The sequence below is a fragment of the Heptranchias perlo genome, chromosome 30 (genome assembly GCF_035084215.1).
Source record: "Heptranchias perlo isolate sHepPer1 chromosome 30, sHepPer1.hap1, whole genome shotgun sequence".
NCBI classification, from domain to species: Eukaryota; Metazoa; Chordata; class Chondrichthyes; order Hexanchiformes; family Hexanchidae; genus Heptranchias; species Heptranchias perlo.
This window is the reverse complement of record NC_090354.1, coordinates 22,064,840-22,349,015: the sequence shown is the minus strand read 5'-3', so window position 1 is coordinate 22,349,015 and position 284,176 is coordinate 22,064,840. Positions and strand designations below refer to the sequence as shown.

General features: G+C 42.5%; 5 protein-coding genes across 5 annotated transcripts; 4 read left to right on the top strand and 1 right to left on the bottom strand.

Annotated features, from left to right (window-relative positions):
• Nucleotides 1-23,416: 23,416 nt before the first annotated feature.
• Nucleotides 23,417-57,092, top strand: LOC137300072 (meiosis-specific coiled-coil domain-containing protein MEIOC-like). The gene is made up of 3 exons (XM_067969169.1): nucleotides 23,417-23,517; nucleotides 35,197-35,322; nucleotides 56,919-57,092. Exons 1-3 carry the CDS (start codon nucleotides 23,512-23,514, stop codon nucleotides 57,090-57,092), a joined length of 306 nt encoding a protein of 101 aa, XP_067825270.1. The 5' UTR covers nucleotides 23,417-23,511.
• Nucleotides 57,093-62,453: 5,361 nt separating this feature from the next.
• On the top strand, nucleotides 62,454-87,907 carry moto (minamoto). Its single transcript, XM_067969243.1, has 4 exons — nucleotides 62,454-64,178; nucleotides 74,289-74,423; nucleotides 85,900-86,080; nucleotides 87,666-87,907. Exons 1-4 carry the CDS (start codon nucleotides 62,454-62,456, stop codon nucleotides 87,905-87,907), a joined length of 2,283 nt encoding a protein of 760 aa, XP_067825344.1.
• A 7,629-nt stretch (nucleotides 87,908-95,536) lies between these two features.
• On the bottom strand, nucleotides 95,537-106,482 carry ccdc43 (coiled-coil domain containing 43). Its single transcript, XM_067969043.1, has 5 exons — nucleotides 106,267-106,482; nucleotides 102,051-102,144; nucleotides 101,671-101,806; nucleotides 98,585-98,640; nucleotides 95,537-96,163 (listed from the first exon to the last, which is right to left on the bottom strand). Exons 1-5 carry the CDS (start codon nucleotides 106,438-106,440, stop codon nucleotides 95,976-95,978), a joined length of 648 nt encoding a protein of 215 aa, XP_067825144.1. The 5' UTR covers nucleotides 106,441-106,482; the 3' UTR covers nucleotides 95,537-95,975.
• On the top strand, nucleotides 106,465-137,917 carry LOC137299988 (uncharacterized). Its single transcript, XM_067969042.1, has 12 exons — nucleotides 106,465-106,651; nucleotides 116,081-116,255; nucleotides 118,124-118,291; nucleotides 119,587-119,637; nucleotides 124,950-125,019; nucleotides 126,066-126,130; nucleotides 127,093-127,135; nucleotides 128,442-128,487; nucleotides 128,993-129,124; nucleotides 129,694-129,820; nucleotides 132,696-132,820; nucleotides 133,822-137,917. Exons 2-12 carry the CDS (start codon nucleotides 116,115-116,117, stop codon nucleotides 135,551-135,553), a joined length of 2,700 nt encoding a protein of 899 aa, XP_067825143.1. The 5' UTR covers nucleotides 106,465-106,651; nucleotides 116,081-116,114; the 3' UTR covers nucleotides 135,554-137,917.
• Nucleotides 137,918-145,164: 7,247 nt separating this feature from the next.
• On the top strand, nucleotides 145,165-279,105 carry adam11 (ADAM metallopeptidase domain 11). Its single transcript, XM_067969168.1, has 26 exons — nucleotides 145,165-145,222; nucleotides 145,564-145,739; nucleotides 146,372-146,448; nucleotides 172,445-172,511; nucleotides 198,647-198,729; nucleotides 201,509-201,572; nucleotides 213,124-213,193; nucleotides 215,897-215,967; nucleotides 219,248-219,322; nucleotides 224,668-224,739; nucleotides 226,397-226,563; nucleotides 230,623-230,707; nucleotides 236,192-236,282; nucleotides 242,033-242,084; nucleotides 251,627-251,726; nucleotides 252,380-252,451; nucleotides 253,507-253,599; nucleotides 255,535-255,615; nucleotides 257,186-257,236; nucleotides 259,673-259,736; nucleotides 260,975-261,074; nucleotides 262,392-262,511; nucleotides 263,821-263,989; nucleotides 268,662-268,779; nucleotides 272,328-272,418; nucleotides 279,057-279,105. Exons 1-26 carry the CDS (start codon nucleotides 145,165-145,167, stop codon nucleotides 279,103-279,105), a joined length of 2,316 nt encoding a protein of 771 aa, XP_067825269.1.
• The last annotated feature ends 5,071 nt before the right edge of the window (nucleotides 279,106-284,176 follow it).

Here is a 284,176-nt window from a genome sequence, read left to right as displayed (position 1 = left end):
TTCTGATACATGCTGGTTCATGAATGGTAGTTTTGAGAAAAAGATTAATGGTAGATGTACATTATACAAAAGGTGCTTGAATTCCTGAGATTACACTGTGAAACCAGTGGGTGGAGGGGAGGGAAAACTGGGTAGATGCTGGCTTCCCACACTGCCACAATATGCCTGTGAATATTATAATCATAGATAAATGAAAGAAATATAATTTACAATGGATTTCCCATCATCAGCACCCTAGCAATGCTGGACAACTGACCCTGGTATCCAGTGTTGCTGCAGGCCACCGTTGGGCGTAAGGGGAATTCAAATTTTAAAATCCAGCTCCAGAGTGATAAATTGCATTATGGAGACCAGATGTTCACCAATTCCCCATGACCATGACCCACTTATGCTGCACCAGAGGGTTGCAATAAATTCCATCTCCCCCCCCCCCCCCCCCACCCCACTTGAGGTGGGTATTATAAATGCTGTTGGCATCAACCCAAAATATTCAAACATCCTTGACCCTGGGATATGGGTTGGGGTCATGGATGCAGACAACGGGATGCTCCACCCTGCCCAAGATCCGCCCCAAAGTGGCCCGCCCTGTAATTTCCAGGCTAAGACATTCATTTCTATAGATCCTTTAGCATCTGAAAATAATATGTGACATTATAGGAGTGCTAGATGCTAAGTGTTCTAAATCCCTCCAGCTTACCACCTCCATCTCTTCACAAGTGTGAATGCTCTTCTCCCACTGTGCTCTCAACTCCATCCCCAACTCTGTTTCTGCATATCCTCCTGCTTGTCATCCATTTTTTTCATCTGCTCTGAGACATCTGTTATAGTTCAAGTATTTTTTTGTGTTACAGTTTCCATCAAACAGAACTAAAACCTGTGCCTTTGTTTTCAAACGTGTATGGGTTAGTATAGCCTGGATCTATTAACCTCAAATCATTTAGTAGAGCATGTAAAATATCAAAAAAGTTCTCCCATCACTCAAAAAGCCAAAAAAAACACTGCATATAGTCTAAGACTAGCATTCTGATTTTATTTATAGATAAATTTATATACAGGACTAGAAAGACAGACAAAGCCTGAACTGTAACAGGTGCTTTACAAATCAAATGAAAAAACAAAACTTGCACTTTATACAAACCGGACGGACTTTAGAAAAAGGTAGTGTCTATTATTCTTGCAGCTGCTCTCAGCATATTCTTAGAAACACACGCCAATGGTAAATTCCTTAAGATTATTTCTTATGAGGTCCTTACTGCCGCCTGCACGTATTAGAGGTATGGCAAACAGAAAACTGAAGACCTTGAGAGGGTCCCGGAAATATAAGGATACCTTTTTGTTTGAAGTAAAAGCAGTTTCATTGAAGATTGGCATTAACAAACAATATTTGAGCAGACACACATTACAGCAAACAATGTGTTACCGGCCTAGGAAATGTGTCATTTGGTGGTGTTCAGAATTTCTGAGCTTGATAACAAAAGAAATGACATTTTGAGACAATTATCACTAAGATGCATTCACATAAAGTGGCCCTGCAGGAGACCTCATGGACACGACAATGGACTATATTTTGTGTGGCCTGACATGGATTGAAACAACAAAGAAATCCCATTTGGGACAGATTTTCTCATTGAATAATTCAACAAGCATAATTGCAATGCAGCCAGCCAAGTGTACTGACCATCTACATATCAACTTTGCCAGACAACAAAGAGAACTTCTAGCAAACATCTTGGAGACACAGCTGACATTTTTAATTCAGATTTACCCTATTTAAAATCAAAGCAGAAAAGAAACAGACATTTTTGTATTCATCACATCTTTCTGTACACGAGGAATACTACAGAAATGTAAATTTGCGTCATTAACATTCCTATATATATGTTTTGTATATAATGGTTTAAACATATTTCCACGTGTTACAAGGCAGTGGCACATTAAGGGGTTCATCAAAAGGGTCACGCTTGAATGATTTATCAACACCATATATAATGCTTCAGTTCCTTGAAACATGTGCTTTGTATATTAAAAGGTTACTGTGTTATTGAAACCTGTGGCAAAGTTGAGTGATAATTCCCAGATGGCAGACACCTGCAATTGTATCACATGACTTAAACTGCAGTAATAATATATCACATGACTCATACTGCAGTGAAATATAACAAGTCATAGATAGAACATTTTCTGTAATTCACAACCCAGAATAACTAGGCAATACTGTTCAAATCATATTCTGTACAGTTCTATGTCATGCAGCAAACAAAAATAAGGAAATCAAAATTGCAAAAACAACCATTATATTTTATATGAAAACTCAGTATCCATTGGATATAGTGAAGATAATAATGGATGCCTATCAGTGAATTTAATACATAGAAAAAAAATCAGTACTTTTCTTGTTTTTTTGAGGTGATGGTATTAGTGCTAGATAATAGAACATTTCCCATTTCAATGACAATTACTTTAAGCATCAGCATTCCCAGGTCAGGTGCAGCATATGATGTGGAGATGCCGGTGATGGACTGGGGTTGACAAATGTAAGGAATCTTACAACACCAGGTTATAGTCCAACTGTTTTATTTGAAAATCACAAGCTTTCGGAGGCTTTCTCCTTCGTCAGGTGAGCGAGTGTGGGATTCCATGGAAGGTTACCGCATTTATATTCAGAGAACAATACCTGGTGATTACAGATAATCTTTCCAACTGCCCATTGTCAAGGCAATTAAAGTGTTCAGACAGAGTGATGTTACCAACAGGACCACCGAGTACACAAACGGCCAGAACACAAAACAGAGAGAGAGAGGGAGAGAAACATCCGAAAGGAAGAGAAAGACAGAGAATGACCCGTTGTGTTAAAAACAGATAACTTTTTTTCAATGGTGGGGTTACGTGTAGCGTGACATGAACCCAAGATCCCGGTTGAGGCCGTCCTCATGGGTGCGGAACTTGGCTATCAATTTCTGTTCGACGATTTTGCGTTGTCGTGTGTCTCGAAGGCCGCCTTGGAGAATGCTTACCCGAAGATCGGTGGCTGAATGTCCTTGACTGCTGAAGTGTTCCCCGACTGGGAGGGAACTCTCCTGTCTGGCGATTGTTGCGCGGTGTCTGTTCATCCGTTGTCGCAGTGTCTGCATGGTCTCGCCAATGTACCATGCTCCGGGGCATCCTTTCCTGCAACGTATGAGGTAGACAATGTTGGCCGAGTCACAGGAGTATGAACCATGTACCTGGTGGGTGGTGTCCTCTCGTGTGATGGTGGTGTCTGTGTCGATGATCTGACATGTCTTGCAGAGGTTGCCGTGGCAGGGTTGTGTGGTGTCGTGGACGCTGTTCTCCTGAAAGCTGGGTAATTTGCTGCGAACGATGGTCTGTTTGAGGTTGGGTGGCTGTTTGAAGGCGAGTAGTGGAGGTGTGGGGATGGCCTTAGCGAGGTGTTCGTCGTCATCGATGAAATGTCGAAGGCTTCGGAGAACATGGCCTAGTTTCTCCGCTCCGGGGAAGTACTGGACGACGAAGGGTACTCTGTTGGTTGCGTCCCGTGTTTGTCTTCTGTGGAAGTCTATGCGATTTTTCGCTGTGGCCCGTCGGAACTGTCGATCGACGAGTCGAACGTCATATCCCGTTCTTACGAGGGCGTCTTTCAGCGTCTGTAGGTGTCCATCGCGTTCCTCCTCGTCTGAGCAGATCCTGTGTATTCGCAGGGCCTGTCCATAGGGGATGGCCTCTTTGACGTGGTTAGGGTGGGAGCTGGAAAAGTGGAGCATCGTGAGGTTGTCCGTGGGCTTGCGGTAGAGTGAGGTGCTGAGGTGCCCGTCTTTGATGGAGATTCGTGTGTCCAAGAAAGAAACCGATTCTGAGGAGTAGTCCATGGTGAGTTTGATGGTGGGATGGAACTTGTTGATGTTATCGTGTCGTCTCTTCAGTGATTCTTCGCCATGGGTCCATAGGAAGAAAATGTCATCGATGTATCTGGTGCATAGCATTGGTTGGAGGTCCTGTGCAGTGAAGAAGTCCTGCTCGAACTTGTGCATGAAAATGTTGGCGTATTGGGGTGCGAATTTGGTCCCTATGGCTGTTCCGTCTGTTTGGGTAAAGAACTGGTTATCGAAGGTGAAGACATTGTGATCCAGGATGAAGCGGATGAGTTGTAGGATGGCGTCTGGAGATTGGCTGTTGTTGGTGTTGAGTACTGAGGCTGCTGCAGCGATGCCGTCATCGTGGGGATACTGGTGTAGAGTGCCGAGACGTCCATCGTGGTGAGAAGTGTTCCTGGTTCAACTGGTCCGTGGGTGCTGAGTTTTTGTAGGAAGTCTGTAGTGTCGCGACAGAAGCTGGGGGTTCCCTGTATGATGGGCTTCAGGATGCCCTCGACGTATCCAGAGAGGTTCTCACACAGGGTTCCGATGCATGTAACGATAGGACGTCCGGGTGTGTTGGCTTTGTGTATCTTTGGGAGGCAGCAGAAGTCTCCCACGCGGGGAGTACGTGGGATGAGTGCGCGTAGGATGCTTTGAAGGTCTGGATCGAAGGTCTTGATCAGTTTGTTGAGCTGGTGGGTGTGTTCCTTGGTCGGATCTGCGGGTAACCGTCTGTAGTGTTCCTGGTTGTCCAGTTGTCGGTATGCTTCTTTGCAATAGTCCATTCTGTTCTGTGTGACGATGACTCCTCCTTTGTCCGCTGGTTTGATGACGATGTTGCGGTTGGTTTTGAGAGCGTCGATGGCGTTGCGTTGTGCTTGGGTGACATTCTGGACTGTCTTGTGAGTGCAGCTGATGAATCTGGCATTGACGCATTTCCTGACAGCTTGAGCATACATGTCAAGCTTAGGGCAGCGACCCTCCGGAGGAGTCCAGTTTGACTCTTTCTTCTTCGGTTGCTGTACCGCGGATTCCTCTGTCTGTTGTTCCGGATCGTTGATTGTCTCATTGGGTTCGCTGCTGAAATCTTGGGATTTGTGGAAGAATTCCCGGAGTCTCATTCTCCTGATGAATTCCTCTGTGTCCGTCGCGAGACCAATGGGGTCCATTTTGGTGGTGGGGCAGAAATTGAGCCCTCGGCTGAGAACTTCGATTTCGTCTGGTTGAAGGGTGTGGTTGGATAAATTGACGATAGACTTCCCTGTGGTTGCAACCGTGGTACCGGGGGAGGCTTGTTGATGCTGGTGGTGATGCCGAGTTTCTCAAGCTTCCTGCTCTTGGTTTTCATGTAGGCGGCGTAGTTCCGTTGCCTTGTCTGTTTGGCAGTGTCTCGTAGCTGGTCTGCTGTGTCCTGAGTACAGGTTGAGAGCATGGACTCTATCTTGGTTTCGAGGTTGCGGCGTCTGCTGTAGAGTTGGTGTACGAGATGGTTGCGGAGTGTGCAAGAGGTGCGACGGCAGAGTCTCTCAGCGTAATCTGAGTTGTATGTCGACTTGAGTGGGTTCGTGATCTGTAGTCCTTTCGGGATCTTGTCTGCTTTCTTGCAGCTCTGTAAAAACTTGATGTCTGTGTCTATATGCGCGATCTTCTTGGATATCCTCTCCACTGTGAGCTGGCAGTTTGTGGTGTTGATAGTAGCCATGATGTGGAGATACTGGTGATGGACTGGGGTTGACAAATGTAAGGAATCTTACAACACCAGGTTATAGTCCAACTGTTTTATTTGAAAATCACAAGCTTTCGGAGGCACCTCGCTAAGGCCATCCCCATACCTCCACTTCTCGCCTTCAAACAGCCACCCAACCTCAAACAGACCATCGTTCGCAGCAAATTACCCAGCTTTCAGGAGAACAGCGTCCACGACACCACACAACCCTGCCACAGCAACCTCTGCAAGACATGCCAGATCATCGACACAGACACCACCATCACACGAGAGGACACCACCCACCAGGTACATGGTTCATACTCCTGTGACTCGGCCAACGTTGTCTACCTCATACGTTGCAGGAAAGGATGCCCCGGAGCATGGTACATTGGCGAGACCATGCAGACACTGCGACAACAGATGAACAGACACCGCACAACAATTGCCAGACAGGAGGGTTCCCTCCCAGTCGGGGAACACTTCAGCAGTCAAGGACATTCAGCCACCGATCTTCGGGTAAGCATTCTCCAAGGCGGCCTTCGAGACACACGACAACGCAAAATCGTCGAACAGAAATTGATAGCCAAGTTCCGCACCCATGAGGACGGCCTCAACCGGGATCTTGGGTTCATGTCACACTACACGTAACCCCACCATTGAAAAAAAGTTATCTGTTTTTAACACAACGGGTCATTCTCTGTCTTTCTCTTCCTTTCGGATGTTTCTCTCCCTCTCTCTCTCTGTTTTGTGTTCTGGCCGTTTGTGTATTCGGTGGTCCTGTAGGTAACATCACTCTGTCTGAACACTTTAATTGCCTTGACAAAGATTATCTGTAATCACCAGGTATTGTTCTCTGAATATAAATGCGGTAACCTTCCATGGAATCCCACACTCGCTCACCTGACGAAGGAGAAAGCCTCCGAAAGCTTGTGATTTTCAAATAAAACAGTTGGACTATAACCTGGTGTTGTAAGATTCCTTACATTTGTCAACCCCAGTCCATCACCGGCATCTCCACATCATTTATAAATAGAGGCATTGAGTACAAAAGCAAGGAAGTCATGTTGAACCTTTATAAAACACTGGTTTACCACAACTGGAGTATTGTGTCCAATTCTGGGCATCAAACTTTAGGAAGGATGTGAAGGCCTTAGAAAGGGTGCAGAAAAGACTTACTAGAATGGTTCCAGGGATGAAGGACTTTAGTTAAGTGGATAGACTGGAGAAGCTGGTGGTGTTCTCTTTAGAGCAGAGAAGGTTGAGAGGAGATTTGATAGAAGTATTCAAAATCATGAAGGGTTTAGACAAAGTAAATAAAGAGAAACTGTTCCCATTGGCGGAAGGATCGAGAACCAGAGGACACAGATTTAAGGTGATTGGCGAAAGAACCAAAGACGACATGAGGAAAAACCTTTTTACGCAGCGAGTAGTTATGATCTGTAATGCGCTGCTTGAAAGGGTGGTCGAAGCAGATTCAATCGTGGCCTTCAAAAAGGAATTGGATAAATACTTGAAGAGAAAAAATTTGCCGGGCTACGGGGAAAGAGACTAACCAGATTGCTCTTACAAAGAACCAGCATGGGCTCGATGGGCCGAATGGCCTCCTTCTCTGCTATAACTATTCTACAAGGATAAGACAGAGAGTGTTGCACAATTGTTATAAGCAATGCTATTCGTCCGCAGTGACAGACTCTTTCCTGTTCGTTTTATACTACTAGCCGCTTCCTCTCATCAACTTCCATTTGGATAAGTTAACTTTAATTCAGTTTTGCTGCTAAAACAGTAATTAAGTGGACATTAGTCAATGGCATTTTATACGTGATAAATTTATTCTAGGTATCATCCGTCTGAGTTCCACAATTGTTGATTGCAGCAGACACAGTGACAGAGCATATAATTATACCCCCAGAGTGCAAAAAAGGAAGAAAAATTGGGCAGAATAAAGTGAAAAATGTCAGGAAGAAGCCACATTGCATTTTATAATTGTGTCACAGCCTAAGACACAGTCAGCATTTGGGGTGTAAAATTGAAGAGGATCATTCTGATGACAGCATTACCAACAATGCAACACTTACTCCCAAATGTAGCAGAGTCCGAATTTGATATTGTTGAACTTAATGCAGGATTACCTCAGATACATAAAGAAGCAGTAGTATTTCTCAATAGGTTTAGTAGTATTTTAATGCCTTACAGCAATCAGTTCAAGTGGTGTAATTCTTCAGTACTCAGGTTTCAGATCTGAACAACATAGAAAGCTTTGGAAATTCCATATAAACATACTTTCAATGCTGAAGGGGCCTTGCAAAGTTCAAGGCTGGCCCTGTCTGCAATCACAAAATACATCAGGTGTTAACATAATATTTGTTGCAGATTATTTTGACATCAATAAAAAGGCTATATTTTCCTTATGTACTATCACACACATAATCATGGGTATCTTATGTTTGCAGCATCTCTTGGTCTACTACTCAACCACAGAGCACTCATGGTTATTTGCTATCAATTATCCTGTATGCATGGTGCTATTTTTTTAAATTTGTGACCAGTGAAGAAAACATTTCCAAAAACTTATATAATGTTTACAAATTTCCTAAGAATTTCCAGTCCAGTACACAATGCCCACAGTTGTATTTTGTGACATATCATAATGAGGTGGAGAGGAGTATCTATTTCCAAGACGTTCTTCCCATTAACATGTTATAAAGATATTGAAATTTTCACAATGGAACCAATATTGGGAATGCATGTTTTATATTGCTAGCCTCTGCTTTTTGCTTCTAGATACAGATAATCACATAGGAACAAGCAATAAAAGGCATCATTTAACTCTAGCATTCCAGAAATAAGCCGTCCGTGGTCCCAGCAGCACAAGAACCATTGTCTTCTTTCCACATGCCAATTCACAACGAGATTAAACGATTATGTAACTGTAAGTCAACGTGTCTTTAAGCAGCCATTTTAGATTTTTTAAAATGACGAATTCACCTTAGCTTTTATTACAGTTTTTAAGCATACTTATAAACCTAGCTGAACAAAATTCATATAGTTGTCACATTAGCTGTTAGCCTCAGTTAGAAATGCAGACAAGGTATACCACATCCTTAAATGCTTGTTTAAAAAAATAGCTAAACTAATACCAGAAAATATAAATGTGTTTGGCTGAGTTGCTGATACATAAGACAATGTTGTATGACTGAAGAGGTTGCCTACAGAAGCTATGAAATACTGCCAAAAATTTCTCAGCACTTCAATACTAAGTGAATCCTAACTCACAAACCTTTCTTTCAGTCTATACTCACAGCATGTGGCCAGCACCATACCTGGAGTAGGAATTTACTGTTTAATCCTCTACTGTTCAGAACATAATTAGTTATCACACAATTCTTCAAGCCAGCCATGGGCAAGCTACAAGCATTGTATAAAGAAATACACCATGGAACATCAACTTTACATCCAAACATGCTCTTTGTTACTGGTTATTAAAATTGGAAGTTTTGGATGATTCAAGACTACCCTATGCTGACTGCACATTCTGACAAAAGTGGAAGACATACCAAAAATAATTGAGTCAAATCGTTTATTAAATGGGAAAGGAAGTCCATTGGGGGGGGGGTACTTTTTGTTCAAAATATCCCCTATTGTCTTTTCAAATATATCTAGTTAAAAATATGACATAACATTTATTTAAAAAGTCAGGTTTTTTTTCAAACACTGGTATCTTATCATCAAATCTTCTAGCCATTGCAATAGGGGCCACAATTTCAAACTGTCTAGGTACTAATTTGAAGATACCTAATTATAGAAAAGGTCATGATTGGTTGGGTACTTTTGGGAATAATTATGAGGTTTTTGTATTTTATTGTATCACATATAATTATGATATGCTTGTCAATGGCTGAAATGTTCTATATTCTCCTGTTCCACTCAGTCTATTGAGAAAAATTCTACCCAAATTATTATATCAGCATGGTCCAGTAGCTATACTAACAAAGCACTGAAATCCCATTTAGAGAATCCATATTAAAATTTCATTCTATATTGTTATAATGAATTATGTTTTCAATAGATGAGCATCATTAATTCAATGGCCCACTACATGTAACATTTTGAAGGGTATAAAAAAGTTTTATTTCAGCGGAAGGAAATGCTAAAAGGAGCTTTAATCCCAGCCTGGGTTAACTTTTTTTACTTGTTTATATCAGCCAGGCCATCTGTGGTGCACTCAAGCGTGGCTTCTGATGGATCAAAAGGATAGGCATGGTTAGTAATTAAGGAAATGTTCATAGTGTGGATGATGGGAGCTGACAGGTAGGAGTAATTACAGATTTAAAAAAAAAATTTTCAAGAAATAATTCCAGAAGATCTCTAAAATGTCTCCTACTATTAATTGGAAAACAATATTCCATCCTCTAGCAAAGCCATCTTTCACCTGAATATTGCAACAGGGATGGCAACTATACTCCAACATGAGCCATTGACTTCAGAGGTAAGGTAAAAAAAAAACTGGAGTGGGTAAACACAGACATGTTGAGGATGCTGCACTGAATTAACAAATGGAATAGGAAGGTTGCGCTTTGCATTAAGCTTAAAAAACCTGTCACCACTCTTTCAGATCAAGGCCTTCCCTAAACTGTATTATCTGTAATTGAGGTATTCGATATTCAGGTGAAGGATGGCTTTGCTAGAGGATGGAATATTGTTTTCCAATTAATAGTATTCAAATTACCGTTTGTCAACTGCTTTGCACCACTGCATTTCTACAATTTGTCCAAAATTCTCTTTCCTCCCACATCAGCAAGAGTACAAGTGATAAGTCAATTCAGTGCTGGTTTTGTTTCCAGAATAACATGAGGCATCTTCAATTTTATTTGAGGTCTGAAGCAGTATTTCAATCTCAAAATGGCAGCTGAAAGAATATTGCAAATTTTCACTTTCTGTTAATTTCTCTGCTTCTGCTATTAAAATTCAACAGCAGATATTGAGTGAGCAACTTGGAGCAAAGTGGTAAGCAAGGAAAATTGGAAAAGATTGAAAGTCTTTTTTTACAGATATAGGATCTAAGTCATTATCATATCTTTTATTAATTTGCCATGTAAGTATATTTTCTTCTCTTGTTGTAGGTCTCACAATCTCTGCCTCACAGGGCAGGCAAATGACCTGCTCTCAAGCCTCTACCATGTTTGAGTTAGCTAGTAGAAGGTAAGGAAGGGCAGCATAGGGTGACTTGCCTCCAGTTTCCCTCCTTGTGGGGAAGTGAGTGATTTCCACATGCTGCCTCTCCCACATAAGCACGGCTGGGATCACAAATCTGCTGTGTGGGGAAATAAGAGAATACAGTCATGTCATGCCATGGCACAGCACATTGGAGAACCACTGCAGTATGTTGCCAAGCCACAATCATACACAATTTGAAACCTGTGTAACACCGTCCACACTTAATTAACTTCCTGTAGTTGCAACAGTTCTTATATACATTGAACATACCCTTACAATACAATTTCTAATGTCTGATATGTGTGTCTGGTGTCTACATCACGACTGTCAAGTTTGCCTGTCAAACTTCTTCCCCCGTGTTTTTCTCTTTTCTAATTAATTAATTTCTCCTTTCACTATTTCTTCCCAATTTCAATTTTCTCCCCATTACATTTCAATAAAAATGACTTCTACACAATCATATTTTACCAAAAAATTCTACCCAATCGTATTGCAAGAAATAAAATTTTCTGAGATTACACCCACCATGACAGTTCCTCATCCACCCCATTATATACCACTAAAGTAAAATTTATCACTTAACAAGAACAGAAAAAATTCAACAATTCAGTAAAATTGCAAATACCATTCTAATGCTCTCCTGGTTGGCCTCCCACCTTGCACCCTCCATAAACCTGAGCTCATCCAAAACTTTGCTGACCATATCCTATCTTGCACCAAGTCCCATTCACCCCTGTGCTCGCTGACCTACATTGACTCCCGGTCTGGGAATGCCTCGATATTAAAATTCTCATCCTTGTTTTTAGATCACTCTGTGGCCTCACCCCATCCTATTTCTGTAACCTCCTCCAGCCCTACAACCCTCCAATGCACCCCTCCAATTCTGGCCTCTTGTACGTCCCCAATTTTCATCGCTCCATCATTGGTGGCCATGTCTTCAACTACCTAAGCCCTAAGCTCTGGAATTCCCTCCCTAAACCTCTCCACGTCTCTACCTCTCTCTTCTCCTTTAAGACGCTACTCAAAACCTACCTCTTTGACCGAGCTTTTGATCACCTGTTCTGATATCTCCTATGTGGCTCGGTGTCAAATTTTGTTTGATAACGCTCCTGCAAAGTGCCTTGGGATGTTTTACTACATTAAGGTGTTATATAAATACAAGTTGTTGTTGTTGCAAATTAGTCTGTTAGCGAAAATCAAAGCGCATGCCATTGGAGGCAACCTATTGACATGGGTAGGGAATTGGTTAGGAGGTAGGAGATACAGAGTAGGGATAATGGCTATGTACTCCAATTGGCAGGATTGTGACTAAGGGTGTTCCCCAGGGATCTGTACTTTGGCCTCAGCTTTTCACTGTATTTATCAAAGACTTAGATGAAGGAATAGAGAGCCATATATCCAAGTCTGCTGATGACACTGAGTTAGGTGGCACAGTGAGTAGTGTAGATGTGAGCAGAAAGTTGCAAAGGGACACTTTGCAGCAAATGGAGTTCAATGTGGGGAAATGTGCAGTCATCCTCTTTGGACCTAAGAAAGATATATCATAGTGTTTTCTGAATGGTAAGAAGCTAGGAACTTTGGAGGAGCAGAGACATTTAGGGGTCCATGTACAGAAATCACTAAAAACTAGTGGACGGGGCTAATGGAATGTTAACCTTTATCTCGAGGCGGATGGAATACAAAGGGGTGGAAGTTTTGCTACAGTTGTATAAAGCTCTGGTTAGACTGCATCTGGAGTACTGCGTTCAGTTCTGGGCACCACATCTCAGAAAGGCCTGGGGGGAGATGCAGTGCAGATTCACCAGAATGATACCGGAGCTACAAGGGTTATGAGGACAGGTTGCACAGACTAGGCAATGAACTGTGACAAGGTGGAATTGTGGCTCGCCCAATCCATAGAAAGGAGGAGAAAATAGGGTATACAAGACAAAACACAGAAAGTTCTAGAAAGAGATGTGGATGTAGTTGTTGACTCATGTTTTATTACCAATTAGTATTATCTGTTCTATATACATAACCGTGTTTGAAGCTCTGTCCAGAAAAAGCTAAAGACGACCCTGTTATCTGCAGCATGATTTTTACCTGGAGCCAGGAAGACAGCGAGGGTGGGAGGGGGAGTTTTTCAGGCGCCAAACCCAGAAGAAAAGTCGGCGGGTCAGTATGTGCGATTGCAACCTAATTGAATGAATACAATTTTACTTCTGGAGATCGGCGGAGGGCTGGAGAGATCGGACAAGGGCTGGAGACTTAAGGGGGTCGGAAACATCGCTGGGGGTGGGGGGGTTCGGCCATCGGGGGGGCAGAGATATCAGGGACTGGAGATATCAGGGGCTGGAGTCATCGGGAGAGTCAGAGACATTGCGGGGGGTGGGGGGACGTCTCGGACACGGGGGTTCAGCCAATCGAGCAGCTCCGATTGTGGCAGGTGAGCTCTTTGAACCTGGAGGAAGCACTCCTGCTCCTCCTGGCCCACAAGCAGTACAATAAGGGCACTTACCTGATGAACCGGCCCTTCTCACCTCTTGGCAAGATTCATGAGCCAAGGGAAAGCCGTCCTGGAGGCGTTAAATTTAAAGCTTAGTTAAATTCAATTAAAGAAAAGGCTACTCAACGTCTCTTAATTCTTCCACTGCTTTCAGGATAGCTACGGGAATGATCCCAAGTCATCTGGACGCAGATCTAAGGATAGGATCCAGCCTAGGAAAGTAGCTTTGATTGACGTTAAGTAGCCACTAAATACCCACCCGCCAGCACTAATTGGGGACGCAACCTCTGCCAGTGCGTTCCTCGCATGCATCCAAATGGGCCCTCATTAAACCCGGAAGTGGGTGCGTTGGAGCCAGGTTGTGGTTGCGACCCAAAAAACTACTATTTTCACCTCCCACCCATCATTCTTGGGGATTAAAACTTCGCCCCCTCCCCCCGCACTGGTGTTTACTTCGGTTTTAACAATTGGCAACCAAACAAAAATACCTATCGTTTGTAGGAAAACTTCATTCAGGGTTGTCTATTAAGAATTTGTCAGCCCTTATCCTGCTGAGCTGCAATTTCATTCATCTGCAGGGGTCACAATTGGCCCATCAGAGGGCCCATATGACCTGATGTAACTCAATAACAATTGCTGGATGTTCTACAGTGAAAGAAAAGCTTCTCAGAGAAAGGTTTCAGTCACACAGAAACCTGTAGAAAAATCTGGCGAACCACAGATACTAACCTTTTGGTATGTTTGCCCTGCAACAGGCAGGAGAGCTTTAGTTCGTCTCTCTCTCTATATATATATATATATATATCTGGACTCGTATATGGAGACACAATATCACAATTTGCAGAAGACACAAAAATAGGGGGGTCAATTTTAGGATGGCCGAGCGGGTGCTTTCGTGGTGGGAGGGGGTTCCTAAAATTGGGGAATCCCGGAGGGGGTCCGGAGCCCGGCTGCAACCCGTCCACTTCTGGATTCCCCAATGGCGCGAATCGGTGCGTGCGCAGCCCCCGCATGCAGGACTCCCACCGGCAATTAAAGCCGGTGGGATGACAGTTTAGATAGTTAGGGAGGTACTTGAGGTCGTTGACAGACCTCATTGGGAAGAGATTTTAGCAGGGATGTGATTTTGGACTCTCGACATCGTTTTTCCCATGCTGTGGGAAACGCTCCCTGTTGTTGCTGACGTGATTCAGTCAGCAGCCATTGGGAGATACAGAGGATTCCTTGACAGTTGGGGGGATACCTCACTCATTGCAGCAGGGCACTCTGTCACCTCAGACAAAGTTTTGCCTGCCACATCGTTGTCTCCACACTCAAAATTATTACATCATACCCTAAACTCAAACTCTGCTGTCCAAACACATTTACCTACTTTTTGGACCCCCTCACACTCACACCGTCAGGATTGGTTGGGGGGGGGGGTGGTTCCAAAGCTGCATTCATCACTCCATTGGAGGATGAGCAACATCACCAGCTTCGCCAGGCATGCTGTCCACCTCCACCATGTGGAGCTACACAACACAATGCTGCGCAACAGGCACCTGCACAAAATGGTCGTGCAACTACACATACACCCACTGTAGGGTGACCCAATGGGTGGCATCAAGGGTGTTCATGGAGAACCTCATGAAAGGGCATTATTGCACAAGCCAGTCAAGAATGGCCAAGATGTGGCAGTAGTGGTAACAATATAATATGTAATGTGAGTTGATCAGAAATCAAATATAAGTAAAAACCATGACAAACCCTCAAACACCCTTGTGCATTCCCTTCATGCTCATGACACGTTTGCCTTATGCTTCCTACTACACATACGTGATGCATGCCCTGTGGCTGCAACACAGGTAGTGGCAGGTTGGGTGAGGTTGACCGTGAAAGAAATGCATGAGAGGGTGAGTATGAGACAGAGCCATGAGATTGTATGAGGACTGGGTTGAGTGGTAGTGGTGGAAGTGCAGGTAAGATGAGGGTTCAGTGGGTGTGAGGAATGATGTGATAGAGTAGTTATGGCAGTGCAGAAGGAGATGTGGGGTGGAGGCGGTGATGTGGCAGACAGAGTGTAGGGGAATGAGTAAGAGTACTCACTTCGGCTGACCTGGTTAGGTCATTGAAGCACCTCCTGCACTGTATGCAGGTGCGTGGTATGTTGGTGGTGCTGCTGACCTCCTCTGCCACCTCGAGCCAGGCCTTCGTGGTAGCAGAGGCAGGCCACTTCCTCCTGTCCGCCGGGTGGAAAATCTCCCTCCTCCTCCTCCTCACCCCATCCAGTAAGACCTGGAGTGAGGCATCATTAAACCTGGGAGCAGCCTTCCCCCTGGGCTGCTCTACGTTGTAATTTTGCCTATTTTCGCCTATTTTCTGCAGCATCAGTCAGTGGAGGTCTGCCCCTATAAATAGGGCTCCTCCAGCTGACAGCCCATGATGCGGGTGCGCAGTCCGCCCACTGCGCAGCTTTCCAGCGCGAAACCCCCTCTTCATCGGACAGTTCAGGATCGGAGTTCTCATATTACAGAATTATATTGGGTGCCGGGTGAGTTTGCAGGCAGCTTTAAGTCAGTGTGTGACTCTTGCATTCAGCAGTTGCAAGATTATGTGTTTCAAAGGTTCCAGAACCAACAAGCAGGATAGCTGAACTATATTTCAAACAATTGTCTGTTCCACAGGGTAAGAAGTGAATCCATATTTTAAGACTATGTTTAGAGAGAAAGTTAGTGCCATCTTTACTGTTTTTTAAGTATTTCACTGTTTCATTCATCTGTTCCATGTAAATAAACAATTTATTGGTTCAAAAGCCTGAGTGTTCAGCTTGGTAAAAGTGAGTACATCCAGTTTGTTTTTCAAATGTAAGCAATCTTACAACACCAGGTTATAGTCCAACAGTTTTATTTGAAATTCACAAGCTTTCGGAGGCTTTCTCCATCGTCAGGTGAGTGTGGAATTCCTTGAAGGTTACCGCATATATAGTCAGAGAACAATACCTGGTGATTACAGATAATCTTTCCAACTGCCCGTTGTCAAGGCAATCAGATAGAGCGACAGTACATACAGGACTACTGAATATACAAATGGTCCGAACCCAAAGACAGAGAGAGAGAGAGAGAGAGAGAGAAACATCCGAAAGGAAGAGAGAGAGAATGATCAGTTGTATTAAAAACAGATAACTCTTTTTTCGCTGGTGGGGTTACGTGTAGCGTGACATGAACCCAAGATCCCGGTTGAGGCCGTCCTCATGGGTGCGGAACTTGGCTATCAATTTCTGTTCGACGATTTTGCGTTGTCGTGTGTCTCGAAGGCCGCCTTGGAGAACGCTTACTCGAAGATCGGTGGCTGAATGGCCTTGACTGCTGAAGTGTTCCCCGACTGGGAGGGAACCCTCCTGTCTGGCGATTGTTGCGCGGTGTCTGTTCATCCGTTGTCGCAGTGTCTGCATGGTCTCGCCAATGTACCATGCTCCGGGGCATCCTTTCCTGCAACGTATGAGGTAGACAACGTTGGCCGAGTCACAGGAGTATGAATCATGTACCTGGTGGGTGGTGTCCTCTCGTGTGATGGTGGTATCTGTGTCGATGATCTGGCATATCTTGCAGAGGTTGCCGTGGCAGGGTTGTGTGGTGTCGCGGACGCTGTTCTCCTGAAAGCTGGTTAATTTGCTGCGAACGATGGTCTGTTTGAGGTTGGGTGGCTGTTTGAAGGCGAGTAGTGGAGGCGTGGGGATGGCCTTAGCGAGGTGTTCGTCGTCATCGATGACATGTTTAAGGCTGCGGAGAACATGGTGTAGTTTCTCCGCTCCGGGGAAGTACTGGACGACGAAGGGTACTCTGTTGGTTGCGTCCCGTGTTTGTCTTCTGAGGAGGTCTATGCGATTTTTCGCTGTGGCCCATCGGAGCTGTCGATCGACGAGTCGAGCGTCATATCCCGTTCTTACGAGGGCGTCTTTCAGCGTCTGTAGGTGTCCATCGCATTCCTCCTCGTCTGAGCAGATCCTGTATATTCACAGGGCCTGTCCATAGGGGATGGCCTCTTTGACGTGGTTAAGGTGGAAGCTGGAAAAGTGGAGCATCGTGAGGTTGTCCGTGGGCTTGCGGTAGAGTGAGGTGCTGAGGTGCCCGTCTTTGATGGAGATTCGTGTGTCCAAGAAAGAAACCGATTCTGAGGAGTAGTCCATGGTGAGGAGAACCATATGGCAATAAGGAGTAGTCCATGGTGAGGAGAACCATATGGCAATAAGTGTTACATTCCAGTAGCTGGTGTACAGACTAATGGTTCCCTGTTACGATCCTTGGTCCTTACTATCATTTATCTAGTTACTGTGAAGAAAAAGGTGCGCTCTGGATCCAAGGTCCCCTGCGGGAGTGACCGCTGATGCCGAACTCAAGAAAATATCTAGTGTACACACCCAAAAACACTGGTTAACAATGAAGAGTACAATGGATGACTTCTGGAGAGCATAGGTAGGTTAGTAGATTGGGCAGATAGATGTCAGATGAAATTTAATAAGGAGAAATGTGAGGTGATACATTTTGAGGGGAAGAATAAGGAAAGGAAATTCATTTGATAAACGGCAAACCTTTAAATGGAGTAAAGAGCAAAGATAGACTTAGCAGTTCAGGTACTCCAATTTTCAAAAGTAGGAGGACAAGTGTATAAAGCTGTTAAAAAAGGTATATAAGATGTTGGGTTTTATAAATAATGCATAGGTTACAAAATGAAAGAGGTAATGCTAAATCTATACAGACCATTGGTTATGGTAGTTAGAATACTGTATCCAGTTTTGGGCACCCTATATTAGCATGGATGCCATGGTCATGGAGAGACTACTGACAAGATTTACTAAGGTGATACTAGGAATGAGAGCCTGTACTTGTGAGAAGAGACTAGAGAAACTGGGATTGTTTTCATGAGCATAGAGGCTAAGAAGAGATCTGACAGAGGTGTCCAAAATGATAAGACATTTTGATAAGATAAAATAAGGAAAATATATTTCCACTAATCAATGTGCACAAACTAAAGGACAGAAATTTAAAATCATTGTCAAAGGAAAGAAAGAAATCAGGAGAAATTATTTTACGTAGACGATTGTTAGGACATAGAATGTGTATGTTGGAAGCATAAGGCCCAACCATCTTCTGCTGCTTCATCAATGACCTTCCCTCCATCATAAGGTCAGAAATGGGATGTTCGCTGATGATTGCAGTGTTCAGTTCCATTCGTAACCCCTCAAATAATGAAGCAGTCCGAGCCCGCATGCAGCAAGACCTGGACAACATCCAGGCTTGGGCTCATAAGTGGCAAGTAACATTCGCGCCAGACAAGTGCCAGGCAATGACCATCTCCAACAAGAGAGAGTCTAACCACCTCCCCTTGACATTCAATGGCATTACCATCACTGAATCCCCCACCATCAACATCCTGGGGGTCACCATTGACCAGAAACTTAACTGGACCAGCCATATAAATATTGTGGCTACAAGAGCAGGTCAGAGGCTGTGTGTTCTGCGGCGAGTGACTCACCTCCTGACTCCCCAAAGCCTTTCCACCATCTACAAGGCACAAGTCAGGAGTGTGATGGAATACTCTCCAGTTACTTGGATGAGTGCAGCTCCAACAACACTCAAGAAGCTCGACACCATCCAGGACAAAGCAGCCCGCTTGAATGACACTCCATCCACCATCCTAAACATTCACTCCCTTCACCACCGGCGCAGTGGCTGCAGTGTGTACCATCCACAGGATCCACTGCAGCAACTCGCCAAGGCTTCTTCGACAGCACCTCCCAAACCCGCAACCTCTACCACCTAGAAGGACAAGAGCAGCAGGTACATGGGAACAACACCACCTGCACGTTCCCCTCCAAGTCACTCACCATCCCGACTTGGAAATATATCGCCGTTCCTTTATCGTCGCTGGGTCAAAATCCTGGAACTTCCTTCCTAACAGCACTGTGGGAGAACCTTCACCACATGGACTGCAGCGGTTCAAGGCGGCGGCTCACCACCACCTTCTCAAGCGCAATTAGGGATGGGCAATAAATGCCTGCCTCGCCAGCGACGCCCACATCCCATGAACGAATAAAAAAAAAGCAGAATCCATAATAACTTTTAAAAGGGAAATAGGTAAATATTTGAATTATTTTTAAAGTGACCAAAAGCACTTTGTTGGCTGTGAAGCGCTGTGGGATGCTCCGAGGTCATTATATAAAAGCAAGTTCTTTTTTTCTTTCTTTAAAAGACTATGAGAAGGGCAGAGTAATACAACTTAGTGGATAGCTCTTTTTCTTCTACTTAAAGCAGTGACACCGCTCCCAGATTTAATTGAATGGGGAATGTGCATAATCGCTAGTGATCTCACCATTAACTTTATTGGAATTTCTTTTCGTATTATTATTTCTGCCTGCATTTTTAAAAAACCTATTCATTCTTTTTCATTCAATGCAAGTGGTAAATCAAATGTTTAACTAAAAATAACAAAGCAATTTGAATCACATTGTAAACTGCAAGATAAGTGACTAAAATGCTTACATCTATTTGTATATCCTTGTTCTAATTAGTTTCTTACAATAATTCACATGACAAAATAGAAGAATATGATCATTTATAACCTCAATTTGTCACAGACATTGATTTAATTTTATGTCTTCTGTGGAAGTTCTTGAGTGTGATCTTTAGCCTCATCACCCTCTGTGGAACTGTTTGGTGAATGACACCTCAATGTTGACCTGAATCAAGACTGCACTCTTCACATTCACAAAAATTCCTCCCACTGAAAATGGACCATTGTGTGAGCAAACTCTGTGAAAAGTTCATTTTTGTTCACTTGTAATTTCATATATATTTTCTGCTTTCAGTGTCATTTGTTTTGGGACAGTCGTTTCATGCTGAGGAGTTCCTGCTAAGTCAGTACCAGAGTAGGAAATGTGGTCATTTCATCACTAGGGAGAATTCTATCACAGATGAGCATACAGTCGACATTCCATCTTGTTACCAGTACTCTGGGTCATCAGCCCAGTAGTTCCATAATACATAAAGTGACTGTCCACTGTAGATTTCTAAGTTTATAAACTTTCCAAACAAGTTTGCTCTTGAAATGCATTCTTTATTAATATATGCATATTGCATACATTCAATACCTTTCTGTTGGTGCTCATAAATGGCGCAAATATTTGATTTGTGCAGTTTTGAGTGTCTCACAAGAGGGGGCTTTTTTGAATTCTAACTTCCAGTGTATCTTTTCTGTCAAAAATGTTAAAAGAAACTAGATCAACTTTGTTAGATTAATCGCTTCACATTCAATACCCACCCCCCAGTCACCATAAAGATTTCTTGGTTTCCATGAAAGTCTGCACGAGTTGACTAAACTTTACTATTCAACCACATCTGCAGTACATTTCTTCTGCATTCACCATTTTAAAAAAGCGATATAAAATTAGCCATTAAAAACCACGGAATACTGTTGAACTTGTACAAGACCTTAGTTAGGCTGCAGCTGGAGTATTGGGCACTGTTTTGAGAGACTCTGTAAAGAGACTATAAAAGAAATAGAAAAGGTGTAGCATAGATTCACTAGGATGTTACCAGGGATGAGGAGGTAACAGTAATAATGAAGAGAGACTTGAGAAGCTTAGCCTGTTTTCACTAGACCTGACAAGGTTATGGGATGACCTGAGTCATCTGCAAGATTATAATCAGATAAATGGTGAACGGTGGTGTGAGGGCAGACATGGAAGGCAATCACAATAAGATTCAAAGGAAAGGTTGGAAAGAATGTCTTTATACTGAGGATGGTTAGAAAGTGGAATCTTTGCCACAAACAGTTGTTGAAGTTAGATAATTTCTGGAAAAAGAGCAATATTAAAAGATATGTTACATGAGGAGTATGGGATTAAACTAAGTGGCTCATGTAGAGAAAAACACTGGCACAGACTTGATGAGCTGAATGGCCTATTTCTGTGCTGTAACATTCTATGATTCTTTGTAAAAATGAACAAACCTCAATTAGAAAATGATTAGGATTTTTTGAAACAAAATCTGAGTTGAAGAGCTAGATGAGTACTGGTTAATAATAGGATTGAAATTATTAGAGTAAGTAGGGGTGGAGATGATCAATTGTTTTGTGAAGTATGGTACACCTCAAATTTTTGTTTTGGGGGTTGGATAATTTCCCACATTTTCTTGAACTCATACAGATGAAATAATTAATTCTCAGTTATGTACTTATATTAAAGTGAAACCCTATTATTGCAATTTTGTTGGGAGTAGGGATGTGACAAAAATGAAGTTTTTTGTCCAGTTTTGGCTTTGTGGTTGCCTTATTAAATCTAGTTACTATTTTTAAGTTTTGACTGGAAAGCTTGAGGGAGGAGCCAAGCAACTTTCAAACAAACACAGTCTGTGATTTGTTCAGTTATTTTTATGACAAGCCAGTTATTTTTGAGTTTTGCCGAGTTATTCAAATCCAGAAGCTCCCAGTAACTGTTTTTTTAGAATATTTAAAGAGCTAGAGCTGTTTGAATCTATAAGTTGGTTTGGAATTCTCAAGAGAATGGTTCAAGCCAATTACAGCTCCCAGCAGTAAGAACTAAAGAAACAACACATATAGGAAAGTATTCTACAAAGGAGTATCTTAGCATTCGATTGCAACCTTTTACTGTTTTGCTTTCTAAGAGCCAAATAGAAGGAATTAGGGAGTAATTTTAATCTCCACCAATTGGGTGGTAAACTGACAGAATGGATTGCCTGCCCGTTATAGAAATGAGCAAATTTTCATTTTCACTGATTTCAAATGAAATGAAAATCGAGCGAGTAAAAAGTAAAGAAAAGAAACACATAAATAAAAGGAGTAACGGTTTTATTGCCAGTGGAGGTGAAAACGACCATGTTTGAGTGCATATATTTATAAACATAAAGTCTGAACTTATAATCATCTATTACTTATCAAAGACGGGAGAGAGATCTTATGGAGGCATTGAGTTATTCCAGTTGATAAAAAATAATCACTGGAAAGTTTGTTCTGTTATCCTGGGGCATATTACTAAAAGCTTATCTAGATATCAAGGCTATGTTAACCGCTTTTGAAGGCATAAAGGATTGTGGCCAGAAAATCTAAAGAGGGGGTAGAAAGTAGTAAGACGGAGTAATGATCAAACTAAGCCATATAAAGCGAAATACTGCGTATGCTGGAAATCGGAAATAAACACAGGAAAATGCTGGAAAAGCTCAGCAAGTGAGGCAGCATCTGTGGAGAATGGAACAAGTGTTCACGTTTCCGGTCAAAGACCTTTCGTGAGAACTGAAAAGTCATCGATCTGAAACGTTAACTCTTTCTTTCTCCACAGATGCTGCCTCACTTGCTGAGCTTTTCCAGCATTTTCCTGTGTTTATTTAAGTCATATAAAGTCTCGATCTGAACATCTTCATCTCAACTTCAGAATGGGTTTATGTTTTTTCTTGGATTGGCATGTTTACTGCTTATAAAGACATCAATAATGGCAACTTATGTTGACAAAAAAATGGGCTTGAAAAAAAAATTAGCGTAAAGTAATCGGATCGCTTCTCTTTTAAAAATTCGACGCTCTTTTTAACTGTTTAGCCTTTTCTTACCTCGCGAGAAGCTCAACCGTTGGAGCGTCGGACCTCGCGCCAGTGCGTCACGGGAGGCGGCGAACGTGGGCACGGTGGGAGGGGCGGGGCAAGGTTTATATCTCAGCCTATAGGAGGACGCCGACGCTCCCTCGCAATAGCTGCAACGAATCAGAATCGCGGCTTTCGCCATTCCCCCTTCCAGCCAATCGGGCCGGTCGGGCGGGGAGCGTTGGTGCTGAGGAGAAACCGCCTCGCTTTCGGGAACCGCACGCCCGGACGCGTGCACCTCGCGCTCGCGCAGTTCCAGCCTCTGCTCGCGCTCGTTCTTCAAAGCCCTTGCCTGCCCGCTCCTGCTCCTCGCGCTCCCTTTCCATTCCCTGCCTCCACCCGCCCACCCAGCCTCCGAGGACCAATGTGATGGACGCTCGCGTCGAGCGCGGGAAGGGGCGCGAGAGGCGATCGTCCGTTCGGCGCGTGTGCGCGAGCGCGAGTTCGCCGAGTCTTCAACGGTCCCCGCCCGTCAGTCAGTAAAAGGGCAGCAGATGGGCGACTCCGGCGTCAAAACTGAACCCACTCATGATCCACAGCTGATTTCTATTCCCTGCCCGAGAAAACACCTCAGCAGCCCACCTATCCCATTCTTTTCAACTGAGGAAAACAAACTGGGGATATATGGAGGTGAGACGGTAACTTCTGGCGAGGATGGTTTGTTTATCCCGAGTTTCAAATTTATTTAAATTTTCAAGTTCCAAATCTCGTAATTTTAATATCATTTTGCCGAGGAACGCCGTTTAGTGACTCTTTTTCCTTGCGATTTAAATTGCCGAATGATGTGTAATACAACAATAATTTAATATGTCACAGAGCCCTGTGTACGGGCAGGGCAACCGAGCCGGCGTTTGCTTGGTTCGTGGCGTCGTTATCAATTTCGAAAACTCGCGGTAAAGTTTTTTTAAAACACTTTTTAAATTCCGTGTCGTGTAATTCCCGGAACATTTTATTTGAACGTATTAAATCTTCGCGTGAAATAGTCGAGATCAAGTTTAACGGTTTGAATGTAAAATCTCATGGGAGTTTAAACAGTCCTGCGTCGAATTATGAATATTTCATATTTTGAATTAATAAAACATTTATCTTGGGACTTTGCGAATTCCTGTCCGTTCGACGAACTGACTGCATGTAAAAAAAAGGGAGCGGGTGACTTTGAGAAAGCTGTGTGAATGTTTGTGGGGGGAAACCCCGAGAACCGGGTACGGTTCAGCTGAGCTCTTTTTGTTTCGGCTTCGATATCTTTCCCCCCCCCAAAAAACCAAAAATGTTTTACTTTGTAATAAATGGGGAAAGGCTTGGCTGAATGGGGTGAGTGCCCCCACCTCGGCCGCCCTGCTCACGCTGACAAACTGCGTCCGACTCGTGAGCTAACGGGCCGCGCCGCGCGCCGGGCAGGCAGGCAGGCAGTCTCGGCCAGTGAGCATGCGCCGGGACACCGACTTCGCTTTAACCTCTTGAACCCGAGAGGCACGCGGTCGACTTTGCCTTTTCTCGGCTTCCCTTTTATTTCATTTAAAAAACTTCCCATGAAAGTGGGTGAGATGGTAGCGCAGGGAACTAATTATAACAATATGTAACGTTTATAGACCAGGCTGTGAGAATTTTGTAAAGTATTCTGCCTTTTTTTTTATATATTGCAAAGAAGAGCACGGAAACAGGCCGTTCGGCCTAACTACTACTACAACGTGCATTTATATATAAAATTTCACACCGAGCCATATAAGGAGATATTAGGACAGGTGACCAAAAGCCTGGTCAAAGAGGTAGGTTTTGAGGAGTGTCTTGGAGGAGGTGGAGAGGTAGTCTTGCCAGTGTTTCTTCACATGAGCCTCCTCTCATTCCTCTTCATCTAACCCTATCAACATATCCTTCTAATTGTTTTTTTCCTCATGTCCTTATCTAGCTTCCCCTTAAATGCATCTGTGGTAATGAGTTCCACATTCTTACCACTCTTTGGATAAATAAGTTTGAGTCCCCTATTGGATTTACTGGTGACTATCTTAGATTTATGGCCCCTAGTTTTGGACTCCCCACAAGTGCAAACATCTTCTCCACATGTAGCCTGTCATAATTTTGTAGACCCCTCAGCCATCTCTTTTTTGGTGCTATTTCCTTAACCCCTCTCCCACACGGATTTAGCTAAACTCTATAAAATTTCAAATAGGGTGGTATTTTGTATGAGGATGGCAAGTGCACATTTTTTTTGTTTTGCATTCTCAACGTATGAACAAATGGAAAGGAAATTCTAGTGAGGAATGCTTTTTGTTGAAAGCCCCCAAAACCTAATAATAAAAAAAATAAGAACATAAGAAATAGGAGCAGGAGTAGGCCAATCGGCCCCTGGAGTCTGCTCCGCCATTCAATAAGATCATGGCTGATCTGATCCTAACCTCAAATCTAAATTCATGTCCAATTTCCTGCCCGCTCCCCGTAACCCCGAATTCCCTTTACTTCTAGGAAACTGTCTATTTCTGTTTTAAATTTATTTAATGATGTAGCTTCCTGGGGCAGCAAATTCCACAGACCTACTACTAGATATGCATGTTGCGACTTCAGATTGGCCTGAAAACTGACCCAAGAGTCACTCGACAACAGCAAAATATTATAGTTGGCCTTCACTGTTCTTCCTCAAAGCATGGTACCAGTAATTGTACAGTTTCTTAGGGTTATCTCACACCAGGCAAGACTACTTAAAATGCTAATCAGCAATTTTGGAAGAGAAAGTAAATCATGGTACCAAATTATTGCGCCACCTCATCTTTGTTAATTTTCAGATCTAGGTCATTTGAACTGCCAAGAGACTGAGCTCATCAGTGCATACTGCACTAACTCCACATTACTTGTAGACCTGTCCTGATGTCATTTGGATTGGACTGTTAGTCCTGGGGCTTGTGTAAACTATGCATTATTCCCTGATCAGTGCCAGGGAAAGACCTTCATTGGTCTACTCAGCACAAGGCTTATGTTCTGTCAGTGTCCCACGGTAAATATTGATATTGCTAGCCCATTCGTCATTTCGAAGTACGTGCCATCCTGTGTATAGGAAATAAAGAGCCTTGGGAAACAAGTCCCTGATCAGCCCCAAATTGGCACTGCAGAGTCTGTGCTTACCAGTATCGACCATGAGTGTGACTGACATTGGTTTCTGTCATTAGCCTAAAGTAACAACTGACCACTATGTGGGATCATTGGTTCCCATCATTTCTGTACCGTTTGGGGCAATCTCTGAATGAGGTCTTGGATTCCTTTTTGTGGATTTCCCATTCTAAAAGTAGACTCAGCAGTCATGCAGTAGATTCTTGCCAAGTTGTTACTGATCTGCATCTCACTCTCACTCCAGAGCTACTTTCTACACACTTCAATTTCTAAATGATGTGCTGATTCCCAGGATCTCTACTGAGATTAGTGCATTTATGGCACCTCGTTCATGATTGATTTTAAGATGTTACATTGCCATGGGAAGGCTACAGTCTAACATGTCAAACCTATACCACCTGACTGAGAATCTAAACAGTTGACTCTTGGAGCAGGTGGACTTTGCACAGGGATCTGTGTACGCCCAAGTCACCTCTTATCAAATTAACTGGGTGGATTTTTCTCACTAATGAGCAACCTATTTTTGGTCTGTGGCAGAGCCTCTCGGTGCTTGTTTTGGAAACAATCTATTCTGTTGATTGAAAATCTTCTTTTGAGCTGCCTCGTTGCAACAACTCCCAAATAGTCAATTTCCATGGGGATCTTGATCTGCCATGTAATGTAGCTGTGCATTTTAAGGTTCACGCAGAAAGTACCTCAGGTTACTGCAGATGCCCTTCATTAGTAGGGGTACCTTCAGTGAGTAAGTGGAGGAGCACTTGAGGGCCATAAATATTATCAACAGAGCCTCAGTGATTCCACAAATGGTATTTAGCAGAAGAGCTGCATACTGATAATCCCACCTATGCTCTTTTATTGGAGCTTACAACATGGAATCTGTCATCCACTGCCAGCACTTGGACTGGCAGAAGTTTGCCATAGCCCCCTCTGTATTCCAAGCCCACTGAGGGCTTGAGTTGTAGTTCACCGTTGACATTTTGCAGCCTGATGGGAGCACAACAGGATTGATCCTTAGATCTGGGGTACCATCACTAAAGGATACCTGCATTTTTGTAGTATTTTCAGCTTTAGCCATTTGTAGGTTCAACAACTGGTGCTAGTGATGGTACTAGTGACCAAGATAAACAATCTTCTGCCATCTGCAGCAGTTTAGCAAGTTTACTCAGCTCAAGGAAGAAATTATTTTACTCATACTTTGTGATCTTCAATTCCCAAGAGCATCCTATCTAATTTTGGATCTTAGAACTCTGAACAAGTTCTACATCTGAGAAAAATTTAAGAAGGTAACATCGATTAAAGTTAATCAGGCAGTATGTCCATGAGACTGACCATTCAAAGAGGACACAAAGATGTCTGTATTCACACCAACATCTAGCCTCGTCATTGGATAGTCCTACAGTTCAGTTTTAGGGGCACATTTACTAGTATGAGGTTTCCCTCATCCTCCAGGATGTACGTAAATTTCTGAGATACTTCCTCCGATTTCAGTGTCCCTCCCAATTTGGTATAATCAGCAAATTTTACATTGAGTTTCTGAATCTGTACCATGTATATAAACATGAAACAGCAGTGGTCACCAAGACCAATGGTATGAATTCAGGTTCTTCATCTTCTCAGGCCTGCCCAATACACTGCAGTTCTATCTCTACTTGGATGTTTGTCCCTAAAATCCCAGTCTGCACGTTCAGGTGAAATCCTAGTTGGTGCCAGGAAGTTAGGTAAATGAAAGAGTCTCCCTTTAGTGGTGGTTGCTGCCTAGTTATCTACACCAGTTGGAACCAATAGAGATGGGTTCCCCAAGAGGTATTGTATAACTCCGGTGAACCCATCATCTGCTGCATCGGGTTCAGTTGGGTCTGGTACAAGATAGTCTCTCCTTTCAGCAACCTGCTTTGGCAACTTTTCCATCTTGACTCAAACTGTTGAGTTCAGTGGTTTATTTTTTGAGACTGGTCACCAAGATCAATGGTTATGGATTCAGGTTCTTCATCTTCTCAGGCCTGCCCAATACACTGCAACTTCTGAGTCAGGATCCCCAAAAGTGTCAACATCAGAGGAAGGTGAAGGCTCTCTGTAATATCTCCAGTTCAATAGCAGGAGTCCCATAGTGCAGATTTCACAATTTTAACATGTGTTAAGGACTATGTTGAAGTGGCAGAGAAAGAGGGCTCAGTGTTGGGACCACTGCTGTTTCATGTTTATATACATGGCACAGATTCAGAAACTCAATGTAAAATTTGCTGATTATACCAAATTGGGAGGGACACTGAAATCGGAGGAAGTATCTCGGAAATTTTACAATGAGTTGGATAGTACGTCTCTGGGCAGAACGACGACAGAAGAAATGAATTACAGACAAGTAATAGATGGCATAAGTTTTCCATGAATGGTATTGAAATAGCTAGAGATGAAGCTGTAAAGAGACCAAGGAGTCTTAGACGCGATACTCAACATGCCCAACTAATCAGGGCAGCAATCAATAAAACTAATAAGATGTTGAACTACATAGCTCAAACATTAGAATATAAGTCAGAGGAAGTCATGATCAAGGTGTACAGATGCCACAACAAGAATTCTGCATCCAGTCCAGTCACTGATATAGAAGCAAGACATTTAAGTACTAATGGCAGTGCAGAGAAGAGCCACAGAAATAATTCTTGGTGTCAAAGGTTGGAGTATTGAGGAAAGACTGGAAAAACATAAGACTTTTCACCACAGAAGGAAGACATCTGAGAGGTGATTTCATACAGATGTAAAATAGTTCAGTGAATGGAAAAGGTAAATAAATTAAATTGCAAGAGTAAGATGAAGAAAAGCAAGTTCAAACTAGTAAAGTAAATTTAGTACTGATACTAGGAATAACTTGACATAGATTGTGATCAATGGATTAGACTTCTGGATAGAATAGTGGAGGCAATAGCCCTGGTAGCATTTAAGAAGCAATTGCATACTGCAATAGGAGGATTTAAGGATCTAGATGAATTTAGATGGGCTGAATGGCTGCCTTCATTCTTAACTACCTTGTGAACTCATAGCTGAGTTATCTGCCTTTATTCCCACCACTGGCACCAAGACTGTAGCTTCCCTGTCTGCTGTGCTGCAGGGGTCAGCCCTGGCTTTTACAGTTAACAATTGGGAGAACATGTCGCCCAAGGAAGAGGAGAAGGATGAAGATCATCTACCAGAGGACTATTTGTTCAATCAGAAGGTTTAGGTGTTTTAGTTTGAACAGTAGGGTTTGTACAAAGTCTGACTAATTCCTCAGAGATCCCCACACCTGTGCTCAAATATTATACAAAGATTTGTTATGCCCACCTTATTCTTGGCCAACATCAACAGAGTATGGGCAGACAAGTATAAGCAACCTAGAATTAAGGCAAAGTTAAATGACACCTACCGTCCTCAGTTAACCTGTTGCATATCATATCGATCAGTGACTCAACAATCATATCCTGTGCTGCCCAAAGATGGCCAGGCTGCTGCCTAGGGCAATTTTCTTGAGCTAAATTATCAGCCAACATGGATGCATGGGACCAGTGGATCTTCTCAGTGTTTGACTTGAATCCACATTGCTTTCCAGAAGATCAATTACGAACAGACGAATTAAGAGCAGGAGTAGGCCATTCGGCCCCTTGAGCCTGCTCTGCCATTTGATAAATCGTGGCTGATCTGATTGTGACCTCAACCCTACTTTCCCGTCTACCTACTATAACCTTTTCACTCCCTTGTTAATTAGGAATCTATCTAACTTAGCCCTAAAAATATTCAGTGACCCTGCCTCCACCACTGTCTAGGGAAGGGAGTTCCACAGACTCACGGCCCTCAGAGAAAACATTTCTCCTCATCTCCGTCTTAAAAGGGAGACCCCTTATTTTTCAACTGTGTCCCCTAGTTCTAGTCTCTCCCACAAGGGGAAACATCCTCTCAGCATCTACCCCTTCAAGTCCCTTCAGGATCCTATATGTTTCAATAAGATCACCTCTCATTCTTCTAAACTCCAGTATAGAATTGGGATGTATTTGCTTCTAAGCAAACTTCACAACTCCAAGCTGTGGCAGAGATGGCTTCAGAGACTTTCTGAAGCTGATCTTTTCCTCCTAATTGAAGACCAGTTTCAGATTACATTACTGTAGTAGCAGACAGTGCAGGATGCCCTGGATGTAGTCACAGATTTATAGCCCAAGGTATTTCACTGTTAGCCAGGACGCTCGTTGTTTTCATCAGAACTATAGCAGTAGCTTATAAGTTTCTCTTTGATAGACAAGTTGAGAAGCTGCTGGAGACCTGCAGGCTCCACCAGTGATCTCCGGTTGGCACAGAAGTTAGGATTGCCTGCTAGGGAATTTTTTCTCGTCCACTGGTCTCAGCAGGGATTCTTACAGCAACCATTTTGTGGACCCAGAGGGGGCACCAGGACCTTGTATCAAGATTCTGCCCAGAATATCACAGAATTGAGAGGTTCTCATAGTAGACTGCTTACCCAGCAGTGACTTCTTGGCTCAAATGGTTGCATATTACATTTTGTGGCCAACTGGGAGAGGATCACTAAGAATGCATAGGTTCTCTGACCTATCAACAAAGAGTATCCTCCACATTTTCAAGCCATACCTCCACATTGTGGTGTGATACGATTGGACCATTTGAAGAATCCTCTTTTTTTATTTAGATGTTAATATATATTGTCAAGGTAGACAGCAGGTTTTCCACATCAAGGGATGGGCTTTACTTCTGATACTTAATGGCCCTGAAAAAAAATCAGTGCGACTCTGTCCCATTCAAGAACTCAGCATTGAGCAAGTACTTTTAGCAAGAAAATGTCACGGTGGTAATACAGTCTCGTTATTTAGGAGGACTGGATAGCCACAACTGATGAAGGATGCCTACTGTCACTTCATCTTACAGTAATGTAATCAAAAGTATCTCTGGTTCATCTTCCAAGGTCACAGCTATCAGTACAATGTTCTCCCTTTACAGCTTTCCTTAGCCCTCATAGGAACAGGAGTAGGCCATTCAGCCCCTCGTGCCTGCTCCGCCATTTGATAAGATCATGGCTGATCTGTGATCATGGTGTCCACCAAATACCCCTAGCCATTGTTGCAGCACATCTTTCTGCTGTAACTGCCTATATTTATTTGGATGACTGGCTTATAAGTACTCCCTGTCGAGAGAGTGCTTGGACAGCTGTCCAGGCTTCATTATCTACTACAGTAAGTCTCAATGCAGGAAATGATACATAGGCTCTCCTTTTCCAGCTATACTGGGAAAAGTCTTGCTGTTCCTAGACCAGTGTCCAGTGCTTCAAAGATTGATGTCTTCCCCTTTGCCATGAGTTAAGAGTATTAGCGGAGCAATAACTTTGTGTTTGTAGTTTGTTGGTTGATTGTTCATGTACATTCAGCTGCGCCTGCTTTGCCAGTGGTTTGCTTACAGGGCACCGTTATCACAATTGGTGGAGGTAAACTGAGTTTCTGTGCTGGATCTGAATTAGTAGTCCCAGGAGCACTTGTACAATCACTACTTTCTCAACTGACTGTATAACACACATCCGTAGCCCCTCAACAAAATATGCAACCAATAAAAGCCTGCTGGGTCTAGTGTATGATCTGGTCTGACATTTGAGAGTGAACATCTCTTTGGGGTTATGAAATTGGTCAGGCGCTGCTCAGTAATAAGATATGATAAAGTTCAGAAAGTACATTAGGCTGAGTCATTTTTTTATCCCAATTTGATTTCATATTCCAGAAGAAAAAAAATTAGTTGAATTTTGAAGCAAACAGCCTTCAATCATCACCTGTATTATGTTTACAGAAAATGTAAACATTCTAATCACCAACAGCTACCAGACACAGAGACACACACAATAACTTGGATTTATATAGTATTTTTCCTTGATTTTTAAGATCCTCAACCTTATCAAATCTCTCCATGGCCTCGCCCCTCCCTATCGCTGTAACCTCTTCCAGCCCTACAACCCTCCGAGATCTCTGCGCTCCTCCAATTCTTGCCTCTTGCACATCCCCCGATTTTGGCGGCTGTTCCTTTAGCTGCCTAGGCCCTAAGCTCTGGAATTCCCTCCCTAAACCTCTCCGCCTCTGCACCCCTCTCCTATAAGATGCTCCTTAAAACCTACCTCTTTGACAAGCTTTTGGTCATCTACGATCTCCTTATGTTGCTTGGTGTCAAATTTTATTTGATAATTGCTCCTGTGAAACGCCTTGGGATGTTTTACTATGTTAAAGGCGCTATATAAATGCAAGTTGTCGTTTTTTTAAAAAAAAGTCCCAAGGTGCTTCAGAGGCATAATCAAAAATAATGGAGGCCAAGCCAAAGAAGGTGGTGTTCAAATTAATTGGATTTTGAAAGTGCTAATTATCTGCGTTTTCTTGAGACAGTGTGATGGAGAAAAATTGAAACAGTCAGGCCACTTCAAACATGAAACTTACTGATTGTACACTTGCAGTTGTATTTGCTTATCTTCAAATTCCAAAACAATCGAATTTTCTTAGTTTTCGGTTGGTGTGTTTTTTGATTTCAATACAAACTGGATGATGGATTTAAGAACACTTTCTATGAATTTTTTTCACCAGAAAAAGTCAAGTTGACAGATTTTGGGTGAGAGTTCTTCCTTGGCAGATTTACTGCTAGAAGTACAGTGCGAGTTACCTTATGCCCACTGATGTGACCGTGCTGTGACCCCATCTAACATTCCTTAGTGAACTTCATTTTAATAAAACAAAAGCAAAATACTGCGGATGCTGGAAATCTGAAATAAAAACAGAAAATGCTGGAAACATTCAGCAGGGCAGGCAGCATCTGTGAAATGACATCGACCTGAAACATTAACTTTGTTTCATTCTGCATAGATGCTGCCTGACCTGAGTGTTTCCAGCATTTTCTATTTTTATTTTAATAATTGGGGTCCCAGGATTATTTGCAACCCTTATTGGGAGCTCACCTCCAGAACAGAGGGAAATTCAGTGCTGCTACAGAGCTAAACTAATTGAAGTTGAAGTTTTAAACAGTTTGAATCATTGCAATGTCTGTGGTTAGTGATTCTATAGTGTGCCAAGTTCTAAATTAAAAGTGTTATTGTCTAAAATCTGGCAAAGGGTCCCAGCATTTTGGCCCCAAGGGATGGAAGCTTACAAAGGGCATAAACCAAGACAAATGGAAGGAGGTGGCCCAGGCAGTGAATGCTACCTCTAGCAACCACGAGACAACTACTCAATGCTGAAAGAAGTTCACTGACCTCACCAGGGTAATAGGAGACAGTCATACCTTGTAAAAACACACTAATTCACTCGTAACCGAACATATAGGGAAGTAATGAAAGTCTCATGTATTTGTTCACCGTGAGTACGGCTAGTGCAGTGGTTTATGACTAGACCTATAATCTAGAGGCCTGCACCACTAATACAGAAAACATGAGTTCAAATCCCATTATGGTAGTTTGAGAATTTAAATTTTAAAAAAAACTGGTATCAGTAAAAGATACCATCAAGCTGTTGTAAAAACCCAACTTATTCACTAATTCCTTTTAAGGAAGGAATCGTGTTGAAACTCTGGTACTCTTTTTGCTGCAAGTATTCTGCTACCTTATGCCAAATCATTCTGCCACCTTCTCAGGGCAACTAGGGATGGGCAGTAATGCTGCATAGCAACCTGCAGTATCGCTTTCATACAGTCAATGGGGAAGGAAAATCGATGTTGGACGTTTAAATATTATTTGCATACAACTGGCACTGGGCTGCCCACATCTTGGATAACGGAAAATTGTATCCCTAATCTGTCACAAAACAGATGTTAAATGGGAGGAAAGTCTATGCCATTGTCCTACTGCTTAGATTAACAATTCAAAAACTAATAGTTCTTTATGTAGGTTTTGCCAAAGAGTTACTGTGAATAAGTAAAACAGTATTTACTATTGAGTAGAAAAACTTGAAAACATGAGTTAGGTTTTTTTTGTACAATAACCTAATAAAGTGAAGCATTTTGTTTTCGTCTTCATCCAAAAGATATTTACTTTGGGACACTCATTTTGTATTTTTGAGGTAATTTCTGAAAGTGACAGCAAGATTGGCCATTCACAGAGGATACTATTTGCAAGCCTCACACCCATTTTCCAAAAAATTGTTTACTGTTTGAAAGTAAAAGTACATTATTAATTAAACTGACCATATTTATTTACTTTTCCAGAGAGATAGTGGAATCTGTTATACAGGTGTGGTATTTATTTATCTAAGATAAAACAATGTTTATTCTAGGAGTGAATCAAAAATACTTAATTAAATGGATCACTTACAAATCAGTATATATATTTTATTCTCGGGATGTGGGTGTTGCTGGCAAGGCCAGCATTTATTGCTGATCCCTAGTTACTTTGAGAAGGTGGTAGTGGGCCTTCTCTTGAATGACTAGTAGCAATTTGATACATCTGAATGGTTTGCTTGGCCACTTCAGAGGGCAGTTAAAAGTTAACCACATTGTGGGACTGAAGTCACGTATAGGCCAGACAGGGTAAGAACAATGGGTTTCCTTCCCTAAAGGACATTAGTGAACCAGTTGGGTTTTTACATCAATCTGAAAGCTTCGTGGCCACCTTTTACTGATCAACAGCTTCTTATTTCCAGATTTTTAAAACTAAATTCAAATTCTCAAACTGTCATCATGGGATTTGAACTCACATTTTCTGGATTATTAATCCAGGCCTCAGGATTACTAGTACAGTAAAATGACCACTGCACCACCATCAGTATAACACTTTGAGTAGCACTTTTATATATGTGCCATTCTTAATCACAAGGAAACTTATTGGAACCTGTGTACATTTATTTATTCTACTGTACCTGATTGGGTCATTCTTTTGATGTGTTTGACTCCCAGCCTGACCTTCCACTTTCTCAACAGCAGCAGACCAGACAAATAAGTTAAAACAAACTAAAAACAATGGAATAGCTCCAAGCTGGGTGTAAACCTGATCCTAGCCAATTTGGAGGATAAATTCTGGGGAAAGAATGAGTAAGCTTGTACCTGATGGTAGGCAATCATACCTTCCTACATGGATTGCATATTTCCCAAAAAATATTCCTTTTCTGACAGTTTTCAGTATTCTTTTTATGATTTAAAAAAAATTGTTCCTTTTAGTTATACTGAATACTTTTAAAATAGTACCCAAGGGCAAAAGAATATAAGGGTTTTCTCTTTTTTTAGCCTAAAACTATTTTGAAAAGTGTGAATCGTTACTACAGTGGTATTGAGGCTAACAGCAGATCAACAGATGTATTCAGTGATGCATTGGTCAACTGTAATTCATTCTTCAGTCCTTATAAAGCACAGGTAAGAATTGAATATTATTTTCTGAACTTCAATTGGAACACAACTAAAATGTATATTTGGTTGCAAGAACATCATTTAAAATAATACAGCATTGCTCGATGGGATTCAAGTAAAAATAGTGGGCCAAATCATCCTGGAAAAATAACGGTGAGTTCACGACGCATGCCGTTATTAATGCGCAAATCAGCCAGCAAGTTCAGGGGAAGTAGAGAGACGTCGTGAGTTGCGAATCTCCAGCATTTGCTGGTCACTTTATGCTGCTCTGCTGTTTGCTCTGCACACCGGCATCTCGCCCTTGCCCTCCGTTATTTTTAAGAACTTGCTGGATTTGCACATTAATTGTCCATTAAACATGCCACAGAAAGTTAGGACTCATTAACAGTGTAAGTATCCTTTTAATGACGTTAATTTAAACTGTGTCTCATTCCTCCATCTAGTAAATTGTTCTTAGATGTTCCATTTTTTCTCTGTTAATCTAATCTTTCTTTCCTTCTCTTTATTTCTCTTTCTGTACATAATTTGACTAATTCACCTACTCTAATTAACCCTCCTTCTTTGTTTCTTTCTGAATCCTTAAATTTCATCAATTAAGGAGATAATACTGTTGGTCCTGTCGTTCACTAAGGTCCTAGATGCCATGTTGCCCTTGCCGTTAACAGCTCGCACTTCCAGAAAGTTATGGTGTAAATTATGTTCGAACTGAAGGTTGCAGAACAAAGTCTAATTAATGCTGCATGCCGGGAGATGTCCGCTCCAGCAAGATTTGGTCCATTGTATTGAGGAAAAGAGTTCTACACACTTTTTAAAATATATCAAACTACTGAATATAACACTATATTCAAAGTGTGTGCATCCAGAGAAAGGTGTTGTATTTGGTTTATATGCAAAATTTATATTATCTTCATCTTTTAGTTTTTCAAAAAACTTTTTAAAAACAAAAGAGGAGCAGGTTCACTCTTCACTCGCTCGTTGGCGGTGTAAAAATCTTTTCCATTCTCTTCTATACTGAACATGAGACAGAGAACCACTCATAGCTGTCACCTGATGAAACCTACTGAAATTCTGATTGTAAAATTAAATTTAGTCAGTGGCTGCAATGTCCCATCGGTATTGCGCTTGTAGTTGATGACCTGAGGGTCATGTTATGTGACACTAAGTACAGTGGAGCTCAACCAACATCGCGAGACAGCAACTCTGTCTCCACTATTCCTCCATACCCGCAGTTAGAGAAAATCATTTTTACAGGTAAGGCAAGGAATTGTCAACAAAGCTGCTCTTTACACGCCGATCTATCAGTGCTGCATCCAAATTGTAGTGTGCAAAGCATCTGTTTGATTTCTGAATACATTTCGCAGAACCATTTATACCTCTTCTAATCCTACGTGACCTGAATGCTTCACTTGGTCTTGACTCCACATGTGCTTCTCCACATGTGCTTCTCCATGTGAGAGCGACTGGTTACCTTAAAAATTGCAACTGGCCAGGACAGGGGGACAAAGGAATGTTATTAAATGATAGTGTATTTTCGGCCTTTAAACTCACTCATCTTAAAATATTCCATGTTTTATTAACTCAGTATGGAACAAAAATTCTTCTAACTTGCCCCTTTGTTCTTCTAGAGGTAATCCTGTCTATGCCACTTGTTACCAATTTGCCTTTCCTTGGGCACAGTGCTCTTCCTGTTAAGGGATTTCCAGAACTGCATGCAGTATTACGTGTAGCATTAGAAATACTTTCCCTGAAATTCCTGGGGCCATGGAGGATGGTGTGGCAGTGGACTTTCACAGGGGAGGGCAGAATCAGAGTACTTTTGGGTGTGAACCCATAATAATCCCATCCTCAGTTACGCTGTTAGTAACATTTAATGGCGTGCATATCCATTTGTCACTGATGTCCAGCGTTGCTGGAGCCTTGGAGGGGTTAATTTTAAAAATTGCCCGACAGACAGAAAAAAGGAAGAGCATTTTGTTTATTTTTTCCCTCCCAGGCCTTGTGGGACCATGAACGCTGCTGCAAAATATCCCAGTGAAATTTCTCCCCCCACCACACCCAGTCAAGCAGGCAACCCATTGCGTTGGAAGTTACGCTGTGCCCACACTTAATATTTAAATTACCCTGATCCCAGGATTCCTGATGGTTTCGGGCACTTCAGGGAAACCTCAGGGATTTCAAGGTCAATGTGTATGAAATATAAAAGGTTTCATGAAGTAACTAAATCAAGTAATAGATTATATAAGAATTCCTTTTTTGCTTTTCTGTGACATTCATTAATTTATGTTAAAAATGCACGGTATAATTCCGAGTCAAGAAGATTAAATTAATTGCCATTTTCTGATGTACAACAGGACCTGGTTACCAGGTTGCCACACCTTTTCCTGTCGGTACAAATTCCAATTGAAGTGAGGACGGGTACATAATGTGCCTGCGCGCACATGGGCAGATGTATTATGCCATGCAAATGAGGGAAATATGACATCATTTACACCTTCATGCCCAGAATTTCTAAGGGCATCAGAGGGATTTAAAATTTAAGAGGCAATCAAATACTTCAGGGATAAAACCAGAAAATGCTGGAAACACTCAGCAGGTCAGGCAGCATCTGAGGAGAGAGAAACAAAGTTAATGGGATCGATATTAACACAGGCGGGATCTGAGGGGGGTTGGGCAATAGCAGGCGCAAAACATGGAAGACCGTGGGACGCATGGGAATGTCCGATTTCAACAGGGATGCCTCATTATCATTTTACTTCCAGGTTTCAAGTCTCCAATGCGTGTGAGTGGGTGTGATGAGTACTCGCACGTCGCGATTTCACCTCGACTATTTAAAGGGCCAATGCACAGATGGAATTTGGAGGAGTTGGGAGCATTGTAGTAGAGGAAAGTATTTTCAGATGGAGGCAGGAAGGGCAATGGCTGCACCCCGGTTTAATAAGGCGTTCCTTGATGTTCTGCTGGGTGCAGTGAGGGCTAAGAAGGAGGTCCTATCCCCCAGTAATGGCAAGATAAAACCTGCATCTGTGATGAAGAGGAGGTGGCTGAAGAGGTGAGCAGCAGGAGTGTAGTGCTCCGTACCTGGATTTTTAGTGCAGGAAGCAGTTTAATGACACAAGCGTGTCAGGAAAGTTGAGCACATTCACTCCCACTCCCCCTCAGTCTTTCTTGTCAAGCGTACTCCATCACATCACTCCTCACACCCATTTAAGTTTCAAATGTAAGGAATCTTACAACACCAGGTTATAGTCCAACAGTTTTATTTGAAAATCACAAGCTTTCGGAGGCTTTCTCCTTCGTCAGGTGAGTGTCGAGATTCATTGAAAATTACCGCATATATAGTCATAGAACAATGCCTGGTGATTACAGATAATCTTTCCAACTGCCCGTTATCAAGGCCATCAAATTAATTGAATAGTGTTCAGACAGAGAAACCTTAGCTACCCCAGACAACTGAATATACAAACGGCCAGAACCAAAGAAAGAAAGAAAGAGAGGGAGAGAGAGAAACATCCGAAATGAAGAGAAAGAGAGAGAATGACCAGTTGTATTAAAAACAGATAACTTTTTTTTCCCCTGGTGGGGTTACGTGTAGTGCAACATGAACCCAAGATCCCGGTTGGGTTCATGTCACGCTACACGTAACCCCACCAGGGGGGAAAAAAAGTTATCTGTTTTTAATACAACTGGTCATTCTCTCTCTTCCTTTCGGATGTTTCTCTCTCTCTCTCTCTCTCTCTCTCTCTCTCCCTCTCTTTCTTTGGTTCTGGCCGTTTTGTATATTCAGTTGTCTGGGGTATCTAAGGTTTCTCTCTCTGAACACTATTCAATTAATTTGATGGCCTTGATAACGGGCAGTTGGAAAGATTATCTGTAATCACCAGGCATTGTTCTATGACTATATATGCGGTAATTTTCAATGAATCTCGACACTCACCTGACGAAGGAGAAAGCCTCCGAAAGCTTGTGATTTTCAAATAAAACTGTTGGCCGATAAACTGGTGTTGTAAGATACCTTACATTTGTACACCCCAGTCCATCACCGGCATCTCCACATCATGGCCATTTAAGTTTCAGTAGCGCTCATCGTTCCGTTCCTATGCACTTCCTCACCTCCCTGTTCCTCCATCCACCATGGCCACTCAGCCCACAGTGATACCACCTCAGTCAGCTCGCCCGATTCTCAGCCCTCAAATGGCACTGTCAGCACGTCCTCAAATGCATGCTGCTGTCACTCATGTTGCATCTGCCTGATAGTCACCCTCGCCGAATCCATTGGATGCCCACGTGCCTTACAGACACTTAAGTCTGTGTACCCCCTTGCAGGAGAAAACAGCACAAAATACAAAGAAAAGGGAGAGGACCGGAGGAGGGCCACCATAGATCGTCCAGTTGACATCTGCAGAGCAGGAGGCCGTGGTGCTATGTGTCCCTAAGCATCGAAGATGGCGAGACTCTGACTTCATTGCTGCAGGGTGCTAGCATTAAATGTCTCTGACCCACATCTCATGCAAGACTAAGTCATGTTGACTTGATTTCAGCGCTGAATGAAAAATGATCACCATAATCATGTGACTTTCAACATGTTTACATTCCCATGACTAAATCATATCCATCTCTTTCCTCCACGGCCATTACGCAAAGAGCAGTTGCCCATGCCCTTTGCGGATGACGTTTCCTCAGAGGAGCTGATTCCTTCTGAGGATGCACCATCACATGATCCATGCTTATCAGGCACCAGCGTAGATACGAGTGCTTTGGTGGGTCCTGTTAGTTAGGTGGGACCTCACCTGGTGAATCACAGTTCACAAGCAGAGAATGGTGGTAGGGACAGCTGTGGAGAGTCCTTGTCGGAGGGTGCAGTCCTCTCCAAGCTCTGCTCATCTGGACAGAGATGCTGAATAAATGAAAGGGAAAATGATAAACGGTCAGCAGCAAATGTGCGAGGTACTGGCAGTTCTGCCAGGCGCACTTTCCACAATAGCAGAGAGGATGTGGGAGTCCAGCTCAAGCATTTGTGCATTGTTGTTGTAGGCCATTGCGAGGATGTCTTCAATGAGTAGAGTGGCCTCCTCTGGAACTTGAATCATGGCACACTAATTAGTCCCTGCATGCCTTGTTGGCTGCGCTAACTATTGATGTCAACATTTCTGTCGCCTTAAGCAGGATGACAGATACATTAGACGTGGCCTTACACGACGTTACTGATCTGTTCTCCCACAGAGGTAGGAGTGATGTGCTGCTGGTCCAGGAGAGAAATGATGGTGATTGGAAGTGGGAACTCCACTCAGTGTTTCCACGTCTCACCCATTGCCCCACCTCCCCACCCACCCCCCCCCCCCCTTTCAAACCAGGACCCAACATGTTACCTCCTCTCCCGATGGCTGAGTCTGCCCCTGGGGCAACGGAGCAGTCTTTGGCGGGGCCCTCACTGGCACCAACACCACGAGGTGGTTGCCGCGAGCTTCTCAGAAGTCAGAGCTGCCTGCCTCTATCTTTGCTGAAGCCACGGGGGTCGCACCATGTAGGAGCGGTAGGGAAAGAATAAAGTTTTGTAGTTCACGGAGGGTAGGCACATGGGTATTTTATGAAAATAATGTTAGTAAATTTCATTTATTCATTCACATAAAATGTATTAATTTGCACCACTTTCCCATGTTCATCATTTTTGCCTGGCGAGTGCCAACTTGGGTTTTCAGTTGCTTGGAGATCAATGTGAAGACACCAATTGACTGAGACCAATTGGTGCATTTGCAATGGGTCGGTGGTTGGTTACATGACTGCTTTGTGTCGGTGGGGGATGTGATAGTTACTTTGGGCCAGTGTGAGTGACTAACTGAACCTTCGAACTTTTAGGGCTTCCCTGGAATCGAGATCATGTGATGGGCTGGTCTGGCGTTGGCCCCATCATCATCTTTCTCACCTCACCATTGGTATCTTCAGATGAAGAGTGCTGAGCAGCTTGTTACTCCTGCACATCTAGTCCTCGCTGCTATGCTGTGTTATGTAGAATGCAGCACACCACAATTATCCTAGAGACCCTCGCTGGCGAGTTCGAACCTGTTCAGGTACCTGACGTGCATCTTGAGCCTGCCGATGGCTTGCTCGATGACACATCTGGTTGTCATATGGCTTGCGTTGTAGCGCTCTTTGTGTTCATTGGTGGGGTTCCTCAAAGGTATCATCAGCCAGGTTTGAAGGAGGTACCCTTCGTCGTCCAGCAGCCATCCCTTAAGTCTGGTTGCAGGTACGAATAGGTTGGGGATGTTGGATTGCTGCAGTATGAAAGCATCATGGCAGCTCCCATGGAATCTGGCTCAGACCTGCATGAACCTTGTGATTGCACGACAGCTGAACACCGATGGAATGAAATTCCTTGCGGTTGACGAATACTCCAAGTTGATCTGTGGGTGCTCGGTTTGCCATGTGTGCAATCAATGCCCCCTGCACCTGTGAGAAGCCAGCCAGAATAGCGAATCTGAGTGCCTGCTCATTCTGTCATCACAGGGGAAGTTTACATATCTCCCAGCCCTGGCAAACAATCCATCAATCACCTACTTATGCCTTTATGTGCAGCTGACTGAGACCCTCTGTCTCCAGTAGCACCCTGAAGGAACCAGAGGCAAAAAAAATTGAGAGCGTGATGATTTTCACAGCCACTGGTAATGCGTGGACATCAGTTTCAGCAGGTAGCAGGTTTACTTCTAAGAGGCTGCAGATGTCTGCGACCACCTGATGTGACAATCTCAGCCTTCAGAAGCACTGCTCTTCCAAGAAGTCAAGGAAGCTGAGTCTCTTTCTGTAGACCCTGTTAGGTGGGTAGTGCCCCCTGTGATCTCAACACCTCTGTTGCTCTCCTATCTGTTGTCCACCTGCAGCTCCCTCCACAGCACACCCTTGCTGCTGTGGATGCTGATTGTCTCCCTCATCTGAAGTCCCATCAAAAGCAGCCATGATGCCATCATCCTGATGTTCTCTGTGAACACCTTCAAACTGTACAAATAAATCTCTCTCAGCAAGTACTCTCACCAAACTGTTTCCCAGAGGGAACTGAGAAAGCAGCTGTGAACACTGAGCCTTTATTCATATCGGGACTCCTGACCTTTAACTGTCCCCATGAAGTGCTGCTCAATCTTGCCTTGGTTTTACTGACGAGTTTGCCAAAAATCTCAGGAAAGGAACCTCATTTAAATATTATAATTATGAACCTGTCTCTCCAGAGCAGGTTACTTGGATGCCCCAATATCTGCAGTGGTTAAAATGGAAATGGGTACGCTCGCAGCGTGTTGGGATCGGGTTTCACAAATTTAACCCCGACCCTCTCCGGGAGGTTTAAAATTCCCCCAGTGTTTCAGGTTAATGATCTTTCATCAGAACTCATACTCATCAGAGTATTTTAGGGAAACTGACTTAATGGGAAAGTGGCAGCACTTAAATTTTTTAAGATTGTCTGGGCTGGCACCATGAGTCTACTTATGGGAGTCAAACAGTATCAAAAAAGGATGAGCCTTTTCTAATACTTATCCAGCTTGCTTTTACCCCCCACAAGAAGTATGTGTGTGTATGTATATGTGTGAACATATGGACATAAGAAATAGGAGCAGGAGTAGGCCATCCGTCCCCTCGAGCCTGCTCCGCCATTCAATGCCATTTTCCTGCACCACCCCCATATCCCTTGATGCCTTTAATAACTAGAAATCTATCGATCTCTGTTTTGAATGTACTCAATGACTGAGCCTCCACAGCTCTCTGGGGTAGAGAATTCCAAAGATCCACCAGCTTCTGAGTGAAGAAACTTCTCCTCATCTCAGTCCTAAATGGCCTACTCCTTATTCTGAGACTGTGACCCCTGGTTCTAGACTCCCCAGCCAGGGGAAACATCCTCCACTCATCTATCCTGTCAAGCTCTAAGAATTTTGTATGTTTCAATGAGATCACCTCTCATTCTTCTAAACTCTAGAGAATACAGGCCTAGTCTACTCAGTCTCTCCTCATATGACAATCCCAGCAATCAGTCTAGTGAACTTTCGTTGCACTCCCTATATGGCAAGTATATTCTTTCTTCGGTAAGGAGACCAAAATTGTACACAATACTCCAGGTGCGGTCTCACCAAGGCCCGATATAATTGCAGTAAGACATCTTTACTCCTGTACTTATATACAGGAGTATGAGTATATGTACCCATGTACTCTTGTATAGGAGTACATATACGCTATACATGCGCGCACACACACAGCAAATGCATAGTACATTTGCTCTGTATGTATAAATGTGTACACACACACACCTAACGGATATGAATGTGGCTGTTAGGCTCAGCACAGCTCAACGTTTATGCCACAAGCACCTTCCAATCTGCAATCGGGAACTTACGCAGCATCAGCCAGGGTGCCATCCAAGCCTGCGTATGCCAAGTTAACCTGTACCATCTTCAGAGAGCTGGGGATTTTATCCATTTTCAGATGACCTCTAGGTAGCAGCATGAAAGGGCTATTTAATTCTGTCTTGTTGCTGGATTCCCAAGAGTTAAGGTTGCTATAGATATCACCCACATTACACTGCATGCTCCTAATGTGGAGCCATTGAATTCTCTGAATAGAAAGGGATTCCACTCTCTTAATGTCCAAATTATCTATGATCAACGACAACGAATCCTCCATGCTACTGCTAAATTTGGAGGGAATTGTCAACTTGTTTGTCACAAGGAACTCCAGCTTTATGCAGCGAGGACAATGGAATGACAAGATGGCTTCTGGGAGCATAGCTCTGCTGATGAGTTTGGAAGTTGAAGTGGGAGCATAAGCTGTGTTATAACAAAGCCTGTGCATCCGCTAAAGTGATCACTGAAGGAACTAACAAGAGTTCTGAATGTATGGTTTCACTTCCTTGACAGATCAGCAGGGGCACTGCTCTATGCTCCTGAGCAGGTCTCTTGCATCGTGGTTGCTTGTTGTACCTTTCACAGCTTTGGGGTTCAGAAAGGACAACATGGAATGGCACAAGGAGATTGGTATGGATGCAGATGAAGCTGGAGACCAGGAGGATCAGTACTTAGAGGACTTTTCCATGTTGGCTGCATGGGACGTTCATAGGGAGGTCGTTAGCGAACATTCTCTTCATATTAAAGTGGTAACCATGCAACATTCCATCACAATATCTCCCCAGTATTCCTGACAACTCCAATCATTCCATACAGAAACATCTGTCTCTCTGGCCCCCATAAACAAATATGACGTCACCTCTAACGGACCTCATCGAGCGACAAAGTGTAAGATACATATTTTAAAATTAGTGCTCAAAACTACTACTTTTATCACTGCGCTTCCCCCCCGGATGTCTAAATGGCTTTTCTAATACCTATCCTCATGTGTCTAGATGCTATCTGAGGGGCCAGCGTTGTAAGAGGTAGTTGGCTGCTGTTCTGGTACCAAAGGCTTTTGACACTGAGATGGCCCACATCTTATGACAGCTGAGTCTTGGGAATATGGGCAGCCTGGCCCTGTCTCCCAACATGCTCTTTGAACAGGCCTCTGAAGGGCTAGTTTGGAGGCCTGGCTTGTGTTGTTAATCTGAGAAACAGACGTGAACTGGAATTGGGCCCAGGTTGTGGGTGGCTACTGATAAACGAAATGGCAGATCTAAAAGTTCCTGAAAGCCCTGAGACACTGTCTCCTGCAAGCCAACCCCAAGTGTCTGTAGTTTCTTCTTTGGCGGATCCCGTCCAGGAGGATGTGATGGTCGGTAGAATCCTGGGTTTGCCCCCTTCTGCCATTACTTGCCTGAGGCTTTCCTTGTGAGCCACAAGTGAAGCCATGATATGTTGAGCAAGCACAAACAAATTCTTTGGTACAAAATCACTACATTCTGGCAAAAGCTAAAGGAGAAAATACACCACTTACCTGCTGTGCTTTCGAGAATCTGTGACCACCTTAAGTTGCTTCAGACTTAAATCGAGCAGCTAAAAGTTTCTTTCTGTCCTACCTCTAGGAATTTACCCTCTTGTTATAAAGGAGCTGCACTCCTGGCCTGCATTCAATATTTAAAGGAGCTAACCCCACGAATTCTGGCCTGGTCAGCGGCGCAATTTACCTGCAGGCAGATGTTCTGCCACACGAGCGGTACTGCAGCGCAAACAGCAACACAGATTTTTGAGGCCCTTGTGAGTTATAAATTAGGAAAATTCTTTGGTCCTCCTCCAGTGCTAATTTGGGTGATACTACTGCTGGCAAGAATCCTTCCATCCTCCCTCCCCCACCCACTCACCCACAAACAAGAACTTCAAGTAATTAAGCTCATAGTAAAGGATTTTATAGGGGATTCTGCAGCTATGATTACACCTTTTGCAAGTTTACTGCATAGCAGGCTTGCTTCATCACCATAAGATGATGTAGCTGAGGTCAAAATAAGACACAATTTTTAAAGACCTCATCACACTTGTGGGTTAGAGTTCATTGAGAATGCTTTCCTGGTACAGCGGTTGCCCTAGATTTGATGGCATAATCTGCTGCCCTTGATATTTCATGTTTCAAGGCAGCCTGCAAACTATTTGCTTGAGATACCTTTCAATGTTGAATTTGTTTTGTGAGGAGGTGTAGGTGTTGTTAATCTAATCTGTGTGTACACAGTAACAGAACAGATTTTATTCTTGACATTTTGCACTCCTATAAATGGTTGAAGCTGCTCAAAAAGGAAATGTTCAAAATGGTCATACTGACACAAATCATTCAGGCAATCCCCAGTGCTTCTGTGCTGCATTTTTTATTTCTTTGTGCCTGCTCATACCTCTTGGACGTGGAACATAAGCAATTTCCTTGTAGGAGCAACTTACTCCAGATTTTCGAAAGCACCTATCACTGACTGCAGCCTGCTTCTAACTGTAACTTCAGCACCTGTTCATCCATTGACAACTTGAGAATTGGTTTAGCAGAGTGCCACTATCCAGTGAGGGGGTGGAATTTCTAATAAATAGAAATTTTAATTTGAATTCTCATGTTTATAGGCATTCACTTTCAGAGGTCTGGGAACAATCTGTAGAGCTCTAACTGGCTCCTGGTGTTACGGGAAAAAAAATGATACCTTGCCCTGCCTGTATCCATAGAAAATTCTTTATGTACCTTGTATATGGTGGCTGTAGCACCAGAGTTCAAAAAAAAATTGTGAAACTAGTTCAATTCAGTTTCCTGACTCAATGGTATACCAATAGCGACCCCCAACATTATTGGGAATAGACCAAATTCATAAGCTTAAATCAGCTGTTTATTGCTTTGGAGCATACTCTAAGTTCTTCAATTTATAAACAGAAACTTGCTATATTAAAATGCATCTCACATAGTAACAAAAGTGACAAAAGAAAAAAAAAATCTTGTTAAGAAATGAATGGGTCAGAATTTACTGTGAGCGGCAAATGAATGGCACTCGCCATTTGTTGGACATGCACATGCCCATAGACTTTCTATGGGCTTTCGCGCTGAAAGTTGCTGTAAGCTAACGATCCAAACAGCAGGGCTCCCTCTACAAGGCGTCTGGGACCTGTGTGGTCTCCTTAACCAATGGGATTGAAGAATCGTTAATGACCAACGCAGAGTTTGAACTAGGAAGTGTAGGTTAGAATAGTGAATTCAGTGTCAAATCAGGTACAGAAATCTAAATAGAGAGGAAAGAAAGATTGGCTTGAGAGAGAGATAAGAGACAAAGTAAAAAAAAAACTTAATTTAAAAAAAAAATCTCCAACAACAATTAAAAACTAAAGGAATGAGACTCCACACTTACGAAAGTTAATTTTCAGTGCCAGCGAATTGGCAGTAATTAAGACTTATCACGTTGTTAAAAGGATACTTAGACTGGAATGGACAAGCTCTAACTTTTTGTGGTGAGTTTAGTCCGTATCTACCACGTAAGTACAGGAATATCATGTCGTTCAATGTATTTGAATGGTGAGTTCAGACAGCGAGATGCTGTTTTCGTGAAGCTGATGGAAAGGCAGCACATCTCTGACAGCAACTTCCAGATTTTTGAGTTTAACTGCACATGTGTTCTTGCCAGAAGTTGCTGTCCGATTTGTGCATATATAACAGTCACCACTGTTACTTTCACAGTATTTACACAGTAAATTCTGGGCCAGTAACTACATGTTAATGTCTGGAATGTGCATTGAATTTTTTTGCATAAAACAATTAGTGCTTTACTTTGGGTAGAAATTATTTAAATAAGGTGATATTCTTGCCAAGTAGTCAGAGCTACCATTAACTTTTGAAGAGATGAATTATCAGCAGAGCATACTTTCTGAATCAGGGTATTTGCTATTGGAGTGATCACTGGTCCTTTCTGACCCAGTCCCTACTCATGTATGGCCTCTGCTGTCAATTTTGGGCTCTGGAATCAAACCAATGTAATTGAGCTCAATATTAAGTACATAGGATACTGCATGGCAATTTCTTACCAGCCAAACATACACTCTTAACTTTTAATACTCCAAAAAAGTGTATTTGTCAGCCTTTCCTTGGAGCAGGCGCAAACATTCAAAGAACATGCAGTTCAGGCGGGAGTAACTTCATTTTCCTGGGTCTCCAACTCGATGGAAGCCCAAGTGGAGCGACACTCACAACTGGCAAGCCTTAGTCCTTGTGCCCAGGCCCCCAAAGATCAGAGGATCTTGGGGGCAGGCAGTGATGATATGGAGGGCCCAAAAAGGTAAGGTAAATGCCTTTCATTTTTAATAGGTGCAGCAATGGGATTTTGGGACTTGAGGCCTTCTAGCTGTCGTTTCTGGACAGTAGCCATGTTGCTACTGTAGACCTCTAAGGGATATAACAGTGTTTAATTTTACACCCCTGCTTTCAGACGTGGTCCTGCTAAGCAATGGACCTGTGCCGGGTAACAATGGGCCCAAGATAACGTCCTGAACCTGAAAATATAGATAGGTTCAGGCTAGGTGGAGCGCACTTTGAGTGCACGCCACTTGACTGGCACCCAAAACAGCAAGGTAGGCAGAAGGAGAGGAAAATCAGCCCCTATGTATTGTAGATCGCAACCTGAAAACCAGAATTTAATCCTAAACTTATTACTGAACTTTAAAGTTCTATAACTATAAAACAAAGTCAACTTAAAAGGACTGTTTTGAGAAGTGTTCATATCACTAAAACTACATCATGCAAGCTTGCTGAAATCAAGAGGATGACTACTTTTGTATTTGAAAATATTGCAGTTAACACACTAAACTTTTTTTTAAAAAAAGTTAATTTGGGGGTAAGTGTACAGTCTGTTTTTCCTATTAAAAAAAAGTACATTGATCATTATTTTTATATATTTTTCTATATACACAAACAATCTAGTTTAGCCTAAGACAGTGGCCAGGGAAGGGGTTGGAATCAGGAGCTAGGCCTCTGATAACTTCCTCCTCCTTTGAGCAACCCACCTCGTTCCACCTCTCTTGCCTTTCCTTTAAAATCTTCATTGTCTACTGCTCCCATCCAAGTTCCACCCTGAGCTTCTCACCAAAATATTCTCTCCTTTCCTTCCTCAGCCTCTGCACTGAGCAGATCATTTTCATTGATTTCAAACACCATCTCAACTCCCCATGCCCCGTCTCCTCTAATTTCAATGCTCTCCTGTCCTCTTTAAACCTCTCCCTCCATATAATCTGTCCTACCCATATTAACGGCTGCCCCTCAACCTTGCCATTTCATGTGGTCTCACAAGGCCATCTCCAATCATTTCCTTGTGTCTTTCACCACCCACATCCTCCTATCTCCTTCCAACACCACTTCCTTCTATATTTGCCCCTGGAAAAAACTTACCTCTAAATCATTTACAATTGCACTTTCAAGCTGCCAATTACCGAGCCTTAGGTGTTCCATTCACTGGTACTCCAGCCATCAATCTGCTCAACCATTCCTTTATCTCCATCTTTGATTTCTTTGTCCCCTGCAAAACCTTTACTCTCTCCCCCCGGTTGTTGCCACTAATATGGCCTCCATCGTCGCTCCCTTCAAGTCCAAGAGGTGCACACTTGAGCGTATCTGGCACACAACTAGTTTAGCCATCCATCGCCAGATCTGGACCACATCAAGTGCTCTGCGGCCTCACTACCCACTACAATAGAATCATCCTGGAGAGCAAAGATAACCGTCCTGGCTTCTCTTCACTACCAATTGACTCCTTAAACTCATCTCCCTTGCCCCCTCCGCCCCTACCTTCAACAGTGCGAGGGATTATGGACTTCTTTATCACTAGGATTGAGACCATCCATTCAACTGCCTCTGCTGCTTCCCTTCCTTCTCCAGGCACAATAAGCCAAACCTTCCCCCAGGATACCACTCCCCACCCTAATCCTAAACCCACGTCTCTCATATCGCCTCTCGTGCCCTCTCTGTCAGCTCATCTTGTCCATGAGACCCTCTTCCTGACCCCTGGATCCGGTCACCAAACTGCTGATCACCCAGCTTCCCATCCTGGCCCCCAAGTAGCTGACAATGTAAGTACTTCCCTCTCCTGAGATACTGTCCCCCATCATTTCAAAACTACCGTAAGCACTCCCCTCCTCAAAAACCCCACTTTTGACCCCTCCAACACCCCACTTTTGACCCCTCCAACCTTGCAATCTGCTGCCCCATCTCCAACCTCCGTTTCCTGTCCAAAGACCATGAACACTTTGTCATTTCCCAAATCAGTGATTATCTCTCCCGCAACTTCCTGTTCAGATATCTTCAATCGGGTTCCGTCCCTGTCACAGCACTAAAACCAAAGTCATATGACATCCTCTGCAGCCGACCACGCCATCCTCCTCCAACTCCTCTCCTCTTGTCCAGCTCAGTGGAACTGTCTTCACTTGGTTCCACTCTTACTAATTTAATCAAAGCCAGAGCTTCTCCAGCAAAGTCTTCTCTTCCTGTCACCTCTGGAGGCCCCCATTGATCCATCCTTGATCCTCTCCTCTTGGTCATCTAAATACTGCTCCTTGATGACATCATGCACAGATATTGGGTCAGCTTCCACATGTACTCTGATGATACCTAGCTCTAACCCTCCACCACTTCCCTCGAACACTCCACTGCCTGAGTGTTATCAGATTGCTTGGATGAACTGCAATTTCTTCCAGTTAAACATTGGGATGACCAAAGCCATGGTCTTCAGTCCCATATCCTGGCCACCAATTCCATCCCCCGCCCCACCCATTGTCTCAGGCCGAACCATACTGTTGCAACTTTGACATCCTGTTCAGCTTCCAACCCTATATCCTCTCCTTCACAAAGATTGCCTGCTTCCACCTCTGAAACATTGCCCATCTCTGCCTCTGCCTCAGCCCATGTACTGCTGAATCCCTCATACATGCTTTTCTCACCTCCAGTCCTGACTATTCCAGTGCTCTCCTAACCAGCATCCCATTGTCCACAAACTTTTGTTCATCCAAAACTCTGCTGGTATCCTATCCTACATCAAGTCCTGCTCACCTATCATTTCGTGGCTTCACTGACCTAAGTTGATTCTTAGTCTCCCAACGTCTCCAATTTAAAATTCTCACATTTTTAAATCTTTTCATGGATTCATCCCTCTATACCTGTAACCTTTTCTATCCCTACTACCCACCTCTTCGAAATTTCTCCGATCTAGGTCCCATGTTCTGGAATTTCTTCCCTCAACTCCTTGGTCTCTCCACCTTCCTCTCCTCCTCTAAGACCCTCCTTTAATCCCCACCTCTTTGATCAAACCTTTGGTCATCCATCCTAATATCTTCTCCATGTCCATTTTTTGATAGCTCTGTGAAGCGCCTTGGGACGCTTTCCTACAACAACTACTTGCATTTATGTAGCGCCTTTAATGTAGTAAAATATCCTAAGGCGCTTCACAGGAGCGTTATCAAACAAAATTTGACACCAAGCCACACAAGGAGGTATTAGGATAGGTGATCAAAGAGGTAGGTTTTAAGGTGCGTCTTAAAGGAGGAGAGAGAGGCAGAGAGGTTTAAGGAGGGAATTCCAGAGCTTAGGGCCTAGGCAGCAGAAGGCACGGCCGCTAATGGTAGAGCGATTAAAATCGAGGATGCGTAAGAGGCAAGAATTGGAGAAGCTCAGAGATCTCTGAGGGTCGTGGGGCTGGAGGAGGTTACAGAAGTAGGAAGGGGCGAGGCCATGGAGGGATTTGAAAACAAGGATGGGAATTTTAAAATCAAAGTGTTCCCGGACCGGGAGTCGATGTAGGTCAGTGAGTACAGGGGTGATGGGAGAACGGGACTTGGTGCGAGTTAGGATACAGGCAGCAGAGGTTTGGATGAGCTCAAGTTTATGGGAGGCCAGCCAAGAGAGCATTGGAATAGTTCAGTCTGGAGGTAACAAAGATGTGGATGAGGGCTGCATCCACATCTGCCTGGGTGAGCTGAGGCAGGGGCAGAGACGGGCAATGTTATGGAGGTGGAAATAGGCGATCTTGGTGATGGAGCGGATATGTCGTCGAAAGCTCATCTCGGGGTCAGAGGACACTAAGGTTGCAAACGCCCTGGTTCAGCCTCAGACAAATGGCCTGGGAGAGGGATGGAGTCGGTGGCTAGGGAACAGAGTTTGCGGCGGGGACCAAAGACAATTGCTTCGGTCTTCCCATATTTAGTTGGAGGAAATTTTTGCTCATCCAGTACTGGATGTCGGACAAGCAATGTGACAAATGAGAGACAGTGGAGGGGTCAAGGGAGGTGGTTATGAGGTAGAGCTGGGTGTCGTCAGCATACATGTGGAATCTGGTGTGTTTTCGGATGATGTCGCTGAGGGGCAGCGTGTAGATGAGAAATAGGAGTGGGCCAAGGATATATCCTAGCGGGACTCCAGAGGTAACGGTGCGGGAGTGGGAAGAGAAGCCATTCTCTTGCTATGTCTGGATAGATAAGAATGAAACCTGGCGACTGTAGTCCCACCTAGCTGGACAACAGAGGCGAGGCGTTGGAGAAGGATGGTGTGGTCAACTGCGTCAAAGGCTGCAGACAGGTCGAGAAGGATGAGGAGGGATAGCTTGCCATCGCCACAGTCACGTTTGTGACTTTGATAAGGGCCGTTTCAGTACTGTGGCAGGGAAAGATGGGCACGGATTTGGGAGGAGACAACACGTTCAAGGACTTGAGAGGAAAGGGAGTTTGGAGATGGGGTGGTAGTTTGCAAGGACAGTGGGGTCAAGGGTGGGTTTTTTGAGGAGGGGTGTCATGACGGCAGATTTGAAAGGGAGGGGGACAGTACCTGAGGAGAGGGAACCGTTAACAATATTAGTTAACATTGGGGCCAGAAAGGGAAGTTGCGTGGTCAGCAGTTTAGAGGGAATTCTACATTAAAGGCACTATATAAATGCACGTTATTTCTTGCTAGTTAATTTCTCTTTTTAATCCCTCTCTCTCTTGTATTATATTCAGTTACATATCTGACCTGTATTTCTACAGCCATTCAGTAATAAGTAAGCAACTTCAGATAAAAGAATTCTTCTTGTTCCATGTTGGCCATATAGAGCCGGCTCAACAAAATTGTGGAGGTGAGAGGAATTCTTTAAATATGCCCAGTAAGGCAGAGTTTACATAGAGTTTACCGCACAGAAAGAGGCCATTTGACCCAACTAGTCTATGCCGGCGTTTATGCTCCACACGAGTCTCCTCCCTTCCTACTTCATCTACGTCTATCAGTATATCCTTCTATTCCTTTCTCCTTTATGTGCTTATCTAGCTTCCCCTTCAATGCATCTATGTCATTTGCCTCAAACTACTTGTGGAAGTGGGTTTCACATTCTTACTACTCTTTGGGTAAAGGAGTTTCTCCTGAATTCCCTATTGGATTTATTAGTGACTATCTTATACTGATGACCTCTAGCTTTGGACTCACCCATAAGTGGAAACATTTTCTCTATGTCTACCCTATAAACCCTTTCATTATCTTAAAGACCTCTATCAGATCACCCCTCAGCCTTCTCTTTTCTAGAGAAAAGAACCCCAGCCTGTTTAGTCTTTCCTCATAAGTATATCCTCTCACTTCTGGTATCATCCTTGTGAATCTTTTTTGCACCTTCTCCGATGCCTCTATATCCTTTTTATAATATGGAGACCAGAACTGTGCACAGTACTCCCAAGCGTGGTCTAGCCAAGGTTCTATACAAGTTTAACATGACTTCTCTGCTTTTCAATTCTATTCCTCCTAGAAATGAACCCCAGTGCTTGGTTTGCCTTTTTGTGGCCTTATTAACCTACATTGCTACTTTGTGATTTGTGTATCTGTAGCCTGAGATCCCTTTGCTCTACTACCCCATTTAGATTCTTATTATCCAAGCAATATGTGGCTTCCTTATTCTTCCTGCCAAAATGCACCACCTCACACTTATCTATATTGAAATTCATTGGCCAATTACGCCCATTCTGCAAGTTTATTAATGTCTTCTTGCAAACTAACGCATTCTTCCTTTGTGTTAACTACACCCCACAATTTCATGTCGTCTGCAAATTTTGAAATTGTACTACTGATTCCCGAGTCAAAGCGTTGATGTAAAGTGTGAACAACACTGATCCCAGCACCAATCCGTGTGGAACACCACTTCCCACCTTTTGCTAGTCTGAGTAGCTACCCGTAACCCCTACTCTTCTGTTTTGAAGCCAGCTTGCTATCCATTCTGCCACCTGTCCCCTGACTCCACATGCTCTGACCGTAGTCATGAGTCTACAGTGTGGTACCTTATCGAAGGCCTTTTGAAAATCTTCAAGATAATGAAAGGGTGTGATAGGGTAGATGTAGAGAAAATGTTTCCACTTGTAGGGAGTCCAAAACTAGAGGTCAGTTTAAACTGAGCTAGGTGTTTATTACACAGGCCATGATAAATATTTATGATAAATCTTTGAATTCAGGTCACAAAAGGCCAGACTATTCTGACAGAAAATCATTTTGCCTCAAAAACAGTCATATGGGGATTTTCAACTCTGTTTAATGCTGCTAAAATAGGCGCTAGGCCTCCAGATTTTGTGTGGGGATCTCTTGCTTCCGATGAAGCAGGAAGTGCGCCATTGTGAGTCAGGAGTGTTTTACATTTCTAGGGCGCCTGTCTGAAACTGGCAAGCATAATAAATATATGTAAATGAGGGTCTTGCGCCTGCTTATGGACTCTGCTGCCCTTTTGACTTCCTGAGCGCTGATTTGCTCATCCTAAAACCCACCCACAAATCCTGGGTGGGGACAGTCAGGAGGAATGCTGTACCAGCAAAGGGATCCTCAGCTGCAGTTAGGTAAGTACCTGTTTTAGAGTGCTAGTGGGCTTTTATGTCTTCCTGCTGTCGCTGACTGCAAAAATTGTAGCAAGCTATACACTGAAGCTAAGGACAATTTCTGTCCAGGGGCTACTGCACAAACTTCATCTGGCCACATGAGTGTGCTGATCAGTCTGCTGTTGTAGCTGGAGGCCCAGGAGGAGGAAAAGCAGAAAACAAGGGTAAAGAGACCTGCAGTTGCGAGGAGAGGAGGGTGCATGACACCTTACCCCACACAAGTTTACACGACAAACTTAGTACCTCTAGTTCAGTGAGGAGCAGTGCATCTGGTGACTCCCACTTCACCAGGGAGGCAGTTACAGATCTGTGTCACTTACAGCATTAACTGTAGTCCAGCACTGGGTTACACACTTCATTGCGTCTGGCTCTGGCAGTTGGTGGTACACAGCCATCGGTGCTCCTTTAAAGGCTGGGCCCTGGAGGTCTTCATCTGTGCCCTCTACAGCAGAGCTAGGATGCGAGCTTGCCCTTTGGTGAGATTGTTCCTGGGACATCCTTTTCCCCTGACCTTGTTCCTGCGCAGTTGTCCTCTGTAAATCTCCCAGTGCAGACCCCTCTAACTGACTCTAAAGAAGTTAGGGAGGGTAGGATTTTGACTGCTGGGGCTACAGGTGGTGCATAGCTAAGCAGAGAGTAAGAGAGGTGTGAATAGCAGCTCAGGTCAAATCATTGAATTTTTTTTCGACATAGCTGCCAGGTCCTGGGTGCACTGCTACATGCATTCACCTCTGACCACCACTGCCTTGCTACATTCTTTAGCAACCGTCTTCCGTCAGCAGGAAACAGGAACTACTTCCTTCTGCTTACCTCCTCAACAAAGATTCCAAGGCATTGTTGGAAAATGGAGGGGGCCTTGCAGAACTCATATTGACTGGTGCTGACTTTTGAGCTGGTGCTTGCAAGGATAAGATCGAGTGATGGTGCACCTTCAAGATGACTGTCCTCCTCTTCCCATGCTTCAACAGGGCCTGTGATTTGCCATGGGCCTGGAAAGGGACAAGGGTTAGCAGTTAGTCTCAAGGATAAGTAGTAGCAGATGAGTGGCAGCTCAAAGAATCACCAGGTCGTCATGCAGAGTTTGTGAGGGAGAGAGTTCAATATGAAGAGAAAAGGAAGGTAAGATGGCCAAGTACCCTGTGGAACATATACCCCAGCCTTGTCACCTGGATGCCCACTATATCAATGGTGGCATCTTCCATTGGGGACTGCACTTGAAATTATGGTGATCTTCCTCCTGTGCATGTCTACTCCAAATTATTGTGTGCCAGCTTATCCTGCAAGAAAGGGAGTTTGTTGGTGTGTGACCTGATGAAGGGTTGTGGAGATGCGTGTGCCAAAGTATGAGTGTTGTGTGAAAGATGCTACAGGTGTGGAGAAGTGAGGGAAGTAATTATGAAGACAGTAGCAGGTGCAGTGTGTGCAAGTGGCAGCAGAAGGAGATACAATGAAGTGTGCTACTGTGATTAAAGGAGCATGATGGGAACCTGGGGAGAGTAGGCTTATGACTGCTGTGAGTACAAGTGGTGCATAGCTAAGCAGAGAGTAAGAGGTGTGAATAGAAGCCTTACCATAACAGCTCTGGTCAAATCATTGAATTTTTTTTGTCATAGCTGCTAGGTCCTAGGTGCATTGCTACATGCGTTCACCTGCTCAGCCACCTCTAACCACCATTGCCTTGCTACGTTCCTTGGCAATCTTCTTCTGTCAGCTGGAAACAGGAACTACTTCCTCCTGCTTATCTGTTCTACAAAGACTCCGAGGCATTGTTGGAAAATTGAGGGGCTCTTTCAGAACTCATACTGACTTGTCTGTTTCAAGTTTGAAGTCTGAAGCATGCAGTGCAGTCAAAGTGCACCTGCCCTTAAAGAGGTGCAGAATGCCTTTTAAATTGTCACTCCTACCCAAAATCCCACCTCCCCCCACCACGGTCGAGCTGCCAGAAACCAGTGTGCGTAGTGCGGACAGCTCGCCCACCATATGGAAATAAGGCACATACCTGAAAATAGTTTATGCCTCTTGTGCACGTCGTCAGGCAGATGCCCACTTTGTGCCCGTTTTAGGTGCAGGTTGAATTATCCCCCCCCCCCCCCCCCCGTAGTAAAGGTTTACCATAGCCATCAGTCATGTTAAATGTCTAATTGCACTTTATACTAGCCTATCGGACACCTTAGAGAGTTTTTCTGATTTCGTTGAAGCAGTGCTATATGGAGAATGCAGATGTAACCTGCATTATACCTTTTGAAAAAGTTTTGTAATGACTAATGTTTATATCTAGAACATTGCATTTCAGCAGTTTTAAGATTTTCAGTCTTGCATCTGGATTCTCTGTAGGTACCTCAGTATGAAGAAAATATAGATTCACATCAGTCCTACACTGCATCAGTGTCGACTACTCCTGATTCCTCCTTGTTCTATGTCCCTTGGTCAACATCTGGAGATGATTATAAGCAGCTTGCTGGATCTCAGAGCAACCCTAACCGGTATGAGGATTATCTATTTCCATAATTAAATGATGTAAAAAAAATTCTGATATTTAAATATTGTCATGTTTTGAAGGCTGTGGGTTATTGCCATGGTGATATCAGAAGTGAGGCCATTATTCCACATTTGGGACAATTAGTCAAATCCCTGGAGCTTTAGTTTACCAAATCAGTGTTAGCTTCATTGTACCCTTGAGATAAATCAACTTATTTTAAAAATGGGAAATATTTTTACCCGTTTTGCAATGTCGAACAATCGTCTTCTCTACCTCATATTTCTTGTCACATGATGGATCTTCAAAGGTATTAAATAAGTTTTCTATATGCCAGACAAAATTTTTTTGCACTGTTTATTCAGTGGGGTAAAGATTAACATTGCATTCACAGTAGCATAGCATAGAAACACTGTAGAATATTGTGAACATGTTAATGGGGTCTAAACATTTTTTTCTCAAAACTTCATAAAACTATTGATATTGGGACTGATTCCATGGTCTTTGAAAAATGGTTCCACAGTTGGTGCGTGCAAAACTGGAGTGGGGAGTTAACCTTGTTGTTTTAATAATTTTACATATGCTCCCTGCAGCTTGAGCCTAATGCAGGGAATGTAATGAAGAGGGGTGGGGCTGCTGAATCCGAAGCAGGCAACCACTCAAAATTAAAGGTATGTGGTTACATATAAGGGGATTAAAATCCTAGAGTAAGTCTGAAAAATGGTCACAACAATTTACAACCTTTGCAAAGGCTGAATGGGAGGGAAAGAGTTGATGGCCAAAGTCGAAAAGACAGACAAGGCAATGTGGAGGCACGACATGGAGTCTGGACTAATGGCAGAGCAGTGCTGCCCCCCAACCCCCTGTTTGATTAGTGGCAAAGTGAACATTCTGCTGCATGAGTTAGGTGCAAGTAGGTTTGCCCTGTTTGGCATTCCAGGACACTGTCCCCAGAGAATGGCAATGTACCTTTGCCTGGCAAGAGATGGTGGCCCCAATATTCCTGCCTGCAGGACCTGGAAACAGGTGGTGGAGAAAATGCCACATTTTAAGGAATCCGGTAAGATAAAATTAAACAATAATACGGATGTACCAGGTAGATGGCAGATGCCACAATGTGTAGCCTGACAACCTGTTTATTGCTAACCCATGCTAGGCTTTCATGCATCCTTATAGCTCTTTCATTTCCATTTCATGCATGCCCTTAGGGCAGACAATCAAGATGCAATATACAATTGACAGCTGTGCCACACTCATCTTCCAATGGTTTCAGGTTGGACACATTGGTGCACTTTTCAAAGTGACCCTTGCTCTTTGGGAAATGCACCATTGTATAACTCAACATTTTGATTCATACAGTACCTGATATTTCAGTGCTGGTTGGGAAAGAGTTATAGATGTAACAATTGAGGGCATTGGTGATATTGCCAACCACTGGTAATGTCTGTATATTGCAAGTTTGCTGTAAGTGTTCTTGCTGCATATGACACAGCTCTGTCCTGCTAACCTGTAGCAAGCTGAGGCATTTGTCCCAGATTATTGGCAGGTGGATGTGCCATTGTCTGCATTATAATCTGATGCCCGCTGATCTCCTTGCCATGTCTTCTTTCATTCTGTACTACCTCTGCTACAAAATTCTGTATTTGAAGTGTTTTAAGAACAAATTACTCTTAAGAAGTGAAAGATTGGCTTGCCTGTCTTTTTATAAAATTAAAATCCAGGGCAGGCAGTGTCTAGTGATCAATTGTCTTGGCTTCCCTTGTCTTCCTTTAATGTTGTGCTCCTGGAAAGTGTCTCTCGCACCTCCGTTGGAGTTTATTGCCTGCTCAGCGTGACAGCCTGGGATGAAGATCCTAGTACCAGATCGGCATTTGTAGTCCTTAGCAGATGCAGATGTGGGCTTACTGATAATCAAAGATCCAGGGCCAATTGAGTGTCAAAATTTAGGGCTAGATCAACAATAGAGATCCAGGACCTGGTTGGAGGCTGTAGCCTAATCAGCACCTGGATTCTGAATATGACTGACAAAATCCTGGATGGTCTGGTCATATCTGGAGCAGTCTGGCGGTTGAAGTCCAGGGATGATTGCTGGCTTCACCCCACATCGGGAGAGGTCGTAAACTGAAGAGTCAGTACAGTGGGTCATTATCACTCAGTAAGATTGATGTGTTTTCAGTTGCTTGTGAGTGGACTGAATTGCAGTGTAAAACACCTGTTATGGGAGTTTGGATTGAGTAGCAAGTTTGGTGTGATCCTCTCTGCAGGCACTGCTTTAGAGATACATTTGGATTGGTCTGATCCAGGCTTGATGCTGACGGGCAACAAGGTTCAGACAATGGGATCCTAGGTTTTATCCGAATTTAATATACTCCCTGCATATTTGCCAGGAATGCAGGAAAGGCTACGGCAGCATTTGGGGGGGAAGGGGAGAATGAGGACTGCAGCAACTCTTAAAAAGCTGCTGTTAATTTTTTCTGCAGGCTGACTGGTCTGCCACAGTTTTGAAAAAGGTGTCAGGAACATATAGTAGAATTTATCCGTTTAAGGATGAAAGACTAGATATGCTGCTGGAGGAGCTGCACTAGAGGAAGGTGGCAATTTTAGGGGCCAAGGGGAACCCTCCCACCTGAGCTAATATGTAGCAAGCATGGGAGGAAGTGACCTTTTCAGTGAATACAGTCTCCCACATTCATAGGTCATGCAAGTAAATGAGAAAGAAGTTGTTGTCTGGTCAAAGGAAGTTTAAGGTACAATTATTTAAATTGTGCCTAATGAAAGAAAAGGAATGCCTGGACTATCCACCAAGTACTGACCCACAACATGGTGCCACATCAATAAAGCCTGGAATTCGCATGTCCTACATCTTCTATCCCCTATCTACCCACACTGTAAAACTGCAGATCATAATTGGAGACTCCCAAAGGGAAAGACATCTCTTGTCTTGCACAACTTTTGCATGTTCTGTTATGAAGGGGTGAGAATTTTGATGCCATCAGAGCTACAAGGTGGAGGTACTGAATGGACCCTCGCCACTTCTTAGATGGGGGTCTGCTGCAGTTTGCAGTGAAGCTACTACATGCTCCTTTGGTATCTGCAATGAAGAGAAAACTTCCCTGTGTTGCTGAAAATGAGAGCTGTAGACTCGAGAGTCACACCTGTCAGCTGCCTCACATACGTAGAGACTGATCTTAGAGCCTGTACATAGGTATGTTGTTCCTCAGAGATCCTTCTTTTCAGGCAAATATTTGAGTTGTGGGTCCCACAACTCTCTTCTCTGGGAAGGTGGCACATTCTCACCCATTCCCCACTACTCCTAGCTCTGTCATGCACTGTGAATCACACAATGTCACTTCCTCACTATTATTATCTAATTCACCCCCCCCCCCCCCAGGTGAAATGATCTGAGCTAGTGTGTTGGAGTGACGAAACAAGTAATGCAGGGGGTTAGTTTGAGGATGTTGGGGCAAAGGAACATGGGTCAGGAGGTTTCTATCACTATTTCCCTTATTATGTCACCTCAAAAAGAAGTGTAAAATCAAAAAGCCAATTAATTCAATCTACAAAAAAACTCCCCGAGCAACAGAAGGTAGCTTCTATTTCATCTTAGGAGTCAATAGGGAAGGATACTGAGGCTCCTGAAAGTGCAGAGGCGTGTGATCACGATAATATCTAACCATAGAGCTGAGTTATGAAAATTGGCTCCAAAGGATTATTCACTTTGAAAACTGCAGTTTGTTGTTAAAATGATGAAGGGATTGGATTCTTTCTGGTTAGATAAGTTATTTGCAATGAATAGGTAGAACAAGAGGTCATGAATATGTGCCCATAGGTAAAGTGTTACATGCCACAAAGTTTTAATTTTCACAATGTCAAAGCCCTCTGGAAGAAACCACTGAAACATGCAGTGGATAAGGAATCACTACTCTCTAAAATCAAATGGCAAGTCCTAAGAAAAGAGTACATTTCCAGTTACAGAAGCTAAGAAATTTAGTTGTGTTTATGAGGAGCTATGGACTACCTGGAGCTTTTTCGATTGTCTTCGGTAGTTCGAGTTTCTCCTGAATTGGCTGCAGATTATATTTTCTGGGTTTTTTTTGCCTCTCCCAGCCTGGTTAGGTGGTGGGTGAATGCTGCATGCTTTGGATGGGGAAGGCTTGATGGTCTTTTCTCACCCTCGTTCAAATGTAGAAATCACACCACACTTTTTTCTAAAGTAAAAAGAAAACCAGTTATTTCCTGAGGGTTTCTTTTGGCCTCTGTTGACCTCAGAAAAGCACAACAATAACACACAACTGCACTTTAGTGTTAGAATTATATGGTGTGCATTACATGGTATAATGCTGCTGTTCTTTTAAAACATCGTATCACCTGACATTGTGTACAGCACCATGGGAGATCTACTAATGTTTCAAAATGTCTTAACTGGAATGTAATTGATATATCAGTTGTGCCCCTTTTAGGTTTCAGAAAAGCAGGGTCCACTTTAGCTTGCTTGTAGTGTGTTCAATCTAAAAATCAATGCAAACCATTTTATTTATTATTCCCTTATTTTGAATTATATCACACATTGGTCCCATTGATTCTGACTTGAGGATTTTAACAGTGGTAAAAAATATTTACATTCTTGGATATTGTTCTTTTTCCCGGATAGGTCTCAGAATGAAATGAATGATTTTGGGAGTGCTACAGACCTGTATGGACTTGTTTCCAACATTTTAGAAGAGCCTGATCAATCACAATCCTTATTTGTTGAAGGGTAGGTTTCTGTATATGAGTATACTTATTTAGTGAAACTGAATAAACATTTTGTGGGGGCTTCTGGTGTTTTGGTTTTCTCTTCCTGCTGGACCACATATGTACAGCTGAAAAGGTAAACAACCTACTCCCATACTCCTTCCATTGCCCCTGTGAGCTAGGCATAAAGAGATGCATCATACTGTTTAGGATGATTTTCCCTCTCCCCTCCCCCTTGTGGCCTACCTCACTGCAGCGGTACAACTTAGACAGCCAATTAACAGTGTAGGGGATAGTCCCTGCATTCCTCCACTGCTATGATGTAGTGAATTGGTTGTTCACTGTACTATTCCATCACACCACACAAACTGTGTAATATTAAAATGCATATTGTCCTATAAGGCTTTTTTAAAACTATTGTCTAATCGGTTCCCTGCGACATCTTTTGTTTTAGAAATACCTCCTCTAACTTGTTAAGATCGATATGGTCTTCCACAACCAGCAGATATGCAGAACATCTAGATCACTCATCTGAGTCTAAGAAGCCTGTAGACACATCGTATTCACAACCTGTTTTTAATGCAAAAGAATCCATAGCAACTTCTGACAAACAACAGTACCAGCAGGATAGTCATTTAGTCTCTCAGCAAAAAATAAATATGGAAGATTTTTTAGGATTTGATGACTTGGATCTTACAGAGCAATGGATGTTTCCTTCAAAGAAAGAAGCTACTGATTGCAGTCCTTTTCAATCCACTGATACCACCAAGATGAACTTTCAGGAGTTTCCTTATGTGAAGAATTGTTCCAAACTGCAGGTAGGATTATCCGTATCAGTTAGAGAACCAGGAACAGATATACACATGTATGGCAGAGACGGGGGAGATTTTAAAGAAGTTGGTACTCCATCCAGTCAGACATCCACAGAGCTTTTCCCTTTCCTGCATAATTCCAGAAACTCTTACAACAGTAATAATAGCAACAAATACATGGAGCAATTACATGGCAGTAAATTCAGACAGAACAAATTTGTGAATTTTAACATAGCAGATGGAAAGACCGCTTCTGAATGTATACCAGAATTACCAGTGATAGAAATGGATACATGCACTAGGGTGTCAAAAGGAAAACAAGCACAAAAGGGGTTTGATGAATTAAACATTGATCAACATACCTTAAAATACTGTGTGAAATCTTCAGGCTTGAGTGAAAAACAGCTTTCAAAGGAAATGGGATTAGGTGGTGATTTGGGACAAAAGTGTACATCTGAATGTGGAAGAAATCCACATACATTTTGCCCAATTAGAAGTGACTTTGAGAAGGCCTTTGAAAAGCAACAACATTCTAATTATGATCATTTTTCACAGCAGTCTGAATATGTTCAGCCATTAAATGCATTGCCGGTGTCTGTGTATTCTGGAGAGTCTTACCAAAACAGACAATCCTGGACAAAATTGTCTACTTCTGGTTCTGAAACTACCACTACTGCTTCATTTGGGAAAGCAGATAACTCAGCAGACCTCAGTAATCAAGTATCTCCTGCCTCTAAAACATCATCTCACTCTTTCTGTCCATCTTCTCATCAGTCTTCCATGCCTTTTTCTCAAAATAGTAATGCTTACTTCCAGCGACCCACAGGAATTTATAGTCAGGACAACCACTCCAAGATTTCTAGTAGTGAATTCACATATAATGTGGAACGGGTTCAGCCAGGTACACATGTGGAAGGGCAAAACAAAGCCAGTGGAGATATGTACTTTGAATCACCCATTGAGAAGAATTGTCAAAATGGAAAGCAAGTAAATGGATTCCATGGGAGTTCATCATCTCAGCAATATGTTGCAAACAAATATCCCAGCTATCAAACTAAACAGCAAAACTGTCATTATGATTTGAATGAAGATGTAAAAAAAAAGGATGATGAATTTTCACAAAACATGTACAGAGATTTGCTTGGTGCTCAGTCTTATTATTATAATAATCACAATTCCCAACAAGGGGCTGGAGACAGCAACAGTGTAGCAAATTATATGACTCGTTCTTCAGCTTCTTTTTCAAGTCCCTACATGATGGGTGACTTTAGACGGAACCACAATATTTCACAACTTGGTCCACGTAGTGTTGCTTCAGGAACTAACCTTCAGTTTGGTCACCCTGTTGTTTCATTAATGGATCCCAGTGAGTTATTTCCTTATGAGGAGTTCAGTCACTTGTATCCCCTTTTCAATGATATGTTTTATGGAGATGCACCCCTTTATGGATTTATACCACCTTTTGGATTTCCAAGACCCATGAAAAATCGTAGCGGTCCAGCCAACGAACTTCATATTCGATTGGAGGAGTGCTATGAACAATGGAGGGCTTTGGAAAAAGAAAGGAAAAAGGTAAATAAGTTTGTTGAAAGCTCTGAGCTTAATTACTTTTATTTAAAGGGGAAGGAAGTCTAGGGGAGTACTTTTTGTTCGAAGTTTTCCTGCTTTTTGTAGAAGAAAATAATGGTCTTGCCATACATTTCTTGACTTGTTAAAAAAAAACCTTAACTTTGTTAGGATGGTGAACCCCTCTCCCCTCTGTTTGACTGTCCTAAGAGGTCAATTATGAGAAACATCTGAGTGCCTCGATTTTAAAATAGTGGAACGTGTAATTTCACACCAGCCTGAGAATTGCTCCGGATACCTGGAAAATCACAATCTGGGCTGGAGTTGCAGGTTTCGTATGAATATACAATGTATATCAAGCAAGCCCATTTCATCCAGACATGGTGCAACTCCTGGGAGTTGCAAAAAAATCCTGAAGCTAATTTAAGAAAATCAAGCAAGCTCTAGGAGATTGCAGTAACTCATGAGCATTATTAATCCCGGCTACCCCACAATATACCTTTCATGACTTGGAATGTCTTAAGAATTTGTCCAGACCCTTTTTGACGATCTACAGGGTATCCATAACTTATCCTATGCTTTGGTAATCTGATCCAAAAGTCACTAATTCTTTATGGAAAGAAGTACTTAGGCCTTCAATCTAACCTAACTCTGATTTATACTCACACTCCTATCTAACTCACCAGAGCTAGATCTATTCCCTTCATCATTTTAAAAACCTCAATTGTATCTTCCCTAAGGCTGCACTTCCCCAACAAGAAAAAGTCCTGATTCTTTGAAACTGCCTTAATAGCTAACAGCTCTAAGATTGAGTACCATTTTTGGCCACCCTATTCTGGACCAGGAGCTCGACATCCTCCACCATGTGGGGAATCAAAACTGAACACCGTTCTCTAAATTCCGCCATACCAAGGCTTTGTACAACCTCAGTATTAAATTGTTTTGTGTTTTGTGTTTTTTTAATATATTGTACTGTCCAATTCAGCCTAAAACGTATTTGCTTTCCCAGTGGCCTTGTCATACAGCTTGTGGACCTTCAATGTTTTAACCACTGACCCCCAGATCCCTCTCCTCCTCTGCAACCTTCAGCAGGTAGCCTTGCACATGCCTAGAAATTATCCATCCCACAGTATTTAATAACAGTAAAGGATGTTTACTACATACAAGCCCATTCCCCCAATGTATCTATGCCTGTACCTTATTTAATGCAAGTTCCTAACTTCAATACATCAGTAAATTTATGGATGGTTCCATTATTGTCTTCATTTAAAACATTTATGAAGATGTTGAAGAGGAACGATTCCTGCAGGACTCCACTTGTGACTTAGCCCCGTGCAGAGCTACTTCCATACCCTCTGCCTGTACCAATGTACTCAATTTGCTATCCAGCATAAAACCTGACTGCCAATCTCACATAATGACATCTTCCCCAATAGCCTTCTATGTGGCACTTTATCAAAGACTTTCTGAAAATCAGGTTTAACACCATAAACTAGGCTACTGTCATCCACTAACCTCTTCACTTCTTCAAAAAATTCAGTCGGGTTATTGAGGGACAACCTCTGTTTCCCTTCATAAAGCCATGCTGGGCTTCTCTAATAACTGCCTGCCGATCTCTCTAGGTGATCGTCCATTACATCCCTAATACTGCCATCCATCATCTTTCCTGCAACTAACGTTGAACTAACTGGCCAAAAATTCCTAGGGTCTGATTTCTTCCACTTCATAAATATTGGAACCAAATGAAGCCTCCCTCTAGGCCATAGGAATGATCCCAGAACTCAAATGAGTTGTTCAATTGTTACAGGCAGAGGGTATGGAAGTAGCTCTGCATAGGGCCAAGCCATGAGTGGAGTCCTGCAGGAATCCATGCTGGGATCATTCCTTTTCAACATCTTCATAAACGTTTTAGATGAAGACAATCATGGAACCATTCATAAATTTGCCAACGTCCCAGATACTTACATCACCATCCCTGGGTATGTCATGTCCCATCGGCAGGACAGACCTACCAGAAGTGGCGGTACAGTGATATACAGTCAGGAGGGAGTGGCCCTGGGAGTCCTCAACATTGACTCAAGACCCCATGAAATCTCATGGCATCAGGTCAAACATAGGCAAGGAAACCTCCTGCTGATTACCACCTACCGTCCTCCCTCAGCTGATGAATCAGTTCTCCTCCATATTGAACACCATTTGGAGGAAGCACTGAGGGTAGCAAGGGCACAGAATGTACTCTGGGTGGGGGACTTCAATGTCCATCACCAAGAGTGGCTCGGTAGCACCGCAACTGACCGAGCTGGCCGAGTCCTGAAGGACATAGCTGCCAGATTGGGCCTGCGGCAGGTGGAGGGCGAACCAACACGAGGGAAAAACATACTTGACCTCGTCCTCACCAATCTACCTGCCGCAGATGCATTTGTCCATGACAGTATTGGTAGGAGTGACAACCTCACAGTCCTTGTGGAGACCAAGCCCCGTCTTCGCACTGAGGACACCATCCAACGTGTTGTGTGACACTACCACCGTGTTAAATGGGATAGATTCAGAACAGATCTAGCAGCTCAAAACTGGGCATCCATGAGGCGCTGTGGGCCATCAGCAGCAGCAGATTTGTATTCCAGCACAATCTGTAACCTCACTGCCTGGCATATTCCTCACTCTACCATTACCAACAAGCCAGGGGATGAACCCTGGTTCAATGAGGAGTGTAGAAGAGCATGCCAGGAGCAGCACCAGGCGTGCCTAAAAATGAGGTGCCAACCTGGTGAAGCTACAACACAGGACCACATGCATGCTAAACAGCAGAAGCAACATGCTATAGACAGAGCTAAGCGATTCCACAACCAACGGATCAGATCAAAGCTCTGCAGTCCTGCCACATCCAGTCGTGAATGGTGGTGGACAGTTAAACAACTAACGGGAGGAGGAGGCTCTGTAAACATCCCCATCCTCAATGATGGCGGAGTCCAGCACGTGAGTGCAAAAGACAAGGCTGAAGCGTTTGCAACCATCTTCAGCCAGAAGGGCCGAGTGGATGATTCATCTTGGCCTCCTCCCGATATCCCCATCCTCACAGAAGCCAGGCTTCAGCCAATTTGATTCACTCTACGTGATATCAAGAAACGGCTGAGTGCACTGAATACAGCAAAGACTATGGGCCCCAACAATATCCTGGCTGTAGCGCTGACGACTTGTGCTCCTGAACTAGCCGCGCCTCTAGCCAAACTGTTCCAGTACAGCTACAACACTGGCTTCTGCCCGACAACGGAAAATTGCCTAGGTATGTCCTGTCCAAAAAACCAGGACAAATCCAATCCGGCCAATTACCGCCCCATCAGTCTACTGTCAATCATCAGCAAAGTGATGGAAGGTGGCGTAGACAGTGCTATTAAGCGGCACTTACTCAGCAATAACCTGCTCACTGATGCTCAGTTTGGGTTCCGCCAGGACCACTCGGCTCCAGACCTCATTACAGCCTTGGTCCAAACGTGGACAAAAGAGCTGAATTCCAGAGGTGAGGTGAGAGTGACTGCCCTTGACATCAAGGCAGCATTTGACCGAGTGTGGCACCAAGGAGCCCGAGTAAAATTGAAGTCAATGGGAATCAGGGAAATCTCTCCAGTGGCTAGAGTCATACCTAGCACAAAGGAAGATGGTAGTGGTTGTTGGCGGCCAATCATCTCAGCCCCAGGACATTGCTGCAGGAGTTCCTCAGGGCAGTGTCCTAGGCCCAACCATCTTCAGCTGCTTCATCAATAACCTTCCCTCCATCATAAGGTCAGAAATGGGGATGTTTGCTGATGATTGCACAGTGTTCTGTTCCATTCACAACCCCATAGATAATGAAGCAGTCCGATCCTGCATGCAGCAAGACCTGGCCAACATCCAGGCTTGGGCTGATAAGTGGCAAGTAACATTCGTGCCAGACAAGTGCCAGGCAATGACCATCTCCAACAAGAGAGAATCTAACCACCTCCCCTTGACATTCAACAGCATTACCATCGCCGAATCCCCCAGCATCAACATCCTGGAGGTCACCATTGACCAAAAACTTAACTGGACCAGCCACATAAATACTGTGGCTACAAGAACAGCTGAGGCTGGGTATTCTGCGGCAAGTGACTCACCTCCTGACTCCCCAAAGCCTTTCCACCATCTACAAGGCACAAGTCAGGAGTGTGATGGAATACTCTCCACTTGCCTGAATGAGTGCAGCTCCAACAACACTCAAGAAGCTTGACACCATCCAGGACAAAGCAGCCCGCTTGATTGGCACCCTGTCCACTACCCAAAACATTCATTCTCTCCACCACCGGTACACAGTGGCTGCAGTGTGTACCATCCACAGGATGCACTGCAGCAACTCGCCAAGGCTTCTTCGACAGCACCTCCCAAACCCGTGACCTCTACCACCTAGAAGGACAAGGGCAGCAAGCACATGGGGACAACACCACCTGCACGTTCCCCTCCAAGTCACACACCATCCCGACTTGGAAATATATCGCCGTTCCTTCATCGTCGCTGGGTCAAAATCCTGGAACTCCCTACCTAACAGCGCTGTGGGAGAACCTTCACCACACGGACTGCAGCGGTTCAAGGAGGTGGCTCACCACCACCTTCTCAAGGGCAATTAGGGATGGGCAATGAATGCTGGCCTTGCCAGCAACGCCCACATCCCATGAACGAATAAAAAAAAATGGCTCAAAAAGTACATCTCTCATTTCTTTCAGTGTGCAGGATAAATGTTATCTGGTACAGCAGCTGAATCAACCTTAACAGCTAATCCTAATTAATAACATTTCTGCATTTACTTCTATGGAATCAATTTTAGGAGCACCCCTATCCAGTATCACTGACATTTAAGCATTATCTTTAGTAGAGAAAACAGATGCAAAGTATCCATTCAGCACTTCAGTCACATCTTGGTCTCCAATTCTAACCTGACCTGCTGAATTTCTCCAAGGGCCTATGAAGTCCTTAAATGCTTTCTACTGAAAAAAGTCACCATTGCTACCACCACATCTAAACAAAATTCTTTATTGCTAATGCCCTTTTGACCTTTCTAATAGCAGCTTTAGTTAACCTCAAGTAGTGTAGTGGTCACGTTACTGCACTGGTTTTCAGAGGCCTGGACTAATAATTCAGAGAATATAAATTCAAATCCTACCATGGCAGTTTGAGAATTTGAATTTTTTTTTTTAAATCTGGAAATATAATAAAAAAGTACTCATAGACTTTCCTTTCACTTTAATATATTGTGAAAATGCTGTAAAAAAAGATACACTGTAAATGTAAGATAACCAACATTTTCGAAGTAGAGAAGCATAACTAACTGAATTAACTTCTTTAGTCTATGGATATTAGCAGTAATTCTCCATTTATGGGCACAGATTTTTCCTATTAATGTGCCTGCATATATTAGATCACCAGATGCAGCAAATAGAGGAAAATCAGATTGAGGGGACCGTATGCCCATAAGGAAGTCCACTCGAATTTTGTCTAATTCTTTAAATGGATGGAAAATTGGGTGGGCTTGATTAAGTATGCAGTCCTCCACGCAGGCTTGCCCTGCCTGACAAGCGCAGGAATAATGAAATGTGTTGCATAGTCTCCACACGGGCTTTATCCCAGAAGCTGCATACCCAACAAGGGGGAAAAATGCTTCAACCACTTTAAATATTTGTGTATTTAAGCATTATTCTTGAAAAATAGAAACTTCCTGCATCATTTAAGTAAAACAGTGCAGTTTCAGTTTTTCAATTACCATCTGTTGTCAGTATAACAGTGAGGTGAATCTTCATATGCTGATATGAATCCACATATTTTTCTCAAATTGTAGCACATTTACATTTCCCTTCATTGCAGCATTTAAATAAATTCTAAGCACTTCTAAGCAAGTGTAATATCGGTCATTGTAGGTTGTTTTGCTTGCACTTTATGACACATTTTCTTAAAATACTCTGTTTCATCCTTTTACCCATAGTAGCGTTACCCACCACAATTAGAAAATCTGAAATTTGCCTCTATGTTGCAGTATAATTTGAATGGTTTAATATATTTTGATTCTGATTAAGGGACTGTATGAGAGAGAGAGAAATAATTAAGCTATATATATATATTGCTTAATTATTTCTCAATCATTAATTAAGATGCTTAGACCTAGAAGTTGTTGGTGTGCATGAGTGTGCTATGCAGCATATAACATTAGCCCTTGTTTGTTTTATTCCCTCTATTTTGTAATGGCAAAAGAACAAGAATCTTAAGATCCCAATTTTCCTACGCTCAATCCTGAAGGAGTGGTGTGGGAAGGAGGGATTCCATTTCATGGGACACTGGTCCCAGTACTGGGGCAGGAAGGAACTGTACCATTGGGATGGGCTCCACCGGAACTGGGCAGGGACCAGGGTTCTAGCGGAAAGGATAAATAGGGCAGTCACAAGGACTTTAAACTAGTAAACGGGGGGTGGGGGGGGGAAGAGCTCAGATGGAAAAGGTAGTATAAATAATAATTCTAAAACAAACAAAAAGGAAGAGAGTAGAGTGACAATCAGAAATTATGCTTTAGGCACTTCAGATAAAAGGAAAACTAAAAGATGTAAAGTAACTAAATTAGGAGAGAGAAATAAGAAATGTGTGAGAAAAGCAACATTGGAGCAGAAGGACAGGTTAGGGTGTGTGACCCAAATAAGTGTTCTTTATACAAATGCACAGAGTAGAAGGAATAAATTGAATGAATTGCAAGCGCAAATTCAACTTAGAGGGTACGACATAGTAGCCATTACTGAGACATGGCTGCAAGACGGTCAGGACTGGGAACTGAATATACCAGGTTATAAGACCTATAGGAAGGATAGGGTAGAATTAAGAAATAGAAAAGGATTTAAGACTAGCGGGAGTTATGTATAGCGGCAGCATGTGTAAATGCAGAAATTAGACAAGCATGTAGCAAAGGCAGAGTGGTTTTAAGGGGGGATTTTAGCTTTCATTTAGATTGGGATAGCAGACGAGCTCATGTCAGAAAGGAAGCAAATTTTTTGTGTGTTCAGGACAGCTTTCTGCAACAATATGTCCTAGAACCAACCAGGGGGCAGGCCATATGAGATTTAATAATGAGTAATGAGCCAGATTTAGTTAACAGTCTAACGGTGCATGAATATTTATCTAATAGCGATCATAATATGATTGAGTTCAACGTTGTGTTTGAAAGGAAGAAACCTGTATTAGCTACTAAGATTCTAAATTTAGGTAAGGCCGACTTGAACGAGATGAGACAGAGACTGTCCACAGTAAACTGGGCAAATCTGTTTACGGGTAAAATGACAGAAGATCAGTGGGAGGTGTTCAAAAAAGAATTTAACGTGATGCAGAACCAGTTTATACCCATAAGGGGCAAGATCTACTTATCAAAACAAACAGCCATGGACAACAAAAGAGGTAAGGGACAACATAAAACAAAAATGCAAAAAATAGCACAGATCCTGGCGACTGGGAGAGAAACAAAGAACAGCAAAGGGTGACAAAACAGATAGAGCTACAAAAAGGGAGTATGAAAAGAAACTTGCAAGAGATATCATAATCAACACTTTTTTTACAATTATATTAGGAAAAAGAGAGTGGTCATGAGCAATGTGGGCCCCAAAAAAACTGATAATGGTGATATTGTAACTGAAAATAAGGAAATGCAGACATATTAAATAATTACTTTGGGTCAGTATTTACAGCAGAGGAAGAGGATAGCATGGCAGACACCCCAAGGAAACTAATTTTGAATCGGGGACGAGGACTCACCATAATTAACATAAGCAAATTAACAGTAATGAAGAAAATAATTGTAAACAATTTTACAACACCAAGTTATAGTCCAGCAATTTTATTTTAAATTCACAAGCTTTCGGAGACTTCCTCCTTCCTCAGGTAAATGTTCAAGAAAATAATGGCACTAAAGAGTGACAAATTCCCAGGACCAGATGGTTTCCAACCCAGGGTTTCAAAGGAAGTAGGTGGGAACATTACAGAAGCCGTAACTATAATCTTCCAAAGTTCTCTCGATTCAGAAACCGTTCCTTTAGATTGAAAAATTGCACGTCACTCCGCTATTTAAGAAAGGTGAGAGTGGGATAACAGGAAATTATACACCAGTTAGCCTAGCATCTGTTGACAGGAAATTGCAAGAGTCTATAATTAAGGAAAGTGACTGAACACCTTGAAAATTTTCAGCTGATCAGAGAGAGTCAGCATAGATTTGTAAAGTGTAGGTCATGCCTGACGAACTTGATTGATTTTTTTTGAAGAGGTGACTAAAGTAGTAGATACGGGAATGCCTATGGATGTTGTTTATATGGACTTCCAGAAGACAGTCAATAAAGTCCCTCATAAGAGACTGTTAGTTAAAGTTGAAGCTCATGGAATTGAGGGCACACTATTGACCTGGTTTGGAAATTGGCTGAATGGCAGAAGACAGAGAGTAGGGATAACGGGCAGGTACTCAAATTGGCAGGATGTGACTAGTGGTGTCCCACGGGGATCTTTTTTGGGGCCTCAACTATCCGCTGAATTTATTAACGACTTAGATGACGGGATAAAGAGCCACATATTCAAGTTTGCTGATGACACAAAGATAGGCAGCATTGTAAGTAGTGTAGATGGAAGCATAAAAATTACAGAGATATTAATAGATTAAGTGAACGGGCTAAACTGTGGCAAATGGATTTCAATGTAGGCAAGTGTGAAGTCATCCACTTTGGACCTGAAAAGGATAGATCAGAGTACTTTCTAAATGGTGAAAAGCTCAAAACAGTGGAGAGGTTACACAAACTAAAGTTGCAGTCCCTAGAATTTAGAAGATTAAGGGGTGATTTGATTGAAGTTTTCAAGATATTAAGGGGAACTGATAGGGTAGATAGAGAGAAACTACTTCCGCTGGTTGGGGAGTCCAGGACTAGGACTAAGGGACATAGCCTAAAAATTAGAGCCAGGACTTTCAGGAGTGAAGTTAGGAAACACTTCTACATGCAAAGGGTGGTAGAAGTTTGGAACTCTCTTCCGCAAACGGCAGTTGATGCTAGCTCAATTGTTAATTTTAAATCTGTGATTGATAGATTTTTGTTAACCAAAGGTATTAAGGGATATGGGGCTATGGTGGTATATGGAGTTAGGTCACAGATCAGCCATGATCTCATTTGAATGGCGGAACAGGCTCGAGGGGCTAAATGGCCCACTCCTGTTACTATGATGCAGAGCTTGCTGGCGCAGGTCAGAAAGTTGGGCCCCTGACTTTGTGCCCAATTCCCACTGTGCCTGATATTCATATTCTTGGGATGGAATAAAGAGGCCTCATTGCAGGAATGTGCAATCCACATTATTCTACATTAATTTTGCAAATCACTTCCCATGCCGAATTTTACAAGTTCCGACAAAGCTGTATATTACTGCTTGCCCATATAAAATGGGCACATGACATGGAAACGAGCCTGGCCTGTTTTTCAGCATTGCTTATAGCGAGTTTGCTGTTTGATTCAGTATTGAAGCCTAGTTTTTTGGCAATGAGCATTTCTCTTCTTTTGCATTGAACATCTTGAATACTTTTTCCTCCTCCATATTTTTGCCTTTTATAATTTAAAAACAAAAATTATGCTGGTCAAGGTGAGGGATTTTAGTGCTGGAGAATGGCACTTTTCCCATTTCAGGTATAGACTGCCAGCATCAAGCATCTCAGGTCAGGTATAATACAGCTAGATTGAAGCTCCTTTTATTCTGCCCTAACAACATGCCTAAGCCTCGACCTCAGAAAATCACCCCTTAATGCACCAGTGTGATATTTTATAATTTCCCACATCAGCTGGATGGAGCCCATAATAGGGCAAATTTTATATAATCTATGGAAGAACAGACTTGATAGGCTTAATGTATTTTATTGATTTTGATGCTCTCGTATTTTTAAGCTGTGCCACGGTCATTATGTGTATGTACTGGGGCAGATGGTATCAGGGTAGTCACATCAGTAAACCCTTTTGCCAACTTGTCACTTAAAAATGATTTTTTCTTTGAAGTTTAATTTTGTCATATTAAAAACTGGTATTGGTTATGACCATTTTCCCCTTCTCCATTTTTAAGACTGAAGCAGCACTTGCCCGGAACTACCCAGGAAAGAGAGTGACCAGTTCAAATAATACACCTATTCCCAGGCTACCGTCAAACCCTTCCCGGGTTGATCGTTTGATTGTTGATCAACTACGTGAACAAGCAAGAGTATGTTTCAATTACATCTGATAGATTGGTTAATTGACCATATTCCATATCCCTTTTGTTGATCAGCTTAGGTGTAATTCAGACCACTTATTTTTTTCTATTTAAGATTTTTATTGATTTTCAAAATGTAGTTACATACTGATAGAAGTAGACTTTATCATCAGTAATTGGCCATAGTTGTTACCGAATCTACTGTTATTTATATAGGCAATATATTGTAAACATAGTTATTGTACCATTCCTTAACAATTGGAAGGTTTTGTGGTTTGGCAGTATATTAACGACATAACTATTTGCTAACAAAATAATAACAAACCAATTAACTCAGAGTTGAGCTAACCAGGAAAAGAAAAGAGAAGAATGGTGATAGTGAATAAATAATTGGAGTAAAGGTCAATCATTTATTTTTTAACTTCTGATTGTTTTTCTCCCTTTTAAGGTAAGGGATGTCAGTGCTAGGAATGGGACACTTTAACAACATACCCTTCCAAGTCAGGCAGCACGGACAAATGTAGAAAGTAAACCACTCTCTGCCCTGCTCAAACAATGGGATGCATTTTGAGGCCTTCCGCCCAGTGGAGCAAGGCAATAGCGTCCCACAAACTGCTGAGAAAGACTTACCACCCCATCTATGTCAATGGTGCTGCCAGCACCATTTTCCCGGGGTCCTCAGATTAGGCAGCCTAGATGGCCATCTGAACTCAGCGGTAGGCTAGTAATCTTATGGAATTTGGGGTCCTATGACGCAAATAAGACCCCAATGTTATATTTGGTGGCTAGAATGGAAGTAGTACCAAAGGGTGGGACTGTCCAGTAATCCTTGGTGGTAAAAGCCAGAATCGGCAATTAAGCACGTGATTTAACGGGGCAAGCACCTGCAGACAAAAGTGGTGAGTACTTCTGTTGAAATTCTTAATTGAGTAGTGTGGAAGCATTTGCAACTTTGGTACTGATTATAACAGAGAAGCTTTTTGAAAATATTTGGCAAAATTTATTCTTTGCCTTCAGGGAGGGTGAGTGGGGAGAGGTGGCATGGGATTGATTCTAGCAACCCATTTGTGGGCAGAGGAGAAAAGGAGGAGCAGCAGCGGGAAAGAATGCATGCTGGAGCTGAAGCAGGTGCTATCAGAGCACCACATAGGAAAGAGGGTCGCAAGTGCAACCCTACCCTTCACATAAGGTCTGTAGACCTAGAATCATTTGCCAGGAGCTCACTGATGAGTAATGTGAAAGGAGATTCAGGTCCTCCTAGAAGACTGTAACAGACCTGTGCAGCCTCCTGCAGGAGAAGCTGCGGCCTTCTGTGCCATCTGGTCACTCTGCCAGTAGCAATCAAAGTGACAGTTAACCTCAATTTTTTTTTTGCTTAGCGGGGGTCATGGCATATGTACCTGCATAAAACAAATGACGGAAGCTCTGTGTGCTAAGGCAAGCCAGTAGTTCCTCATAGACGCCGCTAGTCAACATGACAGAGCAATGGGATTTGCAGCAATTGTTGGGTTCCCACAAGTCCACGCTGCTATTAACTACACTCGTGACAATTAAGGCACCACTACATGAGCCAGGACCTTTTATGAACAGGAAGAGTTACCCCTCTTTATGTGCAACTGGCGTGTGATCATCATCTACAAAGTATGCAGGTGTGTGCGTGGTATTCTGGTAACAATCATGATGCATTCATCCTTTGTCGAACCAACATCCCCGCATTTTTTGACAAAGAGCAGCAAGTCCTGGGATGGCTATTAGGGGACAAGGCCTACCCATTAATGCAATGAGTTATGATACCCACGAACCCCAGCTGAAAGGTGGTACAATGATAGCGACTCAGGTGCCTGGGAATTTCCTTCAATACTGACCCATCGCATCTCCCATATTGTGTTCTTCTGCTGTATCATACATAACCTTGCCGTGCAACAGAGGAAAGACATTGAGCCAGCAGCAGCTGAGCAGAAGTCATAATCGAAGGAAGAGGATGCAGGACAAGGTGCAGCAAGACCTGTATTAAAAGCATACAGGGCTATTGGGCAGTAACTCATAGACCAGTGCTTCCAGTAAAAGAACAATCAACCAACTCCTTCACATCACCCCTGCATTAACTGTCCTTCAACACCAATCCATCAACCCTCCACATAGCAAGTCCAAAGATGGTTATTAGGGGACAAGGCCTACCCGTTATTGCCATGGGTTATGATACCTGTCCAGCACCCAGGAACCCCGGATGAAAGGTGGTACAATGATAGCGACTCAGATGCCTGGGAATTTCCTTCAATACCGATCCATCACATCGCCCATATCCCCAGACTCTGGCCATTTGTACAGATACCACAGCCATTAATGACTGAATACCTCATTATAACCCATCGGACAGACAAACTTGCACCGTTCAGCTACTATAATTTTTAATGCCTTCACAGACTGGCATTTTAGAATAATTTCACCCTAGTTTTACCCCATTGTGGTCGTCTTATGTGTTCTCTTACCTAATCTGCTTCTACAAGGTATTTTCACAGTCAATTCAGCAGGGATGTTAGAGGTCCCGAGGCTTAGATGAGGATCCTTGAGATGCTCGTAGTCGGCGACCTCTAGCAGCTCAGGGCCTTGAGGAGCCTTCTGGAAACTGATATCTTGGCTGGTGCTGAGGTACTCTGGCTCACCTGCCTTTCATACACCATGGTGGGCACGGGTTGAGTGGGTGGTGTGGGAGTAGACAAGCTATCATCATGAGAGAGGGCAGCATGTGCCACTCCCATTGAATTACTGCCACTCCCATGGGCCTCCAAGATCTCACTCCTAGTGATCTGTAGGACGCCTTGCAAACCATATCGATGTGTTACACCAGCACTTTGAAGTCAACAGATACTGAGGAGGCCAAGTTTTTACAAGTATATTAAGAGAAAGAGGTATTCTAAGGGTAATGTGGACAGATGCATGTGATATTGTAATTGAAAATAAGGAAATGACAGACTTGCTAAATAATTACTTTGTATAGGTCTTCACAGTAGAGGAAGAAGATAAAGTACCAGAGGTACGAGGAAAACTAAAATTAAATCAAGGGGAGGAACTTACTAGATTTAATATAAGTTTTTTTTAAAAAGCTAATGGTGAAAATAATGAGACTGAAGATTGGAAAATCTCCAGGACCTGATGGTTTCCACCTCAAGGTATTAAAATAAGTAGGTGAGGAAATTACAGATGCTATAGTCATGATCTTCCAAAGTTCTCTTAATTTAGGAATTTTCCTCTTTGGATTGGAAAATTGCCAATGTCACTCCATTACTTAAGAAGGGTGGGAGAGAAGCCAGGAAATCATTGATGTGTTAATCTAACGTCTGTTGTGGGGAAGTTACTAAAATCTATTAGGGACAAAGTGACAGCATTTGGATAAATATGAACTGATCAGAGAGAGCTAGCATGGAGTTGTAAGGGGTAAGTCATGTCTAACTAACCTAGTTGAATTTTTTGAGAAGGTTACTAACGCGGTAGATAACGGAGTGTCTATGGATGTTATTTATATGCACTTCCAGAAGGCATTCGATTAGGTTCCACTCGAGGCTGTTAGCAAAAATGAATGGAATGGAATTGGCGGTAACCTTTTGACATGGGTAGGGAATTGGTTAGAAGGTAGGAGAGGGAGTATGTACTCCAGTTGGCAGGATGTGACTGGTGGTGTCCCCCAGAGAACAGTGCTGGGGCCTCAGATTTTCACTATATTTATCAATGACTTAGATGAAGGAATAGAGAGTCGTATATCCGAGTTTGCTGACGACCACCAAGTTAGTAAGAAGTGTGGGTGGGAGGAGAAAGTTGCAAAAGGGCATTGATAGATTAAGTGAATGGGCAAAACTGGCAGATGGAGTTCAGTGTAGGGAAATGGGAGGTCATCCACTTTGGACTTAAGAAAGATAGATCAGAGTATTTTCTTAATGGTGAGTAGCTAGGAACTGTAGAGGAGCAGCGATTTAGTGGTCCATGAACAGAAACCACTAAAAGCTAGTGGACAGGTACAAAGAATAATTTAAAAGGCTAATGGAATGTTAAGCTTCATTTAAAAGGGGTAGAAGTTATACTACAGTTCCATAGAGCTCAGGTTAGACCGCATCTAGAGTACAGTCCCCACGGCTATACGCAATGGCCGGTATGACTTGGTAGCGTAAATTTTTTAAATAAAATTAAAATTAATTTAAATGTTGTACATTTACAGTGCCATTAGTCAATGCCTAAATGACAACAGACACACTGCGGTAATGACCCAAACAGGAAATTGATCATGGCGGGATTTTAAGATAATGAGGACTTTGAAATCTCACTGTCAGCTCTTCCTCAGCAACTTGGAAATGGAGATTAAAGACCTAGGCGGTCAGCCTGTCATGTTAATTTTAGAACGGACCCGGAAGATGTCCAGCTCAGTAAGCCAGCAAGAAGGACTCGCAACAGTGGCAGGAATTCTAGAGGCCAGGGGGTTTAGGACTTAATGACAGGTAATCGCACTTCAACAAGGTGCGAACAACTGCTTGAACTGCCCGAAATAATCGGCGTGCTTAATACGGATTAAGTAGCAACTTTGTAATTGATGGCAAATGGTTAGCGCCAATTGCCCAATTCAGGTGGCTGGCTGGGATAAGTGGGGACAGTTAAGTGGTAGGGACTGTACGGCGTTCAGTTCTGGGCACCGGACCTCAGGAAGGATATATTGGCTTGGAGGGGGTGCAGCGCAGATTCACCAGATTGATACCGGGGCTAAAAGGATTAAATTATGAGGACAGGTTGCATAGACTAGGCTTGTATGCCCTCGAGTATAGAAGATTAAGAGGTGATCTAATTGAAGAATTTAAGATGATTAAAGGATTTAATAGGGTAGAGAGAGAGAAACTATTTCCTCTGGTGGGGGAGGCCAGAACAAGGGAGCATAACCTTAAAATTAGAGCTAGGCCATTCAGGGGTGATGTCACGAAGCACTTCTTCACATAGATATAAGTGGAAATCTGGAATGCTCTCCCTCAACTAGGTCAATTGAAAATTTCAAAACTGAGATTGATAGATTTTTGTTAGGTAAGGATATTAAGGGATATGGAACCAAAGTGGGTAATTGGAGATAAGATACAAATCAGCCATGATCTAATTGAATGGTGGAACAGGCTCAACGGGTTGAATGGCCTACTCTTGTTCCTATGTTCCAAAGCCTGAATGGCACCGGTCAGATCTTCCGTCAAAGCTCCCTGAGCTGGTGACACAAACTCTTGTGCAGAGGTCATGGCTGCAGCAGCCACAGAGGCGACCACACGCTCCATGGTAGACTACAGACTGCTGATGCCACTGGCCAAAATACCACATATTCTGGAATGGAACTCCTCCATAGTCTCTGACATGTTGCGGTATCTCCATGGCAGGTAGTCTAATGCCCCCAACAACTCCTCATACAGGTCATGGAGTCTCATTTTGTAGCCTAGGCCTCTTATGTCTGCCTTTTGATCCCCTGTAGCAGAGTTAGGAACCAGGATTTCCCTCCAGCAAGCCATGTCCTGGGCTTCCCTATTCACTGCCCCCTGCTCCTGCTTACAAGAGCTGTGCGAGTCTCCTTGTACATCCCTCTCCACCTAACTATCTTTCCTAACCAGGGTGCTGATCTCTGAATTGGTGCATGGAAGAGATGGAGCGAGTGACAGTGTTGTTCAGGGAGGGTTCTCTCCCTCCAAGGCTACTGCTTAATCTTCCAAAAGATGAGGAGAACCTAGAGGAGGGACGAAGATTACTGTGGAGGTTACAGTTAACAAAGCAGTGGATGACTAACAGCGCTGGACAGCACCAAGATACCACACAGTCTAGATGCAGGATAGTGAGAGGAAAGAGAGATTGTAGTAATGAAGGCAGACACCCTGCTGTGGGCTTGCGCCAGTCTCATCATTTACAGTGCTTCTGGCATCAAGATCTGCATTGCTTCCTCTGCCATCTGAGTGAGGGTGTAAATGGAGGGAGCCCCCCATCCCCGGTTTGGTTCTTCTCCCTCTTGTGGGCTATCTTCTCCTGCAGAAAGTTAGTATTTCTTCGTTGTAAACTGCTGTTCATCTGTGTGAGGCTTCTTCATCTAGAGAACGTGCCGAATGGGAGAAACAGCAAATATGGAGAAGGATGGTGAGATGCTGTTGTGCAGGAGAGTGACTGCAATGTGAAATGGTGGAAGTAATTAGCAGAAGAGTGAAAGGCCTTCCAGTTGTGACCAGATGAACCCAGATTGCTGTTTGTGACTGTCAAGGGCATGAACAGCATGTTATGGCTGGAGTCATACCTAGCACAAAGGAAGATGGTAGTGGTTGATGGAGGCCAATCATCTCAGCCCCAGGACATTGCTGCAGGAGTTCCTCAGGGCAGTGTCCTAGGCCCAACCATCTTCAGCTGCTTCATCAATGACCTTCCCTCCATCATAAGGTCAGAAATGGGGATGTTCGCTGATGATTGCACGGTGTTCAGTTCCATTCGCAACCCCTCAGATAATGAAGCAGTCTGTGCCCGCATGCAGAAAGACCTGGCCAACATCCAGGCTTGGGCTGGTAAGTGGCAAGTAACATTCGCGCCAGATAAGTGCTAGGCAATGACCATCTCCAACAAGAGAGTCTAACCACCTCCCCTTGACATTCAACGGCATTACCATCACCGAATCCCCCACCATGAACATCCTGGGGGTCACCATTGACCAGAAACTTAACTGGACCAGCCATATAAATACTGTGGCTACAAGAGCAGGTCAGAGGCTTGGTATTCTACGGCGAGTAATTCACCTCCTGACTCCCCAAAGCCTTTCCATCATCTACAAGGCACAAGTCAGGAGTGTGATGGAATACTCTCCACTTGCCTGGATGAGTGCAGCTGCAACAACACTCAAGAAGCTCGACACCATCCAGGACAAAGCGGCCCGTTTGATTGGCACCCCATCCACCACCCTAAACATTCACTCCCTTCACCACCGGCACGCTGTGGCTGCAGTGTGTACCATCCACAGGATGCACTGCAGCAACTCGCCAAGGCTTCTTCAACAGCACCTCCCAAACCCGTGACCTCTACCACCTAGAAGGACAAGAGCAGCAGGCACATGGGAACAACACCACCTGCACATTCCCCTCCAAGTCACACACCATCCCGACTTGGAAATATATTGCCGTTCCTTCATCATCGCTGGGTCAAAATCCTGGAACTCCCTTCCTAATAGCACTGTGGGAGAACCTTCACCACGCGGACTGCAGCGGTTCAAGAAGGCGGCTCACCACCACCTTCTCAAGGGCAATTAGGGATGGGCAATAAATGCTGGCCTTGCCACCGATGCCCACATCCCATGAACGAATAAAAAAAAGATGACCTACTTTAAGTGGACAAGAAGCATGCAGAATGTGGGGGGAGAAGAGTTCAGCATGCTTGAGGGGTGGGGTGGCAAATAAACTACTATGGAAAAGTATGACAAATATGAATGAAGACAGGAAGACTTGCATCTTACCCTTGCTATTCTGATCAAGTCATTAAACCTCTTCCTGCACTGAATCCAGGTCCTCGAGGTGATGCTATGGGTGTTGACATCAGCAGCCTCCTTCCAGGATTGCTGCTGTGACTGCTTTGGGATCCTGTTGCCATCTCTGGGAAAGTGGACCTGCCTCCGTTATCGCACTTGCTCCACCAGGACCTCCACTAGCACGTCATTGAACCGTGGAGCTCTAGCCTTCAACATTTTGGAACAGCTGAAAGCACTTGGAGAAACAGCAGAACTTACTCTTGGGTACACTGAACAAATAGCAATTGCTGAGAAATCTGACAAAACAGCAAGTAGTCCAAAAGGATTTCACATTCACATGTTAATTTGCTGAATCTGGCATCCTTTTGGGAAAAATAAATAAAACTAAAAATTAGCTAATACTTACCTCAATGGTTGATCTCACTGCCAAAGCAACTCTGAATTTGGGATCTTACGAGCAACTGAAAGGAGCCAAAAAACATAGCTGCTACCTCTCCCTTCTGTGGCCAGGTTGCACTGTCACAAGAGAGACAGAAGCAGACAGAAAACAATGTCCATATTTTCATATGCTTGCCAGCTCCAAAAACCACAAGTAATAACATGAATATTTTTGGTGTTGGCAGGTACAGGGGTGTCAGATTTAAAGTGCTTGTTTTGGCACCAAGCAAGGTGGACGTCCGAGCCCTTTCTAATTTGTATTGCTAGGTGTGAACAGTTTTCAGGCCCACATCCACTAGGAATTGGGTTGAGATTACGCAGACTCAATTTACATAAGACTCTTAAAACCATAGCCGGAAGAATATGAACTGCAGCAATAAAGGAACAATGTTAAACCAATCTGTTGTTATTTTAAAAAAGGTTAGATTTATCTGATGGTTGCCCAAGAGTCAGTAATACTTTCACATCTTATTACAGAGTTTGTGTGTTATATAACCAGAAATATTTCACATTATTATAGTAGTGCATATCTTGTATTTTTATTTAATTGCTCTATTGTTTGGGACAGAATCTGTCACTCAATTTCACACTGTTGGCAGCAGTTTCCTGAATGTGCACATTTTTATTACATACCATTTGAGTATATAATGCTTTCACTTTCTAATGCTAAGTATCAAGTAAAAATGTTTAAAAATAAAGCATAGGAAGGAGTGATTCCACAGAAATTATCCTGTCAAGGTGTTTGAAAAGTGTTAGAAACCATGAGCAAAGCCTAAGCAGTTTCATCTGACATGCAAAGTATTATTTTCTATAATGACTCTATTCTCAAGCACTGTCCCCAACTTCCTTCCAGCCTGCTGTTATCAGTCCCCTCCTCAAGAAACCCACCATTATCCCCTCCATTCTGCAGTTAACACACTATTTCCAACTTTTTCTTTCTCTACAAAATCCTGGCACGTGTCATTACCTTGCAGCTACAGTTCTGCCACTCCTTACTAAGCTCTTGCCCTCTATAACTCCTTGCCTAGTTCCCTCCATATTACCACCTCCCTCACTTTAACAACCACCTCAAAACCCTTCTCTTTGAACGTCTTTGGTATCCCCCAATCCTTTCCACTTTTCTCCTCCTGTTTGACATCCATTATATTGTTCTTCTAAAGTAAAGCTTTTAATTCCTACAAGTGAAAAGCACTATAAAAATGGAGGGTATTGATGCTTGATGGCATTCTCACTGAAAGTTTAAATTTATGATATTCTAAAATTATTAGAATATTGTCTTTAGTTGACTATTAGGAAATAACATTCCATTGTAGGTTATATATTGACTTACTTCCCAGAATTAACGGTTGATAAAACTTGCAGTGATTATGTCAAAATTGTTAATTCATCAGTCTGAACACTTATCATGCATAAGCTGCATGAAATCTCATTGCTGGTAATTTACGCCTTGACACCCGAAAAAAAAACAGCTGAAGAAGCCAAAAACAGTAATCAAGCACTCACAATAAATTCATAGTTAAATTTTAAAAATTAACAGATTGATGGTTTTGGATATCATCTGAACTACTCGTAAGATTACTGACTTGGAGGTCCTGAAGTTATTGCAAAGATTAAATGGTTTAACACCTCTGCTAACATAACAGAAGAAGCAATTTCAGACTAACTCAATAAGTGTTCATACACTAGTATTTCAGGGCAGAAATTTCTTACCTCCTATAGTGTCATTTTTTAAAAATTCATAGTATATTCTCTGAATAAACTTTTAGAAAATTACTGTTGCCAATATTAGCAGATGTAGGCTTTACACATTCGTATGACATTCCTCTTTCTGTTAATTTGACATTAAAATAATGGACATAAGAATTTCATACAAATGCATTAAGTGTTCATCCACTAATATTGTGAAGAGTGATTTTAGCCTGTATGGAGAATAGATGGTACATCTGTTCAGCATTGAATGTACGCTGGTGAGACGGCAACTGACTGGTGGGGATTTACAACATTGTTATCCCTTTATTCATTTTTGCTAATACAACATAACAATGCCAGTACTGATATTATGCAATATGTCTTACATTGTCTGTCAATACATCTTCTTGTGCCATCTCTGATTTGAAGGTTGGTGGTCTTAATAACAAGCATTTGTGATCTGCCATTGTTTACTGGGGAAAGAATACATGGTAGGTACACCACATCCTTCTGTGGTGGGTGCCAATGAAGGGGTTACTGCCGATCATGAGGATGTAAACCAGTCTTTTCCTTCTCCCAGTGAAGCTGCCAACCAAGGCACAAAGTTCCCATTAGCACAACATAGTGATTTTATTGCATCACATATGCAGCATATGGCTTTCATATCAGAGAAACAAGATGAGAAGCAGGTTCATGCAAATACTAGGTCAACCAGGACAGACTATACAAGATCCTGTGTATCATATGCAGGCCTTTCAAAGCAACGGACTCTGTAGGTTCTGGTTCTCCAGAAGGCTTTGTCAGATGCTGGAAACCAATTTAAAGGTATTATCAGTCACTCCAACTATTCGAGCTGTGACTGAAAGTGATAGTAACTATTAATTATCTGGCAACTTGAGACTTCCCATTCAGCAAGAGATGACTTCTCTAGCATTGTACAAAGTATCATTTTTGCCTGTATTTAAAAGGTGACTGATGGGTTGTTTTGGAAGGTTGCCAGGTTTGTCAGTTCTACAAAATCACAAAAACAGAACAATTTTATGTCACTTTGGTTTTGTACAAGAGTTTTGGGGTGGGGGAATTTCAGTATAAGCCATTCAAAGTGTACAGCTTCTTTGTGGTGCTATATAACCTCATCAGAGGGTAATCTATCTTGAGTTCAATAAATTGTCATATGCATGGTTATGAATGTAGTAAATTGGCATAAGATCACTGATAGTCTGAATATCACCCCTTTTGTGACTAATCGGTTATGAATAAATCAAATCTTATTTTAGTTGGGGGGAAAGATTTGGTTGCCACCTCGACATTTCTTCAAATACCCTTACTGAGATTAAGAGCTGACCATATGGAGAATCAGCATGAATTAATTTCACACTGCTTGTCCTATCAATATTCCAATATGCAAACTATGATCAAGCCACCTCTCAATGTCAGTATTTTTAACTGATTGAATCAACTATCAAGTTTCTATATGCTGATTCTTGTGGTCATTTCTGTTTTGGTGTGAATCTTATTTCAATACTACAGTGCCTTTGTTCTGTAGAAATTGAATTATCAATGGAAAAAAACCTACAGATCCATTAATTTTCACTGCCATTATATTATGTACTGTGTAAAAAAAATTTACGTTAACTTTCATTACCTGCAAATATTCACAAATATATTTACCCCCAGGTATGACTGTAAAAAGTGATAGAAATGTATACATAAATCAGTGTACAAGCAGTATCAACTCCTGATACTTTACAGTTCAGTTTAAGTATCAAATTGCTATGCAGTACCAATAAAGTAGTAAGCATTTTTACTACTGGATTAATGGATGCATGAACTGCATAAATCTTCTATTAACAGGTTGTAACATTGCTTGGAAAAATGGAACGCCTCCGCAGTTCTCCTCTTCATGCCAATATTTCTACAGCTCTTGATCGACATCTGGAAGCCATCCACATTACCCAAGCTCGTCGAAAAGATGAAATAGTAAATGCAGCTAATCGACAAAGACAAGGAGCACCAAGATACCAGGATGACAGAGGTAACATCATAAATTTACCCAGTTTATGTAACGTGAGGATTTGGTGTTTCTCTGTTGGTCATACCTGGGGAATGGAGTAATTTACTACTGCGTAGAGGTCTCGATGCAGTGAATTCAATTATTCACTGTACAACTGTGTATGCCTACTTGTGCATGGAAGGCCTTCTTTGGAAAACCAGTATCAGTACGGCAATAATATATTTTATTCCTCTGAATGATATCAAGCGTGGTCTATTTAAGGAGGCTTGATTTGTTGTCTACTGATAAATGGAATCATTGGTTGGTACTTCTTACCTTTGACAGAGGAGGTTCCATCTCAGCATTAAAGAAGTAAATTTCATTCGTGCCATTAAACAAATTGAGGTTTTTTTTTTGCTTCTTCCTGGACTTTAAACAACTTAACATACTTGTGAAAAAGGGTAAATGGCAACTGTTATTATTCAGGCAGTCTGCCCAGAACAACTAGCTAGCTACAGTGGACTACACCTACCTATTGTCATGTCACAGAAAGTTCTGGAGGTTCAGTTATCTTTACACATCTACCAGTACAGCATAGCTCTGTGATCTTCTTAAAATGCCCCTCTGTGCATAGAATGATGTAGCACAGGAGGCCATTCGGCCCATCATGCCTATACCGGCTCTTTGAAAGAGCAATCCAATTAGTCCCATTCCTCTGTCCTTTCCCCATAGCCCTGCAAATTTTTCCCCTTCAACTATTTATCCAGTTCCCTTTTGAAAGTTATTATTGAATCTCCTCCCACCACCATTTCAGACGGTGCATTCCAGATCATAACATTATGTTGTAGCTTTTTTTTTGTCAGTAAGTCTTATGGCAAACATTGACAGCTAGGATTCTCTGTGAGGCATTTAATACATAATAGTGTCTTACTGAAAGTTCAAAAATAATGAAGTGATCACATGAAATTAGACTGTGTGAAGATCAGTGTATGAGTATTTAATATATTCATAATTAAATTTTCATAGCATTCTATTTTAATGGAGGCTATAATCTGCTTAAAATAAATAGGATAATGTTTGTTAAAATAGCAGGCTAAGGAATTTAATGTGAATGCATTGAGTTGTATATAACCACAACAACTTGCATTTATACAGCGTCTTTAATGTAGTAAAACCTCCCAAGCTGCTTCACAGGAGCATTATCAAACAAAATTTGACACCAAGCCACATAAGCAGATATTAAGACAGGTGCCCAAAAGCTTGGTCAAAGAGGTAGGTTTTAAGGATAGTCTTAAAGGAGGAGAGGGAGGTAGAGAGGGGCAGAGGTTTAGGGAGGGAATTCCAGAGCTTAGATACTAATCTTTGCACAATGTAATTTCAAGATCTTAGTGATTAATCATCTATTTTTTTGCTTACATGGTGGAAAGTACCCAGCCTCTGCTCGGCATCTCCACTCATCCCCCTGGCAGCTTGGAACGTGGAGACGTCTCATCTGCACAGTTTGTCCCATCACTCAGTGCCACAGCATGTTACCAATGCACTACACTACTGTGTTCTAAGCCATTTCATTGTTCAGATAGACACACTGACAAATCTTTCATCCAGTATGTATCTCTTTTATGTACAGATGTTCTTGCTTTGGCTATTGCAGTCAAAGAAATGGCAGTAGCTACACGGAAAGCCCGGACTGCTTTGTGGTGTGCCCTCCAAATGACATTACCTAAAACACCAAATGCCAATCCAGATGACCAAGCTGAAGTAGAAAGAGAACTGCAGGATCTAGTAACTAATGGAGACAAAAACTATCAAAACAGAAGCAACTACTATAGTGGGGAAAAGAATGAAGTGGTGAAAACTCGTGTTGATTAGAGAACTGCTGAAGAACTGGAGAAAAAAATAATAGACTGAAAAGCCATAAAATAAATGATTCTATTCATTATTACCTTTTGAGTTGCTTAAATATGAATTGGTTAAGTTGCAGTGATCACTAATTCAGATTAACTAAAAAGAAAGTATTCAGGGGAAAAAATTAAAATACATAGTCTCCCTGAAAAGTAATTATAAAAAATGCAGCTCGTGGTCAAGCATGCATTTGGTTAGTAAATACATATCTATATATTGAGACAAGTGATATAAAGCTTATTTAAAATTCTCATTACCATAATTTAACAAGATCATTTTACCCCATGTTTTGGTGAATTGTTCTTGTCAAATCCTCCCAATCAGAGTGACTAAATCTTCTTAGTCAGGAAATTTTAATCTAATGTTTGTTTTAGTTTCTGCAAGATGTTTGTTATTTATTACATACAAAGTTTATAAAAGAGGTCATGGCTTTCTTTGACATGACTCGAAAGGAAAGGTAACCTCTATTTCGTGAAAGTGAGCAATAGGTGCACCAAGGTGCAGTCTTTTGGTAAGAAGTATGAGAGCTTAAAATCAGTCTAAATCAAAAAATTACTTAATGCCACAACAGTAAGTGGAGGTTAATCAAACTAATACCGTACACTGCAATTATCCTGTAAAAGGTTATCATAGTTTAGATTTAGTGGTTCTATTTTTATTTATATCACCCTAATCTGGTTGGACCCTCTGTTTAGATAATTGAAGTTTCAGATAATGTGCAAAGGTCACAGACTTTGTATCATATATTAGAGACCTGGAGATATTAATCTAATGATATTGAAGATAATTCATTGGAAAATACCGTTCATTATTAGTGTAGTATTTTCACATTTATGCAGAGAATAAGAGATACCCAGGAGTGATTAAAAGGCAGTAATTTCATTTTGGTGTTTAGGTGATGTCAGATTGCGAGTAGGATTTATAAGTTATCTGATGCTAGAGATGGAATTACTGCCTTGAGTTTGCACTCTGTTATATTTTAAATTATACTTTGAATTTCTTGGAACACTTCAATTAGAGTTTAGATTTTTTTTTTGCCAACAGTGAGTGTTATGCTGATGCGTGATGATATCTAAACTGAATGATTAACAATTGTGACATAAGGTACACACTGACAAGTACAAGGCAGTCAGTCATATTGTTAGGAGTTTTCTTTTCCTAGAGTTATGAGTTTTTTTCCAAATTCATCCCTCTTTTCACCCCTTCGTCTGCTGAAACTGCTAGCTTTTGCTACAATACAGTTCCATGGTAGACAGCAGCCCTCCGCTAACTCACCCAAGTAACACTCTTCATGTGTGAGTCTAGTTATAGAGTTTTAGCAGACTAGTTTATTGTGAGGCCATCACAGCAAAGCCTGATTTTGTTCTCACCTAATGTCCACGTACACACTTTCTGGAACAGGTCACTGGAAAGCGATCAGGAGCAGGAACCCATCCCTAACCCAGAGGATAGAGTGGTACCCCAAGTGCTACTGTGGCTGAGACCTGCTAATTCAGCATAGACTTGGAATGGAATCTAGGGCTTTCTAGTCTGTATGGCTTAGTGCTATACTGGGCAATGGCTTTAGCCACTAGGCTATCGGGGAGCTATGAGTGGTTAATATTTCATATATCATTGTTTGTTGATGCATGTTTTATTTATACAACAGTTTAATAATCATTTCAGATTGTTTCAATTATTTTTGTTGATGTTAGACAAGTTTACTTGTGCCTATGTAGTGAGAGGCTACATGATGGCATTATATGATGTAATTGATAGCCCACAATTAATTGTGTTGGTATATACTATAATAGAATAACAGATTCTGTACTAAACAAATACCTACAAAACATAATTATATGCATTAACCAATAGCATTTTAATAATGCTAATCACAGAAAGCAGTAGATAACTTTCAGCAAGAAAAACATTTTCAGAGAAAAGGAAATAGGAATACAAAAAACTACCTAAATGTAATGGTACAAAACCTTGTAAAATGAAGCATGCAAGGTACTATAAAGTCTATACTTTTCCAAACTCAAAACAATATCTCTTTGTTACAAGGAATACTGCTTCATTAACAAAAACCTGACAAGTATTATTTTTAGTATGGAAATCACATTTTATTATTAAGGATATTTGCAGTGGATGTTGTACTAGCTACAGTATGTGTTGTATTTCTGTAGTAAAGCTACAGAAATAATGCATTATTCAACAGTCTAGATGTAATGATTTGGTGGAATTTTTTTTGTATTTGAAGTGTATTGTTAGCATTTACTAAGTTTGAAGTGTACACTTATTTTTAACTAATGCTGATATGCCACATTTAGTAAGTATATTAATTTACTCTAATTGTTACAGATGTTTTGTTGAATGTAGTTATCTGAGGCAACTTGTTTATAATGTGTACAACCTATAAAAGTTAGTGGCTTATTTTCCATATTGTAGATCTGTGGTACTGTTCAAAGTTTTTGTATTGAAACAGTAAGCTGTTCTGCATTTCTAATTTGAAATCTAGAGGATTTAAGTCTGATAAATGTGCCCACGCAAACAAGTTTGATATTATGTCAGTAGCAGACACAATAGTAGATGTTTAGTAATTTTAGCAGAACACTTAACTCTTGTAACTGAAGTGAATTGCTCTAGACTTGACGGTATTGTACTTGATTTAGTGCTATATTATATGGCAAGCTAAATTGTCATTCATTCTCAAATTCATTGATCGAATATATTTGTAACTACCTTAAAATCATTTAAAGATACATTAAATGATTGAGATGTTCAGTCTAAGATTACTATTGAAAAGTCAGCAACTCATTAAGAGATTCAAATTTGAGATATCTCCAAAATTCAATTATCCATACCCAAATTCAATTGTCCGTACCCAGCGTAATTGTCATTTAGAAATACTGTACCTTGAAATGATTTACAATGGATGTCATGAAATGATTAATAGATTTCTTCCAATTCCACTTGACAAAGGAATTGAATAAATTTCAAAAATAATATGAAATATCTGAAAGGTTTAAACAATTTCTCTTGAAATCAATTTCAAATATATTGTTTAAAAATGCATCTTGAGGTTATCCGGAAGGCATTTAATGCAGTCTTCAATTATATTTAAGCTAGGTCAAGATATGTCAAAATAAATGTGATATATCAGATATCTTTAAATGATAATTTGTGTTGTACGATTACCTTCAGGAACTAGAATTCTTTGACCTTTGAGTTTATGAATTGAATGCTAGTTTAGATTAATGAATGAAAGGAACATATCTTTGTCATATGCTTGATAAATTGATCAGGAATACAGTATGAGAAACCTCCTAGATGTTAAAATGTTTTATGTGATCAGTGAAATACTTGGTAATGTAATACACAACTGCTGAAATTGTTATCTCATGAGGAGTCAACAGAAGGTTGTGCGTTTAAAAAAAAGTGTAGTAACTACTTGAAACAATGTCATTTATAAATGAGAAGTTAACCCAAGTTCCAAAATTAATATTTAAGAAGTTGACTTTGTATCAAAGAAAATGTGAAATTTTTGATTTCCCTAAGTTAAAAGTTGATATATTTTACTGAACTGTATAAGTTACTGAAAATATGACATTAAATAAATTAAATATTGATCTAATTTCTTTTATTAATCTTGATTTTGAAATTGTACAATAGTGGAGTATTTAACTTACCTGGACAAAAAGTTATATCCCTATAATCATCAAATCTCACAAATAGAAAAAAATCCAATTGGTATTTAAAATGTGAAGATAGGAAAATTGTAATTGACAAAATGGAAAGTCTTTAGCTAAAGAAAAATAAGTTTAAGTCCAGTTTTACCACAGAAGTAACATTAAGACCCAATTAATCAGACTGATCATTATTTGTTCAATCTCAACATACTGAGAATCAGTCTGATGCCATAAGGGAAAATCCCTGACGAGGCCGCTAAGGCAACCGTGCACATTTTGGGGGAGAATGTACCTTATGAAACCTTGGTGCCAGATGCAACATGTGACCTTCCCCACCGCAAATTTTTGACACCCATCTACATTTCATTTTCACTGTCACAGACAGTGTAGTCAGCTCTGTTAGCTCCCACTTTTTACTGAAGTTTTTTATCTGTTATGTCCATTAATTGCAATGGCTATAGTATTGGGCTTTTATTACTCACTGTTTCTTCTCACTGAAATCGATTTACAGTGGTCTTACAGGATTTATGTTTTTCAATTTTAGTCAGAATTTTCAGCAGAATTTTTAGAGTAGTTATTTAGATTATCACTTAGATTTCATAAAAATAGCAGTTATGCATGTTAGTTACTATGCTTTTTTAAAAAAAGTCACCAGATTCAGTTTCAAATTTAATCACCATTCTCGACAATATTTCAATGTCTGTTGGGTTCTACAAACTAATTTTACTGCATGGTCATTGACTCACGTTAAAGCCCGGTTTTCGATTTCATATGTGCCAAAAACAGCCTTCAGTGTGTCCCTTTGTTGCACAATTTCTTCTCAACAAAGACTAATTTAAGGCAAGACTACCTGTAAAGGATTCCAGGCAATTGGACACACGTGTTTAACACCTTTATATCTGAGCTACCCATCATATCTCGATGGCTTGATACCAAACATATTTGGTATAAGTTCTTCCATAGGCAGTCTATACAAATTAATCTGATTTCAGCTATTGCTTGCAACAAACGGACATGGATGTCTGACACAGCTGTCCAAACAACATAACAAGGAATTAATATATTTGTATTTGCATGACTTTATTCAATAGTTCTTATTTTTCCTTAGATCTTCAAAAGCATTTGCTTAAACGTTCTCATATCACGTTTGGAGAATCATTGAGATAGCCTTGGAAAGCTTCAAGAAGTACTAAAGAAGTCTGCAGTTGATTCTTAAAAACACTGTCTAGGTCACCCAATGTCCAGTCTTCTACTCCCAATGGTGGGTTTTTCTCAGATGCTAATTCTTTCTACCCAGCAATAACCCCATAAGCTTGCTTCTTCTGCCTACTTTCAGTCCTGTAATGACTTTTTGATACAGCCGCATACCTTCCCCCCACCACCCCACTGTAGTCCAAAGTTGACCATATTCAACCTTTCAACATTCTGGCTGTGGATGGTGGAGGTTCGTGGGAAACCACGCCAGGCTCTGGTGGAATAATTCATCGATTTTAGTAACAAAGAATTTACTAAACAATACCATACTGAAATTTACACTCGCTGCCAGCAGGTAAGCAAGTTGCATCTGTCAACAAGTTGACTTGGTCAACAGCTCCCTCTCAGCCTTCTGTACCTAGTATGTATTAAAAATGGTGAGTGCTTTCAAGATTCTAACGGTAATGCACCTGTAAGCGGAGTTGTAAATGTAATGTCACAGAACTAAATGATGAAAATGGGGCCATAACTAATGAAACATCTAATTGACCACACAGGAATCCCAACCACCTGCCTCTTGGGTAAACCACCCTTCCACAATACACAAGATCGAAGCCCCCAAATGGCAACTTCAAAACCAAACCACTCACCCCCAGCCAGTTGTGATCCTAAACACTGCCGCTGAGCAAGATTTTGGGTCCACCATGAACTATGTTTCAGCCCACTATTTCCCCTCCCCCTACTGGCTAAATTTGTTGCTCCAATCCCATACCCCTCCCCATCCTGGCTTCAAGTTGCCCCTTCCAGGCTAACCCTACCCCATTTTATTTCCTCTTTACAGTAACTCCCTGTCTGCATTCCCCAACCACATCATCCGTCCCCTCCCTCCCCCTGGCTGTGGGGGTGATGTAGGATGGTACAAGACTATGGGAATGAGGTTGAGGGTAGGTTGCAGAAGTGTGAGACCTAGGATAAGGTATGGGGGTTATAGGAGCCTGGGCATGGTGACAAGAAGTAGGGAATTAGATGAGGTGTGATTTCGTGTGACCAGACATTAGCCAAGAGTGCTGGAGTACCACCCATTTTGCTTTCTGTTACTATCTTCCATGTTCAGACCCTTTCCCTCACCCAGGACTCCATGCTGCACAGCTCTGGAAGGATTCCTCCTGTGACTGATGGCCCACACAACTTGATCCTCTGCCTAACCAGCACCCATTTGCTTGTGGAAACTTTTGCCTAAGCTCTTAGCGGCTCCGGTCATATCACGCACCCAACACCCAAACGTAACGAAGGAAAACAGGCGCGGGAAGGAACAGAAAGGAGTGAGGAAAGAAGCTGAATAAGAGATAGGGAGAAGCAGCGTCACAAAGACAATAGACATAGGTAAGGGAGAGCGTTTTCAACTACATAATGTGAGACACGACATGGCAAATCCACAAGTAATATCAAGTCATGCATCTAGCGTGCACTACCTGTTTGATACACTTATTGCCATAACTTTTTTTTATTAGCTCTGTAAAACAGCAAACCAGAACTGAAGCAAAATGTCTTCCCAGAAAACATACTAGACCATTCAAACAATGTGTGGAGGATGCTCATTAGGAGAGCTAAAACCCTTCAGGGTAGATGATCTTTCTTCATATGACGGTACATACAATAGATTACATTTTCCATCTTCTGCTCCTCTGAATAAGATGGTTTGTGGGATATTAACTTTTTTTCTTGTGTGCACCGTCATTCTCCAGTTTGATTAGCAACTTGTACTTACATGGTCACAGCTGTTACTAACTCTCATTATTCGAACCATTTGGTTTATTGTGTTCTATTTAAATTCAAATTTCACACTGTCGACTTAGAAGTCACATTACCCATGTATGTCATCGCATCACGAAGTCTACAAAAGTCTCGTATCCAAGTCTTGCGGATTATCAGGTTGTGTAATTCATTCTTTGAACATTTTTATCTCTCGTTGACTGATTCTGGCTTTGTTTTCTAATATTGTACCATTATTAACTTACTGTGTCTTACCTTTGTTAATAAATTGATTAGTCTTTGAACATAACTGGTCTAACAATATAGTATTTACTGCCTTTTGGAGCAGACACGAGAATGCGGCGGGCATCCCATGCAATCCAGATACTACGAAACTACAGTACAGTTTAACTGTTAGTCCTGTAGGCCATTATCAAAGTCACATTTCAAATCATAGAATACTCAATCTACTTAATGAAAGCTGCCTCTCTAATATTTTTAGCTTGTGATCATTGTAGAGAAGACCCAAACCAAATTATAATCCAAGCTATAGGTTTCTATTTCAGCACAACAGAAGGGCATTCTTTTCTACTTTCTGCTGGAAAGGAAAGCAATTGGTAGTTAAATGGGTTCTAGTTGAAAATTGCTCTCTTAAAAAGGAACAGCTGTCAGTGACTTCCTTTAATCTACAGTACCCTATTTGCAAAGTATCTTAATTTGAAGAATGAGTACTGTATTTACAAGGTGACAAATTTGCCTTTTATTCTTATGAATTACAATGAAAAATACTTTATTTTCCCAAGCATACAATTAAAGTGAATAATAGTTCAAATAATTTCAGTAGATGTTTTCAGTTTCAGTGCTGGAAGTACACCATCCCTCAAAAAACCAAAATAAAAGTGATGTTCTAATTTCAGTCAAAAATGGTTAACGCTATCTAGAGACTAGTATAAAAAAATAAGTCTTAAAAAGGGAAGCAATGTTAGGTCTCTACAAAATCCTTTATTCTTAAGTGACACTTCATCAAATGAACAAAAATCTTCCTTCACTGAAGGGGTTCCGCTGTAGCATGTTTGTGTTTCAACAACTCCTAGTTTCCTCCTTGTAGGCTATTTTCATGCAAGTGTTACAATACAAACTGAAACACATTAAGAATTTGAAATACCTAATTGTATAGCCTATGATGAACAAAAGACATATTTAATTTTTTTTAATATGTAGTGACCTTGAACTTTCAATTTTGACACAATACACTGGAAAAATTTGGCTTTTTATGAAGATTTTTTTCCAAATGTCACCAAAGCATCCCCTCCCCCCAAAATAAATCGTTGATGCTGCACAGTTCATATTTACTTGTCGATGCAAACTTTGCGCCTCGGAACATCTTCACATCCTAGTCTACTAGTTTTTTCATATCATCTTTACCGTTTTCGTTCTCCTTTCTGCGTTCTCTTCTTCTCCTTTTCTTTTCTTTCCTGTTTTGCAAGCTTGTCTTTCTCTCGCTGTAGTTTATCTTGCTCCTTCTTCTTTTGTGCATCTCCCCGAGCCTTCTCCCTTTCTGCTTTTTTTGCAACAAGAACAGCCTCAACATTTGTGTTCTTGAAAAGAGCTAAAGTTAAATTAAGGAATTATTCCAACTAACTGACATTCAGGTAACTACCACAATAATAATTTCTCTCCATGATTAAAAGTCTTATTTACTACTTTCTACATATTATGAGAAAAGAGAATTGGAAGAAGCAAAAAATATGAGCTATGAAAAAAAGCATAACAGAACAGAACTTGCCCTCATGTGTCTGCATAGATTTTTTTTCATAAAAATACCTGGGGGTCACATCCCCAATTTAACCTGCTCCAATAGATTTGATGTTGCTTGCTGGTCAAACACAACATCAAATGTAATTTTCAGTTTTCTGCATTTACACCGCTTGTTAAATTTACTGCCTGAGTAATGTCAGGCTGTGAGTGAATGGTAACAGATGGCCACGCCGCACCCAAAGTGCCCACAGTGAAAGTAGCAGTCCTATCAGAGTGTCCCATTTTTAGTAAATTTTATATAAATACTGGGAGATCTTTCATGGGGTTGCTTAGATAGTCTAGGGCCTGAATCATGGTTTGTGATACTTACAATTCTAGAGTCTCTGCTGCTTCAGAGGATTGTGTACTGAATTGGATTGCATATGCTAGGAGTTGTAGTCCCAGAACTCAGGAACTAGTAAACTAGCATGCTAATGAGCTAATATAGATTAGTGTAAGGTGGTACATTGTGGTAGGAAGAATAAGGAGGCCACATACTGCTTGGATAATAAAAGTCTAAATGGGGTAGAGGAGCAAAGGGATCTAGGAGTACAAATACAAAAATCACAAAGTAGCGACGCAGGTTAACAGGGCCATAAAAAAGGCAAATCATGCACTGGGGTTCATTTCTAGAGGGATAGAATTGAAAAGCAGAGAAGTTATGTTAAACTTGTATAGAACCTTGGTTGGACCAGATTTGGAGTACTGTGCAGAGTTCTGATCTCTATATTAAAGAAAGGATTATAGAGGCATTGGAGAAGATGCAAGAGATTCACAAGGATGATATCAGAACTGAGAGGATATCCTTATCAGGAAATGCTAAACAGGCTGGGGCTCTTTTCTCTAGAAAAGAGATGGCTGAGGGGTGACCCGATAGAGGTCTTTAAGATAATGAAAGGGTTTTATAGGGTATACGTAGAGAAAATGTTTCCACTTGTGGGGGAGTTCAAAATTAGAGGTCATAAATATAAGATAGTCACTAATAAATCCAATGGGGAATTCAGGAGAAACTTCTTTACCCAGAGGGGCCAAATGGCCTACTCTTGCTCTTAATTCGTATGTTCATATGAGAGTGGTTAGAATGTGGAACTTGCTACCACAAAGATAGTTGAGGCAAATAGCATAGTTGCATTTAAGGGGAAGCTAGATAAGCACATGAGGGAGAAAGGAATAGAAGGGTATGCTGATAGGGTTAGATGAAGAGGGGTGGTTGAAGGCTCGTGTGGAGCATAAACGCCGGGATACACCAGTTGGACCGAATGGCCTGTTTCTGTGCTGTAGACTCAATGATGTTGGAGGCTAGCAGCAATCTGAGGACAAGGGCCAATGGGATCCTGGGGCCCCAACAGCAGGGAGGCGTACCTGATGTAATGTCATGTCATGAAATGACTACAGCCATGAAATGCATAACTGTACAAATGAAGAACTTATTGCTATCTTGGACGACTGCACAAAAAATAGCTATCAGCATGCAATAATATTACCAGCCTTTTCTAACTGAACAGTCTTTTCAGGTTTAAGCAAACTAGAATGGTCCAAGATTGGTTTGTACAGTTACATTAATTGTATAGATCTGACTTTTAAAATAGCAAATAAGAAAGTTCTTTTCCATCTGACTTTTTCAATTTTTATAAATTAATTTTTATATATATATTAAAAGTTTAAGTTGACTCTTAAGATCAGAGAAAAAAAACACGCATCTGTTACAGACCAGTATATCTATTAATGAGAGTCATAAACAAGATATATCAAATGGGTAGCCTATCACAGCAACAAAAAAAGTAACCCAAAGCTTAGCCCTCTTCATTGATCAGTTACTAGAGGGTGTTATGAGATTAGAACATGTTGAGAAGCTTGAATAATAAATCACAAAACCTGTTACAGCCTTGAAATACCAACAGCTGTTTTTGTAACTCATGCTAGAGTACTAAACACATTTTAAAAGATTATGAATTTACCCAATATCTAATAATTGTAAACCTTTTAAAAATGGCTGCTTAACAAATGTAGACAGAACCAACATTGTTGCCTCACACAAGCCTTTAATAACTTGTGCAACGAATTTTAATCAAAAAAGTACAATTAATAGACCAAGTCATTTTTGACACTTTGCACAGTTTTGAAGTATTACAGCCATAACTTCTTTGCCCATTAAGAATAAGATGACCAAAGTAACTTTAGCAATCAATAGGAGACCACTTATACCAAAATGAATGCATTGGAAAAAGGATACATTTATCACTATCAAAGTTAAATGATCCACTTGCTCCATGGGCTTCATCGTCTTCAGTGCTCAAGTTAAAGAAACTAAAAGTTTACGCCGTGAGTAACAAATAACATCAACAGATGATGAGCTGGTGGTTGACAGTGTTGATTTGATCACACGGCTGTTGTCACAGCAATCGGATATGATATCAACTGCATACGGACTTCTACCAAGTTTAATTTAATAGATCCACCCTTATACCCCACCTGCAAAAAAAAATGCAGGATTCTTTTTTCCCCTCCTCCACATGCCTGTTGTGTGTTTTTTATTAAGCGGGAATTAACTAAAAGTAGCATCACACATCCTCATTTAATCATTCCTAATCAGGAAGTAACTTCAAGAGGATCATTGCTGAAAGAAAATAAATGGACAGGCGAGGTGAATAAGTGAATTAACATGCAGTCCCTTCATCCCTGGGGAATGGGTTAAAACCAAATGTAGTCTAGTGAAATGAAATGTAACGTGATGTTAGTTTGGTCAATTTCAACCCAATTCCGAGTGGATTTGAGTCAACAACAGAAATCTACCCAAAGTTTGGCACAAATTGGCAATCTCACTCATATCACAAGAATAGCTGGTGCAGGAAACGTAGGCATCACCCTCGGTGATTGTTCTTGCAATGTAGGAGACATTGGCAAGGCAGTATTCATTGCCCATCTCTAGTTGCCCTGAAGGTATTAAAAGTCAACCACATTGTGTGGGACTGGAGTCACATGTTCTCTTCCTTGGAGGGTATTAATAAACCAGATAGGTTTTTAATGACAGCTTTTGTGGTCAGATTTATTGAATTCAATTTCACAAATTACTATGGTGGGATTTGAACTCGAACCAGTGGGCTGTCAGTCCGCTATGATAACCACTAGGCTACTATTCCTAAGCTTATGGGAGTAGGTGATCTTCTGAAATTGAGTGAACTGGAAGGAAATTTTAATGCTACCCAACAGTGTTAAGAACCTTGTTAGATGATTCATTCTGTCAGCTATTGTATCTATCACTACCTTAATTGGAATCCCAAAAAAGCGGTTTACAGTATTTAATTCAGCTGCTTTACCAGATCACAATTATCAACTTGTGTTTGGAACAAGTAGTAATTTCAGACAATATATCGAACCTTAATCGAAACTAAGTCTCCCAATATTTAATTTTTCTACAGTTGCAGTTGGATCCTAAATTCAGTTTTTGTGAGAATTATTCTTAAATAAATTACTATATAAATACCACAAAGATTCCGTTCATAACAACGGGCAATATGACCAACAAACACTACAAATAGCACCTCATCAACAACAACTTGCATTTATATAGCGCCTTTAACGTAGTAAAACATCCTGAGGGTGAGGGCACTTCACTGGAGCGTTACCAAACAAAATCTAATATCGAGCTACGTAATGAGATATTAGGACAGGTGACCAAAATTGTGGTCAAAGAGATAGGCTTCAAGGATCAAAGGAAAGAGGGGCGGACAGGTTTAGGGGGAGAATCCCAGAGCTTAGGGCCTAGGCAACAGAAGCCACAACTGCCAACGGTAGTGAGATGAAAATCAGGGATGCACAAGAGGCCAGAATTGGAGGAGTGCAGAGATCTTTTAGGGCTGGAAGAGGTTACAGAGATAGGGAGGGGCGCGGCCATGGAGGGATTTCAAAACAAGGGCGACAATTTTAAAATCGAGGCGTTGCCGGACCATTATAGGGAGCCAATGTAGGTCAGCGAGCATGGGTGATGGGTGAACAGGACTTGGTGCGAGTTAGGATAAGGGCAGCAGAGTTTTGGATTGGTGCAAGGTGGGAGGCTGGCCAGGAGAGCATTGGAATAGTCGAGTCTGGAGATAACAAAGGCATAGGTGAGGCTTTGAGCTGAGGCAGGGCCAGAGACGGACAACATTATGGAGGTGGAAGTAAGCAGTCTTGGTGATGGTGAAGACATGGGGTCGGAGGCTCAGCTCAGCTCACAGTCAAATAGGATGCCAAGTTAGCAAACAGTCCGGTTCAGCCTCAGACAGTGGCCTGGGAGGGGAATGGCGTTTGTGGCAGGGACCGAAGACAATGGCTTTGGTCTTCCCAATATTTAATTGGAGGAAATTTCTGCTCATCCAATACTGGATGTCGGAGAAACAGCATGACAAATTAGAGGCAGTGGAGAGATCGAGAGGTGGTGGTGAGGTAGAGCTGGGTGTCATCAGCGTACACGTGGAACCTGATGTGGGACATCACATCCTCAAGACATCCCAAAGTGTCTACTTGTGAAGTGCAGTCACTTTTATTATATTGGAAATATGGCTGCCAAAGCTTCAACAGCAACTGAATGAGTGACCAGAAAAGATGTTTTGATGATGTTGGTTGAGGGAGGCAGGTTAGCCAGGAATTGAAAGACATTAATTTTGTGTCGCGTGCTTTGTAAAAATACAGAAATTTTTTTAAATTATGTTTTAAATACGTTATTTCTGATCATTGAAGTTCCTCTCCTTCATTCTTATAGGATAAGAAGTCGTGGCATATCAGTCTGCAATGTTTTGGTGCACTAATTCTCAGATGAAGAAGAACAACACAGTTTGTAAAATTGTGTCAGGCCAGTTAGCAGAAGCACTGAGCAGATATGTCCCCTAACAGGCTGAAGTATTAACAAAGACAACATTGGCTGATTCCATTTACCTCTAAGAGATCAATTACACAGCAACACTAATAAAACCCCATTAAAAGGTTATGATGACTGCCATTAGTAGGAAAGGCCTAGTACTGCAGTAATATCACCACCTGTGAAATGTTTCATGATCATTACATGTTCATGCTCCTTCTTTTCAAAGTATCTTTCACACTTTTTTTTAAGATACTTCTATATTTTTTTTTAAATTGAGGTCTCCCATCACAGTGCTGTTTAATGAAATTTTCAACCCCCCCCCCCCCCCCCTCCAAAAAATTAAAGTTTGTGCTAATTTATTGCTCTTTTGCAGGAAGGGAAGGATGGAAAAGGTGCAAGACTAGGCTTTCAAATCCATGGTAGTAAAATTATTCCACTGAAAATTTCTCAATTCTTCCTCTAAAGAAAACAAAGGATATTCTTCCTCATCAGTTATATTCGCATACTGTGCAAGAACTGCAGCTTTCCTAGATTTCTCCTCTTCTGAAGCACCTTTTTGTTTCACAACAATCTGAGCCTGTTTCTCAATCATACTTGCAATGGCGTGTACTTCATCTTAAAAACATACACAGAAAAATTCCAGTTAGATATTAAACTTTTATATTTAGAATACCAAAAGAAACAACGGTTTTTCCTTCTGATATTATCTTCATAACAATCTTTAACATTTATATGAATAAAACAAATATCCTACATAGTTATGATGCATACTCACCCAATTTATTGACTTCATGCATTTAAAATATGCAAAAAAACAGAACAGCAAATATTGGACATCTGAGATTATCCTGATCTTTACCTTCAACATTTTTCTCTTTAGCTGTGATATTGTTTGTGGTCTCAGACCACTTTTGAATTATTTCTTTGCAAATGATTACTAACGAATCTTCATCCTGAAAGAAATGACAACGGTAGAACTGCAGATTTATATACAGCCTGCTTCAGAGGAAAAATTAACAGTGAATTCAAGACTAACAAATACAGGCTCATGTACGAGGTTCAAAGCTAGTTTGGCCTTTTGTAAAGATTTTATTTTATGAGCAACGGATGTTGGCCCCAACAATATCCTGCAGAAGTGCTGAAGACTTGTACTCCAGAACTAGACGTATCCCTAGCCAAGCTGTTCCAGTACAGCATTTACCCAGCAATGTGTAAAATTGCCCAGGTATGTCCTGTCCACAAAAAACAGGACAAATCCAACCTAGCCAATTACCACTGTATCAGCCTACTCCCAATCATCAGTAAAGTGATGGAAGGAGTCATCAACAGTGCCATCAAACAGCACTTACTCACCAATGCTCAGTTTGGGTTCCACTAAGATCACTCTGCTCCAGACCCCATTACAGCCTTGGTCCAAACGTGGACAACAAGAGCTGAATTCTAGACATGAGGCAATAGTGATGGTCCTTGACATCTAAGCCAATCATCTCAGCCCCAGCACATTGCAGCAGGAGTTTCTCAAGGCAGCATCTTAGGTCCAACTATCTTCGGCCCAACTATCTTCAGTTGCTTCATCAATGACCTTACCTCCATCGTAGGGTCAGAAGTGGAACGGTTCGCTGATAATTGCAGTATTCAGATCAATTTGCAATTCGTCAGATAACGAAGCAGCCCATGCTCGCATGCAGCACGAGCTGAACAACATCCAGGTAGCAAGTAACATTTGCATCACACAAGTGCCAGGCAATGACCATCTTCAACAAGAGAGCCTAGCCACCTATCCTTGACGTGTAATGGCTTTACCATCACCAAGTCCCCCACAATCAACATCCTGGGGTTCACCACTGACCAGAAACTCAACTGGACCAGCCACATAAATGCCATGACTACTAGAGCAGGTCATAGGCTGGGTATTCTGTGGCGAGTGGCTCACCTCCTGACTTCCTAAAGCCTCTGCCCACCTACAAGACACAAATCAGGAGAGTGATGGAATACTCTCCACTTTCCTGCATGGGTGTAGCTCCAATAACACCCAAGAAGCTCAACATCATCTGGGGACTCCAGAGGTAACAGCGCAGTGATGAGAAGTGAACCCATTGCTGGAGATGCGCTGGCTCTGATTAGATAGGTACGGGTGGAGCCAAGCGAGGGCAGTCCCACTGAGCTGGACAACAATGGAGAGGCATTGGAGGAGGATGGTGTGGTTGGAAGTGTTGAAGGATGCAGAGGTCGAGGAAAACGAGCATGGATAATGCTTACAGTCATGGAGGATGCCCTTTGTGACTTTGGGTACGGCCATTTTTGTTCTGTGGCAGGGACGGAAACCGGGAAAATGCTGGAATCCATTATTAAGTAAGTGGTAACAGGGCACTTGGAACATCATAATATGATTAGGCAGTCAGTGTGGTTTTTTGAAAGGGAAATAGAGTTTTTTGAGGATGTAACTAGCAGGGTAGATAAAGGGGAACCAGTGGATGTAGTATATTTGGATTTTCAAAAGGCATTCGATAAAGGTGCCACATAAAAAGGTTGTTACGCAAGATAAGGGCTCATGGGGTTGCGGGTAACATATTAGCATAGATAGAGGATTGGTTAACGGATAGAAAAGAGAGTAGGGATAAACGGGTCACTTTCAGGCTGTAACTCGTAGGGTGCTGCAATGATCGGTGCTTGGGCCTCAACCATTTACCTATATTAATGACTTAGATGAAGGGACCGAGTGTAATATATCCAAGTTTGCTGACGATACAAAGCTAGGTGGGAAAATAAGCTGTGAGGAGGTCACAAAGAATCTGCAAAGGGATATAGACAGGTTAAGTGAGTGGGCAAGAAGGTGGCTGATGGAGTATAATGTGGGGAATTGTGAGGTTATTCACTTTGGTAGGAAGAATAGAAAAATAGAATATTTTTTAAATGGTGAGAAACTATTAAATGTTAGTGTTCAGAGAGACATGGGTGTCCTCATATAAGAAACACAAAAAGCATGCAGGTACAGCAAGCAATCAGGAAAGCAAATGGCATGTTGGCCTTTATTGCAAGGGGGTTGGGAGTACAAGAGTAAGGAAGTCTTACTACAGTTGTACAGGGCTTTAAATGAGACCTCACCTGGAGTACTGCTTACAGTTTTGGTCTCCTTATCTAAGGAAGGACATACTTGCCTTAGAGGCGGTGCAACAAAGGTTCACTAGATTAATTCCTGGGATGAGAGGGTTGTCCTATGAGGAGAGGTTGAGTAGAATGGGCCTATACTGTCTCTGGAGTTTAGAAGAATGAGAGGTGATCTCACTGAAACATAAGATTCTGATTGGGCTTGACAGGGTAGATGCTGAGAAGTTGTTTCCCCTCGCTGGAGAGTCTAGAACTAGAGAGCATAGTCGCAAGATATGGGGTCGGCCATTTAAGACTGAGATGAGGTGGAATTTCTTCACTCAGAGGGTTGTGAATCTTTGTAATTCTCTACCCCAGAGGGCTGTGGATGCTGAGTCGTTGAGTATATTCAAGGCTGAGATAGATAGATTTTTGGACTCTAGGGGAAATCAAGGGATATGGGGATCGGGCAGGAAAGTGGAGTTGAGGTCGAAGATCAGCCATGATCTGATTGAATGGCAGGGCAGGCTCGAGGGGCCTTATGGCCTACTCCTGCTCCTATTTCTTATGTTCTTATTAAAGAGATTCAAACAGGGACTTGCAGGAATGATGAGCACAGATTTGAGAGGTGCCAGCATGTTCAATGACTTTTGGAGAGGAAAGAAAGGGTTGGGTATGAGGTGATAGTCTACAAGCACAGAGAAGTCAAGGGTGGTTTTTTTTTTGAAGAGTGGGGTGATCACTGTGGTTTTGAAAGGGATGGGGCAGTAGCTGAGGAGAGAAAACCATTTATGAAGTGAGCTATATTAGGCCCAGGAAGTGAAGTTGGTGGTCAGCAGCTTAGTGGAAATGAGTTTAGGGGAGCAGCAATTGGGACTCATAGATGAGGTCAGATCCAAGAGGGCATGAGGAGAAACTAGAAAGTAATGTGGGTTATCTATTATGAAATTGTCTGCTTCCATGAACATGGAATAGACCATGATCTATATATTTTAGTACTCTGCATAATTAACTTGTGGCCCTAAGTAGATATTTATTCCTGACAGAACTTCCCACAACAACGCACTTTTGCAACATAGGGTCTGTAGCAAAGATGAGACCCAGTAGATAGGACTTATTATCCCTAATCCTAATTTCTCTTAACCTTGATTTGACTTTTCATATCCTCCATTCTTGATTTATGGGTCTTGCATGGGTCATCCATTTTAGTACAACGGTACTCCAGACTCGATAAATATGACCAGCAACTGTGGCCCAGATAAGACCGTAGTAGCAACACGGCGCCATGTTTATCTTTTCCGGGTAGTTTTTAAGAGCACCCTGTCGCTTTAGTAATCAACGTATGGTTAATTTGAATCATGGGTCGCGAGTAAAGCTCCAAAACGAATTTTGATGGGAGCGGTGGAAATTAAATCAATGACTTTGAACACTACAGTAAACAATAAACAAATTACAGACCCGCGAAGGATGGCAATTGTGATTACCATTCCTGTGTGACGAGTCAAACTTTTTGCCTTTAATCAAAAGTTTTCGGAAGAGAGGGAAATAACAGCACGATATAAATGTGTAATTTCGGGCGGGATATGGGTGAGTATGTTTTTCCCCCCACATATATTATATTTACACCTATTGAAGTAAATGAAATTAAACGACAATAAATTCAGTAGCGATATGATAGAATATTTAGTTTTGCTGTTCCGATACAAATATGGTTTAGATAGCTACGTGAGGGAACATGGCTATATTTACAGTTTATACATGTACTGTAACAGAATTAGCCACTTCCGTGTCCAATTACAGCAAACGCTTCAAATTACCTTAATGTCAAATCAAAAAAAAAACACGCATGAGTTTCGACTTTAACAGGGAGATATGTAAAAACAGCAAAATTATTAACTGGAGTAAATATATTTAAAATAGACAGCGTGGATGGGTGGGTACAACCGCTGACTGAAACCCACACGGCCGCGGGTCAGTGGTGCACTCACCATAAATGCGGATAATATGCTTTGAAGAGCTTCAGACTTTTCCTCTTCGTTTTCCTCTTCCCGCAAGATACCGTTTATGTACGACCCGTAAACATCTTCATCTATTTCCAGCTCCTCCAGCCGTTTACTCAGCCACTCTCCGAACGCCGCCACTTCACCGCTGGGCGCAGCCATGTTGTCAGGGAGGGGGCCTGATCCGCCCCTGCAGCTGCCCGCGGATGTGCCCGGACATTCCGCAGCGCAAGCGTTTGGCCCCCGAGCGGCCGCCGTAGCTGGAGTTTGGCGCTAAAGCGGAGCCAAGTTTGAAATTCCGATTCAAAACTGAAAGGACGAAGCAAACGGCGGAGGGGCGACAGAATAAACCAACGGTCAGCAGCGCCGAAAGGTACATGTTAGACGGTTAGAGAGAGGACAGCGGGCGGGCTCGGCGGCTCGGGCTCTTTGTTCCCGGTTTGGGAAGCGGTCACCCGACGGTTTAAATTCAATTTTTAAACATTCACCTCCCCGGAGTCTTGATTTGAGCCGCGAAGCCGATCCCGGGTCGGAGCCCGGGCTGTGGTCCTTTAAATGGCCGTTAAACCCCGGCCAGCGGAGGCGCGCGAGCCGCTGATTAAAGCCGACCGGGGGAGGAGGGTCGGGGGACCCCCGGGGGGCCGAGGGGGGACCGGGGTCGGGGGACCCGCGGGGGACCGGGGGAGGGGGGTCGGTCGGTCGGGGTCGGGGGACCCGCGGGGGACCGGGGGAGGGGGGTCGGTCGGGGGAGGGGACCCGCTGGGGACCGGGGGAGGGGGAAGCAAGCGAGCGCAAGCTCTTTGTTTGGATAAAAGTGCTCATTTGGCTTATTCACTGTCTGCAATTCAGAGGAAAATTGCGTTTAATCCGATAGCCTTGAATGTTATGCCACCCTCTTAACTCACCACTTTCGGGTGCAGTTGTGGCAGTTCAAGAAATGAGTATAATCTGTTTTCGAGGATTATCTGGGGATATGCTCCCCATTCCCAGAAACTTTTGATTTCGATACTATTTGGTGCATTTTGGAGTAGACGTCTAGATACTACTTCACTTGAGAGGACAATATTTAAGTTTATGAAGGGGATGTGAACTTCATACGCATGTTGATTATACATAGTGTATGATAATGGGGAATCATCATTCATGCCTGATCCCCATTGTCATACATTGTATTTGATATTATAGATATTGTAAAATTTTATAGCAATAGAAGGAGGCTATTTGATTATCTGTTAATTTGAACTGATAAAAGAAACCCCCCCCCTTGCTGAGTTATTAAAATTTCTTAATTTGTATTGCTGGATAATTTGAATTTTTTGAGGAAAAAATAACATCAAATTCACAGTAGACTATATATGTGCTTGGGGAAGAAATGGGGACTAAACACAACAAACAATACATTTAATCTTCATTCATATTTTAACCTTCAAAAATGTAACGTAGTATACTGTATACCCTCCACTAGACCATTAATTTACACCATGCCAGGCTACAGTCAGGTAGTCTTGCTTATACTGCTTGGCTGCAAATTAGAATTGTTTTTTTTTATTCGTTCACGGGATGTGGGCGTCGCTGGCGAGGCCAGCATTTATTGCCCATCCCTAATTGCCCTCGAGAAGGTGGTGGTGAGCCGCCTTCTTGAACCGCTGCAGTCCGTGTGGTGACGGTTCTCCCACTGTGCTGTTAGGAAGGGAGTTCCAGGATTTTGACCCAGCGACAATGAAGGAACGGCGATATATTTTCAAGTCGGGATGGTGTGTGACTTGGAGGGGAAGGTGCAGGTGGTGTTGTTCCCATGTGCCTGCTGCTCTTGTCCTTCTAGGTGGTAGAGGTCGCGGGTTTGGGAGGTGCTGTCGAAGAAGCCTTGGCAAGTTGCTGCAGTGCATCCTGTGGATGGTACACACTGCAGCCACAGTGCGCCGGTGGTGAAGGGAGTGAATGTTTAGGGAGGTGGATGGGGTGCCAATCAAGCGGGCTGCTTTATCTTGGATGGTGTCGAGCTTCTTGAGTGTTGTTGGAGCTGCACTCATCCAAGCAAGTGGAGAGTATTCCATCACACTCCTTACTTGTGCCTTGTAGATGGTGGAAAGGCTTTGGGGAGTCAGGAGGTGAGTCACTCGCCGCAGAATACCCAGCCTCTGACCTGCTCTCGTAGCTACAGTATTTATATGGCTGGTCCAGTTAAGTTTCTGGTCAATGGTGACCCCCAGGATGTTGATGGTGGGGGATTCGGCGATGGTAATGCCGTTGAATGTCAAGGGGAGGTGGTTAGACTCTCTCTTTTTGGAGAGGGCCATTGCCTGGCACTTGTCTGGCGCGAATGTTACTTGCCACTTATCAGCCCAAGCCTGGATGTTGTCCAGGTCTTGCTGCATGCGGGCTGGGACTGCTTCATTATTTGAGGGGTTGCGAATGGAACTGAACACTGTGCAGTCATCAGCGAACATCCCCATTACTGACCTTATGATGGAGGGAAGGTCATTGATGAAGCAGCTGAAGATGGTTGGGCCTAGGACACTGCCCTGAGGAACTCCTGCAGCAATGACCTGGGGCTGAGATGATTGTCCTCCAACAACCACTACCATCTTCCTTTGTGCTAGGTATGACTCCAGCCACTGGAGAGTTTTCCCCCTGATTCCCATTGAATTCAATTTTACTAGGGCTCCTTGGTGCCACACTCGGTCAAATGCTGCCTTGATGTCAAGGGCAGTCACTCTCGCCTCACCTCTGGAATTCAACTCTTTTGTCCATGTTTGGACCAAGGCTGTAATGAGGTCTGGAGCCGAGTGGTCCTGGTGGAACCCAAACTGAGCATCGGTGAGCAGGTTATTGGTGAGTAAGTGCTGCTTGATAGCACTGTCGACGACACCTTCCATCACTTTGCTGATGATTGAGAGTAGACTGATGGGGCAGTAATTGGCCAGATTGGATTTGTCCTGCTTTTTGTGGACAAGACATACCTGGGCAATTTTCCACATTGTCGGGTAGATGCCAGTGTTGTAGCTGTACTGGAACAGCTTGGCTAGAGGCGCAGCTAGTTCTGGAGCACAAGTCTTCAGCACTACAGCTGGGATGTTGTCAGGGCCCATAGCCTTTGCTGTATCCAGTGCACTCAGCCGTTTCTTGATATCACGTGGAGTGAATCGAATTGGCCGAAGACTGGCTTCCGTGATGGTGGGGATATCGGGAGGAGGCCGAGATGGATCATCCACTCAGCACTTCTGGCTGAAGATGGTTGCAAACGCTTCAGCCTTGTCTTTTGCACTCACGTGCTGGACTCCGCCATCATTGAGGATGGGGATGTTTGCAGAGCCTCCTCCTCCCATTAGTTGTTTAATTGTCCACCACCATTCACGACTGGATGTGGCAGGACTGCAGAGCTTTGATCCGATCCGTTGGTTGTGGAATCGCTTAGCTCTGTCTATAGCATGTTGCTTCCGCTGTTTAGCATGCATGTAGTCCTGAGTTGTAGCTTCACCAGGTTGGTACCTCATTTTTAGGTACGCCTGGTGCTGCTCCTGGCATGCTCTTCTATACTCCTCATTGAACCAGGGTTGATCCCCTGGCTTGTTGGTAATGGTAGAGTGAGGAATATGCCAGGCCATGAGGTTACAGATTGTGCTGGAATACAATGCTGCTGGTGCTGATGGCCCACAGCGCCTCATGGATGCCCAGTTTTGAGCTGCTAGATCTGTTCTGAATCTATCCCATTTAGCACGGTGGTAGTGCCACACAAAAAGTTGGATGGTGTCCTCAGTGCGAAGACAGGACTTCATCTCCACGAGGACTGTGCGGTGGTCACTCCTACCAATACTGTCATGGACAGATGCATTTGCGACAGGTAGATTGGTGAGGACAAGGTCAAGTAAGTTTTTCCCTCGTGTTGGTTCGCTCACCACCTGCCGCAGGCCCAGTCTAGCAGCTATGTCCTTCAGGACTCGGCCAGCTCGGTCAGTAGTGGTGCTACCGAGCCACTCTTGGTGATGGACATTGAAGTCCCCCACCCAGAGTACATTTTGTGCCCTTGCTACTCTCAGTGCTTCCTCCAAGTGGTGCTCAACATGGAGGAGGACTGATTCATCAGCTGAGGGAGGATGGTAGGTGGTAATCAGCAGGAGGTTTCCTTGCCCATGTATGACCTGATGCCATGAGATTTCATGGGGTCCAGAGTCAATGTTGAGGACTCCCAGGGCCACTCCCTCCTGACTGTATATCACTGTACCGCCACCTCTGGTGGGTCTGTCCTGCCGTTGGGACAGGACATACCCAGGGATGGTGATGGAAGAGTCTGGGACTGAAAGTTATGATTCTGTGAGTATGGCTATGTCAGGCTGTTGCTTGACTAGTCTGTGGGACAGCTCTACCAATTTTGGCACAAGTCCCCAGATGTTAGTAAGGAGGACCTTGCAGGGTCGACTGGGCTTGGTTTGCCGTTGTCGTGTCCGGTGCCTAGTGGTCCGTCCGGTTTTATTCTTATGACTTTTCGTAGCGAGATTTTACAACTGAGTGGCTTGCTCGGCCATTCCAGAGGGCAATTAAGAATCAACCACATTGCTGTGGGTCTGGAGTCACATATAGGCCAGACCGGGTAAGGACGGCAGGTTTCCTTCCCTAAAGGACATTAGTGAACCAGATGGGTTTTTACGACAATCCGGTAGTTTCATGGCCATTATTACTGATACTAGTATTTTAATTCCAGATTTTTATTTAATTAATTGAATGTAATTAATTAATTGATTTAAATTCGCCAGCTGCCGTGGCGGGATTTGAACTCATGACTCTGGATTTTCGTCCAGGCCTCTGGATTACTAGTCCAGTAACATAACCACTATGCTACCATACCCTAACCCGACTGAGAGAGTTCTGCACATATGTGCTTACACACACACACACACACACACACACACACACACACGCCCACACACGCCCCCCCCCCCCCCCCCCCGCCTTTGCCTCGCCTTGCAAAATTTAAATGTTGTGGAAGTATCAGCACTCTCCTTGGATTTAAGTAACTTCTGGATAAGTCTAAAGAGTGCCAGGACATCATCAGCACTTTTTAAAACAAGGTTTGATGCTGCACTGGAGTTTTACTTCAGTGCGGTATGAGACTGCCTCCTCCAGGGGATCTTGCCCCACTCCCTTTCAGAGTTAGTTTGGGACCCAACTCCGTGGTTGTTCTGCCATGCAGTGGTGCTAAAATTGGAAAAATAATGCATTCTTCAATTGTTCCTATCACTATCACCAGTATTAAACTTGGAACCAACCACCCAATACTTGACCCTAATATATAATTCAAAATTCATTCTCCAGATACCCAAGTTTAGATGAACAAAAACTATAAATGTACTTCTTGGAGTTTTTCACACACCAAAGAGATATGGTATGAAAATCCTAGTGGTAACGTTGCTAATAGTTATTTCAAAAATGGTTTAGAAGCTCCTTGTAGATGAGCTTTATGATAAGAATGTCATGAAAGCTACTTGTTAACAAAGAGTATAAACTGCAAATGCTGACACATAGGAGTTTAGACAGCACCTGAAAGAGAAATGGTAAGTTAATGTTTAATTCCTTCCCAGAATGTTCAGCTATCTTCTCCCTTTCATATGCTGTTTGACCAGTTTTCCAGCATTTTCAGTTTCAATCTCAAATTTCCAGCATTCACAATTTTTGAGTAGTCCAGCAACTTTTGTCACAACAGCTGTAAATACTATGCAAATATTTATTCAAAATCTGCCTTTTTAAAGTAAGTTTCACAACTGAAGCAGGTGTTGGTTTTAGACTTTTTAACTTGTCAGATTTTTACAGTTGTTTCAGTTGATGTCTAAAGCCTGCATCCCTTTTATTTAAATTATCCACCATCTACAGATGAACACTGCTTCCTGCATTTCACCACTTGGTTTGAAACAGATTGTTGAGAGCCCTCTGTGTTTTTTATTTGCTTGTCCCTTTGGCCAAGTGTTCTCCTTTTCCCATGCACACATACTCACACAGCAGCATGAGTATGTGTGTGTGGTGGGAAAAGGAGAATTAAGTGAAGCTTGGAGTTTGTGAATGATAATAATGTTGAATGGATACCCAGAAAGAATTCTAACTATTGCAAGGCAATAATATCACCTTGGTGTTCAGAGAAATATATCTTATAAATGAGAACAGCAAAGTTTCAGCAGCTTATAGCAGTTTTTGGGTGACAACCAACAATGACTATAACATGAGAAATAGGAGCAGGAGTAGGCCATATGGCTCCTCAAGCCTGCTCAGCCATTCATTAAGATCATGGCTAATCTTCGACCTCAACTCCACTTTCCCGCCCGATCCCCATGCCCCTTGATAACAAGGACAAATATCTTATAAAATTGACCAAGTTTGTTGCTGGGAGCACAGTTTCATCAAAACATGCTATCAGGATATCAATGTGCAAGTTACAAAATTCACTTCATGTATACTTCAACAAGCATTGAAAGATGTACATGCAAAGGACAGAATTCTATGTGGTTAGAAAGAGTTTCAGGAGTTTGTATCTAGTTTTATCACTGAAATTCTATCTCAAGCTTTTTAATACAGAATGTTGAGGTGCATCTCTTGTGTTCCTGGTATTAAGTTGGAGGTTTGGCTGAGTGCTAGCAATAGTTATACTGCTACAGATATGACCTTGTAGAGGACTAGCAGTCTGGTTGAGGGTGGAGGAGACCACAGTCTTCAGTGTCCTAAATTGTCCCAACATAATCACATTCAAGCCTACATAACATATGTTTCCTAGAGGGAAAGAGAAAAATGCACCAAAATGTGCTGCAGGCAAATTCCACAGCCGGGGGACTGTAAAGAGAGAAAAAAGAGAGGTACTATAATGGGCTTAGTATCAGTTTCACAGCAGTGCAAATGGGGACATCCTGTGTTCCCAGTAACCAGTTTGGTCAATTTCATGAGATACCTGTCCTTGTTGCAATCATCGCTGGGTGTCACTGATCAGCTGCTAAAACTTTGCTGCTCTTGTTTTAGAAGATGTATTTCTTTTAAATCTAAGGTGAGATTACTACTTTGCAATGGTTGTAATTCCTCTGATAATATTGTGTATTTGGGGAAGGCAGAACTCCACAAGGATGCATACTCAAAATGCACGCAGAGTGCTGTGCATTGATCTCCCAAATGCAGTAAATACTGAAACCAATTGATGAGACAGTACTTTTGAGTCATTAAGATATGAATGGTGTTACGCTTGGCCAACCAGATTTTTTTTTAAACTTTAGAAGTTTACCTGTTTTGGTGGGACTTTGCAGTGGCTGATTTTAATACTCAAGCTAATGCCCATCTTTATCTTCCCTTTTTATACTGGTGCTGGATTGGTGCCCAAAAGAGTATTGCACCAATGCCAGAAATGCAGTATAAAGGCAGCCTAACTGGTTTAATACAGGAATCTAATACTTCCAAGGACAGTGGAGTTTAAACCTGAGTTACAATGCTACACAGAAATGTGTAAATTCTGAGGCTCTATGTGAAGTCAAAAATAGGGCCTTGATTCTTTTTCGTTAAAGGCCGTTATTGGTTGGGTCAGAGGTTGAGTAAATTGTCCTAATGACCTTGGACTGTATTGAGTTCAATAACAAAAGATGGATTTTGTGATTTTTCAGTAAAAGGGGGGAAGTAGCTGGACTCAGGGATTTGAACCTGGAATCTCTCGCATTTCAATTATTGAAATAACCTAATAACTGAGCCAGGCTCATTTTACAGAATGGTTTGGTCAGTGGGGTGTGAGACACTTAGGGGTCAATTTTCGGATGGCCAAGCAGGTGCGTTCGTGGCGGGGGTGCTCCTAAAATTGGAGATTCCTGGAGCGGGTCCGGAGCCCGGCTCCAACCTGGGTTCCCCAATGACGTGAATCGGTGCACGCGCAGCCCCCGCATGCGGGACTCCCGGCGGGATCTCACTTAAGATCATTATCTGGGTACTTGAGGTCGTTTACAGACCTCATTAGTTGGAGATTTTAGGAGGATTCAGATTTTGGCCTACCCAGAGTGTGTTTCCCATGCTGGGGGAAACACTCCCTGTTTAAACAGACGTGTTGCAGCCAGCAGCCAGTGGCAGCTGAAAAGGTCCATTTAACAGGTGCGAGGTAAACCTTCATTCATTGCAGCAGGGCACTCTTTCACCTCAGACAAAGTTTTGCCTGCCATACCGTTGTCTCCACACTCCAGATTATTAAATCATTCCCTAAACTCTGCTGTCCAAACACATTTACCTACTTTGTGAACCCCCTCACACTCACACCATCAGGATGGGGTGGGAGGGTTCCATTGCTACATTCATCACTCCATTGGAGGACGAGCAACATCACCAGCCTCACCAGCCATGCCGTCCACCTCCGCCACGTGGAGCTACACAACAAAGTGCTGCGCAACAGGCACCTGCACAAAGTAGTCATGCAACTAAACATACACCCGCTGTAGGGTGACTCAATGGGTGGCATCAAGGATGTTCATGGAGAACCTCATGAAAGGGCATTATTGCACAAGCCAGTCAAGAATGGCTAAGACGTGGCAGTAGTGGTGACAATATAATATGTAATCTGAGTTGATCAGCAATCAAATATAAGTAAAAACCATGACAAACCCTCAAACACTCTTGTGCATCCCCTTCATGCTCACGACACGTTTGCCTTATGCTTCCTACTATACATATGTGATGCATGCCCTGTGGCTGCAGCACAGGTAGTGGCAGGTTGGGTGAGGCTGACCGTGAAAGAGATGCATCAGAGGGTGAGTATACGATAGAACCATGAGATTGTATGAGGATTGGGTTGAGTGGTAGTGGTGGGATGAGTACTGGCGAGATGAGTAAGTGCAGGTAAGATGAGGATGAGCTTTGAGAGGGTGTGAGGAGTGATGTGATAGATTAGTGTTGGCAGTGCAGAAGGAGATGTGGGGTGGGGGCGGTGATGTGGCAGACGACGTGTAGGGGAATGAGTAAGTGTACTCACTTCGGCTGACCTACTTAGGTTATTGAAGCGCCTCCTACACTGTATGCAGGTGCGTGATATGTTGGTGTTGGTGACCTCCTCTGCCACCTCGAGCCAAGCCTTCGTGGTGGCAGAGGCAGGCCACTTCTTCCCATCCGCCGGGGAGAAGTTCTCTGTCCTCCCCCTCCTCCTTACCCCATCCAGTAGGACCTGGAGTGAGGCATCATTAAACCTGAGAGCAGCCTTCCCCCTGGGCTGCTCCTTTCTGCAGCATCAGTCAGTGGAGGACTGCCCCTTTAAATAGGGCTCCTCCAGCTGACTGTCTATGACGCAGGTGCGCAGTCCGCCCGCTGCGCAGCTTTCCAGCGCGGAAGCCAAGGTAAGTGGCTTCAATTTACTTACGATCGCGTGGGGAACCCACCGATTTTACTGGGCGACCCCCCTGCTGGCAACCCGCCTCCCTCCTAATATCGGGCCCTTACTATCACAAAATGAATAACATTTTATTACTTTTGTATCATATTTAGTGCCGTTGGCTCCTGGTGCGTGGATATCAGAACCAGTGGTAACACCAAAATTAACTTACTTTATTTGGTAAAACCAGTGGCTGGGCAAACCCACTTTTTTAACTGTGTCTTCCTGACTACCAGCAAGTTTACTTTGTTGCTGCTGGCTACGCGAGACCTGTACAACACGAGCCAACAGCACTAGAGCAATTTATAAACAGCTAGAACAGAACGACAACTTGTTCTGATTGCCTCTTGGATGTTCAGCTTCACATGAATTCAAATTTAAGGTGTTTGGTTTGTAAATCTCTGACACTGAGTAGAATTGTTTGTTTTCTTTTATTAGAAGAAAATCTGCAGGGACATTTGTAGCACAGAAGATGTCACGCAGGTGCTTGGTGCAAGAGTATGAAGATGGCACAGTAAAGAATTGTCCAATTTCTGGGAAGGCGTTTTACCTAGATCTTCCAAACAATAAGAACACAAAATTTCTGGAGGATGTTGTGAAGAAATTGGGAGGGGTATGTACAGTGCTACATATAACAGAATTGCCATCAAGCTTATTATTTCTTTGCTATTTTAATATTTTGATCAATTTTACAAGAACATTCTAACCATCCTCAAGGATTTCATTATGTTTTAAAAATTGTTCCAACTTGAAATTAAAAATTGCATACCATACTGTTTCCAGGCAGTTGTGCAGTAAATGATGGGCTCACTTTGGTTGAATAAGGAGGTCAAAAAAAATCCAAATACTAAACAGAAATATTTTAAAGTGCGTTTAATAAAGATTAGTGAGGACTAGGGATCATACAGTAATTAGTTATCTTCAACTATCCGTGTTGGAAGAGGCAAGATTAATGTCAAAGGACTAAGTTTTGAGGAAAGACTGAGACTTTGGCTTTTGAGAGGTGACTTTACAGAAGTATACAAGATAAATTCACAACACTCCAAATTAAACCATGGCAGTACGACAAGGAGACACTGGATCAGTATTTGTGGATGGGTTGAATTTCCTCCCTCATTCATATCTAGCTTTTGATAAATGACAGCAGTAAGAGGGATTAAAAGACATAAAGGATGATAAAATGCCAGACAGGTCGTTTGAGAGATAAGTGTAATGCTGCTGTTCCAGAGGATCAAGGAATGGCAAAGTTGTTAAATTAATTCATGACATCAATCTTTAAGGAACAACGTTTGCCAATTCTGGATCTATATAAATTCAGTATGGCATGTAAAGATGAAATATACAGGACATCTGGATCATGTGGTATATACCCAGGATTCTTAAGGAAAGAGTGAGGATCCTGTTACTGTTTTTTGGATTTCCATTATTACAGTTGCTATTATGTGAAAATGTGACTGCAGGACAGTTGACTGTCTGCAACAGAAAAGGGGGTAGGGAAGAAAAAAATTGGAAGGGAGGAAGCACTTCAACATTATTATGTTTTTATGGGGATAAGAGGAATTAAGATTAGCTCATAATTGTTAATAACTGCAAATTTTCATCCTATTTTTTTCCAGGCTGTCGGGGGTGAGGGTTTTTTTTAACAAATCTAAATGAAATTTGATGTTACAAAGAATAACTACATAAAAACAAATTTTGCTATCTTGGCAGGGGAAGCATTCCATCATAAATGAACTCCTATTCATATAATTTTGAAAAACCGTTTTGGGCACCCTTCACCATCTTCTACTTTGTTAACTGTTGCAAATATAACAAAACTAGAGCAAGGAGCTCTGATTTTTGTTCACATTGCTAATTCTGAAAACAGCTGCTGAAGGACTGAAGCTTGTAAGAGGACTTCCTCGATAGCGAAGCAGGTTGTCCAGTAAGTAGCTAAGCATACAAACCAGGATGTTCCAAGATGTGTTACCTGGTCTGTGCTAAGTTGGCTACATTTTTGGACATAGCAATAGGGGAGCTACAGTTTGACTGAGTGCCCAGGCTATGGGCTATAAAGTTTTACAGGGTATCTGCTATTAATTGGTATCCAGTGACTCTTATTGGCAAATGTGTCTGCAGATGTTGGGTGACATGATCCCAAATGCTCTTTACAGTCTGTTAAAGCTTTTTCTCTTCCTCTTTCCCAAAGACATTGGCTTACTGAGATAGAACTCTGGCCACCAATTGCTTTCTGTTATCTCGTCCATTATTTGGACACCTTCACTAAGTCTAGTAAATGGGGAGTATTGTGCAGTATTTTTTAACCTTGCTTGGAAGGATTGTTCAAAACAAATCTAAAGTAACTTGTCTGGACTTTACCCTAGGTTGTACTGGGAAATTATATTCAATAAATGAACAATGTTTTTGTTTTATATATGGTTTCATTTTTGTAGGTTCACTTTTATTTCTCTTAACACGGATGTTTTTGTCTTTGAATTTCAGACAATAGAAAGTTTTCTCAGTAAAGAAGTGAGTTATGTGATTTCCAACAGCAAGGAAGCAAGGCTTAGGAATAAATCAGCCAATTTGGCATCTGTTCCAAACAGGGAATGTTTGAAAAACAGCCAAGCTAGTTCCTCTCATCCAGTCAATCCTCGAGATGGCCAGATGGTAAGTGAGCAAAACAGCAGAGATGGTAAATTCTGTATGTGTGCATTCTGTTACTCTACAAAATAAAGGTGCACAATTGCTCAGTCTTGTTTTTGACCCACCTGGTGCTAATTGAAGTAATTTGCAGCTCTTTTGGGCTGAGTTTATTGTTTGGGCAACAGTTTCGCTAGCTGGATCAGCAGAATGAAGATCAACTGTGTTTGTGCTGCAGGCACTTAAATTATGAGCGGACTAGGTGGCAACTGTGGCGAGTGCAATTTTCTTGGGATTTTTCACTCCTACACTGATGAGATCTTGATATCAATCACCAGCTGCTTTGGGAATTGTTGCATAGGTGTTTCCTCAAATAGAGGATTGTCCAAGCCACTCCTTGTGGCTACTTCAAGTTGGCATGTGATCAGATTTCTTGATAGCTGATTTGGCTGCAGTTACTCTATACCTCAAGATATGGAGAAGCAGTTATCCTCAAATCAAAAAAAGCTCAAGTCACCTCAATAGAGATGTGACTGAATTTGTTCATAATTCTTAGCCTCTTTTCAGTTACTTTCAATTCTGAATATACAAATTATCAAATTTACGGATGGAAATTTTCACAATTTTGCTACGTTTGGTTGTAGCCGACATATATTTTCAGCTCTTAAAAATGGATAATAAAATATCCAGAGCCCTATCTGAAAATGATGCTGCAACTGTGTGGCTGACTATATTGGTATTTATTCCCCTATCCTCCACTTTTCTCTCCTTACCTCCCGACTCCCAAAAGGGTGACTAATGCTAGAGTTTAATTCCACAGATGCTGTTCTTCCCAATCACCTATTCTTCATGTGATTGTTGACATTAAGTGTCAGTAGGCTATTTGACTGTTGGAGTCATTATCATTAAGCCTGATCCTGTTAACATGCTCATACACGAAGTATTGCTAGATCATGATCTGGAATGGAAACTTTTCTCCCCTCTTTAGCCTAGTGAAACGAAGGCCATATGTAGCTGCTAGTTCCAGAATTTTACTACTTGACCTGTTGCTTTTAAAACATTTTCAAGATCTCTTCTTGGAACTATATATTGCTATCGTGCACAATAAGATATTCTCAATGTAAAATTTGCAACTAATTTATTTTCTAATAATGTTGCACCTGCTTGTTCAACTGGGTAACAAGTAAAGTGATAGGTGCCAAGTAGCAGGAGCCAGTTCTGACATCTGGCTGTGGTTATTTTCACACTGTGCAGTGGCATGCATCCTTCCATAAGTTTACTGTACTGAAATATTACTCTGGTGTTTGTAACCAATCTTTCAGATGCAGATCAGCAGGGGAAAGCGACTACTTGAAACGGTGATCAAGAACAATGTAAGAAGCTATTTTGTCAACATTCAATAAATTGTTAAAACCAGATATTAGAATGTTCTCAATTAATCTACAAAGGCTGATTGTGGCTTAGTGGGTAGGTTATGGTACTGAGCTATATAAACCAAAAGGTCCGAAATTCAATCTTTGGTGTGTTGAGTGCTGATCTCAACTGGGTTAGCAGTGGAGATGCTGCAATTGGCCTCTGGGGATACAGAGGGGAAATATCAGCTGAGATTCCTGTTCTGTTTGGTATCTAGCGATTCCACACTAATGCTATATGGATGGAGCACAGCTCAGGAACTCCAGCTACATTATGTGAAGGTGCCTAATTTTTGAGTCAGTGAGTCTAATGAGGCTAGTACATAGCTTGTGTTCAGGCTCCTAGCCTCCTTTGTGTCCACTGCCTGCACTGGGGTGCATCCTTAGATATGGCTGTACCACTGTCTTTCACAGAGTCTTTATCATCCCATGGTATGTGCTCTCTCCCTCTGGCTATATGTCCTGTGATCCAGTTAGTTTTCCTTATTGCTGCCCACACACAGCTGTCAATTTCATTGAGGTATCCATCAATTCCTCCAGATCACACTCCTGTGTTGTCCTGTAGTCTTGAGCATTTAGTTTACATTCCCACTATTTATTTCTCTTGTCTCATTATCTTGCATTTGTCCACAGTAAGTGCCATTTGAAGAAAGATTAGAGAAGCTCAAAAACAGGAGTTATAGTTGTGGGGTGGGGGTGGGGTCCTGTCAAAGTATTAAAAAAGATGGTCTACAGTAAACCCAGATTATTACTTAAGTGTAGGCCAGGAAAGTAGGACTGAAGGACATGAATTTTAAAATGAATGAAAAATAGGTTGAAAATAGTTATTACAAAGAACTACTTTTTCCTAAGAATGGTAAAACGTTTGAAATCGTCTGCCTGGCAGAGTGGTAGGGTCAAAAGCATTAAGGATTTTCAAAAAAGAATTGGATGCAAAGATTGAAGATTTTGGGCAGTAGAGGGATGAACTTCAATGGACCAAATGGTCTTTTCCTTAACTTTTCTTAATGACTTCTAAATTTTCATGGGAGTATGAGGATAAGTATAAAACTAGAATATTCCTGACCTTTCTTTACAGAATTACTCTGCAGAAGTGAATCCAACTTTAATTTCATGTAATTGAGTAAGCTTAAATTTTGCTAACGTACTGGCCTTATTACTGTAGAGAGATATTGGGCCCGATATTAGGATGGCGGCGGGTACGCAGCGGGGGGTCGACTGGGCGCGTTACCCACGTGCCCAGTGTAATCGGGGTGCTCCGCACGCAATCGCAGGCTAATTGAAGCCACTTACCTTTGCTTCCGGGTTTCGCAGTGGAAAGCTGCGCAGCGGGCCGTCTGCGCATGCGCAGCATAGGCTGTCAGCTGGAGGAGCCCTATTTAAAGGGGCAGGCCACCAATGCTCCTCCTGCAGCAAACAACCAATTTTGAAACATGGAGCAGGCCAGAGGAAAAGCTGCCCAAGGCTTTCGGACTCCACACTCCAGGTTCTGCTCGATAGGGTGAGGAGGAGGAGGGAAATCCTTTTCCCATCTGATGGGAGGAAGTGCCCTCCCTCCACCACCAAGAAGGCCTGGCTGGAGGTGGCCGAGGAGGTCACCAGCAGCGGCAATGTGCCACGAACCTGGGTGCAGTGCAGGAAGAGATTTAATGACCTAACTAGGTCAGCCAAAGTGAGTATACTTACGCATTCTCCCACACTCCGACTTCCACATCACCTCCACCACCATGCAACCCCTTCTGCACTGCCACCACAACGCTCTCGCATCACTCCTCACATCCACTCAACTATCATCCTCACCTTGCCTGCACGTACCTCACCACCCCAGTTCCCATTCGAACACTACCACGCAACCCAATCCTCATACAATCTCATGGCTATGTCACACACGCACCCTCCCATGCATCTCCCTCACGCTAAACCCCACCCACACCAATGCATGCAGCGGATCACCATGGAACCATCACTCAATCACGCCTCTGTGTTTTGCCTTGATAGTAGAAGAGATGCCAGAATACCCAGGAGAGGGCAAGGACCGGAGGGGGCCCACCACACCAGGTGGCACTAACAGACGCGGAGCAGCGGGCACTGGAGATAAGCCACACACTGGAGTGCCTTTCTGTTGCGGATGCCAAGACTGGGATTGCACAAGCGGCTGGTGACAGAAAGCTAACACTCAGCACTCATGATAACGAATGATCTTAGCATCACTTGGCATCTGCAGCATCTCAACATCTGTCCACATGCTTAATATTGCTTTCTGTTCTCTTGCAGGCCCATCTGTGACCGTGGAGGGCGATTCCTCAGAGGACCTGCTGGCCTCTGAGGGTCCATCGTCACATCTGAGCCATCCATCCACCAGCGCAGATACACACACCTTGGTGGGTCCCCGTCCTCACTTAGTTGGGCTTGCACATGGTGAGTCACCACGCACATGTGAGCAGAGGCAGCCGTGGAGAGTCCACATCGGTGGGAGCACTCTTCTCCAGGCTCTGCTCAGCTGGACCCAGATGCTGAACCCTGGGGGCCAGCCATGAAAAGGAGAGTCATCGAGGGCCAGCAGCACATTGCTGAGGTACTGGAACAGTTGCCACGCGCACTCTCCACAATCGCGCAGAGGATGGAGGAGTCCAACTCCTGCATGAGTGGAATACTGTCACAGGGACGTGAAGCATCTCTGAGATAGTGTCGCGGGTAGGTGTGGGAATGTCTGCGATGGAGGAAAGGCTAGCCTCCATCGAGCGTCAAGCACGGCTCAACAATGAGTCCGTTCAGGCCCTGACAACGGCCGTTCGGATTCAAGGTGAGCAACATTCTGCCGCCTTAAACAGGCTGACAGATACTTTACAACTGACCTGCCAAGGCTTCACACAAGTCCTCCAAACTGTCATCCAGCAGGGTGGAAGGGGTGATGTGGGCCTGGGCCAGGAGAGGGATGATGGTGAAAGGGGACATGGAAGTGGGGACGTCACTCAAAGCGCTCCCACTTCTCACCCGTTGTCCCCCCTCTCAACCAGTACCCGCAATGCTGCCCCCTCTCCAGGTGGCCGAGTCTGCCCCTGCACAGGTGCAGGTGGAGCAGTCTTTGGAGGGGCCCTCATGGGCACCGAAACCCAGAGGGCGTCCGTGCAAAGCATCTAATTGGTCGGGGCATGGACAAGAGCAACCTGCCACTACCTCTGCTGAAGCCACAGGGGTAGCACCACGTAGGGGTTCCCGTAAACGCAAGGCGAAGGTTTTGTGAGCACAAAGGGAATGCACAAGGGTGTTTGACGATTTGTCATGTTTTTTATTTATATTTGTTTTCTGCCACATTCATAATAAATCTTCTTATTATCACCACTACTGCCACGTCTTGGCCATTCTTGACTGGCTTGTGGAATAGGTACCTTTCATGGGGTTCACCATGAACACGCACACTTGATGCCACCCATTGGGTCATTCTACAGTGGGTGTAGGTGTAGTTGCACCACTGTTTCGTGCAGGGGGCAGGGGAGGGTACTGGTATGGCCGCTCCTCTGTCCAGGTGATGAGGACTGGACTCTTCACATGTTAGGAGAACCGTTCACACATCAGTGACTCCCTGGCCTCACAAGCAGCCAGGTGAGCCGCTGTTCTGCCCATGGGTTGTTCCTCCTCCTCGTCCTCCTCCTCCTCAATATGGGTAGCAGATGTGGATGGGGCCTCCTCCAGCGACACCCCTCTCTGTTGTGCCATGTTGTGCGCTCCCCCAGAATGATCTAGGCACCTGAAGTGCATCTTGAGCAGCCCTATAACCTGCTCAATTGTAGACCTGGTAGCAATGTGGCTGTCGTTATATCGACGCTGTAGCTCGGTGGTGGGGTTTCTCAGAGGTGTCATAAGCCACGTGTGCAGGGGGTATCCCTCGTCCCCGAGGAGCCAGCCCTTGCGGGTGTTGGGTGAGTGGAAGAGGGGCGGCACGGTGGACTCCCTGAGGATGAAGGAATCGTGGCATCTGCCAGTGTATCTGGCGCACACGTGAAGGAATCTCTTGCGGTGGTCACAGATGAGCTGAGTGTTAATGGAGTGATAGCCCTTCCTGTTGACGAACAGTCCTGGCTCGTGTGGAGGTGCTCGTATTGCTATATGGGTGCAGTCGATTACACCCTGCACCCGTGGGAAGCCAGCCACAGCGTGGAATCCCACTGCCCTCTCCATCTGGTTGAGATCATCCATGGGGAAGTTGATATAGTGCGAGGCCCTGTGAAACAAGCCGTCAGTGATCTGCCTTATGCACTTGTGTGCAGACGACTGAGAGACCCCGGTGATGTCCCCGGTGGCACCCTGGAAGGATCCGGAGGCGAAGAAGTTGTGGGCAGTGGTGACTTTGACAGCGACAGGTAAGAAGACAGTGCTCGGTCCATCCGGGAGCAGCTTGTCATTAAGGAGGCTGCAGATGTCCGCGACTACCTGGCGACTGACTCTGAGCCTCCGTATGCACTGCTCCTCAGAGGTCCAGAAAGCTGAGCCTCGGTCTGTAGACCCAGTGGCGAGGGTAGTTCCTTCTGCGATGCATCTCTCTCTGCGGTTGACCTCCCTCCTGCTGTGCAGGTGGATGTGTCACAGCACTGTGTTGTGGAGCTCCATGTGTCAGAGGTGGTCGGCGAGGCTGGTGATGCTGTTCGTCCTCCGAGGAGGTCATGACTGCAACTGCGGCGGCCCCCATCCGGAAGATGTACTTTTGAGGGGGTCCGCAAGGTAGGTAAATGTGTCCGCACACTGGGGTTGAGGTTCCAAGTTGGTGAATTGTAGTGTTAGGAGGAGGGTGGTGGAGGCCAAACTTTGTCCCAAGTGACCTTTGCAGCTGCCACAGGCTGGTGGCTGCAACACGTCCGTTTCAACTGGGAGTGTTTCCCCCAGTACGGGAAACAGTCTCAGTTCATTGCAAAATCTCACCCCTCCTAAAATATCAGGTCTGTAAACGACCTGAAGTACCTGGTTAATTACCTTAAGTGGGATCCCGGCGGGAGTCCCACATGCGGGGGCTGCGCGCGCATGTCAGCGCGTCACTGGGGAACCCGGAAGTGGGCGGGTTGGAGCCGGGCTTCGGACCCGCCCCGGGAATCCCCGATTTTCACAGCCCCCCCCCCCCCCCGGCCACGAACGCACCCGTTCAGGGGTGCGAAAATCGAGCCCATTGTCGGCTTTATCAGCAGAGTGAAAGTTTACTTGTGTTAACATGATTTTCAAAGGCAACAACTTAAAAGCAATACTGCTAATAGGCCCTCTTTTTAATTTGTTTCTTTTGACAGGAATGTGGTGCTGGTAACAGTATTTTGGCCAATGCATGTTCCTGGGGAGTGAAAATCCTACATCTTGATGGTATCCTTTCTAATTGTAAAGTGACATTTTGTATGTATAACCATTGTAATGGATACTGTGTGTGTGTGTGCAAGCTTTACTCTATTAACTGCATAATTTGGTACATTTGATGTACTTAGAAATTTGCGTAATTAATTCGTACCAGAAATATTTGCAAATTATACAAACTCCTCTACAGTACTGTACCTGTTAATGTGTAATAGCTTAGACCTACCACTGTGTGGCGAAGACTGTGCACGAATGTATGTGTGTCTATAAGATCTTTTATGTCCTAACATGAAGCTGATAAGAACCTGAATCTCAAAAGAGCTGCACTGCCTGGCAGAACCTAAAATAATCGGAAAATAACATACCACTGAAGGAAAACTGCAATTTTACAACAAAAACAAAATTAGTTTTTTTGGCTTTGTTGCTGACATTGTACCATCATTTTTGTAAAATGGTCACACATGAGGCAAATTATTCCTCACTTCTCTGACTCTTGCTTGACCTAAATGCAGCACCTGGTCTTGACCCCTATATAAAATACATACAAATCTTACATGTACAAATATGTTTTAGTACATTTATATATTATTCATTCTTGGGATGTGGGCGTTGCTGGCAAGGCCAGCATTTATTGCCCATCACTAGTTGCCCTTAAGAAGGTGGTGGACCTTCTTCTGAACCGCTGCAGTCTGTGTGGTGAAGGTACTCCCACATTGCTGTTAAGTAGGGAGTTCCAGGATTTTGACCCAGTGAATGTGAAGGGACAGCGATATATGGTGTGAGACTTGGAGGGTAACTTGGAGGTGATGGTGTTCCCATGCACCTACTGCCCTCGTCCTTCTGGGTGGTAGAGGTGCTTTATCTAATTGTAGGGGGTTATAGGAATACTTTCTATATTTCACAATTTTTTTAAATCTCCTATCCCCCTTTATTCATAAACCTTTACAATTAGATAACACTTGCCAATAATGGAATCATGATCAGATATATTCTGACATGTATTCAAAATCTTGCATGTACCCCCACAAAAAAGTGTTTGAACCTTAACTGCTACAAAGATCTATTGGCATATTTTGAAAAAAGGGGTGTTAAGAAATTGCTAAATGCCGATAGAAAACCTGAGGTAAGTTTTGTATGTGTCCATATATTTTAAACCTGAGATATGTGATGAGACTATGGTATCAAATGATATAAGCCAGAAGAGCAAAGCTTGAGTAATTCGGGGATCTCTGAACAAAGCCTAATTGATCATATTCACATTCTGCTGTTTATGATTTTTTGTGTGGTTTCAATAAAACAAAGAGCATTCTAATGCAACTTCAGCTCTGCTTTTAAGACGAAGAGATTTTATTGATGATGTAGAATATGGTTGCCTGATTAGCACCCTTTTAATAATGCAATTCTAAGATATGATATGCTGGGTTGTTAAATCCTTGGCAAAAATTTCCTATTTTATCATGTAAATTGTTGCTGCTATATTATGCAGTGATGACAGCACCATAGTCTCTCTTCAATTAGTGTAACAGCTGCAGTCTTGGAACTGCTGGTAGTTGTTTTCATTTTACTGAGACAATAGTATAATAAATGATATAAAAAGAAAAGTTTTTTTAAAAAAGAACTGTTTCAAGTCTTGAGGGTTCAGAATGTTGATCTTGATGCTTATGTCATCTGAATCTCGTGAGTAAATTTGATAATTATGGATGACATGAAGTAATAATGCTTTGTCTTAGTTGCATGTTTGACTGACTAGACTGAAGCTTTAATGGCTGTAAATTTCCATTTGTAATTAACTCCTTGAAATAAATTGAAGTGCATGGAAGAAAGAAACACCGTAGTTAACAATAAGAATTATACCAATCCAGTGACCCTGAATTTGTTACACTAAGGTACAAATTCATAAAGTCTTCCCTGGCCAATTTTATATTGTGATCAATATCCATATGCATACTAGTATTTAACCTACAGTACATTGCTAGCTTTTAAGGAAACAAAAATATGTGCTTGATTCTGAAACTGTGTTTTTAAATAAAGCCTTTAAAAGTCCAATTGCAAAAAAAATTAATTGATTTTTGGGATATTTTACAGGGAAATGGTCTTTCATCTAAATCTATCTGCAAGCGTGCAAAAGGTCAGTTATGATATGACTCATGTTTTTTCATACAATTTTTGATGCTAGTGGCAAAAATAGTTTGCTAATCTATTTGCAAAGTGTATAGTTATAATAGGAAATTTGAAAATATTGGCTATCTTGTTTCATTCAGAAACTTTTATTAATCATAGGAAATGTTCTGTAAATGAAATTAAATCTATTAAATCCATGTTGTTGCTTCCCTGCCTTTCCCAATATAATGGATACTCTGAGTTGCAGATTTGCACTTGGCTTCTGCCAGTATTTACTTACTGCTGTGCCTATCATGCTGGAATAGACCAATGTATTGTGCATTTCAATATTAAAAATCGTAGTCTAGCGTAGATGTTAAACTTGGGACGTTACACATTTTTACAGATGTTGAACGATCTTAAAATACTGAGTGCTACAGCACGAAACTGACAAGTGCATTGTAATCAAGGTTCCCTGACCAAACAACAATTAAAATAGCATGCGTTTAAAGAAAAGAAAGAACTTATATTTATAAAGCATCTTCCAAGACCTCAGGACGTCCCAAAGCACTTAGAACCAATTAAGTACTTTTGAAGTGTAGTCACTGTTGTACTGTAGGAAACGTGGCAGCCAATTTGCCCACAGCAAACAGCAATGAAATAAATGACTAGCTCATCTGTTTTAGCTGCTGGTTGAGGGATAAGTATTGGCACGGACACTGGGAGAACTCCCCTGCTCTTCTTCAGATAGTGCCGTGGGATCTTTTACATCCACCTATGGGGGCAGATGGAGTCTTGGTTTACGTCTCCGACAGTGCAGCACTCCCTCAGTACTGCACTGAAGTGTCAGCCTCGATTATGTGCTCAAGTCTCTGAAGTGGCACTTGAACCCACCTCTGACTCGGAGGCGGGAGTGCTACCATTGAGCCAAGGTTGACACTTAACTTAACAATCAGACTTTGTGCATTACATCATATAACAATCCTGTCCTCATAAAACAACACTTAATCCAGATTTCTGTGGCAATGCCATGGAAGATTCACCAGTAAAATAAAAATTACAAGAAGTGCATTGTTATTGTGATGGGGCTTTGTTTAAAATCCAATCTTGAAATGGTGCCTATAGAGAATTACAGGGCTAACAGGTTGGGATTTGAATCTGCAGCACACTGCAATGGTCGGTCCTTGGTGAATGCAGTTTTGATGCTGTATCTGGTCATATTTGTCAGTACTACTCATTCACACAGTAGCTCCTGTTTAAATTTTCTCTATAAAACAGTTGATTCTGGGTACTACTATTATTAATTACCTTTCATTTCATTTTTGTTTGAGTAGCGGGAAAACTAAAACAACCCTTTCTTAAAATTGAAGATTCCAGTCGGTAAGCCAGCTGATATCTTTTCCACACAAGGATGACACCATATTATTTAATATTTGTTTATAAGTAGTTCTTGAATAATGAACATTTGGACATCTTTCAAAATCAGTACAGTGGACAACCTCTGACTCAGAGGTGGGAGTGCTATCATTGAGCCAAGGCTGACACTTAACTTAACAACAATCAGACTTTGCGGCCTTAAAGAGCACTGTTCCACCGTACCAGAATAATACATTGTGCATTACGATTGTCAAAACCTGATCAGAATATTTGGCATTATGAATGAAATATTGATAATGTGGAAGTGAATTTTTAGAATATTTTAATGCTCATTGTACTTACCATTGCTTTTTACAGTTGCCTTACTGAGATTTGTATAAATTAAGCCATTGTTGTATGTTTTTAATTAAAATTCACTACATTTTAAAAAAACTTGATTAGATGCATTAAATTTATGCAGTGTCTACAGAATTATTTGTAAGTGTTGACAAATTGTGTGTGTGCACAGGCATTTTAGACCTCTCTACCAGCAGTTTGTCAGCTATCCAGAACTGAACTACAAATCCCATAGAGGATTTAGTGCATTTGATCCTCTGAAGAAATCTAGGAATGGATGTCAAGAACAAAAGAGCAAACTTGGGTAAACATTTGTATATAGATTACTGTGTTTTGGTAGTACACTTTTTATTTTAACTCCCAGGATTTTATGAGTGGGAGTTTTATTAGCTCTGTCCAGTTTTAAAATGACTGGTAAGTGCTTAATAAAGGGGGGGGGGGGGAAATATCTAAAATACTGTTGAACTCATATTGTCAGCTTCCCAAATTAATTTTTATCCAGGCCATCCAGCAATTGGGTTTAACTGGAATGACACATTATTTCAGCTTTTTTCACTACTTCACAATTACTCATTCACAAAGCCTGTTACAATTGCCTCATTTTTCTCTTTGGAAAACATTGGGATGGGTGTATAATTTGGTGAGTTATTACATGGGACTCTGCAATATCTAATATTTGTGGGATGTGTAGCCATGTCTAATAGCTAAAAGAAACCTCACATCATGACTAGAACACTTTGTCCCAATAGTTATTTTGTTAATTTGCTTTGGAAGATGTTGTTCCATTCTTGTGCTTCTTGATATGTGTGTAAAACCATCGTTTGCAGTTGTAATCCAAATTCATGACCATTTTAACTCTCTTCCATTGTACAGGGGCTGTAGAATGACTAACAGTGAGGGAGATTTAGAAACCTTCACAAAACCAGCAGCAATGCATATAGAAAAGAAACGGCAGCGATTCTGTGAATGTTGCCATGAGACATTCTATGACCTTGTTGCAGTAAGTGTATAATATTTTATAATAGTGCCTCAAATAGGACCAAACATAGCCTTGATGAACTGATTCTGTCCATTGTATAATTTTAGTTGTGCTCCTTTTGTAAAGAACTGTGGTAATATTAGAATATTTGCAAAATTATCAGTGTGTAAGATGTCATATTCAATGGGCTCCATGCCTAATGTTCTTTATTTTTTTCTTTAAATGGATTCTTGGAATTTCACTTTCATGTTGGGCCTGTTAAACAACCAGCCAGCATTTCCTCAAAGGGGAAGGAATTTTTTTTCCAATTGTCTGAGCAGAATTTTTGATGATTAGCTAAAATGTCAATTTTCTTACCCTTATGGAGACCTTCAGGTTGGGTCTCCTTCATTGCTAGATTGCTCTGATGGCACTCGAATGCCTTTCCCACAACTTATTGCATGGCTCTCTTGCCACCACCTTCACCCTCTTGGCTTCCAGATGGTCTCCGACATGCACCACTCCCTCTGGGGCAACACCCTCCTTTGTAACCTCAAATCCACGTGGCAAATGGCCAGCCTGCCTGTCCATCGCCAGATTTGGTTTGACTGCCTCAAACTGTACTATTGCTCCCGTTCTATACCCAAATCTGCTTATTACTCCAAAATAATCCGGGACGTTAAAAAAAATCTAAACTACTGCATCAATAACAGTCTTCTCCTACCACTACAACCTCATATCAGACACTAAATACATGAGCTCATGAACTTATTTGTATTGAAATCAAAAAATCATGATCAGCACAGCTGCTCCTGCCTCCACACATCTTCCCATGCCCCCTCCACTCCAAACCTTCCCATCTGCTTTTTTCTTGGCTATGCCTCCTCTAAGCACATACATAAGAACCTAAGAAATAGGAGCAAGAATAGGCCATCCGGCCCCTCGAGCCTGCTGTGCCATTCAACAAGATCATGGCTGATCTTCTACCTCAACACCATTTTCCTGCACTATACCCATATCCCTTGATGCCTTTAATATCCAGAAATCTATCGATCTCTGTTTTGAATGTACTCAATGACTGAGCCTCCACAGCCCTCTGGGGCAAAGAATTCTCTCTTATCTTTTAATAAGCTCATCTCATTTGTGAAGCGAACTACCTGCTCCCTTGATACCCTCCCATCTCAGTTCTGGACCATCCAACTTCCCCTCCTCAGTCTTGTGCTTGCTGTTATTATCAACCTATTTTTTTATCCTTTGGCATTATCCATGCTGCCTTCAAAACTGCAGCTGCAGCAACAACAACAACAACAACATGCATTTATACAGGGCATTTAACGTGGCAAAACGTCGCAAGGCACTTCGCCCCTTAATCTCCTCCATTCTCTTTAAATGCCACACTAGCTCAATGTTTCTTTTCTTTCCAAGATCTTGGACTGCATCATAACTTGTTCGAGACTACCCAATCGGCTCCCGCCCCACTCCCAGCACAGAGTTCGCACTAGAAAAAGAACACATTGCATCATGTTATTGTTCCTTCTTGTCTTTTGCTATGTTCCTCAACTTGTTCACTACCTTTCACATCATCCACCACTCCAACCTCCATCTCTCCTCTGCAGTCCACCTCAGTTGCATTGCTTTTTCTTGGCTTCGCTGATATCGATCACAACAGAGACATTGCATCTCCTCCATGGGTTTCTCCTCTTGTGCCCACATGGTCAGCTCCCTAGGGCTCCATTGTTCTTTCGTTCTTCATATTCATATTGTCCTCTTCGTGTTACATTGGGCCAGGTTCCATATCTATCTCGATTTGGTACCTGGCTTTATCACTAAGCCCATTGTTTTTCACCCAGAGTTCCTCTGCATATGAAGAGCACTATAGAAATGTAAGTAGTTGATGGCACCACCAACAGGGACACTTCCAATACACCCCAGGACAACTTCCTAGGCAACAGCAGGAGTGGCAATTTCACACCAGCCAAAGAAACACTCTGGGGCGACATCACATTATAGGCTACAGATGAGATTTCCCAACTTATAGAATAGTTCCCCAGGGTCCTACAGATCTCAAGGCAATCTGAAATTATAGCTGTTAATGTTTCTTATGAAGCCACTCCAGGATGCACGGACACGCTCGCCATCGGTGTTATTAATGGAGCAGCTTAGTAGCAAGGGATAGAATATTCACCATGCCAGTAACAAAATTGATGCTTTTTCCTGAACATTAAAAAGGCATTCTGCTCAGACTATTTCTTTTTCTATGAAATGGGGGAATATTTTGAATAACTCATGGTCTCCTTAATCATCTTTAGGCAGATCAACAAGGGAAATTACCTATTTACTAGCCTGAACTTGGCCTACCTTGCTCGTTGGGTTAAACTTATATACAAATCATCTACCCAATTTAGTATAGCTACAGCATGAGTCTCTACTGTAGTCAGAGGTAGTGCCTAGTTAAATGCAGATGGTATCACCCGAATAGCTAGATTGAGCACATCCATGGTAACAATGTGGCTGCCAGGATTTTCTGTTCCTCTGATATGTGGTTATGGATTTGCTCAAAGAAAGCTAAGGAAGTGCAGAAGATATTTTCAGAAGTGAATCTCAAGATGATTTTCTGGAACAAGTAGTTGCTGAGATTGTGTTGCATGAGCCAAGAGTACTTGGTAGCTGAGTCAACTGAACATGTAATTATGTTTTAGATGTGCCTTTTTATAGTGGTGTTTAAAAAGGAATGGCATCAATAAAGAATGTTAATACAATAATGCTCCAGCTGCATAAAAGTACGGGTGTTATTTGGGTGCTGCTTTGCTAATGCTGAGAGGATATCATAGCAGTTGAGGTTGCAGTGGCAACTTTTTAAAATCTAAACTAAAGCAGTTAGAAAAGAATAGACATTTAATTTACTTTTCTTTTGCAGCATCTTCACTCGAAGCAGCATCAAGACTTCGCCAGTGACCCCTCTCAGTTCATAGCCCTTGATGGTATTATGTCTCAATTAGAAAATGAATTTGTAGAGTACCAAAGCAATGGATGCACCCAGCGGTAAAAATCTTAAAACATATATATTTTGACCCTGAATAAATGTTGTTAAATGTATTTTTGTAGAATCAATATATTGCTCTTAAGCAGAGAATTCTGGCTGTACATTATTTTCCCCTAAATGTATTCTGAGTCTCTACCAAATCGGCAAAACACAACTCCTACTTTTAAACTTTCAAAGATAAGGGACAGGATGCCACATTGAAATATGTTTCATTTCATCTGTGGTGTGGTGGGATTAATATTTCCTCTGTGATGATTGTAAAGATTCCCAAGTAAAATACAGTTGGTCAACCTTAATCCAGTTCTTCTGGACCTTAATAGACACAGATTGAATTACAGTTGGATGTGAATCCAAAGCATGAATCTGATCATAATTTGGTATTAAATAGGCAAACCTGCTTAAAGAGTACAAGGATAGCTAATCTGGGAAACAGAAAAACATTCCTGAATCATGCTTTCACTTACCCAATGAAAAGGGGAGGTGAGCTCCAAGGGAGTCTAGCTTCTGGTTGGAAATGCCTGGGTGGGGATAGGTGGATGAAGGAAATGGGGTTGAGGGGATTTGGGAACAGGGTGGATAAATGTGATTGGAACTCCTTGCTTGTGTGGAGGATAAACGCCAACACGGACTGGTTGGACTGAATTGCCTGTTTCTGTATTGTTGCTTCCATAGTATTTCTATGACTGCATCAATGTGTAATTCTAAAGCCAAATTAAGTACAATAGCAGGATGTGTTTTTTCATTTTTTTTTAGCTCCAAAGAGGGGAAAATATTTTATTTTGTGCCTTAATGTCCTATCTTTTGAACACCATGGCACTTTTTGAAATGGATTAATAGCCAACAGATTATTTTAGTAATCAAAATTTCAAAGCCCAGAAATTGAGCTTTTTAGCACCAATTTCACTTAAAAATGGTTCAAGAAAACTGCAGGATTTCAGATATATTGAATTTTATGCCTGCTTGACCTGTGTATTAATATAGATTTGTGGTTTTAATTCAGATCCATGAAGTCTGCTTCAAGTCCTGGAATTTCACTATCCAAAATGTATATGGAATCATTGCAGGCTGTTAATGACCTTTTTCTTGGAGAAGAAAAACTTTCACTTGAATCTGTAGCTGGAAGCCAACTGATGAATTTTCCTGCAGAAAATTTGGAAAGAATTGATGAGATTGGTCAGAATTCAAAGCTGTGTCACATGGAAGCTGACAAAACGAAGGATGAGCGAACCCAAGAACGACTGGAAATTAATAGGCACAGATCCTGTCCCCTTCAGCAGGATCATGAGCTGGCATCTTTCAGTTTAATGAATCAAATCGCCTTATGTTCTAAACAGTTGGTGGTGAAATCCCCAGACTGCAGTTCATTGGACTTTAATACAGGAGTACCAGCAGAGAGAGCAACTTGCCACATGCCTAATGGACAACTGGATGCTATAGATGCTTTTGTGCAAGAAATTTCATATGGTGCTGACAAAGAGGAAACTTCAGAAAGCTACCTTCGGGATGAACAGGAGCATATGAAATCTGCATCTGAAGAAATTTCATATTGTGTAGAGGCCATCCCTAAGTCATGGAAGGTTGATTGTGATATAATTACAACAGGCACTAACTGTAATTTCAAAAAACGCAAACGCTCTAACGACACAAGTTCACAAAACGAGAGGAGCCCGAGACCCAGATTGGATGATTTGACTGGAGTATGTGATTGCTTCTCTTTCATTAAAAATAGCAATTCCCTTGCCAGTAACTTCAATGAACATATTTTCCAGCCACATGCAGAACAGCTTTATTTATCTACTCTGGATAAAACCTTTACTTCTCATACTTGTGTTGAACAAAATGTGTTTCCTTCTACACATTCTATGAACGTCTCCATGGGAGAGCATTTTGATTTGTCTGCTAAGTTTAACTTAAACAGGCCTTTGACTAGTAAAGAAAGCCTAGTAGACTTTCAAAGCAGTAGCGCCGAAAATGAATGTGAAAACCAAGGGACGCCAAGAGTCGTTTGGGATTGTGAAGTGAAACCAAGCCACTTACCAAACACTACAGCTACAGGTAGTCAGGAAGTAAATGAAGAAATTTTACTTGTTCAAACCAGTGAAACTGTTCTGCATGACAAAGAGCAAATGAAAATTCCTTTAAGCAGTGCAACATCTCAGGCTGGAAAAGAGTTGCTAACAGCTCCTCAGAATACAGAAGGCTTGACATCTCAAAGCAGCAAAGTAATCCTCAGTAGTGCACTTATGGGTGAAGCTGAAATTCAAATAACAAATGAGGAAATTGAACACTGTGATGTAGCAGGAAATACTATAATGCAGCTAATTTCTTCCTTTACAACCAATGCCCAGAAATCTTTCGGATCTGACACTCTCCTATGTGCAAAAACGAATGTTCAAGTAAATGAAAATGGATGTAACAATTCTGCCAACCTAACTAACCTCTGTCATTCCTCCTTTAAAAATGACATATTTCCCACAGATACATTTTCATCAGAATCTGAATGGGATATTCAGTTGCCTTCAAGACTTGGCAATATACAAGCTATTACCAAAGACCAATCTGTTGATGTGGAACTCTTGAGAAAGACTTGTGTTATTGTGAAAGATGCAGAGTATGAGACTCAGTTATACTCTGTATTAAAGGACAAATCTGAAGTAGACTGGATCAACAAAGAGGAGAAAGGTCTAACCAGCTGCCGAACTGAAACAAATACACTGTTGTATAGCATTTGAGCCATATCTGGATGGTTGCACTAATTAATAATACTGTGTCAAAGTTATTTGAAAGATTCTATTGACTCTTTCATCATACTTTATAAATTGTAAATGTTTTACTTTTGAGAGCTAATGGGTTCAGAGTCCACCTTACAAAACTGTTAAAGTTGCAAGTCCCAGATTAATACATAAGTTCTGATTGAGTATCTGCTTCAATTTTACCTCTGGTATAAAAAATGGAGTACAGTAGATTAAATAGCATATGTTAGTCCACCATTGGCTATGGGATGTCCTACTTTCTCAAAAGGGAGTGTTCACCCCCCCCCCCTTCCACATTTTGCAATCTCTCCCTTAACTACTACTGTGGTTTTCATTCTACTACACTATATGAGCAAAATAAAATCTGAACATTATGAGACTGGCATACAAGGTTCTATGTTAGCAGGTATATCCAGCTCATTGCACTCTTCTATAGAGTGGTAGGATGTCGATTCATGCCCGCAGATCTGTGTAGAATCTGATTTTGGATGAAGTGAAGCATAGTACAAAGGCTGAGTTCTTCTCCCCACTCCCGAGGGAAAGGTTGACTTCTTAGTTTCCCATTAGTTCTTGTCCACGTCCTAACAGATCATTAAAGTGGCATTGGTATAGATTTAGGAGCCGGTTGTGTGGGCTTCTTGTCTGGCTGAGAATATAACATGGCAGAATTTAACATTCATATGTGCTCAGCAATATCTTCAAAAGTGCTCTTCCTTACAAGTAGCTGACAAGTGTAAGCAGCCACACGAGAGAGAGAGAGAGTGTTAAATAAAAAGTTCACTAGTAAGGTGACAGCAGCTTTTTGGAGCAACAGTATAAAGTATTCTATACAGCAGATGAGTTTATTGCTTTGTTTCAAAGCACACAGTTGTAGTTTATATGATTGAAATAGGCTTATTTTGAGTGCTAACAATCTTGTGCTTCATTCTTGTTGAGCTAGTGTTCGACAATGCAGCATAAAATCATTAGCACTCACTAATTATAGGCATTCTAAACAGTCAGAATGCAGCAGAATGGTCACTACTATCAATTTTCAATATTCTGATGCCAGCTAGGGCTTTGAATACTGAAGAACAGATTGTTAGCTAGGGATGGGTGTTCAATCCACACTTGCTAATTCATTTACTAAACCCAGACTACGCTGCAAATGTAACATATATGTTTCAGAGAAAACAATCACATTCAGTCCCCACTCAATTTATAATCAAGAATGAGGCACAAGTTCTACACAGTTACTCCCTTTACCCCCTTAAAAAAAAAGTCAGTATCTGGTTGGGAGATACTGGATATTTCATTTATTGTGTCCCATAAACCTGCTGTTTTGGGTATCCACTCAACCAGAAGTCACTTAGCTGACTATGATGTAAATGAGCATCTCCATCATCCATAATGCAAGTTGCATTCTTTGTCTTGCTCTTGGTTCTCTTGGCTCAGACGCCATTTAATCAGCATCCATGTTAGGAACGGATGGGCATTGGGTTATTTCTATTTATGTAAAGGAGATTAGAAGTGATGACTTTTGAAGAGATGGAAAAATTAAAAGTGACATGATTCCATCCAGACCAATTTGTAAAATTTATTTTATTGCAAGTGTTTTACCCCCTCCCCCCCAAATAAACACATGCACTCTTAATATACAGTTCACATTTGTTATGAGCTGTTAGCACCCATACATTCAAATAGAAATCCAGTTTAGTCTAATTTCTATTATTTTAAAGGTAAAAATTGTACTTGTAAACATGTTTCAGGAATTTATGATTTTAAACCTAAAAAGTTGCATTTGATCTCTGAAAAACTTAAAGGAGTATCAGCAGTAAATTTGTTATTGTAGTTCTACCACCAAAATTCTGGCAATTAAATATTTTTGTTTAAAGTTACATTTGCTGCATTTCTGGTGTTGGCATTTTGAAGGTGAACAGGTTGCAGATGCATTTTCTGATCTTAATTATCCAGGAAATGTGTGATACACAGATACAGTAGTTCCAAAGAGAGGCTTGATTGGGTTGACTAACAGTGCATTGGATAAGCCATATTTTCAAAAAAAAAGTTTGGAACATCTTCATCCAGATTTTTAAAATCTAGAGTATTTGTTGGTATCACTTAGAAATGAATTGGACTTTGCATTTGCATTAGTATCAGCAACTCAATAGTTTTCTGGTTTGGAAAACTCAATATTAATTAAAGTAACTGAACAAGTTCTGCATATGATGTCATTCTTTTGACAGTACAAAATTGCTTTCTTGATCTTAATCCTCCATTACTTACTGTAAAGAACCATTTCTGTCAAACATCAGCTCTTGAAATCTATACAAATGTATGGTTTTAATCATGAAATGTACACTGGCTGGCATATAATTTTGTGGAAAATCATTGAAATAAATGTTGAAATACAGCTCTTTGTCCATAAAATTGTTTAGTCTAAAAAATGGGAATAAATAAATACTTATGTGAAAGTTCCCAGGTTCACAACTTAATCGAATATTATTAAACTGTGATAAGGCTTTAAAAATAATCTATGGAACAATTTAATCCACACTCTCAATTTGTTTGATTTAATTCATCCTTGCATATTGCTTACTTCAATCTGAATTGATTTAACCAAAAGAATTGTATTCGTTTCTTTTTAATGTGAGTTTCAAAAAAAAATCCAACTTGCTCACAGTGGATAGATATAGGGCCAGATTTTGCTGGAGCATGGCATCTCGCGGTGTGCCCCATTAGACTTGCTCGTACACATTTAGGTTTTAACATTTTTTTGCCCACAAAATTGCTGGAAGTGCGAGTTGATAACTGTGCAGTGAGGGCACCTGGGACTTTGGTGAATGACGGGACAAACCCTGTATCTCCTTAACCAATGAGATGTAAGGATTGAGAAATAAACAGGAAGAGCTGAGGAGGAGGGTGAATTCAATGTCAAATCAAATGCCTTTCCCTAAAAGCTGATGCAACTTCCCTTCAAAACTATGGCCTTCCTAAATTGTGGATTATTCTGCTCTGAGCTGGAGGAGCTTATAGCCTTGTATTCCTAATTAACCTAAGGGTAAACCCTTCATCCAGATCTCAAAATCTGGTATCAGAATATCATACAAGCCAAGACATTTTGTTGCCTCTTTTTATTCAGTGCCTCAGAAGGGGAAAATATTTATGTCCACATTGTGGAAGCTGTACTTTTTCTGAGATAAGGATGCATATCACTCCCAGGTTTCTCTGTCTTAAGACAAAAGATACCGAGATCTCCAATATCCAAATGATGGCTTGTATATCTGTTCCCTAACTTTACTGACCGGTATGGCTGGAAACCCTTACTAATATTAATATAAGGAATCTTACAACACCAGGTTATAGTCCAACAATTTTATTTTAAAATCATAAGCTTTCGGAGATTATCTCCTTCGTCAGGTGAGGAGTGAATGAGAGGTTCTCAAATCGCATATCTTATATTAGGCTGGGACACCATCACACCAATCAAAGGTGTCGTTGGTGTTCAGACAGGTTAGCCACGGAAAACAGTAGGTCCCAGTATGCTGAATACACAATGTGTCAAATTACACAGACAGAGAGAAAGAGACCCGAAAGGCAGAGAGAGAGAGAGAATTTCCAGTTGTATTAAAAACAGATAACTTTTTTTTCCCCAGCTGGTGGGGTTACGTTTAGCGTGACATGAACCCAAGATCCCGGTTGAGGCCATCCTCATGGGTGCGGAACTTGGCTATCAATTTCTGCTCGACGATTTTACGTTGTCGTGTGTCTCGAAGGCCGCCTTGGAGAACGCTTACCCGAAGATCGGTGGCTGAATGTCCTTGACTGCTGAAGTGTTCCCCGACTGGGAGGGAATCCTCCTGTCTGGTGATTGTTGCGCGGTGTCCGTTCATCCGTTGTCGCAGTGTCTGCATGGTCTCGCCAATGTACCATGCTCCGGGGCATCCTTTCCTGCAACGTATGAGGTAGACAACGTTTGCCGAGTCACAGGAGTATGAACCATGTACCTGGTGGGTGGTGTCCTCTCGTGTGATGGTGGTATCTGTGTCGATGATCTGGCATGTTATAGACAGGCTGGGTGAGTGGGCGGAGATTTGGCAGATGCAATACAATATTGGAAAATGTGAGGTTATGCACTTTGGCAGGAAAAATCAGAGAGCAAGTTATTGTCTTAATGGCAAGAAACTGGAATTCCCAAGGATGGGTGAAACTAGAACTAGGGGGCATAACCTTAGAATAAGGGGCTGCTCTTTCAAAACTGAGATGAGGAGAAACTTCTTCTCTCAGAGGGTAGTAGGTCTGTGGAATTTGCTGCCCCAGGAAGCTGTGGAAGCTACATCATTGAATAAATTTAAAACAGAAATAGACAGTTTCCTAGAAGTGAAGGGAATTAGGGGTTACGGGGAGCGGGCAGGAAATTGGACATGAATTTAGATTTGAGGTTAGGATCAGATCAGCCATGATCTTATTGAATGGCGGAGCAGGCTCGAGGGGCCGATTGGCCTACTCCTGCTCCTATTTCTTATGTTCTTATGTCTTGCAGAGGTTGCCGTGGCAGGGTTGTGTGGTGTCGTGGACGCTGTTCTCCTGAGAGCTGGGTAATTTGCTGCGAATGATGGTCTGTTTGAGGTTGGGTGGTTGTTTGAAGGCGAGTAGTGGAGGCGTGGGGATGGCCTTAGCGAGGTGTTCGTCGTCATCGATGACATGTTGAAGGCTGCAGAGAACATGGCGTAATTTCTCTGCTCCGGGGAATTACTGGACGACGAAGGGTACTCTGTTGGTTGCGTCCCGTGTTTGTCTTCTGAGGAGGTCTATGCGATTTTTCGCTGTGGCCTGTCGGAACTGTCGATCGACAAGTCGAGCGTCATATCCCGTTCTTACGAGGGCGTCTTTCAGCGTCTGTAGGTGTCCATCGCGTTCCTCCTCGTCTGAGCAGATCCTGTGTATTCGCAGGGCCTGTCCATAGGGGATGGCCTCTTTGACGTGGGTAGGGTGGAAGCTGGAAAAGTGGAGCATCGTGAGGTTGTCCGTGGGCTTGCGGTAGAGTGAGGTGCTGAGGTGCCCGTCTTTGATGGAGATTTGTGTGTCCAAGAAAGAAACTGATTCTGAGGAGTAGTCCATGGTGAGCTTGAAGGTGGGATGGAACTTGTTGATGTTATCGTGTAGTCTCTTCAGTGATTCTTCGCCGTGGGTCCATAGGAAGAAAATGTCGTCGATGTATCTGGTGTATAGCGTTGGTTGGAGGTCCTGTGCTGTGAAGAAGTCGTGCTCGAACTTGTGCATCAAAATGTTGGTGTATTGGGGTGCGAATTTGGTCCCTATGGCTGTTCCGTGTGTTTGGGTAAAGAACTGGTTATCGAAGGTGAAGACATTGTGATCCAGGATGAAGCGGATGAGTTGTAGGATGGCGTCTGGAGATTGGCTGTTGTTGGTGTTGAGTACTGAGGCTGTTGCAGCGATGCCGTCATCGTGGGGGATACTGGTGTAGAGTGCCGAGACGTCCATCGTGGTGAGAAGTGTTCCTGGTTCAACTGGTCCGTGGGTGCTGAGTTTTTGTAGGAAGTCTGTAGTGTCGTGACAGAAGCTGGGGGTTCCCTGTATGATGGGTTTCAGGATGCCCTTGACGTATCCAGAGAGGTTCTCACACAGGGTTCCGTTGCCTGATACGATAGGACGTCCGGGTGTGTTGGCTTTGTGTATCTTTGGGAGGCAGTAGAAGTCTCCCACGCTGGGAGTATGTGGGATGAGAGCACGTAGGATGCTTTGAAGGTCTGGATCGAAGGTCTTGATCAGTTTGTTGAGCTGGTGGGTGTGTTCTTTGGTCGGATCTGCGGGTAACCGTCTGTAGTGTTCCTGGTTGTCCAGTTGTGGGTATGCTTCTTTGCAATAGTCCATTCTGTTCTGTATGACAATGGCTCCTCCTTTGTCCGCTGGTTTGATGACGATGTTGCGGTTGGTCTTGAGAGCGTTGATGGCATTGCGTTGTGCTCGGGTGACATTCAGGACTGTCTTGAGTGCGCGGCTGATGAATCTGGCATTGACGCATCTCCTGACAGCTTGAGCATACATGTCAAGCTTAGGGCAGCGACCCTCCGGAGGAGTCCAGTTTGACTCTTTCTTCTTCGGTTGCTGTACCGCGGATCCCTCTGTCTGCTGTTCCGGATCGTTGATTGTCTCATTGGGTTCCCTGCCACGGCAACCTCTGCAAGACATGCCAGATCATCGACACAGATACCACCATCACACGAGAGGACACCACCCATCAGGTACATGGTTCATACTCCTGTGACTCGGCCAACGTTGTCTACCTCATACGTTGCAGGAAAGGATGCCCCGGAGCATGGTACATTGGCGAGACCATGCAGACACTGCGACAACGGATGAACGGACACTGCGCAACAATTGCCAGACAGGAGGATTCCCTCCCAGTCGGTGAACACTTTAGCAGTCAAGGACATTCAGCCACCGATCTTCGGGTAAGCATTCTCCAAGGCGGCCTTCGAGACACACGACAACGTAAAATCGTCGAGCAGAAATTGATAGCCAAGTTCCGCACCCATGAGGACGGCCTCAACCGGGATCTTGGGTTCATGTCACGCTACACATAACCCCACCAGCGGGGAAAAAAAAAGTTATCTGTTTTTAATACAACTGGAAATTCTCTCTCTCTCTCTCTCTCTCTGCCTTTCGGGTCTCTTTCTCTCTGTCTGTGTAATTTGACACATTGTGTATTCAGCATACTGGGACCTACTGTTTTCCGTGTCTGAACACCAACGACACCTTTGATTGGTGTGATGGTATCCCAGCCTAATATAAGATATGCGATTTGAGAACCTCTCATTCACTCACTCACCTGACGAAGGAGATAATCTCCGAAAGCTTGTGATTTTAAAACAAAATTGTTGGACTATAACCTGGTGTTGTAAGATTCCTTACATTTGTCCACCCCAGTCCATCACCGGCATCTCCACATCATAACCAATATTAATAGACATTCCAGAAGAGCAGCAGGTTAATGTGAACTCACTTTATTCTAGTCTTGGAAGATATCTGCAAAACAGTTATGTGGAGTAATTTGCACACTTTTACTGTGTATTACTGCCTTGATCTTGCTGTCAAAGAAGACATGCAATTTTACATGGCTGTGCTTGTATCAACCCTACATACCTATAAAATATGCATTACTGACGTATGTGAAGTATAACCATTCTTCAAAGAAGTTATATTTGGGGTAATCAATGACTGGGGGGAGGGGGGATGTAGGTTCCCAAGTGTGAGTCCTTCCCTCACATGCCAAACCCTCTCCCATTGCTGTGGAAAAAGCCTCAAACGCAGACAGGTTCTTGCAATGGCCAATTTCATTTGTCATTAGCAAACTCCTGAATGTCCTATAGAGAAGGAAAACTGCCATCCTTACCTGGTCTGGCCTGTGTGTGACTGACTCTTAACTGCCCTCTGAAGTGGCCTAGCAAGCCACTCAGTTGTATCAAACTGCTACACTACAGAGGTTCAAGAAGGCAGCCCACTATCACCTCGGGGCAACCAGAGGTGGGCAATAATTGCCAGCGATGCCCACATCCTGCGAATGAATTAAAAAAAACATTTAACCAATGATTTTCTTCCACGTAGGACCAGCTTCCACAAACCCTTTCAAAGCCTGCTTGCCTATTGATTGGTTATCCCAGTGAGTATGTTAAATAGGCTTAATTTATTAGGTTGATCTCATTTAAATATAATAATGTTCCAAATACCCTTTAGGAGTAGACCTTCATTTTATCAGGATTTCAGACAAGTGTATCATTACTGTTAGTGTGAGGCAGCTTCCTCTCATTTAGGTCAGGAGGAGGGAGGGAGAAGGATCTGATACCACTAATTCAAATGCTTGTACCTCTTCTCAGTTGCATCCAAAGTTCTCCACATGCTGCTGATGTAATAATGCAGCATTTCTGAATGGGCTTTTCACACCTCTATGATTGGGTACAAAACACATCATCCCAAATGTGGGACTTCTGGCTCCTGCTTACGTTTGTTCCAGATCTTTTCTACAGGTTGTGTGTTGGAAGTCTTGAAGGCAGCCAATTAGTCATTGTCCTGCTTTATTCAAGTATGGAATGAAACTGTTGACATCCTTTACCTTCACTTTTATCTTCAAATAGCCAGGAAGGAGCCATGGTCCTGATTTTTTTTTCACCACTTGAAAGAGCTCTAAAGGGCATTTGTTCTGTGCTGATGTTTTGATGATCTGCTATTGTGATAATTAAGGTTATAAGTAGTGCTCTTAGCTCCCTGCTACAGTGCACACTATTGGCAATGGTATGTGATATGTATTTTACTTGCATATTGTGTGATTAACCACTAGAGGGCCCCTGATGGGAGCAAGCATACTGCAGCAATTACACTCCAGGGTCTCCACTTATATTGACTGTTAAATCAAGAAAGAATCTTTTGGAAGGTCTGAAATAAAAGCACCCATTACATTATGCCATAGCATACAAGGCTACGGACCAAATGCTGGAATATGGGATTAGACAGGGCTGATGGCCGGCGCGGACACGATGGGCCGAAGGGCCTCTATCCGTGCTGTATAACTCTATGACTCTATTACCACACCAACTTGAGTCTTTATCTGACATAAAAGTATGCAACTTAGTAGCTGAATTGGCTGCAGTTACATAACAGTTGTACCCTGCAACCAATATGGAGATGGTGAGGCTTTGCAATGGCGTACTGCAACTTGCATTTTGTTTGTATACTGCAAGTACATTAAAGCCCACTTCCTTCCTTTCCAGTAAAAGGAGGACTGAGTGCGTCTTGGGTGACTTATTTACCTCATCCTGATTTTGTGGTTGCAGCCTGTTTCAAATAATAGTATCAAGAAAGTATGCACTTGAAACGGCAATAGGTAGGCCACTTTAACCCCACCCCAAAAAAACTCCTGTTTAGAGATATTTAGCTGGCGACGTTTCGCTTTGTGACTAATTCCCAGTTTTCCACAGCTGTTGACTTTTGATAAATGGTTTGAATAAATAACGATTGTAGTTTGTGCAAAATCAAAATATCCCTCAATTGGCTGCACTTTTCGCCCCATTGTTTGCAAGGTTAGCATTGCCGTACTTGGACAATTTTAAGAGCTGGCGAATTGAATTTCACATAAAAAAAAAGCCTGACACTGAGCGCACTGTGTGGGTTTGGAAATATATTTATGATGGAGCGCGTGACATCAAAAGAAACGGCTTCAATCAGATTTACAGTAACGCATTTTGATTGGAACCAAGTTGATTTATTCCCATCACCGAGTATGGAATCAACAGGAGTGACATTAGTGTTCCTCATTGCATGATACTGGAATGTAGGCTGGGTTTAACCAGACTGGTGCATTGAGCTGGAATGCTGCAGGTGCCATAGGCTCGAAGCGAGATGAGAAAGAAGCTCCTTCTCTTGCATACATAGAGCTGCTGATGGAACAGACTGCGGGACCATTATGGGTAGCTTCCAGCCCCTCTGCAGATCCTCATAACATCACCTACCTTTAAAAAGAGGGGGGGGGGGGAGGGGGAAAGTGAACCATAAAATAGTCCTAAGCTTTTATACGGTGCAAGAGATATGAAACCATGACTCTTGTGCAATCTTGGATTTCTGTTGCATTATTCTACCTCACTTGTCCTACAGGTAAGAAAGTGCACTTATTTTTCTTTTGAAAATTGGCGCTTTTCAAATTAATGCCAATGCATCAGTTTTTTTTTCCCGTTTGGGCGAAATTTAGCTTACACTGGTGTTTTTGAAACCTGCAATTCGTCCATTATTTTCAATGCGGCTGCTGCATCGACACAAATTCTGCAGTGCTCACAAGTACAGTACACCCGTCACCAACACAGCGTCGGCTTCTGTGTTTTAAAAAAATTAGTCACCCTATGCATTCAAATTTGAGGATCGATCCGTAATCGGTCACCTTCGATTTTTGCACTCAACTTTTCATTCTCTTTTTTTAAAATAAATTATTATTATTCAAGGGTTTATTAAAGCCGATGTACAGACGGGGACGGCGTGGAATGAACGGTGGAACGGCAGATCCTTCGCACAGGAGGTCACCAAACCTCAGCGATTAATCCACAGTGTTCATTCAGGAAACGAAATCCAACACGACCTGCTGAATACGAGAATCCGAAACAACAGCAGTGGTGCTCACGTAGGTTTAATGTAGCATTCTGTGTCTGGCAAATCAATGTTTTTATAAACACTGAGAGCTGATTTTATTTGTGTCTTTATTCACCTTTAGAACCACTCTGGTTATGGGTAAAATACATCAAATATATATATTTTTAAAAAATGTGTGTTCTGCAAAATAAATTGGTGGTTGAGGTGAGGTTCAGCCGGGAAAGCCCTCTCAGTACCTTCAGCTCTTGTAAAGCTCACACGCTCTGATAAACGGTGTTTATCACAAGGATAGGACTGTGCGCAGAGCCTGTTCAGGGTTGTCTTCTGCGGCGATCTTGCCTTTTGATCTCTTTCGAACATAAATGTATTAAATTATATTTGAAACAATAGGCAGAATCACCCCCTCCCCCCCCCCCCCCTTATTAAATAGTATAAGTGTTTCCCATTCTAATTTGGATTAAAGTTCTAAATACATACATTTAGTTACATCTCATTTGGTGCAAAGGGTACTTGTAAAACACTAAAAAGCGACGGCTTGTGTCTGTATTAAGCAAATACATTAATTTTGAGATAATTTACGTTCTAGAAGTTTGGAAAAAAGTTCTGCTGGGGATTCTTCTAAAATTGTCATTTATTAATAACACTGTTCATTTTGTTTTACAGTTTATTCATCTTGCACAAGCGAGTTTTCTGATAGAAGCATTAGGCTCTTCCTTCATTTTGGACCTAGACTTGAACCAGTGAGTATTATACTCAGAACTGTCATCAGCAGGCCAATATTAGAAGTGAGATTCATGAGCAAAAAGAGTGAAACAAATTTAAATATATAGAGTTCTGTTTGACATAAGTGAAAATAGCTCATTTTTTTAAAAACTAAAATGAGTTAATCACAATGTCTGGAAGTTTAAACTCTTAAGAGTGAAATAGGGCAACATGGGATGCAACAAACAGATGATCATCAAATGAGGTCCTAATCCAAATTTAGTTTCCCTAATGTGTATTTTAATGTACTGATTTCAGCCAGTTTCAAGTTTATTTCAAAGTACTATAATGCCTGTGAGTCATTGTAATAAGCTTGATATTGACTGCAGATAGCGCATGTATTGAAATATAAGCATGGAGCTAACTTCAGGGGTGCTGAATTAGGATGATATGTTCAGAGGCTAGTATCATGAGCATCATTTTGCTTGACAAATAATGCAAACCTTGCCAGCATTCTGGGAGATATGGAGACAGTTGCACGTACCTCCCACAGCATTTAGGACTTTTACAAGACACTGGGGGTCAAAATGGTCTTCAGTGGTGGCACAAAACTGGTGATAGTGAATCGGCTGCCCATTTTACACCTAGCCCAATTTTGTTTTCCATTGACTTTAGTGGATAATAAAATCAGGCAGAGTTTTGCACCAGCGCCAAAGACCAATTTTACCCCCACTGGGCTCACCCATTAACTGTTCCCCTGTAAATTCTAGGGGACATGGATTGTTCATTGAATGAACAGAGAAGCTTGGAGATGCTACAGCAATGTTGGAAAGGTTTCAGCAACAATGTGCTGAGAGAAAGCAGCATTGGAGATTCTGAAGCAGTTGTTTGCTGTGAGAAAGTGGTATTTATCCAGTGCTATAAGCTAAACATTTTATTCACTTGAGGAAATAAACAAGCTGTAGTTCAATCTTGTGTAGCATATTCTGTTCAAAAAGTATACACTGAAGATAGAGTAAAATGAAGTATTCTTCAAATAAACCAAAAGGAGAGCATTTTTTAATTGAGGATATGAATTATTCTATTTTCTCTCTAGTCCCCCTGGTATTGTTAGGGCATGCACTTCCAGCCCCCAGGAGGACATCCAACAGTCTGTTCCTGGGCTGTAAATAGCTTATTCTGATCTTTTAATGCTGTTTTTAACAAATTTACAAAAACTACAAATTACGTATAAGAAAAAGATTTCAATCATTTTCAGCACAAAGCATGACCGATAGCATAAACAGACTAAGATGTCCTACTGATCTCATTAATATTTTCCATTGCCATCACAAATTGCTTTGCTAAATACTTGATAAAAGTGTAGAGTTTCAATATACTGCATCATCTCTTCTAGATAGAATAATCAGTTTCAAAAATAACCCAGATACAAATGTAAACTTTCTTGACGATAAAGATGATGCATTTGTTAAGTTTCAACTGCATCAGCAGAGGGACCATTGCAATTATTCTTCTTGACTTACGTTTGGTGCACAGTCTTCATAAATAATATAGAACATGTGCACTGTGTACTACTTCACATACATTCCACATTGAAATGTATACATTTACTTCCCAATCTCTCAAGGCTCAGTTTAAAGTCTTGTATCAGGTGTTTTTACATTACAATTGTGTTGTCAACTCTTTTCATGCATCTCCTACTCTGTCTACGGTTTTTCCTGGGTCAATTCTCAAATTTCCTGCACAGTCTATGTTACATCATGTTACATCATAACATAAGGTAGTGTCTTGATATAAAAATCACTGACAAATGGGACCAGCCCAGAATCTGTTCAGAGGTGCACAATCTGGATCAAAGAAAATTCCTTTTAAAATTGAACAATCCTTACACTGTGCTGCTCCTTAGCTCTCCTCTAGACTAGTTAGAGACCAGAGAGAGACCCAGATTTCTGCACATACATTGGTTTGACATCCAAAGAAGTAGTGGCAGAGTGGAAACAAAATTGGCTATGAGACAGAAAGCAGAGAGTAATGGTGAATGGCTGTTTATCAGATGGGAGGGAAGAATACAATGGTGTCCCCCAGGGGTCGGTATTAGGACCGCTGCTCTTTTTGATGTATATTAATGACCTGGACTTGGGTATAAAGGGCATAATTTCAAAGTTTGCAGAAGACACAAAACTCGGAAATATAGAAAACAGTGAGGAGGATAGTAGCAGACTTCAGGAGGACATAGACAGACTGGTGAAATGGGCAGATATATGACAGATGAAATTTACTGTAGAGAAGTGTGAAGTGATGCATTTTGGAAGGAAGAATGAGAATGAAGAATATAAACTAAATGGTCCAATTTTAAAAGGGGTGCAGGAACAGAGAGACCTGGGGGTGTATGTACACAAATCTTTGAAGATGGCAGGACAAGTTGATAGGGCTGTTAAAAAAGCATACGGGATCCTTGGCTTTATAATAGAATACAAAAACAAGGAAATTAGGCTGAACCTTTATAAATCACTGGTTAGGCCTCAGCTGGAGTATCTGGACACCACACTTTAGTAAGGATGTCTAGGTCTTGGAGAGGATGCAGAGGAGATTTACTAGAATGGTACCAAAGATGAGGGACCTCAGGTATGTGGAGAGACTGGAGAAGCTGGGATTGTTCTCCTTGGAGCAGAGAAGGCTAAAAGGAAATTTAATAGAGATGTTCAAAATTATGAAGGGTTTTGATACAGGAAATAAGGGGGATCGGTGACCAAAGGACACACATGTAAGATAATTGGCAAAAGAACCAGAGGGGAGATGAGGAGAATTTTTTTTTATGCAGTGAGCTGTTACGTTCTGGAATGCACTGCCTGAAAGGGTAGTGGAAGCAGATTCAAAAGGGAATTGGATACATATTTGAAAAGGAAAAATTTACAGGGCTATGGGGAAGAGTAGGGGAGTGGGTCTAATTGGATAGCTCTTTCAAAGAGCCAGCACAAGTGTGTTGGGCTGAATGGCCTCCTTCTGTGCTGTATGATTCTGTAATTTTTACGGACTCACCACAAGGTGGCAGACAGCCCAGTGATTTTGTGTATTGACGTCCTGCATCTGCAAGTGTTCATTGAAAGCAGTAAGCTACGGCAGGGGGACAAAGGAAGATAGTCTCCGGGAGCCATATGTAACGGATCGGAGATCTGTCCTGTTTAAGAATCACTCGTTTTTTAATATTAATGGGAATTTGTAGATTGGCAGTATTGTGACAAACTTAACTGTTTTCTTTAGTTTTTTCTTCTGTTTCTCTGTGTCCGGGTGGGGGCCGATGAATATACTTCTTGATAATATCTTACTGTCTCTTCAAAAGGAGTTGTCTGACCGTGACACTGTAGATTGATTAACACATATCACAAATGACTGTCATTATTCAGTGCTAACCAGCTTATCAAGAGGAGGGATATCACCCACTGTACCAAAAATGTTGTTCAATAGATGAAAACATTACATCAGGAAAACCTGTCGGCAGTTCCTGTACCTTTGAACACTGCGTTGATTATCAGGGTTGTGTTATCTTCCTTTGTCCCAGTTTAGACTTCAAAGCAAAGAGGGACGGTATAACTGTTGTTTCAGTGAATCTTTATTTCACCAAGCAGCTACCAAGATGCAGCTAATGGAGCACTCCATGAGTATCTGACTTCACAAGTAGACTTCACATTATGGATGCCTCATCTAAACTGAATGTTTTTCTGAGATCTACTAGAAGGTTACATCGAGTCTACAGCACAGAAACATGCCAGTCGGCACAACTAGTCTATACCAGCGTTTATGCTCCATACGAGCCTCCTCCCACCCCTCTTCACCTAATGCTATCATTATCCTTCTATTCCTTTCTCCCTCGTGTGCTCATCTAGCTTCCCTTTAAATGCATCTATGCTATTTGCCTCAACCACTCCTTGTGGAAGTGCATTCCACATTCTTACCACTCTTTATGTAAAGAAGTTTCTCCTGAATTCCCTATTGGATTTACTAGTGACTATCTTATATTTATGACCCTAGTTTTGGACTTCCCACAAGCGGAAACATTTTCTCTACATCAACCCTTTCAAACCCATTTCATTATCTTTAAAGACCTCTATCAGGTCACCACTCAGCCTTCTCTTTTCTAGAGAAAAGAGCCCCAGCCGGTTCATCCTTTCCTGATAAGTATATCTTGTAAACAATTTTACAACACCAAGTTATAGTCCAGCAATTTTATTTTAAATTCACAAGCTTTCGGAGGCTTCCTCCTTCCTCAGGTGAACGAAACGAAATCCTCGAAATGAAATCGCATTTATAATTCACAGAACAATGCTTGGTGATTACAGACAGTTTTTTCAACTGCCCGTTGCCAAGGCAATCAGTGTGCAGACAGACAGGTGTTACCTGCAAGGTCTCAGAATATACAAATCACCAAAAAAAAACAACAAACAAAAAAAAACAGAGATAGAGAGGTAGAAACATAGAAAAGACAGCAACTGACCCGTTATATTAAAAACAGATAACATTTGTTCGCTGGTGGGGTAACGTGTAGCGTGACATGAACCCAAGATCCCGGTTGAGGCTATCAATTTCTGCTCGACGATTTTGCGTTGTCGTGTGTCTCGAAGGCCGCCTTGGAGTACGCTTACCCGAAGGTCGGTGGATGAATGTCCATGACTGCTGAAGTGTTCCCCGACTGGGAGGGAACCCTCCTGTTTGGCGATTGTTGCGCGGTGTCCGTTCATCCGTTGTCGCAGCGTCTGCATGGTCTCGCCAATGTACCATGCTCCGGGGCATCCTTTCCTGCAACGTATGAGGTAGACAACGTTGGCCGAGTCACAGGAGTATGAACCATACACCTGGTGGGTGGTGTCCTCTCGTGTGATGGTGGTATCTGTGTCGATGATCTGGCATGTCTTGCAGAGGTTACTGTGGCAGGGTTGTGTGGTGTCGTGGACGCTGTTCTCTTGAAAGCTAGGTAATTTGCTGCGAACGATGGTCTGTTTGAGGTTGGGTGGCTGTTTAAAGGCGAGTAGTGGAGGTGTGGGGATGGCCATAGCGAGGTGTTCGTCGTCATTGATGACATGTTGAAGGCTGCGGAGAACATGGCGTAGTTTCTCCGCTCCGGGGAAGTACTGGACGACAAAGGGTACTCTGTTGGTTGCGTCCCGTGTTAGTCTCCTGAGGAGGTCTATGCGATTTTTTGCTGTGGCCCATCGGAACTGTCGATCGATGAGTCGAGCATCATATCCCGTTCTTACTAGGGCGTCTTTCAGCGTCTGTAGGTGTCCATCGCGTTCCTCCTCGTCTGAGCAGACCCTGTGTATTCTCAGGGCCTGTCCATAGGGGATGGCCTCTTTGACGTGGTTAGGGTGGAAGCTGGAAAAGTGGAGCATCGTGAGGTTGTCTGTGGGCTTGCGGTAGAGTGAGGTGCTGAGGTGCCCGTCTTTGATGGAGATTCGTGTGTCCAAGAAAGAAACTGATTCTGAGGAGTAGTCCATGGTGAGCTTGATGGTGGGATGGAACTTGTTGATATTATCGTGTAGTCTCTTTAGTGATTCCTTGTCGTGGGTCCATAGAAAGAAAATTTCGTCGATGTATCTGGTGTATAGTGTTGGTTGGAGGTCTTGTGCAGTGAAGAAGTCCTGCTCGAACTTGTGCATGAAAATGTTGGCGTATTGGGGTGCGAATTTGGTCCTTTCAGTTCTAGTATCAGCCTTGTGAATCTTTTTTACACCTTCTCCATTGTCTGTTTATCCTTTTTATAATATGGGGACCAGAACTCTGCACAGTGCTCCAAGTGTGGTCTAACCAAGGTTCTATACAAGTTTAACATAACTTTTCTGCTTTTCAATTCTATCCCTCTAAAAATGAACCCCAGTGCTTGGTTTGCCTTTTTTATGACCTTATTAACTTGCATTGCTACTTTGAGTGCTTTGTGTATCTGTACCCCTAGATCCCTTTTCTCCTCTACCCCATTTAGACTCTTATTATCCAAGACATGTTTGAGACATTATTTTGAAAGAATGACAATTGAATTAAGTACAGTTTGTAATCTAGTGAAATTCGCTGTGTTTGCCCTTGCTTCTGCATAATCTCAATTATGAATAAACTTGATCTTTAGTTGTAGCCTGAGATAGATGATCTTCCAAGGTGTAATTTGTCCATCAGTCAGAGAAATCAATAGCATATGCTGGTCATCTGTACCATTTCTAGTACATATCTTAATGGTAAAAAGTATTAATTGTTTGCCCTACAGCCTGTCATTCCAGAACACATAATGCATAAGGACATGCTATTTGAATTGGACAGGAGGAAAATTATCTGGAACAAGCTCAAATCATAGGACAGTAGTGTCACTTACTCAACACTAAGTTTTCCTGCCAAATCTGGGAAATGTGCTAAAGATTGTAATCCGGATCAAGAGGCTAGCTACTTTATGAAAATAATTAATTAAAAAAATATCTACACAAGGGTGCATTTTACAAATGAATACTCTAAGTTAACACATTGCAAAAATATATAGGTTTTATTATGTCAAGTCCATTTTGAGTACACAGGTCATTTTCCATGTCCACTTTGCCTGTAGGGGTCTGTGTCCACTGGCAGTACAAATCAGAAATCCAGGCTTGCATTGGCCACAGTTTTCCATTTTAGTTTAATGGTTAGAACATCATGGGCAGTACATGCTCGAATTTCCGATTTGTGTTGCCAGTAGGTGAGGCTCCCCACTGGGACTGCGGACATAGAGATTACCCCACATATGTTTATTCAGCTACTTCTTGTAACTTCAATCCGTGTTCTATGGAGTCATAACTAAAATTTACAAATAACTTTGTGACAACTTGATTGATCTATGAGTTGGTGCACTAGTGCATTGCACTGCATTGGTTAGGCACACCAGGATTTCCCACATTGTTGGGGGGCGGGGGGGGGGATGAATTCGTCTGGTTGGTGTGTGTATCAACATTGTAAACTTATTTTTTCTGAATGCAGTTACAAAAATATAACACATGGCAGCCAGAGCAATTCTCTCCCCGTGGGGAATACTCAAATGCACAGATAAATCTGATGCCTGCAAATGTTTTTTTTCAAGTACTTACAAGTGCCAAACAGGAGTAAAAACTGGCATGTGGTTGATTGGACATATAATAGGGAAGTGGATCAAATAAATGTGTGTGTGGGAGAGAGACTTTTGAATGCATCAGCTGTGTCTCACATACTGGGGTCAAATTTCCCAAAATCGGCTTGAACATTTTTGGGGGAATTGTTATGGGGCCAGGAAGAGCAGGGTTGCTCCTGGTGTGCCTCCTCCCACACCGTTTTTTGCTGCCATTTACTGGCGAAGATCACCCATGGAGCCACAGGATTTCCCATCCCCTGGTTCAGCGTGGTGCCCACTAGCCTCATTGAGTGCTGGGTGGCTCACCGACTGTGTTCTAATGAAGCCCAAACCTGAAAATTTGGGCCACCCAGTGAATCCAGTGGGCGGGTGCTACAGATGCACTGCCAACTTTACACCCATTTTGGGTGAAAGCTCAAAATTGCCCTCACTGTGTGCTATGTGCAGTTTGATCAACTAACCAGTTATCTGGAGAGGTGTGATGCAAAAGCACAAAGAGCTGATGTTGAAAACTTTAGATACTCTCTTCTCCGCCCCCCCCCCCCCCCCGAAAAAAGAAAATTCTTTCATCTTCATTTGTGATGGAAATAGATTTGGGATTTTAATGATGGAGGGTCAATTAAAAGACTAGCTAAATGTTTTCAGCATCAGTGATTTCCAATCAAGTCGCATTCAAATACACATAAGCAACATTGGTGATGCCAGTACTTGACTTGGAATAAAATTCTAGGACTTTATATGAGTTCTTGGATCATATCCAATTACACTTTACTTTCTGCTGCTGTTGGTTGCACATGAACTTGATGAGCTAATGGTTTCTGACGGTTGCAGGTGTGTTTATTTAATGTTCAGTCCACAGAGTTAGGAGTTAAATAAGTTGCTGAAATCCAGCCTTTAAATCTTTTTGTTTTCCTCAAAGGAACTTCCTGTGGCATGCTCAGCTGTTGTCTTCTGTGAAGGTTTATTTTCTTCAAGACTAGTTACAATCACATTTTTTGAAATAAAGTAGATGTTTCCTGGTGTAAAAGCATTAAATGGCTTTATTTTGACTATTACTGTCACTGCGCTTGCAAAATTGTACAGGTTTGAAAACAGGATAGGGAATGAGGTTGGAATGGTGATGAATTCCACTTAATTTTTAAAAAATACACTGAAATGTCCATTTTTAGAATGCCAATTCCTCTACAGTATACGATTGCAATGCAGACAGTTGGCATGTGTCCTCCATGAGTTCTATAACTTTGAAAGCTGTTGTTATTTTGTTCACATCCAATAATGGAGGAGAGAGCCTATACTGTGTATATTGGGAGTGGTTGGCATCCATGTGGAAATGTGAGAAGTGATAGCATAATAGACTGCAAACTACAGACTGGAGGCAGTCAGTCAAGTCTAACGGAGAACATAAAATTTAGCTCCCCGTTCCTGTAAAAACATTTTTATGCACTTGGGTTTTAAATTATTTTTATTTTTATTTCTAGTATAAGAGAATAAACCTTTTCTGACAGGATCAAAAACCAATATAGGATAGAAATTACAGCTTTAACCCATAAATGGATTAATGCCTCTATTAAAATAGTAGACCGAGAAATGTAATATGACCGTACTAGTTCACTATTATTGTTTTAAAATTTAGAAATTAATAAAATGCAGATCTGATTAAGCAGCATCTAAAAAGAAAAGACAGTTAATGTTCCAGCGTGACACATCACCAGAACACGTTTCTAAGGTTTTTTTTGTTACAATGTTATTAACTCATTCTTATCCCTCCTGAAGCGACTTAAAAATAAAAATGGTGTATTTAAATTAGCTAAATCAACACACCCTTAATCCAGTTAACGCCCACTTGACTCTGGATGGTCATGAGGTCCAGCACAGAGACATATAATAGTGAGCCAATTCTACCTTGTGAATGCAGAATGCACTGCCAGTTAGGATTATGGTAGGTGTGTGTTATAAAAAGGTTCCAGTATATAAATTAACATGATGTGTCTGAAATTAGATTCCAATTGAAAGAAACTGGACCCTGTAATGTTGAATTGCAGCCCATACAATTACATTTATTTTCATATTTAAAATATCTATAACCCTTCCGAGATAAATTATCTTTGGCTTCAAATAAACTTTGTGCCTTTTCGCACTTCAGCATTTTCTAAACCTACCTGCCTGTAATCTCAAATGGTCACATTTTCATGATGCTTGGTTGAATATTGTGACATAATAGATATAATTTAGCAACAATGAGGAAAGTCCATGGGGTAGAGTTTCCGCTCGGTTATGCCAGTAATATCAGCACAATCAGGGCGGAATCGACCGAACCAGCGCAAAAGATCAAGGAATTTTAAACGTAATTGAGGTACATCCAAAACCATTTACGTTCGTGTTTTCCGCAATCTTTTACGCTGGTTCAAGATTCAATTTGCCCGGATCAGACCCCGGCCACAAATCTGGCCGTGCCCCCGGGTCTAAATTGCGAGATTCCGCCGATTGAACTGATTCGGGAAGGCTCTTCAAATTGCGCTCGTTTTCTTAGGCACACAGGCACTAGTGGGCATGTTTTAAAAGTTTCTTGATATCAAAAAATATTTAATTTACTAAGAAACTGATGTGTGCCCCAATGAAGCTATTAAATGGTTCAGTATAGTTTTTAAGTCATTTTCAGTGATTTTAAATCCAGTTATTCACAGATGGAGGACTGGACACCCTTATTAAAAATGCTGCTTTTTGCTGATAAACCCATTTTCAGCTGTATTAATAAAACTGCACCAGGTTACCACTCTTAAATACATCAAGGGATAGTTTTTAATGGAACGAAAAAAATGAAATGATTACGTTCGATTACCCTGCCCGATTGCGCTGGTTCATGGAAGATTTAAGTTTGTGATTATACACATGATTTTTGGCAGAAACTTCAATTGTAATCTAATGCAATTTCAAGCGCATTTGAGTGCAACTTCCCGAATGCGGCCAAGCCCTACCCCAATGTTTCTGTTATATCGTTCGTTGCTTCGTTCGCCTTGCTTTGCAAAGACACACTTGACAAATTTTTATTTTCAACGGCTTGAATCTGACCAGTGCCATTTCAGTGTTGTGTCCATTTCCCGCCTGCCACCACTGCCCTTGCACAATGGGTGTCCCCTTTTTTGAGGTCCTGTGGTGCTTGGAGGAAGATTAGCAGGAACTGCAGAATGTCGAGGATGTGAGGAGTCGGCACAGGGGGAGGGCTCCTACCCGCAGATGTCCAGCCAACCAAATCGGACGGAATTATCTAGATCTTACAGAGGAGCATCGTCCTTGCAGTCTCAGATACGGTAGGGAGAACTGAGTTATGTCACTCTCTGAAGGATGACCTGCAACTGAACGGAGGCTGCAGAGAAGATGGAGAGTGTGTAGAAGGGTATATTAGGAGCATAGGAAGAACAGGGAAAAAGATATTCAAAGGACCAATGACCACAGTGAGATCAATAAAATACTGCCAGAAATTCGACAACAACTTGCATTTGAATAGTGCCTTTAACATAGAAAATGTCCTAAGGTGCTTTACAGAGTGGGGAGAAAAAGGAAAAGCTAGACAAAAGGGATAAAGGAATGGACACTGAGCTATAGTGGGAGAGTTAGGAGAGGCGACAGATTGTTTGGTTGAAAAGCTGGGTTTTGAGAAGGTTTTTTAAAAGTGGAGTGGGCAGACAGAGGGGTTTAGGGAGTAAGTAGAGCTAAGGTGGCTGAAGGCTCTGTCATGAATTGTGGAGCGAATGGTGTGGTCTTCCCCCCGCCCCCTCCCCCCCCATCGGATGCACAGAAGGCCAGAGTTGGAAGGGTGAAGGAGGGGATACAAAGCTGGAGGAGGTTGCAGAGATAGGATGGACCAAGGCTTTGGAGGGATTTGAGTTGAAGGATTTTAAATTGAATACATTAGGAGACAGAGAACCAAAGTCGGGCAGCAAGGATAGGAGTGATAGGCAAGTGGGAGTTGGTGCACAACATATAGACGACCGTGTTTTGGACAAGTTGGAGTTTATGGATGGCGGAGGATGGAAGGCTTACAAGAAGAACATTGGAGAAATTGAGTCTGTAGATAACAAAAGCATGGATAAGGGTTTCAGCAGCATTGGGGTTGAGAAGGGAGTAGAAGCCGGCAGTGTTGCAGAGGTGGAAGTAAGCAGTCTTGGCGATGAATAGGGTTTGTGGTTTGAAGCTCCGTTCTGGGTCAAACAGGATGCTAAGGTATTAAATGTTGATTTATCAGTGAAAGAAAAATCTTCACAGTGGTCGATCAGTATACCAAAAGTACTTCAACTTTTGGTGGTTATATATTAATGAATAACCACAATATTAACATAAGGTGGCAAATTTTAATGCCCCTTTCCCCATCCAGGCTGAAATTAGATAACTCAGCGCAGATTGCAAATGAAACCTGGGACCTTCCTGGCATGTATGGAACCTTCCTGGTCTACTAGCTGAGGCAGTGGGGGAAGCCCGATTGCTATTTAAATGAGGTGGCAACTTGACATGTAAATACAATCAGTGGTAAACTGTTACATCCCTTCCATGTATTTAGATTTCAGTGATACCAGGTTCCATTTTGGGGTGCTGTATTTTAGCCAGCAAGCCCTGGAGTGATGTCAGCCAAAATACTTTAACTTTAAATAATTTAATATATCAATCTGTACTTGACAACACCATGGATAATTGAAAAGACTAGATAGCAGAATAGCTGATACTGGACTGTGGCTGTTTATTTATTTTAATAAACTGAAGATGGGTGATTTATGAGCACGTGCTTGCTGTTGATAGTTCTTACTTTCTCCTTTTAAAGGTTGTGTGGGGTTGTAATCAGAAAACCTGAATTGTGAACTCACTGACACTGTCACACTTGTGATGTGCTTAGATAATCCACAGCGCTTAGAGAACAGCCAATTCAGGGTAGTCAAAACTGACGGCAGAAAATTCAGGACTACCAAGTCTCTGAAAATCAAATTGTGGGTAGCTTTAAATCTTCAACCAGAAAGTTTATTCTTAAAAGGAAATGCAGTAAAATAAATGTTCTGATCCTTCTTTGATTTTAATGAGGTCTATGATTATATTCAATGGATGAGCCCAATGCAAAAAGATTCCAATGCTTTACAGAGGTTTTACAGAAAGGTTTTAAGGAAAGCTAATGATCAAAATGTTTTATTTAATTCCCTGTTAATTAGTGAGCAGCTGTGAAAAACTTATGCAGGGGAAGCATAAGTCAGTGTGAAACCTAGTTGAACTAGACTTCTGATACATATCGTACTATCCTCTTTTGTGTCACCAGTCTCTGTGCGGCTTGTTGGCTAGTTTCCAAATGTATGTTGACATCCAGCTCTACCTCTACACCACCTCTATCAACCCCATGACCAACTCTATGCTGTCAGACTGCCTCTCTGACATTAAGTCATGGATGAGTCACCACTTGCTGCAACTGAAGTAACACCAAAGTCCTCATTATTGGCCCCTCGCCACTGACTCCATCCCCCTCCCAGCCACTCAGTCAGGCTGAACCAGACCATGTGAAACCTTGCCATCCTGTTCAATCCAAAACTTGAGTTTCAAATCCTATATCCTGTCGAACACCAAGACTGCTTATTTCCACTTCTGCAACATTGCCTACCTCCGCCAATCCCTCAGCCCCTCTACCAGCCAAAACCCTTATTCATGCCTCTAGTCTTGATTATTTCAATGACCTTCTTGCCAGCTTCCTATCATTCACCCTCCATAAACCCCAACTTGTCCAAAACCCAGCCACCTGATCCTGTCCCACACTAACTTCCTCTCACCCATCACCCCCTCCCTCTTTCCTTGTTAACCTTGATAGGCTCTGTCTCCCATTGCATTAAATTTAAAACCCTCCATGACCTCATGCCATCCTATCTCTGCAATCCCCTGCACCCTTTGGTCCTCCAACTCTGAACGTTAGTGCATCCCCCTCCTCCGCCACCCCACCATTGGTGACAGAGCTTTCAGCCACATTGGCCCTACTCTCTGGAGCTTCCTTTCTAAGTCCTTGTATCGCTCCCCTACTTTCTCTTTTTAAAAAAAACCTACTCAAAGCCCATCATTTTGACCAAGGTTTCAGTTCCCCTCCTTCTTGGATTGGCATCTGTTCCGCTATCTATCCCCATTGCAAAGCATCAGGGACAAATGCAAGTTGTTATTGCTAGTTGCATGTATAGTATATTGTTGGCTAGGTGTGTGTTCTCTACAATTTTACCTAGCTGAGTAATTTATATATTCTTGACTGCTTCTATGTTCTATCTTGTTGCTGCTGAGCAATGCAGTCAGTACTTTCTGATATACATTTATAAAACTTAGAGTTCTAAGCAATGGGGCATTTTCCTCATTGAGTCTACTTGACCTGGCTGCTCTCACATAACCCCCTCATAGCTGGTTACAGATGGGCTGGCCTTGGATCATCTGCTTCCTTTCATAGTCACCCAATGCTGTAAGAGGGATTACTGAACAGTGGGAGGGGAAGAAATGTTTGGAAAAACTATCAAGAACCTCCCAAAAAGCTGTGGTAATGTATATATTCACTAATTGGATGCTGCAGATTTATTTCTTCAATTCAGTTTAAATAGACAAAGAAAATGACTCCTATTTCATGTTCCAATATCCTTTTTATATATTTCTGGGTATTAACGTAATAGCAGAAAACAAATTGATTTAATATTAAACTTCTAAACAGTTCTGGGATTTGCAGTAGCATATTTAGCAGACAGAATTTCTTGTCTGTATACTCACATTACCCAGTTTGACAGAAAAGGGCAGCCTGCCATACACCGATATTTCACAATTTGTATTCACCTAGTTTAGGGCGGCCTTTATGCATTTGAACTGCAGTAAAATCTAACCATATGCCAAGCTCCCCAATGAACGGTTGATGAAAAGTTGATGCACTGCTCACCGTTACTAAATACTGTAATGAACAATTACAAAGTGTGCTAATGATGTTAAGAATGAAACTTTTGCAGAGCAAATCATAATGAGTACAGAATGGGAAATCTATTACAGCTTCTGTGGAGATTCCTAGTCAACAACAACAACAACAACAATTAGCATTTATATAGCGCCTTTAACATAGTAAAACGTGCCAAGACCCTTCACAGGAGTATTATCAAACAAAATTTGACCTCGAGCCACATAAGGAGATATTAGGACAGATGGGTCATAGAGGTAGGTTTTAAGGAGGATAGAGAGGTGGAGAGTTTTAAGAGACATAATTCTAGAGCTTAGGGCCCAGGCAGCTGAAGGCACGGCCGCCAATGGTGGAGCGATTAAAATCGGGGATGCGCAAGAGGCCAGAATTGGAGGAATGCAGAGATCTCGGAGGGTTGTAGGGCTGGAGGAGGGGGTGCGGTCGTGGAAGGATTCAAAGACTAGGATGAAAATTTTAAAATTGAGGCGTTGAATTGAATTTTAGACATGAAATGACGTTTGCCCTTGATGGAGGATATTTTCCTTTGGGGTGGAAGAGTGCTTTATGTTTTTGCATTATTTAAGATTAAATGTATAGTAAATAATGTAACACCTTGAAATTATTCTTGACTACAGCAATTCAGTGTAAGCTGTGCGTGTCTCGTACTGCTGAGATGAGGAGTTTGGTGAATATTTTATACAAGAAGAAAATTTTTTAAACAAATACATTTTTTATGAGGAAATGTACTGCTTGCTGTACAACCACAACAGCCTCTGTGGAAATTAAATTCTTCCAATTTTCTTCCCATATCCCTGAAGGCACTAACTCTTCAAAAAATACAGGAAAGCCTCCACTTTCTTGCCCAAGTAACCATTCTTCATGCATGAGTCTAAACAGTGAGTATAAACACACTATTGCACCCTGGGGTGCAGCACCTGTCATCCACCCGAGCACATTCTAGCAAGGGTCACTGGATAGCAATCAGGAACGGGAACCCCGGGTGATTTCCCCCTTCCTAGCTTAGGGTCACTGAGGCCAATTGTAGTGTCTCTACTTCCAATTGAGATCGGTTAACTCAGCGCAGAACGGGAGTCAAACCTGCATATCTTTCTGGTATGGGTCAGTATCACATCAAGCAAAGCATTGCTCATGCAATTTAAAAAAAAATGATTTTCTTTCTGTTCGTAGTCAGTTCAGTGCTATCTGAAGGTGGAACGATTCTTATGTAACTTAGGACAAAGCGTATTACTGACTTAATTATGTAAAGCGTGAAGGTATATGACATAGAACCTGACATTATGCTGGATCCCATGATCAATTTAATTTTAATGGTAAGAAAATTGTGGGTGTTGTGACCTGAACCAAAACTAATTGCCCTTGGGAGAATTTTTGGGGTATCTAGTACTCTTGTTACTTGCTTACCTCTGAGCACAGAGTTTAGTTTTAAGAAGAAATATTTTATAAATAGTAAAACACTTAACAAATCCACCACTGAGTAGCCAAATAATTTTGTTTCATACCACTGATAAAAATGTCTTTTTACAGCAGGAAGGGTTGGTCATTAAAATTACTCTGTGTGTTTTGGCGATGGTGGTGATAGTGCCATTTTCCAAGGGATATTTAACAGCATAATGATTGGCACTCATGAACTAAGAACACCACTAAAAGCAGTTATTAATGGTAGAACTGAACAATTTACCCAAACTGCCTGCTCCAATTTTTATTTTTGCAAAAAAAAAGACTGACATCCAAAATGATGGCAGCCGTACTCTTATCTGGGGAGTCTGAGCTGATGGACGAGGGGAAGAGGGGATGAAAATGAGATGACTGAGAAGGAAGAGGATCATTAAAAGATGTTATTTAGAACAATGGCCGTATAACTCAAGGATTAAATATCTGGTAAGAGCTAAGGAGTAGTGGATACACAGGTTTAGATTCACTGGTAAAGTATCAGTCAGAGTTGCCACATGTTCGTAATGGATTTACAGCGAGTCTCACTGACATCTGCTGATCTACCTGTAGCTATAATACAGCTATTAGTTTTTCTCTTTTGCTACAGGCCTTTCCAGCAAACTGAAGGAGCTTATTGTGACATCTCTCAAGGCTCCAATTCCATCTGCATTCAGGGAGTGATACACACATGTAATGCTCTGGAGGGATAGCAGATTCATTCATTTTTCCAGAAGTGCAGTCAAACAATTAGACTTACAGTAAAATGTTGTAATTGAGTTTCTAAGGGCAACGGGTGCCACCCACATTGACACCTGGTGACCGTCAGTCAGTTTAATGGGCTTTCAATCCTTTAGTATGCAGGTGATATACAATGTCCAGAACATGGGTCTGGTCATAACCCCAGTGGTTGTGCTGGGGCACCCATTGGTACCCTCCAGCGCTTACCCCACTGGAGTTTGTGGGGCCAGTGGGCGAGCACCTCATTTACATCGGCCAGTGGGCGCAAACGCCATGACAGGCACATCTCCAGTGCCCACCTCGCCCACTGGGCTGGAGAATCTGGCGCACACCTGCCATGTGGAGGGGGGGGTTGTCCAAGCTCCCATCCCATTCCATGACTGTAGGGATGTCTTCCTAGGCCCCCTGTGTAAGAGGGCTGATTTGGTGCGTAAATGTTTTTAGAAATGCAGCAATTTCTTCGGGGTCCAGACAGCTTCCCTGTCTGGGACCGCACAGGTGGGATCCACATTTGCCCATGTGGAGGCCAGTTTGTCTCAACTCGCCTGGTGTACCAGCCTCTGCAGATGTGCCAGGTCCCAAATGAGCCAATGGAGCAGGATCTCCCAATGTAGGGAGTCCATGCCCTAATGATATTTGCATTGTAAGGAGTGGGTGGAACTTCTGTCCTTACAAGGCAAGTTCAAAACTCAGGGACCCAGTGCAATTGGGGCTCTGCCATTTTCTAGCGGGGGGCGAGGGGGGTTCTGCTGGTCTCCCGTTGAAGCTTTGCTCAGGAATTACCCTTTCTTCAATGGAGTCCATGTGCTTCCAAGATGTTGGGAAGGGGTAATTTATATCAGTTACTTGCACACATCACCATTGTAATGGTACACCATTATAAGAAAGGGAAGGCCAGTAATATGTTGATAGGGTTTGTTGAAGAGGAATGGGAAGAGGCTCGTGTGGAGCATAAACAGCGGCATAGACCTGTTGGACCAAATGGCCTGTTACTATGCTGTAAATACTATGCAGTTATGGCAGGAAACTGATGAAACTAGTATGGAATTTCAGCGACCATGTTCCTTTGCACATGACTACAATCTAAAGTTGACTCCTTCACTCTTAGCTAATGTCTTTGCAGGTTTATTTGAATGGGATAACTATCTGCAAGAATGGCTTTTAGGTACTATGGTTACAGTCTGGAATCTAGACTTACAGCTCCAATACATTCCCTTTCTCTGTGTGCCAACTGATCGTCAATAGAAACAGCCACGCAAAGGCACATTGAAAGAACTTTGGGATCCTCAGGCTGAGTCTGGTGCAGCGATTCCTGTGATGATACACTGCAATTTCAACCCCCCCCCCCAGTATGTAAGATTTATTTTTAGTGTGCTGGATATCCAAAGAAGCATAAACCTTGACACCAGTGAAGAACAGCTACATCCCCTAGCCCTCCTATCCGCACCTAATAGCGGTGTGCGCCCAGAGGGGATGCATTGATTTGGATGACAGATTTGTGATAACATCACTGCAGCACGCTTATTTGAAGGAACCATTCTCCAGTGTAAAATGCTATGGATCACATTAACATGTCTGCAAGATAGATGCTGCTATACATCATGTGAACTACGATACTAAACAGTGCTGCCAAATTAAATATGGAAATAAAGATAAATGTCAGTGCATTAAACACCCATATAATTTTTTAAAATTATTCGTTCATGGGATGTGGGCGCGCTGGCAAGGCCAGCATTTATTGCCCATCCCTAATTGCCCTTGAGAAGGTGGTGGTGAGCCACCTTCTTGAACCGCTGCAGTCCGTGTGGTGAAGGTTCTCCCACAGTGCTGTTAGGAAGGGAGTTCCAGGATTTTGACCCAGCGACGATGAAGGAACGGCGATATATTTCCAAGTCAGGATGGTGTTGGACTCGGAGGGGAACGTGCAGGTGGTGTTGTCCCCATGTGCCTGCTGCCCTTGTCCTTCTAGGTGGTAGAGGTCGCAGGTTTGGGAAGTGCTGTCGGAGAAGCCTTGGCAATTTGCTGCAGTGAATCCTATAGATGGTACACACTGCAGCCACGGTGCACCGGTGGTGAAGGGAGTGAATGTTTAGGGTGGTGGATGGGATACCAATCAAGCGGGCTGCTTTGTCCTGGATGGTGTCGAGCTTCTTGAGTGTTGTTGGAGCTGCACTCATCCAGGCAAATGGAGAGTATTCCATCACACTCCTTACTTGTGCCTTGTAGATGGTGGAAAGGCTTTGGGGAGTCAGGAGGTGAGTCACTCGCCGTAGAATACCAAGCCTCTGGCCTGCTCTTGTAGCCACAGTATTTATGTGGCTGGTCCAGTTAAGTTTCTGGTCAATGGTGACCCCCAGGATGTTGATGGTGGGGGATTCGGCGATGGTAATGTCATTGAATGTCAAGTGGAGGTGGTTAGACTCTCTCTTGTTGGAGATGGTCATTGCCTGGCACTTGTCTGGCGCGAATGTTACTTGCCACTTATCAGCCCAAGCCTGGATGTTGTCCGGGTCTTGCTGCATGCGGGCACGAACTGCTTCATTATCTGAGGGGTTGTGAATGGAACTGAACACTGTGCAATCGTCAGCGAACATCCGCATTTCTGATCTGATGATGGAGGGAAGGTCATTGATGAAGCAGCTGAAGATGGTTGGGCCTAGGACAAAAAAAAATACATGTACTGCTGTTTGAAAACCCCCAACCTCTGGATGTGAAGTTGGCTGAAGTTGTTCCCCTTGTCTGGCAGAGCTATAATCATAGCCATCTGCAATCAAGCCTGTAGGTTGAATAATGCAATGTTAACAGCTGATCTCAAAGAAGCCTCTTGTGTACAAGCCCAGATTCATGCTAATTGCAACCTTGCACCTGGATCATATAACCCAAATGTTACAGCTAATTCTAAATCTGCCTCTATATTGTTTGGAATGACTATCATAATAGACTAAATTGTATCAAATCTAGAATCCACTACACCATGCAGCTCAGTGATGGATCCTTGCAGGCCTATATTTCATTCAGTGGGATGTTGTAAGTCTGGAAAGTTTGTGTCTATAGCCGTTGGTGGAGGTAAACTCTTGACTCAAGGGTGTTGATAGTGATTTCTCTCCCCACTTTAACTTTTATGTAAAATGGTTTTACGCGACTTCCCATTTTCATCCCACATTCCTCATTTTTAACTTGTTTCCCCTGATATTTAAATCTTTCATCACACTGGTCTGCCTACCAGTCCCTTTCATAACCTTGAAAATGTCAACTGTGTCACCATTAATTCTCCTTTTTTTCCTAATGAAAAGGAACCCAACTTCCTTCGCCTTTCCTCATTACTTAAATTCCTGATATCTGGAATTATCTCCACTGCCTGCCTCTGTATATGCTTGCTATTGTCTTGGTGCTGGTGCATTCTTTGGATAAGCAGAATCAGGAAGGTGCCATTCACTTCAAAGATTCCAGGTAAAAGAATGGTAACTCTTCTCCCCCACCCATCTCCCCCATGCCAGCACCTTTAGTCCTCCTTCAGTTTATCCTCTTAATCGATGATTGGACACAATCTTCTCTTTTTAGATTTTTTAATGTCATCAAAATTGCAGACCTCCATTTACATTCATTTGTTTCTGAAGGTTGTGTTCATCCTCTTAACAACCTCTTCCTTGTCTGTCTGTGCGTCCTGGAATTCAGGGAGGTTGAGGCTGGTCCCAAATATGAAGCCATGATGTGATGGACTGGGGTGGACAAATGTAAGGAATCTTACAACACCAGGTTATAGTCCAACAATTTTATTTTAAAATCACAAGCTTTTGGAGATTATCCCCTTCGTCAGGTGAGTGAATGATCACTCACCTGACGAAGGGGATAATCTCCGAAAGCTTGTGATTTTAAAATAAAATTGTTGGACTATAACCTGGTGTTGTAAGATTCCAAATATGAAGGATCTCCTAGCCATTGCTTCCTGCACAAATAGGTCCACCTCTCTTTCTGTGTACTATTTTCTCCCCCTAGTAGTCGCTGTTTTGCAATTGGATATCGCATTGCCATTGCCATTACCATGCAGTAATGTAGGAGGCTAGAAATTTCCTTTTGCCACTCATGGGGCTCTGCCAGAGCGCACATCACAAAACTGTGCACATCTAGCCTGTGACTTTCCATCCGTGAACTGTAATGAATGCTGAATCACGGGCCGGGACTGGGCAGTTTTGCAATATGCGCTCTCAGTGACACGGGGGGAGTTTTTAACCCCACAGTTGGTGAAGGCCTCACTTTCAGTTTCTCAACAAGAGGTTACTGGAAATAAAAACAGGAAAAGCAAAGCAGATTGACTGGAATCTGAGAACGGTTAAAGTTTCAGTTGTAACTGCTATCAAAACCAAAAGATCACACCTGAAAGATTAACCTTCCCTTTTTTGTTTCAGATGCTGTTAGACCCGGTCTGCATTTCCATTATTTTATTTCAGATGTCCAGCATTCACAGTTTCATTTTATGGTGCTCTAAATTGATAGATTAATTTACAGCTGGCTGTAATATTACATGCAGTGGATCAGGAAGTTGCTTTTTTTTTTGCTGAGGCACTAAATGCTTATTTCACACGAACAGTGGTTTAACGTCGTCTGATGCCAAAAATGGGTTCAGTATCGCTGGTGATTTTTTTTCCCCTTAATATCCACTAGTTGCCTAATGCCTCACTTAATGTCCTAGTATTTTAACCTTTATCGTTATAATATCTTTCTAAGTTGTTGAAGTAACATGCCAGCAATCACTGGGTGACCAGGGCAGGATGGAGCTGAGATTTTTTGACGTCATTAATCCTGAAACTGGCGCACTGACTCACATACTTCAGATAGAAAAGGCAACGCTTAAAACAGGAAAACTGTTTGGTTTGTGATTTCTTTGTAAACACATGCACCAATTGCAAAAATCCAATGTTAGCCTTGTGAACATTGCAGACTTCTAATAAGAAAGTCTTTATATTTTTAAATCATATCTGTTAATGATTAGGCCGCAGTCACTGCCATCAGTATGAATTTTGTGCAAAAGGAAGGTTTTGCCATGATCCATACTTTAATTTGATTGTTTTTATGTTGTTGTTTGGACGCTGGGACAACGTAAGGCTCAAGCATAGACCAGTGCCCATCAGCATCGTACTCCTCAAGCCCGCTGGGCAGGGCATGGGCAGATTCAGAAGTCAGTGGAGAGTAAAATCGAGCGGGGTGTAAAATGAGTGACTGAATTGAACCCACCTGTTTCCCATCCAGTGGGTTAGGTTAAAATTAATCTCGACTGGTTTTGGCATATGCGCTATTAGTTCTGACTTGGGCCTGTTGGAGGCCTAGTAGGGATGGGGCCCTGCCTTCAGCAGTTCCTGAGACCCACAAAGATCTGTATCTGGGACATCATTGGAGGCACAAAGTTCACACTGTTTATCCTGTGCAGTGCCGGCGGTGATGGAGTATTGCATAGTTGCCCCAAAATTGGGAGTCTCTGCTCCCAGTGCTGAGTCTTGCTTGATGGGAGCACAGACTGGAGAATCACACTCAGAAGTCAGTGATTCACACCACTTCTGATTTTGCCAATATTAACTTCCCTGGCAGGAAAACCACGAGTGCCACAAATGGAATTGACTCTACGCCCAATTCTCCGAACTGTTCTCCCATTGAGCGATTCTTGACAAGTTTCACAATTTTGGGTCTTAGATTGTAAATAATGAGGCTGTATTCTCTCGTTCAAAATACTTTGCCACATCTCCCTCTTATGCACAGTTTAATGCTTGGTTTGTAGCAGATCTAAACTAGACACACACTTAATGCCTACAGAGAAATTGAGCCCTGCTGTAAAACTACCCACTTTCCACAATTCCATATGGATATTTATCTCACCTATGATGCATTAAATATATAAATATTAAACTTGGATGTACATATTCAGCATTCCTCACCAAAGGGAAAATTCACCTGATGGAATTTAAAATGTAAAGACTGAAAAAGACCAGCTCTTTCAGTCCAGAATCAGTGAGTTTATCCAGGTCCTGCTCTGTACAGTTCAGAGTCATGCCACAGGATGTATTTATTCAGTGAAACGGGTTAAAAGCTTACATTTTCTATCACAGTTGTGTTGTGATCTGGGCCGTTATGACATCAGATGTAATTGAATCTGCTGTTCAAATTGAGAGCTGCTAAAACATGGTCAGTTTGGAGATGGAGACTGAGCTATTACTAACCTGGTGCAGAATAGTTCTGTTATCATTGATATTGTTGGCCTAGCAACAAGGAATAACCTGTATGACATCAGTTTCTCAGCTGCTCAGCTTTCATTATTAATTGCCATATTAGCTGCAGGATTACTGCTGAAATTGTTAGTAACGTGAAGGCTGTTTTTATAATGCATTGGTCTGGTGCAGTAATCAGCATGTTCTGTACTCGGACTCAATAATAATCACTTGCAATGAAACTGCAGTGTCACCAGCAGTCTGATTCCTGTGAGAATATACAATTATGCACATTTTCACTCTTTAGGACGTTGGAGGGACCTAGAGAGGAGGGAATATTGAAACTACCACCAATATAATGATGATTCAGTTTGGCTCCATGACATATACATTGATTCAAAGGAGATAAAGGAGCTGTTTTTTTTGTGAAGTAGCAAAAGCTTGAACCATTTCCTACTGCAACACATTGTACATTGCTCTAGCAAAGACCCAACATGACAGTCCAAATGGCCTCCTTCTGTGCTATGAACTTCTTTTGTTCTACATCTACAGGTCATGTGCTACCCTCCTTGACCTCTCCACCACCTTCAACACTGTAGACCATTCTGCCTGTCTCCTCTGTGCTCTCCTGATTTCATTCCTACCTGTCTCAATGCACCCTCTGCATTACATCTCCTCAAACAGTTTCTGCTCCCATGCCAACATGGTCACCTGCCATGTGTCCCAGGAATCCATTCTTGGTCCCTTTTATTTACCATCTACACACTACCTCTCAGTAATACCATCTGCAAGTATGGGATCGAATTCCATATGATCAACCTCTTTGTCACCACCATCAAGGCTGTTGTTACACTATCTGCCTGGCATCAAGTCTTGGATGTCCTGCAGCTCAATATCACCGAAATCAAATACATCCTTTTCAGCTCTCACCTGGATTTGCATGCCTCTAGTCTAAGCTGCAACAGCCTCTCTAGTTGCTCCCTTACATTCAACCAGTGCACAACCTTGTCATTCTGCTCGACTCTGAGTTCCATTTTTGTGTCCCACATCCAGTCAAGTCACAAGATTGCATTTTTCTATCTCTGGAACATCTCCAGTTTAGATCACCATCTCTCTCCCTCTGCTATCAAAACTCTAATTCATGCCGCCTTCTTCACTTTTGGAACTGATTTTTGATTGCCCTCCTTGCTGGTTTCCCCACCTCGACCCTTCACAAACTTCAGCTAATCCAAGTCCTCCCTCACACCAAGTCCTCTACTCCCATCACCCTTGTCCTGGCCAAAGTCCACTCCACTCTGTCCTCAAGCACATTATCTTCAAGATCCTCATCCTCACTTTCAAATTCCTCCTCGAGCTCAACTCACCATTATCTTCTCCAGCCATATATGCCAGCTTGCACTATTCATTCTTCCAACTCTGGTTTGCTGCTCATTGTCCACTCCATCAGCTCCATCATTAATGAACAAACCTACTAACACTTCACCCCTACCCTGTAGAACTTTCTGTTTTGTTTTTGTCTAGTCACCTTTCTCTCCTCTTCCAAAGCTTTTTAAAAATCCACCTCCAACTTTTTTGATTGCTTGCTCAATCTTCTCTTCTCCCTGCACAACACTAATGCAGCCTGCTGTAGTTCAGATTCAGCAGATTTTGAATGGGTGATTCTGTCAGTTTGTATTTGGAAATGATGATTATTTTTAAAATTTACAATATGATCAAATGCTCCAGCAATGCAGTTTGTCTCCTCGGTTCCCTATATGGTAATCTTCTGATCTGACACTAGCTAGTCAGGAAAGGCATTATCCTACAGAAAGACAGCAAAAGAAAATCAGAGGGAACATCAGCCTGACCTGTTCTCGCACATCTCCTGGCCGACTGATCAAGGCTATCGGAATAAGTCAGTAACCGGTCATCGCAGTCGGGGAATGTGGTGTGCAATCAGAGGAAATAACTGTGAAAAGGACAATCAAAATAAATTGTTTTCTTGTAAATAAAAGCCTTACAGGCTGCAACCCTGTCCTCATAAAAGGGAGCTAAATCTCGAGGATTTTTGCTCAGTCATTTTATTTTATGGTTTAGTACATGTACATCTGTGCAAGCAGCAGGCAAGCCATTCCTTTAGTAAATCTTCTGAGTGATATACCCTCTGGACAATGCTGCTTCATCTTCCATCTCTTGATCTTAATCTTTTCTTGTTGTGTTTTCTGCTCCCAGCTCTCTTCAGTTCAGTGTGCAATCAGACTCTTTAATTTGTGATTATGTGCTGTTGTGCAATGGCCCCTTTCTTTCTTTTTCTTTCTCTCTCTCTCTCTCTCCATTTGCCAGTCTTGAGGCCCATTTCCCTAATATATCCCAATCTGTTCATAATCTATACCCTCTTCTGAGGTTCTGGCTCTACCACACCATTTGGTGTCGTTTGTAAATTGAATTATCATGCTGCTGATGCCCTCTTCCAGATCATTAATGAATATAATAAACAGATAGGAATCTAACACCGAAGCCTGGGGCAACCCACTAGTGATCAGAGCCCAATGGAGGCTATTCCATATAAAACCACCCTATGTTTACAGTTCCATATGAGAGGATTGTCTGTATTCTACTGTGGAGGAATTAGGGTACTGGGAGAACTTGCACACAATAAGGATTAGCTTACATCAAACGGGTGTACAAGTGGCTTCAGTATATTTAAAGCACTGGAAGGATGTTCAGTATTCATGGAGTGAAATCATTTACATGCCACACCTGTGCGGTTTCACTGTTTGTAATTGGGTCCTGTGTTTTGGATGCGCCCTAAGTGTTGAATTGGCTGGCTAAATCTGATGAGGTCACCATTCTTAAACTGCACAGTGCTCTGGCCTGGCTTCACTTTTAATATTGCATTCAATTCTGGTCATGGAGATAGAAAGAAAACATCCTTCAAAGCCTTGGAAATGGTGCAGAGAAGGGCTATAAGGGTGATTCCTAATGTCAGAGAACTAAGCTATGAGGATAGGCTAGAACAACATGAGGCAAGTGAGAGAGAACCTTATAGAAGTACATAAATGGAGTAGGAAAGGTTAATCCATAGCATTATTTTAAATTGAATCTTGACAGCAGAACTAATGGGTATAAACTGATAAACAGCATTTCTTCATGCAAAGAGTGATTAATAATGGAATGGCCTTCTGGGCATGGTAATGGAGCCAGAACCTCTGCAATGAGTTATGGGCAGTTTGATGCTGTGATGGTGGCACTGTAGGTTTCTATGAATGGATGTCTCCTTTAACTGTGCTTATCTTTGTTAATTGTATCCATGTGATTTAAATCAATTAGTGTTAATTGTATCCAATTGGTGGGTATCAATTGGGTACGCTCTTGTATCCATTTATCGGAGGATGTGTAATGGGATCTCTGTGAATAAAGGCTTGGAAGCAACTGAAGACCAGGCTCCAGTATTCTATCCTTCACCACCAGGCCATCCAATTGTAACAATCTTTGTGATCTTTTGTGACTTTTGATGTCTTGAAGTATACTCACTGTCAGGCTGGGGTTTAACCTGCCAGCACAGTGAGTCCCTTTACATACTCACATTTCCATTTTTGTTCTTTTTGCTTTATCAGTGATTTGCTGTCGGCACGTTACATTGAAAGGCATTTCAGTGAGGAAGGAAAGACCACACAGACTTCGGTAAGATAAAGATATACTTCATTGTCTTATATTTTATGGCAGGAACATTAAATGATGTGGTTCTACAATATAAATGCCCAATGACATGTGTGAACAGCAGCAGTGGAAGCCACTACTGTGACAAAATAAACACTGGGGGTGATTTTCATGTGCACAGGGTAAATGGGTGTGGCATGCATGGATGCCGCCCAGATGAGTTGGTGTGGGACCTGATCGATTTTTGTGGGTAACCCTCATTATAATATGGCCGGCAAGCTGCCAGTGTGAAACATGCTCACCATAGGCAGCTCACCGATTTGCAGACGGGAAATCAGGCAGTGCAGTTGTCTGTCAGAGCCTGCAGCAGCAGCAGCTTAAAGGGGAGGTGTATTTAGCATTAGGAACAGAAAGAAGCAGCATTGTGGATCAGCAGGCAAAGTGAGTGCAGAACCTACAGCAGCAACTACACACGATTTCAGATCTGTTAGAGTGGAAAACCACAAGAGACTGCCATAAACATGTCTCTGAAAACTCCAACCAGCTTTATCTGACCGCAGCTGAGCATCCTTTAACTGTCACTCCGAATGGCTGCCTCTCGATTTGTAGGGCCCATGGGTGGTGGGCAGGAGCAGGAACTGGCAATTGTCAGGTGGGCAGAGATGAAAATGGCCTAAATGACATCACTTACACATGAGGCCTCCGTCTGCCGGAGCTCTGGTCGCTCGGATGCTGGTTAAAATGGGCATTAACACCACGTAAGTCGGCACTTCTACCAGCTGCTTGATTTTGATTCCGCTACCAACCATTTTTAAGTGCAAATGGGGCAGTAGCAAGATCAACATCTCCCCTTTGTCTCATTTTGGACAGTTGCAGTGTATTCAATCTCCTGGGTTATCAGAATATCTCATTTTATTATTCAAGTGCAACAATTGTTAATAATTATCGTACAAGAAAATAGCAAACAGTCATTGCAGCAATGTTGCAATACCCAATCCTAGGTCTTGGCAGGGACCACATCGTATATCAGACCTATCAGCAGTCTCAATTTGCCATTCATAAGGTTGTCTGATGAAATCGGTAAGCATATATTTTATACGAAGCTAGTGATTTGAATGAACACGACTATAATAAAGAGGATTACTCACTGAGCCAGGAGCAGTACAGTTCATTTCATTCATGAAAGGTGGATAACTTTAGTTGCATTTTTCCTACATTAAAGGTGCTATATAAATGTAAGTTGTTGTATAAACACCATGGAGGGAGGATTGCTGCTCTTGTTGTCAGTGTAAACGCGTTCTCCAACCTTTCCTCTGGTTGGTATTTCTAGTGAAATTGTAAGTGGATTTATAATATCACTGGAAATGTCAACCACAAGAAATCTTCATCAAGCACTTTACAGTGTCACTGCACATAGTGACCAGGGCAGCTGTTCTCATCCTCTCAGTTCCAGATGTTGCAGTGTGTTCTGTCAGAACATTTCTTTCTAGGTTGACAGCTTATTTCCTATAACAGTTTCTGGTCTGAGCCCTTGTTTGAGGGCAGAGTAGAAAAGAAAGAAATTACATTGATATAGCACCTTTCATGTCCTTATGACGTCCCAAAATGCTTCACAATTAATGAATTGCTTTTGAAGTGTAGTCACTGTTGTTTTACAAGCAAGTGCAGCAGCCAATTTTTGCATGCCAAGGTCCCACAAACAGAAATGAGATGAGTGACCAGTTGACCTGTTTTGGTGGCGGTTTGGTTGAAGGACGAACCCTGCTTTTTATAGAGATGGTTACGGCCGACTTAATCAGCCTGCGACTCCTTCCTCTACTCCATTGTGTGAAGGTACAGAAACAACAAAATCGTCCAGCAACACTCTACTGGGGATATGATCGAACTCGGGTCTGCTACCCTCTTATGTTCAAATAGCCTACAAATATCCACCATCCATGGCGGGATTTGAACTCATGACTCCGGAATATTGGCCTGGACTAATATTCCGGAGTCATGAGTTCAAATCCTGCCACGGCAGCTGGGGAATTTAAATTCAATTAATTAAATAAAAAATCTGGAATAAAAAAAAACTAGTATCAGTAATGATGGCCATGAAACTATCGGATTGTCATAAAAACCCATCTGGTTCACTAATGTCCTTTAGGGAAGGAAACCTGCCGTCCTTACCCGGTCTGGCCTATATGTGACTCCAGACCCACAGCAATGTGGTTGATTCTTAATCGCCCTCTGAAATAGCCTAGCAAGCCACTCAGTTGTTCAAGAAGGTGGCTCACCACCACCTTCTCAAGGGCAATTAGGGATGGGCAATAAATGCTGGCCCTGCCAGCGACGCCCACATCCCTTGAACAAATAAAAAAAAAGGCTCATACATGAACAACGCCTACTTGAACAGGGAGCCTTCAGGGAAGTTGGGGAGGAAATTGGGGGGACTGGTGGGAGATGTTATGGACTATCATTTAACCTTCTCTCATCAGGAGCAGCATGCCTTTTCTCTAAAGGGCAATTATAGTAAAAATCCAGTATATATGTCACATTCACCTGTTTAAAAGATCTCAGAACGTAGGGGAGTGAATTATACACCAATGTAGTTTGCAATCAACATATACTCAACAAGCAGGTGATGGCTGCCATATTTTCAAATGTTTCTAGCTGATTACGATGCAGTTTCAATGTTGCATCATTGTAGAGTACAGCTGAGTGCTAATTCTTATCATACATTTGGAGAGCTTTTAGTTTTTATTGACAGTGATGTAGGGCTGTTCTGAGGCCACTGTTTAGTTTAAAAATATAAGAGAATACAATCCAATAGTGTGTGGTGTGCATGTGTGTGAGAGAGAAAGGATTGGTCCTGCATTTTTCCTCACAAATTCAACAAACCTTTGTTCAAATTAAATGATTTCCTGGTAACCTTCGACAGTTTTGGGTTGACAAAGTAAGGTTATGAAGGTTCTGATGTTGATCAGATAGAAAACTGATTGTACAGCTACATTTAGGACAGTTTAGCACAGTTCTGACGAAAGGTCATCGACCTGAAACGTTAACTCTGTTTCTTTCTCCACAGACGCTGCTTCACTTGCTGAACTTTTCCAGCATTTTCTGTTTTTATTTCAGATTTCCAGCATCCACAGTATTTTGCTTTTGAGCTTAGCAGTGTTTTGTTGCATTGCTATATTGTGGCACTGTTATCCTGGATAAACTAACTGGACTGATTATGAAGAAGGAAAGACCTGTTGAAGATATGAAAATGGAATTAGTTTATGAATTTGAATATCATGAGCATAATTCTCTATTTGCTGTTAACAGCTCCACTACTTTGATGCTAATGAGGGTGGTTATATAGCAATGAGCTGTAGCCCCTCCCTACCTATGTAACCTCCTCCAGCCCTATGATCCTCTGAGATCTCTGCATTCCTCCATTTCTGGCCTCATCCCCGATTTTAATCACTCCACCATTGGCGGCCGTGCCTTCAGCTGCCTAGGCCCTAAGCTTAGGCGTTCCCTCCCTAAACCTCTCCGCCTCTCTACCTCTCTCTCCTCCTTTAAGACATTCCTTAAAACCCATCTCTTTGACCAAGCTTTTGGTTATCTGTCCTAATATCTCCTTATGTGGCTCGGTATCAAATTTTGTCTGATTACGCTCCTGTGAAGCACCTTGGGATGTTTCACTATGTTAGAGGTGATATATAAATGTAAGTTTCTGGGAACACAAGAGATGTTATTTCAAGGAAAGCAACTAGTCCAAGATATATACTGTCACTTAGATATAACATTATTAGATCAAAGAGCCTTGAGATATTTTACTACGTTAAAGGAGCCATATAATGCAAGTTGTTGGTGTCTCTGAATATACCACTCACCTCACCCTGAGTCCCCCTGAGATTCAGAAACTCTAAACCGATTTCAAGTAGGACCAAAAGGAAGAGACTTGTGAAAAAGGCCAAAAACAAAAGAAGGTAAGTGAGTAGTGGGGAAACCTGAGATGGGCTCAGGGGTCTTTTGCTGGATTTCTTTTGAGAACAAACTAATTGCCACTTGGTTCTTATCACTTCACTTGCATCGCTGGGCTAAGCTCTGAGTAATTTTCACAAGAAAATATTTTAACAAATTATTGCACAAAACCACCATAAAATCCAACAACAATGTATTTCCCTATATTTAGCTAAAATAAAAATCTTGTTTACATGTACTTTCCCTCCCTACAATGGCCTGGCACTAATCACCAGTGCTCCACAGGGACGAAATGACTGGTCTCATAATCCTTTCATACCTACTCTCCAGTTTATTGGATTTTCCCCAATATCATAGGTCCCTGCAGCCCATGAGCTACTACTCTCTTGCTTATCAAAGGTCCCTGCAAATCATAGTCGAGAGCAACTTTTACTGCTTGCAGCAAGATGAAGTATCCCTCCCACCATTATAACACGGTCCCTGTCATAAACTCCATAGCATACCTCTAGGAATGGTTGTCACAACAGGGAAAATGGAAGTACATCACCATTTGATCCAGGCACCATAAGATTAGTGACCCAGCTCAATGACACTACTAGACAAAGTAGAGGACCCTTCCAGCCTTGTGGCAATGATCAGCAATACACCCTGATCCTGAAATATGTAACAGTACTTTGCTGCTGTATCATTGAATAATCCTGCAAAAGCTGTGTGAGCACCAGCTATGAATATATGAACCATTGTAAAAAAAATTTTAAAACTGCAACCAGAAGAGATTTGTCTTAAACAGCAGAGCACCAGCACTTCCCCTTCATAGAGTGGCAAGACAGAACTCAATCACATAGCTCCCCACATGGTGAGCTCCTCCGTGCATTCAAAGGAATCACAGCGTTGTGGGAGGCTGGCATTTCCTCACAGGGAGAGAAAGGAGATCTGAGGGCAAGTCACCTGAAGCTGTTCTGATATTGCAGTAGGCAGTCAAATTATGATATAAACGGAGCCCCTTTGAGCAGGATACCTACACACTGTATTGTTTGGGGACTTGTGTGGAGGGAAAAGTGAGAGCAAAGGGCTGAAATATAAATAACCTCACCCAAAGAAACAATGCTGAACTTTTTAAGGTTTAGCATCATCATTGGAAAGAAAAATCTATTACATTATCTTAATGTAAAAATAGCTTGGGTCATTTATTTCATCATTTGTTTCATTGTGAATGCCTTTCACTCTTAACTAAAATATAAATTGGCAACAATAGAGCCCTTAGGGTTGAGAATACATAATTTGTATCAGTAAGAGAAATAATGTAATCTAATCTAACAGCATCTGTCTGAAGATCAATCAATGGATTTCAGACCCAGTCTAGGACTCCTGGATCACTGCAGATCTGTATGTGGTGCTGTTGACTGCACGAGCAGAAAGACTGTACTTGGCATTCATTCTTGCTGAAAATGCAGCTTTGTGCAGCGTTGCCTTGAAGGGATTTTCTGCAGAATAGAGTATTGTGAAGATTAAAGGAGTGGTGGTAGATTGTAATTATAAGAGAGAAAATTAAGCTCTACAGTCTAGAATGAAGGTAATTAAGGGAGCCCTCACTAGAGTATATAAAATGTTAACTGGTATTGATGGTAACCCTGGAATATTACTTCAGTGTAATCTGGGAAAGCAGGATCATAGGAAATTAATTTAAATTGGTGAAAGGTTAACTTAAAGCAGCTATTAGGAAGAAATCTTTACCCAAAGAGTTTGCCTGCATAAACAGTAAAAAAAATTGACTGTGCAGTGCTTTGGAATGTCCTTAGGATATGAAAGGAGTTATATAGATGCACATTTTTCTTCTATAATGTTTGTAATAATCTGATGGCTGGGGCAGTAGAGGCAAAATCATTAGACACAGTCAAAGTGCAGCAGGATGATATAATGTGAGAGTCAGGGTATGAAAAGGATAGGTTTCAATGGTTTGAATGGGCTTTTCTCGTCCTTGACTCTTTGTTCCTTATGTTCTTAATTGTAATTCATAGGATTCTATCCACAAACGGGTCTATTGCTTCCTGTTCAATGTCGATTGAAATGAGCTGTAGATCAGATTATTGCAAACTTTTGACTTACGATCAAAAGATCAGGCTCTTCAAGTACTGAATCAGTAATATGTGTATGTCTTCTGCTATTTTTGTCTCTTTACTGACATACATAGTGGTAGTCGGTAGATAGTAGATTTTGTGCTGACAGTAATATGAATTCTCTGATATATTGCAGCTCCTTCTTAACCACATTAAGAATATCTATTTCTGCTATACTTAATCTCACTAATGAGAGGATTCCACTCACGTTGGTTGCTTTCAGCTCACTTGATTCTGGATAATCCCCTCCCGGTTTAGTCCAATCTGCCTAATCTGCCCAATCACATAAATTCCGGTTCAGTTTTTGTTACCTGTTCAGTGCTGATCTTACGATGTTGCTGGCTGTGTTTTAGTGTTGCCTTTATGGAAGGAAGATTCCTACTCATTTAATTGAATGGGTTTTATTTGAATTTCCTTGGAATAGAAATGTCAATAATTGTGAGTGTTCCTTGGTATTATTAACTGTGATATATTAAAGGGGGAGTCACCCATTCTCTTTCTGTTCCTTGATATGGAAATGTTAAAAGCTGTTTTAAGAAATATTCCAACCAATGGTTGCCCTGGGATCACACTATAAATGTACTGCGGTATCCATATATGTAAGCCACAGTTTATATGGGGATCTTGTAGCATTCTTATCCAAACCTTGACAAGTGGTTATAATGGGCTACACAGAGCAGTGGCCATGATTATGCTTGTAGTTTGTTCAAATATCTGTCATTGCTGAATGAAATTGTTGTAGTCGTAGTAAAACTGGGCCAGGTCCACAACATCACCCAGCTCTTTTTATGTAGAGTGCGCTCTATTATTTTCTTTGTTTTCCTCTTCTAAAGACAAAATTAAGCAAGTTCTGGAAATGAGCTTTAGATTTCTTTCAAAGTCAGAAGTTTTTTTTTCTGCCTGCTGTGTTTGAGATGGGCATTAGAAATTTGGCTAGTGTGCAGGTAGGAGAAGCTATGGTTTAAAGTGGGACGTTTTTAATGTGGATTTTAGGAAATTCATAACATGGCAACGCTATTACATGTCTTGGGATTTGATTGCTTTGATGCAGGAAATTGAGGTCAGAGATGCACTCTACAGGAGCGTCAGGTGATATGAGAAAGTTGAGACATTTTCAATGATAACATAATGGTGCGCAGATGATTAGGTCTGCAGTAATTCATTTCCATGACAACAGCAACTGCTCCTTCTCTCAAGTTTGACTTAATATTGTACTATACAAAAATCATTCTCAGGAATCAGTATGCGCTGAAAACTGTCCTATTCTTTTCACTCTTTTTGGAATAGGTTATAAATGCAGGCAATATTTTGTTAGTGCAAATGACTCATTTAGTTAAATATATGCAGTGTGACAGATTGAGATGATCAGGAATACCAGTACATACAATAGGGTTGAAATTGTTGCTAAACACACACAATTTTATTTAATAAGAAGACAGACAGCAGCAAGCTGCATGAAATGAGAGAATGTAGAAAGAAAATGGCTTTGGGAAGCATCAACCCCAACCAACATGATCACCAGTTTTCAGGATACTTTCCCACCATCCCCAAATCTAACTAATCCAGAACCCAGGGCCGAACAAGCTGCCTTTGCCCCCCGCCTCCCCGCGGCCAACATTGTGCCCAATGCAGGCAGCCTGATGTGCAGATACATTGCTCCCACAGGCATCATGTGGTGAAGAGGTGCGGTGACTCCATAAACTATGTCTGGGAATGTCCACTTCATAAAATGTGTGATTGTACCCTTAAATATACAATGACCCCATAAAATATCAATATGAGTATATCTTTAATTGAAAAATGGCTTCATAAAATATATAGAATCATAGAAGTTTACAACATGGAAACAGGCCCTTTGGCCCAACATGTCCATGTCGCCCAGTTTATACCACTAAGCTAGTCCCAATTGCCTGCACTTGGCCCATATCCCTCTATACCCATCTTACCCATGTAACTGTCCAAATGCTTTTTAAAAGACAAAATTGTACCCGCCTCTACTACTGCCTCTGGCAGCTCGTTCCAGACACTCACCCCCTTTAAGTGAAAAAATTGCCCCTCTGGACCCTTTTGTATCTCTCCCCTCTCACCTTAAATCTATGCCCCCTCGTTATAGACTCCCCTACCTTTGGGAAAAGATTTTGACTATCTACCTTATCTATGCCCCTCATTATTTTATAGACTTCTATAAGATCACCCCTAAACCTCCTACTCTCCAGGGAAAAAAGTCTCAGTCTATCCAACCTCTCCCTATAAGTCAAATCATCAAGTCCCGGTAGCATCCTAGTAAATCTTTTCTGCACTCTTTCTAGTTTAATAATATCCTTTCTATAAGAGGGTGACCAGAACTGTACACAGTATTCCAAGTGTGGCCTTACTAATGTATGAATGTTCAAAAAAAAAGCTCTGAATTTCAAATAGCCAAAGTTATATGTTGGTGAAGTCAACTGTATGAAGTTTACTAAAATTGAAACCCACCTCAGAAGGACTTGGAGTGAAAGAGCAGACGGATGTAGGGGCCAGACGTATCATGTATCAGATTTTAATGTCTATAATCAACAGAGTCTAGATTGACCAGTTTCTTAATTGCATTAAAGAGGTTATGATTGGAAATAAAAGTCAAGGTTTCTAGTATTGGATTACACAGCAGACTCTGTACGCCAAGATACTGTTGGTATAATCCATCATCTTACCACTACCTGTTTTATTTAACCCTTTAATTGTGGCATTTCTTTTACAGCTTGCACAATTACTGAGATAAAATTAACAGTAAATGCTGGGGATCGGAATCAAAAACAAAAAGTGCTGGAAGGTCTGCTTGCACTTGTAAAAAGAACAGACGGTTAACGTGTTCATTAACTTTCATTAGAACTGGGGGATGAATGAGTTTCTTTGTAGCACCAAACAAAAGGAAGGGGAGATGGGAAAGCAATGGTTAAATGTCAAGTGAAAGTTGAGCAGAATGTTAATATATTTTCTCTTTATTGAGACTGATGGCCCACTATGTATTTCCAGCATTTACTGTATTATTACACAGTTTCTGTCTGTGATAGAAAGATTTATTAGTCAACTCTTTATTTTATGAGAGTATTTCATGTATGAGCCAAGACAGAGAGTGTGGACAAGCTATTTGATTTTGGAGGGCGACATAACCGAATCTACTTCCACCCAATTTGTGAACACATTCTTCTGAGGTCATTGGATAATAATCAGCAGCAGGAACCTCGGCCGATTTCCTACTCCCAGCCCATAGGTTCTGAGGCAAAATTAATTTCCCAACTGCTGAGATTGGTTAACTAAGCGCAAACTGGTAATAACTTTAGAATTTAATTTAGCAAGCGGAGAGGAAAGCAAATCCAATTCTTAATTTGAGGTAATGAGTAATATTAGTTTAGCCTGCTTGACAACTTTCTCATGAAGAAGATGAAGAGACAAGGCCCAGAGAGCTGGTCCGCAGCAAGATTGAAAAGAGTAGAAAAGAAGACTGGATAAATGAAGAAATGGTTAAATGATGCTAATCTTGGGTTTTGAAAGTTTTGAAAGGTTTTGAAAGCCTGTAGATTGTAGGACACACATAATTTCCACAGTTCTCTCCTCCTGGAGTACTGTGTACAGTTTTGATCTCCTTACCTAAGGAAGAATATACTTGCCTTAGAGGGGGTGCAACGAAGGTTCACTAGATTGATTCCTGGGATGAGAGGGTTGTGCTATGAGGAGAGATTGTGTAGAATGGGCCTATACTCTCTGGAGTTTAGAAGAATGAGAGGTGATCTCGTTGAAACATATAAGATTCTGAGAGGGCTTTACAGTGTAGATGCTGAGAGGCTGTTTCCCCTGGCTGGAGAGTCTAGAACTAGGGGACATAATCTCAAGATAAGGGGACTGAGATGAGAAAATTTCTTCATTCAGAGGGTTGTGAATCTTTGGAATTCTCTATCCCAGAGGGCTGTGGCTGTTCAGTCATTGAGTATATTCAAGACTGAGATCGATAGATTTTCGGACACTGAGGGAATCAAGGGATATGGGGATAGGGCAGGAAAGTGGAGTTGAGGTCGAAGATCAGCTGTGATCTTATTGAATGGCGGAGCAGGCTCGAGGGGCCGTATGGCCTACTCCTGCTCCTATTTCTTATGTTCTTATGTTCTTACTTCCAAAAGTCTCCAGAAAGTCTATCTCTTTGACGATGCTTTCAGTCACCTCCTCTAATTTCTCTCGTACTCCTTGGGTCAGTGTCCACACTTCCCCCGGTATAGCAGCTCGGGACATTTTGCAAGTAAAAGGTTCTATAAGTTACTGCTGTTTTTTTCAGATCCTGAAGAAGAATGTGTTAAAGAAAAATGTAGTGCAATGAGTTATTATTTCAACAGTGAGGATGAAGTGGAAAGGCAGATTGTGTGGGGTAGCATATTTGGTGCTTACCAAAAGCAATGGAGGAAAGTCTTCAGATGATCAATGACCATATAAATATTGACAGAATTTTTTTTGTTTGTTCTTGGGATGTCGGTGACAATGCCAAGCCAGTATTTATTGCCCATCTCCTAGTTGCCGTGAGGGCAATAAGAGTCAACCACAGAGTGTAGGATTGGAGTGATATAAAAGGCCAGATCAGGTGGGATGGCAGATCCCTTTCCTGAAGGACATTAGTGAACCAGTTGTGTTTTTATGACGAGCTTTCATTGTAATATTTGCAGATTTTTTGAATTTGATTTCACAGCTTACCATGGAGGGATTTTAACTCACAACTTCTTAAAAAAAACCTCACAACTTCTGAGTTGATAGTCTAGTACCATAACCAGAAGGCTTCCTTATTCTTAAAATGGAGAAACAAGAATGATTGCAAGGTGGAGGGAAGACGGTGCTGCAAGAGTGTCCCTCAGTATGGGGGCAGTTCTCAAGTCTTGGACAGACCTGGGCTTTAAATTGAATTCTTGAGAGAAAAAGAAGTGTTTGAGATGATTGATTATAGTCAATCAATAGAGGATGGCTGGTAAATGGTTTCTAAATGGTAAACAATTGCACTTCCAGAAGAAGTACTTTAGAAACTGAATATTTAAACCTTGATGAGCCGTGCTTACTAAATCAATGGAATAAGTCAGCAATAAATGCACTAGCCTTATTCAATGGGCCTCTGTTTAATGGAGCTGAGATGAAATAAATGTATTGACTTTTGGATGTATTTTGGTGACTTTATTGGAAGATTATAGCTGCAAAATTGATATCAGGACAGATGCTGCTGATCATTTGAGATTTTTTTTCTCCAACAATAACCTTTTGAACAATGTCTTTGAAAGGACAAGAAATACATATTGGATCCAGTGTAATTAAGAACACATTTGGAATTCTACCCACACGAGCCCCATTAGTTCATTTCTTCTGCAAACTCCACAGTAACTTCTAATCATGGTATGGGGCAGGCTTGATGGACCATTTATTGCCATTGTGTGCTCGCTCCCCTGGGACATCAAAATCTTTTTGGATTTGATTGCGCTCCTCTCCTGTCTTAACCCTTGCACAGATTTTGGTGTCATCTGCAAACTTACTTACCTTACTCCCAACACCTCAGTACAGGTCATTAATAAAGACCATGAAGAGTAGTGATCCCTGGAAGACACCACCAGTAACGTGTCTCCAGGCTGAACCACATCCGTTAACTATAACTTTTTGGCTGCGGGATTGGAGCCAATTCCTAATCCAGCGTTTAAATTCCTGCTGATACCACATCTTGTGAAGTAACCTAGTGTGAGGTACCTTATCAAAAGCTTTCTGAAAGTCCAGGTGGATAATGCCTAATGTGGTTCTTTAAGCTAGAAATACAAGTACTCAGACAGGCTCAAGGACCTTGGCCTATGTACTCTCGAGCAGCGTAGACTTAGAGGTGACCCGATAGAGGTCTGTAAAATAATTAAAGGGCTGGATGGCATCTCTATTGACAGATTATTCCAGGTTTAACAGATTGGGGAGGACCAAGATACACGAGTTCAAAGTTTGTAAGAGTAGGAATAGACTGGATGTTAGGCGGTTCTTCTTTTCCCAGAAAGTAGTGAACCTCTGGAATACATTGCGGGCTCATGTGGTGACTGCTGACTCTTTGTATGCCTTCAAGAGGGAGCTGGATTGAGGCATGGATCGCATCATACAAAAGGTAAGTACCTTTGTAGATAACACTTGGTCCATGTGATCTCCTGGACTGGTTTCGATTGCCTGTGGGGGTCAGAGAGGAATTCTCAAGAGTATTTTTTTCCCTTTATTGGCCCTGGGTTTTTTTCTCTTTTTTTGCCTCTCCCAGGAGATTACATGGCTGCGTGGGAGGGGAGGGGTGGTAGGGGGGTGGGAAGAAGTATTTAGTCATGATGCTCTGTCCATCATGGTGTGTGGGGCAGGCTTGATGGACCAGCTGGTCTTTTCCTGTCCGTCAATTTCGTATGTTCATGTTGGTCGTAGGAAAAGGACAATTCCAATTCTGATTCCATTCCAGGTAAAACTAATTAAATTGCCCGGTGACACAATACTAAACATGAACTGTTAAAAAGATTCACAAGTACAACTTTGCATCTTCTCCCAGATGTCTAATTATTGAAATAATTGCCTGATGTTTATGTGGGTAATTAAGGCAGACCAACATGTAAGCGTGAACACACTGGATAGTCAGATTGTGTGCTTGTGTGTGTAGGAGTATCCGAAGAGAGAAAAGAGCTATCTGGGGATTTACAAGGCCGAAAGAAAAGTTGAAAAACTTGTATGGGTATGATGGCCTAGAAATTCGGGTCTGCAGGGGGCGGTGGGGGGGGGGGGCAGGAAATCAGGTGCATCTGATGCCACTTAATGGCAGCCAGTGCCTCTTAAATGGGAGGTTCGCTCTGTCTGTAGACAACAGGGAAACTACCCAGATTGAAGAAAATGGTTTGAAGAGGTCCAGACAGGGCACCCAGGTTCTCTAATGCCATTAGAGGCTCTAGTCCAGGACATGGCTGCAATGTCGAAAGTTCAAAAAAGGGTATAAGGATAAACCCAGCAACTATAGGCCAGTCAGTTTCACCTCAGTGGTGGGGAAACATTTAGAAACGATAATCCGGGACAGAATTAACAGTCACTTGGACGAGTGTGGATTGGTTAGGGGAAGCCAGCACAGATTTGTTAAAGGCAAATCATATTTAACTAACCTGATTGAGTTTTTTGATGAAGTAACAGAGAAGGTAGATGAGGGCAATGCAGTTGATGTGGTGTATATGGACTTTCAAAATGTGATTGATAAAGTGCCGCATGGTAGGCTTATCATCAAGATTGCGGCCCATGGAATAAAGGGGGCAGTAGAAACATGGATACAGAATTGGCTAAGGGACAGGAAACAAAGAGTAGTTGTGAATGGTTGTTTTTCGGACTGGAGGGAGGTGTACAGTGGTGTTCCACAGAGGTCGGTGCTGGGACCACTGCTTTTCTTGATATATATTAATGACTTGGGTGTACAGCGCACAATTTCAAAACTTACAGATGACACAAATCTTGGAAGGGTAGTAAACAGTGAGGAGGATAGTGATAAACTTCAAGAGGATATAGACAGGCTGGTGGCATGGGCGAACATGGGGCAGATGAAATTTAATGCAGAAAAATGCGAAGTGATAGATTTCGGTAGGAAGAACGAGGAATATAAACTAGAGGGCACAACTCTAAAAGGGGTACAGGAACAGAGAAATCTGGGGGTATCTATGCACAAATCGTTGAAGGTGGCAGGGCAGGTTGAGAAAGTGGTTAAAAAAGCATATGGGATCCTGGGCTTTATAAATAGAGGCATAAGAATACAAAAGTATGGAAGTCATGACTGGTTCGGCCACATCTGGAGTATTGTGTCCAGTTCTGGGCACCGTACTTTAGGAAAGATGTGAAGGTCTTAGAGAGAGTGCAGAAGAGATTTACTAGAATGATTCCAGGGATGAGGGACTTACTGGGGAAGCTGGGATTGTTCTCCTTGGAACAGAGAAGGTTGCAAGGAGATTTGTTAGAGGTATTCAAAATCAGGAAGGGTCTAGACAGAGTAGATAGAGAGAAGTTCTTTCCATTGGCAAAAGGGTCAAGGACCAGAAGACATAGATTTAAGGTGATTGGCAAAAGAACCGAAGGTGACATGAGGAGAAACCTTTTTTACACAGCGAGTGGTTAGGATCTGGAATGCACGACTGAGGGAGTGGTGGAGGCAGATTCAATCATGGCCTTCAAAAGGGAACTTCAAAAGGAAAAAATGTGCAGGGCTACGGGTATAGGGCGGGGGAATGGGACTAGCTGGATTGCTCCTGCATAGAGTCAGCACGGACTCGATGGGCCAAATGGCCTCCTTCTGCACTGTAACCTTTCTATGATTCTAAGTTCAATGACCTCACCAGAGTTGTCAAGGTAAGAATATTGCTCTCTTGCCCTCTGCTCACACCCCCACCATCCCCAACCTCACTACTCACAATACTCCCCTTCCCATCGTTCTCCTACAATCCCTGCACCACACTTCACTCCACCTCCTTCTCCTCATACTCACACTCTCTACTATTGCAACCCTCACTCCCCCACATCTCACAGCTTACACACTCAATACCAACTATAAGAGAGCAATATTCTTTCCTTGACAACTCTGGTGGGATCATTGAACTTTTTGCAACATTGCAACCACGGTGTTGACCTCCCCTGCGATATCTTCCCATTGGCGGTGGAGGTGTTGCTTGGAGTGCTTGCTGCCCCATTGTTGGGGGGGTGGGGGGAGACAATCTCCCTCCACCTAGTCACTACCTGGACCAGGGCCTCCAAGGCAGCGTTGGAAAACTTTGTGCCCTGTCAATCATTTCTCTATTCACAAGCGTTTCCCTGTTGCCCGCAGCCAGAATGCACCTCCCCTTTAAGAGGTGCTGACTGCTTTCAGTGACGCCCACTATCCAGCCCCCCAAACAGGTGTGCAGCCAATGAATAGCACAGGTAGGGCTGGCTGCATGCCCGACTCATGAAAATGAGCAGGCAGCATAAATATTATGTGCTGCCTGGGACAACACTAAGAGACGTGTGCAGTGTGCGGCCCGCTCACTGTGTGACCATTTTTGGACATGATCGAATTTCTAGGCCAGTGGATGATATAATGAGGAACTGTAGGGTTTTCTGGATGGAAGAGCTAAGATAAGCTGAATCACCTTCCTCATCTGTATTTGTGTTGAAATCTTGTGACAGATAAAGAAAATGAAGACTTTCTTTGATCTGTTCCTTATGTCAGTCATTTATCTCTTTATAGTCTGCAAACTACATAGTAACACAACATTTTGGACAGGAGTGATGTCATTGCATAGTCGCAATGTGCCCTGTATTTCTGGTTCTAAGTGCAGAGATCGCTGAGTTTGCACATTCTTTCTTCCCAGGAAGAAGCCGTGACATATTTTGTTAAAACGCAGCGCAGCAGCTTCTAGCACAAGTAAAATATTGGTGCAACACCTTATACAAGGGCTGCATTCCCCAGCCACTGATTAACTTTGAGTGCCAGATCTGTAAATTAGGATGGAGGTGAAGGAGACTGCCCACATCATGCAGCATTTAAAATCTACTGAAAGTCAAACCATCTTAAAGTTTTTTTTGTGCTGGTCATAATGCTAAGTACCGTTAAAGGAGAGAAATGTTTGCAGTTTGAGGGCGGAGAAGAGCCTTGGACATGTTATAATGATGGCAGGCATTATCTTCTTGGGTGGTATGTTTTCAGTGCCTGGTCGGCAAACCAAGAAGGTTCCAGGTTCAATTCCTGGCCCGTGCTGAGTTAGCTGACTTCAGCGATGGGGTTGGTGGCAGTCTATTATCAGACCCGATTTATTGGGCTTCATGACCCTGGACTAAGAGGAAGCCAGGGTTCATGCACCTGATGGTTATCCAGTGACACTTGCTGGACAGGGTGTGCATGTGGGTATCAGGTGTGGACTGGGTTGGGCTCAGCTGTTATACCCCTGACGGTAAAATTGCAGACATTCACTGGCCACTTTGGTGGGGGGGGTGGGAGTTTAAAATCATTTGCTGCATTTGTGCAGACACATGAGCATGCTTAACATTTCATGTATAGATGATGTGCAGATAAGATAATAGCACATTTAAGTGTTCTCATTCAAACTGTTCAATGCAGAAAATGGGCCAATTTTGAGACAAATTTAAACTGGTTGGAACAGTTGAAAGGAGCTTTGATTTTTGATCATTTGAAAACACTACATGCAACAAAAAAGGGCCATGTCCTTTTTTTATATAGATAAATTAACTGGATCTGTAATTAATTTTCAGTGGCAGCAGGTGAGGTAATTAAGATGTTGTCCCCTGCTGTGTTTTGCTCAGTAAGTTGTAATAATCTCAGTACTGGTGGCCGTTTAGATAATAAAGGGCAGTAGCTCAATTAAAATGTTATCTTAACACCTTGTCCAGGGTCGATGACCTTTGCTACCAGCCCAGCAGGCCCTGGTTCTGTAAACAGGCTGTAGGAAGAGGTGATTGATCTACCTCTCCACGTGACCATGCAAAGGGGCAGTGAGATCACACTCTCAGTGACTATTACTTTTATGTGTCATTACTTAACAGTAAAGATATCTTATTCTTCTTCTGTAAGAGCATGATGAAGGGCATCAGGTGTGAGGGGATGTTGGAAACTAGAGGGAGACTCACAGGAGAGATCAGAGGCCTGTAGCGGATTAGAGAGGAAAACAACAATCTAGTGGAACTTTTGTATCTCCTGGCCCCACAAAAATAATTTTAACACTTATCTTTTAGGGCCTCATCTGCTGTTCCACCACGTTTTACTGAGCGGAGTGCCTATGACAGATGCTCTGCCCAGTAGGCGGTTAACATGATATCAGGATCCCATGTATGTCGTAAGATATATTTGCATAGGTTAATGAGCCTCCCGCCTAATTCGGGCGGGTGCCTTGGCCACCCAGTGGAAGGCCCCGGGAAAAATGGCGGTGGAACGGGTGGGTGAGTCCACCACTTCCGTTTTAACTCTATTCCCGCCTCATTTCCACTGGGCGGAGGGAGTTAAAATCTCCCCCATGGTGCCACAGGTGTTGGCCACCCTCCAGAATCTCGTCCAAGCAATCATTTTTCACATGTGAGCCTAGACGGTGAATACTGACAAGATATTCAGCCACAGTGGCCATCAGAGTTAAGTCCACTTCTGCTCTCACCCAACATCCATTTTCCATCAGTGATCGGGAAGGGAAAACCTGACTGATTTTCTGTTTCTTCCCTCCCTAGCCCAGGGTCACTGAGATCAATTGTAGCATCCCAACTGTTGCCTGGGGCTAAATGAAGCATCGGCTAGAAAGTGAACCAGAACCTCCTGATCTGTGTGTCATAATAATAAACTGGGTGGAACTTTTACCCACTAGGCCATTGTGGGGAACTATAACCCAAGTTAAACCTCAAGCAATAAATTTAGTCTAAGAGGAAAACAAAATTTTATGCATTAGTTTGGACATGCATATTAGAAAAATATATTTGTATAAATACCAAATTAAATCTTTATTGCAAATAAAGCACTTTGACTTAAATTACCCTACTTCATTTTGCAGAATTACCTCTGTTGTATAGAACTAGCAGCAAGAATACTCACTAATACTCACTGGGCACTAAATTGGGCCGTGTAGCACCTGTTGTTTCGGCGCCACACAGTCCCTCCGACATCCAAGATGGCGTCTTGCATGCGCACGCACTTTTCCTGCCTGACGTGCGCCAGACACCATCTTGATATCGGAGTTAGCGAATGCGCTAATCCCGAACGCTGGAAGCATTTAAAGTAGGGAGAAAATGGCTGCAATCAGTGTGCAACGCTGATTTAAAGTGATAGACACAATTTTGGACCTTAACGCTCAACTCAACGCACAGTCTTATCGCCGACCATCTAAAAGTTTCTAACAGTGCCTGAGGGACCCCCCACCAGCGCTATTTAAAGGGCCGTGCAGGTGTTGCAGGTTAGTTGCTGGATTATTGCTTCTGGCTGCTGGAGGAGTAGGAAGTGTTTTTTGAAGCTCCCTATTATTGAGAGTTCCTACACTACTTTTGAGAGTGCTTCGGCAGGTATTGCCTTACGGGTCGGGAAACTACAACCCTGGTGGAACAGGGTTCCTGCCGACCATGGGCGGTCTGCTAGGTCTCCCGTTGGGCGTTGAGCATGACTGGGAGCATGCAGAGAGGCCACGACTAGCGGGTCAAGCTGCGAGGAGACGGAGGACGAGGAGGCGCAGGGCAATGAGCAGGAGGCCCTACCCAATGAGGGTCTTCAGGGATCAATTCTCTTACCTCAACATGACCGAGGAGGATTGCATCCGATGCCTGAGGTTCACCAAGGAAGCTGTCACCGAGATCTGTCAACTGGTGTGGCCACAACTGCAGTCTCAGAGCAGGGTGAGGACAGCATTGCCTGTGGCTGTGAAGGTCACCATGGCGCTGAATTTCTACGGCTCAGGAGCATTTCAGGCCTCTGCTAGCGACATGTGCAACATCTCGCAGTATGCAGTGCACTGCTGCATAAGGGAGGTCACAGACACACTGTACCACATGAGGAACAGGTTCATCACCTTTCCTCTCAACAGAGACAATCAGAACGAGCGAGCACGGGGGTTCGCCCACATTGCTGGCTTCCCCATGGTGCAGGGTGCCATTGACTGCACGCATATTGCCCTGCGTGCCCCGCACATCAACTCGACTGTCTTCGTCAACCGAAAGGGCTTCCACTCCCTCAACATGCAGTTGGTTTGCGACCACACGCGTCACATCTTGGCGGTCGATGTCCGCTACCCTGGGTGTAGTCACGATGCCATCGTCATGCGGCAGTCCATCGTGCCAGCTATCTTTCATCCGACTCGGCAAGTCAAAGGCAGGCTACTGGGCGACAAGGGTTATCCCCTCATGACGTGGCTCATGACACCGGTCAGGAATCCATGCACACGTGCACAGCAGGCCTATAATGAGAGCCATGCTGACACACGCAACATCATGGAGCACACCATAGGCCTCCTCAAACAATGCTTCCACTGCCTGGACCGGTCTGGAGGAGCCCTGCAGTACTCCCCTACGCGAGTGGGCAGATTCATGGTGGTCTGCTGCATGCTGCACAACCTCGCCGTCATGAGGGATCAGCCTTTGCCACCAATGGCTGCAGAAGATCCTGAGGAAGAGGCAGAGGTGCAGGAGGAGGAAGAGGCTCAGGAGGGGGTGGAGCCGGAGGAGGAAGTGGTGGAGGACGCAAGGGTGCAGCAGGAACCACACGCCTTGTCTGCAAGGGCTCTGCGTGCTCTCCTAATCCATGCCCGCTATCAATAATTGGAACTACATACCCCAACTCACCAACAGTCCTACACTCCCCACCTTTCCCCTCCCACAAGACAATCAAATCGCCCTCCATCACATTACACATTGGTGTCCCTCTCAGCTCATTGCATGAATAAAAACCACCATAAATGCAAAATCAAACTTTCATTTATGGATTAATAAATGAAAATATGCAAACATAACAGAACTATTCACCCTTGTGCATTCCCTTAGTGCCTGTTGTCCATGTGCCTTTACCTGTCCTAGTGCTCCTATGAAGTGCTTCCCCAGTGGCTGGAGCATGGGTGGTGGGAGGCTGCTGGCTTTCACTGGAGGAACGTCCAGATGGCCTTGGAGAACGACCTTGAGCAGCTCTGGGCCTGGAAGGCCCGGCTTCAGACTGCACCATCTCAGCATGGGATGCAGCAGTCTGGCCTGGCTGACCGATAGGCAACAACAGGGGCACTTTCGGAGTGGCAGGGGTGGGAGCAAGAATGCTGTCATTCTGAGAGAGGACAGCAGGTCTGACTGCCATGGCGCCACTGCCACTCTCCCGGGGCGGTGCCTCAGCACTCCTGGTGATCGGCTGGAGAACGGATTGCTGGAGCGCTGTGATGCCATTCCACACTGGTCCCCAGAGCCACGATAGCAGCAGTCTGAGCTACAAATGCAGCAGTCAGACCTTGGATGGCCATTGTTGTTTCAGTCCTCCATTGAGGCTCGTGTCATTTATATAGCGCCTTTCACAACCTCAGGACATCCCAAAGCACTTTACAGCCAATGAAGTATTTTTGAAGTGTAGTCATTGTTAACGTCTCATCTGAATGGCGACACCTCCAACAATGCAGCACTCTCTCAGTATTGCAGTGAAGTTTGTCATTGTTTTGAGGGCAGCACACCTGCCATGTGCAGTTAATGCCACCCGGGCTGTTTCTGCCAATACTACAATAAATGAAGGGCAAATTAAATACATTTAGATCACTTTTTTTGCTTTAAATGCAGGTGAAATAAAATCTAACTGTAATCCATCTCTGCTCAATAAGACTTGGCGAGCTACAAATATTCTGTTTAAAATGGTGCAATGAATTGCATATTCTAGGGCTTGAGTATAAATTATTCAGGACTGCAACTTCGGTTGTAATCTAAATCTCATTAACTAGCAAATATGAAATGGAGATTGGGGATGGTTATTTCTCCTCATTCACCGAATCAGCAGGAATAGGAATGGCAACTGGAGAGGGGAATCTCTTTCTGTCAAACATTGCAGCTAATCCAAACTGGCTGTAAAAAGAGACTACTGCCTCATTGCTGTAATCAGCTATGTGGCACCTTTGTTAGTCATTAACTCTTGAATTGTCAATTACAGAGGTTAAACTGTTGTTAAATAAAATAGGATGATCAGGTACTTGTTGGTAATGTGTAACATCACCATTGTCGTGGTTGAATCTTCTCAATGGATTTGATGCACCAGTCTCAGACTAACAGGCAGTAGAAAGATGATTAATTGTGTAAATGAGCTTCATTAACAGCAAATGAAGGCAGCAGTTCATATTTTTCTGATTCAAACTAAAGTGATTCTCCCAAGTAGTTTACTATCAAAGATAAAACAGAGGTTCCTTTTTATAGTACGAATTTGAATTTAGCACTTAAGTTTGTCTATCGTAAAAGGTTTTAAAAAAAACACTGCAAATGTTGGAATTCTGAATTTGAAACAGGAAATTCAGGAAATCATAGCAGGTCCATCAACACCTGAAAAGAGAACAGGCAGGGCATTGTTTGAGTGGAGACCTCCACCAGCTGCTGTGAATTTCCAATATCTCTTTTTATTTTAAACGTAGAAGGGCTATAAGCATCTGAGTGCATGATTTCTGCTGCCTTATTAATCAATCACAGATTTGTCCTGTTTTTGGATTCTGCTGGGTCTCCTCCATTTCCTGCCCCTGGTGTAGCTCTCAAATGAGCTGCAAATGTGAACAGTATCTGCTAATATGAGGGAGAGTGAGTTAACCCTTCAAAGATTGCACCAGTATTGCTGCACCAATATAAGAATGCAATAAGATTTACAGTATTGTTTACTGTGAATTAACAAAACTTTATCAACATTTTTGAATTCTACATTATATTAGCCATTGTGAGAAAGTATATAACAATTTTATTTCTCTTTTTGGAAAACTTGGGCTAGGACCTCCCTGTCTGTGGTGAGATCTAGCTGGTGGTGATCTATCAAATTATGGATGATTAAATTCCCAGAGATTTCCATTATTGTTCCTTCCTTTAGTCTATTTACTGCTGGCAAATTGCCATTGTGCCTATTATTGCACATCCATAAAAATTGTGGCCAAAGACTCTGTTTGCTTGTCATTGGACCAAATATAAATGGCATTAAGAGCTAGTGTGGATGAACCTTATGAGGTTCAGTTCCTTTCCCTGCATCCCCTTAATTCTTAATTGGGTGAGTGCACCACTTGGTATAGTACTGAGCCATATGGGCTGGGGGCTAGCTGATCTTAGCCAGGATGGCAGGTGGGGTGCTACAATTGGCCTAGGAAGGAGAAAATCAGTCAGGCTTCCTGTTCCTGATCGTGATCCAGAGTCTCTTCCTGGAAAATGCATTCATATGTACATTGACTGAGGACAGGATTGGGCCCAGCTACGATGCTCCCATGTTTGTGCTCTGCCAACACTAAGCATTTAGGCTCACTGACGAAAACAAGAGATGTACCAGAGAGTGACTGGCATTTGTGGAACTGTGCCTCAGGATGAGTCTGCAATTTCAGGGGGGTGGGAAAGAGGGGAAAAAAGCATATCGTATCTGAACTGCTGGACAGTTTGTGAAATCTGTGATTTCTCTTCCCTCCCCACCCCAAAAAAAAATCACCAGCAGTTATATAGGGCATCTCTTTGCTTGACATACTTGACAGCAGATGTTCAATAAAACTAATGTTCCTCAAATGTGCCATTGAATAAAAATACTAGAGGGTTAGCAGATTTTAATGATTACCTTAAGGTTCCACTAATAACATGGGAATTGTATCTACAGCCAGTGAGTGGCCTGTTTGGCACGTTTTACATGGCACTAGTTCAGTTACCAAATCTCGCATCTCACTACAGCTTGAACGTTGCTTTAACGGCACTTGGGCTCCTCCAGAAGTGTTCAATGTTGTTCCATCTTTTGTTGGTCTAAAACTGAACTGACATCAAATGGAGCAGAAATCTGCTTTCTTTGGATCTCCGCCAAGAAGATGGTGAGTTTAGCCAATTATTTTCAGTATGAATTAATCGGTATTCTTTACTCCAGATTCTCTACATTGCCAAATTCCAATTGATGTGTAATTTTTGCAGGGAATCGAAGCAGCAGTCGATGGGACATTCTGAAAGGATGCAATGTAAATCATTAAGAATCAATACGGCTGAGGCAGTGGGTGGAAGTAATCCACTGTGTTTAACGTCAGGCCCAGAGTTGTTTCTGGAATTAGCCTGATATAAGCAATTATCCTTGTCTCTGTGAAGTTGCTGATCTATATTTCATGACATTATTGGGACTGTATATTTTGCATGGGCTACAGAGTCTGTGGAGTCAGGAGACCTCATGAAATTTATCAATGAATTTTATTGTTCTTTATGCTGGTTTTAGGAGACATTAATGAATTTCAATATAAAACAAAAAAATCATTGATAAATTTCATGGGGTCCCCTGACTTTGTGGAACAGATTTGAAGGTATTTATTTTTCAGCTGTGATTCAAAAGGATTACCAGCAAACAAAATGGTCCATTTACTTAGTATTCTCTTTCATAAACGTATGGTATATTATTGAAATAAACTAACCTGACCAGCAAATGTCATTTCAGGAATGAATTCACTTCTGGTGAACACAGTCCTGGTCTCTCTATTGCAGATTGAAAGTTCTGAAAATATTCAGAAGTGGTATCCTAACTAGGCCATGTGCAGTTTGTTCAGTGAAAGAAATGAACCTGCTTATAGTGAGCTCCGATATACTGAATTTTTGTTTAAATCGGAACAAATTCACTTACCATGTACCTGAAAGGAGTGAGCTTTCTTTCATAATGAAATGGCTGCCCATTTATAATCTTAGCACAAAATGGCCATTTTTTTTTTAGCACTGAGGAATTTCAGAATTGATTGAAAGTGACACTTGTGATAAAATCCCTAATTTTTGAATGTAGTTTGTCTGACTCTGTTATGGACGCTATTAAAAGCAATAATTCCAGTTAAGCTGCAGAAAACAGATTCGTAATCATAATCACATTCCACTTTACAAAGTATACTGTCATTTTCAGGTGCCTGAAGAGGCAGAGAAATCCAACATTTTTTTTAGATGAAAAGACCATTTAGCCTGAATGTTAAGTGTGAATAGTAAATGGATATCCATGTTAAGGCATAATACATTTTTTTTGTCTCACTTAATAACTATTAACTCCTTCATCTGCATGAACTTGTGATCTGATTCATGGAGGTATGCTGGATTTTTTTAAGGGATTGGGAGAAATTGGGTTCACACGACACATCAGAAGGCCTTTCCACCTACAGGATTCAAAGACAAGGAGTAGAATTTTAAGAAAAACAAAAGATGCAAAGCTCTTTTGACACTTAATAATTCAAAACAAATCTCATGACGTGCTGCAAATACTCTGCCCTTTCAATATTGTGGACAGTTACTGCAAACAATAATGCCTTAAAATGGCACAGTGCCTTTGGCAGTTCTACACTGATGCAGATTGCACTCATTTAGTTATGAAAGGGAGACTCTTTGATGCATGTCGAGAATCATAACATATAGAGGATCATTGTTATCTCTCCTGCGCACATTCCAAATTTCAGGCCAGGATCACAAATTCAGGAAACACAAAGGGGGAAATTAAGACGGGGAAATGCTGGCAGTAGCAGTTCCAAATCAACCACCACTGGCTGCTTTCCTTTTAATTTTAAAGCTTTGTTTGAGCTGCAGTGAGTTACTGTATGCATCAAATTGATGAATTTAATTCTTCTTAATACCAGGGTGAAGGTCCATTGAAGTCAAAGGAAAATAAAATCATGTGGAGTGTAAAATGAGCCACTGATTCGCTACTGCCCATTTTGCATTACCGTCCAAAACCAATTTCACCACCGGCCATGAATTCAAATCCCACCATGACAGTTTGAGAATTTGTGGATATCACTGATCTGACTGCATGTCTCTGCTAATCGTTCAGATCAGTGCACTTCCAGAAAGGGTAGCTCTTCATCCCACTCCTTTCTAAAAAAGTTATTGCAATATGGTCTCTCAATAAAGCTATGTTCACCAATCTATTTTCCTCTGAAATCGCAACAGGGGAGGCTACAGTCTGCCAAACCTTTCCTCATTTTGTTGCAAGCTTGTGATGTTGTAATCCCATTGAAACAAATCATCCTGTCTCCTTTGTGTGATATTGCTGTGCTGAAAGTGATGCAAGGTTCTTCTGATGATTTACTCTCCCCCAGTTAGCGAATCACTTTAGCATGAAGTTAGCCTTGTTTTTAAAAAAAATATGCTGAACCCTTTCCATAGAGTTGTCTTTGAGAGCAATCTAAGATCATCGAACAAGATGTTATCAAAAGGGCATTTTCTTTATGAAAGATTCACATGAATAATGATAAGAATATAACATAAGGGAGGGAATTGCAACAAAATAACACTGGTTGGAGGCTGACCAATCAATCATATGTAGTGAGTGGGCTGACGAGCACAAAGTGATTAATGGAGTAAACCTCTCTGTTACTGAGGGCATCAATAGCGACGTGGAATAGTGAGAAGCATGTGTACCAAATATAATCTGTGCCCTAATGTGACAGGGCTAGACAGACTGGGTGCAGGGAGGATGTTTCCCCTGGCTGGGGGAGGTCTAGAACGAGGGGTCACAGTCTCAGAATATGGGGTAGGACATTTAGGACTGAGATGAGGAGAAATCTCTTCACTCAGAGGGTGGTGAACCTGTGGAATTCTCTACCACAGAAGGCCGTGGAGGCCAAGTCACTGAATATATTTAAGAAGGAGCTGGATAGATTTCTAGACACAAAAGGCATCAAGGGGTATGGGGAGAGAGCGGGAATATGGAATTGCGATAGAGGATCAGCCATGATCATATTGAATGGCGGAGCAGGCTTGAAGGGCCGAATGGCCTACTCCTGCTCCTATTTTCTATGTTTCTATCACCTTAATTTCTTCCCAGATTAGATTGTGAATATACCCTGATCTCTTTCCACCGCTGGTAATGTGGAGTGGTACTGTAGCCCGTATCAACATAGTAGTGATAAAACTGGCCTCCTGTGAGAGTTATTTTTCCTCAGTCTCTACACCAATAGCGCACAACTGTTGACGGGGCTGAAGAAAGTGGGTTGGTAGGTGGGTGGGGGCTTTGGGTGGTCACCATCCAGTTTTCTCCAACAGGATTTCCGTTTGCAATGAAGGTGAACAGGGTGAAAGACACAATCTGTTTCCCTTCTCTAGCTTTCACAGCCACATCTTTCCTCAGCAACTGTCTCCGGCTCCGACTTATCCCACATGGATTCCAACTTAAATTCCACCCCTCATGTTTCGGATCCACCCTTGATCACAGATATCTCCATGATACTCAGCATTCGTCTCTGATGAAAGGCCATCGACCTGAAACATTAACTCTGTTTCTCTCTCCATAGATGCTGCCTGACTTGCTGAGTGTTTCCAGCGTGTTCTGTTTTTATTCCAGTTTTTGAATGATGGTTTCATGCATGTTGCAGAGCCTTGTGTAACCACACTGCTATTGCTGCTCTTTTTCAGGGCGGCGAGCATTGTTATTACCATGGAAAAATCAGAGGTAGCTCCAACTCATTTGTGGCCATGTCAACATGCCATGGACTGAAGTAAGTACAGCAACAAAAAACAAACAGCACTGGCTGCCTAGGAAACACCTCTCATTACACAAAGACTTTGGGTCTGTTATTATGCTGCTCAACAAAGGATTTGGTCAATTTTTGTTTTTGAAGGAAAACACTATTGTATCTTAAAAATGATTAATTTATCATTTATTTACAAAATTGTCTGCCAAAACACTCTGAAGTGTGCTGATGTGCTATAGAAACAACTGACTTTTAATATTAACTTTATTTTGCAACTAGGGGCCCTACTGTTACTGTTCTGTGGTGCATTCTGGGTATGGTCACATCCCGTGTTCTGTAGCTCTGCTTTTGAATTTTCCCCAGATTTTGCTTATTTTTGGAGGGGACAAAACTGCCAGAAATTTAGGTCTTAGTGTTGGTTGGGGAACGTGTGCTGTCCACAGTGGAGAGGTCAAGTGCTCAGACTGCAGTTGGAAGAGGTTACAGGGTTCTGAGAAGCCTACGAGCAGGAAAAATAATCGACTGATTTAAGTTAAAATGATTTCTTTTCAGTCCTTTGAAAGCTGGACACTGACCTAGACATTGTTTGGTATAATTTCAGTGTACAGGATCTACAGGCATTTGGAGAGGCAGGGACTGATTAGGAACAGTCAGCATGGTTTTGTGAGTGGAAAATCATGTCTCACGAATTTGATTGAGTTTTTTGAAGGGGTAACCTAGAAGATAGATCAGGGCTGTGCAGTAGACGTGGTCTACATGGACTTTAGCAAAGCCTTTGACAAGGTACCGCATGGTAGGTTGTTACATAAGGTTAAATCTCACGGGATCCAAGGTGAGGTAGCCAATTGGATACAAATTTGGATTGACGACAGAAGACAGAGGGTGGTTGTAGAGGGTTGTTTTTCAAACTGGAGGCCTGTGACCAGCGGTGTGCCTCAGGGATCGGTGCTGGGTCCGCTGTTATTTGTTATTTATATTAATGATTTGGATGAGAATTTAGGAGGCATGGTTAGTAAGTTTGCAGAGGACACCAAGATTGGTGGCATTGTGGACAGTGAAGAAGGTTATCTAGGATTGCAACGGGATCTTGATAAATTGGGCCAGTGGGCCGATGAATGGCAGATGGAGTTTAATTTAGATAAATGTGAAGTGATGCTTTTTGGTAGATCGAATCGGGCCAGGACCTACTCCGTTAATGGTAGGGCGTTGGGGAGAGTTATAGAACAAAGAGATCTAGGAGTACAGGTTCATAGCTCCCTGAAAGTAGAGTCACAGGTGGATAGGGTGGTGAAGAAAGCATTCAGCATGCTTGGTTTCATTGGTCAGAACATTGAATACAGGAGTTGGGATGTCTTGTTGAAGTTGTACAAGACCTTAGTAAGGCCACACTTGGAGTACTGTGTACAGTTCTGGTCACCCTATTATAGAAAGGATATTATTAAACCAGAAAGAGTGCAGAAATGATTTACTAGGATGCTACCGGGACTTGATGGTTTGACTTATAGGGAGAGGTTGGATAGGCTGAGACTTTTTTCCCTGGAGAGTAGGAGGTTTAGGGGTGATCTTATAGAAGTCTATAAAATAATGAGGGGCATAGATAAGGTCGATAGTCAAAATCTTTTCCCAAAGGTAGGGGAGTCTATAACGAGGGGGCATAGATTTAAGGTGAGAGGGGAGAGATACAAAAGGGTCCAGAGGGGCAATATTTCACTCAAAGGGTGGTGAGTGTCTGGAACGAGCTGCCAGAGGCAGTAGTAGAGGCGGGTACAATTTTGTCTTTTAAAAAGCATTTGGACAGTTACATGGGTAGGATGGGTATAGAGGGATATGGGCCAAGTGCAGGCAATTGGGACTAGCTTAGTGGTATAAACTGGGCGACATGGACATGTTGGGCCGAAGGGCCTGTTTCCATGTTGTAAACTTCTATGATTCTATGTATAATCAGAGCATTATGGGCCATTTTCTCCTGTAACAAGTAAATTAGGTGAAGGCTAGCAGTTGAGTATGTACCAAGTGCCACTGGTAATTGTACCACTGGGGGAGGTGATGAAGTAAGAGATGTGGGAGGTGATCTTTGATTTCCGCCTGAAATGGGCACGAAATCGGAGGAGCGGACACGTCACCTGCCCAAAGCAGGCATCGAGAGGCCGCATTGAAATGGCACCAGCAAGCTGCAGCTGTCCCTGTGCTCAGTTTCTGCGAGCGCCAGGAGTGTTTAAGTGGAAAAGCCCTGCCAATGTATGTAATCGATCTCCGAGATTTGAAATCAGAAACAAAGAGTGAACTACAGATCAGATTTTTAAATTGTGTGCATGATCTGCTTATGTAGTATTGAAAATGATATTTAAATTCATTTCTTGATTCATTCTGGGTCTCTTTGTACTTGTAATGATTTATTTAAACATCCAATATACAGCTAAGCAGTAGCAAACATCAAGAGATGGTGCCTAAGTTTTTAAAAATTTATAGATTGTAGAAAAGGGGAAGACTGATTTCAACAGCGTGGGTGCATTGTGACATATCGGGGTAACTTATTTGGAGCTTAGAAGGAACAAAAGAAGAAATTTCAGAGAAGAAATTACTATAAAATAAAGAAAGACAAAAGTTGCAATGGGGGGAGTGAGACTAAAGGTGGAAGAAAGATTGCTTATCAGAGACCAGCTTTTTATAGCATCCAGTCCACAAGAGGATCTTTAGTGATTGTGAGTGTCTAGTTGTTAAAGATTGTGAATATATTTTAATCAGACTCTCCAATATATTCCTGTTTTGAGCTCATCCCTAACTGTTAATTCCTTCTCTCTAGTGGTGTGTTTTATGATGGGAACTACACTTACATTATTGAACTAATGGGCAGCGAGATTGATCAGGTAAGCCCAGTCTTTTATGTCAGTCTTTGGTAGCCTTCTCCATTTGACCGACAATGTGCTAACGTATTTCAATTGAGGAGCTAGGCATCATGGGAAGTTTAAACAACTGCTTTACAAATTGCTTTGAGTGTCGCCTTGAAATGTGAGATCTAATCTAGATCAGAGTGGTAGACTGGAAAGATCCGCTTTCTTAGATAGCTACAAAAGGATACACAGTTGTTTAGGACTGCACTGAGAAGGGGCAAAGGGCACTCTGGTTTTGCTCATCTCGTTAGTGACAACAAAGTCCAATTATAGGTTAAACCTGTGGCATACAAGTGTGTCCACATAGATCTGCTTCATGGTGCAGCCCTTCTTAAGCATGTAACAGAAGGGCTTCCTTTGGCCCTTGTCAGAGATTTGTGGTAAATGGTTGCAGGAGAGGAGGACTCTGGACTACACTGACCTGTCACTCAGCAACTCGGAGGAGGATTCATTCGTGTGTGCTAGAGACCCTTGCGTTAAAGCCTGAAATAAGCAATTGGTTACAAATAAGCCTAGTATGTAACATTGCACTTGGATGTCTAGAATATCAAGATGGCTGGCATGTCATAAGCTGAATTGCATAGGTCCTTCCAAATGCTGAAGGTAGATGTCCTAGACTTGGATACCAGCTGCTGAAAGGCATTACCTGGAGATGGGGCCTGCTCATTTATCCAGGGTTTCACACCCTTGATTGAGTTGCAAAGACTAGCCGAACTACTGCTTAATCGTGTATGGTGTGCATCCATGCTGCAATCGGGAGGATGCTGGCAATGCACTCACACATTTGTTGTGAGTTGTTTTGCATGTCACATCACTCATTTAGAGGGATAGAATTGAAAGGCAGGGAAGTTATGTTAAACATGTATAGAACTTTGGTAGACCACACTTGGAGTACTGTGAACAGTTCTGGTCTCCATATTATAAAAAGGATGTAGAGGCACTGAAGAAGGTGCAAAAAAGATTTACTAGGATGATACCAGAACTGAGCGGTTATACCTATCAGGAAAGATTGAACAGGCTGCAGCTCTTTTCTCTAGAAAAGAGAAGACTGAGGGATAACCTGATAGAGGCCTTTAACATTACGAAAGGGTTTGATGGGGTCGACATAGAGAAGATGTTTCCAGTTGCAGGGGAGACTAGAACTAGGGGCCAGAAATAGAAGATAGTCATTAATAAATTCAGTAGGGAATTCAGGAAAAACTTCTTTACCCAGAGAGTGGTTAGAATGTGGAACTCGCTACCACAAGGAGTAGTTGAGGTGATTACCATAGATGCATTTAAGGGGAAACTAGATAAACACATGAGGGAGAAAGGAATAGAAGGATACGTTGATGGGATTAGATGAGGAAGGATGGGGGGAGGCTCCTGTGGAGCATAAACACCGGCATGGACCTGTTGGGTCGAATGGCCTGTTTCTGTGCTGTGCATTCTATATAATTGTGTATCCTCCTTTTGATGATTAACCAGCCAGACGGGCTCATCACCTGCCACCCAAGGTTGGAATTCTGAAATTTGCATAATCCTGCAAGTCACTGCCCTAATGGGTAGGATGGTCCTGGCTGGACAAGCAGCTGGAAGCTTACCAGTGCCCTGCGCTTGCAAGTTCTGCAGTTTTAGATGGATAAACTCTAGCAGTATATTTGTGCACACTTCAGGCTCTTGCCAATCTGTTTCTGAGTTCTCTGGGTTTAGGTAAGGTATTTTGTTTTGGCAGTTTAGGTATCTGAAACACATGGAAACTCATCATCATGTTTGAGTCGCCAGTGATTTGCAAATAAATGCTTTACATTGATCTTTGGAGACTCGGGCAAGTCTCTGGACCCCCTCACTTTGCAGAACTTTAGGGACTCTGTAAAAACTGCAACCTGTAAAAATGTAGAGTCATAATCCTAATACTTTATGGGTCTATGTGTCTATTTAGCAGCACAACTGCAGGGAGTTAGCAAACGGGTGACCATCTCCTAGATTTTGAGTTGAAATGGTGCCAATATAAAAGCAGCAATACTGCCAGGCTCTTTTTCCTGTACATACAGCTACCTTGATATTCAAATTCCAAATCTTCTAATCTATTTATAACTATACTTTAAGAATTTAGCAGATCTGGTAATGCATCCTCCTGGTTTATCGTAGTAACAGATCGCTAGTTGTCAGTGGACAATCATGGTTCAACTTACTAACGCTCACAGGACTCTCCAGGGTGTGCTATGAATAAATCAAAGTGCATCATGAGCCGTTGAAAACACAATCACATCACAGAATGCCATAGCTCATATTTACTGTAGTGTGGGCTTGGCAACATGACCCAATGAACTAAAACAGTAATGAGGCCACTGCAGTGCAGGCAGAAGGGATTACATTTCATAAGAGTTACAACTGTCAGACTCTGTGAAGGTCCTTTAGAAAAATAGAAATATTGTTGAACGGTCAGGGAACAAACAAAGAGCAGCAAATCTAGTTAGTGAGGCCTGAAAGGGCTGAACCTAAAGGTAGTAGCTGAATCCAATCTCCCTGACTGGTTCCAAGAATTTCACCTTACCACCCTGGCCAGCAAACATTTTGAGCTGGACAGATGGAGCAACCTGCCCACTTCACTCCTGAGAAAAGCAAGCGCAAGAACAATTAATGTACTCTCTCACCCACCCCCCACCTGCTAGTTATGATCCCAGTGAAATTATTCCAAGATCTCAATACCCACATCTCCAGGTTTCTATTGGCAGGCAAGAAACCATTGATGTATCAAAAGCAAAATACTGCGGATGCTGGAAATCTGAAATAAAATCGGAAAATGCTGGAGAAGCTCAGCAAGTGAGGCAGCGTCTGTGGAGAAAGAATCAGAGTTAACGTTTCAGGTCGAAGACCTTTCATCTGAACCGGAAGATGTTAAAGCATTAAAGTTTTGAGGCAAATACAGAGCCAGGGAAAGGCAGGGAGGGAGGAAAGGGGAGGAAAGAACAAAAGGGAAGGTCTGTGATAGGGTAGAGGCCACGAATGATTAAATGACAAAAGGGATGATGGTGCAAGACAAGGAAGATAGTAATGGGACAGGTTAAGAAACAAAAGATTGATCAGGAGTAGTTGTATTGATATATCTCTGATACCTGCAGTTCCCCAAGCAGGAGTAGGCCTCGGCCTTGCCAACCTCTGACACTAATACTGGGCTGCCCAACTCTAGGGAATTATGGCTTAGATCTAAGCCCACAACCCTTTGGGCATGGAGAACAGCACCACTAAGCCAACCCCCTTACACAACGTACCCTTCATTGACCCCAGAAAAGGCAAACAAGGTCCCAGAAACATCTAATAATAAAACTGACTTTATCTGCCTGGAGATCTGTGTCTCCCTGCAAATCTCACAGGTCCTATCTGTCCTTTTCTCAACCTGGTTTAATGATGAACTCCTAGATGCATTTGCCACAGGTGGGTTCTGGTTCAGGACATGACATCACCAGCTGCCAGATTATACTCTTTCAACAACTGGTGAACAAATTCCACCTCATCCAGCATAATTTATTTCAAATTAGACATCTCTTCTAGGATTTAGCCATGATCAGAAAAAAAACCAACCTAAATTGACCCGCAGGATCCCCATTCCCTAACAAATCCCTGTGAAAACATCTTCATTCTTTGTACCATGTTTGCTTCCAGATCATCAATAGACAACACAAAAAGTCTTAGAGGCCTGGGAGTGAGACCTAGCCTGTCAGATAACTGAGGAGGCACAGAGAGATGCATGCAAACAGATCCGAACAAACGGGACCTACAGCAGAATGTGCAAGGGACAGCTCAAGATAATACATTGAGCTTGCTGCATCCCACACTTAAGCCCCTCCCTGGTGGAATGAATGCTAGAGGGGTTGCAGCCAGAGGGATACACTGCTGTGCACATCCTGCCCCTCTATCTACCCTTTTGAGCAAGAAACTAAAATGCAACAGAGAGCATGACAAGCCTCACAATTCATATAGATCTGAGCCTTATGCCTGCTGGGTTTAATTACTAGAACATTAATCTTTCTGCAACATGTAGACTAGCACATCTGTAACTGCTAGCTGCAAGTTGATGCCTATCCCCACTTTGGAGGAGCACAATACTCCCCACCACGATGTGGACAATACTGCACTGGGACATATGCTGGTCAGAAAATGCACTGTATGAATTGAAGAAATATCAGGCAGTCTGGAACCAATTGCTAGGAACCTAGGCACCTCCCAAACAGACCCAGACCATCTCTCAAGAATGGCAGAGGAAAACCTGCCTTTCCCCAGTGCTCCACAAAGGATACTCCCCAAACTCTACAAAGCCAATGACTGTATTTGACACCTGCTAGCTCAGCCAAATGATCAAATGTTGTCAATTTGTCCTGAGCCCCATACAGCACACCCTGCCCGTTGTGTACACAATGTACTGACCACTCTACTTGCACTGATGTAATCCACGGTAAGAGAGTTGAGGGTTGTCGATCTCTAGAACAAGTTGCTAGTACATGCGGTGAGTGTGGATTTGCTGCAGTCATTCAAAAGGGAGATGGACAAGTTCCTGCGAGTGGAAGACACCTGAGAAGGTAGGTGAGTCGACGGGGATAGTGGTACCAGTCATCCTGGTCTCCTGGAGCTTGCTTGATCGACTACAGCAGTCGGAGAGGAATTTCCCAGAGGTTTTTTTTCCACCTAAATTAGCACAAGGTCTTTTCTCTGCTTATTTGTGCTTCTCCTAGGTCCCTGGACCTGATGGCTTACATCCTAGGGTCTTGAGGGAAGTGGCAGTAGGGATTGTGGGTGCTTTGGTAATAATTTTCTAAAATTCTCTGGACTCGGCAAAGGTCCCGGCAGGTTGGAAAACTGCTAATGTAACACCCTTATTTAAAAAGGGTAGTAGGCAGAAGGCTGGAAATTATAGACCAGTTAGCTTAACATCTGTGGTGGGTAAAATTTTGGAGTCTATTATTAAGAAGACAGTAGCGGAACATTTGGATAAACATAATTTAATAGGACAAAGTCAGCATGGCTTTACGAAGGGCAACTCATGTCTGACAAATTTGCTCGAGTTGTTTGAGGACATAACGTGCAGGGTGGATAAAGGGGAACCAGTGGACGTAGTGTATTTAGACTTCCAGAAGGCATTCGACAAGGTGCCACATAAAAGATTATTGCTCAAGATAAAGAATCACTGGATTGGGGGTAATATTCTGGCATGGGTGGAGGATTGGTTATCTAACAGGAAGCAGAGAGTTGGGATAAATGGTTCATTCTCGGACTGGCAACCAGTAGCCAGTGGTGTTCCGCAGGGGTCGGTGCTGGGTCCCCAACTCTTTACAATCTATATTAACGATTTGGAGGAGGGGACCGAGTGTAACATATCAAAGTTTGCAGATGATACAAAGATGGGAGGGAAAGTAGAGAGTGAGGAGGACATAACAAACCTACAAGGGAATATAGACAGGCTGGGTGAGTGGGCGGAGATTTGGCAGATGCAATACAATATTGGAAAATGTGAGGTTATGCACTTTGGCAGGAAAAATCAGAGATCAAGTTATTATCTTAATGGCGAGAAACTGGAAAGTACTGCAGTTCAAAGGGATCTAGGGGTCCTAGTGCAAGAAAATCAAAAAGTTAGTATGCAGGTGCAGCAGGTGATCAAGAAGGCCAACGGAATGTTGGCTTTTATTGCTAGGGGGATAGAATATAAAAACAGGGAGGTATTGGTGAGACCGCACCTGGAATACTGCATACAATTTTGGTGTCCATACTTCAGAAAAGACATACTTGCTCTCGAGGCAGTACAAAGAAGGTTCACTCGGTTAATCCCGGGGATGAGGGGGCGGACATATGAGGAGAGGTTGAGTAGATTGGGACTCTACTCATTGGAGTTCAGAAGAATGAGAGGCGATCTTATTGAAACATATAAGATTGTGAAGGGGCTTGATCGGGTGGATGCGGTAAGGATGTTCCCAAGGATGGGTGAAACTAGAACTAGGGGGCATAATCTTAGAATAGGGGCTGCTCTTTCAAAACTGAGATGAGGAGAAACTTCTTCACTCAGAGGGTAGTAGGTCTGTGGAATTTGCTGCCCCAGGAAGCTGTGGAAGCTACATCATTAAATAAATTCAAAGCAGAAATAGACAGTTTCCTAGAAGTAAAGGGAATTAGGGGTTACGGGGAGCGGGCAGGAAATTGGACATGAATTTAGATTTGAGGTTAGGATCAGATCAGCCATGATCTTATTGAATGGCGGAGCAGGCTCGAAGGGCCGATTGGCCTACTCCTGCTCCTATTTCCTATGTTCCTATTGCATGGTGATGGGGCGGGGGCGGGGGGTGGGGGTGGGGTAGGAGGAGGAATGGGGCGGAATGGGGTGGGAGGTGGGATGGGTTTAATGGCGTGTATCGTTTGCACCAAACAGACTTGATGGACCAGTTCCTCTTTTCCTGTCCTTTTTGATACGTTCATACTGTGGCAAACTACACAGGCATCTCACTAAAATAAACGTATGTACTATTTTCTTAAGAAAGAAGCATTACTTTTATGCAGCTTGCTATTTAGTAGAGTAGCTTGCAATGCAGTTAAGTTAATCTTTACCCTATTATTGACAGCACTAGGGAAACCCGAGGTGACGCCATGTTGGAAGTAAGATGACACCTGCTTTATCCTGCCTTTTAAATCCATTTCCTGTCAACTTATAACTTAAGATCTTGAATTGAAAGGGAGAAACTCGCTAAAATTCTCTAATTGCCAGAGTGGATATCACTTAACTGACTGCATGTCTGCTAATTGTTCAGATCCATGCACTGATCCAGTGACTTCCAGAAGCCAATCGAGTGAGGCAGTGCATAGAGAATGCCGAGCAGGATGGTTCTTAATGAGATTTAATTCCTTTTCCCTTGGGTGAATTATATTTTATAACTTCTAATGGATCATATTCAGCTGTGATGACTTTTAAGTTTAAATCAATGAAAGCAGGTATTGTTACAGTGTGCAAACAGAGTAATAGAATGTGCATCTTACTAACAAGGGTGCATAGGTTAGCATTTGCTGAAATCATTAGTCTGCAGCCAAAGCATATCACAGCCAAGTCAGATCCGAGTGGTGTGATATTTTCCCCTTTTAGGTAATCTCTTTGAATCACTCCCTGTAACCTAACTAAATGTTTAATACTGCATTTTATCATCTCGTAATAAGCTTGGTGAGGTGAAAATGCAGCTTCCTCCTCGTGGTGTTAGCTGTGGCTCTGTATTAGCGCTCTTGCCTCTGAGTCAGAAGGTTGTGGGTTCAAGCCCCACTCCAGAGACTTGAGCACAAAATCTAGGTTGACACTTGAGTGCAGTACTGAGGGAATGCTGCACTGTTGGAGGTGCCGTCTTTTGGATGAGATGTTAAACCGAATGCCCCATCTGCCCTCTCAGGTGGATGTAAAAGATCCCATGGCACTATTTCAAAGAAGAGCAGGGGAGTTCTCCCCGGTGTCCTGGCCAATATTACTTGGTCATTATCACATTGCTGTTTGTGGGACCTTGCTGTGTGCAGATTGGCTGCCGCGTTTCCTACATTACAATAATGAAATAACTACGCTTCAAAAGTACTTAATTGGCCGTTAAGCATTTTGGGACACCGTGAGATCGTGAAAGGTGCTATATAAATCTTTTTTTCTTTTGTGGTTTGCTGATTCAGGCAGTGGGTAGCCCAGTTGTCAAGAAAGTCATAGGTTTGGTCTACAGTCTGTGCAGTGTCAGCCCACAGCAGGGATGACGAACTGGCCTTAAAACCCCTGGGGAAGGAAGGGGAAAATCAGCCAGGATTCTTACTCCTGATCACTAATCAGAGGAGGGACAGAGAGCGAGTTAAAGTTGGTGAGGACAGGAGTGATGGGTGAGCAGGATTGTGTAAGGCAGGCTGTGGATGACAATATTTTGGGCGAGGTGGAGTTTGTTTAGAGTGGAGGATGGGATGCTCGGAAGAGGTCAGATTGTGAGGTAATGAACATATGGATAAAGGTTTCAGCTGCAGGGGATGAAATAAGTGCGGAGGCTGGCTGCATTGCAGAGGTAGAAGTACATGCTTCTGGTGATCTAGTTCAGCCTGAGTGAGCACCCAGCGACGGGGATGGATTTGAGGGCTTGAAACCTGGTTCCACCTTCTTGCAGACATGCAATATGGCGAGAGTGTCGTGGAATTCAACAGAGGGGCAACCCTCCTCCCAACCAATTCATGCTGCAACACCTCCACTTCAACAGCCATCAAACAGGGTGTTGGATGCTGAACTCCTTCATCACTTGCCTGCAGACTCATGCCTGCACCTTGGGTTTCCCTTTCCTTCATTGTTGCCTTTCACTTTTTATTCTCTCCTCCTTCAGTCTTGACAAGGTATATTTTCTGACCGGCCCTATTCCAATACAAACACTTTTTTTTAAAAAGGTACATGGCATTTATACAGAAACAGCACGGATCAGAAAATAGACCCTAACTGGCTTGCATTTCTCATTGGATTCATTAGTAAATGAGGCATTTGTCTCTTGGCCACAAGAGATTTTACTTGGTGCTTTGGTTTTTGTGGCTTTGCTCAGAATAGACCCTTGCCATCATTTCAGTGCTTTTAAAAAAAAGTCACAATAAATTGGATTTCATCATCTGTGGGTGTTACAGCACTGAATGTCAGCACACGGCACTGGCAACAAGATAATAATGTCTGGTCCCTGTGTGGCTCTTGGCAGCAGCAGCTGCTCCCTGCAGTGATACCAACCCACACACTGCCAGCTCTCTCAACTCTGTGGGAGAAGAGGTCAGCATGGGGGCAGAATATGTGTGCTTGATAGTGTCGGTCATTGACAGTGAAGCTGCAAAAGGGAGAAATGTGGCCTGCACATGGGAACGTTGTGGAGGATCGGAATATTCCAGCAATTTAACTCATCACCGGTTTTTGCAAACTCAAGAGGATTGGAACAAAACTCAAACTCCCTCAAAAATAGATGCATCATTATTTTATTACATTTCATTCAATAGGAGTTACTTAAAGAAGGAGAGGAGGGTTAGTACTTTGAGTGCAAAGTACTCTTCCACATTATTATGTATTACATATGTTATTTTCTTTTTAAAAAAATATACTCCATTTCACCTTTCCTTCTCAATTAAGGCACCATTACCAAGCTTTAGCCCCTGTTGTGATATATTAGTATTATGTCTGCTGTGGTCAAATGATACTGAAATGTACTGCAAAGACCCTGCACCTTCCCAGTGGGAGTGAGACCTCCCCTCTATGGCGGTTTCATGCTGACTCATGTTATGTAGACGAACGGGCCTGAAAATTATGCTGACCAATATTATCATAAAAATGCTTAACACAACTGTATCAAATTTCTGTGCTATATTCAGGGAAGTGTTAATCTATTTAAAATAATTTCTTGGCTATGCTTTTATCAGTTACAATTCTATTTTGAATTACTGCCAACCTGAAAGTTACTTACTTGTTCCTGAATGCTTTTGTTAATTTTCAGCTCTATTAGAACCTCTGTTTTTCCTGTGTAGCAAAAAAAAAGTCCCACTCCCGCCCACTCTGCACTGCTTTATTTTAGAAACCAAGCATCCTGCCAAGAGAAATCTCAATGTTTGAATTTGTATTTATTTTACTATCAAGCACATTGATCCACTGTCCATTTTCCTCAGGCCTCTGTCAATTGCCATGGGACGTTTTTTAAATTCAAGGTGTTATATGAGTGGATGATGTTGTTGTACCTATATTCATGTGCTTTATTTTGCAGTGGTGGTGTAGGAATTTAGCAGCTGTCAGGCCCCACCTTGGTAAATACACCAGTGTGAATTTGGTACATGGTGATAGTAATCTGCTGATACTTTAGGGTTTAAGACTGTACAAATGATTGGTTGGGAGCAGGTGCGGGAAAGATTAGCTTCAGTTACACAGCATCAAACCAATAGATCACTCTCAGTATTTGTAAATGTGTACACTATTACATAGCAGTTGAGAACAGAAGTAGCTAAGGTGGCCAGTATATAGGGGAGTGATGATATAGTCTGGGTACCACCTATGCTGCTCAGGTGCTTGTACACCTGTTCCCCACTGAACTGACCTCACTCTAAAATGCAAGGTCAGGTCATTTAAATATTTTTGCGGCACGCCCAGTATATGCGTTGGGAGCAGCACAAGAATCAGGAGCCAAATGTCGGGTGCCTGTTGCTAGTGAGAGGCTGCTGCCCTTCCAACTACCGCCATTTGTTTTCGTTGTTTAAGGGTTTGAAACACACAAGGCCTCAGGAGGTCATAGAAGCACGCTTTACTAATGAAGGGTGACCCTAATGGAAGAAGAAAAGTCGCATTTATTTTTTTTAACAGGCCTCCCCTGAAGTGCTAAGATGCTAAGTGTCTTAGAGTGTTGCTGAGACACTCTAGCACAGTATGGGGCTTCAGTCTACTTTAACTAGAAACAGGAAGCATAATGAGGTGTATTGCAGGCTGTAGAAGCTCAAAGGACTTGCAGCCTGCACGACAGGGCACTGTGCTTATTGGGCATAGAATAGACCACATGCCTCATAATATGCCCCCCCTCCCCTCCCCTCACCACCCCAGCATCTGAAACGTAAATTGTATTCCCTGCAGGGCTGCATTTCCAGGAAGTGTTATAAGCTGACAGCAAAATAGATTTTTTTTTCCCGCAGTCTGTTTGGATATTTTCTTAGCAAATTACACTATTTTTCAGCCTAATCATGTTTAGTTTTAGTGAGTACACTAACAGTGGAACGATGGCCCTCATGATGTTGGTGTAATGTTGGTCTTTCAGCAGCGCCACATGGAAGGAGTAAAGCGCCCTGAATCCTACTTTCGCCCGTCTTTTAATTGTTTTGTCTTAGATTGTCAGAATCCAAAGAATAGTCCTGGTAACACACAGTATCTTTTCTGAAGGAAAACAAGTCAATACAGTTTCAGATTAGTGCGATATTCTGGGAATGAAGAACACACAAAGGGGATGACAAATGAAGACCTTGATGATGATATGAGAAAGAATGCAAATCTTATATATCATCTTAAGAGCAAGACACTGCGCTTCTCAGTTACTCTTACACCTTTCTGACAATGTTGAAAAATAATCAAAGCCATTACAATATGCCTTGATCAAACTACTATGTTTCTGTAGATCAGACTCATGTCAAGCCGAGAGGTTGTTTTATTCTGGGTGCTTCTTATTAAACGTTATTTGCTTTTGTCTTCAAATGCTTGCCTCTGATTATATTACTGTTTAACTTGTATCATTGCAGTGCGTGGATGAGTGAAACAGTAGAATCCTTTATCCTCTAACGTTACGTTACATTTCACAGAAAATGACCCTTGCAATCTAATAATGGTTTGCTGCGCTCAGTTTAGCACTTACATGCAAAGTATCGCTAGACTGTATGAAGGCATAATCATATAAATAGAGGCCTTCTCAAATTGGATCCTGAAATGTATCCTGATTCATCAAGTTGTAGGTTAATTTAATATGTCAGACGCTGCTTAAATATAACGTTGCTGTTCTCCTCTTGCATACAGCATGAACAACAACCTCATATTGTGTACAGATCTCCTGGTCTTGATATCCCTCTGGGATGTGCATCATCTGGTAAGGAATGCTCGTTCATCAATTATGTACTATAAGTTACTTGAGTCAGTGCTTTGATAGGAAGGAGAAAAAATGTAAGTTGACTGTAGTATTTCAGTTTTATGTTTCAGAGATTTTGACCCATATGTCATGGAGTTGTTTTTAGGCCCCCAGCCCAACACTGTCAGGGGTAGCAGAATTTTCCAGATGGAGCGTTGGGTTTAATTGGATGATGCAGACGTAGTTTGAGACAGAGAAATGGGTTAGTGCAGTGGGACACATCACATGCCAGAGTTATTATGGTGAATAATACACACAATTAGATTTGTTTCTTCATTCTCTCCTCCATATAGATTTAGGAAAGGAGGTTTGACTTAATAGTTATTACATCACAGAAGCTACACAAGGGCCCAAAGGGTCGAGATTGTGCTGTGTGATGTTATGTAAGGAATCTTACAACACCAGGTTATAGTCCAACAGTTTTATTTGAAAATCACAAGCTTTCGGAGGCTTTCTCCTTCGTCAGGTGAGTAAGTGAAGGGTTCTAAAATCGCATAGCATATATTAGGCTGGGAGACGATCACAGCAATCAAAGGTGTCGTTGGTGTTCAGACAGGTTAGCCACGGAAAACATTACATCCCAGTATACTGAATACACAATGGGTCAGATTACAAAGACAGAGAGAGAGAGAGACCCGAAAGGCAGAGAGAGAGAGAGAGAGAGAGAGAGAGAATGTCCAGTTGTATTAAAAACAGATAACTTTTTTTTCCACTGGTGGGGTTACGTGTAGCGTGACATGAACCCAAGATCCCGTTCAACCGGGATCTTGGGTTCATGTCACGCTACACGTAACCCCACCAGTGGAAAAAAAAATTATCTGTTTTTAATACAACTGGACATTCTCTCTCTCTCTCTCTCTGCCTTTCGGGTCTCTCTCTCTCTCTCTGTCTTTGTAATCTGACCCATTGTGTATTCAGTATACTGGGATGTAATGTTTTCCGTGGCTAACCTGTCTGAACACCAACGACACCTTTGATTGCTGTGATCGTCTCCCAGCCTAATATATGCTATGCGATTTTAGAACCCTTCACTCACTCACCTGACAAAGGAGAAAGCCTCCGAAAGCTTGTGATTTTCAAATAAAACTGTTGGACTATAACCTGGCGTTGTAAGATTCCTTACATTTGTCCACCCCAGTCCATCACCGGCATCTCCACATCATGTGTGATGTTAGTAACAAATGTGCTGATGCATTTGTATGAAATTCTTCAATCTGCTATCTTAACAAAGATATTACATAAAATTTACAGCACAGAAACAGGCCATTCGGCCCAACTGATCTGTGCTGGTAATAACCCATTTAAAAGAAATAGCTTAACACTTTTAATAGTGTGGAGACGTTTTATATGAATGTTTTAACATGTTTGTCCTGATTTCAACTCCCAGCATTATAACCGCCCATGTTTTGTGCAGTGCACAATCAACCTGAGAAAGCTGGAGCAGCAAAACCCTGAGCTAGCTTCTGGATCCAAAACAAAAAGAAGAAACTCAGTATGGAATCATTCCCTGAACTGAACTCAGGTTTTTCCTCATATTGCATGCTTAGAAACATCGGCCATGACTCTCTCCAGTCAGCCAATCGCTGTTTTCAAGGCAGTTCCTCACAGTGATCAGCCTCTTAGGGTTCCACTGGTGTTAACCATCATAGAGTGAGTTGGCCCAAGGGTGGTTGTAATGAAGGAGTTACCTTAATAAGATGGTGTGGGTGGCACCTGCTGCCAACAGCACCCAACAATGTAAGGAAGGTGAACTCCGAATCCTGCCACTGGAGACTACACAAAACCGGTGACTGCACTGGTGACAGACTACATGGAAAAGGGGAGAGCGGCTCTCGTTGATCCTGGATCTCTGTGCACCACTCTGCCTGCACCCTACTGACAACATAAAACACAGCAGTGCCAAGTAGATGGCATTTAATTTCCTATCACACATTGGGGAATTGAATCATTTTGACTTTGTGCGATTGTGTAAAACAGGTGATAGAGAATCGGCAGCCCATTTACATTTCTCCGATTTTTATTTCCGTTGACTTCAGTGGAAACGGGCTGCCCGTTATCGCCCGACTTACACTATCGTGAGATAAGTAAGGATTACTCCCGTTATATTTACTGCACAAACACATTCTGATATGTAAAATATTTTCTTTAACACCTAATTCTCTCAAACTCTTGTTCCTAAAAACTTGACTTTCTAACCCTTTGGACACAGTAACGTTTTGCGGTATTAAAACTTCCATATCTGAATATCCTTTGTGTACACAGGGAAATGATGGATCATGGGAGGGAACTAAAAGAGGGAAGAAAATAAATAACAATGGGAGGTTAAAGAAATATTAAACAAAGACATTGGCCCAATAAAATAAATCATATTCCTGCCTCTTGATGACATTTCTGGTTTTCTGTATAGTGCCCTGACAATGCACTTTTACCAAAGTAACACACTGTGCTACTTTACACTAATGCAGTCAGTCCTGGGCCTCTCAGAACTGAGACTGCTGAGTTAGGCACATTTCCTTATACTTTCCACTAGCTGTGAGAGGAATCCATCCCATTTTCTTTATTGAATCCGGTTCTGAAGAGATAAAGAATGTGGCCATCAATACCGTGCTATTTTTCACCGAGCAGACGTATCTTTACAGATTCTTTTAATGTGAATCTTCCCAGGGTGCTTTACTGATGACCACACGCCACAGAATTCTCCTGCAAAAGTCTTAAGGACACGAACCAAACGGCAGGTAAGAATAAAATCTGCACAGTCAATGAACTAAGGGTTAGCTGCAGGGATCACCTTGTGTAACAATTGACTGATGGTTAACCCTTAACATCACTCCCCTGGAAACTGAGCAGCAAATTTAGAATTGTAACCACTTCTCTTCCAAACGCTAACCCAGCTGCCACCTTCCTCATGCCCACTGCATTAGAGGGGTCAAAGAGCATGTTCCATGCAAAATGTTGTGCTTTTACATTAAAAATGAAGAACTCTGGTTAATTGTAAACACTTTTTAACTTCACTATTGATAGACTTTTAATTTTAAAAAAAAAGGAAAATACATTTGGGTTTATCTATATTCAACAGACCAACCAGACTATTGCTTCACCAAAAGATACCTGAATAGTCACTCTGGCTTACGAAGAGGCGCTCTAATTCCCCTTCACAGAGGTACTCCTCTCTTCATGAGGAGAATCTCCCCTCACTCCAGTTATCAAACACACTCTTCACTTTCCCAGTTCCTAGAGGCACCCACCCCTTAATCTTACCGAGTTCCCAGAGGCACGTTACCTGCTCTAATCTTACCGAGTTCCCAGATGCACCCTACCTGTTCTAATCTCACCGAGTTCCCGGAGGCACCCTACCTGTTCTAATCTCACCGAGTTCCCAGAGGCACCCTACCTGCTCTAATCTCACCGAGTTCCCAGAGGCACCCTACCTGTTCTAATCTCACCGAGTTCCCGGAGGCACCCTACCTGTTCTAATCTCACCGAGTTCCCAGAGGCACCCTACCTGCTCTAATCTCACTGAGTTCCCAGATGCACCCTACCTGTTCTAATCTCACCGAGTTCCCAGAGGCACCCTACCTGTTCTAATCTCACCGAGTTCCCAGAGGCACCCTACCTGTTCTAATCTCACCGAGTTCCCAGAGGCACCCTACCTGCTCTAATCTCACCGAGTTCCCAGAGGCACCCTACCTGCTCTAATCTCACCGAGTACCCAGAGGCATTCTCCCTCCTCGATGGTTCTTCTCATTCTCATTCCTTGTTGCCATCCCTATCTGATGCTGCTGCTTTGCTCTGGAGCAGTCCGGGAATTCCTATTTGCAGCCTGCAGCACAGAGCCCGTTGCCAGAGCCGAGCAGCTGCATCAGGAGTGAATCAGCAACCAGGACCAGCAGTCACCAAGGAGCAGAGTAGTGGGGATTGCCCGGCCTTGAGGCAGCAAATTAGTTATTGCATCGCAAGCTCGCCAATTGTTTTCCCTGCCCCAGGGGTTTGGAAGTGTACAGACTCGTGTACAGAGTATGGCTGTGTTTGAGCCTGAGATTGCTGGCAGACTTAGGGAAGTTCCTGTCGTCTCGGGCCTGTTGGTTCAGTAAGTTTGCAGCTCGAGTACTGAAAATAATATTAATATTACAGTAACAACAACTTGGGGAGGAATTTTCCAGAGTTGTACACAGGTTTTGTTACCTTTTTTTTTATTCTTCCCACGGGAGCTGGCACTAGTAGTGATTACATAGGAACATAGGAACAGGAGTAGGCCATTCAGCCCCTCGTGCCTGCTCTGCCATTTGATAAGATCATGGCTGATCTGTGATCTAACTCCATATACCTGCCTTTGGCCCATATCCCTTTGGTTGCCAAAAAGCTATCTATCTCAGATTTAAATTTAGCAATTGAGCTAGTATCAATTGCCGTTTGCAGAAGAGAGTTCCAAACTTCTACCACCCTTTGTGTGTAGAAATGTTTTCTAATCTCGCTCCTGAAAGGTCTGGCTCTAATTTTTAGACTGTGCCCCCACTCCTAAAATCCCCAACCAGCGGAAATAGTTTCTCTCTATCCACCCTATCTGTTCCCCTTAATATCTTATAAACTTCGATCAGATCACCCCTTAACCTTCGAAACTCTAGAGAATACAACCCCAATTTGTGTAATCTCTCCTCATAACTTAACCCTTGAAGTCCGGGTATCATTCTAGTAAACCTACACTGCACTCCCTCCAAGGCCAATATGTCCTTCCGAAGGTGCGGTGCCCAGAACTGCTCACAGTACTCCAGGTGCGGTCTAACCAGGGTTTTGTATAGCTGCAGCATAACTTCTGCCCCCTTGTACTCCAGTCCTCTAGATATAAAGGCCAGCATTCCATTAGCCTTATTGATTATTTTCTGCACCTGTTCATGACACTTGCGGAGGGTGGTACGTAAAGTAGCTTCATCTAATGATAGAGTGAGCACTGATGGTCCTTTTTCACCTGTTTTGCGTGTTTGTTTTTAAGTTGCATTTCTATGGTACCCATCATGGTGAATATCACAGTGCTTAAATATGAAAGATAGTTTTATTTCCATATTATTAACCCTAAATCATTAACAGAAACGTCTAAAACACAAATTTTTGATAAAAGTAAAATGTTTAAACACTTTACCTTTGTTTGTTAGTCATTCCATTCGCCTGCTATTTTCTGTCACCTATTTTTATTTTAATTTTACTTTTTTCTGTCCAATCTTACTGGGGGTGGGAGGGGGATACAGATTTGGGCAGGAAAAGTTGAAAAATGTACAGTTCACGTCCTTAAACTATAGGCATTGACGTGAAAAATACTGCGGTAAATGGACTGGAAAAGTTACACTGGAGCAGAGGAGGCTGTGAACTCCAGTGACGTGCCCCTCCGTGGGGCCCCGCCACGCGCCCCTCCGTGGGGCCCCGCCACGCGCCCCTCCGTGGGGCCCCGCCACGCGCCCCTCCGTGGGGCCCCGCGACTCGCCCCTCCTTTAGTTCGCTCCCACTGTCCACTCCATTTCTCTTTGAGCTATAATGATTCTTATGCCGCAATGAGTTTTCCTATTTTAATTTGGCTGGACTGGTGCTTTGGAAAGGCCTGTTCTTGGCACTGCACCTTATTGGCGGTCTTATTTGCCAATAAGGGAGCAGCACTGAGAATAGATCATTCCAAATTGCCAGTCCTGCCAAATTTAAACGGGCAAATCCAGAGGCACTCCCGCAATCACCACAGAGGACAGGCCCAATCAATGCTTTCAATCCCTTTCTAGTTTTGTATTTTAATTGGTTGCAACACTCCTTCTTGTTATTAAATCTGAATTTTGCAGCTGTCAGACAGGACACCCTCTACAACTGTCCAACTCGTTGCTCTTTCCTGGCTTTTTAAAGATGTTAGTCTTCCTCTTGCTGAAAGTTTCCTCCTCAGCTTGTTATTGATAAATTCCATTTGGTTTCCTTGCACATCCTTAGAAAGCAACAGTCAGCTTTTAACCATTAGAATTTGTTTTAATTCTCTGCTGTTTGTAGGTACGTCGAGGCCAGCACACTGTTCTGAGAGAGACCAAGTACGTCGAATTGATGGTCGTCAATGATTACACCCTGGTATGTTGAATGTATTTAATTTTGATTTTTTTTTAGAATACTGCAGCACTTTTTGCATTGATTACAGACTGTCGTCAGATGACAGTTCTCCTATTAGTGGTGTGAGTTGGGCCCTCTGGGTCTGGATGATTGGTAAGAATTTACCTCCTTTAGTCGAAAAGAGGCTGTTTCAAAAATAAAGTAAGATGGAAATTGTGACTGGTAATGATAGCAGACAGGACTTGATGCATTCATTTGACTTTCCTTTTTCCACTATTTCAACTGAAGCATTAACTAACCCCTCTATAAAAACAGCAGAGAGAGGAATGTCACTCAAATGCATTTAGCAATCACCCACTAATATCAATAGCAATTTCTGGGCTGTCTAATAGACCAGATAAGCCTGCACTGACCACCTCTGCCAGTCCCATTATTTATTACCAATATATGTTGCATGCACTTCATGCAATTCTTGGTAACTGATTATTTAGAAATAAATGCACACCTTAAATTACTAATCCCATCATTTTAGCATGTCACAAGTAACAGGCATTATTATTATATCTAATGGCTTCAAACCTGAATGAACATCTTCAGTTTTATTACATTTATGCTTTTCCTGCAGATTTATTGATTGCAATAAACAAACCACTTCAGCAGTGGTTCAGCTTCCCTCTCCACTTATCCGTGACTTGCATGTCTGTCTGCTGCTAATGTATTGGTGTCTGAAGTGAAACTGTAAAATGCTTCCGTTTCCATGAGAGTGTAATAACTGTGTCAAGAGGCCCCCAATCAGGAGCAGCAGGCTGCTAGCACACTTGCTCCTCCCACTGAGGTAGCACTTGGAAGGAGCACAAGATTAGATAGTAAACGACATGCACTCTACACTCTCACCAGGGAAGCAAACAATGAAGCAAAACTGCAGGACACTGAAGTAGTGAAATGAATTGGTATTATATAGGCCTTTTGTCAGAAGGGTCATATTAATGTTGCAGGTGGTGGCAGAGGCAGTTGTGACAAGGCACCGCATGTTGTTCATGGAGTTACTATACAGTGAAGAAAACCATAGGTTCACGACACTACCTCTGCAATGATGGAATGAAAGCCTTTCCTATTGATATATGCCATGGGATTGTTGTTAAGGGCCTTGATGCTTACATGTGTGGCATGTTTGAGGTCCTGCACTTTAGGGAAGCCGGCCAATTGGGTAAAAGTGCTGTGAGCACACATTCTCTTGCCTCCTTTCCATTGGGAAATTGTTTCCCTGGCAAACCAGGCTTCTATCACCTTCTTGATGCATGGTGCTTGAACCCATGGCCTTCTGACTCAGAACTGAGGTGTTAGTAACTGAACCAAGCTGATGCTTTTAAATATTGTAATCCATACAGTAATTCAGTTATATTTACATTTCTCAGGAGTTTTTAATTTTTTTTGCATTGCTAAGCCATGACTTTATCAGACTAATGTTTGATACTTAAATATTTAAATCCTATTAAATACTAGTTGCAACCTAGAGTGTCTGAATGATTTATGGTATCAAAGAAGGAGTCCTGCATCGACCAGATTGGGCAGCGCTGAAAGTGATGCTAGCTGTTGTGTCTACACTATGAAGTGCCAGAGTATTGTTTCCAATTCTGGACATCACACTTTAGGAAAGATGTCAAGGCCTTGTAGAGAGTGCAGAGGAGATATACCAGAATGGTACCAGGGATTAGGGAATTCAGTTATGTGTAGACTGGAGATGCTGGGATTGTTCTCCTTAGAGCTATGGGGAGATTCAATAGGCATCCAAAATTATGAGGGGTTTTGATGGAGTAGATAGGGAGAGGCTGTTTCCATTGGCGGGAAGGTTAGTAACCAGAGGACACGGATTTAAGATAATCGGGAAAAAAAGCCAGGAGGGAGAAAAGGAGAATTTTTTTTACTCAGCCATTTGTAATGATCTGGAATGCACTGCCTGAAAGGGTGGTGGAAGCAGATTCAATAATAACTTTCAAAAGGGAATTGGATTAATGCTTTAAAAGGAAAAAAAATCAGGGCTATGGGTAAAGAGCCGGGGAGTGGGACTAATTGGTAGTTCTTTCAGAGAGCCGGCACAGGTACGATGGGCTGAATGGCCTCCTTCTGTGCTGTATGATTCTATGCCTGATTAAGACTGAAGTTTCGTTGTCCTCAAAGCTTCTTCAGTCCAAATGTATCAGGCAATTTCTGGATTCACTTAAAGGCTTTAAAGAAGAATTGCAAGTAGCATTGAGATATCATTTGCATTGAAGAGCAGAGAAGGTCTTCAGTTGAACCTTTCTCTAGACCTGTATTTTAGGTTGTGCTGAGTAAAGGTCTTAACTGCAAAATTCCTGGGCCCTGGCAGTGCAAAGCCACCATTTCTGGGCAGATAGGAGAAGAATCTGGGGTAGGATGGAGTTATGCCAGGTGTCTGCCATTTCTATGGGCCTTTCAGAATTCTGTGGGATGTGGAGGAGAGTGCTTCTAGCAGATCTTACAGAAAGAGGCAGGACTGGTGGGATGACATCATCCAACAGAAATCCTGCCACTTCTGCCTCCCTTGCCCCAACACTCTATACGTTTGCATGAAACAGGTCTGCTCACGATCCAGGGCTTGATCCTGGTGGAACTGGGACATGTTTTGCTTCCATGGCAGAGCAATCAACTGCCACTGGGAAAGGGACACTTTGGAATTAAAATATGTGAAGGTTTTCTTTTAAAGAACTCCAGCCACCACAACTGTCCCACCTTATGCCAAGGCACAATCCCTCAGCGATATTTCACCTTCCCCTACTACTGAGAAGCACTGAAAATGATGTGGAGATGCCGGTGATGGACTGGGGTTGACAATTGTAAACAATTTTACAACACCAAGTTATAGTCCAGCAATTTTATTTTAAATTCACAAGCTTTCGGAGGCTACCTCCTTCCTCAGGTGAACGATGTGGAAATGAAGTCCTCGAAATGAAGTCGCATTTATAATTCACAGAACAATGCTTGGTGAGTACAGACAGTTTTTTCAACTGCCTGTTGCCAAGGCAATCAGTGTGCAGACAGACAGGTGTTACCTGCCAGGTCTCAGAATATACAAATCACCAAAAAAAACAACAAACAAAAAAAAACAGAGATAGAGAGGTAGAAACATAGAAAAGACAGCAACTGACCCGTTATATTAAAAACAGATACCATTTGTTCGCTGGTGGGGTAACGTGTAGCGTGACATGAACCCAAGATCCCGGTTGAGGCCGTCCTCATGGGTGCGGAACTTGGCTATCAATTTCTGCTCGACGATTTTGCGTTGTCGTGTGTCTCGAAGGCCGCCTTGGAGTACGCTTACCCGAAGGTCGGTGGCTGAATGTCCTTGACTGCTGAAGTGTTCCCCGACTGGGAGGGAACCCTCCTGTTTGGCGATTGTTGCGCGGTGTCCGTTCATCCGTTGTCGCAGTGTCTGCATGGTCTCGCCAATGTACCATGCTCTGGGGCATCCTTTCCTGCAACGTATGAGGTAGACAACGTTGGCCGAGTCACAGGAGTATGAACCATGCACCTGGTGGGTGGTGTCCTCTCGTGTGATGGTGGTATCTGTGTCGATGATCTGGCATGTCTTGCAGAGGTTAGCTGAAAATGGCATAGGACCCTGCCCAAAACATGTTAATGCTCCTGACCCTGGGATTTGGGACAAGGTCAAGCATGAATATATTAGATGGGAGGAAGTTCTGCCCCATCCCAAATCCATCTCAGGAGGCCAGAAGAGGAATGTCTAGCTTCCTGTCACTATTATCTATGGCTATTAAACATTTCTAGTCAGTGGAGAACAGCAATCAAGGGCAAACCTAAACAGTAGAGTACAAGTTCACCTGACGAAGGAGGAAGCCTCCGAAAGCTTGTGAATTTAAAATAAAATTGCTGGACTATAACTTGGTGTTGTAAAATTGTTTACAGTAGAGTACAAGTCAGAGATGCCATGCTGAAACTGGCAGGCCACACTTTGAGTACAGCGTTGATACAAGGATGATATTTGAACCCCGAAGGCAGTGCAAAGAATCCTGAGGCTGTTGTCAGAGGATTAAGTTATGAGGCAAGATTGGGAAAATGTAGTTTTTTCAGCCTTGGTGACTGAGAGGATCCTCATAGAAGTGTATTATCATAAATGGTATAGAACAGGTAAATCCGGAATAATAGTTGGGCTAAACCAGAACAGCAGTACAAGGGGTACAGGTTCAAATCAGTGAAAGGCAGTTTTAGACTTGCATCAAGAAGTTGTTCTTCACACAAAGAGTAATCAAAATATGGAATGGATTTCCAGTGGAGTAATGGAGGGAGAAACCCAGGAATCATCGGAAACAGCTGTGTTGGGGGAACTGTAAGTTCTCTCTGGATGGAAGAGCTAAAATGGGCTGATTGGACTTCTTCTTTTGTATTTATCAGTGATTTTGTGAACAGATTAATGCTGGAGATCATTACCCAAGTTTCTTTACATGTTTGTGATGTCACGTACTGCTTGGGAAGCATTAAATTTCAATGGTGAGCGTGGAAGCTCGCAGTGTATTTTACTGTCATTAATGCTGTTTTTGTTGGTCCATCTCATTGTCTAATCAGTGCGAGCTGCAATCTAAAGGCAGTTGTAAGTTCCCAGTATCATTTCAGTAAAAAATATTTCCATATCACTGGTCCTACGATATACTTGTGATCTATCATTGGAACTGTGACTGTACCATCAGTGCTGGAACAAGCATCTTCAACAGAATGCTGTAGTGACTTTTTACGGACTTTGGATCCAGGAGACGTTCATAAGCTGCTCAGTGTATCTTTTAATTTTTATTATCGCCTCTCTCCCTGAAGGTGCTGACCCATGCTAGGATTCCACAGGTTCCAGCCAGCCTCCAAGACCTCACTCAAGTGTTGATTCTTTTATGTCTGAGCCTGGATGGGGATTGTTGGCAGGTTGTTTTACTGTGGGGGAATATCACAGCTGATCCTGATCCTGATCCTCTCCTCATCCAATGTCTAGACATTTGCACTTTGCAACATGGGTCGCTGGATAGTGATCAGGAGCCAGAATCCTGAGTGAGTGAGTGAGTGAGTGAGTGCGTGTGTGTGTGTGTGTGTGTGTGTGTGTGTGAGAGAGAGAGAGAGAGAGAGAGAGAATTCTCGCCTCATTAATTATTACCTGAAACATTGTTTTTCCTAGTGAGCCCTGTGTTACAGGAATTACCTCTTTACTGTAAAACAAATGCCTCCAACACAATATTAGAAAAAAAGAAAATTGTTAATGAATTGGTGCTCACATCTAGTTTAGTGATTTGTTCTGTTTATTTTGCTTGTGTCTCACTCACAATAAACCTCACTCTTGTTCCAAACAGTTTTCAAAGCAACGCTATTCTGCCACCCTTACAAGCAATTTTGCCAAATCAGTTGTGAATCTCGCTGATGCTGTAAGTACTTAATTTGAATCACAATCCTCCTGTGTAATAATTATCGAGTACAATATTTGGATACGAGAATAGGGTTGCTCTGTTGGTCACACTGTGGCAAGGTTTGCCAACCATCTGATTGTGAACCAGACAGTCCAGTTTTGGTGTGGCGTGTTTGGAAATTTCTAAAATCTGAACTGCACACCAAAAATCAGATTTAAAACAGAAGTCCTTTTTTTCTTCATTTACCTTTTGTGCCCAGTAATGTGAAGGCATCGATTTTTAAAGTTACTCAGGTTTTCAATCAATTTCTATCAGCAGCAAAGTAACTCAACTTAACCCATAATCCCACCCAATGACCAGTCCATATTCAACTTAGCAAAAGGTGGCAAACTTTTACTTTAGCATGAAGTTATACAGTGCAGGTTTGTTCCCACAGAGAGCCAGTCCATCTAAAGTATTGGACGCTGTAGGCAGCATTACTGCCTGTTCATCAGCCAGTAAAGAACAGAGATTAAACCAGCATTGTCCATTACATTAGCCACTGGCCACATGTGGCTAATTGGGAATCCAAATGTGGTTAATTGCATTTCTGATTAGTAAATAAAAAATGAGTAATAGACACTGTCCTTGGGCACGTGATCTCAATACTCATATTCACATGGTGTGTGCATGTTGGTAAAATGGTAAGACGAAAAGCAATTTTTTTTGATCATTGTGAGTGCTTTATTTCCTTGGTTTCTGAATGATGGTTAAATGTATCCATGTGAAGTACATTTACCTGGGTAAATGTACCAATCAAAGGGATACTGAGCCATGGACTAAGTAGGTCTCAGGTTCAATCAGTGGTCTGCATTGAATTAGCTGATCTGCACCAAGACGACAATAGCATCGGAACAATTTGCCTCAGTGTCCCTGAGCTATACAGAGGGAAACATCAGCCAGGTTCTTGCACCTGACCTCAATTTTACTTGTGCAAGAAGTTGTGTGTATGTGTGCTTATCAGGTGAGGACAGGACCAAGCTTACGGTTACTCATTGTCTAGGCTCACGTGCAAAGAATGGCTATTTGGGTAAGGTATCAAAAGACACTAAACCCCATCCTGAATCTGGAGAGGACAGAAGGACAAAAAAACGGAAGAAGAGAAGTTTTTGAAAGTAGCGCCATAGCAGATATGTTGGTGTCCAATGTGTAGAGCCACGGAGTGAGCACGAGTTCATACCCCATTTCCCCTCTGTGCGAATTCCGAATCTCAGAGAGAGGTGCTGAATGGAAGGAAAATTTGAGGGAGATGCTGAGGTTGCTTTTGGGCACCTCTGAGTCAGAGCCATAAAAAAAAATCTATATCTGGTGATGAAAGGTGTGATTGAGGGAGCTTGGAGGGGTGGGGGAGATAGTTAAATTTTAAGAATGGAGGAATTTTTGGGGAAAAATAGCTTTAAAGTGCTGCTAATACTTGTTTTGAGAGAGGAATGATCAGAATGAACCACGTTAAAGGAAGAGGTTATGCTCAAACTCTTGGTCCATCTCTCTTATATCATAAACCTATAGACCTTGATCATAACTCTCTTGTCACACATGAGCAGTACTAGTATATTCAGGACAGATTTCTAACAGGGAAAAGCATGACTGATATCTGCTGTATTTGGTTTGCTGATACTTTCATTTCATGCTTTAGATTTATAAGGAACAATTGAATACACGGATTGTGCTGGTTGCTATGGAAACATGGGCATCTGGAGACAAACTGGATATCAGTGAGGATCCACTGTTGACACTGAGAGAGTTCATGAAGTACAGAAGAGACTCTGTCAGAGAGCACAGTGATGCCTTTCACATGTTTTCGTAAGTCTCATCAGGTTTTGTAGGTTCTTGATTTTATTTTTTAAAAAAGACTAGCACCTTTCAGGACCTCAGGACATCCCCAAGCGGTTTAGATTGAGCAAAATACTTTTGAAGTAAAGTCACTGTTGTAGTGTAGGAAACGCAACAGCTAATTTGAACACAGCAAGGCCCCACAAACAGCAATAAGATAATGACCAGATAATCTGTTTTTTAGTGATGTTGGTTGAGGGATAAATATTGGCCAGGACACTGGGGAGGACACCCTGCTCTTCTTTGATATAGTGCCGTGGTATCTTTTACATCTACCTGAGAGGGCAGGCTTTACGTTATCAGCTATTATCACCTGTACCGGTGCTTGTCCAGCAGGTCTGTCTGTGCACTTTTGGAATGTTGGTATAGATGATCTTTGAAATTGTCCCTCTGCTAACAGAAAACGCTGTCCTCCTGTTCGTTAAACTTTAATGAAGAGGTACTGCTACTTGACCACTTTACCTCATCTCCTTAGTTCCATCAGACAGAGTAGCCTCAGAACCTGCTTCTCATTTCATTGCCATGGTAATTGTGACTAGCCAATTAGAAAGCAAAATACTGCAGATGCTGTAAATCTGAAATTAAATACATAGAATCCTGGAAACAGCAGGTCAGGCAGCCTTGTGGAGAGAGGAATACAGTATATGAGTAATTTGAGACATAACGTGGGAGGAAAAAGGTGACCTTTGCACCTATGGCTCCCAAACCCCTCCAGCACTGGGGTTTTCCTCATGTCATTTCTAGATCTGTTGAAGACTAATTGATAGAGATTGATTACTCTGATCTGTCAGCAATTCCATTATTATTGTACTATGCGACTACCAGGATGGTAGAAGGCGAACTATATGGATCTTGGTCTTTGTTCATCTGTGATGTGGAGATGCCGGTGATGGACTGGGGTGTACAAATGTAAGGAATCTTACAACAGCAGGTTATAGTCCAACAGTTTTATTTGAAAATCACAAGCTTTTGGAGGCTTTCTCCTTCGTCAGGTGAGTCACCTGACGAAGGAGAAAGCCTCCGAAAGCTTGTGATTTTCAAATAAAACTGTTGGACTATAACCTGGTGTTGTAAGATTCCTTACATTTGTTCATCTAGCATTTCCTATGTTCCTAGGATTAACATTTCAGGACAAAAAGGTCATCGACCTGAAACATTAACCCAACCTTCCTTTCTCCATGGATGCTGCCTGACCTGCTAAGTGTTTCCAACTTTTTCTGTTTTAATAAGAAAACATTCCCTTGCGATGCATCTGTACAGGCAGTCTTTATCCTCCGCCCTCCCATATCTGTGAGCAAATTAATGGTGCTATGAAGAGATGCCATTTTGAGATAATTTGACCTCTAGTAAGCCACTGCAGTCACCCTGACAGCACCTAGTCCATTTTTGGTGACAGTATGTAAAATTGATTTGCCTTAGAGATTTTTGATTAATGATAAAAAGCCTTGTCTCCCTATAAACTACAGTAAATATATAGATGGAAGAATCATTTATTGGTCTGCAATTAGTATCTGGTGAGAGGCGAGTTCAGAGACACCATTACATTAGCTAATTCGTAGCAAAGCTTAAAAAAAAATCAGATGCTGTGCTTGACTGTAAATCACTCACTGCTTCCAGGGTTCCATTGGTATGCACAGAGAGCATCTTAGTTAGCAGTGTTAATACTATTAGTGTCTGGAATCTGTACTGAATATTAATCACAACAGTAGTGCATTACTGTGGATGACTTCATACAAATTTCATTATCACTACAGATGAGCACAAATCTGGAAAACATTTTTTGAGTTGGTCTGAATCTGGTTCAGTGGGCCGTTCTAAAATTGAGTTTTCTGTGTTTTGGGTCCGCCAGGGGTAAAAATATTTCAAAATAGCTGCCCGTCATAGCTCCATCCATTTGATCACAAACATGGGAGGGTGGAGGTATAGAATCAAGGTTCATATCCACTGTATGGGTGTGTTTCCAGGTACTGAGGCCATCCAGTCTAAAGGTATTAAAGAGGTATGACGAATTGGTCAATCAGCACAACCTCTTCCTTAAAACTTAATGATCAGGAGGACAATGTTTTCTGTCAGAAGAAGAGCGATTTCAAAGAAAATCTGTAAAATGGCAGAATTGACAATTCTTGAGTGCATAACCAAAGCAAATAACCATCTCTGGCGCTAAGCCAGATCTGGGTTTGTACTGTTGCTTTTCCTTGTTATTTTATCAGTTTCGGTTTGGCTTCACATTTGGTGCCTTATATGGATTTGGATCAACCAAAGTAAATGTCCAAACCGAAGCCAGTTCATTCGTCCTTGATTGTTACACCATTTTGCAACAGGGACAGTGATTTTCTTCTGAATGCTAATGACAGTCAACTTCTGAAATAGGAACTGGGTAATCATTACAATGCTTGAATATATGGAATGCAATACTGGTAGTTCCATGTTATCTCATAATCCATTTCCCATTGCCATCCTGGGCTCTTAGCAGGGAGCCTCAGTCAACGGGAGCACAATTCAGTGATTGGGCGCTACTGTGTTGTAGTCCTATCTCCGACCAACACTCCTGTCAGGGGAGGCTTCCTGGTAGGAGTGCAGGATCATTGAATATACCCAGTGCAAATTGTGCTAAATGCAGTAGGCCAGAATGAGCAGAAAAACTGGTTATGAAAGGTTTCAATTAATTCTTCGGTTAATGGGGCATGACAACAACTTGGATAAATCAGGGTCTGTAGGGATTCACAAGTGATTTTCAAGTTCATGGCTCTAGCCTATTTCTGATTAAAGTTTATTGTCCTGTCTTAAAAAGCAATCGGTGCAAATAAAACAATTAGCTCAGCAAAATTAATCTCTTCCAGTAGAGTACTGGTTAACGCATTTGTGTAAAATTCCTTCATGCGCTTTCAATACAGTCATTAACCTATTTATTTTACTTGAGTTAATGATTGTTAAAATGGTGAACAAATGAATTTTACACATGTGCGTTAACCAGTGCACTATCGAATGAAGTTAACCCACATTTCATTTCACCTCAATAGAATATTCCTCCTCACCCATTTATACTAATTACCTCCATTCTCTTTAATTTGTTATAACTTCAATTTTTTATTCACTTTGTAAAATATCCGTTGATGGTGGTAGTTCTTGCTTATTGACCTTGGAATAGTCAAAGCTATTTTGTGAGGCACATAGTGTAGTTTCACTCACACAAAGGAGCGTGGGTGACAATGACTGACATTTGTACTTAGGAGCAATGATCCTCACCCCGGCTACCAACAACTGAAACAGGTCAGACTGATGTGTGGGGTGACGAGAAGTATAACTAATTGGCACGTTCTCCTGAATGTGCTGGTTTCAGATGAGTGAACCTGGGCAGATTTGATCCCCTAGAAGTGTGCCAGATGTTTTCTTGTGTCAGGATTTTATGAGAATCTAACAGAACTTCAGGGTTTGTTGATGGCTCCATACCTAGACAGATACAAAGTCAAACATGTGATTACAGCTGACTCTCGGACATTGGGAGAAAAAGAGCCATTCAATAAAACCTACTCTTTATAATCTGTGGCTTCCCGCCCAAAAAGTTACAGGATACAATATGAATACTTGTGGGATATCATTCATAATCCTATGAATTGCCTGTCTTGAGGACAGAGTTCAAAGTGAGTCTGGTCATTGCCACAAGTTGAATCTGCATTATATCTCAAGGCCTTCATAATGCATTTTGGTTACCATTAAGAATTAATTAAGTAAAGTTATTTAAATGCAGCTTAAAAAAAGGAGGGTTTACTAGAGCACTAGATTCCTTTGTACTTTGGTTGCAATGTCGCAGAAAGCAGTGAGATTGCTAATTAGTCCATTGTTATGTGATGTGAGTTTAGAAAGTATATATTTTGAACAACCCCTTCAATCAAATTTTCAAAGGAAAAATCATTCCAGTAATGAGAATGTAATGGATTATGAAAAGTGTTTAATTTTAATGGCATTCTCAAGTATGGTAATAACGTATGTTCCCAGCTTGACTTTGCTTTCCGGTTCTCTCGTACACAGAGGTCGCACATTTCAGTGCAGTCACAGTGCAACAGCCTACGTTGGAGGAATCTGCTCTTTATCTAAAGGAGGAGGCATTAATGAGGTTTGTTGTTTTTTGCCCTGTTTCCTACTACTGTAGTTTTGTCTGTATTCTCCTTCCCCTTTCCATTTTAACAAAAATGACAACCCGCCCTTGTTTCTACACACGACTAAAAATGCATTTGTCTTTCTCTTTACCCTTGAATCGTCTGTTGCAATCTGTAGCATCAGCACTTAACAGACACCAACTATTAACTTTTTTGTCACACAGATCCTTCCAGGCAACGGCAAGGACCAGCCAGTTTGCTGCATAACTGATACATGTTTTGACACGTCAGAGACTGGATTAAATTCAGCACTGGGATGCAGCAGGAGCAGGAGACACACACACAAGGGTAGATTTAGGTCTTCAATGCCTGGGGTGGGGGGGTTAAACTGGTGAAGCTGGTCGCCCACCTTTTATAGAACGCGCCCGATTTTCAATCCATTGACATCAGTGGAATGAAAATCAGGTGGGTGATCCACTCTGCCACATTGCTGGTGAACACCGCAATCTACCCCACAGAGTGTTGTGAAAGATATTGCACTCATAGAGTACAAGGTCCCTTGGATCCATCAGTGTGGCCATTCAAGTATCTGTGCAACATCCCATGGTGCTTGTCAACAGAAAAGGTTACCACTGTATGAACAGCAAAATGATCTGCACTCACCGCCAAAGAATTCTGAATGTCATTGCACCTGTCCAAGGGAGTGTCCACGATGTTTATATTGTAAAGGGATCATGGATTTCCCACTTATTTCAGGGTAACAATAGGTTGAACAGTTTGTTCCTCAGAGATGTAGTTTACCCACTTAAAACATGGCTCTCGACACTGCTACATAAGCTCTGTTGCCCTCAACAAAGTATCTGCATGTTGCACATGAGAGGCAGGGATTTCAACAAGCAGGCATTCGGTGCGCTGAAACAATGGGTCTGATGTTTAGACTCGATTAGAGGCTAGTAGTGGTGTGCTGGAGAACAGATGTGGATAGAACTTAGTTATAGCATAACCCATCGCACATGAGCTTCCAAGAATTACATAGATGATTCCTGACAATTCGCAAAAAAAAATGGGCAAAAGATTTCAATCCCATTTAACCTGCCTGAATTTCGCCTTATGCGTGTAAGATTGCCTACCGATACTGAAGTGCCATGTTGAGTAGACAGTGCTAAGGCTCATAACAGTGCAATTATTGAATACCAAATGGAGGCCAGGATGCTGCGATGAATGTCTCCTGTTCAACAGCTGTAAGTGAACTGAGTTGGGCTAGTCTTAATCTGGTTCGATGTGGCCATGGGTACGGTGGCATAGTGGTTATGTAACTGGGCTAGTAATCCAGAGGCCTGGACTAAATCCAGAGTCATGAGTTCAAATCCCGCCACGGCAGCTGGCGAATTTAAATTCAATTAATTAATTAAATTCAATTAATTAAAAAAAATAAAATCTGGAATTAAAATACTAGTATCAGTAATGATGGCCATGAAACTACCGGATTGTCGTAAAAACCCATCTGGTTCACTAATGTCCTTTAGGGATGGAAGCCTGCCGCCCTTACCCGGTCTGGCCTATATGTGACTCCAGACCCACAGCAATGTGGTTGATTCTTAATTGCCCTCTGGAATGGCCTAGCAAGCCACTCAGTTGTAAAATCTCACTACGAAAAGTCATAATAAGAATAAAACCGGACGGACCACCCGGCATCGGACCACTAGGCACCGGACACAACAACGGCAAAACACCAAGCCCAGTCGATCCTGCAAGGTCCTCCTTACTAACATCTGGGGACTTGTGCCAAAATTGGGAGAGCTGTCCCACAGACTAGTCAAGCAACAGCCTGACATAGCCATACTCACAGAATCATATCTTTCAGCCAACGACCCAGACTCTTGCATCACCATCCCTGGGTATGTCATGTCCCACCGGCAGGACAGACCCACCAGAGGTGGCGGTACAGTGATATACAGTCAGGAGGGAGTGGCCCTGGGAGTCCTCAACATTGACTCTGGACCCCATGAAATCTCATGGCATCAGGTCAAACATGGGCAAGGAAACCTCCTGCTGTTTACCACCTACCGTCCTCCCTCAGCTGATGAATCAGTCCTCCTCCATGTTGAGCACCACTTGGAGGAAGCACTGAGAGTAGCAAGGGCACAAAATGTACTCTGGGTGGGGGACTTCAATGTCCATCACCAAGAGTGGCTCAGTAGCACCACTACTGACCGAGCTGGCCGAGTCCTGAAGGACATAGCTGCTAGACTGGGCCTGCGGCAGGTGGTGAGCGAACCAACACGAGGGAAAAACTTACTTGACCTCGTCCTCACCAATCTACCTGTCGCAAATGCATCTGTCCATGACAGTATTGGGAGGAGTGACCACCGCACAGTCCTTGTGGAGATGAAATCCCGTCTTCGCACTGAGGACACCATCCAACATGTTGTGTGGCGCTACCACCGTGCTAAATGGGATAGATTCAGAACAGATCTAGCAGCTCAAAACTGGGCATCCATGAGGCGCTGTGGGCCATCAGCAGCAGCAGAATTGTATTCCAGCACAATCTGTAACCTCATGGCCCGGCATATTCCTCACTCTACCATTACCAACAAGCCAGGGGATCAACCCTGGTTCAATGAGGAGTGTAGAAGAGCATGCCAGGAGCAGCACCAGGCGTACCGAAAAATGAGGTGCCAACCTGGTGAAGCTACAACTAAGGACTACATGCATGCTAAACAGCGGAAGCAACATGCTATAGACAGAGCTAAGCGATTCCACAACCAACGGATCAGATCAAAGCTCTGCAGTCCTGCCACATCCAGTCGTGAATGGTGGTGGACAATTAAACAACTAACGGGAGGAGGAGGCTCTGCAAACATCCCCATTCTCAATGATGGCGGAGTCCAGCACGTGAGTGCAAAAGACAAGGCTGAAGCGTTTGCAACCATCTTCAGCCAGAAGTGCCGAGTGGATGATCCATCTCAGCCTCCTCCCGATATCCCCACCATCACGGAAGCCAGTCTTCGGCCAATTCGATTCACTCCACGTGATATCAAGAAACGGCTGAGTGCACTGGATACAGCAAAGGCTATGGGCCCTGACAACATCCCAGCTGTAGTGCTGAAGACTTGTGCTCCAGAACTAGCTGCGCCTCTAGCCAAGCTGTTCCAGTACAGCGACAACACTGGCATCCACCCGACAATGTGGAAAATTGCCCAGGTATGTCCTGTCCACAAAAAGCAGGACAAATCCAATCCGGCCAATTACCGCCCCATCAGTCTACTCTCAATCATCAGCAAAGTGATGGAAGGTGTCGTCGACAGTGCTATCAAGCGGCACTTACTCACCAATAACCTGCTCACCGATGCTCAGTTTGGGTTCCGCCAGGACCACTCGGCTCCAGACCTCATTACAGCCTTGGTCCAAACATGGACAAAAGAGCTGAATTCCAGAGGTGAGGTGTGAGTGACTGCCCTTGACATCAAGGCAGCATTTGACCGAGTGTGGCACCAAGGAGCCCTAGTAAAATTGAAGTCAATGGGAATCAGGGGGAAAACTCTCCAGTGGCTGGAGTCATACCTAGCACAAAGGAAGATGGTAGTGGTTGTTGGAGGCCAATCATCTCAGCCCCAGGGCATTGCTGCAGGAGTTCCTCAGGGCAGTGTCCTAGGCCCAACCATCTTCAGCTGCTTCATCAATGACCTTCCCTCCATCATAAGGTCAGTAATGGGGATGTTCGCTGATGACTGCACAGTGTTCAGTTCCATTCGCAACCCCTCAGATAATGAAGCAGTCCGAGCCTGCATGCAGCAAGACCTGGACAACATCCAGGCTTGGGCTGATAAGTGGCAAGTAACATTCGCACCAGATAAGTGCCAGGCAATGACCATCTCCAACAAGAGAGAGTCTAACCACCTCCCCTTGACATTCAACGGCATTACCATCGCCGAATCCCCCACCATCAACATCCTGGGGGTCACCATTGACCAGAAACTTAACTGGACCAGCCATATAAATACTGTGGCTACGAGAGCAGTTCAGAGGCTGGGTATTCTGCGGCGAGTGACTCACCTCCTGACTCCCCAAAGCCTTTCCACCATCTACAAGGCACAAGTCAGGAGTGTGATGGAATACTCTCCACTTGCCTGGATGAGTGCAGCTCCAACAACACTCAAGAAGCTCGACACCATCCAAGATAAAGCAGCCCGCTTGATTGGCACCCCATCCACCACCCTAAACATTCACTCCCTTCACCACCGGCGCACTGTGGCTGCAGTGTGCACCATCCACAGGATGCACTGCAGCAACTCGCCAAGGCTTCTTCGACAGCACCTCCCAAACCCGCGACCTCTACCACCTAGAAGGACAAGGGCAGCAGGCGCATGGGAACAACACCACCTGCACGTTCCCCTCCAAGTCACACACCATCCCGACTTGGAAATATATCGCCGTTCCTTCATTGTCGCTGGGTCAAAATCCTGGAACTCCCTTCCTAACAGCACAGTGGGAGAACCGTCACCACACGGACTGCAGCGGTTCAAGAAGGCGGCTCACCACCACCTTCTCGAGGGCAATTAGGGATGGGCAATAAATGCCGGCCTTGCCAGCGACGCCCACATCCCGTGAACGAATAAAAAAAAAAATGTGTGCTCAATACAAAACCGTCTGTAACCTGCATTGAACTGACAGTCTTAGCCAGAGCAAGCCATGAGGGTGGCCATCTTGGGAAGTGGAAAGTCCTCAGCTGATGAAGTTATGGTTGGGATCAAGACATGTTGTGTGAATAGGGTACAAGGAGCTTTACTTTGCTTCTAACGGTGCTACGCAATAAAAGGAAAGCAAGTAAATGATGGGCGTCGATGGTGAAACAACGGTCAAGAAATTCCTCGGAGCTGCTCCCGCTCCGACAGCGTTACTTCGCCTGAAGTGCGGGCGTAAACTAGGTTTCTGCCATCCGGCAAAGTAATGTCGGCAGAGTGGGAGCAGCTCCAAGGAATTTCCCGGCCAATCTTAGCATTTCCAAAACATATGGAAAGAAAATCATTTTTTGGAGATCATATCGGGGTAAACTTTAGTCTTCAATGTTCCTGGGGTAGATCTGGGAGCACATACAGAAATTTGGACATGGGACCCCATGATTAAAATTCTCGATGTACACTCTCACCACACACAGCTCTGCACTGGGAGCACTGAATCTGTACCTGGAAATGTACCCATTGGATAGATAATATGGATGTTTTCTAAAATGATTTGAGATGTTCCCCATTTAATCCATTGCTTGTACTCTGAAGGTGAGTATGTTTTATTATAAGACGTTCTTTGAAGGAGTTAATTACAATTTTTAACAAGACACAAAATAAATATTTCACAATCCTTGGGCATGTGGAAAGTGAGATTATACAGAAGATGAATGTTGTTTGATTTGCAATGCAAATGATGTGTGGCTGCGAGCTGCTTTGTGAAAGCCCTTTTGTTATTTATGGATTGAGACTTATTTTTCGGCTGGTTCCTTTCAGTATGGAAATGTTGGTGCAATGGCTGTCACACTTGCACAGAGCTTGGGCCAGAACCTTGGAATGATGTGGAATAAACCGCGTGCAGGACCCGGTAAGTTATATTTACGGTTGAATTCTATACTGATTGTGCATTCGAATGCATAAGGTGGAACATAACTAAACATAGGAACAGAAGTTCTACATTATTCATTCATCTCAGCATTTTAAAGTCTTAGATCGTGTTTCTTATTTAGATGATCCCCATTTAGATGTTATTTAGATGAGCATTGATACCATCTTGTACAATCTCTTGCGCATTTTTCCATTACTTTATGTTAGAGTAACTGGTCTGTAGTTCCCAGAATTGTGCCTCACTCCTTTTTTAAATATTAGGATAACATTTACTGTCCCCCAGTCCTCAGGTACAATTCCTGTAATTACATAACTCCCGAAACTGCACCTATTTCCCCTCTCATTTCCTTGTAGGTTTGAGGATGTATGGCATCTGGTTCAGATCGCAGGCACTAAAATCAAAGCCTTGTATGAACAGAAATAAATTGTTCTATACATGACTGAGGTGATCACTTTATAAAAATATGATTTTTAAAATAAAAATTGCCCTTTTTGGGCAGCAGCATTATTTTACAATGATAAATCTAACTATCATTACTTATTAAGGACCCATTTATTTTCTACACTGCTCCATAGCCCAGTTCTAAGGAGGTGAGTGAGAGTGGGTTGGGTTGCTCTCTGTCTGGTTTCCCTCCTTCCATGATGAAGTGTCAGATCTGCACTTACTGCCTGTGGCATAGTTTGGATTGGGAAACATAAGAACATAAGAAATAAGAGCAGGAATAGGCCATGCGGCCCCTCGAGCCTACTCCGCCATTCATTAAGATCATGGCTGATCATCGAGCTCAACTCCACTTTCCCATCCGATCCCCATATCCCTTGATTTCCTTGGAGTCCAAAAATCTATCGATTTCAGGCTTGAATATACTCAACTACTGAACATCCTCAGCCCTCTGGGGTAGAGAACTCCAAATATTCACAACCCTCTGAGTGAAGAAATTTCTCCTCATCTCAGTCCTAAATGTCCGACCTCTTATCCTGAGACTCGCAATGTTGGGCAACACGGAGTGAACCCATTTACTGCGATTCTGTAACAGCCTCGGTGTGACCACCTTGTAAAAAGAACTAGAAGGGTCTTAAGTTGGGCCAAATTTGAGTAAATTGCTCAAACTGTAAGAATGTTATTGTGCATCACATCCTCCACACTGCAAACAATAACAGTTTCTAAGGCACATTGTAGATTATGGATTTTTATGCATTAATATAAATAACGCTAATTCTATTTATATAGGCTCATAACTAGCACATTAAAGATTAATGTAAACCATACTAAATACTTATAATGGACTATGTACCGGCTTTAATAACCGTTTTGGAAGCTCTGTTTTCTTTTACTTCATCATATTTGAATCCTAGTTACCTGTATAAGTGACATCAATGGAATAGAAATCACAATTATATTCACTCTTTCTCGTGCACTCTCACGCACTCTTTCTCATTCTTGAAGGGAGAATTCTTAAGGTACCTCCACTTTATTCACAATACTGTATTGCTACTAGTTTGATGACTATAATGGCTTATTTTGTCTTCAAAATAGCCACACCATTCAACAAACCAGCTGCTATACAGTTCAAGACTGAATCTGTCATGCCACTCTGTGGCAGTTTTCACTGACTACACATTATAAGCTGTCGAAATACAGTGCACACTGGATAAAACATTTCATGCATATCCGACGCAGCATAGCTAAATGTATACTACTGCAAATCCCAGTACCTAGATTGTACATATGATAGAAACTGGCTGAGTTGTGCTACATATCAATCAAAGCTGAGAACCTTGTATTTAAGAGCCAGATAAGCTGCCTTGTGATGAATCTGTTTCTATGCCAGCTTCAATCTGCTTCACATTGGTAGTCGGAGGCCAGAGCAGACCTGATTTCTGTCTAAATCTGACCTCCAGGTGGCAGTGTAAACTCGGCCAACTCTGCATCTGAACATATTTTTAAAACTCTTGTGAATTTTATGCTCATCAATGTGAGGGATATTAGTGCTAGGAGATGGAACACTTTCCGTTCCAGGCACCCAAAGCTAGTGTCAAGTACTCCCAGGCTTGGTTTAGCTTGGTTAGCTGCAGAGTAAATCATTTTATTCTCAAGGTAAAGGAGTAAAGGAAGTACTCTGCCCAACAATGTGCTTAACCTCAGAAGAATGTTCCCTATTGCACCAATGGGACATTTTTCTATTTTCTACACTAACCATCCTGTGACCTCTCTGCATTTTAAATTTAACTTGGCCTTTTAATGACATAATCCCCCCTCAAGGGTAGTACAGGGTAAACCATTATATCTGTGCCGTTCTGCCAGCTGTATACAATAAACAGAATGCCAGGGCTTTGTGCATACATGGGCAGTGTCTTGCACATAGTTACAACGTATGGCATTTGACGACATGGGGAGCATTGGGATGGCCGTACAAAAGCAAACAAAAAGTTACACCCTTGGAGCTACCTATTGAAGTCCCAGCAGTATAAATGTGACAACCTTGCTTAATCTGGCCTAATGGGCAGGAGCACTGAGTCTGGATTAACTGCTTAGACTATTGGCAGGTCCAGGGAATTGACAGTCTCCATATACATTTTCAGCTCACACTCTGACACTGAAACTCATAACAGTATTTCGGTATTAAGGATACAAAAATGTCAGGAATAATTTTCTTCTTGTGACATTTACTTTAAACTGTGGCTCCCCAACGACTCGTTGAATTTATTCAGTGAATAGCTGAGCCTCACAGAGCACAAAGCCCCCAGGTTCGTTCCCCAGTGTGTGTTGTGTTAGCTGATCTCAGCCAGTGTGATGGTAGTGACACTACAATATCAGTCAGTGGGACTGGTTAGGGAGAGAAAGTCAGCCAGGGCTTCTGCTCCTGAATTCTATCCAGCGACACATGCCAGAAGATTGGGCTCGGCTGTGATGTCCCCTATGGTTGAATGGCCTCCTGTCCCTCACTAACATGGATCGCACATGAATAACGGTTACTTGAGGGAAGGTCTTGGAGGTACCCACAGAACCATACATATGCAAGGAGTCGACACCCTCAGGAGAGCAGGGGGAAGGAGACAATGGGCAAGAAAAGAAAATAGTAAATGATAAAAATCAACACCAATAGCAATTATAAATAATAATTTAAAAGTATAAACTCCCTGGGTTGGATTTTTTTTCTTTACCTCAATGGCAGCAGATTTTCAGCAGAAAGGAACTTCCACCTGCCATATGCCTACAGCCTGGGTGTTGGTAATTTGAATAAGTGGGCTGAGCACCAGTAGCGTTTCTGCCACTTCCAGGTTGCCTGCCTCAGGTGATGGGGGAGGAGAATTGCAGTGGGTCTTGTCATAGTGGCACTAGCTGAAAATGTGAATAATGTTTCTCTGATTTTAATTTTCCCACTTTGCCTAGTGTAATCAATTAATTCTGCAATCATTGCACAAGGCAACATGGTGTAGGGAATTTCTTATTTCCTGTGATTCTCGGACACTGGATGAATAGTCAAGCAAAGAAAGTCACCCTCACTCATGGTAGTTTCGTTAATCAAAAGTAATTATTTAATGATTTTATCATTCATACAAGCATTCATGAAGCAAAATCAAACCATACAAATGACTTTCCTTTATAAAATCCCGCTATACACTTAATAATTCGCAATGTTATTATGTAATGACTTAACAATTCATACACAACATCAGGCAAATCATTAATACATATACAACCTTTAAACCAAGGATTTTGCTCAACAGGCCTGAAGGTTGATCAGCTCTTCAGAACTTGAGGTCCTCTTCTTCTTGCGTGATGTTTAACTGCAGTGTGCGTTCCTTGTGACTGCCGGGTTGTGAAGAGACTGTTCTTCTCTCAAAGTCTTTTTATATTGTTTTTTTACCAATAGGACGTAGGATTGGGGAGGTCATTCTTTTTGTCGAATCGCTCCCTGTTGCTATGCCTCAATCATTAACATACTTCAGTGATTGACAGTTTAGGCTTTGATCATGTGACTGGAGACCCTTTGATGCAGAAAGGATCATGTGCTCGAATGATGGGTTATAAAAGGGTCCCTTTACTGTCCCTGTTTATGGCCTTTCATATAGAGATAGCCCCTTTCAATTCTACGCAGAGACATTCTTAATGGTCCTTACGTCTCCAATTTTGATTGCTTCAGTGGCTTCAAATCCATTCTTTATACCATTTGATGTTTTACAAATCCCAGTTCTTTTGAACAGATTACCAGATAGGAATGAGAGGCCCATGCTTTTTTCACACCTATCATTGCTTTCCTGATCCAAAGCCTTTGATGTATGTCTTTGTTGCCTTTTCTTACATTACCCCCGGCAGTGTTGAAAAGCTTGTGCTTCCAAAAGCCTATGTGTTTTGAAAGCCTGACAACGTTTTAAGCTCAATATTATCCATCCAGCTTATTTATTTAATAATCTAGATATCTGTTCGCAGTACAAGGTCTTCAATCCTGAAACTCATACTTCTCCAATGACATCAGCGTCAGTGAGGGAAAAACAGGATTTGCGAGAACACAGTTTACCACAGCGCTTTGCAGGCTTTCAAATGTCTTTGTTTAAATGGGGTACAGTTAACCCTTTCCTTCAAATATCTTTTGTTAAAGGGGTTTTGAACCCCACAGTGGCCCTTTCAAATTTAAATCTCCCCAATGGCCTATTGTAACCCTGGATGCCAGGAATGCATTGGCATTCCTACTGCCTACGCAGTGCTACTGCACAATTGATGGGCAACACATCATATGTTTATTCTCAGCATTTGTGTTTAATTGCAATACACCAGTCCATATTTGGCTGGAAGTTTTGTACAACATAACTTCTGGAATTTCTTGAAGAGGTGTTAGGTGGCGAGGAGCCGGCAGAATGGCTTCTTGCCCAATTTACCACCCCGCCTACCCTGGTTTATTGTTGTGACTGAAAAGGAAATTCAGCCCCTTTAAGTCTGCATTCGCTCTCATCTCTCTTCAGTTTACTCCAGATTACCTCATTCTCTCTGCCATTTTTATTAAATTAACTTTAATTTTGTTTCCTTCTATCTATTTTAACCTAATCTATCGATTCTAACCCTTTTGTATGCTGAGAAATAACTTTTGAGACCTTTCGCTTACTTTTTCTTCTGTTAGCCACCTTCCGTTTTGAACGTGGGACATATTTGGCCAAATTTAGACACTAGATTTGAACGCACCCAGAATTTTCTGATTCAAAACTCTTAAAACTGAGGATTCTGCTTGAGTGAGAAGAATGACAAATTCTGCTTTGAACTCTTGCAACGTGACTGCATGTTCAATCACTGAGCTGTTTCCACAGGTGAAGTATGGGTTAATTCACTGCACACTGAGGCACATACCGACTACACTTTCTGAACAATTATATTGTATCAGGCAGGAGATCCTTTTTACCCAACATAGGCCTAGAAATTCGTTCGTGCCGCCTGCCGCGTGCACAAAAGGCCTAAAGCCTGTTTCAGGCGCGGGCCTTGGATGCCTTTTTTTGCCTACACCAATATGGTGGGCGGCGCATTTCTGGCTCGAAATGAGCGTGCGCTGCGCATCATATTGGAGGATTAGCCCGTTTAACAGGTGCGGCACCATCAGATTTCTAGGCCTTAATCTCTGCAAAATGGGCATTCCCCAGATGATTTGGTACCTGTATTTCTCACACTGTATTCTTCTGCTGCCAATCCATTGTATGTGCCTGTGTACCACAAATACATTTCCTGTTTTCCTTCTGCAGGTGAGTGTCGGTGCCCTGATGTCTGGCTTGGTTGTATAATGGAGGATACAGGGTAAGATAATCTTTCTCAAATGGGGACGGTGACCTATTCTGTCTTTTGCATGATGCATATGAAGCATTCGACTGGAAGAAGACCAAATGTTTCATTTATGTTTTAGCAGTGCCATTTGGAAACTGACACTAAACTTCTCTGCCCCTCTGTACAAATGTTGGAAATTAAGTTACATATTGTAATTATTTTTACACTGAAGCACACTTGAATACATTGCAGTCTTCAGTTCAGTGATAAGGGAACTCATTTTCCCTGATATTCATTTCTGGTCTACACATGTGTGCAGCAACAACAGAACGTAACAGAACAAGGGAGCAGCGTCTGGAAATTTGGTCGCTGCTCATTTACATACTGTGGACGTGCACCTGTGATTGGACGCAGCCCATTTGAGGGGGAGGAGTTTTAGATGCCGTTGGGAGATGTAAAGGCCTAGAGGAGCTGGGACTGAAATATATCTTGGGAGATAGTGAATCGACAGCCCATTTTACACACTGCCTAATTTCTTTTCCATTGACTTTACGGGAAAGAAAATCAGGCAGGGTGTAAAATGTGCTGTCAATTTGCTACCATCCGTTTTCACTTCCACCCAAGAAACATTCTGTTCACTGAAGTATGTGGACCCCAGACCCAGCAGCTTACTGAAGTTGGCTGAACTTTGTTGGGGCTGCCTGGAATTTGCCACTGATCATCTTCAAATGAATGACAGGCAGCACAGGGAGTAAAAGCAGGGCCGGCCGCTTTGATGGGATAACAGTTGGGAAAACAGTTGACATCTTGCTGGATGAAGTGGCGAGCATAAGGGAGGTCCTTTTCCCCCGCTATGGGACAGGGTGCAGAGGCTGCGGCTTCAGAAGAGGAAGAAATTCAACAATCACACCAGAAAGGACAAGGTAGGTGAGGGAATAAGCACTGAAAAGAAACACTAGATTAGTTAGAGAGCACAACATGCACCCTCTGATAGGAAAGCAAAGCAGTGTGGGAGCAAACACTAAATTCATAGATACTTCTTCGGATGTGGAAGAATAAAGACTATGGCACAGGGCATTTGGTATTGGAGACCACTTTCATTTCTTTACCAGGTGTAAGTGTTATGCTATTCTGGGCAGAGGACTGATGTTGCTGGTCCAGATGTTCTTTGTTCTAGCCATTGTGATTAACTGAAAAATAGACCCTTGGCTTAGGTATTAGATGGCTGCCAGTGGAACTGCACCAGCAAGAATCAGCGGCTTCAAAGAAAATACAGGCCTCAAATTTACCTGCAGTGATAGACTGCAGAAATCATAATGATGCAAAAGAATTTAGATTGGATCCGCTCCTAATCATTTCCAAATTGTCAGATTTTGACACTCGGAAAAACATCTGTCCAAAGGAACATTGAGTAGAAGATTCAAACTGGTGGGAAAATTATACACAAAAACAGATTTTTGCCCAAAATTCGATTTTCCTCCATAGATGTCTGTTGGAGAATGTACCAACATTTGGGTGATTCTGACCTACATATATTGCAGTCTAAAGTTTTCCAATGTGATTTGGCATTATTGAAGCACTGCTTGCTTCCAAGCTCAACTTTCTCCCCTATATCCACTCCATTACTAAGATACTACATCTTTTCACCCCCCACTGCCACCTTCATCACCTTCATCACCTTGACGATCAACTTCTCGAGCACTGTCCTCATCAGCCTCCCTGCTTTGACCCTCTACTCAACTCACCCACTTCCTCACCTGCACAAAGTCCTGCTCTCCGATCAGAACTGTCCTCTCCAAACTCCACTGGCTCCCTGTGCCTTACTTTCAAATCCCTTCAGGGCCTCACACCAGCCTACCTTAGTGATCTCCTCCTGTCCTACATCCATGCGCACACTTTTTACTCCACTACTTTTGGCCCACTCGTTATGCAGGAAATCCCGAATGAATTCACAGAGCCTTGCCCCCTAACTCCCTGCTTCCAAAACACTTCTCCAAAACCCAGTCTTCAATCGTGTCTTTGATTAACCACTCTAATCTTCTCTTTTTTTTACTTTTCTCCTCTTGCTCAATCTCCACTGATTTGTCGTCCTCAGTGTAAAGCACTGTGAGATGTCTTACTCTTAAGGAGCACTATAGCAGCTGTCCTAATGCAGCCGATGCATCAACAGAAATGGGATCTCCTACCATCTCTGCATTTTCACCTCAGAAGTTCTCCAAGGATCGATACTTGACCCCCTCCTCTTCCTCGTCTACATATTGCCTCTTGTTGACTTCCTCTGTAGGCAGGGGGGTCAGCTTCCATATGTATACTAATAACACCCAGCCCTATCTCTTCACTGTATCCCTCGTCCCCCACAACCGCCTCTGTGTTGGCAGACTGCCTGTATAACATTCAGCCACGGATGTGCCAGAATTTGCACCAGTTGAATATAAAGACGACCAAATTTATTGGTTTTGAGATCCTGCCGAAAACTCCACTTCTTTGCCAGTAGTTTCGTTTCCCATCCTGGATGCTTGCTCATGTGTGCATGTTTGGCATCCTAATCAACTCAGGCCTGAGCTTCATCCCCCCTATACTATCCATCAACAAAACTGCTTTATTCCTTCTTTACAACATTTGTCACCTCCATCCTGTCTCACCCCCATTATCTGCCAAAACCTTTGTCCCCACTGTCATCACCTCTAGACTTAATTTCTCCAAAACTTTCTTCACCTGCCTCTTGACTTCCACCCTCCAAATTGTCCAGAACTCAGCTGTCAACGTCCTGACACACATTAACTCCCACTTGGCCTTTATCCCCATCATGTCTGACTTACACTGGCTCCCTAACTCCAAAGCATTGAACTCAAGGCCCTTGTCATCTACAAATTACTCCATTGCCTCTCCCCATCATATCTTCAGCAATGTCTTTAATCTGTATGAGCCCTCTTGTGACGTCTACTCCTCTGACTCTGGTCTTCTGTGCATGCTTCCCTCGCTCCATTCCACCATTGGTGGCACAGCCATCTACTTTCTGGAACTCCCTTCCTAAATTCCTCCACCTCTCTACTTCTCACTCCACCTTTAAAAACATCCTTAAATCGCATCTCTGTGACCAAGCGTTTGGTCACCACTCTTAACTCCCCCATTAAGGTGTTCATTCCTTTCTTGCACTGTGGAGCACTTAGGGATGTTCTTTCTATGCTAAAGGCACCGATAAGTGATCTTGGCACAGAGATCTAAGATGCTGTAAGCACCTGTACTCAAATGAACTGACCTCTCATGATAATCTAAGTCAATTAATTTTATTATCTTTTTGGCACTCCTGCTCCATCTATATGGTTGGGGACTGGTTGCCAGCAGTTAGTGAAGGGTTGTTGGCTGCCTATGAAATGCCACCATCTTCTTCTAAATGCAATGAGGCTTTAAATCCTCATTGAAGAATTGGCCTTTGGAAGCCTCCTAAAAGGTGGGCTGCAAAGCAAGGGTGGCCTGATATTGGAGAGATAGCCACATCGACTGAACACCCATTTCCAGCAGACATTTCAGGGGCAGACCCCATTTAACATGAAAGTGTTGAATCAGGTCTCCCCTGAAGTGCTTGTTAGAAATGGACATTCAGCAGCTGGGGTGCTGCTGAAGGACTCCAGCCACATTATGCCAAGACCCCCTAATTTGGGTGCTTATTGAGGCTTGCACACAGTTGGTACACAGAGACCTACTGCCCTAGGTGCTTCCAGCCTGCATTTCCCTATGCTTAGCACATCAGGCACGAGGTAGGCCTTAGACCTCCACAAGTCCCTGGTACCTGTAGTACTACAGTGGTCCAAACACTCCAGGCCACATTATCAACCCCTATACAAATGCAGGCTGTTGTTGCTGGGTTGGTTTTAATTTTTTTTTTAATTACAATGGAGTCTGGAGATATCAAAGTCCCAGGAACCTGACAAAACCTTTCATATATTGAGATTTTGACATAAGGATATTTCTGCTCCTGGCCTAGTCCTGCTTACCTAATCTGTCCAGCTCTGTCAGGCTACCTGCATTTGCTTCTCCACTGTCTCTCATTTGTCACACAGCTTATCTGACATCCAATACTGGATCAGCAAAAATTTCCTCCAACTAAATATTGGGAAGATCGAAGCCATTGCCTTCGGTCCCTGCCACAAACTCCGTTCCCGAGCCACCAACTCCATCCCACTCCCTGGTCACTGTCTGAGGCTGAACCAGACTGTTTGCAACCTTGGCGTCCTATTTGACCTTGAGATTAGCTTCCGACCACATATCCGCTCCATCACCAAGACCGCCTACTTCCACCTCTGTAATATCAACCGTTTCTGCCCCCTGCCTCATCCATGCCTTTGTTACCTCTAGACTTGACTATTCCAATGCTCTCCTGGCTGGCCTCCCGTCTTCCACCCTCTTAAAAACTTGAGCTCATCTAAAACTCTGTTGCCTGTATCCTAACTCGTACCAAATCCCGTTCAACCAACACCACTGCCCTCGCTGACCTACATTGGCTCCCGGTCCGGGAACACCTTGATTTTAAAATTCTCATTCTTGTTTTCAAATCCCTCCATAGCCTCGTCCCTCCATATCTCTGTAACCTCCTCAAGCCCCACAGCCCTCCGAGATCTCTGTGCTCCTCCAATTCTTGCCTCTTGCACAGCCCCGATTTCAATGACTCCACCAGTGGCAGCTGTGCCTTCAGCTTCCTTGGCCCTAAGCTCTGGAATTCCTTCCCTAAACCTTTCTGCCTCTCTACCTATCTCTCCTCCTTTAAGACGCTCCTTAAAACCTACCTCACCTGTTCTAATATTTCCTTACATGGCTCAGTGTCACATTTTGTTTGATAACGCTCCTGTGAAGTGCCTTGGGACGTTTTACTATGTTAAAGGCACTACATAAATGCAAATTATTGTTGTTGTATGCTTGACATCAATGTGTTTTAACACCCTTCCTGACTCAGCACCAGTCTGCTGGTTTCCTCTCACTGAATCCTGGTCTGCTAATCTTTCTACTGTATCTCCCCAGTGAACATATGAAATTGATGGGCAGGAAAAGACCAGCTGGTCCATCAAGCCTACCCCTCACTCATGATGGCTGGAGAATAATGACTAAACACTTTCCCTGCCTCCCCCGCCATGTAATCTCCTGGAAGAGGCAAAAAAAAGAGAAAAACCCAGGGCCAATAAGGGGAAAAATACTCTGGAAAATTCCTCTCCAACTGCCTCAGGTGACCAAAACCATTCCAAGAGATCACATGGACCAAGTGTTATCTATAAAGACACTTACCTTCTATATGATGCCATCTCTGTCCCGGTCAGGAACTGGTCCAGCTCCCTCTTGAAGGCAGAGAGTCAGCACCCACCACACCAGCCGGCCATGTATTCCAGAGGCTGACTACTCTCTGGGAAAAGAAAAAACGCCTAACATCCAGTCTATTCCTACTCTTACATAGTTTAAACTCACGTCCCCTGGTCCTCCCCAATCTGTTAATGTGGATTAATCTATCAATAGGCACGCTATCCAGCCCTTTAATTATTTTATAGAGTATCAGGTCGTTTCTAAGTCTACGCTGCTCTAAAATAAATAGACCAAGGTCCTTAAGCCTATCTGAGTAGCTGAGGTTCTTTAAGCTAGGAATCATTCTCATAGCTCTCCTGGACCTTTTCCAAGGCCACCATGTGGGGGGACCAAAACTGGGCACAGTAGTCCGGATGCGGTCTGACCAACAACCTGTATGGTGACAGAATAGTGTTCTTTGATTTATACTGAGTGGTTCTATTAATACAACCCAATACCTTGTAGCTTTAGCTACAGTTTCTCTACATTAATCATAAACCTTCAGTATTGGTCTGCTGTTCTCTCCTCTTTTAAAGTTTTCCTTCAATTTATTGAAGTAAAATTCAATTTAATGTGCTCCTGGGACCAGATCAAAATTTTGATTTATGAAGATATTTGATAGGGTAGATAGAAAAGCTATTTCCTCTGGTGGGGGGAGTCCAGAACAAGGAGGCTGTTCAGGGGTGATGTTAGGAAGCACTTCTTCACACAAAGGGTAGTGGAAATCTGGAACTCTCTCTCTCCGCCCCTCCCCCCCGCGCCCCCCCCCCCCAAAAAAAAAAGCTGTTGAGGCTTGATCAATCGAAAATTTCAAAACTGAGATTGATAGATTTTTTGTTAGGCAAGGGTATTAAGGGCTATGGCGAGTAGAATTAAGATACAGATCAGCCATGATCTAATTGAATGGCGGAACAGGCTCGAGGGGCTGAATGGCCTACTCCTGTTCCTATATTCCTATGATATGTTGAAGTTTAATATATTAGGACTCCACTGTAAATTGCATTTTTGCATTGATGGCCTTGCATCTTCATTCGTGTCACTGCACTCCCTTCCATTAACAATCCTGCAAAACATTTCAAAAGACAACTTACCAAAGGACAGTGACCCCTCAGATGAAACAAGTAATTTTTTTAAAACACTTTAGGCAATGATTTAGCTTTTCAGTTAAGTGCTGTACCAGATAAATAGGAAATACTGATTTTGATGAATCAAGTTCCAATAGATTGCAAAGACTGTACTATTCACAAGTATGCCTTGTAATGGTTTGTGGTTGAAGTCATTCTTTAGATCCTGTTTTCTGTAAGTACCTACCATTTTCTAAATGTAGGTTGCTATAGATCACAGACAAACTAAATTTGGCTGTGCTTTGATATGTCATTGTGGTCCTATCTTGTAAGATGCATTTACTGAATTATAATTAAGTGGCATTATCCAGCTCACAAAACCTGAACAGTGCATCTGCCTTGTGTTAGTACAAAGCTTTAAGTTAAAAACATCTATTATCCTTCTAGATAGTAGGATATTGTTTGAGAGGACTATGTACTATGGTAGTAACAATAATTAGCATTTCTATATTTAGTCTAATGGCATCTGAAAATGTTCGGAGCTCAGGTAAGATGAGGAAGAGCAGTGCCTTTTGGGTTGCCTTTACTGCCAGCTCACTAACTATAGACTAGAAGCTAATCTAGGCGATATTCGTGGTCGAATGCTTAAGATGATCATACCATGTTCCTATGTCTGCTAGTTTAAAGGCGGTATTAAATGGGTTAATGCGACTACTAAAATAGCAGCCGGAAGTATATCATATAAATGTGTTACGTGCAGGTTTGCTAAAATGGGCAATAGTCATTTTTAGCCTTGTAGAATTGAGGGCTGTCATGGTAAAATATAGATTCCAGATTTGACTAAGAAACCAATAATAGATATAAAATAGATGATTAAGTCCCACGATAAAAGGGCTAGTTTTCCTGCATTGATACACTGGGATAGATTTGCCAATCTGTTCTCCAATCAGGCACTAGTCAGGCAGTGCATTATTAGCATCATTTGACTGTTAATATGCCTGATTATGCGAGTTTGGCTTTATCTATATAGTGTGGGCAAGCTCCTGGCCCTTGAGGGGAGATGAGGAGATTTAATTGAATGCAGCCAATTAAAGATAAATGGATGCATATGGGAATGATAATAGCTTTTACGAAGGCTACTTTTATTTATTTATATATATATATATTTCAGCCTTCGAAAAGGTTGTTTGGTAACAAATATGGCTGGCATAATATATGGGGAGGCAGGAAGCTGAGCCTGTGGCTAAGTGATGGTGAGGTGCAAAGCTTCAACCTCTGTTTGATAGAGCTGGTGCAGCATCAGGTGGCAGTGAGGAGGATGGCCCTGCTTGCCACTGCAGGGCTCCCATGCCATAGGACATGCCTCGAAGGAGGTAGAGGAAGAGAACTTGAAGGATGCAGCTGACCTATACTGCACCTGGCAAGCCCAGCCCTCTGGTTCATGCTAACTGCAGATGCCACAGCTCTGCATCTAACTCCCTGCTGACCCAACGCCTGTGTAGTTTGTTCTGCAGGATTATTGCCAGGTGGGCACGCTTCTGCTTGTAATGTGGGTGGGAGGGTACCAGCAAGTGGGCAAAGGCTGCTTCCCATGTACCCTGACCAGCCTGGCTTTCTTCCATTATTCCCCCTGTTCTTCCAAAAAAAATATAAGTAAATGGAGATTCTCATTGGGAAAGCCATTGTACCAATACCATGGACATAGCAAAAAAATTGGCGATGCCATAGAACTTGGCACAAACCTCCTGTCTAAATAAGTGGAAACAAAACACAAATAAAGAGAAATAGGTTTCAGAAATAGACATAAAGTGCTGCTACAAATCTTTCTGTAGCTTGCTTTGAATGCATTTCCTTTACTAGCGCACATTAACAGCCCTGGTCCCCCATTTTATATGGGTGGGAGATGACTGAGTGCTATACTGGTGTAAATGTTAAAAAATCACGTGGATGTCATCAGGGCCTAATTTTAATATATTTACTTATAAACTGGCAGGTGCTTCTGACACCAGTATAAAACCGGACTGGACAATTAGTTAGGGCACTAAATTGGCAGAAATCTGGCATAATGGATCTCCACCCATTTTTCTGATCAGTTATACCCACTTTACGCCAGTTAATTGGAAGTAACTGATTGGAAAATGTACCCTATTCTGTTTATTTGCATTTGATTATAAATGTACTCTGCATTAAAACTAAGGTATCTTGAAAAATATGTATTCAAAGTTGCAGTTTTGTAGATGCGGTGGTCATTTATATTTTTTCCCTTTTTGTTACCAATTTATCTCCATACCCCCTCCTCCTCCTGAAGTTGTTGAATTCTTGCTGGGGTATGGTTTTGAAGGCCCTACTTGCCCTCTAGTACTTCGTTCATGTGGCCTTTTTTCATGCTTGAGCCTTGATAGTGAGTCATCAGCTTTTCGAATGGTGAGAGCATCAAAGCCGAACCCAATCGCAACCTTACCCGGTGTTCTCACGTGAATTTTTTGGCTGGATTTGCTGAACATGCCGGAATATTGGCCAGTTTCTTCCACCGCTAATCCAAGGGGCATTGAGGCCAGTTGTAGCACCCTTGCTTCCTCCGCAACTCAGATTAGAGTCCCAGGTTCAATTCTCATGTCTGTGCTGATCTCAACCAGAGAAGCAGTTTATGCGCAAGAACCGGATGCAGCATCCAGTGGACAAGGACTGGAAAAATCAGCTGGAATTCCTACTCCTGATTGATATCCAGTGGCTCCTGCTGGGTTAGTGTGCATGTGCGGATGGGTTGAGGACAAGATCAGACTCAGTTGTGATCTTCATTTGAATACCCTGCCCACTTTGAGTGTCAAGACTCACACATGAAGTGCGGTCACTTAGTGAAATGCCAGATGGCTGCTAGTGCCTTTGAAAGTGTACGGTAAGTAAATGTCAGCATCTTCAGGAGAGGAGGGAAGGAAAGGGGAGAATAATTGGCAAAAGAGAAAAGGTCAGTATGCTGACCCACATTAGCCAGGCTTTTAACGTATATACATGCCTAGAATAATACATCAATGATGCAAGACATTTCCCAAAGTCTTCAAACATCACACCATTACTAAACTCTTCAATCTTTGCCAGGACAATGCCAAATTGAATGAAATGCCAGACTTTGAAAATAATTATTGTGGTCCAGTCCTTTGGTCATCAATGTGTTTGTTCCTCTAGGTACTATCTCCCACGAAAATTTTCAAGATGCAGCATTAATGAATATAGCCAGTTTCTACAGGCTGGAGGTGGCATCTGTCTTTTTAATAAGCCTCTCAAGGTGAGCCCTTAGATAAACGGTGGACGTGCTTTATGAGTGTCCATGTGAATTGCAACTTTTTTTGAGGCATGGGAGATATTTTGTATTCATTAACGTCACCAATGCTAAGAATAGGACATTTTTACTCTCTTTATCCCATGTCCACCTCAGTCACTTGCAGGTCAGGTACAGCACAAGTTAGGTTCAGTTTAGCGTCTCCATCATTCGTTGCTGTTTATGCGACCTTACTGTGCGCAAATTGGCTGCACTGTTTGCTTACATAACAGTGACTACAGTTCAAAAAGTAATCTATTAATTGTAAACACTTTGGGATACCCTGAGAACATGATAACGTGTTATATAAATGCAAATTCTTTCTTTCCTTCCTTCCTTTAGATTAGCCGTGACATCCCTTAATTTCATCTGCTTGCACAAGAATGTGACATTTCTCTTTCAAACCCTAGGCATCATTACAGCTTTTCTGATCGAGTTAGTGCTAAATTTTGGCCAGTTCCACACTGGCGGCTCATGTTTATTGGGATCTGGAATGAGGCTGGTCAGATTTGATTTCACTTGGGATTCTCACTTACAGATCCTGTGTTAAAGGGATTTGATCATTTCCATTAGTTATGAACTAAAGTCTAAAAATGACCCCTTTCAACAATTCCCAACAGCTGGTTGACCCTCAAGAATGTGGAAACGGATATGTGGAAATGGGAGAAGAGTGTGACTGCGGTACCGCAGATGTGAGTAGATTTTACTGTGTGCGATTCCATATCACTTTGTATGGGAACGGTCTTTGGTGTCATATTGCATGAAATGTCTTTTGCCCTACACGTTATCTAACGCTGCCAATTTTACTAAGCAAAATGTTGGTTGGAAAACAAAGAGCAAAGTAGTATTTTATACAGATTTAGCAACAAGCTCAGCACATCTTTCACTATCTAGAGTAATGTGGAGTTGCAGTACCAAAAACATGACAGAAGAAGGCAGACAAAATGGAAAAAGTGAAACTCGGACGAAGATGATTCCACTCATCCCATCCATTACTTCATTACCAATTTTGTAAATATTAAATAGAGAGGAGAGCCCCTTAATCCTACAGATGCTAGAGTGCTTATTTGTGGCCACTCCAATATGTTCTTGTTGGATCTCATTACTCTGAGTCCCTTATGACATTGGTACTGGGAATTCATCCAACTGGCAACTATCAGCCAGAGAAAATCATATTATTACAGATGGACTGGCCATCACCTACATCATGGTGAATTTAACAATCCTAATAATTCTTGTGTCTAAACGACTATTTTGAGGGCACACTTCTGCAGCCTGATTTCCGACCCAGGACTCCCGGCGAGGAGCAGCTATGCAGGGAGTGCAGATTTGGTTACCATAGGACTACAGCCCTGATTTTCCATCCACTAATTTAAATGGGCAGAAAGTCAGATGCAGCAGTCCCTGCTCCTCACTGGGAACGCACAATCAAAGAATCAATCCTCTGTCATCTATGATATAAAGCTGTAACTAATGTATATTCTCTCTCTTTGTACCAAATGCACCATTTGTGTTCAGCTGACTTAAGACCTCAATTGGTCTGGCTCATTGTTGGGTTGTCACCTGCACCAATTTCTATCCCAGCAGAATCGGGCTTAGCAAGTCAAGTGTGCCACCCATCTTTAAGAAACTAAGTTGTAATAAATCTGCAAGAAGTCTAATTTTGGTTAAGTCTATAGTTGAGAAAGGACTTCTATTAAATCAATGGCCATTATGTGCATTTATGAGTTTATTTTATTCCTTGCAGGAATGCAGCAAAGCTGGCGATAAGTGCTGCAAGAAGTGTACTCTTACCCACAATGCAATGTGTAGTAATGGACTATGCTGTAGAGATTGTCAGGTAAGATGGCTGCTTTGCTAGTACAGCTCATTATTTAAGAGACCTACTGGTAATTTTTTTTTTAAGTGTAATATATCAGCTTTATTCTCAGTAATAATACATACACACATACAGAGACGCTGGGAAAGAGCTGTTTTTCCTTTTGAATATCAGACCTACTGGTAATGTTTTAGTGTCCATTCACCCATGAGTCTTTGGTTGGAACTCAACCTGGATGAACAGGGTGAAGGTCTGTTCTTGATAACTGCCATATAGTCATATATTTAATGCAACTGGACATTCTTATCCAAGTTCCCTATAAATATTAGCTGTTAACATTAATTAAACTGTGCTTCAGTTCAAAATAACTAGCAGCAATTGCATAGCGTGAGGTAAGCTGTAAGTACAGAGCATTTTGGGAAAATCATGCTAATCCAGAATAGGACAGCTGTTCTGGGTTTTGAGTAGTGCCTGTGAAAGGGCTATCCAATTAGTCCCACTCCCCTGCTCTTTCCCCATAGCCCTGCAAAGACTCTGAGCAAAATTATTTTACAATGTTAGCATAACATAAATTATAGGTCAGAAAATGTTTGGTAAATGTGTCTATCCCAAACCAAAATGGGATATGCATTAAAATATCATTAGGGCTTTGCAAATAACATACACTGTGTAAAGCACATTGTTAAGCTATTTTAATCCTAGGGAGAGACTGAACAGAGTCTGTATCACAATCACACCTGGACCATACTGCTATTATTCTTCAAGATACAGTCTTCAAAAAAATATATTACCACACTGACTGCACATTTACTTTCTCCTCCAACTTGAGGTCTGCTGCTGAGAATTTCAGTAATTTTCATTGTTCGCAATGTATCTGTATTTGGTTTCATGGACACTTGGATAAATTTTGAGCTGGGATTTAGGTTTACAGCACATGCGAAGAAGGACGGGAGAAGACTATCTTGTCCATCAAGCCTGCCCCATCCAGACATGATGCAGCTCACACGCACCATCAACCTGTTCCTCCCCCCCGAGTCATGCAATCTCCTGGGAAGGGCAAAAGAAAAAAAGAGAAAAAAAACTGACACCAATGGGACCTCCAAAGGCAATCAAGCGAGTTCCAGGAAATGACACTTCCCTCCTCTTCTCGATGGAGTTTAAAGGCTGTTAAATTTAGGTCCTGGTTGATCTTGACCCTTACTTCATCCAACTGTCTGCCTGAGTCTTGATGGAATTCTCTAGGTAACAGCAGCTCATAATCAGTTCCAATACTAGTGTACTGGATTCCCACGAGGCATCGGGAGTTTTACAAAAGTGATGGGGTTAACATTGTCACACAGCCCTTGAATTCATCTATTCATCAGTAAAGCTTGCGCCTCTTTCCCAGAAATGTTTCCCTGCAGCTAATGGAACAAACAAGCATCCTAATGCTTTGAAGAAGGTTGCAGGGCAGAATGAAGTGGCTGAGGACTATAGTGTTTGATACCACAGTAAACAAGCGAATGGCCTTTGAAAATAATACATATTGTATTCCTATTGTAATCCAAGGATTTCTGTTCCAGTTAAATGGCTAGCATCACAACATCGTGAGGCAATGATCAGAGCATAGTACTTCTCTTTCCCCTAATTGTTTCTGAATTTTGATGGTTAACCATTCAGAAATATTCTTATTGCACTAAAATTAATATTTTCCAATTTCGTCTTTTGTATAAAAGTAAAGTGAGACCCATTGCATGTGATATAATTCCATCAGACAGATTCCACATCATTTGGCTCCCCGGTCAGTAGATACCAGATCCAATGGGTCCCAGACTTTATTCTTTTTCAGGCTACATTGAACGTAGCAGAATTTAATCTCATTGGCATTAACAGTTCTTCTACAAATGGGAACCCAAAGCCTGAATTTTGCTTGATTTCTCTGCATGAAATGAAGCCTCCACTCTGCCTTTTTTTCAGTATGAACCACGGGGTGTGATTTGCAGGCAGGCAGTGAATAATTGTGATATCGCGGAGACCTGCACTGGGGACTCCAGCCAGGTAGGAGAGTTTCTTGCTGGTTCATCTCAGCAACGTCATGTGCAGTTTGATACAATTTATATCATCATGCTATATGTAAGCAAACAGAAAAAGATTTGCTAAATACCTTTTCATGAAGACACCGCCACTTTGAATTTGTTTGTGATATCTGCACTGCAAATTTAATTCAATATATTTTTGTGATGGAAAGTGGTAATTATAATGGAAATTTAAATGCATTTCTTTCTCTGTGAATGTAACAGTGAAAGGTGCTGTACATATGCCGATCAGGGAAAACAAATATTAGGGATTTCATTTCAGGCCTGTTTTCTGGGGTAGACATGAGAAGACAGGAGGTCTATTAAGCTTGTTCCTTCCACATATACCATCTACCCTATCGTGCACTCCGCTCTGCCTATTTAATCTCCCAAGGGAAGGTTTTGTATAAGTATTCTCTGATCTCCAAAATTAATTGAGCAAATTCCACGATTCAACCCTAGTCTGCTGCATTCTATAGACAGCCCACTGCTTGATCATCAAAGTAACAGCAACTTGCAATTATATAATGCCTTTAACAGAGAAACTATCCCAAGGCACATCACAGAGGGGGAAAAATATAAAAAGAAAAGAACAACCATGAGACACTGTGGGAGAATTAGGAGAAGTGACTGAAAGCTTGATCGAAAAGACAGGCTTTGAGAAGGTTTTTAAAGGTGGAGAGAGAATAGACAGGCAGCTAGGCTTTGGGAAAGAAGAAAGTACGGCCAAGGCAGCTGAAGGTACTACCATCAATGGTGGGGTGATGGCAGGGGGGAATACACAGAAGGCCAGAATCAGAGGACCAAAGAGTATGGGAAGGGATTCAAGACTGGAGGAGATTCTAGAGATAGGGTGGGGCAGGGCCATGAGAGACTTGAAGACAAGGATTTCAAATTCAAATTAGGTGACTGTGCAGGTCTGCAGTCTATACCTACCCTCATAACTTCCATTCCATTTGCCAACCAAATATTTATGTGGCACAACTGCTTTTGCTGCCCTACATATACAATGGAGGAAGAAAAAGAGTAATTTCACTTGAGGCATTTAACTTTAAAGCAGTACCTTTTGGTCCAAGCCTGCTTAAATATTCATCATCGATGCATTTAAATATTTTAAAGACATTATCGTGTCTACCCCTCCAGTGAAAACAAGTTCAGCTTTGCAAGTCTTTTCTTATAACTTCCTCAGGGTTGTTAGCAGTATCTAAAAGACTCCAACTTATATTGAAATACAATACTTCTGCGACTTACCTACTGGGTAATTTAATGAGTCTGAGCACTTACCCAGATGCAGAAAATGTGAAGAAATTGATGAGAATGATATGCATGCAGAGAGGTAAACGGGAGATTTTTCTGCTCTGTATATGTGATAAGAATATTACTGTCCAGAGTAATGGTATTCTCTAAATCAAACCTTTCATCTACCAAATTCATACCTGCTCATTCTTTAGAGCAGAGTGGAGAAAGAATTCAAACTAGCTCACAAAGACTGTGCAGTCTTGATAGCAATGTAAGATATGGCCTAATTGATTTCATGCTTTATGTCTCTCTAGTGTCCTTGGAATGTTCATAAACTGGATGGCTACTATTGTGACAATGAGCAGGTAATTGTCTGTACATTGCAGTAAGACTAAAGTTTGAGCTCTGTTTTCTTTGGTTTCCAATTTTCTCCTTCCGAAGGCATTCACTCAATCCTGCCGGGGCTATGGTTCCATGGGCACCTGCGGCTCTCCAGTGTATCTCTCAACTGACCATCCTTCATGTTTAAGTTTCTCTCTCAAAATTAATTTGTCTTGGAAAATTACTCAAAAATGTAGTTTTGGCTTTTGGTCATATTTTTTCCTCTCCTTTTTCCACCAATTTTTTTGTCTGCCGCTTTCCTCCCCTCTCCTGAGGGCATTGGGTCCTTGCTGAGTGCAGTTCCACCAACGCCAACCACCCTATAGTACCTCGCCCAAGCGGTTATTCTTTGTGTGAGCCTAGTTAATGAGTACACTGACTCTAGGAGCCATTACATGTGAGCCTGATGCTTTCCTCACTTGATGTGCCCACAACACATTTTCCAGTAGGCATCACTGGACATTGATTAGGAGCAGAAACGAATAGTGACTTTCTTCCCTCCTTATCTAACTCAGGATGCAGAAGTCTGTTGCCACCCCAGCTGAAATCAGTTAACTCAGTACAGATCAGGGATGGAGCCAGGGATCTTTGGGCCTGTATGGTTTAGTAGCAACACACAGAGAATTTACCTACTGACCCATGTTGAGGGGAGCTAAATTTCAGCTCCTTAACTGGCTAATATTACTTCAACCAGTGGTTGTGGTTGTTGGAGGCCAATCATCTCAGCCCCAGGACATTGCTGCAGGAGTTCCTCAGGGCAGTGTCCTTGGCCCAACCAGCTTCAGCTGCTTCATCAATGACCTTCCCTCCATCCCCCGCCCACGCCCCCCAAGCAGTATTCAAAATAACTTAAACATTTCTTATCTTCATTTCTCTTTTTGAGCCCTGTGGAGACCTGTTATTTCTGCTTTCCTTTCGTGGTAGGGAGCCAGGAGTGTCAGTGAGCGATTCAATATGGAATCTTAGAGGTGGGCATCCAGATGAGTCTGCATGCCAATCAGGAGGGCTCCAAGTCTGTGTAAACTCAGTGCCAGATGGGTACACAGCAGAAACCTGATTTTACTCTGGCTCAGGCATTTTCCAGTTGGTACCCAGCACCAGAGTGGGCACCAGTTACAATCAATGAGTGTGTCACATGATGATGACACCAACTGAATATTGCATGACTGCCTAAACCTCATTTGGATCAAACTGCATCTGAATGTATTTTTGTTTTAAATCAGCCACCAGGATTCAAAACTAGCATTAATGGGAACTAATTAAAGGGTACTGGCCGGTATTATTCTGTTATATAGTCACACCACACCCACAATATATAAATACCACTCCTCCTAAAATTTAGTCTTGATTCAAACCTGATTTAAAACAAATTCTTACTGTAAACATTACAAATAATGTTTTCCCAGGTTCTTTTTTTAAAAATTCATTCATGGGATGTGGGCATCACTGGCGAGGCCAGTATTTATTGCCCATCCCTAACTGCCCTTGAGAAGGTGGTGGTGGGCCGCCGCCTTGAACCGCTGCAGTCCGTGCAGTGAAGGTTCTCCCACAGTGCTGTTAGGAAGGGAGTTCCTGGGTTTTGACCCAGCGATGAAGGAACAACGATATATTTCCAAGTTGGGATGGTGTGTGACTTGGAGGGGAACGTGCAGGTGGTGTCGTTCCCATGTGCCTGCTGCCCTTATCCTTCTAGGTGGTAGAGGTCGCGGGTCTTGGAGGTGCCGTCGAAGAAGCCTTGGCGAGTTGCTGCAGTGCATCCTGTGGATGGTACACACTGCAGCCACTGTGTGCCGGTGGTGAAAGGAGTGAATGTTTAGGGTGCTGGATGGGGTGCTAATCAAGCGGGCTGCTTTGTCCTGGATGGTGTCGAGCTTCTTGAGTGTTGTTGGAGCTGCACTCATCCAGGCAAGTGGAGAGTATTCCATCAAACTCCTGACTTGTAGATGGTGGAAAGGCTTTGGGGAGTCAGGAGGTGAGTCAGTAGCTGCAGAATACCCAGCCTCTTACCTGCTTTTATAGCCTCAGCATTTATATGGCTGGCCCAGTTAAGTTTCTGGTCAATGGTGACCCCCAGGATGTTGATGGTGGGGGATTCGGCGATGGTAATGCCGTTGAATGTCAAGGGGAGGTGGTTAGACTCTCTCTTGTTGGAGATGGTCATTGCCTGGCACTTGTCTGGCGCGAATGTTACTTGCCACTTATGAGCCCAAGCCTGGATGTTGTCCAGGTCTTGCTGCATGCAGGCACAGACTGCTCCATTATCTGAGGGGTTGCAAATGGAACTGAGCACTGCAATCATCAGCGAACATCCCCATTTCTGTTTTATATTGAAAGTACTTCTCCTGCTACAGTTTCCTCCTTTAGTACCTGTTGCTATCCTACGTTCCTGCTGCATTAGAGCTTCGCCTTTCTAATTCCAGGGTCGGTGTTATGGTGGAAAATGCCAGACCAGAGACAGGCAGTGCAATTACATCTGGGGTCATGGTAAGTAAGTGTGCTCACTGCCAATCGATTAAAGAGGATGGAATCCAATCAGTTGCTGTCTGGGTCTTCTTTCAATATTGGGCAAAGTAAAGTAAATGGATATAATATATTGATAAAAGTAAAGAAAAAGACAGGTCACTGACGATTAATAGTTACAGAGAAAATAATAGGAATATTTTTAATTTTTAACTATCATGTTTGAAATTCTTTTTTAAAACATTTGTTGATTTTTTTTTATTGGTTAGAATTTTTGATTTTTGTTCAGTAATAAATGTTGGCTATGCAATCAAGGAAGGTATCACGTAAAGTGGAGAAAGTAGTAAAAGTTTGCATATTAACTAATCAAGAAAAACCTGCTTCACTGTCTTTGGGCAGAGCTGTTACAAACTCCTTTCCAAACTGTTCCACTCAAAATGTGCACCCCTCCCCCATTTCTACATCCTGGCACTCACCCATGCCCATTGGAACAGTTTGCTCTCTGACTCATACGAGCACCACCACAGGCGATCTACTGGGGTATATATTTTAAAACTTACACCTTCAGCACGTTATGTCTATCACACTTGGCGTGTCATACTTCAGGCATCACACCTGTCTGTATATAAATTTCTGTGTCACACTTGAACCTGATTGATTCAAATTTCATATTCATGAAACATCAATGAATCATAACCAGATAGGTAGAATATGTACCAATTGGAAGCAGAAAAAATTGGTACATAAATCTTCAATCAAAAGCTATTAAGAACATATAAAAACAACCAATCAACAATGACCAGCTATCAATAAAATAAACAAATGAAGAGCTAGTGAATTTGCTCCAAATATGTTTTGAAAATCCTATTTATATATTTTCCCAGATCCAATCAAGAGGACTTACTTCATTGCTTCTGGGAGATGTCTTGCATTACAAATATATTTCTGATCTCTTTCACTGGGGATGTTCGTTCATCCCAACGTCCCTTGCCCTTGCAGCTGTCCAACCTCTGACTCTCCGTGAGCGAAGCCACGGGAGATGGGCTAGTATTGTTTTTTAAAAAGTGAAGCTCATTTACACAAGTCCTTCTTTCTCTCCCAGTTCCCTCACTGGTTATTAAAATGTTTCTGTTGATTGTGTGAGTGGTGTTTTATATAAGAGTATAAAAGCCTGTGCGGCACAGTGGAGCTAAGGAAATACTTTGAAGTCAAGTGAAAAAATAGAAAACCCTCTGAAAATGAAATGTCTGCTGTCATCTAAGATTCTGCAGATCGATTCTGCTATGAAAAGCTGAATGTTGAAGGGACTGAGAAGGGAAACTGTGGCAAAGAAGGGCAAAACTGGCGTCAGTGCAGCAAGCAGTAAGTAACTACCATTCGGCCGATCTCACTGACATGCAGCAACCTTTTATGATTTATTTTTGCTTTAGCTGCACTACCGTTTTCTTCAGTTTGTGTTTTTCCTTTTTCTTTTACGTTCTTGTGTTTGTGTCTGTGCATCCAGGATAAGAGAAGGCCAACAGATCCAAGTGAGCTCACCCCCAATCCTTCAGCTGATTCCATCCCAATATAGTAAACATAGCTCCCCTCCAGCTCCTGGGAGAGGCAATAAAAAGAGACATGCAGCCAATTGAAGATCCACTATCAAAAAATTCTCGCCAACCCCTCACGGATGACCAGCCAAGCCCTAGCAGATCCCAAAACCATTCATTCTTAACCAGAGTGATTTGCTCTTACCTTCCATATGTTGTGACCACCTCTTTTTCCAAAAGCCCATCTATTGCTGTAAAGAATTAATCTTCACTCCCTCCTCTGGAATCCTGCTCCACAGGTCAATCATCCTCTGGACAAAGTAAAACTACCAACATCTGACCTCGCACCCTGCTGCCTCAGTTTATACAGGTGCTTCCTAGTTTCACCTATCCCCATCACCTCAAGCACTGAGGCAGGCTTTCCTCTTATTATATAATAGTTTACATATTACTGGCGTTGGATCCTATATGCTGCATCCCAGTGCGGTAGGAGACTATCTGGCCCACTATCTACTTCCCTGTTGTTCTTGGCTTTTAATAATCTTAAATATTTGGATCAGATTGCTTCCAAGTCTATTCACGCACATCAGATTCTGAATTTTCCAAATACTAGTGTACCGCAGCCCACCGAAGTGTTTCCTTTTCCAATCTGCCCCTCTCTCCTGAAGATACTGCCTTTGTTGAGCTGCAGTACCTGGCCGAAGTATCCATTCTTAATGTACAAGAACATAATGAGTTTCAGGAGGCTGTTTGACTATGAAAAACATGACTGGGTCTCACCCAACATCTACACGTCACTGTCCAGCAGGAGTTTGATGTTCGTTTATCGAGACCACCTCTGCAGTTCTCTTGTCCGAAATGACAGAATCTAATTTGTCGTGTGCTGTTACCAAGGCTCCGTGTGAGCTGCACTCCATCTTTATTTTTCTTTTAAATTTCTAATTTTTAACAAAACAAGCATCGTTTGGCCAATATCAGAGTGTTTTCTGTTGTTACGTCATTGTATAATGAACTCTGCCTTTCTACATTGATTTAGGATAATTTAATGCACACATGCATGATTAGTCACTGGCTGAAAGCATCGTCTTGAATGTTATATGAGATTTCTTTCAAAGATTGGTAATTGAATTCTCCCTGTTTCATGTAGGGATGTTCTTTGTGGTTATCTTTTTTGTTCCAATATCACCCAGCCTCCAAGACTCGGGGACCTCAATGGAGACATTACCAGCATGGTTTTATACCATCAAGACAAGTACTTGGATTGCAGGTAACAGCCCGACTCCACAGATTTAAGTAACAAGTACAGTGATTCAGTAATAACGCTGAACATTAAGCTAAATTATTTTAAGACACAGTAAATTTCATGTCATTTGGCCTTCCATAACCAAAAAAAAAATTGGTGGAATTTCTGGAAGCCTCTCTCCAAAGAATGTTAAAGGATCATCATTACAGTTGCACCACAATTAGCTGGATTTATTGCCTATGATATTATTATAACCTATGAACTCATACTGGGCGCTGTGGCACATAGAAAGCATGCACACACCGATCATTTTGTTTGCAGATTATTTTAAATAAAAACTTCTCCAAAGAGAAGAAAATACAGCCTAAAGAGTTTTTGCATCAGATTTTCTGTACCATTGATATTAAGATCAGAGATAACATTTTATATGGAAATAACAAACTAGTCAACTGATAATTTATTCAAACTAAAACAATATTCTGGTTAAAATTTGCTTTGTTCTAAACAGAGGCTTTGCAGATATATTTGTGCCAAGATTATTTTGTGTTTCCTCAAATTAGCAATTTGAGCCTTAGAATCATAGAATCATAGAAGTTTACAACATGGAAACAGGCCCTTCGGCCCAACATGTCCATGTCGCCCAGTTTATACCACTAAGCTAGTCCCAATTGCCTGCACTTGGCCCATATCCCTCTATACCCATCTTACCCATGTAACTGTCCAAATGCTTTTTAAAAGACAAAATTGTACCCGCCTCTACTACTGCCTCTGGCAGCTCGTTCCAGACACTCACCATCCTTCTGCATTCACGGAGCATCATCTTAATATTACTTATTCTTAGGTGTGGCTCTCGCAGCGAGAAGCTGGGATGGTCTCTGCTTCGATTGCTCACCTATGCTCAGTTAACCGCTCTCAACTGGGGCAATAGGTGGGGTGTTCCAATGTGTTTCATTGGCCCTGGGCTGGAATGGGAATAGCTGTTCAGGTTCCCGCTTCTGATCGCTCTCCAGCAATCCCTGCTGGAAATGCAGGTGCATGGACACCGTGGACCACAGTAGGCTCGGCTGTGATGCTCTATGTGGATAAATAACCTACTGAATCTCTGTGCCTGGAATCACACGTGAAAGTTGGGCACTTGGATGAGGTATTGGAGGGTTAGGTGCCCATAGCATCATACTCCAGGGCTTCAGGAGAGGAGCGGGGAAAAGTGTCAGGGATTTTTTTTTAAAAGTCTACTCTTTATTTACTGCATTCAAAAATGGGTAAAGTAGCATTGTGTGGTGTTGATGAAATCAAGTTTGACAGGGCTAAAGTGTAATTGCACTGTTCTCAGGGGAGGCCATGTTGTGCTGGATGATGGTACTAGCCTTGGTTATGTAGAAGACGGCACTTCATGTGGACCCAACATGATGTGTCTTAATCACAAATGCCTGCTGATACAAGCCTTCAACCTGAGCTCCTGCCCACAGAGCGCAAATGGAGAAGTCTGCTTTGACCATGGGGTGAGTTCATTGGAACTTCCAGCAATGTAGAATTTGTACATTCTGTCAAAATGTTGTATTTTTGTAGAATATGAAAACCTCTTCAAGTCACATGTAGACTAAATCTGGAGATTGTACTCAAATTGGCCAAAATCTTCAACATAAACTGTGTCAGCAGAACTGTCTTCAAAGGAAAAAATCTTAGACAGTTTGCACATGTTTCACGGGTTATGGATATGCCAAATTGATGGGCAGGAAAAGACCAGCTTGTCCATCAAGCCTGCCCCACACCATGATGGCCAGAGTATCATGACTAAACACTCTCCCATGTAATGTCCTGGGAGAGATAACAGTAGCTTTTCATCATCTCGTACTCTGTAAATCTTAATTTGGAAATATATGAAACAATGCACTATCCCCAAATGATGACAGTCCGCAATTTTATAAAAACTGTCCTTCTTTGTCCAAGAGACAGGAGCATAGACGCTCAGTAATCCGCTTTTTGTGGAGGATAAATTTGCACCCACCCTTCATTCCATAACGTCCATCTCTGTCCTCCCAAAATCAGCCCCAAGCCTTCCAGCAGCCCCTTCTCAATCCCAGCTCCAGCCTTAGCCAGAGATGCAATATGTGGGCCCAAAAATCTGCAGGCCGCCATCCCACGATACCAGAAACCCTGGCACCCTCCTACCATTTGATTGGTGGTGGGGGGGGGGGCGGGGGGCGGCCCACCCCCTTACCAAGGGGGCTGCTTCACTAGCCTGGACCTCCCCTCCCATGGTGGGGCCCACTTGTACCATTCTCGATGCCAGTACATTTAAGCTCAGACATTCGCTGGGTCTCATATGGACCAAGGAAGCGGGAACTCCCAGGGTAGGGAGTTATTGAGCATATGCATCAGTGGCCATGTAAGGGGCAGACAGAGACTCCGCCCCCTATCTAGGACCTGGACTATCTGTGGCTTGACCTATTTCCAGGCCATTCTGTTGAAACGACGGCATCTACAGGAGTAGCAGATCCTGGTGACCTCAGACTTCCCTGGATCTTCTGTACTGCTGCTCCTCCCCATCCAACATGCCCATTGCAACAGAAGTAGGCCATTCAACCCCTTGAGCCTATTCCACCATTCACTCAGATCATAGCTGATCTGAACCTCAACTCTGTTTACCCGCCTTTGCTCCCCTAACACCCTTACCTAACAAAAAAATCTATCAGTCACAGTCCTGAAAATTTTAATTGACCCAGCATCCACAGCCTTTTGAGGGAGAAGTTCCAGATTTCTATCAACCTTTTTGGAGAAAAAGTGCTTACTGATTTTGCTCCTGAATGGCCTAACTTTAATTGGAAAATTATGCCCCCTTGTTTGGATTCTCTCACCAGAAGAAATAGTTTGTCTGTATCTACCATTTCCCGAATCCCTTTATTATTTTAAACACTTCAATTAGATCATCCCTCAACCGTCTAAACTCAAAGGAATACAAGCCAAGTTTATGCAACCTGTCCTCATATTTTAACCCTTTAAGCCCTGGTATCATTCTGGTGAATCAGCTCTACCACCTCCTTCCTGAGTTGCGGCACCCAAAACTGAATGCAATACTCCAGATGGAGTCTGACCAAGGCTCTGTCCAACTGAAGTATAATTTCCTCCCCTTTGTAATCCAATGAAGTTTTTTTTTTAAATACAGAATTCAATCTGGAATGTCTGTTTTCTTTAGCCTGTCTGAACTGTAAACTGATTAGTTTGACCTCTTTCCATTTCCCAGCAGGGTAACCTGATCTACAGAACACACATTTTATGTTTTTAGCCAGCTCCTAGCATCATAGTTTGTTACAGCACAGAAGGAGCCATTCGGCCCATCATGCCTGTGCCAGCTCTTTGAAAGAGTTATCCAATCAGAGCCACACCCCTGCTCTTTCCCCATAGCCCTGTAAATGTTTTCCCTTCTAGTATTTATCCAATTTGAAAGTTATTATTGAATCTGCTTCCACCACTCTTTCAGGCAGTGCATTCCAGATCGTAACAATTCTCTGCGTTAAAAAAAATGTTTCCTCATGTCGCCTCTGGTACTTTTGCCAATCACCTTAAGTCTGTGTCCTTTGGTTACCAACCCTTCGGCCATTGGAAACAGTTTCTCCTTATTTACTTTATCAAAACCGTTCATGATTTTGAACACCTCTATCAAATCTCCTCTTAACCTTCTCTGCTCTAAGGAAAACAACCCCAGCTTCTCCAGTGTCTTCAAATACTTGAAGTCCCTCATCCCTGGTACCATTCAAGTAAATCTTTTCTGCACCCTTTCTAAGGCCTTGACATCCTTCCTAAAGTGTGGTGCCCAGAATTGAACACAATACTCCAGCTGAGGCGTAACCATTGTTTTATAAACGTTTAGCATAACTTCCTTGCTTTTGTACTCTATGCCTTTATTAATAAAGCCCAGGATCCCATATGCTTTTTAACAGCCTTCTCAACTTGTCCTGCCACCTTCAAAGATTTGTGTACGTACACCCTCAGGTCTCTCTGTTCCTGTACCCCCTTTAAAATTGTACCATTTAGTTTATATTGTCTCTCTTCATTCTTCCTACCAAAATGTATCATTTCACACTTCTCTGTGTTAAATTTCATTTGCCATTTCACCAATCTGTTTGTCCTCCTGAAGTCTGTTACTATCCTCCACATTGTTTACTACATTCCCGAATTTTGTGTCTTCTGCAAACTTTGAAATTATACCCTGTATACCCAAGTCCAGGTCATTAATATATATCAAAAAGAGCAATGGTCCTAATACTGACCCCTGGGGAACATCACTGTACACTTCCCTCCAGTCTAAAAAAACAATCGTTCACCACTACTCTCTGCTTTCTGTCCCTTAGCCAATTTTGTATCCACGCTACCCCTGTCCCTTTAATCCATGGGCTTTAATTTTGCTAACAAGTCTATTATGTGGTACTTTATCAAATGCCTTTTGAAAGTCCATATACATATTGTCAACCCCACTACCCTCATCAACCCTCTCCATTCCGTCATCAAGGAACTCAATCAAGTTGGTCAAACATGATTTTCCTTTAACAAATCCGTGCTGACTTTCATTTATTAGCCCATACTTTTCCAAGTGCCAATTCATTTTGTCCCAGATTATTGTCTCTAAAAGTTTCCCCACCTCCGACGTTAGGCTGACTGGACTGTAATTGCTGGGTTTATTCCTCTCCCCTTTTTTGAATAGGGCTGTGACATTTGCAATCCTCCAGTCCTCTGGCACCGCCACCATATCTAAGGATTGGAAGATTGTGGCCAGAATCTTCGTAATTTCTACCCTTAATTCTCTCAGTAACCTAGAATGCATCCCTAATACTGACCCCTGGGCAACACCACTGTATACTTCCACACTTCCCTCCAGTCTAAAAAAAAAACAATCGTTCACCACTACTCTCTGCTTTCTGTCCCTTAGCCAATTTTGTATCCACACTGCCACTGTCCCTTTAATCTGGACCGGGTGACTTTTCTCCTTCTTTGCATTTGAGGTGTGGTGGCAGGAAGAGGATCTGGAGCACAAATCCATGTAGCTGCACTGCACAAACTGTTCCTTTACCTTCTCTGGAGCGACTTTTTTACTGAGCGCTGGGAGAGCGTCACCACAGACCTGCAAGCTCCAAGCATGGCTCTCTTTTGTTAGGTGCTCCCAGTGATTGCAGGGTACGTTGGAGTGTCAGTGGGAAGAAGGCGGTTACATTCCAAAACTCCAACAGCCACTCTAGAGACCCGGAAAACCCAACGCAGGTGCGGAATCCAGCGTAATGAAACTTGCTGGTGTTCCGATATTGCAGTCAGTACTTAGAACATGTTCTGCTCTGTGTTGGAAGTCTGATGTTTTTATAGAGGCTGGAAAGCAGGCTTGAGCAATTTTTCACATTCCCCTTTACTTCATGATTAACAAGCCCTTACGCCTCGATTTTAACTTGGAGTGGGATTTTAACTCCCAGGCCTCATTTCCATATCCAGGCTCCCACTCCCGCCCGAACCCGGCAGGAATCACTGCCTAGCTGGTGAACGGTAGCGGCAATTCATGTGGCAGGAAGCTGTCCTCTTCTGGCTCTCGATCCAGTTCCCAGCAGGTTTAGTCTGGTGGGGAAGCCATTATTGCTCTCCCGCTCAAGCCTCCAGTTGAAATAGCAGATCACGCCCTGCTGGCATCATTGGAGCCTGATTTGCATATTTAAAGAGGACCCCGCTGCTGAATTAAAAATTGCAGTCGGCCAGATCGGGGGCGGAAAAGTAGTGACTGAGTCCCCCCACTCCATTTCAATTGCCTCCCCGGCCTGGTTTCCGCCAGGCAGATGGGTGTTAAAATCGAGTCCTTCATAAGCCAAAAAAGGTCTATGTTTTAACATGCATTAATCTTAATTGCTCCCCAAAAGAATCTTAGTAAAGCATGCAACATTGTTAACAAAATGCTACACATTAACACACCCTCATGCACATGTGTTAGCTCTAATGTACAGAAGAATTTTATCATCTTGGTGTTTTTAGTGTAAGTTTAGCTGAAGGGTAAATAAAAAGACAAATTTTATTTTTAGTTTTTAATCTTACTGTCATAGTCACCTACAAATAATATGTTGATAAAAACCAGTTCAGAAGAGTTGTTCATTGAGTGGAACTGTCACTTCATTTTACTGTGTGTTTACATTCTACTATCAGGTGTGCAGTAATGAGGTGAAATGTATATGTGTCCGAGACTGGACAGGGAAGGACTGCAGCGTCTTTGACCCATACCCAGAACCATGTCCAACAGGGAATACGGATGGACAGTACAAGGGTTTGTCTGCATCCCTGATACAGTTCCAATAGTTTGTTAAAATCCATCCATTGATTAAAGTAGATTGTGCAAGCAGCATGTAATTGTAGATGTGCAAAGCATAAACGCCTCCTCTTCATATTCTAAAGTCTTTTCAATCGATGCTGAATGTCTGTCATGACAATGAGATCTTTTAGCTTAAATCAAAATGCCTCCAATAAATATAGTCCAGGAACAATAATGTACTTTAAAACAATTTTGCAAAATAGTTAACTGTAACTAGAAATGCAATTATCTTTAACAAAAAAAGGTGTGATTCATTTTTAGATCAGCACAGGTTCGAAAACTTAAAACCAACTAGCCTTAACCTCAGTGAAATGGTTTGTTCATGTTCTTGAAGAAATGCGGAGATATTAAATTATTAATTTGGTTTTGGCAGAGAAATGAAACTTATAAAAGTAAAGTTTTACACATTGGTTAGAAAAGTGCTTCATAAGTAAACAATGAATGGAATCGAATTGGGAGTGGGAGACTTGGAAAGGAGCGTGGGAGTGACTGTAGACAAAACACTTTCAATGCCAGACAATGTGGCAAAACAATTAAAAATGCCAATAGAATGCTGAGATATATAGCCAGAAGAGTTGAGGACAAGTGGGTAAACTTCCAAGTTCTCCCTCCTAACAGGGAGCCTCGCCCGCTGGCAGCACATATCGGAAAATCATGGCCAGTGGATGTCTGAATCTCCAATTTGAGCTGCCAGCACCAAGGCTCCTCGCTCGGAGTATGAAATCAAAAGTCTCCAGAAGACAGGCACTGGTCAGAATACGCTTGAATCAGTTCTGGTCTCTGTACCAGAAAAAAAACATACATGTTTTACTGGGTAGAGAGAAGAGCTCCAAGTTGGATCTCCAAGTATAAAGGAGATAAGCTGTGAGGAAAGATTAGAGATACTTGAGCTCTACAGTCTAGAAAGAAGTTGTTTAAGGAGGAACCTCGCCTGAGGTATTTAAAAATATTAAATGGTATAGCCCAGGTAAACCTAAAATGGTGCTTTAAAGTGAATCAGGAGTGTAGGACCAGAGAATGTAAATTTAAATTTGTGAAAAGAGATTATTAGGAAGAGCATCTTTACTGAAACATTTGTAATAATTTTCCACACAGGATGGTAGAGGCAAAAATATTAGAGATGTTTAAAATGGGCACTAGAAGGGTGAGTTCTAATGGGCAGCTGATCTCTTGTACTTGTCCTTTAGACTTTATATTTTCCTCATGCTCCATTTTGATAACTGGTAATGTTGCATGTAATGTTTTCTGATATGAAGAATTGTCTGTGCCTGTAGATCCCAATATGTTATACTGTAGACCCTAATATGTTTGCTTTGATTATTATTTAGCATTAAATAGTTGACAGGATATCTCCAGTTCTTCATTCCTTGCACAAAATGAATTCTTAGTTACTTGAGCACACAGTTTGCACATAGAATTATTCTGAGTAAAAAAGTAAAGATGTATTGACTGAGATTTTGTGAAAAACAGGCGCTTTTCTATAATTTCATATCTTAGTGATAGAGGAGGGGAGGCCTGAATGTGAGACGAGATGAAGCAGAGATGTACCTTATGTGACCTGTCATTGGTCACTGGAAAGAAAGTGTTTCATTCATCTTTTTGATGCAAGCAAAAACATTTTAAAAAATGATTTGCAAATGCAGCAAATCAAAACGTAATGTGTAATAAGCTTAATAAATTTAGTTTGGAGTTGAAGTACTATGTTGAAGATCTAAATGAGGTCTGCTAGATACCACTAGATGCAAAGTTGCAATACAGCTCCATTCAACATCATTCCTATGTTTCATCTCAATGCATACATAAAATATAAAGTTAAACTTCCAGGAAAAGGTGAAGGATAATATGAGGGTGGTGTAGGGATATGCCATTACAGCGTTTTGATCTGATATTGCTATTTGATCCATTAAAACCATTGAGGGCAGCTTGTTGATCCTTGACTAGTTCTTCCTTGTATTTTATGTAGCAATTCAACTTCAGGTTGGCCAAAGCTCAGTGCTAATGCAATCTTATTTTATTCTAATTTAGTTAATGCATAACTCTCAAATTAAATAAACCTGACAATTTATTAATCACCTTGTTAACTTTGGGAGAAGTTTGCAATACCAGTCAATGATATTTTATTCAAATTCTTCAATTTTTGTAGTTTGATTTTATATTTGTTTTAATTGGTTCGCTGCCTTCAAGGAGCCACAGCTTAAATATTTCTCTTGTTCGGAAAATATTAAGTGTGGATTGAATGTATTTTATTTATAGCAAAATAAAGATGGTAATATTTAATTAAAATATTTAACAGAAGAGCTGTGTGTGAGCTCAGGTATCTATTATAGAAACTATAGCCTCTCTGTTGAAGTCAATTCATATTAAAGTAAATTTAAGTTTTAATTGGGTAGTCTGTGCAAAATGGGTAGGGCATTAGCTTCGGCTACAACGTCCGCCCATTAAAACTGACCGTATCAGCTGGTAAAGGCAGCGTCTAACCTGTTGAATAGCTGACACTCACTGTTTAGGCTTACAGATGAAGAATGACCACTTGGGTGGGATACAGAAACACAACCAATGCCCAGGGATCTACTCTCAAGCATCAGGCAGTTCCTTCAGAAGAGGAAGGGAGAAAATTTAAGGCCGACTATATAAAACTAACCATATAAGGAAACGCAAACACTAGGAAAGGAGTAGGCTTTCCATTAAACTAGGTTGGAGGTTATAAATTTCAAGAGAGCAATGGATATCTTTTCGTAAACAGGGTAATTGAATTGAATGGGAGACAAAGTGAGGCATGAAGCTGGTAAAATGTGTCTTGGACGGTAACGCAAAACAAGCAATAGCAAATCGGGCGGACTGTAAAACGAGCCACCAATTCGCTACCGCTCGTTTAGCACTACTGGCCCACGACCAATTTCATCCCCAAAGTCTTTGGCTTTTGGGAGATGCCAAATGGATGGTGAGAATATTTACCAGTCCTGTTATGTAGTTCTTTGTTCCAAAGGACATGGGACGTAACAGATTGGGTGGGTTGGGGGGTGGTCGGGGGATAGTTTAATTATGTCCAAGGATGCATCATGCATTAGCGAGTCTGGGAGGAACTTCTCAGAGTTATTGCTGAAATTGCCACATTCTTTTTTCTTCTTCCCTACTCCCACCGCCAAGAGTTAGCATTTGTAGTAAATGGGGAGCGTGGTGCACAAGTCGCATAATCTAACCAATAGGGAGAGCAGTGACGAGCCCAGTGGCCTTTTCTCATGCTTCTCTTCATATGTTCGTAGGTTGTCATTTTGGCTACCATTTGGCTACAGTATCATCAAGCTTGAACATTTGTGCTTCTTTCTCCACAGTCTTCCAAAGAAACATTTGGTGACAAAATAGGACACATTATTTAATGCAAACATCCGGGCCTACAGTAAGCAATACATGAAGATGTAATAGAGATGTCTCACTGATAAGTTTGTGCTTTGATTCTGATATGTGTGTTCCCATGGTTTCGTTCCCCCTCCCCTTTGTCACAGGTCCTAGTGGTACCAATATCATTATAGGGTCCATCGCAGGCGCCATCCTGGTGGCTGCCATTGTCCTAGGGGGGACTGGTTGGGGATTTAAGTAAGCGACAAGCATGCCTCTTCCTGACTGCTTCTTACTTTACTCCATTCAGAAGTTAACAATCTGATACTTCTGTGCTTAGATTCTGCAGTAGATACAAAAGTTTTGAGGCAATCGGGTGTAAAATGAAGTAAATGTTTCAACTGTTTTCTTCCTACTCAGGCTGAATAGTGTCTCCTGCATGTAATGATCAAAGCTACAGCCCGTCAAAAGACAAAGTCGACCTCAGTCCAAAACTGTATAAGATCAACTTAATTTTCCAAAATAAAAAAAAGTGGATTGCCATCCATTTTAATAAATTGCAATTCATATTTACTGATTCCAATCATTAACAATAGCTCTTATTCCTGTAACCTTATTCTGAAAGCCTGCACTTTGAACTATTCGGACCCAAATGCAAACATTTGATAATAAGCAAAAAATAGATCTTTTAAAATTGCAGAATTTGGTAATTTTACTGTTAAATAATTTCAACCTATTTTAAAGACCATTTCCAGGAGACTCTTTCAGAATCTCATCCTTGCAAGGAAACTAGCCAAGGATCAGTAACAACATGAGTGAAGTTAAGTAATTGGATTGTCTAAAATGAAAGGTGGTCATATATAACAGTTTACTTTAGAATGGCTTCCCTTTGATTACAGGCCATAGTGTGACGACAACCCCATTGTTATGACCATTCGATGTATGACAGTCAGACATCATTGGGTTTCTGGACATTTGTTGTGAGTTGCTGCTCCAATCTGGCTTACTGTGGCAAGGAAGGATCCTGACCTGAAAAGGGCTAAAATTAAATTCAAGACTGTTTTGGACAATAACAAAATCCATTCATAATTCTTTGTGTCTACAGCAGAATTTCTAGCTTTTAAAAAAAAATTTAGTGCGACTATACCTGCATGGAATGGAATCACTGCTTTCATATTTATTGAAATGTGGAATGCTGGGAGCACGTCTGAAAATTAATTATGTAATGCATACCACCTCCCTTATCACTGGCCAAATGTTGATGTGCCTAGGCAAGAATACCCCCAGAGCTGGAGATATTGAAAATGCCTTTATTGGGAAATACTTTAGTCTTGGCAGTGGAACACAATTTAAAAAGTTAAGCCATTAATTATAAAATAAACTTTTTGTGAATTTTTAATCACTGAAATGCTGACAATTTAACATCTATACATTGGCCAATAGTGCTTTTTTAAAAAAAAAACTATTTTTTGCCCAGCATAAGCACCCACCAAAGCAATTATGTTTGGTAAGGGTAAGATAAGGCAAAAAAGGGAAGCTTATGTCAGACACCGAGAGCTCAATACTGCAGAAAGCCTAGAGGAGTATAGAAAGTGCAGGGGTGAAATTAAAAAGGAGATTAGGAAAGAAAAGAGAGGCTATGAAAAAATACTGACAAGTCAAACCAAGAAAAACCCAAAGATGTTTTATAAATGCATAAAGAGCAAGAGGATAACTAAGGAAAGAGTAGGGCCTATTAGAGAGCAAAAAGGTAACCTTTGTGTGGAGGTGGGAGATGTGGGTATGGTTCTTAATGAATACTTTGCGCTTGTCTTCACAAAAGAGGGGGACGATGCAGACATTGTGGTTAAGGAGGAGGAGTGTGAATTATTGGATGGGATAAACATTGTGAAGGAGGAAATATTAAGGGGATTAATATCTTTGAAAGTAGATAAATCGCCAGGCCCGGATGAAATGTATCCCAGGCTGTTAAGAGAAGCAAGGGAGGAAATAGCAGAGGCCCTCACCATCATTTTCCAATCTTCTCTGACTACAGGCCTGGTACCGGAGGATTGGATGACTGCTAATGTTGTACCGTTGTTTAAAAAGGGAGGAAAGGATAGACTGAGTAATTAGAGGTCAGTCAGCCTTACCTCGGTGGTGGGCAAATTATTGGAAACAATTCTGGGGGACGGTATAAATCGTCATTTAGGAAGCCACCAATTAATCAAGGACAGTCAGCATGGATTTGTTAAGGGCAGGTCGTGTCTGACTAACTTGATTGAATTTTTTGAAGAGGTAACAAGGAGGGTCGATGAGGGGAGCCCGTTTTATGTAGTCTACATAGATTTTAGCAAGGCTTTTGACAAGGTCCCACATGGCAGACTGGTCAGAAAAGTAAAAGCCCATAGGATCCAAGGGGAAGTGGCAAGTTGGATCCAAAATTGGCTCAATGGCAGGAAGCAAAGGGTAATGATCGACGGGAGTTTTTGTGAGTGGAAGGCTGTTTCCAGTGGGATTCCACAGGGTTCAGTACTAGGTCCCTTGCTTTTTGTGGTATATATTAATGATTTATACCTGAATGTAGGGGGCATGATTAAGAAGTTTGTAGATAATACAAAAATTGACCATGTGGTTGATAGTGAGGAGGAAAGCTGTAGACTGCAGGAAGATATCAATGGACTGGTTAGGTGGGCAGAAATGTGGTAAATGGAATTCAGTCCAGAGAATTGTGAGGCAATGCATTTGGGGAGGGCAAACAAGATAAGGGAATACACAATAAATGAAAGGATACTGAGAGGTGTAGAGGAACAGAGGGGCCTGGAATGTATTTCCACAGATCCCTGAAGGTAGCAGGTAGATAAGGTGGTTAAAAAGGCATGCGGGATACTTCCCTTTATTAGCCAAGGCATAGAATATAAGAGCAGGGAGGTTATGCTAGAACTGTAGAAAACACTAGTCAAGCCACAGCTTGAGTACTGGGTACAGTTCTGGTCACCACATTACAGGAAAGATGTGATTGCACTAGAGAGGGTACAGAGGAGATTTACAAGGATGTTGCCAGGGCTGGAGAATTTTAGCCAAGAGGAAAGATTGGATATGCTGGGGTTGTTTTCATTGGAATAGAGGAGGCTGAGGGGTGATTTCATTGAGGTGTATAAGATTATGAGGGGCCTAGATAAAGTGGATAGGGAGGACTTATTTCCCTTAGCAGAGGGGTCAGTGATCAGGGAGCATTGATTTAAAGTAATTGGTAGAAGGATTAGAGGGGAGCTGAGGAGAAATTTTTTCACCCAGAAGGTGGTGGGGGCCTGGAACTCACTGCCTGAAAGGGTGGGAGAGTCAGAAACCCTCAACTCATTTAAAAAGTACTTGGATATGCACTTGAAGTGCCGTAACCTACAGGGCTACGGCCCAAGTGCTGGCAAGTGGGATTAAGCTGATAGCTCTTTTTCGGCTGGCATGGACATGATTGGCCAAATGGCCTCCTTCTCAGCCGTAACATTCTATGATTTAGTATGAATTACTATAATGTGATATAAAAACTATGTGGCCTAGAAATCACAATAGTAGTCATTCCTTGGCCTGGTGATTGCAAGTAGGATGCGTTATTCAAAGTATACTTTCTGCTGTCATTGAGAATTCCAGTAAAGGGCTACAGTGCAGGATGCTGCCATTGCTGAAAAAAGTAAAAGAAGTAAATCAGGAATCGTAATTAAATCCAGAAAATGTATGACAAATTTGGTAAGACATTTTCTATTTGATTAAGGATGGTGCTTGAATCAGAAGATTTATGTAATGTCAATGGCACATTCCACAAGTGAATCAGAATTATGCCTGATTCAAATACTCTTTCACTTGCTATATTTTTTTGATGAAGGTATTCCACTTATGACCAGTTTTACTTTTAAACGTATCTAATCATCGGACGAGGAGAAAGAAAACAAAATGTTGCCGCACAATTGGTGAATGTAAAATGCAATTATCCAAATTGAGTTTCCCCATAACCCAGCTGCACATGAACCATAGAACCCCAGATTTTGTCTGTGCTCAAGCTATTGAAATTTCCTCTGAGCTAAGCATAACAAAATCAAAAATAGATTTATAAAAAATGCCTTTACAAATTCACCACACCTAGTGCACAGAGGAGTTTTCTTTGATAATTAGATACTGTGATTAAGTGATTAGATGCCTGAAATTTTGCGACCATTTCTTGTTCTGTCTGCTTCAGTGTGCTTATTTAAAAACTTACCTTCACAGTAAGTTTGCATAGTTCTTGGAAGCACCTAGAGGCCTCAAGATTTGGGCACACACATTTTTGGACTGGGTGGGGGGCACGGGGAATGATCCCTGTGTCTGAATGGTGGCTGGGGGGTGGTAGTGGCGATGATTGAGAGGGGGGAGCAGTGGCCAGCAGTGGCCCACGTCCTTTGAATGTAGAGTTAGGAGGAGCACTCCTGCTTCTCTCGGCTCCGCATTCAGGTAAGTACATTTTAAAACCTTACCTTGTTGGTTGCGGCCTAACAGGTGATCCCTTTAAGGGCCTGGTTTTCCTAAGTTTGGTCGGTGCCAGCTGCCTCAGGGCAAACCAGTGTTACAGAGGGAGGTCTCAAACAGGCGCTAGGCCCCTTAATTGCAAATGCAAAGGGTCTAACGCCTGTTTCAAGCATGCATACTGCACGCTTATTTTTCTGGCCTTCACCAATATGGCGGGTGGCACACTCCTAGCTCTTAATGAGCATGAGCTTCCTGTCCACCATATTGGAGGCTCAGAACGCCTCCTAGCAACTGAAAAACACACTGCACAGCTGAGTTTCTAGGCTGCAGACTGTCTTTTAAAAGTTTTTCTTCCTTTTGGTTTTTGTTTCCCAAAGTAATTATAACAAGAATCCTAGAAAAATACATACAATGTAATATTTACCCAGCTATTGTCAACATGGGCTAATTGCTGGTCTAAGATCTTAAATGAGCTAATATTGGAGCAATTTTAATCAGTATTCACTTCTGCCTAACAGCATTTGTCATGGGGCTGATGTAAATCCGAATGGTTTGATTTGATTTTATCGAAAATGCTCTGATTTGTTGGCCTTTGGCCCATTAGAGATGGGCAATAAATGCAGCCTTGCCAGCGACACCCACATCCCATGAATGAATAAAAATAAATAATTTATTGTTGGCAATGTGTAGTGATTATTTAAAGGCAAAAATGGCACATTGACTTCTGACCCATCCATTTCTGACATAACCAAAAAACTTTTGTCCATAGGCAAAAGTATCCTAATCCACCCCATTGTATTTTCAACAGTCATTGTACTCAGTTGCTGAACGACTGTTTGGGATGCAAACTGAACTTTCTCCTTGCAAGATCTTGCATTAGTCTTTCTCCACATTAATGTTCTACTGATATACAGATTTAGTGTTAAATACACGGATTGATTTTCAAATAAATTACTGTATTGATTGCCTTGCGGATCTGCTCCAGATACAGATTCCTTCCCATTCATTCCTGTGGCACTAAATTCCTATGTAAGAACAAGTGATTTTGCTTGTGAACTTATTTATTTTTATTTCTTTCACTGCATTGTACTCCAATCACTTAATATGATCTGCACATGTTTTGCTCTGTGTGTCAAGTGTGTAATTGTTGCTAACAGTTGAGAGATGAATTCCTGACCACAGGTGTTCTTACTTTTTTTTTGATGGGGAATAAATTTTGCTTTTAAAAGGTATCACATATAAATGAAATATTCTTCAAATCACTAATTGCCCCACATGAAGCCAGACTCAGGGGAGGTGAAACCCTCAGTGTGTTTTATTGTCTGTGACCTGTGGCCATTCTTGATCCCGTTGTGATTTTTCTTTTGCAGTAGTTGTGTACTTAGTACCTTGCTAGAACTTTATAGCTGTGGTTCTTTTCTGCAGCAATTCTCCTTGAGTTCTAGGAGAAGCATCTTTTCAAGATAAGCTTCTAAAAACTCAAGTTTGCAAAAGATTCTATTGTGTTTAAATATGCTGCTATGATGAAGTAGTTCAATACTTACTGTAGGTGAGACCCTGAAAATAGTAATATAAAGAGTGCATGATGTGCTACCATTACACTTTGCATGTCTCTGTCCTGCTCATTATGTTGGTCTTGATTTACATGTGAGCTAAATGTCAACAGCAACCTCAGCCATATCTCAGAATATACAGTGTCCTAGGAATCTGAGTGTTTAAGTATGTTATGTATTCCCGTGCCCCATTAGACTGAAATGTGCAGATTGGAAGTTTAGAGCTTACTCAGATTCACTTGTTGAATGTAACTCTACCACATGTAACTCCATAATTTCTACAAACATTGAGAGATTTATTTCAATGGTAATTTCTACATTCACTATGTAACAGACTGAAAAATCAAGATATTTAGTATTCAGACTAGGTTTTGTTTGTACCCAAATGAGCAAAGCTGATGTTTTCAGTAATTCAATGTGCCTTAGCTGTTTTTTAAAACAATTAGGGTGATAACATCCTTTCTTCTTGAGAGCTGTGGACAGAAAAATCTTTCTGTAACGGAGTGTTTTCCTTAGCCATCTGAAGCTTAGCAATAGCATTCCTAATGTGACAGAACAGAATAAGAAAGACATTGTTACATCAAGTTTTGGGTATTTGCTCCTTTGAATACAACAAAAGGACCTTCTGAGTGTAGTGTAGATGTCCATGAAATGAACATGGACTACTTTACCAAGAACTGACTGCCCAGTACACCATCCCAAGTGATCCGTACTGACAGCTGATATGTGACGCTGATTTGAGGGTGTTCACATTTGGTTGTACGATGTCAATCAAGTCCTAATTGATTATAGCATGTTCTGTGGTCTTACTATTGATAACTGTTGGAAACTAAATGTTTTTCGTTTTCTTCATTTCACCTCGGAAAGGAACATCCGGAGAGGAAGGTATGATGCCACACAACAGGGAGCAAATTAACCGCCTGCTTAACATTCTTGCTACTGCATTCCCATCATAAGCTTATCATCACTCTGATTTTTCTCATCCTTACTAATGCATTGTTATTGGTCATCTATGCTATCAATGGTCAATATTTTTCTAAAAAAAACTCTTTTATCATTGCAATGTAAAGATGAATCAAAAGCAACTTTTTGATCTTCAAAGATTTTTATTTTCAAAGTGAATAATTGAACAGAATAACTGGGTAACCCGCCCAGTAAAATCGATGGGTTCCCCACGCGATAGCAAGTAAATTGAAGCCACTTACCTTGGCTTCCGGGTTTCACGCTGGAAAGCTGCGCAGCGGGCGGACTGCGCACCTGCATCATAGGCTGTTAGCTGGAAGAGCCCTATTTAAAGGGGCAGTCCTTCACTGACTGATGCTGCAGAAAGGAGCCAAAATTACAGCATGGTGCAGCCCAGGGGGAAGGCTGCTCCCAGGTTTAATGATGCCTCACTCCAGGTCCTACTGGATGGGGTGAGGAGGAGGAGAAGGACAGAGATCTTCTCCCTGGTGGACGGAAGTGGCCTGTCTCTGCCACCACGAAGGCCTGGCTCGAGGTGGCAGAGGAGGTCACCAGCACTACCAACATATCACGCACCTGCATACAGTGCAGAAGGTGCTTCAATGACCTAACCAGGTCAGCCGAAGTGAGTACACTTGCTCATTCCCCTACACTCCGTCTGCCACATCACCGCCCCCACCCCACATCTCCTTCCGCACTGCCAACACTATTCTATCACATCACTCCTTACACCCACTCAAAGCTCATCCTCATCTTATCTGGACTTACTCACCTCACCAGTACTCATCCCACCACTACCCAACCCAATCCTCATACAATCTCATGGCTCTGTCTCATACTCACCCTCTGATGCATCTCTTTCATGGTCAGCCTCACTTGTGCTGCAGCCACATGGCATGCATCACATATGTGTAGCAGGAAGCGTAAGGCAAACTTGTTGTGAGCATGAAGGGTATGCACAAGAGTGAGGGTTTGTCATGGTTTTTACTGATATTTGGGGCCTGATTTTAGCAGGCCTGCGGGTTTCCGGTGGGTTGGGTTTCGGGAGCGTGGTCAACACGCTCGGAGAAATTAGTGGGTTGCCCGCGCGATCGTAGCAGGCAACCCACTAATAGGAATCAATTACCTGATCCTCCGGGGTCTACGGCGCTGGCCTGCGCGTTGGGCGGGCTGTGCATGCGCAGTACGATCTGTCAGCTGGAGGCTCTCTAGTTAAAGGGGCAGTCCTCCACTGACAGATGCTGCAACTAATGGAACAAATTGCAGCATGGAGCAGCCCAGGGGGAAGGCTGCTCCCAGTTTAATGATGCCTCACCCCAGGTATCATCAGATGGGGTGAGGAGGAGGGGGAGGACACAGATCCTCCACCCGGCGGTCAGGAGGAAGCGGCCTGCCTCTGCCACCAAGAAGGCCTGGCTCGAGGTGGCAGAGGGGGTCACCTGCGCCACCAACATATGGCCCACCTGCATACAGTACAGGAGGCGCTGCAATGACCGCAGTAGGTCAGCCACAGTGAGAACACAAAGTCTTTCCCCTACACTCCGTCTGCCACATCACTGCCCCCACCCCACATCTCCTTCGGCACCGCCAACACTACTCTGTCACATCACCCTTCATACCCACTCAAACCCCATCCTCATCTTACCTCCACCTACTCACCTCGCCAGTACTCATCCTGCCACTAACACGCAACCCAATCCTCATACAATCTCATTGCTCCATCCCATACTCACCCTCTCGTGCATCTCCCTCACGGCCAGCCTCACTCAACCTGCCACCACCTGTGCTGCAGCCACAGGGCATGCATCACATATGTGCAGTAGGCAGCGTAAGGCAAACGTGTCGTGAGCATGAAGGGGGTGCACAAGGGTGTCTGAGGGTTTGTCATGGGTGTTACCTATATTGGATTTCAGAGCAACAAACAGCACACATTATATTGACACCACCACTGCCACGTCTCCGCGAATCCTGTCCGCTGTGTCCAATAATGCCCGCACCTGGGTATCACTATGAGGACCCACCACTGATGCCACCCATCGTGTTACTGCAGAGTAGGTGCAGGTGTATTTGCAGGGCTCGTCCGCGCAGACGACTGAGAGACATCGGCGGTGTAGCCGGCTGCACCCTGGAAGGATGCGGAGGAGAAGGTGTGGAGGGCAGTGGTGACTTTGACAGCGACAGGTAAGCAGTTGGTGCTGGGGCCAGCCAGGAGCAGCTCGGCATGAAAGAGGCTGCAGATCTCCACGACTACATGTCGAGCGAATCTGCGCCTCCCTGTGCACTGCTGCTCGGAGAAGTCCGGGGAGCTGCGCCTCGGTCTGTGGACCCTGTGGCGAAGGTAGTGCCCTCTGCGATGCGTCTCTCTCTGCGGTAGCCCTCCCTCCTGCTGTGCAGGTGGGCGTGCAACAACACCGTGTTGGGGGGCTCCACGTCTCTGCGGCGGACGGCGTGGACTGCGAGGCTGCTGGGGCTGGTCATTTTGTTCATCCTCCGAGGGTGTCCACACACCACCCATCTGGCAGGTGTTGGTCTGAGGGGTTGTGCAGGGTAGGTGGGTGGTTCCTCGGACTGGGGCTGCGGTTTCTTGTCGGTCTGTCCTCTGGCTTGGCGGGGGGTGGTGGGGGGCAGGGGTTGCCCTATGTGACGCGGTGGCCTCCTGCATGGGTGAGGGCTCTCCCCCAAGGAGTGCACCTTGGCACCTGCCACAGGCTGCTGGCTGCAACACGCCTGGTTGGAGAGAGACTGTTTCACCCAGTGTGTGAAACTCACTGCCTTGAACCTAAAATCCCACACTTCCTCTTTTGACAGCTGATTCAGCTCATTAACTGACCTCAACAAGCAAGGTAAGTACACTCAAGTGGAACCCCGCTGGCTTTAATTGCCTGCGGGATTCCCACCAGCGGGGCTTGCGCGCGCAGCCCCGCACGTCAGCGCGGTACCCGGAAGTGGCCGGGATTTCGTCGCGATCCGGTCACGTGACCGGATATCGGGATTTTCGGGGCCCCCCCGCTGGAAACCCGCCGGAAACCCGACGCCAAAATCGAGCCCTTGATTTCTGATCAACTCACATTACATATTATATTGTCACCACTACTGCCATTCTTGACTGGCTTGTGCAATAATGCCGTTTCATGAGGTTCTCCATGAACACCCTTGATGCCACCCATTGGGTCACCCTACAGTGGGTGTATGTGTAGTTGCACGACCACTTTGTGCAGGTGCCTGTTGCGCAGCACTGTGTTGTGTAGCTCCACGTGGCGGAGGTGGATGGCGTGCCTGGTGAGGCTGGTGATGTTGCTCGTCCTCCATTGGAGTGATGAATGCAGCAATGGACCTACCCCCTCCCATCCTGATGGTGTAAGTGTGAGGGGATCCACAAAGTAGGTAAATGTGCTTGGACAGCAGAGTTTAGGGTATGATTTAATAATCTGGAGTGTGGAGACAACGGTGTGGCAGGCAAAACTTTGTCTGAGGTGACAGAGTGCCCTGCTGCAATGAATGAGGGTTTACCCCCCACCTGTTAAATGGACCTTTGCAGCTGCCACTGGCTGCAACACGTCTGTTTAAACAGGGAGTGTTTCCCCAGGGAAACACACTCTGGGTAGGCCAAAATCCGAATCCTCCAAAAATCTCCAACTAATGATCTTAAGTGAGATCCCGCCGGCTTTGGCTGCGTGCGCACCAATTCGCGTCATTGGGGAACCCGGAAGTGGACGGGTTGGAGCCGGGCTCTGGAACCACTCCGGGAATCCCCAATTTTAGGAGCCTCCCCGCCACGAATGCATCTGCTCGGCCATCTGAAAATTGACCCCCAAATGTCAGCTTAAAAAAAAATTAAAAATAGAGCTACCCTTTGGGTTCAGTGGATAAATGCATAGCATTGTGTGTTGCTGAGGCATTCAGATCAGGGCGATCCCTGATTCGACCGCTAGCTTGTGTTAAGAAAGTTGTCATCAGCCAGGCAAAAGTGATATCAGTACCATTAGCCCCTGGTTAGGGAGGAGAGGGAAAAAAACAGCTAGAGTGTCCACTGCTGGTCACTATCAAATGATCCCTGCTAGAAAGTACAAGTGTATGGATATCAGGTAGGGTTGCCAACTCTGGACATTTTCCTGGAGGTTTCATCACATGACCTTCTATCTCCAACCGCCCTGCCCAAACAGCCTTTTTTTCCCATCGCCAAGATTTTTATAATTAATGAATGAAAGTGCTCAAAGAAAATGGAAAAAACACAATAATATTTTAATGCCCCTATGATTTTTCTCTCGAGTTGCAGGAGATGCATCTTTAATTCCTGGAGACTCTAGGACAGCCCTGGAGGGTTGGTGACCCTAAAGTTGTCAGGCAAGGAAAGGATGAGGTTCAGTTTTAGAATCATAGAAGTTTACAACATGGAAACAGGCCCTTCGGCCCAACATGTCCATGTCGCCCAGTTTATACCACTACGCTAGTCCCAGTTGCCTGCACTTGGCCCATATCCCTCTATACCCATCTTACCCATGTAACTGTCCAAATGCTTTTTAAAAGACAAAATTGTACCCGTCTCTACTACTGCCTCTGGCAGCTCGTTCCAGACACTCACCACCCTTTGAGTGAAAAAATTGCCCCTCTGGACCCTTTTTTATCTCTCCCCTCTCACCTTAAATCTATGCCCCCTCGTTATAGACTCCCCTACCTTTGGGAAAAGATTTTGACTATCTACCTTATCTATGCCCCTCATTATTTTATAGACTTCTATAAGATCACCCCTAAACCTCCTACTCTCAGTCTATCCAACCTCTCCCTATAAGTCAAACCATCAAGTCCCGGTAGCATCCTAGTAAATCATTTCTGCACTCTTTCTGGTTTAATAATATCCTTTCTATAATAGGGTGACCAGAGCTGTACACAGTATTCCAAGTGTGGCCTAACTAATGTCTTGTACAACTTCATGTATTCAATGTTCTGACCAATGAAACCAAGCATGCTGAATGCCTTCTTCACCACCCTATCCACCTGTGACTCCACTTTCAAGGAGCTATGAA

Excerpts from the sequence above, each read along its gene's own strand:
- LOC137300072 (XM_067969169.1), top strand. Across the intron at positions 35,323-56,918 it reads TCAGTCCTTATAAAGCACAG|GTACCTCAGTATGAAGAAAA; the intron begins GTAAGAATTGAA and ends GATTCTCTGTAG.
- moto (XM_067969243.1), top strand. The coding sequence starts at position 62,454 with ATGGAAGATTTTTTAGGATTTGATGACTTGGATCTTACAGAGCAATGG. Across the intron at positions 64,179-74,288 it reads TGGAAAAAGAAAGGAAAAAG|ACTGAAGCAGCACTTGCCCG; the intron begins GTAAATAAGTTT and ends TCCATTTTTAAG. Across the intron at positions 74,424-85,899 it reads AACTACGTGAACAAGCAAGA|GTTGTAACATTGCTTGGAAA; the intron begins GTATGTTTCAAT and ends TTCTATTAACAG.
- ccdc43 (XM_067969043.1), bottom strand. The coding sequence starts at position 106,440 with ATGGCTGCGCCCAGCGGTGAAGTGGCGGCGTTCGGAGAGTGGCTGAGT. Across the intron at positions 101,807-102,050 it reads TAAAGAGAAAAATGTTGAAG|ATGAAGTACACGCCATTGCA; the intron begins GTAAAGATCAGG and ends TATGTTTTTAAG. Across the intron at positions 96,164-98,584 it reads TAACTTTGATAGTGATAAAT|CTCTTTTCAAGAACACAAAT; the intron begins GTATCCTTTTTC and ends ATTTAACTTTAG.
- LOC137299988 (XM_067969042.1), top strand. The coding sequence starts at position 116,115 with ATGTCACGCAGGTGCTTGGTGCAAGAGTATGAAGATGGCACAGTAAAG. Across the intron at positions 116,256-118,123 it reads TTGTGAAGAAATTGGGAGGG|ACAATAGAAAGTTTTCTCAG; the intron begins GTATGTACAGTG and ends TTTGAATTTCAG. Across the intron at positions 129,821-132,695 it reads CATTCTATGACCTTGTTGCA|CATCTTCACTCGAAGCAGCA; the intron begins GTAAGTGTATAA and ends TTTCTTTTGCAG.
- adam11 (XM_067969168.1), top strand. The coding sequence starts at position 145,165 with ATGACTCTTGTGCAATCTTGGATTTCTGTTGCATTATTCTACCTCACT. Across the intron at positions 172,512-198,646 it reads GAAAGACCACACAGACTTCG|GGCGGCGAGCATTGTTATTA; the intron begins GTAAGATAAAGA and ends GCTCTTTTTCAG. Across the intron at positions 262,512-263,820 it reads GACAAGTACTTGGATTGCAG|GGGAGGCCATGTTGTGCTGG; the intron begins GTAACAGCCCGA and ends CACTGTTCTCAG.